The sequence below is a fragment of the Canis lupus genome, chromosome 34, assembly GCF_011100685.1.
Source record: "Canis lupus familiaris isolate Mischka breed German Shepherd chromosome 34, alternate assembly UU_Cfam_GSD_1.0, whole genome shotgun sequence".
NCBI classification, from domain to species: Eukaryota; Metazoa; Chordata; class Mammalia; order Carnivora; family Canidae; genus Canis; species Canis lupus.
Window position 1 is genome coordinate 31034779 of NC_049255.1, and position 288358 is coordinate 31323136.

The following is a 288358-nucleotide window of genomic DNA, read 5'->3' on the forward strand; positions in this document are numbered from 1 at the left end:
GATAAAGTCTTTGAATCAAGAATACCTGGAAAGCTCCAGTAACTAAATAAGAAAAAAAAACAACAACCAACCAACTAAAAAAGACACAAACTATAAAAATAAGCCTCAGATAATGGAATTTGTATGGCAAAATATACATATAAAAATGACTTAAGTATGTACAACCTCACGACTAATCAGGGAGATGCAGACTATCACCATAACAAAATGTGATTTTTTTTTTTTGCCATTAAAATGGGAAAATGTAGTTAAAATCCAATAAATTCAAGTGCTCTTGAAAAAAGAACTCACATACCTTGCTAACAAGACCACAAATTAATATCTCTTTTTGGAAGGCAGCTTTGCAGTATCTAACAAATTTGAAGTTGCATATTCTCTATATCCCAGTAATCCCAGATCTAAAGAGATTCTCCCACATATGCACAGAGACCATTTAGAAAAATGTCTTTGCAGCACTGTTTGTAATAAAATAAATGTGAAAAAATCCTCTAAATATTAGTAACTGCATAAATCCACTAGTGCTTATTCATATAATGAAATATTAGATAGCAAGTAAATTTTTTGAACTAGATTTCCCAGTGTCAAAATCAACATGGCTATGACATATATATATGTAACACACATATATATACATGTAATGTAATATTGAGGGGGAAAATCAAGTGGATACATATTAAAACAACAATAAAACAACAATACATATTTAAAAACAATACATATTATTTGTGAATCATTAATTTGAAGTAAAAGTATAAATATTTGTCTATAAATAATTATAAACTTCAGGCTAGTGCTTACCTCTGAGGCTGGGGATGGAGCTCATCAAGAAGTTTGTTTGGTAGCCTCTAAGATGATCCCTGATTATTTTCACCTAATATTCATGTTCTTATATAATTGGTCTTCTTTAGTACGGGCTGGCCCTGGTGACTCACTTTAAATTAAAGACCCAAATATGACAAAAGTAATGGACTATCACTTCAGATTAGTAATAAAAAAACATGGTGACTTCCATTTTTTTTTTCTCTCCCTTGCTTGAGGAAACCAGCTGGCATGCTATGAGCTGACCTTTGGATGGGCCCATATGACAAGGAACTGAGGGAGGCCTTTGGCCAACAGCCAGTGAAGAACTGAAGCTCTCGTTCAAAAACCTATGAGAAATTGAATCCTGACAACAATATATGAGAGATCTGAGAAGCAGATCCTTCTCTAGTCAAGCCATCTGATGAGACCAAAGTCCTGATTGATTTTTGATTATAGGCTTGTGTGATACCTTTCAACAGAGGCACCTAGCTAAGACACAACTAGATTCTGGACCCATGGAAACTATAAATAATAATTGCCTATTTTTTAAAAACCATTAATGGTTTCAGGGCAGTTAAATATCAATAGATAACTAATACAGAAGGGATGGAGAAACAACTAAAAATGTCTTGCAGCCTTGCAAAAACAGCAGGTTTTCACCAGGTTCTCATTCCATTTTTCTGTCCTCAGCCTGACTTTTCCATATTCTGTGATATGCTGGTAGCTAGAGGGCTATGGCAACAGCATGCCTTAATTTCACTCATATCAGCCAGTACTGTTCAGAAAATATAATAGAAGCCACATAAAGAATTAAGATTTTTCTAAATATTATGCTTAAAAAGTAAATAGAATCAGGTAAAATTTATTTTAATAATATATTTTATTTAACCCAATATATTTAAAATATTCTCATTCCAGCATATAATCCACATAAACAAATTAGTGAGATTTTTTTTTAATTTTATTTTATTCTGTTTTATAAAAGATTTTCTTTTTTTGACAGAGAGACAGTGCACACAAGCAGGGAGAGCAGGAGAGGAAGAAGCAGGCTCCCTGCTGAGCAGGGAGCCCAATGAGGGGCTTGATCTCAGGACCCTAGGATCATGACCTGAGCTGAAAGTAGACACTTAACTGACTGAGCCACCTAGGCACCCCTCTGAGAAATTTTACACAGTCTTTTTCATGCTAAATCTTGTAAATCTGATTTGTATTGAATATATCAACTTGGACATTAAATTTCCATCACAAATATTTGATGTATACTGTATGAAATGTATAATTGAGAAAGTTGATTCATATTTCAAAATTTTTCTTAAAATATATTTTTCCAATAATGAAATTGAGAAACAGTTTTTAAATTTAAATTTAATTAAAATTAAGTAAAATTAAAAGTTCCATTTCTTGGTTGTCCTGGTCACATTTCAATAACCACATGTGGCCAATGGCTACCGTACTGGACAGCCTGGCTCTAGAGGATATTTATTATGAGACAGAACTTTTCTTTCCTCCACCTACCAGCCATTTCCTCTTGTGATATTTTGGCTTAAGTTATATGTCCTTTTCTAAACCAATCCCTGTGAAGGGGGATAATATTCCATTTTAGAAATGCAGTTCTCAAATTCTCTGTAGATTACATTTATCTAGAAAGTTTTATTTATTATTGTTATTATTATTAGTAGTAGTAGTATTAATTATTTTGGAAAGTTGTTTTTTAAAAAAATGCTTGCATCTGATTCTCACATTCAGTTTTGATAGATTTATTTGGTACTTAGTCCCAAATTGGTATTTTTTAAGAGCTCTCAAGGGAAGATAAATTAAAAATATAGGAAGCCCTACAGGGTGTCTCAGTGGCTTAGTTGGTTGAGTGTCTGACTCTCAGTTTTGACTCAGGTCATGATCTCAGTGTCATGGGATCAAGCCCTACATCAGTCTCTATGCTTAGCAGAGAGTCTGCTTGAGATTATCTCTTTCCCTCTTCCCCCCCCTGCCTAAAATTAATAAATATATATTTTAAAAAATAGAGAGAGGAGGTTCTGTGTTCCTATTTACCAAGTAAAATATAATCTCTGGGACAGACCCTGGGCTTTGCTATTTTATTTATTTTATTTTTATTTATTTATTTATTTGCTATTTCTAATTAATTAACTAATTAATTAATTCCATATGATTCTAATGCAAAATCAAGGAAGGGAATAAATGACTGGTTAGAATCAAAGCCCATTCTCAAGATTGTACCTGGGACAGATTTCTCTGACAACACAATGACTTCATGGGGAGGAAAGATGATTATCCCTTGAAGGCATGTTTCTGCCAAGAAGGAGAAATGTATTCTGTGTAAATAACCATGTCCACTCCACTTTCTGGGTTTTCTGTCTAATGCTGAGATCTGTCTTTGGTCTTCATCATTGCTGTTATTCTGCTGGTACTCCTTGAATGATGATGTCTTTCTGGGTTCTGTTTGCTACCAGTTTCTTTTATAACTGTACATTTTGCTTTGTTTCTCTCTGTCTCATCTTGGGTTTTGACTACCATCTATAACCCGACAATGTCTGGCTCCAACCAGAATAATCCATAGCACTTCTTTGCCTCTTACACTTCAGATGATGACTTGAAAATGCTCCTGATTCATGTATCTTGAATGCCAGACTTGTTTTTTTCACATGAACTTATACTCTATATTAATACATCAATTTTTATTGTTTGTGCTGTAGCAGTTACTATATGTTGAGAAGTTTAATTTATATCCAAAATATTGTTATAATTCTCAGCTATGCAAAGAATTCTTTTGTTTGCTTTTTTTAGAATTCATAGCTACAAAATTTACTTCTGACCACACATTTAGTCCTTTAGCAAGCTACTTGGGTATTCCCCGAGTGAAATCTGAAATGATCCTTGTGTGTGGAGGAGGAGGGAGACCAAAGGAAAAGGCAAATAATTCTAGGTTGGTAGATTGTATGTTCAATAAGCAAGGCAACTGACATATAAGGCTTGTCTTTGACACTCACAAGATGAGTAGATCTTTGCACCCACTTGCCAAATCTTAGTTTATATACAGGACTTATCTAAGTTCAGTCACATATACCATATAGATAGCCTCAGCACCATATCACTATCTCATGACTATGGTCTTGGGGCAGCTTCTGGGAGTGGGGAAGGCAAGAATAATGCACACTTCAAGGATAGGGGAGGGGATGAAAAACCTCCTGGGAATCAGGTCTTCTCAGTGACCTCTCCCAACACTCGACCGCTCATGACTAGCTCTTACATGCCCCCTCTTCCACAATGTGCCCTGAGCAGTCAGCAAGGGGTTTCACTAGCATGGAGGTGGCTCCTTTGGCAGCTATCTGGATGCTCTGGAGGCAGATATCATAGCAACAAAACAGGTAACGTCAAGAGAAAACACAGATGAAAACAAAGATTCCCAAAATCAGTCACAACTTTTTCCATAAAGAGCCTCATAATCCAAAGTTCCCTAAGTGATATTAAGTCCCCTAAGTTAGAGGTTGGATCACTCAGGGTATTCACTTGAGAACTCAAGCAGTTTAATAAGATGATACATTTGCAGACTCATCAGGGTACGAACATAAAACATTCTATTTTGGCTAATGGCACAGGTGACTCCTTGTAAGGCAGTAATAATGTCCAAGGCCATCCTATTTTTGAGGACAGTTTTTTGTATTAGATTCATTTCAGTGTTCAGAAAGGAAATATTTTTGTCATTAGCATTCAAGGCTTGCTGGGTGAATTTAGCAATGGATTCTACAAGTGCTATAATATCTTCGAGGCCAGTGGAGGCAACAATGACAGCGGCCAAATTGATCGTACAGATGGAAAACAGAACATGTCCACCTGGCCTTCAAAAGACAGAGGTTGGCAGTTTTAGAAACTTTACCTGGTTGTAGATACCATACATGTTGGTTGCAGGAAGCAGCACTGTCAGGTGTGTGGAGAGAGCTTGGGGCCAGATATGCCAGACCAGATTCTTCACCTTCTCCCCTCTTCCGACAGTATGTGCTCCTGTCAGATATAGTGCATGTCAACATGTCCAGCTTACAGCAAGATAGCAGGATCCCAGTGGACACTGAGTGTCCCTCCCCAACACTCAGGAGTATGAAGTAACTCATCACCAATCCCAGAGAGACATCCCATCACAAATTCCAGTAGATCATTCCATCCCCAGACATTACAGAACTTGGCATTCTCAGCAGCATGGCACATTAATCTGCCATAAGTCAAGGAGATGGCTGCTTACCACAACTTCTATACCTTTATAGTATTGCGTGCCTTGGCAGGCATCCCTGCTCTGGCATATAGGACAATATATTGGCCTGATTGGTTCAAATGTATTAAAGCCTGAGACAATACTTTAGCCCACCCGACCAACGTTATTTTAGCTGTTAGTAACTTAATCTGCTGCTTTAATATTCCATTTTTCTTTTCTACCATCCCTGCTACATGTGGGTTATAGGAAAGAAGGAACCTTCATTTAATACCATGTTCTTTTGCCTAGCCCTGCAGGTGAACCCATATGTCCTCCCACCACCCCACATCTTGACTTCACAAGAACCAAGTCATGATAATTGACTCTTTGATTTCCCACTGTCCAGGCTTCCCAAGGTCTTTAGAATGGCCCAACTGTCAGCAAAGGGTTAACAGCCAGGGGTCATGAGTGATCACTAGGTGAATGGCTCTGAGTTTAGCCCATTGGCTGCTGTGGTTTATCCCTTACTGAGAGGCTCTCTTACCTGGAGGAGCTTTGTGTAAACATTTAGGAGCTGCTGTTCTATTGGTATATTTTGAGTTTTTGTCCACTTTTTAGAACTGGGGCCAGAATCCCAAGGGCATTCTTCCCTTCTGTTGTCTCTACCACAAAGCCCAATCCATACTTTGTGGAATTACAGACATACATAACTCAAATGGTAGCCCTGCTAAGGAGATGCCCAGAGCTTTAAATTTGTTTCAGTAGTATTTTTGCCTTCTCAAAGGTGGCTTGCTGTTCTGATCCCTAATCCCATTAGTGCCCTTTCTTTACCAGGCAGTAATAGGGAGGCAGGAACTGGGCCAGGTGAGGAATAAAAGTCCTCCAAACCCTAAAATCTCTATAAAAGATTGCACCTCTTTCACATTCCTAGGGCATTGGATAAGTTTGCACCTTATCAATCACAGCTTCTGGGACATCAGGGATCTTACCTGACCAAACAACTTACAGAAACTTACGGTGGTGCCTTGAATTTTCTGTGGGCCCATCCTCTTCCTTGTGTATGTTCCAGCAAAGCCTTCAAAGTGTGCTGTAGCAGGGATAAATCTTCACATGTTATCCTTGTATCATCAATGTAATAGCCTATTTTACTGGTGTTGGGAAGGGGAGCAGGGACGTCTTGGGCCACCACCCTATAACATATGGAGGGGTTGTGCAGTTAGCCTTGGAGAAGCACTTGAAAGGCCAATTGTTGCCCCTCCCATGTGATGGGCAGATGGGACAGGTGTGAACTGTTGTTCAGATTTTGAGGCTTTCCACAGACTGGCCAACACAGTGTTGTGTCATTAGTCTGTCTGTTCAGATGGGGTTCCTGCAGCAGTGAGATCAACCACATTTGTTTCTGGGTAATTTTTATTACCATTGTCCATTTATAGCCAGTTGGGATAGACTTTTAGCTTTCCAAGAAACTTCTCTGTTCCAGGTCTTTTCAATAGCCTCTACCCATTCTCAGGATTTGTCAGTTTCCCTGAGATCAGCATCGGATCATAAATATCTTCTCCTACATCATAAATATCTTGTCCCACAACTCAATTTAGAATGGATATCAGTGTCCTGCACTAGATTATGGGGGTGGATTGGAGAATCTTAGCTTTTATTCCTGCAGTGAATGTGATCTGACAAGACCTTCAAAGATAAGGCCTTGTCTCAGTCTCAGTTCCCTAAGAATTTGCTGCATCTCCTCTGTAGGTTTCCATGGTCTCTCATGACAGGGAGGCTGCTGTCATTGGGCCAAGCCTCTTCTAAGCTAGAATAGAATAACCAACCTATAAGGGAGTGAGTATTTGGAACCACTCCTAACCCCTTTCCACCATTCAGGCAATGCCGGAGAACAGAGTGTTTGGTGATGTGGCCCATTTTCTCTGCCTTCTGCCTGGTCAGAGAAATGTGTGTCCTCCCATATCCCATAGCTAGGCTGACCATGCTGGGCCTCCGGCTGGAACTTGACAGCTGTATCAATAAGCTCAATGGAGGTATCTTCTCTTATCATGAACATTTCCTGAGGACTGCCCCACTGCCTGGGATTGCTGTTGCTGTGCTTTTGCTCTCCTTTTTATTAGTAATTGCACGACACCAAGCTTTTCATCTGTTGCATTATCAATCACAACATCCTTCTCATCACTTTATCAGGATTTTCTTTGCTGCAGTGTGCCCTGTACAGTTTCTCAAGCAGGGCTATTAAAGCAGTCAGTGTTTCAGTACATGCCTGTACTCTCAAGGTGCTCCACAATCATCTGACATATGGGCCACCCACCCCCATAGAGAGGTCACCAGCCAACCCAGGATTTCTCTTTCCCAAGTCCCATTTTTTGGCCTCCTGGCTGACTAGCCAACTGTTGGTTCACAACCTCTTTGGGAGCTTTCTGGGTGGAGAAGGACAAGAAAAGACCAAAGAGTCAGACCACCCCAGGTTGGTAGATGGAAGCTTTAGTTATAATCTAAATATAACTGTATTAGTTATATATTTAGTAACTATATTTAGTTACTAAATATATATTTAGTTATATATTTATATATATTTAGAGGCTTGTCTTCAGTAGTTGCAGGACCACTAGATTTCCACACCTGCCTGCTAAGTTTTAAAAATTAAAAAAGAGGCCTTAGCTAGCTGGGTTCAGTCCTAACATTCAGAAGGTCTCAACACATCACTCTCACTCGCACATCACTATCTCAAGACTATGTCCTTTCAGCATCTTCTGGGAACAGGAAAGGCAGGTACAATACAGATTCCAAGGTCAGGGGAGGGATGAGGAGCCTCTGATTGTGGGGTTCAGCTCAGAGGTCAACCAAGGATCATGTCCTCCTGATGTTTTTCCTCAACACTAGTGTAATTTTAATGTGCTTAAATGATAAATATAATAGGATGATGCCTGAAAACTTTTAAGAGTTTCAGGAAAAGTGGGAGTTTTGTTTATGATGTGCTGGAATCTAGTTTTTCTTATTCAAGAGTCACTGGTGAAACTGTTAATGCCAAGAACTCCAGTTTTGCCACATTTGTTTGTCTCTCCTTCAGCCTCTCTTTAATTATTTCTAGCAGGCTGGAAAGACTTTCAAGGAATTTGTTAGAGAAAGATATTTATCTGCTATTTCAGAGGAACAGACGGAAAATTTACACACGATTATATTAGAATGATTTGGAATCATGTAAATTTTGCAGAAGGGAAACAGTAATTTCTCAAGTCAGTAGGTTATTTGGAGCAACATTCCATTCTGCAAGATAGTGTCAAAAGTTCAAAAATAACAGAAGTGAAACCAATAAATCACTGAAGTAGTAATTAGTAAAAGTTTACTGTGCATACACCAAAATGGTAGTTTGTAAATCAGGAGCACTCAAAAACCAAAACATGGAATGAAGCTCAGGGGTATATTGTTATAAAGCTGCTTATATAGTGAAAAAGCAGTGACTGTGTATTCTTCACAGTGACTGATTATAATATTAGAATTTTCTTAAATAATAAGGAATTGGTCAATTGGTATCTCATATCAGCCTTGGGAAACAGTCAAACTTGGCTTATGATTTCCAGATACATAAACAAGAAATGACCCAAGTCAAGTCAGTCTTACAAAATAAGCTAAATTAAGCTTTGTTTGTATGACTAAACTGGTTTTGTCTGCTCAGGAAAATTTTACGGCTGCTCTCCATTTGTTTGTCTGATTTTTTTATTTTTAAGATTTTATTTATTTATTTGAGAGAAAGAGAGGGAAAGAGAGTGAAAGCACACACAAGCAGGGGAGGGGCAGAGGCAGAGGGAGAAGCAGGCTTCCTGTGAGCAGGGAGCCAGATGCAGGAATCAATCCCAGGACCCTGGGATCATGACCTGATCCAAAGGCAGGCCCTTAACCGACTGACCCCCCAGGAAGCCCAGTCTCCATTTGTTTTTGATTGTAACAAGAACCTTGTCTTATAACTGTTTACATTCCCTTCCTTACTCATTAGTTTTACTTCTAGGATCCTATCCTAATGAAATAAAAATACAGTGAAACTGTATCCAAAAGATATTACTCAGAATAGTCATTATATTGAGGCGTTAGAAAACATTCTGCATATTCATCCATAAAGATTATTTAGGTAAAATGGATCATCAGAAAAAAAAAATGAACTTATGTTTACAAAACAAAGCTGGAAGGAGAGGTTGGTAAAAGGGTACAAACTTTCAGCTCTAAGATGAATAAAGTTCAATCAAGGATAACACGTAAAACGTGCTAACACTGCTGTGTTGTATACTATCTTAAGTGATCAATATGAAACTTAACTAGATGGGGGGAAATCCTTTCTCAATGTTATACATGTATCAAACCACCATCATAGTAAATATCCTGTAATTTTGTCAATTAAATCTCCATAAAGCTGAAATTAAAAAAAAAAAAAAGTATGGTAGTTAACCAAGCATGTAGATGAGAATTTAGTCACCAGAATTCAACCTCAGATGTACTATTGAAAACAGTGTTGTCCTGTCCTTCTCCCTACATGCTCAGTGATACCCCGTAGGGACAGATACGCTGATGTCATTATCACCATTTTTGATGTGCTTTTCAGACATTTTCTTTCTCTCTATAACTGATACCTTAATAATTAACAGACATTTATTGATATTTATTAGGCAAAAGTCACTGCATATGCGTGCTGGAGTTACAGAGTGAGTAACTGAAAAACCAGAGTGATAATTATAATAATTAATATTTATTGAAGTCAAATACACTATTCATGTTAAAAACATTACCTCAGTCCTCACAACAATCTCAATTTTCAAAAGACAAAAAACTCTTAGAGAAACTAGAAAATAAAATTAAACATAAATACCGTTAAAGTTGTAGACTGTTACTTTTATACACTGCTAGCAGAGATGCAAAATGGTACAATCCATTTAGAAAACAGGTTGGCAGTTATTAAAAGTGAGATCATAAATCTATCAAATGTCCCATTCATTCAAAACGTAGGTATTTATAATGGGGAAAAGAAACACAAAGACTTGTACAAATGTTTATAGTAGCTTTATTTATAATAGCTCCCAACTGGAAATAATCCAAATATTCATATAAGAAAATTACAAAACATGCAGAAGATGAATTAGCACAAAAATATTAAACTTAAAAAAAAAAATAAGGGCATCCTGGTGGCTCAGTTGATTAAGCATCTGACTCTTGATTTCGATTCAGGTCATGATCTCAGGGTCATGAGATTGAACCCCCCCATTAGGCTCTGTGCTTGGTATGGAGACTGCTTAAGCTCCTCGTCCTCTCTTTCTCTCTGCCCTTCCCCCCTCTGCTCAGGGCAGGGCATGCCTACTCTCTCTCTCTTTAAATTTTTTTTTTTTTTTTAATAAAGGAAAACTTTTGTTTTATTCTTAAATGTGAAAGATTTGAAAAAAAATTGTGAGAAAGTATATCCTGCTTGATTGGCTCTAAGACTTCAGTCAGCTTTAGGATTTAGAGAAGTTGAGACTCTTCAGCATCTCCACCAGAATTTGTGATTATTTTTTTTGCAGCATAAGGAGAAAAGAACACAGATGGGGCTGACTGAAGCAAGTAGACTTGCTTTTCCTACCAATCTCTGTTAAAGAGTTCCTACTTCTTTTGAATTACCTTTTACCTCCCATGCAATGCATGATATGGAACAACCAGTTTTAATGTGATAGACAAAACCAAACCAAAAATGTGATACAAAGATGGATAATTGATTAATGGCCAATATTTCCAGCTATACATACATAATAGATATTTTTTTAAGAAATGTTAACAGAAGAGAGAAGGAAGTCTGTAGATCAGGGTTGATGGAGATACATATGGAGTTATACACATAGATCCACCTCTGTCTCTATCTCTATCAACTATAGATAGGTATATCTATATCTGTTTATCTATTTATCTATCATCATCATCATCATTCTATTATCTATCTATCATCTATCTATCATCTATCTTCTATCATCTATCCTATATATATATTTGGCTTACCACGTGGTTCTTCTTGGGGTAACTGAGTGCATCAAGACTGCAAAGATAGCCCAGTGCCACACTCTGGTAAGTCCTGAATTTATATACATGAATGTAGAAGTATCATTGAAAGATTTGCACTGGGGCTCCCGGGTGGCTCAGTAGTTGAGTGTCTGCCCTTTGTTCAGGTCATGATCCTGGGGTCCTGGGATCGAGTCCCACATTGGACTCCCCCGCAGGAAGCCTGCTTCTCCCTCTGCCTATGTCTCTGCCTCTGTCTTCTGTGTCTCTCATGAATAAATAAATAATTTTAAAAAAGATTTGCACAATTGAAACAGAGTTTCAGGAATAGAGACCTGTAATCTTATGTTTGATAGAGTGGAATCTTATGTTAGCAGTGATAATGTAATAAAAAATAACAAAATCAGAAGGACTAGTCAATTAATTGTTAAAGAAAGCTTGAAAGCAGAGCCTTTGTAGAGAATAAAGTCTACAAGATTTCCTGCTTGTGTGATTACTCATTTCAGAAGTAGTGAATTCAGTAATAAGTAGTTTTAGAGCAAAAAGCTAATTACAATTACTGAGTTAATCAAGAGTTTTTATTGGACTTTTGGGGGGTTCTGTTGTATTAGTAAGTTCTTGGACAACAGATCTAGGGAAAATGTGCATCATCTTAATAATGGTAATTTTTAAGAGGTCAAGTAAGCAGGCTGCAATTACTCAAAGTTTAGCATTTTTTAGAACAAATACGTAGTCTCTTTTGAGTACATTTATATTTGCTATGCAACCTCTGATCTATATTAATCTTTATTTTTATAATTTCAAAATTATACACAATATATTATATTTTTTGAGAAGTAAAAATGCCACAAAAGAAGTAACTATTTGAAGTAAAACAGTAAAGTTGTTCTTGACACCTATATAGACATTTATAAATACGTTTATCTAATAATTTACTAGTAAGAATAAATATTTTCAAACAAATATTTCACATAAATAATAAGTATTGTTTAAGCTATATCTTAAATATTTAAGATATAGGGGAGCCTGGGTGGGTCAGTCTGTTAAGCATCTGCCTTCAGCTAGGGTCATGGTCGTGGAATCCTGGGATCAAGCCCCACATCAGCCCCCTGCTCAGTGGGGAGTCTGCTTCTCCTCCTACATTTCCTCCTTGCTTGTGCTCTATCAAATAAATAAATAAAATCTTAAAAAAATTTATGTGAAAAAAGTATTTAAGATATATATTAAATGTTTAGGATATACAGGGCTCAATAGCAGTTCTGAAGACTTCTCATACTTCTGAGTGTTTGAGGTATCTGTAGATTTAATACTATTAATTATAATAGATGGCAATATTTATCTAATTATGTCAGTCTTTCTCAATTCATTGCCTAATATGAAGCCTACTAAAAACTCTCTAGGATCCAGTTCAATTAAGGAAGAGGGAAGAATGATTAAGGGCAGAGAAATTCTGTATCCCCTAATATATGGAGTTTCATGTGATTCTATTCTCCTTATGAAGCAGAATTCAGGGAATTCTCAATAGTTTAATGTATTAGACTCTGGAAAATATTTGTTCTTTTATTTCTGAATAATTCAGAGGTAAGAAATAATTTTATATTAAAATACATGATTCACATTTATTCTATTTATTTCTATTTTATTAATATTTCAATTTAAATAGAATCACAGTTTTCATTATCTTGAATTATATACTAAGTATTTAATAAATATATACATTGTTTTCTATGTCTTCATTACTACAGATTTTGTAATTGTATTATTCAAAAATCTGTTTCCAATGAGCCAAAATGTTAAATGCACGTTTATATTTTTTATGGGAAAAAGAAATGATACAAAACAAACTTCGAAAAAGATAGAAAGCAAATCTTGGTCTTCATGTATCTATCTCTGTTAAGCACATACATGTCTCATTTCCCTATTCATTTCCAAAGCTTTTTTGAATACTCTCTCTTCTTTCTCTCAGGATCTGGGTAGTCTGTAGAGCCATAAACTTTTTAGGACCATATTAATTTGTTTCATTCTTGAGATCTTGATGTATCTCACTGTGGATTGTCCTATCAACATGAAGTGCCAATCTTTTTTTTTTAAATTTTTTTTAAAATTTTTATTTATTTATGATAGTTACAGAGAGAGAGAGAGGCAGAGACACAGGCAGAGGGAGAAGCAGGCTCCATGCACCGGGAGCCCGACGTGGGATTCGATCGCGGGTCTCCAGGATCGCGCCCTGGGCCAAAGGCAGGTGCCAAACTGCTGCGCCACCCAGGGATCCCTGAAGTGCCAATCTGATGTGTATTTTTGGTGGTTAAATGTTGTAATTCATTTCTCTTTTATTATATTTTAAGAAATATATTCCTTAAGGATATGTGAACAAAACAATGCAAACATGATTTGAATAACATATAAAAATAATATGGTAATGATAATTCCAGGAATAAAATGTGGCAATTTTTAATAGACTTATTTAACAAACAGGTAATGTTCTCTTTGAACATTAGGCTTGTTCTTAATGCTTTGTAGGTACTAAATACTTACAATAATACTATCCATATTTTACAGATAAAATTGAGACACAGAGATGTTAAATAATTTTCTCAAAATTACCCATCTAGTGTTTGGCTATGCCAAAATTTAAGCCCATCCAAGTTGAGTGCAGAGTTCCTACACTATTACTGCCTTTCCCAATAAGTACCTTTCATTCTTCTTCATTTAGTACTTTCATAAAAAGTAACAGGTGCCTGCTAAGGAAAAACACTCTGGTGCTTCTATATGGCTCACACAGAACACTTTTGTGATCAGAAGTGTAGATTTTACACATATCAGGCAATTCTGAGACACTGGCTAGGTGTCCTACAATTTAACTCAATTCTAAAATAGTCCGTGTTAGAAATTTCTCTCTACTTTTTGCTTTATCTGAATCCTACAAATATTGATACTTTGCCTTGTGTTTCTTATCTCAGTTAAATACTTTCTGGTGATCTTTTTTATTAATTCTTTGATGTAAGTGTAATTTAAGTGTATGTTATTTATTTATTAAATTCTTATGGATTTTCTATATATATTACTGTTATTTTTCACATTCTTTTGTAGTTAGAGACTTCATTTGCATACATCTATTCTTTTTTAATTAATTGAAACAGAATGACCCAGAATATACGCTATTTTGTTAAATCCTCTGTGCATTCTTTTTTTTTTTTTTTTTTTTTTTATGATAGTCACAGAGAGAGAGAGAGAGAGAGGCAGAGACACAGGCAGAGGGAGAAGCAGGCTCCATGCACTGGGAGCCTGATGTGGGATTCGATCCCAGGTCTCCAGGATCGCGCCCTGGGCCAAAGGCAGGCGCCAAACCCCTGCGCCACCCAGGGATCCCCCTCTGTGCATTCGAACAGAATATGTACACTGCTGTTTTTATGTGGAATGTTCTATGAAGCTCAATTAGATAATATTGATTGAAATATTATTCAGGTCTTCTATATCCCTATTGATATTCAGTATATTTTTATCGCCCATTATTGAGAAAGGTTTTGTAATATCTGATGATAACTAGAAATTCATCTATTTTCTTTCCCTTTTTTAGTTTTGTTTCATGTATTTTGAAACTGTTTTATTACATGCATAAATATTTAAGATTGTCATGTAATATCGACAAATGACCAAATGACCTTTTACCAAATGTGACTTTTTTATGCCTCTTAGAAGCCTCTCCACTGAACTATATTTTGTTAATATTAATAGAGCTACTCCAACTTCTGATATGGTTTATCTTTTAAAAATTTTTCTACTTTTCATCTATTCATGTCTTTATATTTAATTTATTTTTTTTATAATAATGATTTTATTTATTAATCCATGAGAGACATAGAGAGAGAGGCAGAGACACAGGCAGAGGGAGAAGCAGGTTCCGTGCAGGGACCCCGATGCGGAACTCGATCTCAGGACCGTAGGATCACACCTTGGGCCGAAGGCAGGCAAGGGCTAAACTGCTGAGCCACTCAGGGATCCCATAATTTAGTTTTTAAAATTTTTTTTTTAATAGGCTCTATGCCAAGCATGGAGCCCAATGTGGGGCTTGAGCTCATGACCTTGAGATCAAGACCAGAGTTGATATCAAGAGTCAGACACATAACCAACTGAGCCACCCTGGCACCACCCCAAGTTGAATTTCTTATGCATAGAATATAATTGCACTATGCTTTTTAATTCAATCTGACAACATATGCCTTTAATTACATGTTTGGAGAATAAATCTTTGCTATGATTATTTGTACTTTTGTGTAAACCTAGAGTAGGCCAGCTTTATCCATGAGAATACATTCCAAGACTCTCAGGGGGTGCTGAAAACTGCTTAGTTTAGTACTGAATCCTATATCCATGTCTCCACTAAGCATATGCAGTCTCATCACTAGCTTCTTGAGCATATGGAATACAGTTATAGTAATGACCAAAGTCTTTATGTTCTAAGTTTATCATCTTTGTAATCTATGTGTTGGTGTGGATTGATCTATTTTTATTCTAATTATGGAATTTATTTTCCCCCTTCTTTTTATTTTTGGTAATTTTTTATTGGATCCCAGATTTTTTGAATATTAAATTGCTAAAAGTTATATATTTTTGCATATCAGTAAATGTTCTTTAGCTTTGTTTTTGGACAAGGTTAAATCACTTGGGAAGTGCTTGATTCTATTGTGTCTTGCTTTAAAATTTTGTTAGATAGGATTATAGCAGCATTTAGGCTAGAGCAAATTTCCCCTACTTGTGTTGCAAGCCATGAATTTTCTACCTGATGCTCATGAATTATTAGGTTTCCATTCTGGTTAGTAGGAACAGGCACTGTGATTGGACCTGTGTAAGCACTAAGATTATTCCCACTAAGCCTTTCAGGGTTTTTCTTCACTGACCTTAAGTGGTGTCCTCAATTTATGCACTAGTCAGTGCTCAGCTAAGTATCAGAGAAGGTCCCCTATAGATCTCTGGAAACTTTACTCTGGCAGCTCTCTTTTTTCTGGTACTCTTTTCCATGAACTAGCCACTTTGGTCTTCTTGGGTTACCAGCTCCATCTTTTTAACTGAGAGGCACCCCCAAGCTCTGCCTTGGTTGTCCTTACCTGCTCACAGTTTGGAAACTCACCCAATGAAATAAGAATTGGGGCATTTGTCGTGCTCATCATTTTGTTTCCCATTTCTCGAGAGTCCTTTGATGCCCAATGTCCTGTGTCTCAAAACCATTATTTCATATATTTTGTCTTTGTGCATTTTTTAAGGTTTGTTTCAGGCAGGAACACAAAATCAGTCCTTATGATTCCATCCTGGCTGGAAGCAGAAGTCTCACAGTGTGGTTTTCATCAATTAAAATATAGAGGAAAAACAAAACAAAACAAAAGGCAATTTATATTGTTAAGAGGCTTAAAAATAGTACTTGAACTGTTTAAATAAATTCTATCAATCTACCTTATACCCTTACATTTATCTATGAATTTAGTTCAGAAAAGCACTTATCTTTAAAGGAGTTATGTTGATATTTATCATAAAACTTAGATTATAGCCCTATGATGTTTTACAGTTTAACCTTCAACCATTCTTTTTTTCCACTCTTACATTAATTCCCGGCCTTCAACTTTTGTGTGAATTGGGTTCCAATACATCTTTCCAAAACAAACCATGATGTTCTATGTACACTTATTTTTTTCCATCTCCCAGTAGATGATCTCTTATTTACCTTCATATGTCTCTGGGTCTTTCATCTCCATTTCCCCATGCTGCTTGTTCGTTAAGACTTATTTTTGTTCAGTCCTTCCACTAACTCAACAGAGGTACTAAAAAAAAAAAAAATCAATATTTCTTATCTGGAAATGTTGACCAATCACCAATTTTCAGAATAAAAGCTAAACAGTTGTGAGAAAGAGAACACCTGCCTAGTTAGCTGAATCAGTCTGACAAACCCCAGCAAGCTACAAGGCAGGAGAGATCAATGTTAGTTTGCCTTCACTTTCTGGTTGATGATAATTCACATGAGTAAGGGAAGATTATTTCTAAAACAACTAATTTATAAATGGGACCAATTAAACAATGTAGGAACTTGGAGAGTATTTTGTTTGGCCTGATGTTGGGTTAGATTTTTCAAATTTCCCTTTAAGGCAAAACAGGACTTCTCATAATAAAAACAAAATAAAACAAAAAAGAGAGAGACCAGAAATTAATTAGGAGGTATTACCCAACCTGGCATAAAATGAATTAAATAAAAATACAAATTGAATAATGTTAACAACCAGAAAAGTCAGAATTACCTATTACTTCAAAGGAACAAGAGTACAACTAGAGATGTGATTGAAAATTAAGTTTAAAATCAAACAAAAAAAAATAAGATGATTATATATATTAGAGACAAAAAGATGTGAATGAGGCTGGAGACTCCTGATATTTGTTGTGTATGTGTATCATACAACTATAACTCATTTGATCAGGTGTTGATTTTATGGTACTTGAGTGAAAAGCAAAAATCTTTGTAGGATATCTGAAATCTACAAAAGCCCTAGAACTACTAAGTGAGCTTAGCAATATTATGAGATATAAGATTAAGTAAAAAAATAATTATATGTCTATATACTTGTAATGAATAATCAGAAATTGATATTTAAAAATCAATGACATTTTCATGGCATCCAAAAAATGATAACTTAAGGATAAATCTGACAAAAAAGATGTGTAAAATCTGTACAATGAAAACTATAATACACATTATAGATAAATTGGGAAAAGCCTAAATTAATGGAGAGAAAAACTGGATGACTATTGTTAAGATGCCAGTTATTTCCAAATTAATCCATATATTCAGTGTAATTTCAATCAAAATATCAGCAACCCTTTCTTATAGAAATTAGGAAACTGATTCAAAAGTTCATCTGAAAACCCAAAGATCCTAGAATAGCCAAAGCAACACTGATTTTTAAAAGACAAATTGGAGAATTAGCATGACTTTATTTTGAGAATTCTCATAAAGCTACCATAATCAAAACAGTGTGGTTTTGGCATCAAGGCAGACAAATAGATCAAAGGATCATAGTAGGGTCCAGAAATGGTCTTTCTACCAAACAATAAACTCGAAGAACCAAACAACACCCCCCCAAAAAAAAAACACAAAAAACACAAAAAATGGTGAGTAGGAAAATCTGTGAAGAAATGTCAGTCTTTCCAAAATATGGTAGTGGAACAATTGAATCTTAATATGCAAAAGATAAACTTTAATCCATATCACACCATCTGCAAATGTATCAAAATGGATCATAGTCTGAAATGTAAAAAAAAAAAAAAAAAATAGAAAAGAAAGCTTCTAGAAGTAAACATAAGAGAAAATCTGTGGGATATTGGGTTAGGCAAAGGTTTCTCAGATATGATACCAAAAGGGTAAAAAAATAAATTAGACTTCAACAAAAGTAAAAAATGTCTGCTCTTTGGAAAACATTGTTAAAAAGGGAAAAGATAACCCATAAACTGGGAGAAACTATTTGCAAAGCATATATCTGCTAAAGAACTAGGATTCAGAATGCATACATGTTTCACAAAGGTCTAAAACTCTATAGTAAGATAACAAACAACCAAATTAAGAAATATGCAATAGATTTGAGCAGACTTTTAATCACAGATTCATGGTGGCCTATAAGTACTTGGAAAGATGCTGAGCATCATTAATCATTAAAAAAAAAAACTAAACTAAAACTTAATAATTTACCACTACTCACTTTATACATGGTTAAAATTAAAAAGTGACTATATTCAGGGCTGGCAAAGATTTAAGTAACCAAAACTCTCATACATGGTAGTTGAAATGCAAGATGGTATATATTATTACTTTGGAAGATAGTTTGACACTTTCTTAAATAGTCCAACATAGACCTACCATATGTCCCAGTTGTTCTACTCCAAAGTCACAACCCAGTAGGAAAAAATAAAAGTAAAAAAGCTATACCTATATAGAGATCTGTGCATGGGTATTCACAGGAGTTTTATTTGTAATAGTCCTAAGCCTGAAAAAATTTGAATGATGACTAACAGGTAAATGAATAAGAAATTCTGATATATCTATATACTGGAATACTTTTTGGAATAAAAGAAAGCATCTATTGCATATGAATCTCAAAATTTACTATGAGTCTCAAAGTAATCATGTTGCAGGAAATATGCAATATCAAAAGTATACTGAGGGATCCCATTTATATAAAATTCAAGGAAATGCATAATGACAGAAAGCAGGTGAATAGTTGACTAGGGATGTTGAGGGGTAGGAGGGAGAATTACAAATGCACATAAAGAGATTCTTGGGAATAATGGACATGTTGACTATCTCAACTGTAATCCTAGTTTTGCAGTCCTATGCATAAGTTAAAATCTATTAAATTGTACACATTAAATGTGAGAAGTTAATTTTGTATCAATTATACCTCAATAAAGCTGTTAATTTTTTTTTTAAATCTTGTGATTTGGAAGAGTTTACAGAGTGACTGTATACAATTCTACAATGAGGTTAAGAAAAGCTAACATGATGTCGAGATATGATGAGGCCAAATGGTAAGGTTAATATAGAAATCTTTACCATACAGGTCTTTATTCTTTCTTTCTTTCTTTTTTTTCTTTATTCTTTCTTGAGATGAGTGCAGCTAGTACAGAAAAAATGAACATAATCAATTAAAAGATTCTTATTGCATATATGATTACCATAATTCAGGTAGGATAAATCAATTTTCTTGCTAGCATGTTTCTCAAGAATTATTTTCTATAGTGTGAAAAAGATTTTATGTAATGTGTTATACTGCCAACAATAGCTTAATTACTATAAAATATACAATATATACTATAAAAAATATATATAGTATGTTCATATACTATCATTTAGTGTAGATTAGAGACATCTTCAATTCCACAAATGCCATTTTACAATGAACTAAAGGATGCAGTGTGCATGTTTTATGTCCATACTGAGATGTGGCTGGAGTGAGAAACTTTAAGGAATGCATAACTTGACTCGGGGAATAATTTTAGTACATTATTACTTGATATAAATCTTGCAATAATAATTAGACATCATATAAATTGAGGTTGCAAGTGATCATATAAATTAACTCAGTAAAGTTCCCTCCAACAAAAATTTAAAGCCGCGTAACTTTGCCAAGTTGCCAAGATAAAGGTTTTGCAGAAATATAGATAATGAAATAATGTGATTTACTAGAATTTTCCTAGTCTCAAGTCAATTAAATGACTACCTGTAATTTGAATGTACAAAATAAAATTTTTGTTTTTATTTTTCTGTTGTCCTTATTAAATTATTTCTTGCTACAATTAGGTAATTATAAAATTGTGCCAATTTTTATTATTTTTATTTTAAAACCACATTATTTGTATTTAGAGGACTATCTCTTTTCTTTTTTCTTTTTTTTTAAGATTTTATTCATTTGTTCATGAGAGACACACACAGAGAGAGGCAGAGACATAGACAGAGGGAGAAGCAGGCTCCATGCAGGAAGCTGGAGGTGGGACTCGATTCAGGACCCTGGGATCTCACCCTGAGCCAATGGCAGATGCTCAACTACTGAGCCACCCAGATGTTCCTTATTTTTTCTTTTTAAAAAATATTTATTTTCCCATTTTTTTAGAAAGGAGAGAGGGCATGAGCAGGAGAGCCAGAGGGAGAGGAAGAGAGAGAATCTTAAGCAGATTCTCAGCTGAGCAGGGAGCCCAACATGGGGCTCAGTTTCACGACCCTGAGATCATGACCTTAGTGAAAATCAGGAATTGGATGCTTAACTGACTGTGCCAGTCAGGTGCCCCAAGACCATTTTTGTCTATGTTTGTGGACCTCCATTCTACTAAATCCATTCTACTAAATTTGTGGTTTAAAGACAAAAAAAGGCATATTTTTACAGGAGAATTAAATAAACAATTTCTACTGCTTTCAATTCAGCATTAATATACAAATGTCTCTGGATCAATATCAGGTCATCTATAAGGAACTACTCTAATTTAGATAAAAAATTCTATATGGTCAAATAATGAGAAAAAATAATGAAAATTGTAAACTATATGTTTGTTCTTTACACATGTATTTAGCAGTGATCAGTAGTATAATCAGGGTGAATTGATGATCTTACCTGAAGCCTGCCAGATTCTCATATAAAATACTGACTGTCCTGCATACTTTCCTTTAACTAAGCTAATTAGTTTTGTACTTTAAGAAGAAGTGGTAAATATGTATATATAAATTTTAATATTGATGCAACTTTTACTCAGGGTTTAATTTCAACAAAGATATTGGTATAAGAGGATCTGAAATGCAAAGTCATCTGATCCTACTTGGGGGGTGGGTATTCTTATGACATTAACTAAAAGTTTTCCTGTTTTTTAGAGTTGTGATAGTTTGTGTGTTATGAAGGTGAATACAACCAGAGAGACAACGAACAGGTCAAGAGACCCATTGTGACAGTCATCTGAGGGTTTCTGTAGAAAAAGAGCATGTTCATACAATTTGCCAAAAACCTCTCGGGGACACTATCTGTGTTCTGGCCTCTGAGAAGAATTCACAATGCTTACCCTGACAACAGGGAGATTCAGCTTAAATCTTTTTCAGTCTGGTTCTTGGCTTTTAACCAAACAGATATTAACTTGGTGCTTATAATTTACGTAACACCCCAGGATCCCAGATTTTATATAATGGATTTTTAAAACTTCACCAGCAGAAATGAAACATTGAATGGCTATTAAAAGTCTGTTAAATCATCTTTGTCTGAAGTCATCTTTGCTTTGAATCAAATGCCTTAGATTCATTCACTTGTTTCCCTCTGGGGACACATGCATATATTTAGTTAGCTGTTTATGAAGTTGTTTACCATAAAACGTTATTTTTATACCAAATTTCCTGTTTAGCTTCAGTGCTGTTTTATTTAAAATGGAGGAATTTTAATTTATTCATTTAAAATAGATCAAATTACAAAGTTTTTCTATTCACTGCCTAATCTCATTTCAAACTTCTTAAATATTTTTTAATTACACTATTAGATAGTTTGTGAACAAATTCACCATCCGTACTGCCTGCAGATAACGAGTTAATATACAAATGGAAAGTCCCACTGTGCTGGGATACTGTGACATTTTAATGCCAACCAAAATATATTGGCCGCTCTGACCTTCAGGGTTCTTGCAGCATATGGAAAACTTGCAAATTTCCAGCACCATGCCTAACCTAATAAAGACAGATTCAAAGAACAAAAGAAATAAAGAAGCCAGTCTATTTTCCAATTCATATGAATTGTTTTATTCATATCGATTTGACCAGAACTAGCAATAGCATGGACTCTTAATTAACTTCGAAAAACAATTTCTATGAAGAAAATTTAAAAAACAGAAGCAAACAAAAAGGCAGTTTACAAAGAAATCATATGCTGTTCCTACAAAGGAAAAAAATTCACACTATAAACTTATTAATTTAGTCATGCTATCTAGCTGGAGAAGTTGCTTTGTTCCTGATTTCCAGAGAAAAAAGAGAATTAGAACATTTTAGATCACGTTTTAGACCATGTAGCTCATTCTAAACTATTTCTTTTGCTAACAAAATTAACATTTTGCTGTTGAATGATTATCAAATATGTTAGCTGTTACAGTTTAAGACTTTTTTTCATTAATTGGTTTATATATACATTTTATGTTCTCATGTTGATTACAAATTCCTCACAGAAAAGTTTTCACATCTCTTAAAATTTTATAATTCCAGAACCCATCTTCCTGACTGAAGCACAAATAACTCCTAACTGCCCTGATCTGATGTCATTTTTCCTCCAGGTTACATCAAAGCAGTTTTCTTAAAGTTGAGCTCTGATCCCATTATTTCTCTATTCTGGATGAAATAGGAAGACCTGAGGGCCATCACCTAACTCAGAGTACTGTGTAGGCTCCATGCCATTTCCCCACAGATAAACTCTAGGCAAGGAATCAATACAGGTGAAATCAGCCTGAATTCATAGATTCCTTGACAAATCTGTCACCTGTCTGAAGTGACCAAGCAGAGAATGAATCATACACAGGGAATTAGTACATTAGGTGTTTCAGGGAGCTTGTAGAGGTAATGTTGGATTCTCAGAACTTTAGAGCAGATTTCCCTCAATTGTGTCCAGTTGAATTAGCTTGTACAATATCATATCAAGGGAAACATGAGATTTTTCTACAGTTAGAGGATTCTTGTAATTGATTTCTCTGTAGCTATCTAGCAGAGTTTGTGAGGATGCATAGAATCCACAGTGAATTGGGACAGTATGCTTTAAAGGAGCCCCCTGACATTCTTCTCAAAAAATTTGAAATACTCCTAAATAGCTAATGAGTGATGGTTGATTATTTTTCACCCATTTTAAAGGTTTTATATGTCTTGCAAGTAACTCTAAATATGTATTAAGATTTAGTCAATACATTGACTAAATTTCTGATGTAGTCTCTGATATTTACTATTGCCACATACTCAAATGCATGCTATGTATATGAACTTTGGTACAACTCTTGAGGTGGACAGCATATTTATTTATAGCTCTAGAACAGCTTTTCCTAAACAGGATACTGAAAAATGAAGCACCACTGCTTTTTTTTTTTTTTTCAGTTTTCTGAAAGAAGGCACATAGTTGGTGTCATTCTAGATGCATAAAAGATGAGTTAATTTATTATACACAGTGGATGCCTCAGGCATTAAGGAAGTTCGGTAACTCGGTTGAGAAGGTCTGCTTTGAAACCAAATTAAATCCAACTTGAGCACCAATTTTCAAAAATAGAAGACAAATTCAAGGTTAGTTATTTTGACCCCCCTTTTGGTCTACACAAGAGGGACTCATTGACGACACTATCATTTACCAGACATTGTCACTGCTGCAACATCTTTCCCTGCAGTCATACATACTGCTATCCAAACGTGTCGTCCTAATGCTCCATCTGAAGTGAGTTTTAATTTTTTAAGTTGTAGTAAGAATACTAAACATGAGATCTACTCTTAACAAATTTTTAAGTGCATTATACAGTACTGTTAACTATAGGCACAATTTTTATTTAAAGATTTTATTTATTTATTCATGAGAGACCCAGAGAGACAGGCAGAGAGACATAGGCAGAGGGAGAAGCAGGCTCCCTACTGGGAGCGTGATGTGGGACTCGATCCCAGGACCCCAGGGTCATGACCTGAGCCAAAGGCAGATGCTCAACCACTGAGCCACCCAGGTGCCCCTCACTGCAGCATTATTGACAATAGCCAAGATATGGAAACAAATTAAATGTCCATCAGAGGATAAATAGATAAATAGATAAGGAAAATGTAGTATATACATACAATGGGATATTATTCAACTTAAAAAAGAAGGGAATCCTGCCATATGTGAAACATGGATGAGCCCGGAGGACAACATGTTAAGTAAAATAAGCCGGTCACTGAAGTGAGTTTTAATTCCTGACATTTCAACCCTAGCCAGTGCATTATGCAGGCTTCTCTGTGGCTCCTTGCAGAGTTCAGCTACAAGTGGCTCCCCTCCCCCCCCAAGGCAATGGCCCCCACTGACCATTCACTGCAAGAACATCACATCCATCTCCTTAGAAGTGCTCCATTCCGTGATCCTGTGATACACAACTCGAAACCCTTGTCCTTGTGAAGGAGTAAAACTTTTCCTTTCTTCCCTTCTAGGGTCTTTGGATGGCCTAATAATTAAATTGACACAGGACAGATTCAATAAGAGAAAAACAAATTTAATTACATATGCATAGGAGCTCGTAGAAATGAGATTCAAAGAAATGAGCAAAGCAGGCAGCTTTTATATCTCTTAGACAAAGAAACAATAAATCTGTGAAGAATTGGCAAAACACAGAGGTTTGGGCTTGGGATAGTAAATTAGTGTAGAAGTAACAAGGCTAGCTCCTACAGCCTTTTCAGCCTAAATTCCCTATCTTAGGGGGTAAGGATTCTCTTTACCTCCTGGTACAGGGAAAGTACCTTTTACCTGGGAGGTTTATTTCCTGCTTTTAGGGGACAAACGATGATCAGAGCATCCTTCCCATACTGGCTGTTTCCTAAGTAATTAAAAATAATCAATATGCCACTTGGGCATATTTTGGGTTGGTCTGCCTTGAACCCCATCATCCCATAGGATTCAATACCAAAGGACAATCACGTTTCTTTCTCATTCCTTAAAAAGCCTTATTCTCCTCCTCATCTCCAACTGCTTGATGGTTTCTTCCTCAAAAATCAGTAAGGCCTATTTAGGAACCGCCTTCGGGATGACGCACGAGGTCTTCACAATTTATCCTTTTACGCTCTGAATCAAAAAAGCTGTTTACTCCCATGGTGGGGTACGAAATCTTTTCAACTTGAGTAAATGCATGCTAACGGGTAAGTGCTTTCTTTTATTCTTTCTGTGGGTTTGCATATGGCAAGAATGCTCAAACACTCTGCTCTGAACAAATACTTGAGAGATGATAAAATACTTGATGATATCTGAAATAGGGTTCAGAGCTGAACTATTCCTTTAATCCACATGCTGGCCCCAGGTGCACGCTGAGGATTATCGCATTGAAAGCAGCTTATTTTTCACTTAAATTCCGAAATTCAGCTTGATCCCACTTTGATTTTAACTTCATCAGCTAACACGAAACATGTTGCTCATTAGTTAGCCTTTGTTTTCACTTCACTCTGTATTTATGAAGTTTGGCTCCATTTCCCGTGCTATTATTTATGATTGTTTAGAAAACACTTCTGGTAACCTAGGTTTCTTTGGTAAGCAGTCTTCCTGGTGTGATTAATTTGGGGCACGATTTCTTCCTGGCATTCACTCTTAAGCAGTTCTATCCCCAGATTTATTCTCAACCTTGAAGTGTTGGAAATCATTGGCTGATATTTGTTTGATATAGTTCACTGTTCATTTGACTTCAATTCTTTCAATGTCGTTTGGTTCCTGAAACAACAGATATATGCAGTTTTCAAAAATTCAGTCTGATAGTCTTTGGATAGTTTATTAAATTTATTATGACTTTTTAGATATATTTGGACTTGTTTCTGCCATATATTCCGTTTTTTTCTTCTCTTGTTGAGAAGAGTTTCTTCTCTTTCTTCTTTCAATCTTGCCACTCTTTTTGTTTTGACTTTCAAAGCAGTTTTTGTTCATTACATTTTTCTTTTATTCTTTTAGAGAAGTATGTTCTTGATGCCTATAATTTTCATAATGACTTTATTTATTTATTTTCATAATAATTTTATAGGTTTTTTTTAATTTTTATTTATTTATGATAGTCTCACAGAGAGAGAGAGAGAGAGGCAGAGACACAGGCAGAGGGAGAAGCAGGCTCCATGCACCGGGAGCCTGACGCGGGATTCGATCCCGGGTCTCCAGGATCGCGCCCTGGGCCAAAGGCAGGCGCCAAACCGCTGTGCCACCCAGGGATCCCTCATAATAATTTTAATAGTAGTACTAACTTAATAGAGTCTGAAGATAATCAGCATTTTTAATTTCTGTTTGACAGTAAAAATATAAATTTAATAACATATCATATACAATGAGTAAAAATAATTACAACTGCCATATAATTTTTATTGTAGCTGTTCGGTATTATAGTCCCAGTCTGTTTTCAACCCAACAATCAACATTATTAACATTGACTTATACTATAAATATCAGCTCAGTTTCACTCTTATCATTTACAATATTTATAGCTATCTTTCATTCTTAAATTTTCACTTTTTCGGGATCCCTGGGTGGCACAGCGGTTTGGCCCCTGCCTTTGGCCCAGGGCATGATCCTGAAGACCTGGGATCGAATCCCACGTCGGGCTCCCGGTGCATGGAGCCTGCTTCTCCCTCTGCCTGTGTCTCTGCCTCTCTCTCTCTCTCTCTCTCTCTGTGTGACTATTATAAATAAATAAAAAAAATTAAAAAAAAATTTCACTTTTTCATCTAAGAACAATTTTTTTCTTCCTAAAATTATTCCTTAGAATTGTTATCGTGTGTATTTGGTGGTATTATGGGCTTTTAGTTCATCCTATTCCTTGAAATATAATTTTACTATTGTCTTAGATTGAGTTGACCAAGAAACAAATTTTGATACACAGATAAGTATATAATGGTATTAGTACAAATGTTGAGATTAACACCTGTGAAAGGGAAAAGAAGAAAATGGAATTGGGGAATGGGAGAGGTAAAGCCTACATGGAATCTTCCAGGAAGTTGAGATGATGGAATGTCCCTTCAGAGCTATTTGTATTTGGGCCAGGGTATCAAGCCTTTGAACCTGGGCATTGGTTAGTTATTAGCTGTGTTCTGCATGAGGAAGAAGCTGTGATCTCAGTAATGCAATGTCTGCCAGCTGAGACAAAGCCCAAAGTGGGTGAAGAGTTCAGAGGTATCTTCCAGACACATTCTCAAGAGCTGTAATAAATCCTTTATTCCCGAAGAGGGATTTTAGCAATTTATTTCAGTTACCCCTCACACCTCACAACTATGCATAGAATTTCATATTGATGGTTATTTTCTATCATCACATAAAACCATTTGATAGTGTTTTTTTGTTTGTTTGTTTGCTTGTTTGGAACCTTAGAATAATGAATCCATTGTATTCCGCCTTCTGTCGTTACTGTTGAGAAAAGAGTTTTCAGTCTAATTGCTTTATTCTGGTTGATTTACTGTCCATTTCTGTTTACATTTAAAATACCTCTCTCTTACTCTTTCTCTCAGGGCAGCTTTCTTTTTTATGTCTGTGTTCTGCAGAGGAAGTGACTAATTCAGCAGCAAATCAAAGACTGAGCTCAGCCCAGTTCTTCCAAATACAGCACAGTTTTCTGGGTGCTTCTGCACACTGCCCTCACAGAGGCAGGCAGAGAGACAGCTACCTCCTGCCGTTCTGTATCAGAATGCTTTCTCTTGTGCATACAGAAGCTCCTCTCAAACCGGCCCAAATCACAAGCACTATTGGGTCCCATAATCATGGCCGTGGTTCCATTGCTTTGGGATTCTCTTGATTTCACTCTCCTCCTTGCATTGGCTTTATCACTGGATAATTTCTTTTATGGTTGCAGGACAGTGACTGCAGCAACTCAGAAAACATGCTCCCACATCCATATCTGGGAGAAGGAGAAGCTGTGACTTTTACAGATTAGCATGGCTTCACTAGCAAAAGTCTCCACACATTTTATTGACTGCAGTTGACTTAAGTCAGTATACATATAAACAAGAGAAACAAGAAAAGCAAGAAGAATGAATAGGCTAATCAAGTCACACTACTGGGGATAACAGTCAATTTTCAAAATTTCATTGCTGCTACATGATGCAGGATGTGTGAAATGGAGCTTGAAATGCCCATTTCGATAAGCTCAATGGGCTTCTACAGCATGCAGCAGGCACTCCTTGGCTGCTATGCATAGTGTCTGGTTCTGCCGTAAATATGGTGACTTCTAGGTAAAAGTGATATTTTTTGCATCTCAGATGTCTTTAGCCTTGAAGTCATTTCCAAATGCAGAGATTACCTTCTATTGATTAGTGTCATATTTGACCTAGGATTCAGTAAGTATTTCTTAGTCAGACTCACTGAGAAGCCATCAGCTCTTCTGGACCCGTATTAACCACATCAAGAATTGCTTTCCTGTCCTCTTTGTGGAGAAATAAATCTCACTTTGCTCATATCAGGATCAGAGCAATTTAGGAAGTATCCATGCAATTAAATTCCACAAATATTTACTGAGTAACTTCTGAGTCTTGGTAATGACTTGGATGGTCCTTTTGCATAGTGTTAATATATTTACATGCATCTGTTGTACTTGTTGATTGCTTGCTCAGTAAATAGTCTTTTTTTTTTTGTACCTGTATTTATAGAATTCTGTATTTCAATCTATATTTAATCGGGCTTAGAAAACACTCTTCCTCCTCAACAATATCCTTCATATAGTACTCTTCCTCTGACAAAAATGCAGAAATCTCATTGAGGGTACAGAAATGTAGTATTAGAGTGACTGATGTACACTTAAGAAATGGGTTTCAGGGTCAGAAACACCCACCAAAACTTGTCCTTTATTCATCTCTTGTCAATGCTTTAACTATTCTGCATGTCCTCTCCAAGGTTGATCCAAAGTCTTTGTGTGTCAATATCAATAGCATTTCCTTTAAAAAATAACCTAGAGCCTGGGTGGCTCAGTCGGTTGGGTGATGGACTCTTGATTTTGGCTCAGGTCATGATCTCATGGTGGTGAGATTGAGCCTTGTGTTGAGCCCCCTGCCTTGGGCTCAGAGTCTGCTTGTCCCTCTCCTTCTGCTCCTCCCCACTCCCTGCTGAATGAATGAATGAATGAATGAATGAATAAATAAATAAATAATCTTTTAAAATAACCTAAACCTTTTCATTTTCCTTCCTGAGGCAGATGAGATAGTATACTTTTGTATGTTAGTTATGTGAGAATCCTTGCTGCTCTTTTCTCTTCCATTTGGCCTAAGCCTGACTTAGTATTTTGGGAAAGAAAGGGACTATGGGGTTTTATCCAGTTTCAACATTACTAAAACTAGAGATCTATAAGCCTTCATTGAGGGAATGTGCAAAATTAACATATCTTTGTTTTGTTGGGGAAAGGTGTTATGTATGTATCTATGTGTGTGTGTGTGTATATATATACACATATATATACACACGTACATACATATATTTATTTTTGCACAAATATCCTTAAATATTCTTCAGCTTTTTAGAACAGTAAAGACTCAATGATATTCTCAAAACATTTAAAGGCTAACACATTAAATGTGTGCTTTTTTTTTCGATTTTAACTTAGAGGCTCTGTAAAGCATTAAAACAATATGCAATGGACAAAGAAATAAATGAAACATTTTATAATCTTATAAAGCAGAGAATTTTCAGTCTTTTCCAAATTAATTTATATTTCAAAGATCTAAAGAGAAAAAGAAAACTTGAAACACTAATGAACATTTTAAAAGTCCAGAAAAATAATATATTTAATCAGTCCAGAGTTGCCCTGCTATGATTTTAAAGAAATTACTTTCTTATTTTGCCTTCAATTGCGTAAAATTGATTTGGCATTTGAATTTTAATAAATAAACTAGCTCACAAATAAAAAAATAATTTTAACAAATACGATTTAAAATGTCACATCTATTATAAGTTTAAATATTATCTTGGGGAATATGGAATAGATTCTTATAGCACAAATGGGAGTAACTTACATGAATTACTAATATAAACTCTTCATTTATTATGAACAAGGTATTGTGGGGGTTCTAGCAGAGATTACCTAGTTAAATCCTCTCCAAAAGCTCATGAGGCAAGTGTGATAATTCCTTTGTAGCATTATTTAGATATATTCATCTTCTTAGGAAACATATCCTTTTATTTAGACACATGCTTTGTAGAGTTAATAATATGGTAAGTCAATGACGTGGTAGCAAATAAGACCTTCTTCCATGATCATGCTAGAGCATAATAAATTTTCAATGCATTGGTGACTTCTGGCCTTGACTCATTAGCATATTGGAGTGGATGATGGTTAGAACTAATTTTTAATAATCCATTGATGGAATGAGTTTCGTGTCTGTTGGAGACAAATGACTTACAGAGAAAAGATCTTAAAGGAGAAGAAGCAAGCCATGAAAGAGGCAATTTGAGTAAGATTTTTTGGGTGGTATATAACATGAAACCTGGTCACCTATCCCATAGTATCTTCAGTAAACTCTGTAGTCCATGCTTTTTTAAAAATATTTTTATTTATTTATTTATGAGAGACATAGAGAGAGGCAGAGACATAGGCAGAGGGAGAAGCAGGCTGACTGCAGGGAGCCTGAGGTGGGACTCCACCCCAGGACCCCAGGACCATGATCTGAAGCGAAGGCAGCCGCTCAACCACTAAGCCACCCAGGTGCCCCTCTGTAGTCCTTGTTAATACATGGTGTTATTGGATCTATTTGGTGGGTAGAATAATAATAATAACAGCTGATATTTAGTGAATTCTTGTTCTAAGCCAAATATATGGTCACATTTATCCACCCAAACAGTATTTTTGACAGTGCTATTGTTATCTCCAGTTTAGATGAGGAAAATGATTCATTGAGAGGATTATCATGTGCCCAAGATCATTGAGTTGGTAAATGATAGAGTGGAGTTTTTAACCAATGCCCTGTGACTCCTGAGATGATATTCTTAATTAGTGGGCAATATTGCTATTGTGAAACCTGGTTAAAAATAAGATCTGTTCAGACAATGCTGTCAAGACTAGTAGATAACCTTTTCTTACAGATGATGAAACTGAAGTTTACAGAGACACAATAACTAGCGCAAGATTACTTAGCTAACACAGGGAAGGATAAGAATTTAATTCATATCTAATTCAAATGCCCTGAAGTGTTCCACTCACCAACACTTTAAATAAACGTGTTCAATCTTTCTTAATGAGGCAACAGTTTTACTCCCTTTAAAAAATGTTAGTCGTATTTTTGGTTTGGTTGATTTGGTCTGGGTCAATTTGTAACACTGCCTTTAGTAATGAGTCTAACTCCATTTTTTTTATATTTGACTGTTAACAGTTTTAAAGCCTCTCCATTCTCCTTTCTCTCCTGCCCCACGTCTAGGTAAGCTGATAGAAAGTCAGCTGCTACCTCCTTTGGCACCTACGAGAAAGTCAAACCATACAACTGAGGGCAGCACATGCACAAACTTTCATCAGGCTAACCACTCCTACCAACCATAAAAGCCAGGCCACTCTTTCTCCCCAGCTCTCTAAAGCCAATTTCTGAGCAGCTCGAGAAATAGCGTGATTCTCTGCAGCCAGCCCTTGACGTGAGTAAATAAAACTTTTCAGATCTTTTGGTGTGTATCTGTGGTGTCATAAGAATCAAAATTTAAGTGAGGGTCCATCTTGTCTCAATAGAATGACTACAAAGCATTATAATTTTTTTAAGAAACCTCAGGAAGTAGAGGAATTTGCTGGAAGGATCTGTGGTAGTTCCTATTGTTAATGGAAGGCTGGAAAACCAGGCTTAGAAACTGGGCAACTATCAAGAGCGTGCCGGTAGCAGGAAAGAGAGCCAGTGTCAGACCTCAGGGACAGTCTGCTTAGAATATTACTGCTCACACTAAGGCCAGCAGTACTTATCACTGTCTACCTTGCTGAACTCTGAGGGCACTGACTGCCAATATTGTGTGCGTGAAATTGTTTCCATATACCAATATCATTTGTTCACCTTTTCGAGACTCCAACCTGGAGATGTGAGCATTCAATTATTAGAGCCAGGATCCCTGGGTGGCTCTGCAGTTTAATGCCTGCCTTGGGCCCAGGGTGTGATCCTGGAGTCCCGGGATCGAGTCCCACATCGGGCTCCCTGCATGGAGCCTGCTTCTCCCTCTGCCTAAGTCTCTGCCTCTCTCTCTCTCTCTCTCTCTCTCTCTGTCTCTCATGAATAAATAAAATCTTAAAAAAAATTATTAGAGCCTGTGTGTCCATGCTGTGGTCTGCCACCAGGCATGGAGGAGGTTTAATGGGCTTTAACTGGCTTCTTCTGACTTAATATCTTCCATTAATACATGCACAATTGAGGAAAAGAGGATAACCTCAAAGTAGAAATGTCCCGATTCTGCGTAATGGATATATATCTATCACCGCATTATATCTTTTACATAGTGTTATAGTTACACTATTCTTAAGTGATTACTGTTTCTTCCCTGAAAGCCTTTCCTCACTTGGCTCATGAAGTTAATTAACCACCTTTTTACTTTTGTTTCTTTTTAAAAATTTCTGTATTGATTTTGCTCTCTTCTCTGTCCCCAAATGAGACACTTCTCAAGGTCTCTTTCCTTTTCTTCCTATGATCCAGTAGAGATAGCACTCATCTTCTGAACTTCAACTCTTCTCTATATGGATGGTACTGAGTCTCCATCTACAACCTAGATACTTTCCTGTCGAATCATTAGTCTTTCATTTCTGTTTCCTTTCTGGATATTTACATCCAGATTTCCCCCATATGTTAAAAGTGAAAATGACCTAGACTTCATCGCTGTCTCCCATACCCAGCTCTTCCTTAAGATGGACCCGCCTCTGTAGGCTGCCTTGTTTTCTCATCATCCCACCGCCACATGGAACATGCTTACTTTCTCATGTCCCATGTCACCAACGATTGTCAAATACTCCGCAAACTCTTTGCCAAACTATTATAAACAGATTGATGCATATGAGAATATGTAAAACAAATTGGACTTTTTGGATCTGGCTGAAGATAATTTTGACCAAGATCTTTATTGAATATCCATATGCTTGTATCTTCATGGTCTTTTATGAAATGAATTCTTTGAGAAGAAATATACAATCTCAGTTTGAAAAAAAAATTAGTAAAAAGAGAATTTCAGAGGTTATCCCTAGAAATATAATCCAGGAGAAATAAACTTCACACCTTTGTATGTGCTGGAAATAGTTATAAAGTTTGATTTCTTTTTACAATATTAATTTGCTTAGATACTGTATCAGATGCCTGTTCTATGCTACTTTCTTTTCTTTTTTTTTCTTTCTTTCTTTTTTTTTTTTTTTCTGCTTTACCTGTTTCTGACATTTTGGGCTACTGTTCCTAGCCTTGCTGCTATTGCTCATTGATTCTGGGTGGTCTTCAAAAAGTGTCACACTAGTGAAACAGGTTTCACCCTATGCCCACATCACAGAGCTTCTGTTCTTTTCCCTGGGGTTTACCTGTTGATGTGTAAGTGTGAGATGTCAGGGGACATCTGATGCTCAGTGCCTATGGCTTGGAAGTGAGGGGAAATTAGAGTACCATAAAAATAACTTCTGATAATAGACTACTCGACTAGAGAATAAATAATTCTTCCTTCCCAACTATCATTATATTTTCTTAGATGAGTCTAAGATCAAGCAAGCAGTGCATATAAGTGGTAGCCAACTCTGTAATGTACTCTGATGCTGGCTCTCCTTCCTTTCCTGACTCATTTTTTTCCCCCTAACTCTGGCTATATAGATTTATACTCCCTAATAATGTGGAAACCTATGCTTCAGACGTTTCTTTGGGAAAACTAATACAGGTGTGCTGCCTCTTGCACAAATACCCTGAAAAGATTATTTAGAAGAAGCTGGGCTTAGAGAACAAAATCCTCTGATGACACCAAGGCCCAGATGGGGGTAGGAGGTAGAGAAAAGTTGTTTCAGGGAGAAAAAGTTTCTAAGCATGCTATTTATGATAGAAGTTACGTACTAATATTGGTTAACTATAGTTAAAAGGGGATTAATCTACCGGTGATTTTAAAGTAGTAAATGTATAGGAAGGCTTTGCTTTCTAGGTACCAAATTGCCTATATTTGCATGACCTTAAAAAGAGGCATCATATTTGATAATTTCAATGACTAAAAGTAATGACCAAGTCCAGAGTTGAAGTCAGATCTCCTTTTTAGAGTACATTTTATATTTTATGTCTTCAAAGTATCAATCACATGAGTGAACATAAACCACCAAAATAAGTAAGAGAATTAATGCCAGTAAGTTTGCAGAAATCATTATCCAACAAATTTGCATATTGCGACTTATCCTTGATTTATTTGCTTGATAATTTATGATATTACTCAGATTTTAATCAACTATTTATTACCAACTATCTTTTTGAAATGTCCCAGGACTGCTTACTTATACCAGTTAGTGAGAAAACATACCTAAATGGACTTAATGAAAAATTCAGGCTTTGAAATCTGAGCTTTTCTTATTTTATAGTCAAAACACATTTGTCATAGTAAAATCTTAATACTTGTAAATTCGTACTTAGATGAAAAAGTATTTCAGTATCCTAGTTGCCAAAATTGTACATGGCAAACTCTATAAAAACCTTTATATAAGTAAGATGGGAATGAATTGCTTTAAAAGACCAAATTTTCTTCTATCTAGTAAAAAAAGAACACACACCAGAAAAAAAACCTCCCCCCAAACAATCCTTATATAGAAATCCATCCATTATTTCACTCATTTTGAGCTTAATTCTCAAAATTAATTTTCACATTACAAGTATAGGACTAAATTTACTCTGAAAGTATCAAGAAAATTGGATATAGATTAGTTTCTTAAGAAAAAAAATCCTATGCTTCTAAATTTCTGGTACATCTTAAGTTTTCTAGAGACACTATTTAGCTTGGCAGAGACCCTGTGTCATTTATCTTCCAGTCATACAAAAAGTAGCATATAATACTGGAGCCTGTATGGTAAATTTGATACACTTAATAGGTAAAAATTTGGCGGCAGAACACAAAAAGCACTAAAACTAAAAGAAAGAAATGATAAGTTATATTTCATCAACATTAGTAAGATTTTCTTACCAAATGACAACTAAAACAATAATCCATACACTGTGGAACATATTCAGAACACATAGATTGCAAAAAGTATTTATATCCAGAATATATATGTATTTCTACTAATAAATAATAAAAAGATGCCAGTTAAAAAAATTGGCAAAAGACTTGAAGAGACACTTTGCAAATGGTAAGCGAATGGCCAGTAAATATATGAAAGATAGTCAACACCTTAGTCCTTGTAGATATGCAAATAAAGCAACAATGAGATATTATTCACATCTCTAGAAAGGCTAACCAAAGGGGGGAAAATGATTCTAAATGCTATCAGGCATGTGAGCCAATTAAAACTCTCAAGTATTGTTGATGGGTGTTGGATTAGTTTGCTAGGCCTGTTTTAACAAAGTACTACAAAGTGAATTTCTTAAAAGAGACCTATTGTTTCACAACTCTAGAGACTAAAAGTGTGAAGTCAAGGTGTTTGCAGGGCTGGTTCCTCCTGAGGGCTGTGGGGAAGGATCTCTTCCAGGCCTCTGTCTGACATGCAGATAGCTGTCTTTGTGCTCATATAGTTATTCTCCCTCAAAATATATGCTTCCAAATTCTTCCTTTTTACAAGGATATGAGTCACATGAGATTATAAGCCACTTTAATGACCTCATTTTAACTTAACTAAATGCATCTACAGCAACTCTATTTCTAAAGAGGTCCCCCTTCTGAGGTAAGGGGATTAGAACTCAATATATGAATTTTGGAGGTACACAACTCCATCCACAACAGGCATGGACAAAAGAACTCAATTTATATGAAATTTAAGAACAGACAAAATTATTCTATCATGTTAGAAATTAGAAAGTTGTTTTCCCACAAGTGAGGGAGGAAGAATGACTAGAAAGGGCAAGAGGGAAAATTGTGAGGGGATGAAAATGCTCTTGTTTTAGACAGTGATCACACACTTATATAATAGTCAGAACTCAACAAACTGAACACCTAAAGTCGGGTGTATATTATTATGTTAACTAGACCTAAATTGTATACAGAGACATATGTAGACTCATACGAATACGTATTAATATATAGTTCTTTAAAACTAGAATTGCCACTTATAACTCTATGTTGCTAAAATTCAAACATATAAGAAAAATACTAAGATTAAAAATACAAATCATGGTTGCACTTTCTGTCTTAAGCTTGTTTTATATTAAAATTTTGTACTGAGAAAATAATCAGTGAATTTTAATAAAAATTATTTTGAATTTTAAAAATTTAAAAAAATTTAAAAATTTAATAATTTTTTTTAAAAGTTCAAACTTGTGTAACAACAGAAATTCATAAATCTATTTAAAATTGTAAAAAAAAAAAAAAAAATAAAATAAAATAAAATTGTAGCATTCATGATTCTTCCTTTGGGGGAAAAGAAAACAACCGATTTAGCAATTGCTATAGGTAACTTAAAATTTAATATGCAGGAAAGTAGATATAGTTCCCTCAGACTTTATAGACTTTAACTTCAATTTAGTTTTTGATTTCTATATAAAGACTCATCTCAGGAGAGTGTGGGTTATGCTGTGGGCACAAATAGCCCCATATTCTCATTGGCTAAATACAACAAAGATTTATTTCTCCCTTCTTCCTCCCTGTGTCCAGTAGAGCTTTAGGGATTTTGCTTATCAGAGGCACTTGGTGAAGAATCTTTCCCTTTCACTCTCACGGGGGAAGTGAGACTGTAGAGTCTTTGGCAATTGAACTTTCCAGTCAGAAAGTGCATGGCTTCTACCTATTTGCTATATGACCCTGCCCACCTCAAGGTGAGATGGTGTATAGCCTCCCATGTCCTGGAAGGTGATAAGGATCAGATATTGGTGAATAAAGTTAACATATATCATATCTAGGTAATAAGAAAGGCAGATTCAGGAGCTCTTAAAATCATACGAGTTTTTTTACAAACCAATAAAGAAGAAGAAATATATTTGGTTAATGTAATCATAAAGTTCTCCATTTACTGATGCTGCTAAATAATTTATCAATAAACTTTTAGGAGCTAAAATGTTTTAGATAATGCATCCTTTTTTATTTACTTATTTTAAAAAGTAATCCTAACATGAGGCTTGAATTCAGAATCCTGATATTAAGAGTCACATACTCTACCAACTGAGCCAGCCAGGTCCCCTTAGATAATCCCTCCTAGACTCCCACTAATACATCAACTTTTACAACTAGGGGACAAAATTTAAAAGTACAAAATAAAATAGAATATACAATGTGCAACAATCTTTCCTTGGTTTATTTGAAGACCCTCAATTGTCCAAGTGTTCTAATAATCACTGCCTCTGAAAAATGTATTTGATAAATTGCAAAGGCCAAAATATGAAATTTCAAGTTCTCATCTTTCTTGCATCAACTCTTCTGATCAAATGTTTAAAAATGTTTATTGTAGAAAACTAACTTTAATTGAAAGAAAAGAAAGGGGAAAAATTCACAACCTCACTACTTTAGCCATTATAATGGGTTTTCTGGCTTTACACTTGAGCCTGTGTCCATTTGCAGACCATTTCTACATATTAAATAAAGGAGAGATACAGTTAATGTTTTTCCCCCCACTGACAAATATAAACATTTTCTATGCATTTTACTCTATATTTAAGCAGAGTACTATGAAAAAGTCTGTAAATCCATAAAAAAAATAAATTATCTGTGGCAAAGATGGCTAGTTTTCTACCCCAATACCATCTCTTCTCCTTAGGAAGTTAAAAAAAAATACATATTACATAAGTAAAATATCCAGGTAAGGATTTTATTCCAGGTTCCATTGAAACTAAGGGCTATTAAATGTTGACCAGTAAGAGGTAAGAAGATCTTTTTTTTAATGGTATTTCTGGGAATGATCTGTAGCATAATGATAGTGTCTTTACTTACTTCTTTGCTCAGATGGAATTTAGAAGTGATGGCTCAGTTTGAGAAACATCATCCTGGAGTATCAAGATAGAATGAACTGTGGTTCTGGAAGAGAAGCCCTGGATTCAAATGTCTCAAGAGATAAACAGCTAACTTGTCCATCCATTATTTCTTTTGTTTTAATTTTATTTTTTTACATATCATTGGAACTAAAACTACCAAACACAGGTCCTGAATTCCCTAGCAAATGTCATCTTGACACTTTTTAAATTTCTAGAAATGCTTGTGTTAAAAAAAAAAACTCTAATAGTACAAAAGACATAAAACAAACATTAAAAATATTCACTTTCATTTCCCCTCCCCAAAATAACATCTCTTATAAGTTTTGTTTAATTTCTCCAAATAAATATTTATTTACCAGTGTAGATAAGATATAGTTAGACATAGATGGATAGCTATATAAATACATTTTGACTGTGTTAGTTATTATACTAGTAATTTTCATCTATGTAGATATTGGTGTAGATATAGTTAGGTATATATGCATATTTTTCCAAATTAGCGACATTAGGCAGTATTTACATGTTATGAAGAATAAGATGAGCAGTTGATTTTTACTTCTATCACCCTCTTTTCTTAACCTTCTTGCTTTCATTATTATTTTTCTAATGTTCCTTCTGAAACAGTATGGCTACTTACATAATTGTTTCTTGATTTTTCAAGTTTACTCAATATTTGTTAATTTTCCATCAAATAAGTTGAGAAAATTCGTACATTTGCATTATCTATTTTCCACTATGTCTCCTAATTTTAGTTTATTGTTATTATGGTATATACATTATATGCTGTTACAACATATACATGATATATAATATATAGTAGGACATTTAATTTCTGTAATCATTTTAGATAGTTTTAGAATGATTTAATACTAATCATTATTCTTTTACCAGGTCTTATCATTTTTATTTTGACTTGCCTGGATTTTCCCTGGTGGTTACATCTAAAAAGGTTATTCTGTTTGGAAATGCTTTCCTGCTTCTTCTATAGTTAAATACATTTGGATAGGTACAACACTCTTGGGCTTTCATAATTTTACAGTCATTGCTGCATTGTCTTCTGGGACTTACTGTGGGTCATCACACTCTGGAAAACATTTCTCTTGTTTACACGAAGTTTGTGAAAAACTCAAGAGAAAACGCTCTGAATTGATCACAATCTGTTTGGACTTTTGCTCTCTCTCTCCCTTCCGCATGTCGTCTCCCTCTTTTGAACTCTGTATTTTTTACTTTCTCAGATATATATTTTGGCATCTTAATGTGAGCGCACCTAGAAGGTAAGAAAGAAAGAAGGAACTGAATGTTATGGATTTGAAACTTCTTGATAAAACACAGCTGCTCATGTTGGAGGACATTTTATTGAAAACGTAAATTCTCACAAGCAGCACCTGGAGTCCCATAGTTTTCAAGCTGACAAGACTGTACTGTGAACATTCTAACTAAATATTTAACAACTGTGGTAAATGTCAATTATATAAATGGTGAAATGATATACTCTAGATTTATATAGTACAAACTGAGCTCATAGTCCAGAAAAAAAAATCCACATAAATAATTACTTAAGGAATTTGTGATTTTTTTTTTACGTGGACTCTTCTAGATCACTCTTACTGCACATGAGTGCAAACCACTATTTTCCCTCAGAAAATAGTCATAAATACAGATGAAATAGAAACTGACAATATGACACTGAAGAAGTTAAGAATGGAATTATAATTTTCTGACCACAAAACGTTATAGGTAGGATACCAGTTTCTTCCTATAAACCACCTGTTCCACTCCCCTGTTTTCTATCCCTCCCCAAATTAAAAGGACCAGAGTATCTGTGTTTTATGATGCTAACTATCTGGATGAAAATTAAAATTTTCAGTTGAAATTCTGAATGTTTATACATATTTGGATCCTTTTTGCAGAGTACACCAAATCTATAACTTTTAAATTTCTTTTAAAGTTTTAAATTTTCATCTGAGTGCTGTCTACAACATCTCATTAATTTATTCAAAAGTTAAACATTCACCTGTTTGGTTTTTTCTAACAAATATGTGCAACATAGTCCCAGGCTTCAATTTATACTCAATATTAATCGTATTTCCTTAGGGCCCAGGATCTTAATGCATATGACTAGGGGCATGTTCTCGGAGGATATATTGGTTTAGAATGAGGTCTTTTGCAAACTACAAATTCATCCACCTTTCAAGACATGATATATTCCTGAAAATATGTGGTCCCTTTTCCCTAGTCTCCTATTCCATCTTTAGCAGCACTGCACTAAAAACCAATTGTGCACTAGAAAAGTATCATATATGAGGAAGAAAAAGAAAAAAAAGGGTTATCTGTTATTTGAAATTCAATATATATATATTGAAGAGGCTAACTTCAATCCCATATGTATTTTAGGCATACAACATGATGGCTATGTTCACAACATCATTAGACTGTTCAGAGATTTTATTGATTGCCAGATATATGGGGTCATTGCATGAGAACATCACACATTTTCAACTTTCAAAAGTACAAAAACTATTTTTGAATAATTGTATTTTTAAGTCATTGAAGAATTTTAGGCTTTGCACAGTTATGTAATTGTACCTTAAAAATATGTAAAGGTTGGGACTCCTGGGTGGCTCAGTGGTTGAGCGTCTGCCTTTGGCCAAGGGTGTGATCCCTGGTTTCCAGGATCGAGTCCCACATCAGGCTCCCCTCAGGGAGCCTGCTTATCCCTCTGCCTATGTTTTTGCCTTTCTCACTCTGTGTCTCTCATGAATAAATAAATAAAATCTTTAAAAAAAATATGTAAAGGTTAAAGACGGTGGAATATAATTAAATAAATCTCAGAGCTGCAAACAAAATGAAATATTTAAAGGTGAGATAAAATTAATCATTAGTCAGCACAATGATATTAGCTCAAATTGATTGAGTGCTAATTATATACCAGGCACTATTCTAGGTGTTTTAAGTGAATTAACCACTTTAATTCACATAGCAACCCTTTAATAATTTACTTCTCAAAACAACATTTTGAGATTATAATTATTTTTCTCATATTGCTAATGAAATACATGATTATGTTAAAGCAATGGACTAAGAGTTAGGAAAGTTTGCATTCATTGTGGTCTTGCTTTTGGTCGGGCACAACACTCAATTGCTTCATTGATAAAATGAGATTCTGTGCCAAGGAGGTTAAAATTTATCTTTCTGTTTGAAAAAGCTGTGGATGAAGTAAAAAATAAATTATCTGCCCTTGGCATTTTCTTTTTTTAGATTCAGTCTTCATGGATGTACCTCAGTTTTTTAAACTCACTAACAATATTAGTAATAATACCTTTACTAGAGGGTTGACTAGAAAAGGTGTAGTGAGTTATTATGATGAGCTAATGCAAGTAAAAAGTTAGAATAGTACCTGGTTCCTAACAAGCACTCAGTAAATTGGAGCTAATACTCTTTTTTGACTAAATATCAGGATTTAAAGATTTGTTTATTCTATAAAATTTTAAAGATATTGTATTACATATTATCTAGCAAGTCTGCTTTAAGGTCTCAAATTAGACTGAAAGAATGTAGCTATTAACAATAAAAGTAAGTTTAATTCTTACTTGTAAATTGTTAATATAATCTTACATCTTAGTATTAAGATGTTATCCATTACCTTTATTCAATAATATCAGATTCTTTACTCTTTATTTCATCCAGCATTTAGAATTTGTTTACTCCAAATATAATAGCTTTACGCAAATGAGTTTTGCTTTTTTTTCCTTTCCTTCTCAACATACTTTTGAGATTCTAATTCAGAATATCCATAGATATTTTATTCATAATTAATCCAAAATTCTCTTACTGATGGGGTGCCTAGGTGGTTCAGTTGGTTGAGCATCTGATTCTTGTTTTTTTTTTTTTTAAACATTTATTTATTTTTTTTAAAGCTTTTATTTATTCATGAGAGACATAGAGAGAGGCAGAGACACAGGCAGAGGGAGAAGCAGGCTCCCTGTGGGGAGCCTGATGTGGGACCCAATCCCAGAATCCCGGGATCATGACCTGAGCCAAAGGTAGATGCGCAACCACTGAGCCACCCAGGTGCCTCTGACTCTTGATTTCATCTCAGGTTATGATCACAGGGTCAGAAGACCCGGCCACACATCCAGCTCTGGGCTCAGCAGGGGTGGGGAGATGGGGGGATAGTCTGCTGAATAGTCTTTCCCTCTTCTTCTCCCTCTGCTCCTCCCCCCACTCTCTCTTTCTCTCTCTCTAAAATAAATACATCTTTAAAAAGATTAAAAAAATAAAATTCTCTTTTTGATTTTCAAACTTTCCCACATTATGATCTCAGAATATTTTCATGTTACTTTTATCCACTTATATTAACATCTGCTTTCCCTAGTTTTTCACAGCTGTACCTCTCACAAAAATTCAGTCCTATGGATTTTCTTGTTTTTTTTTAAATTATTTTTTTCCTACCTAATTTTCTAATACAACTTTTGAGAGATTATGAAGTACTGTATATTAATATCTCAGACTCCCATGTGAAAAGGCCAGAAAACTAAAAACCTGTAACTACCTTATCAAGAATGAGATTTTATAACCAAGAAACTCTTAAATCTCAATTTATTTGAAAAATAATTACATACATCTTCATATATCTGTAGATTGGGATCTAAAAAGTTTTTATCACGTTTAAGTAATATAAGAGAGTAATTTCCTACATTATGTAAATATTGTAATTAAAACTATGAAGTCACTCTCGTAAATGTATCCATTGGAATTGAAATACTTTATTAATATGATACCCAATATCATCCATTTAAAATAGGAATAAGCAAGCAAGAGTATGAATTTATTATTGTTTCCTTTTCATCTTAAACTCCCATTTCCATTCCATTCCTTCATTCAGAATTTACCCATTATATATCTATGCTTGAAAGTGTTTTATTGATTACCTATCCTATTTCTTTGCATCTAAAGTATGTGTATATATTTAAATTCAATTCATTAAAAATTTTCATTTTATTATATTTTTGGTGTTAAATTTTGGATTGCATTTTTGTTATTATTGGTACTAATGCATAGTTATTAAAATAATGTGTTTACACTTATAATAAAAATAGTGTAAAGGTAGGTGATAATGTATCTTGAAGTATAAAGGATTGTTTTATTTTCAATAATATTATGTATTTATAGATGAATATTATACTAATATGGGACATAATGTGCCACCACTTCCATTCTTTTTTTGTTTTAAAGATATAAGTTTGGGAAAAATATAGCAAAGCCACAGATGCTTTGAACAACTAGAGAGGTCAGTCTGAAGTAAAGAGGCAATATAGATACATAAAAATGTTCATATTCCTTAAGTTCCACTCTACAAAATATTTAAAATCAGAAAATTCCATCACCTGTCAAAATACACCATTTCTCTAAGCCATGTTCAAGTTATTAAGATCAACCAAGATATGAAGTTCTATATATGGCTTGTCCTACTTTGTCTATAGCAGACATTCTAATATCAATTCTTTGGATGCTCCCTGTAGTTTGTTGACCTAGAGACTTTGACACCCTGGCACAATGCTGCACAGTAAGATTAGAGATTAATGAGGTAAGGATGGACAATTGTGAAAGGAAAGGTTGCTAAGAAAAACCGACTGGTTACCTCCACCAAATGTCTTCTCAGGCAAGTAACTTTTAGGAGTTATATATGTGTTCAAGACTTGAAATCTGATTATCTTAATACTATCCGTGCCCACGTACATACTGGAAAATCTTTGCAAAGCCTATAGGTTGCCTGTCTCAGTTTGGAGACTATTTTAAATTGGTGATCACTAATGTTAGTGTATATAGGAGCCAGACAAGTAACACAAGTGGACTAATTCTTCATGGATTGTGAAATACTTTAGCAAATGAAATAGGTACTCTAGTGAATTCAAGAGGAAGTGCCCTAAAAGAGTAACTCATTATATTTGCTATTCAGAAATATGAACCCAGTTTGAAGTTGGGCTTTCCAGAGTTAGAACTCCAGTGTTGTTTTTTCTGTTATTAAATATTCTAATTTCTAAATGTTGGAAATTCATTCAATATTTGCTTAAAACACCAAATAGGCTAAACGAAGCATATCTGCAGGCAAAACTTATCTCAGTTATCTACTTGTCTGCCATTATTCTTTCTCTTCATGTTCTCTGCATTTATACTTTGATTTTTCTTATTAACATTCCAGTACATTGCTGAGATTTTAGGCTGGTCTTGCTAGGGCAATATACCTGATTTGTCCTTGGCATTGCTCTCTGAAGTTGAGGTAGTGTCTACTTTCTCTTCACCTGACTTGAGGTCCACACACAAGTGGACAAATCATTTAGGATAATGCATTTTTTGGCATTTGTCTTAAGGGCAACTTGCTGGGTAAGATGTCCTTTTACTTTCTGTCACATATGAAGTTGGAACATTTGTTTCTCTTTAATGCCACACAGAGCTTTCAAAATAATGTCTGAACTTGCTTTGCCTTTCCAAATACTGTGCATTCAACCATCCAGTGGCTTGCGAGTGGTCCAGCCTCTGTAAGCACATTAACTTTCTTAGTACAGTCCATCAGAACCCCCCTCTTCCTTTTTTTTTCTATTTTCAGCCAGTCCTGTTGCTGGGGACACCAAAATCTGTCTCCTAAGTCAGTACCACTTAAGGACTTCTTCAGGTTTCTCTTCCCTGTGTGCTACACATATAGTCTTGTTGTCTACGGTGAGTTTTTTTTTTTTTTCTTACCATTTTGCAGTGCAGTGCATTGAAATTCTTCTTGTATTTACTATTGTCAATATCATATTCATTCCAGCTTTATATACCTACCCTATGAGTTTCTTTTACTTTTCCCTTCTTTCTTCTTTTTTTAATATGCTAGAGGATAACGTTTTTTTTTTCTTTTTACTTTTTATTTATTTATTTTTTAATTTAAATTCAATCTGCCACATATAGTATAACACCTCGTGCTCATCATATAACGTGCCATCCTTAATGCCCGTCACCCAGGTAACCTATCCCCCTTCTCCTTGACAACCTTTTGTTTCCCAGAGTCAGGAGTCTCTCATGGTTTGTCTTCCTCTCTAATTTTTTCCCCACTCAGTTTCCCTTCCTTCCTTTATGGTTCCTTTCACTATTTCTTATATTCCACATATGAGTGAAACCATAAGATAATTGTCTTTCTCCGATTGACTTATTTTACTCATCAATACCCTCCAGTTCTATCCACATTGGCATAAATGGTAGGTATTCATCCTTTCTGATGACTGAGTAATATTCCATCATGTATATACACCACATCTTCTTTATCCATTCATTTGTTGAAGGACATCTTGGCTCCTTCCACAGTTTGGCTATTGTGGACATTGCTGCTAGGAACATTGGGGTATAGGTGTCCATAATTTCACTACATTTGTATCTTTGGGCTCAATACCTAGTAGTACAACTGCTGGGTCATAGAGGAGCTCTATGTTTAACATCATGAGGAAACTCCATACCATTTTCCAGAATGACTGCATCAGCTTGCATTCCCACCAATAGTGTAAGAGGGTTCCCCTTCCTCCACATCCTCACCAACATCTGTTGTTTCCCGTCTTAATTTTAGCCATTCTCACCAGTGTAAAGTGGTATGTCATTGTGATTTTGATTTGCATTTCCCTGATGGCAAGTGATATGGAATATTTTTTCATGAGCTTGTTGACCATCCATAGGTCTTCTTTGGAGAAATGTCTATTCATATCTTCTGGCCATTTCTTGACTGGATTGTTTGTTTTTTAGGTGTTGAGTTTGATAAGTTCTTCATATATCTTGGATACTGACATTTTATATGAATGTAATTTGCAAACATCATCTCCCATTCTGTACGTTGCCTTTTAGTTTTGTTGACTGTTTCCTGTGCTGTGCAGAAGCTTTTTATCTTGGCTTAATAGTCCATTATTACTTTTGTTTCCCACGCTTTTATAGATGTGTCTTGCAAAAAGTTGCTCCCTCTGTTCTCCTCTAGGGTTTTGATGGATTCTTGTCTCACATTTAGCTATTTCTCCCATTTTGAGTTTATCTTTGTGTATGGTGTGAGAGAATGGTCCAATTTCATTCTTCTGAATGTGGCTGTCCAATTTTCCCAGCACCATCTATTGAAGAGACTGTATTTTTTTCCATCAGATATTCTTTCCTGTTTTGTCGAAAATGAATTGACCACAGGGTTGAGGGCCCATTTCTGGATTTTCTATTCTGTTCCATTGATCTATGTGTCTGTTTTTGTGCCAGTACTATGCTATCTTGATGATCACAGCTTTATAATATAGCTTGAAGCCAGGCATTGTGATGCCTTCAGCTTTGGTTTTCCTTTTCAACATTCCTCTGGCTATTTCTTTTTCAATTTTATACAAATCTTAGGTTTATTTGTTACACCTCTATGAACAAAGTCCATGGTATTTTGACAGGGATTTCATTGATATGTAAATTGCCCTGGGTAGCATAGACATTTTCACAATATTTATTCTTCCAGTCCATGAGAAAAGAATATTTTCCTATCTCTTTGTGTCTTCCTCAATTTCTTTCACGTGTTCTGTAGTTTTTAGAGTAGAGGTCCTTTACTTCTTTGGTTCGGTTTATTCCTAGATATCTTATGGTGTTTGGTCCAATTGTAAATGGGATTGATTCCTCGATTTCTCTTTCTTCAGTCTCACTGTTTGTGTATAGAAATGTAACTAATTTCTGTGCACTGATTTTGTAGCCTGTACATTGCTGAATTTGCTGTATGGGTTCTAGCAATTTTGGCATGGAGTCTTTTGATTTCTCCATTTACAGTATCATGTTATCTGCAAAGAGTGAGAGTTTGACTCCTTTACAGATTTGAATGCCTTTTTTTGGGTCTAATTTCTGAGGCTAGGACTTCTAGTACTATGTTGAACAAGAGTGGTAAGAATGGGCATCCATGTTGTGTTCCTGATCTTAGGGGAAAAGCTCTGTTTTTACCCATTGAGAATGATATTTGCTGCGGGCTTTTTGTAAATGGCTTTTTAAAGATTTTATTTATTTATTCATGAAAAACTGAGAGAGAGAGAGAGAGAGAGAGAGAAGCAGAGACATAGGCAGAGGGAGAAGCAGGCTCCATGTGGGGCACCCGATGTGGGACTTGATCCCAGGACTCCAGGATCATGCCCTGGACAGAAGGCAGGTGCTAAACTGCTGAGCCACCCAGGAGTCCCATGTAGATGGCTTTTATGATATTGAGGTATGTTCTCTCTATCTCTACGCATTGGAGAATTTTAATCAAGAAAGAATACTGTATTTTGTCAAATGCTTTTTCTATATCAATTGAGAGGATGGTTCTTGCCCATTCTTTTATTAATGAGGTGAATTATGGTGATTGATTTATGAATGTTGTACCACCTTTCCATCCCAGGAATAAATCCTACTTGGTCATGGTGAATAATCCTTTTAATGTACTGTTGGATCCTATTGGCTAGTATCTTGGTGAGTATTTTAATATCCATGTTTATCAGGAATATTGGTCTGTAATACTCCTTTTTGATGAGGTCTTTGTCTGGTTTTTGGATCAAGGTAATGCTGGCCTCATAAAATGAGTTTGGAAGTTTTCTTTCCAATTCTATTTTTTGAAGCAGCTTCAGTAGAATAGGTATTATTTCTTCTTTAAATGTTTGGTAAAATCCCCCTGGGAAACCATCTGGCCCTGGACTCTTGTTTCTTGGGAGGTTTTTGATGACTGCTTCAATGTCCTACCTGGTCATTGGTCTGTTCAGGTTTTCTTTTCTTTTCTTTTCTTTTCTTTTCTTTTCTTTTCTTTTCTTTTCTTTTCTTTTCTTTTCTTTCTTTTCTCTTTTCTTTCTTTCTTTCTTTCTTTCTTTCTTTCTTTCTTTCTTTCTTTCTTTCTTTCTTCTTTCTTGAGTACTTCATTCTAATTCAATTTCTGTACTCTGAAAATGTATTATATCATTAAGTTCATACTACAAAGTCAGTTACACTGTCTTGGATTATTACTACTTATTAATTGTTTGTATCTTTTCACCAATTATGTTTTAAACTCTTCAATAGCCAGTTAGGTAATTTGACTCTAACAAATCGCTTTATAAATTATTAGTTACTGGCCTACAATAAATAGTCCATGAAAGTCTATGGTTTAGTTCAACCTGGCATAACAAATAGATGCTAAAGGATTAAGCATTATATTTTTTGTTAGAACTCAATGCATTATAAAACTAGTATGATGCATACATCTTGTGAAAATAATTAGAATAAAATTTATAATTAATTGATTTTAAATTATTTTTCTGTCTTTTGTAGTATACATTTTTTTCTTACTTTTCTTTGAATTATGTTGGGTTATGTATTTTTTTTCAGTCATATTGGGATATGTTAAATCACAGTAGGTATGCCTGGGTGGCTCATTGTTTGAGTGTCTGCCTTCACTCAGGGTGTGATCCTGGGGTACTAGGCTGAGTCCTGCATTGGGCTCCCAGCGGGGAGCCTGATTCTTCCCCTGCCTATGTGTCTACCTCTCTCTGTGTGTCTCTCATGAATAAAATAAATAAAATCTTTAAAAAATATATCACATTGTAAATGTCAGTTAGCAACTTAGAAGAAATGAAAAAGCAAACTCCTTACTCAAGGGAGAGAACTATGAAATGGTCAAAAAAGAAAAAAAAAGTAATCTTTAAATCTCCAGTATTTATGAATTCCATAGGGCTCTTTTTTTTCAGGAAGAAAGCTTTCACACACACACACACACACACACACACACGCACACACACACAAATGTATCAGAAAAGTAAACTTTGGTTCCTTCAATGTTATCTAGAGATATGTTTCAGTGTGTTTTTGAATAAATGCAATCTAATCTGTTTCCTTGTATATCATTTCACTCTTAACCATCAAGTATCTTTCCGGGCTCTCACTAGTCTCTTATTCTCACTTTTATGATTCAGATTTTTCTGGTTTTGTATTCTCATTGAAAAGTGACAGGAAAAAGTCAAGGCATATCAAAGAACAGTGATGACTGATATCATCTTTAAATTTGTTTTACATTTAATTTACATTTACAAACAAATCCTTTGCTTATTACATTAGCATCCATTTAACTTCACAGCAAGGAGAGCTCTCTGAGCTAGCACATAGAAATTAATCTACCTGTGTATTTGTGCCTTATTTAAATTCATAATTATGTAGTGAAATTATGAAATTTTGGGGGGAAGACCATTTTGATGCATACAATCTGATGGAGGTAATTAAAATTGGAACTTCTTTGAGCTGCAAGGACAATGGCTTGGAGATGTTCTTTACCTTAACAGATTATATACAGGATTTTTTTTCAGATTATATACAGGATTACAGTTAACTCATCAATTATGAGAAGTACATTAGCACTCCTATCCAGTATAGACTCCTCTATGAGTGATAGACTCAATATTTAGGTTCTATTGGTTGGCTTTACTGTTCCCAATAGAATTCATTTCTCAATGTACAGTTTAAGGTTTGATTTAGTGTCTGTTAGGTAAATACAGTAGTAAGTATAAAATAGATCTCACTATTAGTATCAGAATATTTTGGACTAACATTGTCTTCCACTCAAATTGTTCTCTCCTGTATACTTACATTTGATATGGTAATCTGTTAACAACTAAGATTTTGATCAGTTTATTTCTGGGTGCCAATGCTTCACGTTTCCTTTAATGAAACAAGTTTTATGTTGCAGAAAAATATTTCCCATGTGAAAGCTTACTCAGGCATGTTCTGCATCTGCACATCAATGGCTCCTCTGGTTTAAATTGAAAGCACAGATTTTTTGAAAATGAAATACAAGCTTATGCCATAAAGAAGTTGAATAGCAGGACCATAATGGATCAGTAATGAGTCATTAGTGACTAAGGTGAGAGAAATATTGCTGTAAAGTAATAAATGACTTTGCAGTACATGCAACATTCAGCAAGAACCAAATGCCAATGGAAATCCAGTTGCCAGGGCTTCCTGTGAGTTTACAAACTATTCAGAAGAACACAAACAATTTGTATCCTAGAGTAGAGGGAAAAAAAAAAACCGGAGTGCTTAAATCCCCAATTCTTATTAAGCTTAAGCCACTTAGGTGGTAGAGAAAACAGTTAAGAAAATTGTGTAGCATGCTGATTACATGTTGCTCTTTCCAAAGTCAGGCATATAATCATATTCTAAAACGGTTGCCAGCAGTGCTCCTTATTTCTTTCAAGCTGGTTCTCTTTTCCAAAAGGTTAAACAGAAACCTTACATTCTCTGACAGGGTATGTATGTCTAATTCTTAGAGGTGCTTAGTATGCTCAAGAAATATTTGTTAAAAGCAAGAGTAGCTTTAAAACTAATTTACAACCAGTTTAACGAGAGTTCTGCTTGGTTAGAAAGGATGTAAACTGTGGAAATAGAGCAGGAATCTGCAAGGTCCTACTGTGACAGACATTAGCTTTCATTTTGGATAGTAGAAGAGTCTGAGAGGTCCAAGAGAAGGTGGTAAGAGACAGCGGGGAAAGCAGAGAGACACTAGTGCCCAGAGAAGCAACTATTTATAATTCAGGAAGTATTTCATTGTTTTCATAACCAGTATTGGCTATCATGGCATAATAACTACACAACATCAGAGAAAGACAAATGCCATAGGATTTCACTTAGATGTAGAACATAAAGGCAAAACAAGTGAACAAACAAAAAACAAACTCTTAACAAACAGTCAGAAGGGAGGTGGGTGAGGGATGGGTGAGCTAGGTCAAATAAGAGATTAAGAGGTACAAACTTCCAGTTATTAAATAAGTCAAGGAGACAAATGTACAGCATAGAGAATATAGTCATTAGTATTGTAATCCACGGTGAGAGATGATGACTATGCTTATTGAGTAATACATAGAAATTGTTGAATCACTATATTGTACACCTAAAACTAATATAACATTGTGAGCCAACTAAATTAGAAACAAACAAAACAAAGGAACTAAATTTCAACACTGAATGAATGAATGAATGAATGATATCTTCAGCAACACTGCCCATCAGATAATTTTCTAGTGCTGATGTTACCACATGACATTGTCACCAGATGTCCTCAATGAGGCTAATGCTTTTTGATTGATTGATTGATGATTGATTGATTGATTGTAGGCTCCTTGCCCAACGTGGGGCTTTAACTCAAGAGTTCAAGAGTCTCATGCTTTACTGACTACACCAGCCAGGTGCTCCTGCTGTTTTTTGTTTTACACATTTCCTGTTTCATTTGCAGAGTAGAATGGAACATAGAGTCTGAGTCAAGTTGGGTGACATATTACCAAGCTAGCAAGTAGCAGGGCAGGACTTCAGCACATAATATATTTTGCCATACCCCGTGCTTATTGGACTACCTCTGCTGGAGAATAATAGGCCCCCTAAGAGAACCTGGTATAAGGGCTCCCAGTCCAAGTGAAACTATAGAAGTAGAGGACTGCTCAGGTACAAGGGGAGAAAAGGGAGAAAGCAGACCCCTGGAAACCTTTGTAACACTTTGTCTTTTATGAGTCTAAAAATAAACTTCAGGTATATTATCCAATAATATACACCGTATAAAATAAATTTAAACAAAGCTAGTTACGGCAGGTTGTTCAGGGGACATAGGTGCTCTAGACAGAGAGGTTCCCTAGTAAATGAAGGTGAGCCACAAGTGAACTTACTGGAGATTCTGTGAAGTCAGCTTCAGAGCTAGCCTGCCTCAGTGTGAATCCTAACGTCACCCTTCAGTAGGTGTGAGACATAAAGCACCTAACCTCTCTGAGCCTCTGTTCCTTCATTGTAATACAGGGTTAATTGTCTTCATTCAACTGCTGTGAAAATTTTGTGAGATGACTTATATTTGGTTTTTGTTTTGTTTTGTTTTTTTTAGATGACTTATATTTGAAGCTTGGCACAATGACTGGCAAAAAATAAGTACTAATTAAACATTAGTCCTTACTGTTGCTATTTTTACATAAGGAAAATGTAAAGAGAAAGTCTTCATAGCCTTAGCTTTTTGTAGCATGGATATTTGATTAATATTGGTTGAATGATTAACCAATGAGTGATAAATGAAAGTAATATTTTCTTGACTTTGTTCTGTTTCTAGTATGATTTTCCACTGGTAATGAAATATCCATCAGAATCAGGATTACGTGATCTATTTTTTCCCCCGTCGGTTTGTATTTCTAGAATTATTTATATATAATCCGGAAGATAGTAAGTTTGAAAACTATGGTAGACTATAAATTATAATCATCTTATAAATGATTAATTCTAAATATGCTTCATTTTATATAGGTGTACCTATAAAGTGTGTAAATTAAAATATAATGTAGTATAACATGATTCTGTAGTGAGGCAGAGTGTATACAGAGACTTAATTGAATTATAGCATACAGTAATATTTAGTATTTATGTGCTATGCAAATCATCAAGAAGCCATGGGTTACCATGAAATATAAGACATGATCTCAGGTCTGAAGAGCATCACTCTAAATTACCAGATAAAACATTCTTATTTATTCATTTATGTAAGCATTCATTCAATTAATTTACGAACATTTACTGGGTGCTTGCAATGTGCCATGCTTGCTCAGCATGGAGGTACCATAATAACAAAATGATATTCTTGCTTTCAAGGTGCTCCCAGTCTTGGAGGAGATACAAATATAAATAGCTAATTAAAATGAAATGTGATAAGTATTATAAGAATGAGATGGAAACACAAAATAGAATGTCATAGATTATGAAGACAAAATTTGAATGTAACTGGCAATGAATTTGGTAAGGTTCATAGACTAGAAAGTTAAGACCCCAAAAGATGTTTCTGAGGCTTAACGAATACATTATAGTAAATGATATTAAAAGGATTTTAGGTCAGCTGGAAACAGAAAATATTCCTGGAGGAAATGGATCTAAAACAGATCTTAAAAGAGTAGAAGGGAAGGAACGGATCACTTGATAACAATAAATCAGTAGTTTTACGTTCAATAGTCCATTTTGACTATCCACCTGCCAAGTGAGCTATGCATGTTCTTTACTTTGTGCCATGAATCATCAAATCTTCAGTGTTATTTGAATGAATTCTATGTTGCTCATTGTCTAGAAGGCATCCCTGGGATTTGGTCCTTAATACTGGCTTTCTCTTCTCTGTTTGAACACTGTCAGGGACTGGGTCACTCACTTTCTGCCTCTTTTATATTTATATTTAGAAAGTGTCTCTCTTGTAGGCCTACTTTTTTCTCCTAGTTTTCTCTCTAATTTCATAGACTATCTGATACCCTTTTCATTAGATAGTCCTTAAAAAAATGAAATACCACTACTGTTTCGGCCAAAGTCCTCTCTTTTGTATACCAAGCATCCATGACCTCTTTGGCTTTATCCACATGGCACAGTTTCTAGATCTTTGACCATTTGGAGGAGATAAATAAAGGTACGAGTAATATTTTTTCTTTAGTAGCTGGGATGGATTTAAGACTCTTAATGAGACCTTGGAATATCTGTCCACCCTTGCTGATGATTCTCTTTAGACTTAGGTGCCTATAGCACTACTTTGTCCCCAGTTTCTTTCTTTATTCTCACCATTTTTAATATCCCCTGTCATAGTTCTCCATTCTCTGTTATTATTACTCAGCCTTTTTAGATAAATTGCCATATTGTGGTCATGATATTTTACTTTTGACCATAGTAGTTGGTTTATCAGGAAGAAAGGAGCTAAAACTCAGTTGCATCTATTTCTTCTTTTGTAAAATTAAGAATCTTGGTTAGATAAATTTTGCCTTGGCTCTAAAATCCTGATTCCATGTGTCTATTATCTTATTGGAATAACTATGGACATCAGAAGTAACTATTCTCCTTGCTGACTGTCCAATAGTAAATAAATGCAAAATCAATCTTATACAACAACAATATAGATAAAACAACAGTAAAGATAATTCTTAGCTGAAGCAGTTATTTTGATCCTCATTCTTGGTTAGGAGTTAGTAAAGTATATGTAATTTATAGCAGCAGGAAAAATCAGTAGGGGGAGGAGGAAAGCCAATATGACCTCATGATGAGGAGCACAAAAATCGTTCTCTCATGAAAGAGAAAAATAAAGACCAATAAACACCAATCCATAGAGTAATTGACATCAAGAGAAAGAAAAGAGGACCATTGGTAAATAATGGGCAGTGCTACTACCTCTTGCCATTCTTTATTTTGTTCAGGACATGAATATAGTCCTCATAAATTACTTTCTAAACCTGAAAGTGTTTTTTTTTTTTTAAAAAAGATTCATCATTCTGATTCAATCTATAGAAATGAATGGAATCAACTGCATATCTTGTAATAATGCTATATAAAAATTACCTTTTTGAGACCATAACCTTTTCCAAATAGCATAATAATTGAAATGCTATCCTGCTACATGACAATTGAATCATGAGGAATTGAATTGAGAATTCAATTGAATTGAGAATTTAATTGAGAAATTGAATGAGAATCTCATTTTCCTTCTATTCCATATGAGACCTCAAAATCTTGCAGGGATACAATGAATAAATAAACTTAATACCCACAGCTTCATCCTCCTTTCCTTGAGCAAATCAAGGTATCTCAATTGTGCACAACCTTGGGAGTTAAATGCAGTGATGTTATCTGGTCATTTTAAAAATTTCTGGACACCTGGGTGACTCAGTCGGTTAAATATCTGAGTCCTGATTTCAGCTCAGGTCATGATCTCAGGGTTATGAGATTGAGCCCCTTGTGGGGCCCTGCACTGGGCTTGGAGTCTGCTTGGGATTAACCTTTCCCTCTATCACTCACACAATCAATAATTGATCATTATTTATTTATTTGTTTTTATTTATTTCTGCTAAGAACTATTACATAAAAGATTATCAATATATAAAAGATTATAAATGCAAGCATATACTGCCTAGACATGTAATACATATACATATATATAATATATATATATTATATACATATACACGTAATAAAAGCAACTGTATGTAATATCCAGTGGTTCTCTAAGTACTTCACACAGCAATTCATTTAATCTTTATAATTAACCAAAAGGGGTGCCTGGCTGGCTCAGTCAGTAGAGCATATGATTCTTAATCTCAGGGTTGTGAGTTCAAGCCTGACATTGAACATAGAGCCTACTTAGAATAAAATAAGTTTTTAATTAGAAAAATAAATAAAATGTATAATAATCATATGGGCCTTATAATCATTATTTTATTGATGAAGAATATGGGGCGCCAAGAAGTGAAGTGATTTGACCAAAGTCACACAGTAAAATGATGGAGGAAGCAGTTTGACTCTAGAGACATTACTATCATGCTGATGCTTATTTCTATGTGGATATGGACACATGGATTCATGGAATAAATCTACATATCGAATATTCTCCTCCTGGTGACAGTATCTACTACAAAATTGGTAAAGTAACTAAATCTAAGATGACTTCAGTGTTACTTGAATCATTGGGAGTTAGGTTTTGAAGGGTGTAGAAAATGGTGAAGGCTGGGCCATCTGGACTTGACAGATACACTCAGAACATTTCATTATAAAGCATCAGAATGCACATTCTTTTCAAGTGCACATGGACATTCACCCCAGTAGATCACAGAGTAGATCACAAAGCCAGCTTCAACAAATAGAAGAGATTTCTATCATATCATGCTTATTTTCAGACCATGATGCTATGAAACTTGAAGTCAAACACAAGGAAAAAATTGGAAAAACCACAAATATCTGGAGGCTAAAGGGCATCCTACTAAAGAATGAATGGGTCAACCAAGAAATTAAAGAAGAGATTAAAAAATACATGGAAGCAAATGAAAATGAAAACATAATGGTCCAAAACTTTGGGATGCAGCAAAAGGAGTCATAAAAGGAAAGTATATAACAATACAGGCCTATCTCAAGAAGCAAGAACAATCTCAAATAAACAACTTAACCTTATGTCTAAAGGAGCTAGAAGAACAACAACAAGCGAAGCCTAAAGCCAGCAGATGAAGGGAAATAATAAAGATTAGAGCAGAAATAAATGGTATAGAAACAAACAAACAAACAAACCCCCCACAATAGAACAGATCTATGAAACCAGAACTGGTTCTTTGAAAGATATAAAATTGATAAACCCCTAGCCAGACTTACCAAAAAGAAAAGAGAAAGGACCCAAATAAATAAAAGTATGAATAAGAGAGGAGAGATCATGACCAACACTACAGAAATATAATTATAAGAGAATATTATGAAAAATTATATGCCAACAAATTGGGCAATCTGGAAGAAATGGATACATTCCTAGAAGCATATAAACTACCCAAACTGAAACAAGAAAAATAGAAAATTTGAGCAGACCAATAACCAGCAAAGACATTGAATCAGTAATCAAAAATCTTTCAACAAACAAAAGTCCAGGGCTAGATGTCTTTCCAGGAGAATTCTACCAAACATTTAAGAAGAGTTAATACTTATTCTTCTCAAAAAGAAATGGAAGGAAACTTCCAAACTCATTTTATGAGGCCAACATTACCTTGATTCCAAAATGAAAGACTTGAATAAAAAGAATCACAGGCCCATATCCCTGACGAACGTGGATGCTAAAGTTCTCAATGAAATACTAACAAAATGAATCCAATAGTACATAAAGGAATCATTCATCATAATAAGTGGGATTTATTCCTGGGTTGAAAAGGTGGTTTAATATTTGCAATCAATGTGATACACTACATTAGTAAAAGAAAGGATAAGAACCATATGGTCCTCTCAATAAATACAGGAAAAACATTTGCAAAGTACAGCATCCATTCTTGATAAAAAAAAAGCCTCAACAGAGTAGGGAGAGGGAACATACATCAACATCCTAAAGGCCATATATGAAAGACCCACAGCTACTATCATCTGCAATGGGGGAAAACTGCGAGCTTTTCCTCTAAGGTCAGGAACAAGACGGGATGCCCACCCTCACTATTGTTATTTAACATAATACTGGGAGTCCTGGCCGCAGCAGTCAGATAACAAAAAGGTATAAAAGACACTCAAATTGGCAAGGAAGAAACAAACTTTCACTATTCATAGACAACATATATCCTGTAGAAAACCTGAAAGATTCCATCAAAAAACTGTGAGAAATAATATATGAATTGAGCAAAGTCACAGGATAAAAGTCAATGTACAGAAATCTGTCACATTTTTATACACCAATAATGAAGCAGCAGAAAGAGAAATCAGTGAATGCATCCCATTTATGATTGCACCAAAACCCATAAGATACCTAGGAAAAACCTAACCAAGGAGGTAACAGATATACAGAATAACTATAGGACACTTAGGAAAGAAATTGAAGAAGACACAAAGAAATGAAAAAACATTGCATACCATGTATTGAAAGAACAAATATTGTTAAAATGTCTATACTACCCAAAATAATCTACACATTTAATGCAATCCCTATCAAAATGCTATCAGCATTTTTCGCAGAGCTAGAACAATCCTAAAATTTGTATGCAACCACAAAAGATCCCAAATAGCCAAAGCCATCTTGAGAGTAAAGCAAAGCTGGAGGCATTGCAATTCTGGGCTTCAAAACTATATTACAAAGCTATTCATTAAGACAGTATGGTTGTGGCATAAAAACAGACACCTAGATCATTGGGACAGATTAGAAAACCCAGAAATGGACCTACAACTATATAGTACACTGATCTCTGACAGAGTAGGAAAGAGTAGCCAATGGAAAAAAGTCTCTTCAACAATGGTGATGGGAAAACTGGACAGCAACAAGCAGAAGAATGAAACTGAACCACTTCTTATACCAAACTCAAAAATAAATTCAAAATGGATGAAAGACCTAAATGTGAGGCAGGAAACCATCAAAATCCTAGAAGAGAACAGAGGCAGTAACCTCTTTGACATTGACTATAGCAAATTCTTTTTAGATACATCTCTGAGACAAGAAAAACAAAAGCAAAAACGAACCTCTGGTGCTTCATCAAAATAAAAAGCTTCTGCACGTGAAGGAAACAATAAACAGAACTGAAAGGCAACCTACAGAATGGGAGAAGATATTTGCAAATGACATACTTGATAAAGGGTTAGTATCCAAAATCTATAAAGAACTTATCAAACTCAACATCCCAGAGAAACATAATCCAGTTAAGAAATAGACAGAATAGACATTTTTCCAAAGAAGACATCCGGATGGCCAACAGACGCTTGAAAAGATGCTCAACATCACGGATCATCAGGGAAATACAAATCAAAACTATGAGATATCACCTTATACCTGTCAGAATGACTAGAGTTAACAACACAGAAAACAACAGGTGTTGGCAAGGATGTAGAGAAAGGGGATCCCTCTTACACTGTTGATGGGAATACAGACTTTTTCCCCAGAGAGCTAAAAATAGAACTATCCTACAACCCAACAATTGCACCACTAGGTATTTATCCAAAGGATACAAAACTACTGATTTGAATACATGCTCCCCAATGGTTAGAACAGCCTTGTCAACAATAGCTAAATTATGGAAAGAGCTCAAATGTCCATCAACTGATGAATGCATAAAAAAGTGGTATACATATGCACATATTATATAATGGAATATTATTCAGCAATAAAAAAGAATGAAATCTTACCCTTTGCCATGACGTGCATGGAGCTAGAATGTATTATGCTAAGCAAAATTAGTCAGACAAATACCATATGATTTCACTCATGTGAAATTTAAGAGATGTAACAGATGAATATAAGGTTAAAAAAAAAAAAACGAGGGAGGCAAGCCATAAAACAGACTCTTAACTATAGAGAACAACCTGAGGGTTGCTGAAGTGGAAGGGCGTGGGTGAAGTAGGTGATGGGGATTAAGTAGGGCACTTGTGATGAGCATCAGGTGCTGTATGGAAGGGTTCAATCACTAAATTCTACATCTGAAACTAACATTACACTGTATGTTAACTGATTGGAATTCAAATAAAATCATGAAGCTAAATTAAATAAAAATAAAAAAAAATTAAAATTAAAATTAAATCATTTTGCATTAACTAAACCATAAATACATGCATTTCTTTATTGGAAGAGAAAAGGAAAATAGGAAAATGGAGGCAACTAGTCCTCACCAAAACATAAAACTTGGAGTGGAAAACTAAAAATTAATCCTATCCTTTTTTCTTCTTCTATTCATTATCCCTTTGTTGTGTCTTAATGTGCGGGAAAGAGGAAGGGAGGTTTTGTTACGTTACCAAGGAATTTTTCTATTTCAATACTAGTTACATCTAGGAGTCTAGTAGAGGATGAACTAAATTTCATGATTCTCATAAATCAAATTCAGCCTTATTTCAATTTCTTAGGAGAGTGTGGAAGCTAAGAGTATAAGGCAGGAGGCAGAGTCACATCATTCAAACCTAGGGGTAAGGAGAGGGAGATAAAAAAAATGACCTGAGCTCTGTTAGTCATTGCAAATGGAAAGAGTCATCTAGTGCCCTTCTCTGTTAGGAATACAAGCAGCTACTGGCCAAATTCCAGTTGGTTATCATGCAAAAAGCTCTATTGTCTACCTCTAATTAATTGTTTTATTATCTTAACTTTTCATCTCTCATGGCCCCAGGTAAGGAATGGGTAACTGCTAAATGAAAATTAAAATACTCATAAATACACTGGTGTGAGCCATTTCTATGCAATTCTAATTCAGCAGTTACTAGGAATCCAGCTCAGACCAATTAAAAATATAATCTCAGGCAGTGAAGCCCAAGAATAGGATTTTTATGATCACTCTAGGCAATTCCCACTTCAGCTAGATGTGGTAACCCCAGTTTAGCAGCTGGGATGCAAAGTTAAGAAACTTGGGTTTATTGTGAAAGACAACAGAAGACTCTGAAGGAAATGGTGACCATTTTCTAACTACACAGCCTAAGTGACATTGCAAAATCTCAACCCTGCCTATTTCTTTAATCCCCAGATCTTCTCCTGCTTTTTTACTATTGTCCCACCACTTTGTTCTGCAGTTCATCAATTGTACCAAACACGATTGCTTCAGAGATTTTACACATATTATTCCCAATGCCTTTAAGAAATCCCTTATTTTTCACTCACAATGATTCTGTTTCTTCAGTCAAATCCTGATAGGTCTGTTTTTTTCTCAGGCTTCAGCCTAAAGAGCCCTCCTTGATGGGCCTCCCCAGCCAGCATTATCCAGAATGTGCCTCTCCTCAGTCCTCTCCTTCTGCTCTAGCTCATCACCTTTCTTTCTCTCCAAGCACTTATCACTTATACTGATTTCATTAAGCTTATTTCCTGTTTGCCTCTCTCCCTCATGACTCTGTAGACCCTATGAGAGAAGTTATGGTTGTCCTTTTTGTTACTTCATCTGCAATATACGTGATGGGACCTGGTATACAGTGAATGCTTCTTAATTTTTTGTACATGTGAATGAATGACAAGTGAATGGACAGTCACTTTTTAGAAAGATAGTACTGAGGACCTTGTCAACAAGGAATTTGAGCCTGGTGACTGGATGACCAGACAGAGGATTGATAAAGGCAGGATGAAAAAATGAAGGTGAAAGATATGAGACATGGACAAAAGATGAGAGAGGACAATTTGACTCCTCAATAGAGAAGAGGTTGATGAACGAGAACTTAGAATCAGGATGAGAGAGTCCTAATTCCATTAAAGAAACAGAATCACTCAGAATGATATATTAAGACTTCTTGCAGAGATTTGAGTGAACCGAGGTGGAAGCTGATGAAGCCAATGTGAAGCTTCCATCTCCAGAAGCTGGAGTCTGCAGTCAGCAGTGCAGTGAGTTGGGGAGGGCAGACAGGTGTGGAGGGGGGAGCCAGCACACACTGGAACAGGTGAGGATGGACTGGAACTCGCCTCAGCTTCTCATTCCTATTCTGCAGGACCAGGACGATGGTGATGCCTAGACAGATTGAAGATTCCCTAAACAGACTTTAGGGAATAAGATACTAAGTTTGAAGTTTTCAATTCAGATGGAAATTTCTGTTAAAAGGATAAAAGTCAGGATTGGTGACACACCAGCTTAGATGTATCAGACTCTAGTGTTACTTGAAGCCATGCCAGTAGTTAAGATTATCCAGGTAGACTGTACAAGTGAGTTAAGAAGAGGTCCAGGGAATCCTTAAATATTTACCTGGTAGGAGGGTGAGCAAAACTATAAAGCTTAAAAGACAAATTGATTTTCTGTGCTTTGGGTATGAAGTGCAATCGTTTTAGATAGGCACACTCACGAACATGAAGAACAGACAAAGAATCACACACCTCATTCCTCAGAACTCAGCAAGCCATTACCATGAGGATTTACCATCTTCTTATCATCTTGCCTTTTATTCTCAGCTCATCTACTCAAATTCTCATTGCAATGTTCCCAACTCCCTTCAGTGAGATCTAACCTGAGTGGAAAAAAATTGTATTGATAGTTCTCAAATGGGGGCAATTTTGCCCCTGTGGGTACATTTGACAATATTTGGAGATTTTTTTAAAACGATTTATTTATTTATTTCGAGTTGGTGGGGAGGGGGAGAAGGAAAGAAGTAGAGCTTCCTCTAGAGAATCATTAAGCAGACTTCTGCACTGAGCTGGAGCCCGCCTCAAGGCTCCATCTCAAGACTCAGATTACAACCTAAACGAAACCAAGAATCTGATGCTTAATCTACTGCGTCACCCAGGCGCCCCTGGAGATATTTTTTATTGCTACTGGCATCTGGTGGGTAGAATTCTGGATGCTGGTAAACGTCCTGAAAGGCACAGACAGCAGTCCTTGCCCCCAACAAAGGACTTGGCCATCCCCAAAATGTCTGTAGACCGCTGTTGAGAATCACTGGTCAAGAGACAGACTTTGCAAGCTGCTGCTTTTAGAACATTGATTTGCACACATTCCACAGAATATTAATAGAATTGTGTACACACATGTTCTTACATATAAACAGCTATGTGGTCAAATTGGTTGCTAAAAAATTAGATAGCTTTGTTTGCTTCAGGCTTCCTCAGAGTCTTGAATATATTCCTGAACATTTTAAATCTCTTAAGTGGTGTTCTGCAGGCCCTGTTTCTCAAACTTAATTGACCTTGGAGGCTATTTCTGAAAAAAACATGTTGAGGAACTAATGTTCTACAAGGAAACTTTGGGAAACACTATTTTGGAGCCTGAGAACAGAATCATGTGAATATCTCCCCCTAAAATGTTTACTAAAAGCTTAATTTGTAGACCTGTGATCTAGTTCTTGATCTATATGACCTATTAATCCAAGTCTAAGAAGCAATTAGTTGTGCAGGGCTTTAAGTTGGGATCTGGTTGTTAAAAAGATTTTGATTTTGTGAAATAAACACATATAACTTTGTGAATGGGTTAAAATTCAAAACACAATTATCTGTGCTAGACACTTTCACAGAAAATTAAAATAAGAAATAAGAGAAAAATAAAAGCCAGATAAAAAATTCCGACAGAGTAAGTCAGTTATTTTAAAAAAAAAATTAAATTAAGTAATCTATTTAAAATAAAAAAGCTTAGGAATTTTACTCTAAAATATTAGTCAAACTACATAGAACAAAAAGGTACTTAAAATGAATATCTTGGGCAGCCCTGGTGGCCCAGCGGTTTGGCGCTGCTTTCGGCCCAGGGCGTGATCCTGGAGACCCGGGATCGAGTCCGACGTCGGGCTCTCTGCATGGAGCCTGCTTCTCTCCCCCTCCCTCTGCTTGTGTCTCTGCCTCTCTCTCTCTCTCTCTGTCTGTCTGTCATGAATAAATAAGTAAAATCTTTAAAATAAAATAAAATAAAATAAAACAACATGTCTTGCATTTACTTGGCATGTCCGTAAACACATGTCGAATTTAATCAGTTGACAAAATCACTAACCACGTTTCAGTGTATTTTAGATACTCTGAAATTAGTGAAAAAATGGAATATAGCATTACTGTGGTACCATGTTATTGGTACTACTTTTTTTAAAGCAATCATCATTATATGTGAGTGATGCAATATTTTATGCCTTAATTTTATTTGCAAAAATAGTGTTGGGCCATTGACTGGCAGGTATATCAATAAACATGGAGATTTTTAAATTTGTATCGAGTTTTGATTATTCTAAGATTTTATGGTATAAATTTTAAGGAAGAAAAAAAACCTGGAAAGAATCCAGGGAGTGCAGCCATGAGTGACGATAATATTAAATGGCCTGGAAAATAAGATATATAAAGAAGGCTTTAAAAGAAAAAAAAAAAAGGTGGTTGGCTTATAAAGGAGAATCCTGAGGAATGAGTTACTAAAAATTCTATTTGAACCAAAAACAGAACATATGAAAGTGTTCTTAAATTGTACCAAGAAAAAAGGTTAAACATAAAGATGAACTGTGTTGTTACACTCTTGAATCATTTCTGAGGTTGGTGCTTTTATAGCATTTTGAGGGCAAGAGTCTAAACTCTTAAGCATGTGGAATTATATTTAGTGCTACTGGGATAAAAGAAAGTGGTATTTCTTTTTATGTCGCTATAAAAATGTTATTTATTTTATCTCTATGCACACCCTTCTCTGATTTTTATGTATGTTTTTCTAAATGTATACTGCAAAAAGTGGTTAAATGAAGAATACAAGCACAGTGGCAGAATGAAAGTATATCAAAAGATTTTACCAGGATGGAGGGGAGTGTATGTACAAGTGCAGGGCACTATTCACGGAGAAAGTACTGTATTTCAGTCCCAGGAACTCAGTATTTTAGGCTTAGAGCCTAAACTTTATTTATCCCAAACTTTATTTTTAATCTAGAAGAAATAGTTATCTTTTTTGACAGACTAAAATTAACCAAAATAAGAAGACGGATACACAAAATCCTACTACCAATCTATTTGACAATGGGACATGTACCTGTCACATTTATAAGAATATTCATGTTGGCCTCATCACACATCCTTTCTTGATCATTAGGATATGGGCAGAACAAAACTATATTGTTTGTTCAGTGAATAGAAGATTATTATAAGGTGAATTAGTGCACTAAGCAGATAGGCTAGTTTATGCTATAGTCACATGTTATACCCTAAAATCTCAGGAATTTAATTTAAGAAGAGTTCATTTCTCCTGGCAATGTGGAAGTATGAACAGTGATTATAAAATAGTCACTTGAAAGTGACACTCACAATTCCGACTTTCAACCAATTGGCCAGAATTAGTCATATTGCCTATTAGGAAAAGGGCTGTGAATGTGGAAATTCCTGCAGGTATTTGGGGAGTTGTAGAGGACTTTGTCCCGGTTAGACCAATTAAATACTTAGCGGCATAGGATAAAATAGGCTGCTGCAATAATCTCTATCTCTTGTAACTCATCAATGATTCAAACAGCTCAAAGAGGGAAGCTAATTCTTCCTTTTCTAAAAAATCAGGTAGACATTGTTTACACTTTACTCCAAAATTCTATTTTTTCTATGGGTTGATTAACCATCCCATTTTCAACTGGCATAATATATTTAATAGTTTTACATTTTAAAACAATTTATATTAAATTCAGCTAATGCTATAGCCATCTTTTTTTTTAAGGTAACTTAGCCTACCTGTGATTTTTACCCATTAGATACAGATTTTATTTTTGTTTGCTTGTTTGTTTGTTTGTTTAAGATTTTATTTATTTATTCATGAGAGACAGAGAGAGAGAGAGAGAGAGACAGAGACACAGGCAGAGGGAGAAGCAGGCTCCATGCAGGGAGCCTGATGTGGGACTCAATCTCAGGACTCCAGGGCCATGCCCTGGGCCGAAGGCAGGTGCTAAACCGCTGAGCCACCCAGGGATCCCCTAGATTTTATTTTTGAACTGGATGGGAAAGTGAGGTTGCAGACAAATAAAAAATGAACTATAAGTTTATTAAATATTTTAATCAAAATGTTAATTAATCAACTACTATTCTGCTAAGGAAAAGTACATAATTTAGATTAAAATATTTATACATTTTACTGTCTTTAATAATTTGGTCATTTCAATTAAATTGATTAATTCAATATTTAAAAACACTTTTTTTAAAAAACTTAAATCTCCAAACTGGCTAACTGAATTCACTCTTTCATTTTTCAAGGTACAACTTATAAATCCACTGTTTTCTAAATAATATGATTTATATTTTGTTCAAGAAACACTTGCAAAATTTCACAAAATATTGTATTGTTATATAAAATAAAGTCAGTCCAAGTTTTTATCAGGACAGAAGATTTTAAATCCTATCATGGTTTACCCATAGAATTGATCATAGTAGAGTATTTGGAAAAAAAATGAGTTATATCTATATGAATTGTTCAGGATACTTGTAAAATGGGAAATTTAATAATAGAATATATAACATGATCCACTTTTATTTGGGGTCAAATAAATGAACATGTATCATGTGTTAGAAGATGAATAAACAAAAATTCTGGTGAAATAATCAACAAACTCATCTTGTGGATGCAGTTATTAACATAATCTGTAATGTTTAAACTTTATCTGAGAAATATACATTACCTTTATAATCAGAAAAATTAAACTCTAATTAAGTAGACAATTGCATAATTATCTATTACTAATTAGACTAATTAATTAACCCTAGCCCTAATTATCTATGACTAATTAATTAGTCTATTCCTGCATTACAAACTACCCCCAAATTTAGTAACTTAAACAACATTCATTACCTCACAGGGTCTATGGGTCAGGAATCTGGGAGCCACTTAGCTAGTTGGTTTAGGTTCAAGGTCTCTTGTGAAGTTACAAACTGCAAGGACTGCAGCCTCGTCTAAAGGTCTGATTTGGAGGAGATCTACTTTCAAGGTCACTCATGTGGTTGCTGGTGAGCTTAATTTCACTGGCTGTTGGCCAAAGATTTTAGTTTCTTGCCTCATGGTCCTCTACAAGCTTTGAAAGCATATATACGTTATAGCAGCTGACTTTCCAGAGCCAAGTCATCCTAGAGAGAGGGTATAGCATACCCAAGCAGGAGCTGTGGAGTCTTTTAAACTTAATCTTGGAAGTGACATACCGTCATTTCTGCTTTATGCTAATGATAATAATGTACTGCATGCTATATTCAATTATTGTAATGATTTACGGAATGTATCAAACTACACAGCCAGGGAGGGGATACACAGGCGCGTGAGTAACAAGACACAGGGATCATTGGGTGCCATCCTAGAGACTGTCTACCACCTCTTTGTCAACTTCTTATAATCTGAATGTGCATTGATGTATTTGTACTGTGTCCTCTTAATAGAATATTACTAGAATATGAATGCCACGAGAGTTGGAACTTTATCTTTTGTCTAGAACAATACTTGGCTCATAAGTGCTCAATAAACACAATTTGAATGATTGAATGAGTGAAGGATTAGTAAATCTAAATAGACCATTGCGTGGGGTTGGTTAGTAGCATGAATTTTAAAATTTTTATTTAGTAGAATTCATGTTTTCATCTTTTCATTCAATTACTTACTATTTTACTCAAAAGCATATATTTTAATAAGAGCTTGCATTTAGCCTAAGTCAGTTTGAAAGATTTTGTCTATTCTTTTGAAGGAATTGAAAAAAAAGAAATAAGGGAAATCTATTCAATCCATGTTTACAAATAGAAAAATAAGACAATGTATGTCACATTGGAAAGATACCCCTAGATTATATTGTTGATAAAGAGAGAATACACACACATACACATCACTGCATTATATAAAAATTTTTGAAAAAATATATACTTGTAGTTATAGTTCAAAAGCTGTTTTTGACAGCGCAGTATAAAACTGTCTTCATATTTATTGGACCATGCATTTTCAGCCAAAGAGCAATTATATTTCTTAATATCACTAAGCACATTATAATGCTGAAAAGAAATATTGGTGAAAATTGTAATTTAAATTACAGTGAAAAACTCTGAAAAGTCAGCATTATTAAAAAACTGCTGAAAATACAAAATCTAAGTAGGTGACTAAACACCTGGCTTAGGAGAAGAATAGAATAATTGGCTAAATAAAGAAGACACTGAATGCTAAGAATTTAATTCTTCAAAGAATAGACTCTGAAATTATTCCAAACATTTTTGAAGAAGTGAAAATAAATTAGTGTCTATCAGGAAGAATGTGTTGTATCCAGGTCTATTAAAGAGTGGATATGCTCCAGTTGGATAAACTGGCCTGGGTCTTTTCTATTTGGTCAGTGTCCATCCATGCTATGCTGCTTCTAAAGCATTTTAAGTATTATATCTGATATTATCTATTAGTTTATGTTTATTTGGGGGGATTAATTTGGGCATTTTTTTGGTTTATATATTTGATTGACTCATAAATTTGAACTTTTTCTTGAATATTTGACCAGTCTCTATGATTAAAGACTCAAGCAATATAAGTATTTCTTTTCATTAAATTTTAATTCCTTAAATATTATATACATTGGAATCAAGGTTTCTTTACTTCTATATAACCCACAGCCTCATCAAGACCTGTAAGAGCCAACTGTCAAAAGATGCTTGTTAGTTACAGGAATAAGAATAGTGCCTCCTTCTGTTTTCCTCCTATTTCCCGTGTCTCTGGACAATTTTATGATGACTTTCCTAAGTACCGATCCTATATACCACCCAACAATGTAAGCGTAAATGAAAGCTTAGCTTTCAATCCTTCTTTCCTTCAAACTTTTGGTTTCTTTTACATTTTCTCTTAGCATACCACATTCACTCAAATATCCATTATTCACTGAAACATTCAATTGCCTTTCCTTCATGTTTACTTCATTTTAACATTTGATTTCTTGAGATATGACCCAGCCTTTATCTAACATACATTAATATGTGAAACATTCACTAACTACGAAACAATCATTAATTATCTCTTAGTGTAAAAACCGTCTTGGGCAGCCCCGGTGGCTCAGCGGTTTAGCGCCGCCTTCAGCCCCGGGCGTGATCCTGGAGACCCGGGATCGAGTCCCACGTCGGGCTTCCTGCATTGAGCCTGCTTCTCCCTCTGCCTGTGTCTCTGCCCCTCTCTCTCTCTCTCTCTCTCTCTCTCTCTCTCTCCCCTCTCTGTGTATTCTCATGAATAAATAAATAAAATCTTAAAAAAATAAAAAATAAAAAAATAAAAAAAAATAAAAAAATAAAAACAGTCTTGTGCCAGTCAGTGGGATACAATGATGAACAGAATACAATCCCTGTACTTTGGAGATCACGGAAACTTTGGCAATGGCGGAGCAAATAATGCATTGATTATTCCGAGGCTTAAAAACTACAAGTAATGCAAGAGAACATTGCATGTCTGGTAATGTCAGAAGCTCTCCTGGATGAGGTAATATGTAAATTAAATTTTAAAAAAGGAATGAGAAATTCCCAGGTAGAAAAGAGAGTAGAATTAAGAAAAGCTATACAGAAGTAGCTCTATTAAGCAACCTTCATTTAACTAATTGGATTAACTGTCCCTCTGTGATCATTATGACACAGCCCCAAACAGTGGAGCCTGTGCTCCTCTCCTCCCATCAGTTGGGTTCTATGCTTACCACATACTACATTTATTCTTAGACCTGATAGGGTCAAGAAGCAAAATAGAAATAATTATATTGTCACTTCAAACCTAGCAGACAAACATTATATTTTCCTCCAAAAATACACAGTTTCTTTGGACACCTCCATTTCTTTATACCATTATTCTCTCTCTTATATCTATCTGGAACCTGCAATTTATTTTTTTAAATCTTTCCTCTCCTTTGAAACACATATGTATCTGATAATAACATCCTTTCATGTTTTCCTTTGAAAAGCCTGTAAGACATTTCAATTTCATTTTACCACCATAATATTAGTCCTAGAGCCTTAAGACAAAAATTATTTCTCCATTTAGATGCTACCCACTCAACTCATTCTGATGAAAAACAAATTGTATTCCCCCCTCCCAACATAGTTAAATAGTTACCTTATAATTTGAAAGAAATACAGAGGTCATAATTTTGAGGTCAAATATACTCATGGATACCCCTTGTCTACCTTTCATTTATTTCCATGGTTGGAAAAATCTTCAATCTCAGAAAAATTAAAATCATCCCTGTAAACCAAATTAACCATATTCCTACTTCCATGGTTTCCTTACCATTAAACTTTCTTTCATGTATTAATTCATTTATCCAGGCAACAAAATATTCATCTCTAATAGATAGCACTTTACTCTTTGCTACAGATACAGATATTATATATTCTATGATAAAAATGTTATATATGATATATATTTTATATATTAAATATATATTTAGTTAAATATATATTTAATTAATATATTTACATTTTATACATCTATACATATTTATGATATAAAATTAATATATATTTAAGAAAACATATATTTAATTAAATATATATTAATTATTATACATGATATAGACACATGTGTTTATATATATCATATATCACCATATATATATAAATTATATGTATATATTCCCTGCTGAAAAACTCCTCAGTGAAAGAGGTAGAGAGATATCTACAAGTCATTTAGGATTGAAGAAAGTATTTTGTTCTCTTATTATTATTATTATTTTTCATGGGAGAGTATTTAAGCATATTAAATGTTAAATGAAAGTGACTTATAGAGAGAAAATTTGAAAGAAAAAGCTTCAACCAAAGGAGCAAGTTGACAAGGAAATAATACCTTATAGATCCCAGAGGATAGATAAAGAGAGAAGAAATTTAATTTGGGGTAGAATAAAGAATATCAACAAATCCTTCTACCACTTATATCAATCAATCCATTAATATGCAAATATTTATTAAGGACTTTCTATTCTCAAGGTTCAATATGCAACACTATTTCTGTTCTCATGGAACTTAGAGTTCTTTATTGGGCAGATGTTAAGAAAATCACAAATATGCAATATTGTAATTACAACAAAGTAAAATCTAGGAAGATAAAGCACACAGTGCCTTGAGAGGGGGAAAGACCTATTTTTGGAGAACAAGGACAGGTTCCCTGGAGAAATTAAACTGTGATATGAAGGAATAATAACAAATAAACACATGGAGGGAGGGAAAATGCATCTCAGACAGAGAAAGGAACATGTGAAAGGTTCAATGGTGAAGTATTGAGGTTCCATTAAGCAAAGGAAGGATCAGTGCGGTAGAACATAGAAACTTAAAATAATGTAATACTATGAGTTATTAAATCTTTTATTAAAAAATTGAAGCTTTTTGAGTAAGGATTTTGATCTGATTAGACTTGCTTTGTGAGCCAGTTGCCTTAGTAGAAATGGGCAAGAGTGTAAAAGTTAATAGGAGTGGCTAAGAGTGATAAGTTAATAGAATTGCATTGTAAAAACCCAAATAGGAGACCACGGTAGCTTTTTTGGGGGAGGAAAATGTGGAGATCAAGCAAAGAGGATGGGCTCTGGTGATCTCTAAGACATAGGATCACCAGAATCACTGATGGATTAGAGAATAAGAGAATGTGAAGTGTAAACAATGATTTCTAGTATTTTGGCTTCCCAGGGGAATTCTATCAAACGTTTAAAGAAACCATACCTATTCTACTAATGCTGTTTGGAAAGATAAAAAGAGATGGAGTACTTCCAAATTCGTTCTATGAGGCCAGCATCAACTTAATTCCAAAACCAGACAAAGACCCCACCAAAAAGGAGAATTACAGACCAATATCTCTGATGAACATGGATGCAAAAATTCTCAGCAAGATACTAGCCAATCGGATCCAACAGCACATTAAGAAAATGATTCACCTTGACCAAGTAGGATTTATCCCCGGGACACAAGGCTGGTTCAACACTTGTAAAACAATGTGATTCATCATATCAGCAAGAGAAAAACCAAGAACCATATGATCCTCTCATTAGATGCAGAGAAAGCATTTGACAAAATACAGCATCCATTCCTGATCAAAACTCTTCAGAGTGTAGGAATAGAGGGAACATTCCTCAACATCTTAAAAGCCATCTATGAAAAGCCCACAGCAAATATCATTCTCAATGGGGAAGCACTGGGAGCCTTTCCCCTAAGATCAGGAACAAGACAGGGATGTCCACTCTCACCACTGCTATTCAACATAGTACTGGAAGTCCTAGCCGCAGCAATCAGACAACAAAAAGACATTAAAGGCATTCAAATTGGCAAAGAAGAAGTCAAACTCTCCCTCTTCGCCGATGACATGATATTTTGTCTTGAGAAAATGAATATATACTAAAACTATTCTGAATTGGGTATCACTTAAAGAGAACTGAGTTTTCAGGGGGACAATAAGGAGTTGCTATTCACTGAAAGATGAAAATTGATTTCTTCTGAATTTTGAAGCATTTCTGATTCCTGGGATGACATGATGGCGGCACTCAAGTCTGAGGCAACAGGAGATTGGTAATGGCTTGGCAGAGGGGATATGAGGTGCCTACTTTTCCACTTCGAAGTGGAATTTTACATTGAAATTATGGCAGAAAGATTTCACTCATAATGGTAATCAGGAATCCTGGATTTATGTAGCGATAAATATAGAGAGGGGTGGGCTTTCTCTACTTTTTGGTTCAACATTATGGATTTGGAAGTGTAAGGAGAACGTGAATTGTTGAAACAGACAAAAAAAATAGGAAATTTTGGTCTAAAAGTGTAATGCTAGATTCAACTTCCACATAGTGATTAGGGTAATGTCAAAGTTTAAGTGTTGGCTGTAGATGTAAGAGAGCTGCACCTATTTTATTCACACCTTCTCTGTCTCTTCCCAGTCATATGATATTAGGCAAATGCCGTAAATTCTTGGCATTTATGTTTTCTATTTGTCAAATGGGGATAAACCCTTTCACAGGCTAGCTTGTGTTTTGAATTAATAGTAAAATGGTTAGCAAATATTGAAAATATAATGAATTTCTCACAAATGTTATTTTTATTATATATAATACATGGATTTCTTTTTTCCCTCCACATTTACCCTAAGATATATCCTGAATTCAGAAAATTTCTGATTCCTACCACCTACCAGAAGAAAATAATACAACCAATTTTAATACCTATTTATATTGCAAATCTTACTCCGAGGGATAAGAAAATAGTAATACTGTACTTGTCCACAAATTAGTAGCAATTTCTCAGTTGGACTAGAATTCTAATGACGACAAATAACAAAATTATTGTTTACCTGTAAGAAGCACTTCTTTTGTATATTTCCATATATACACATTATGGTCTCATGACTCGTCTACTTTCTCCTTATTATTTTTACTATAGCTATTATTACAAGTTAGATGCCACTTGACATTTTCAGTATTAAAAATTTCTTTTTAAGTGAGACCACAATTAAACTGGCATTAAGTAGCCTCTCATATAAACACAATCCTCTGTAAAGAAAAAAAATACCACTGCTGAGCATCTTGACACTTCTAAATTATCTGCTGCATGTGTAATCTTATATAATGATTGTAAGGTACTTGTAAGCTAAACATTAAGCTGAGGAAACACACGGCCGGAGACAGAAGCCAATTATTTGACATTCTATGCCTACCAAGTACCTACTAAATTGTTGGCACAGCATTCAAGTCCAACTGTCTATCAGGTTTAATATTTGATTTCATTGTTACTAGATGTGTCTTTATTTCAAGAAGAATTTGAGCTATCTGTAGGGAAGGTCAGGAGTAATTTAGACAAGAGAAAATTTATTTCATTTTACAAAACATCTTCTAGTAGCATTCAGGTATCATCAGATGTTCTTTAGGAAAATAAAATGCTCTGTGTTGGAAAAACATGGCATACACATCCATAGACTTCATAGTAAATGCAGTAGAAATTAGGGAAGTTGCAAATGATATTTTTAGAAGTGTGCTTGTGACAGATCAGATTCCTGAAGACTAGAAAGTAGTTGTCATAACACACTTATCGGAAAGGCATTACATGATGACAAGTACAGGAACAGAAAATTGGTTAGTTTAACATAAATTATAGGGGGAATATATTAGAAAACCAAGCACAGAGAATAAATGCTCACAAAGACATGCCACATTCAAAATAAAAAATAAAATTGCTTTGGTATCGCTTCAATAACTCATTTTGGTTATTCATTTTAAGACACAGCTTTCAATCTCCTGTGGGATATACACTGACATTTATATTTATACTAATTTCCTCCTAAAACCATGCATTTGTTTCCAATACAGCAAATGTGAAAATGATTCAGAATAAAGTGTATATAAATATCAGTAGTGATCTTCAAATTAAATATATTAGTATGACTTTGTGCTTGTTCTTCTCATAAATACGTTTGGCCATCCAATTATCTAACAGGGAAATGCTAGTTGTGTGGGTTATTATTGCTGTCCATCCAACCATCCCAAACTCAATAGATTAACATAAAAATTACTTATTCTCATGCCTTTGTGGATTCTGAGGGTTTGTTGATAAAGGCTATGCTTTGCTTAAAACTGTGGGCTTGGTAACCTTAGCTAGGAAGCTCTCCTTTAAGTGAATTCATCTTGGGGACTAGGTTGTAGAGGCAATGGCTACCAGATGTGCTGGGTAATTTTAGGTAAGCTTGAGTGGGTCACAGGGTACCCAGATATTTGGTCAATATTTTCTGGGTGTGTCTGTGGGGCTGTTTTCAGGTAAGACTAATGTTTGAATTGACTGGGTAAAGCAGATTGTCTTCTCTAATAGGAATGGTCTTCATCCAATCAGATGGAGGTCTGAACAAAAAGCTCCCTGGTAGGTCAGAAGAAATTCCTCTTCCTGACTACCTTGAGCTGGGACTTGGGTCTTTTCCTGTCTTTGGATTCTAAGTGAAACAGTGCCTCTTCTTGAGTCTTGAGGCTGCAGGTTTGATGATTGCAGATCTCAGAATTTCTCAGCCTTCAGAATCATATGGAGATATATATATATATATATATATCCCTTCTTTTGGTTCTATTTCTCAGAGAGCCCTTTCTAATATACTTGGGTCTCTTCTCAAGGAAACATACATTTTCTTAACATTTCAACTCAGAACTGACTTGCTGCTACTTTCATCTGCAGCCTATTAGCCAGACCAGACCAATTACATATCTGAGCCTGAAGTCAGCAGGGGAGAAAAGGACACCATGCTCATTATGTGGTCATGGCAAGGTGTGTAGTGCACCTCAGCAGACTCTAAGCCAAGGGTGGCTGTTGGCCCGGAGAGACAGAAGAAATGACCTGGAGACAGCAATCAAGACTTAGATTTATTGGGAGAACTGCTATACAGTTGGTCTGGGACGGGCAGATAGGACAAAGAAAGCATCCACTGCTGGGATCCACATGCAATAAACTTTTATAGTGTAGCAACTAGTCAAGCAACTATCTGTAGCCTTTCCCCTCCTTGCCTGACAGGTGTTCCAAGGAAATCATGCCTGCTGCCTAGATATTCTTCATTACAAAGGAGATGCTCATGGTTGGTAACCCCTCAGAATCCCCAATCTTGAATGCTGGATAGCATGTTTCTCCACATATCCTGCATGATGAGACTACAAAGGAAGATGAGATCTGTATATTCTCAATATAGTGATTAATAGAGGCTTTCAGGGTGTGCTTGTACAAACCAGCCATCCAGCACATATTGGAGGCAAGGGTGAAGACTTGGGGCCATTTATTTATTACACTTCAGTAGAGGTAACATGAGGTTCCTCATGAGCTTTGATTTACTATCTCTGTTAGTTACTTTACTAATCAAGGTAATAAAACTGATCACCTGTGGAGTACATTTTCTTTACATAAAATTTAAGGATCAGACATACAATTTAGGAAATTACATTATAAATGTCATTTCTCTCCAGGATTAGAAGACACTATAAAAATTGCCCTGATAAAAACATAGCTGTAAAATTAAAGATATTAGCTGTTTAGAGGATTAGAATCCCTTCCATTTGGTTTTGGTTTTAGCAGATGTGATCATTAGACCTAGAAAATTAAAATTTGCACTAACTTTTCCTCCCTCCAAAAAAAGCCTCGGAATATAGATAAAGGGAATGCTCCAATATGAAAGAAAAGACAATGAGAGAGGGAAAGAGAGATTGAGAGGGCAGAAATTTTTTTTCAAAAATTATAATTTATATTCTAAAAAAGAACAAATATATTGCACATGAAAACAAAGATCACAGTATTACAATGCATCACAATAAAAAAGAACATTTAGAGAATAAGAAAGAGACCTTAGTATTTAAAATATAATGGAGGAATATAAAATTCAGTGTAACACAAGGAAAATAATTTGATCAAATTTTCTGGATAGTAAAACAACAAGAAAAGAGATGAAAAGTAGAAGGTTAGAAAAATTAAAGCATTGATCTAGGATGTCCACTAGCCAACTACTAAGATTTCCAGAAGGCAGAGCATAGAAGACAGAAAGGAAGTCACTGTTTAATCAATTATACAAGAATATTGTCTTTTCCTCTCCCCCAAGTCCCAAGAACCAAAGAATGGGAATCTTACCAAATTTTTAAAATAATAACATCTGATACTATTTAAAATGTTTCACAAGGTAAAAAATGAAAGAAAACTATTTTGGATATTTTTATTTAAAAAAAACCCACCTACATCTAACCATGAAGAAGCAAAAACAAAAACAACATTGATTTGCAATTGGCATAATTCTTATGAGGTAAATGGGCTGAAGTTTGTGCAGAAGAATAGAATGTTAAAAGGCTCTAAAGAGAACAGAGAATATACTATAGTGTGCTTTAAACAAGGACAGTGTTCATATAGCGAAGACAGTAAAGGTAGATAACCTGTATGAAAAAAAAAGATTGGAAAAGTAGGCAGAGGTTAGAAAAGGCAAAGTCTTCTGGGCTTGTTGAGGAGGTTGACATTAACTTAAGTGCAGTAGGATGGCATTGGGGACTTTTTGAACAATGGAAAGAAGTGGTCAGATGTGTCTAATTATGAAATATGTTGGATTATTATGATTTCCTCAATTTGGGATCTTAGAGAATACTCTTGGTGTCTAATTATGGGTCACACAGAAAATATGTACTTGCTCATGAACCTGATAATGAATCATAAGACTTACATGTAGATAGAACAGGGGATAATCTACATTATATAGTTTCACAAATAAATAGAAACCTCTTACCTGAAGTACATTACTTCATTTATTTATCAATATCTATAATGTATGTAGCAGGACATCCATAGGAATAATACCTTCTTATTCCTCCAATCCCCCATCCCAATATTCCAAGAAGAGACAATACCTTGTTTTTAATTTACACAAAAGAGCAAAAGACTATAAAAAAGACTGTTTTATCACCAGTCCCTTTTTAAAAAAATTTCTTATTTATTTATGATAGTCACAGAGAGAGAGAGGCAGAGACACAGGCAGAGGGAGAAGCAGTCTCCATGCACCGGGAGCCCGATGTGGGACTCAATCCTGGGTCTCAGGGATCACACCCTGGTCCAAAGGCAGGCGCCAAACCGCTGCACCACCCAGGGATCCCACACCAGTCCCTTTCTAAAGTTAGCATTTCAAGCCCTTCTTCTAAAGATCCGATTCTTGTTTTCCAGGCTTATCTTTTGCCTTTTCATCCTTTATATACTAAGGCCTCTAGCTATTGAGATACTGGTTTTTCTCTTTCACTAGAATTTGCACACCAGTTGTTCTTTATACACTGTCAGTTGTCTGGGGTCAGAGATGATTATATTTTTATCCTATGATTATTTATGAAATGTATGTCCCACATATTTTTTTGTCAGGTACTATTCAATACACCAGGGACAAAGACACTAAGATATAGTTTTGTCTTGATTCCAGTAGACCTGGTCTATAGCACATGCTAAGTATATGTTTTTTGACTTTTACTATGTACCAAATAAATACGACTTTTACTATGTACCAAATAAATACTTTTTTTAAAAAAAGATTTTATTTATTTACTCATGAAAGACACACACAGAGAGAAGCAGAGATAGAGGCAGAGGGAGAAGCAGGCTCCATGCAGGGAGCCCGATGTGGGACATGATCCTGGGACCGTGGGATCATGCCTTGAGCCCAAGGCAGAAGCTCAAGTGCTGAGCCACTCAGGCATCCCTAAATAAGTATTTTTCGAATGAATTTTAATCTCAGTTAACATTTTTTTAAAAAGATTTTATTTATTTATTCATGAGAGACATACACAGAGAGAGAGGCAGAGACCCAGGCAGAGGGAGAAGCAGGCTCCATGCAGGGAGCCTGATGTGGGACTTGATCCCGGGGCTCCAGGATCACGCCCTGGGCCAAAGGCAGGCGCTAAGCCACTGAACCACCCAGGCAGGGATCCAGCCTTTGAACATTTAAAGTTTAATTTTAAGTAGATAAAACTTTATTCCCAGACAAAAAAATATTACTTATCTATTTCTTATCAAAAAATCTCTCTATAATAGAGAGAATTTAGTGCTTATCTCCTTTGCCCCTAGCATTATACCAACCCCATGTTACATTACATGGCAAAAAAGGCTTTGCAGGTGTAATAAAGGCTACTAATCGGTTTGCTTTAAGATAAAAAGTTTGTCTTGGATTATCTAGGTAGGCACAGTACAATCACAGGAGCCCTTAAAAGCAGAAGAGGAAGTCAGAGTGATGCAGATAAAGGATAAATCAGAGAGATTTGAAGCATAGAAGGACTCCGTCTGCTGTTGCTGGCTTGGATATGGAGGACACCATGTGGAAAGCATAAGGAAATGAATTCTTCCAATAACTAGTCATTTTGGTAAAGGACTCGAAGTCCTACATTGAATTGCAGACCTGCTGACACTCTAATTTCAGCCTTGTAGTACACTGAGCGGAGAATCCACCTGGGCCAAACTCGACTTTTGACCTCCTAACACTGTCAGATAACCACTGAAGGTGGTCATAAGCTGCTATATTTGTAACTTGTTAGATAGCAATAGAAATCGAACACTGTCTAAATCAACGTTCATTGCTATTGTGTTATTAGTTACTGACACTACACTTCAATGTTAAGAGATTTAATCTCATAGAACAATGATAAATTTAATCAATTAAATGTAATTGTTTAAGGAATTATAAAAATTACACTATATATGCTATTAGCGAGAAACAATCAATGCAAGAGCAGTATGCCATTTGCATCAGTTTCTAAAGAGATTCTGTGTTACGGTGGACGAAACACTGGAACAGCAACCAAAACAGCTGACTCTAAGTCCAATACTCGCCACGTGATAGTGAGCAAATCTGTTGTTTCCTCTGCCTGCTGGATTTCTCCTACTTCAAGTGGGCGTCAGACTAGCTCTCTTCTCCTCTCACAGGATGGTGAAATTCTAATAAGATAATATGTACAAATGAACTCTATAAAGTATAAAATGTAATGTAAATGTGACACAATTATTTTTTTACATGATGCAATTATTGCTAGACTGCTACTAAGTGAGATATTAATGTTTATATTTTCTCAGTTAATTTTGAATAGTTTCCATAATTCCATAGTAATTAGGTTTCATAAGTGATGTAGCTTCCTCAAAAAGGTAAATAGATTGATGGATGGGTAGGTGGATAGGTAGTTAAAGGCATATGTATTCAGATTTTTTAAAAAATGATTGTTCTAGGGACGCCTGGGTGGCTCAGTGGTTAAGTGTCTGTTTTTGTTTTTGGCTCAGGGCGTGATCCCCGGTGCCAGGATCGAGTCCCACATCGGGCTCACCGCAGGGAGCCTGCTCTCCCTCTGCCTGTGTCTCTGCCTCTCTCTGTGTGTCTCTCATGAATAAATAAATAAAATATTTAAATAAAAATTTTTTAAAAAATGATTGTTCTAAGGAAGATTTAAAATGTACTTAGAAAACTCCTTTTTCCAAATAAATGATTTTGGAGGGTTAATATCATTGCAAATGTCTCAACTCATTAAGTACCACTGTGTAATTTTTATACTTTTTAAAAGCAAAGTTGCTCGAGCAGCAAATTCAAAGTGACAGGACTCTTTATATCATATATGTGGCATTATTAATTTTGCTGCATCTCCAGGAGATGCTAAATATAGTATGTCATTAAATTGTAGATGTACACAGAGTTCTCTAAGGTCTAGGTACTCACAAGTAAAAGATGAAGGCATTAAGAAGCTCATTAATATAAATAATAGTGTGAGCAAAACAGATACTGCCTTAGGCAGTACAATTACTGGTCAATAACTCCTTATCAGTTGTCTGTTATCATCTCTTTATTTTACTACTTCACTTATTATCCTTTGATCTGGTAATTCTTGTTTTATACCTTGGGCCCTTTTGTTATTTCCTGGCAAACAAACTGACCTAGTAAAGATTCAACATAATCAATCTACACTTAAAAGTTTTCACTAAATCTTTATTAATTTTGAGTATAGAAGGTTCCAGATTTTTTTTTTCTTTTTTCAGTGGTTATCAAGATCTAACTGTGATGTGCATTGGTATATGTTTCTATATTCTGGTTGGATTTGTTGAACTTTTTATCTGTGGGTTCACGGTTCTCATCAATTAGGATATTCCTTGGCCATTGTGTCTTCAAATACTTTTTCTTCCCCCTTTAAGGCCATATGCTCTTTGTGCTTCATTCTCTTATCATATCCTCAAGCACACTGATCTTTTCTTTTGTAGCATCTAACCTGCTGTTAATACCATCCAATGTATGATTTGTTTGAAATGATGCTTTACGCCTTGAAAAGTTCTGTGGCCTTACGTTTTTTTTTTTTTTTTTTTTTAAACAAGTTTTCATCCCATTGCTGTCTTCTAGTTCATTCCTCATCATATTTGTAGTATTATTTATGTTCTTGCACATTTGGGGCTTATATTATAGCTATTTTAAGACACTTGTCAGCAATTCCCTTAACTCTGTCATTTATATATCCCTTTCCTTTGCTTCATTTTTCTGCTGCTTATAGGCCATATGATTTTCCTGCTTCTTTGCATACCTAGTAATTTTGTATTGGATCCTGGACCTTATGGATTTTACATGTTGCATGATGGATCTTGTATCATTGCGTTCAAGAGGTTTGAAAGACTTGTGTGGCATTCAGTTACTGTAGTCAATTTGATCTTTTGGGGGTGGGTTAAGGGTGTGAAGCATGAAGCATGATGAGGATGGGTTTGGAGAAGTCCAGAGTCTGCAGCTGATTCAGCTCAACTTCTAAAGTAAAACCCATACGTGAACTATCCCTGATGCCCCGTAAATGTAAATGTATCTCTGCTTTTGACATCTTTTTCAACTCAAGGATTTGTTTAGATTGGTTATACCACCCTGATGGAATTTCATCCCTTTCACTGACAGACGGATACTAAGATAAATATTCCAAAAGACCTCTCTGTACCTTCCTGTGCTGTTGACTCCTCTCCAGTATTCTTCCCAGCACAGTTGAGCCTTCTTCACCTCCTTTAACTCTGACTTCTGGCTCTTCATCTTATTGAGATTGCTTGGCTTTCTTTGGTTTCTTTTTCCCTGGATAACAGCCCGGAAACTGCCTTCAGAAAATAGCCTACTTTAATCATCATGTTGGTCTATTTGTTTCCTTTTTCTCATGGATGACAATCCTGTGTTGGCTGTTGTCTAATGTCTGAAACCTGTTGTTATATATACGTATGTAGAGATAGAAGTAGGGTTGTTCTCATAGCAGCACATTATTGGCAAAACTGGAAATGCCCTTGAAGCTATAGAAAAAAAAATCCTATCTCTTTTCACGGAAAGGGCCCAGAAATAATGATGTATCATAGACATGAGGATTCCTGGCAATTAGATCTTTGTTTTAAAAATATTATTAATCACCAAATGAACCAGAGCAATGGCTGATATTAAATATGTGATGAGGAAGGTAAAAAGATGAGCCTGGAAATTCTTATTACATGAGAAAGTAAAAAAAAAAAAATGCTGCAGGATTGGTGAAGGTAGGTCACATTTTTATAGGTGTCTTGATGGCTCATATGGGTATCTGGCAAATACTTCAGGAGTTCCAATGAAACACAGATGGGCCAATGTTTTAGGAGTCAAAGTCTTTCTAAAAATAAAGAGCTCCATTTTAGGAATAATAGAATAAATATACGTTCATCCCAAAGAAACCAAAACAAAGCCTTCACAGGATAAAGACGATCCAACAACAATTTAACTGTCATATAGAAAAAGTCAACATTCTTTCAATGAATATAACAAAATCAAGATTCCCTATAACTTTTCATCTATAATGTTTTGTATATAGTTAAAGCTTAATAGACATGTGAAGAAAGAAAAAGTGATCCATAATCAAAAGAGAAAAAAAATGAAGAGAAGAAATACACAGGTGGTGGATTTGTTGGAATTAGCAGACAAGGACTTCAAGATAACTACTAGAAATATGTTAAATAATTCATGGTGAAAAAAAGGTGAAGAGATTGAGAATTTCAGGAGAGACAGGAAATCTCTTTAAAACCTACCAAAAAATCTCAGAATTAAAAAAGGTGCAATACCTAAATAAAATTATTGAATGAGAATGATGGCAGATACAACATTGCAGAGAGAAGTATCATTATATGTTTGTCTCTCTATGTCTGCCTACTTTTATTTTTTTAAGAGAAGAGACAGAGGTAGAGGGGCAGGGGAAATGGAGAGAATCTCAACCAGCCTCAATAAATAGAAACTAATCTGAAGCACAAATTATCTAATATAATCTGAAGCACAGACAGAAAAAAAAAAAAAAGATTGAAAGAAATAAACAGAGCCGCAATGACCTAGAAGACAATAACAAGCAGTCAAAAATAGATGTAACTGGTGTCCTAGGAGGAGGAGGGAAAGTGGGGAAAAAATATTAGCACTGCCCTCAAAAAACTGTTTAAAACATCAACTCACACAGCCAAGAAGAAAGAAAACTGCAAGGTGGATAAACACAGTGAAAACCACCCCAGGTCACAACATGGCTTGACTACTTAATCTGTGAGACAAAGAAAACATCTTGAAAGCAACCAGTTAAAAAAAAAGACAAGAAAAAGGGAGAGAGCAACATGTACAATGGAGACACAATAGACAGGACAATTAATTTATCAGCAGGAGTAATGGAGGGCAGAAGGCAATACAATGACATCTTAAAAGTGTTTTTAAAAACACACATTTACCTAGAATTTCATAGATAGTGAATGTATCCTTCAAAAAGAAAGGCAAAATAAAGGCACTGTCAGATGAACAAAAATCAAGAGAATAGGTTGCTAACAGCGTCACAGCAAGAGCCAGTCCAGGAAGAGAATCAGACTGAAGAAAGTTGAATGGAAAGAATTCTTGCCTTATATGTAGAGAAGTATGATATTAATTCAAGGTAGATGAAAGGTTAAGGGAGCATATTGTACTCCCTAAAATAAGCACCATGAAACAAATCGAAAGAGTTAATAATACAATTCCACATAGGAGATAAAATGGAATACTCAAAAGCATGATTTTTAAAGAAAAGCAGTGGGGGAGTGGTGGGGAATGGAAACTGGGGACTTGGGGGCTCCCAGCTCAGTGCTTTGCTTCTTAAAGTAGACTAGACCTTGCCGACCCCTCAGTGGGAAATTACTCATGAAATAGATGGCTTTTTACACAAATTGAGGGAGAAGATTAAAATTGGAATGCTAGGTGGGTAGGACTTTGAGAAAGTACAGGAGCAACTGGGAAATGATGTGGGTGAAGAATATGATAATGTCTTTCCCAGAAAAAAAAAAAAAAGAGCATACAAAGCATACAAAGATGGCAACCCCTGTGTACACAGAATATTCAAGGTCAGCTGGGTGAGGTGATCAACCACTATCTGAGCTACATTGCAGAAACTAAACTCCCAATGAGGGGGTACTTTCATTGCAATTCTGAATGGGATGTTAAATGTGTCCTCCCCTGCAGACACTAACTTGGGATGCCAAATTTCACTGAAAGATCCTTTTTTTTTTTGTATTAGAGCTGATAGGGTTTCCCAAAGGCATTACTCACGCCTAGTTTCTCAGAGATCAGGTAAGAGTAATTAATAAAAAACAGAGCAGTACTTTATTTCTGTGAAAAATTTTTAAATAAAGGTGTCCATTCAGGCCCTAACCCAGACTTTGACCATGATGGAGACCCTCACTTCCACATTTGGCAAGTTCTCTATGAAACTAGAAGGAACCTGAAGGCCCTAGTCCAGAACACAGTTGAAGAGAACTTTCCAACAAAAGGGTTCACTGGTCACCTTCCAGTAGATGGAAATATTGAGACCCACAGCCTTCCACAAGCTGGGGCTGGTTTCAATCCACAGGTGGCCTCTGCTGGGGGCTCACCTACCTGAATCCCCAGTCCAGGGGAACCCTGTGCTCTGCATCCAGGGCCATCTAGCCCCTAACCAAGTGCTTTCATCATGGATAAATCTTGTTCCTTACAAATCTTCAGGCGACGCAGGCTTTTCTCTCTCAGGATTGGGTTGGGGGAAAGCAAGAAGAAATGGCAGCTTGTGGAGTCGGCCCCCTTCCACATTCCCATTTACCACCCACAGGAAGGACGTAGCTCAGTGATTCCCAGGACACGGCATTTAGTGCCCTTTTCCTTGTTAAATTTTGCAAACGACACTGAACTGACCTTTCAAAATGAAAAGTAACAAAGTGATTTCATTATTTCCTAAAAAAAAATTTAAAAATTTAAAAAAGAAGTCACTAGGAGCAGTGGGATAAAGAAAGGACGATGAAAAATAGAAGGTAGTGAGAAACAAGTATAGTTAAATATATGTGGACTTAATGCTCCAATTGAGTCAGAGATTGTCAAACTAGATAAATAAGCAAGATGCATTTATATGCAGTTTACAAGAGATGAATTTTAAATGTAGGAAAGCTGAAACCAAAAACAACAGAGGAGAAACACTATGTGAACACAGCATAATACAGCTAATATGACTATACTAAATATCAGATAAAGCAGACTTCTGGACATGGGGAATTACTAGAGATAAGAAATATTTCTAAAGACAAAAGAGTCATTTTAACAAGAAGATATAAAATATTAAACTTGTATGTACCTACTAACAAATCTCAACAAAACATGAAGTAATAACTGTCAGAACAAATGGGAAAGCTAGAGAAATCCACCATTATTGTTAGGCATACTGTATAATCTTATTTACATTTATTTCTAGAACATAAAAATACTAATATAATTTGAGGAAAATCTCAATAGTGGTTGCTCTAGATGGGGTTTTGACTATGAAGGGTCAAGTGGTATTTTCTCAGGATGATAAAAATACTCATTTTCTTGATGGGGATGGTAGTTTTACAGAGGTACACATTTGTTAAATTCCTCCAGGTATATACTTAAATCTGTGCATTTTATTGCTTTTAAATTCTATCTCAATGAAACCTCAAAATACTGCCTAGTATTCTACATAAAGCCCTTTGTCACTTACCGTACTTAATATCGGATATTCTATATATTTATGCGTATTATTTTCCCTGTTAAGAGACCTGCCTGAGTTGTTTACCTTTGCAATTTTGTGATACTTTGCACAATTTAGATAATTAGTCAATATCAATTGAACAAATAAAAATGAACTATAGATATTGAGCCCAACATTTTAAATAGGATCAACTTATCAACTTTATTGTGTGTTGTGGAGCTCGGGTTGGCAAATGATGCCACATAGGCTAAAATCGGCCCACCGCTTGCTTTGTATGGTCCACAAGCTGAGAATGGTTTTTATTTATTGTAAATGGTAGGGAAAAAATGAAAAGAAGAAAATTCTGTGTGACAAGGGAAAAGTCACATAAAATTCCAACTTCAGAAATCATCAAGTTTTATGAAAACACAGCAAACGTAAAAGGATGAGAAAAGATATACCATGTAAACACTGAGCGCGGTAAAGCTGACAGGGTTTTCCTAGTATCAGATAAAGTAGGCTTCAGGAGAGGGGTTTTTGCCAGATACAAACCAGAATTCAAAAAAGGTAAAAGCTGAAAGTGTTGCAGGCGCTGCTGAGCTAGAGCCCAGGAATCTGGACTGCAGTAAGCCTTCAGACCCTCTGTAACGAAACCTACTGTAGAGTAATTGCAATAACAAAATATTTCCTAATCATGAGCCCTGGAATCATCAGCTGCTTCACAAGATACAAAATGACAGATGGGGTCAGGCAACAGATTTAGTAAGAGGAGTATAAGCGATTATGTAGGCTACAGGAGTGGATACAATTTGGAGGCTGGGAGATAAGGAGATAACTGGTTTCTGCCTACACAGTTTCAGCAGCTTTGCAAAGATGAGATTTATAAATACTTTATAAATTAAAGAAATTAACTCCAGCATCACTAAACTGAAAGTACCACCTACACCACTTGCACAGTTTTCTATTAATAGTGAGTGAAGCATTAGCTGCCAAGGCCTTGGAATAAATTATTATGGAATTAGACCTTGCAGAGATGAGTTATTGCTCTCATATGCACATTACTTGTAGCAAGAAAATACCATATTTGGAGTCAATCTCTTGTAGAGTCCAAAAGCTACACATAGTTACAATGACATAAGAGCTTAGACTTACAGCCTTATTAATGTTTTATAGAAATGAGGTGGAGAAGATAAAATGGATAATAATTTAAATGAAGATGAGATGGTTCTTCAATGTTTTTCAGTCCTTTTCTGGTCTCTCAGCTACTTCTAAGAGTACAACCAAGCATTCCTTGTTTAAAGGAAAAATTCATTATTCTATGGCACTACTTATTAAGGAGAGAATAAATTCAGTATTAGTTACATGAAGATTAGAGTTAGAAAATGCTGAGGCCCATGTTTAATTAATTGTGACATATCTCTGCAATGGGGGGTGAAAGGTTTTCAGATCAGGATCATTTGCCTATAATTAATATATGATTATAACTTATTGCAAATAACAAACCTGTTGAGAAATTGCTTAATCTAAAAGGAAAATGTATCACTGGGATGGAATATAAGGGGTATTCACGGTTCATGAGGGCCTCATGTGGTCAGGCCTTTGGAAAGAAACTGGAACCACCGCATATTTGCCTTTAGGGCTTTCTTTTAATTTTCATTTTGGGCTGTTTCCTTAGTTTAGTCTTGCTATTGACCAACCTTCTCTTGTAGCTAAAAATGGCTGTCATTAGCTCTCAAGTTTAGAATCTTCTTTTGAAGAGGAGTGCCATAGTAGAGTTTCATGTCTACATTCCTTGGTAAGGAGCTCTTTGGCCCAGTTGGTGTCAACTGGGCCAACGCAGTAAGGTACCTCTCCTAGTTTGACCACAGCGGGTCCTGTGGCCCTACTACTGTGTTCAGAGAAAGAGGTCTTATTGCTCTGGTCTGACCAGTATTCACTAATCAAACCAGAAAATATAGTAATAAGAGAGAAATAAACAATGCTTCTGGTTGTCTAAAAAACAGTCTCATTCATAAAACAAAAATGTTTTTCTTGGCAGGGTTCTACTTTATCGAATTGCTGAACAGAAAAATGAAATGAAGTATGTTAGTAATATTTGCATTTTTTGGTACCAAGCATATGAGCTTCTTCACTACATTTAAAAAGTTTTTTCTTTGTGGTTCTTTTTTTTTTTCTTTTTTCTTTTTCTTTGTGGTTCTTGTTGAAAAGCTAAGCTCCCTGCACACACTATAGTAGTTAAAAATGATAGATTTTCACATCCCAAGTCCCCTAACATCTCAGGCATAAACATGTGACCCACGTAGGCTACACAGGGGCATTAACCCAGGGACCACACACGGTCCCTTTTAAAATTGACATCTAGATGCATTTTTCAGATTTCATTGAAAGGGCACTCAGGATTTATGCATTTAATCGTAAATAAATTTCACCTCAAAAATAACAACAAAAAAGCACTAACGCCACATATTAAACACTAGTTAATAATATGCATGTTGAAGTTTTTGTGGGAAAATACTGATTTTGTAACTTTGTTTGAAATGCATCAAGAAATGAGATAGTTGAATCAATGATCATAGGGATGTGTAAATGAATATGTATGAATAGATAGATCCATGATAAAGCAAATATAGTAACATGTTAATTGCAGCACCAACATAGTGTTTATATGAATTTTTATTGTGAAATTCTTTCAAATTTCTTTATGTTTAAAATTATCCTAATGAAATGCCAGAAAAAAATAAACATCTAGTGAATCAGTACCTCATAATATAAAAAATTCATTCTCAAGTAATATTTCTATGCATTTGAGAATCTAAAAGAATCTCTATCCCTACCACTTCCATGATAGTATTTTTCATTGCTTTAAACTCATTAACCTTTGAGGTTTTCTAGGTTCAATATGTCCCAGGCTTGCTGTTTACAATGGGTCATCTTAATTATTCCTTTCAAGTTTTTAACTCAGCAATGAATAATTATGTCTTTCAGAAACATGTAAGAGCAAAATCCTGAAATATAAATTATCTGTGTACTCACCACTCAGAGATATTTGGTGTATATTTTTCTAGAATTTGCTTTAATAAATGCCCTTTAAAAAGTTGGAGAGACTAAAGCAAATAGATGGGAAACATGTATTATCTTTGTCATTTAATAGATCTGGCCAGAAACCTGGCTTCTTAAAATCCAAATTTATCATTTCCCACCTGCACCGTATCATGACAAATATTTGTTTTTATCCTTCAGATTTCTCATTGACCTATTCCATGGGTATTTTATGTTCTATTGATTTTCTCAGCTAGTACAATATTGTACATGTATTTCATAATACAATATTATTGGATTGTACTGTCTCAATAGCTTAGGGACTGAGATGTTTATCAAGTACTGACTAATAGGCACCACCATGAATAGTGCCACAAAAATAATATAAAGGAAATAAAAGTCACTTTAAGAAATATTAAACAGGTCATTTTGTTGAATGGTTAAGATAGGTAACTTCTCTGAGTCTTACTTCTTGAACTTTAATGGCTTTAAAAGAAGTAATATAACATGCTTGCAGCTTCTCATCCAATACCTGCTGTATGCTTAGTAAATGTAAGAGATAATTTCAATTTGTTTATTACTTTTGAATTCTACGGTCAGCATATTGACAGAATAAAATGTGCAAAAATCATTTGTACCCAAAAGAAGTTTTAAAATTTTTTCCCACAATATTTTTTTTACATTATAGATATTTTTATTATGTCCTTTTTTCATGAATAATGCAGTCCTATCTGTAGCTTAGACATTTTCTGACACCACAAAGTCTGGATATATTTTTGAGCCTCGTAAATGAGATTTGGTTATTTAAGAATCTAAGATAATAAACCTCATCTGGTGTTTTGTAGTCTTTGGTAAGACATCATTCTTTTACCCCTATTCTGGACTAGTGACTCTGGTACTCCATTTGTGTGTAATGAGTCATTAAAAAAAAATAAAGACTTTGATCCTAAAATTATATAAGATTTTTTTCTTTTTGGAATAAAAGTTTCCCATTTGTTATGTAATAGCCACTACTAATCTGTTCAAACCATCTATAAAATTCTCACTTTCTATCAATGCTTGCTATATTTTTTCATTCACAAAGAACAAATGATATATTAATTGTACGAGCTTCCTTATCTAGTGGAATTTCTCTTCCAACCCACCTTATGTGAATCAACTGACATGTGGCAAGTACCAGTCTCACAGATGGATCAGTAATGACAATCACACGATTGCTGCATTTTGCAACACAGGTGCTTTGCCTACTGGCCAGTAATTTACAGGTTTTTGGCAGATCCCCATGGTTGTAAAAAGGAGCAAAGAGAGAGCACATACTCATTCGACTGGCACTCATCCTTCTCTGCAATGGGCCCTATGGTTGAACCAGACTCACTGCTACCATTACTTCTTAGTCTCCGAATCACTGTCATATTCTTGACCCCCTATCTGCAACTTGCAAGGAAACCATTTTGGTGTAATTACAAATGTGCAAACTTAGTATGGAAATAATGTGTTCCTTCATGCAATATATGCTACAAAAAAAAAAAAAAAAAAAGAGTAGAAACTGAGACACTTGAAGACAGTATTTTTTCTTCCCAATCCAAAATGAAACGTTTTTACAGCAAACATAAAAATACACTTAAAAAGAGATTTTCTTTAATCAAAGGTCATGTACTTGCTATTAATTTTCAAGTTTAACCTTTGATTTTCCAATCATACCTTTGACCTTCAAACTTGAAGCTGTATCTAGAGAGAGTGACTGCTATTTATATGTATGTGGGTGAGTATGAAAATAGTACTTGTGAGCCATTTTTCAGCATGAGTGCATAGGAAAATTTGTCTTTAGTGAGAATTTATGCACTGGGCTGGTTTCCAGGAATCTTAATATGAATTGGAGTTAGACTCACCCTTGAGGAACTCATGGTAGAGTTGATGAGAATGTCAGTGTGACACCTTTCACTGAAGGGTATGAATAAAGTGAAGCAATACTGCTGGGGGAGAGGCAATTGTGCCTGAAGTGGGTCAAGGAAATAATAGAAAGAAGCTGACGTATACTTAGGGCTTACAGGATGTGTAGCTCTTCATTAGGAAAGTATGCAGATGTAGGTAGTTCGAACAAAAGGAAATGGAGAGCAGGTTTGTTCTGGAAAATGAAATTTCTGTATGTTTGTTGGGAATAGCTAGAGATGTGGTTGGACAATCTTGGATGAAGCGTGAAGATCTAGGAATTTATCCTAAGGAGTATATGGGTTCATTTAAATACAGGCCGTGCAAATGATAAGCATGTCCAGAACAGAACATTTGAATTACACCCTCCACTAATAAACTTGTTCCACTTCCTGAGCTCAACCCTCTCAGTTGTCCCATCTCAGTGCGCCACAGTACACTGAGTGAATCTAATAAAAATCTAGAGTCAGGGGATTCCTGGGTGGCTCAGTGGTTTGGCGCCTGCCTTTGGCCCAGGGCGCGACCCTGGAGTCCCTGGATCGAGTCCCATGTTGGGCTCCCGGCATGGAGCCTGCTTCTCCCTCCTCCTGTGTCTCTGCCTCTCTCTCTCTATGTCTATCATAAATAAATAAATCTTTTAAAAAAATCTAGAGTCATTCTGAAGTCTCTCTATTCTTTCATACCCCATATAAAAACGTTAAAACGTTTTGATTTCCTTTTCAAACCATGTTCCATATTCTTATCTGAACCTTCACTGACATTATTCACTTTCAAGCAACAGTCATTTCCTCTCTGGACTATTATAAGAGCCTCCTTTTCTCAGTCTTCCTGCTTCTGTTTGGATTACCTTTCCTGGAAATCCATTTGTCGCACAACACAATGATCTTCCCAAACTGAAATCAAATCATGTCACTCTGCTTATTACCTTCCTAATAGCTCTCCATCTAGGAATTTAGAATAAAATGCATAGTCCTAATGTTCTTAGGAGACCCTGCATGGTTCAACTTCGTCTCCTGTAGCTTGTGCTATCTTTTCTTAACTCATAGTCTTTTCCTCAAACACAATAAACTTATTTTTGCTGTCAGGTCTTTGCACTAGCCTGGAATGTTCTTTCTCAGATATTTTCATGACAGTGCCATTCTTGTTATTTTCATCTCAGATTTAGACATCACTGACTTGTGGGACGATTTTTGACCACACAAGCTAAGTCATACTCCAAATCTACCAATCAGTGCTCTTCTAAGTAAAATCTTCTGAAGGTTGGAAATGGGAATAAAGAAACTGCAATAGGATTTCAAATAATGTACTGCTTTAAAAAAAGATTTTATTTATTTATTCATGAAAGACACAGAGAGAAAGGCAGAGACATAGGCAGAGGGAGAAGCAGGCTTCAGGCAGGGCGCCATTCTTCAGGATGTGGGACTCGATCCCTAGACCACGGATCACGCTCGAGCCAGGGGCAGGTGCTCAACCGCTGAGCCACCCAGGCATCCCACTTTTTTTTTTTTAATCAGGAAACTTGTGTAGGAGTCATACTTACTTTATTCAGCAACTACAGCCATTATGGTGGAAATTCTAGGAAGAAGCAGCTTTATTTTGAACAGAGAACAGATCTGATGGGGAGCGACTGGGTGGCTCAGTTGGTTAAGTGACTGACTCTTGATTTCAGTTCAGGTCATGATCTCAGGGTTGTGAGATTGAACTCAGCACTGGGCATGAAGCCTGCTTAAGATTCTCTCTCTCCCTCTGTCTGTCTCTTAAAAAAAAAAAAAAAAAAAAAAAAAAAAAGACCTGATGATGTGACAAAGAACCTGTCTGGCCAGGTATTCTGATTTTTTTCCTTTGCTACCCTCTTCTAGATGAGGTTATGATACCAAAATGTTGGTGCTACTTTCCTTTATCTTGTGAGAGAAATGGGAAATGGCGGGGGGCAGGCAGGTCTTCCTATTTTTATCCATTCCAACAGCATAGGATGTAGATACATTCTGATATTGATTGAAGGAAACTGTAAATGCCCATTTAAACATTCCATTATGGAAATTAAAAACTATAAATTGTATTTTTATTTAAAGAGTTTATTGGCTTCTTTTTCCCCCTGTAGAAGAATCAATACTTTGGTTGAGTCCAGAACTCTGTACCACAGAGCATGGAAGAGCCATTTTGTCATGGCTCAATTGTGTCATGTCACAATTTAAGTTGTATGTTAAAGGTGGTTGTTACTACTTACTCATAGGTATTAAGGACCATTAGTAAATCTCTTGCCTAAAGTAGAATTTTGAATAGCATTGTCATCATGGGTCCTCCAGGGTTAGCTTGCAGCAAAATGACGCTCTAAGTAGGGGAAGATATTAACAAGTCAGATGGGATTATTTAATATCTTTCATATATTGCTGAACAATGCCTGCCAAAAGCAACACTATGGGCATTTAATTGTGGTTGCATTCTCTTCCCTGACAGTAATTAAATGACAGGGTTGGCTATGTTTTTAAAAGTACATGTTATTATTTGTTTTGAGTAGCTAATATATGCACATGCTGCAAGGTGCATATATTAGCACTCAAAGATAGAAGGCACTCAAAGATAGAAGATACAAACTAATTCTCAGTCCCACATATTTATCACAGCCAGCCAGTTCCTTCCTCAGAGGCATTCACTGATACACTGTTTAGATGTGCTTTCAGAGATAACCTACACACATTCAAGCAGACATCCCATGCGTATTGTCTTTAGATATAAAGCACACTTCATCTATAATATCGTGCATCTTGATTTCTTTCAATTAAAAAAAAATCTTGGAGGGGTGCCTTGGTAGCTCAGTCAGTTGGGTATGCCTTCTGCTCAAGTCATTATCCCAAGGTCTTGGAATCGAAGTCTGCATCGGGCTCTCTGCTCAGAGTCTGTTTCTCCCTCTGCCTCTGCCCCTCCTTCTCATACTCTTTCACGCACTCACTCTCTCTCAAATAAATAAATAGAATCTTAAAAAAGTCTTGGAGATTTCTCCATATTCTCACATAAAAAGTTACTGTTCTGAGTGCTAAATGGTATTCCATCTTATGGTTAAACCAAATTAGCTTTAATACGTTCCTTTTATTGGGAATTTAAGTTGTATTCTTATCTGTCTTCTAAGAAATATATTTTTAAAGTCTTTTAGAATTCCTAGGATATGTGAGCTACTCTTTTTTTGCCCCTGAGAAATAGTGTCCTTTCTCAATTTACACACAAAATGTTGTATTTAACAAACTTCTTGAATTACATTAAATCTCTTTTTCCATCTATTTTCAAGCTTAGCAAGGTGATTGTGTTAGATTTTCTTTTTAGATTTTTCCTATTAACCTTTGTCTTTTTTACTTATTTTTATTTGATTTCACTTACTTTTCAATTCCAAATTTTCTTGTGTTTTCGGCTGAGATAGTTTTTTGTTTGTTTGTTTGTTTTTGTTTTTTTCTGTGTTGCTTCTACTATGAGCTTTATATCTGAGATTTTATTTTTTCCTCCTACTTCTTTCCTGTGCATTGCTAACTTATATGTTATCTTTCTCTGTTATCCACACATCTGCCCTGGATTCTTGTATCTTTGCTTTGAACTATAGCAATAGTTCAATTAGTTTTAATTTAATGGCAATATATTTGATCAAAATTTTTATCTGCTCTATGAGGTCTTTTTTTTCCCTAGTGTTTTTTTTTTTTTTTTTTTTGTCCATTTTCCCACTTTTTTCCCTCTTATTCTAGCATTTTCTTATAAGTGCTGTGTTGGTTTCTTAACTTCAATGAGTTCAGATCTGAGACCAACAATTTGCAGACGTTTTATGTGAGGCAGGAGTTTTTCTTAGGCTATTATTAAATTGGAGTAATATTTCCTTAGTTTATCATCAAAATAAATTATTTTCAAAATAAATTTTGATATTTAATGATGGTATCTCAAACCTCTTGGCTTAACGATCCCCACATGTTCATCTTGCCTTTTATAAACAAAGGTCATCCTAAAATATAGGAAAGAAGAAGCATTGGGTGAATTTAAGACGTCTGGGCAACAAGAGTTGATTTATTCCAACTCGAGGTTAGCAACACCAGGCCCCTTGACTCTTTTTTTTTTTTTTTTAAATTTTTATTTATTTATGATAGTCACAGAGAGAGAGAGAGAGGCAGAGACACAGGCAGAGGAAGAAGCAGGATCCATACACCAGGAGCCCGATGTGGGATTCGATCCCGGGTCTCCAGGATCGCGCCCTAGGCCAAAGGCAGGCACCAAACCGCTGCGCCACCCAGGGATCCCAGGCCCCTTGACTCTTAATTGAAAAAAGACACCTCAGTGAAAAATAATTGGGGGTCTTTAAATACTACTGAATATATAAGCATATTATATAATGTGTTCTGAGAACTATGGAAGCCTATTGCGAAGAAAAAAATCATTAGTAGAAGTGCTACTCAAACTGAAAATTACAGTGCTGTGATTCGGTAAAAAAAAAATTTATATTCTTACCTGATGGTGTTGATATTCATTTTTTAATAGAACAATTCATATCAATGCTGTGATCACCAGCTGATGTCATTAAACCTGAGTTGCTTTTCTCGGGCTGTCTGCCTCCTTGAGACCCCAATGAAAGGTCTTGATACATTGATCTCCCTATAATTTTTGAGGATGTATCTTTTTTCCTCTTTTTCTAGCATAGGAAATTCTGCTCTGGTGTCACACAGAATTCTAATCTATACCTTTACATTTTCAGGATTTTAAAAATCTTTACCTCTGTAAGTCAGCAGCATTTGGACTCTATCATTTACACTAATCATATTTCAAGTACAGAAAACTGAGCCAGGCAAAGAGTAAACAGACCTCTGAAGGAAAATCCTGGGACATCCCAAGCCACAGAAAGCTAAAATAATGGAAAATAAAACAAACAAGTAAAATGAAAAACAAATTGGAGTGGGGCATTATTAGTAAGGCAATTTTCTATCACACCTATCTTGGAGAAGAAACTCTCTGGAACCCAGATAAATATCCCTTCTGTGGCAGGTCGCTGCACTAGAATTTCTTCTAGGTGCTACTAGATGTCAGATTTCCACACTGATAAGTTAAAGTTATATTAAATATAATTTGTCTCCTCTTTCTTATCTGTATCTAAAGGGTTAGGCCAGGAATACCTACCTATTTCTGCCAAAATTTATCTCAACATTTATATCACATAATACTGTGTTGGCATAGACTTATGGAAACATAGTTCATCTAAAAATGTTTATAACCAAAAATAACCTGCTTTTGAAATTCTGTGAGTAAAAAAATAAGAATTTTTAGGATATTTATGAATATAAAAATCTGTTTTTAAAACACCAAAGGGATTTCTTGCATTTATGAAATTATAACAATGAATCATGAAAAAAGAAAATAGACAAAATAAGAAAAACTATATGGGATGCAAAACAAAAGTTATAAAATTTAATGAAAATAATGGTGGTAATAAAAATAACCAATTAGCTGTAGAAGACAAATCTGGGAGAAGGAACAAACTGTGGAGGGAAAATGTCCCAAATCAGAGTATTTATGAGGAGAGGAATCAAGAAAAACAAAAGTGAGTCTGCAGTAGGGCAGGTCAGGTCATCAGACCCTTGGACGACATACTGTGGTTGTGAGGACAGAGTGCACAGAGTACAAAAGACAAGGACACTTGTCTGAAAACTTCCACCAGGTAAGATGTATGTCAACTGGAAGGTTGAAAATACCTTTGAAAACCTAGGGCAAATTATATTAGATAATATTTAGATATATCATGGTGAAGTTTTATTTAATTTAATTTTATGGAAATGTGTTTGTTTGTTTCCTATGGCTGTTGGAATTGATTAACACTGATTTACTGGCTTAAATGGTGGAAATGTATAGTCTCACAGTTCAAGAAATAGGAAATTTGAGATCAGTTTCACCTTGTCAAAATCAAAATCCATAGGCTCCAGGGAAGAATTCATTCTTTGTCTCTTCTAGCTTCTGGTGGCTGTTGGCATTCTTGGGCTTGTGGCTGACTCCAGTCTCTGCATGTGTGGCCGCACTGCATTTCTTCTCTGTGTCAACTTTCCCTCTGCCTCTCTCTTACAAGGATTCATATGAATGCATTTAGTGCCCTCCTGGATTATCAATTATCTCTCCCTCTCAAGATTTTCAAGTTTGTCACTTTTGCAAAGTTTCTTCATGCAATATAAGGCAACATTTATAAATTCCAGGGATTAGGAAATGGTTGTCTTTTGGGAGGTCGTTACTGAGCCTGTGAATTATATGTTTGTATGTATACATAAATCTTGCAAGCATCCAAACGCAAGACACAGATTACATGCATGGAAACAAAATTCTCGTTGTCCTTAGACTTATTCTGTAGAGAATGGGATGGAGTTGAGAAAGATGTATTTAAATGGTGGTACTACGGATTCACCAAATATTTGTTCATTTGCAAAGGCAACCAAAAGATTTTCTCTGCTAAAAAAAAAAAAAAAAAAAAAATCTTGGTTTAGTTTTCCTGGAGAAAAATTTTGTTGAATTACAGATGGATGGGAGAGGATTCAAGGTTAGAAAGTTAAAAAGAGGGAAGTTTTTTTTTTCTTTTCTTTTATAAAAGTCTGGCAATAAGCACTGTAGCTTAACAGAGACATAAACACCAAATGAAGTCTCCATGCTGGAGTGCTGCTCTGCTCAGGCCAGATTCACACTCAGTTTCAAGGTAGCCTCGTCAGCCCTGTGACTTTGCATCCCATCAGTATGCTGGACACCACCTGATTTCTATTTCAATCTTGGCGTCTCCCTGCAAGTCTCCTCTTGCTTAACAATGTCTCCTCTCAAAAACAAAACAAAACAAAACAAAACAAAACAAAAAAAAACCAATGTCTCCTCTCTTTCTTAGGTACCTGATGGGCATCTGAAAGCTAACACACCCTGAACCAGACTCTTGTTTCTCTATTTAGAACTGCTGTCTTATAGCTCTCCCTGTCTCAGAATATGATGCATCCACGTGATCAATAATATAAGCAAGAAATCTTATATTCATGGCTTATTCCTCCCTGTATTTTGGCAAATCCTATTGGCTGCTGTCTAGAGATATGAAAACTGAGACACCTCTCACTCCTCTCCAGATCCTACCTAGCTGTGTAAAAGTGTCGGATTTCAGTTTAGAGCATTAAAGTAAAAATTGCATGGACAAAATACAACAGGCAAGCAAGCTCCTATCTCTTGTGCCTTGAATAATTAAACAGCCTGCTTCGCACCCACTCTTGCCTTTGTGTAGTCTAGTCTCCAAGGAACCAGAGTGACCTTCTAAACTAAAGTGTGATCATGACTATGTTATTTATCTGCTCAGAGCTCTACAAAGGCTTCCAACCTGCCCCTCTCACTTCCTGACTCGTTTCCTGCCATCCTCTCATTTCCTCAGCAGCTTCGGCTTCCTGGTTGTTGCCTACATACATAACTTAGGAGATGGCCTTCCCTGGGCCTTGGCATTGTTCCTTCTGTTCTTCCCCCAGATACTCGCAGGGCTGCCTGCCTCACCTGCTTCAGGATGGCCTCACATGCCCATTGTTGTCCTGGCCCCACCATCAATCTCTTTCCTTACACAGCCGTATTTTATTCCTGACGCAGGCATTATGCAATTGTATATTTATTTATTGTTTCATTGTGTATCTCACACCACTCGAATGTGAGCTTCATGAGATCAGAGGCTTTTTCTGTTTTGACCACTGCTGTATCCCCTGGGCCTGAGAGTATATATGACAAGTAATAATAATAGCTCTTAATATTTTTGAATAAACACATTAAATGAATAAATAGTGATTAAAAATTTATCTCAATATATTCTGAGACTCATTTTGAGATATTTATATTTGTCATGCAAGTATATATATGCTTTTTATATATGTACTATGTAAAAATTCATGAATATATGAATATGGAAGTACACCAAAAATATTATCTTTGGTCAGTATGATCACAGGTTTTTTTACTCTTCCATATTTTTTAAGATTTGTTTTCAATGAACATATATTTTTAAAATTAAGACTTATACTGTTAACATTTTTTACAAGTGAATAAGACAAAAAAAAAGAGAGGATAATTAATTAAGATGTGGATATGCAATCATCAAAATGTTTTGAAGACGAAGATAACGTGCCTTTTTATATGGCGAGGAATCCACCCCTAAAGCTACCTTTAAAACTTGTCTAGTATGAGTACTTTAAATGGGAAAATGTCCCAAAACATTCCACCATGGAATTTCTTTACTTGAATCCAAGCCAGACTCACTTAAATTGACACTGATGATAGTAATGGGATTAGTCAAATACTTTGCATTAGGACTTTACCATGTAGTAAATTTTTGCTCTTTTGTCATGGTATGAAATGGTTAAAAGATAATTAAAAGACATCATAGAAAAATAATATTTTTCAGATAATGAAAAATGTATACGGAATAGTGGAATTCCAAATAACCATACCAACCAATGGGCGAGAAACTTAGGTGCTCGAATTTGATGAATTTTTTGGTAGCCTTCAATTTATTTTAACATTATTGCCTCTGTAACTGACTGTAATACCAGGTAAACAGAGAGAGGACATGGTAACCATTCTCTTCCTTTAAAAGCTTCACAAATCTTCAAGAAGGAATGGTGTTCTATTAGAATTCTAACTTAATATTTTGCGCATGACTTCAAAGGGACAACTCCAAGGGAGATTATTAAAATTTTATCTTTCATGGTTATGTGAAGATGTTAATTCACTTACCAAAGAGAATATTATACACACATTTGGTTTAAAATTGAAATGCCACAGCAGATGTTAGCATTTGAGTTTTTCACTCACATATTACCTTGCACAAAGATAGTAACTTCAAAATTAGCATATTACAATGTTGTAAAACAAAGATAACACATTTCAGCTAAAGAAAACCAAGGAAATATCTCTAAGAACAGTGGGCGAAGAAGAGTCCTTTTGGACTAAAAAATGTTGTTTGGTGCCTGTGACTATAGACTAAAGGCTCATTTCTGTTGATGGTGAAAAACAAAAGCTAAACTAAGTTTTATTCCTCTCAAAACTCTTATCTTTCTGGCAATCCCTTTAAAAAATGATACAAAATTACAAATACAAAATCACATATAGTGCCTTCAAAGGAGTCCTTGCAAGTGAAGATTCCTGAGGTTTAACTCTCTGTGAAAATGCTATTTGTTATTTGTTCCCCAAAGTCTAAGAATATAATGGAAATTTGCATTACAGATGTAAATGTAGTCCTTTCTATCACTAGTGACTTCTAGACCGCAGCACAAAGATCTGTAGTTATTCCTCTGCATTAATGAAGAGGAAAAGGAAAGAGGAAAAAAAAGGAAAAGAAAGTAAATTCTATATACAAAATGAGACAATCCATTTGTTCATGGTCATTCTAACAGGAAAGCAGTATGACCATGAAAACTTAAATTTGATATAGAAGGAAAGAAAAATAGCAGAACATTAAGAAGTGCTAAAAATGAAAAAAACTCCAAAAACTTGAGATTAACACAGGAATGCAAATTATTATCTGCCTAAGCTTTCAAAGATTTAGGAAAAAAAATCACCAAAACATAGGTACCCAACACGTCATGAAACCAAGTTCTGCTATTATATTCATTAGGTTTTTGGGAGATCACCCTTTCTGAAGGATATCTGCTATAAGAAAATATTTGTGTTTTCCTGATGTGGTCATAGAAAATTGGTGGAAATGTGTGTGTGCTCCAGGCACTTTAAAAAAAGTGTTGGGTTTTGCTTTAGACTATTAGAGTAAAATTTTCACCGATCTAAATATAATAGGCGAACAAATTTCATTCAAGACTATTGCAATAGTGGAGAGAGCTTGACCTCAACTCTGCTGAAACAAAAGAAGTTAAGGGTTTTGACATGCTGATGTGAACTCACAGAAAAGTACTGGGGAAACATTTAGGAAGGGTGGGCCAGTGGGAGGCATTCAGCACACTGAATTATTCTGGAATTTGCAAATGTTGTTATTTGTGGTGAAGGCGTCTGTGTTTGGTACTTTGTTCTCAGTGAAGTTGAAGAGACTGGGAGATGGAGGCAGTCTGTCCTTTACTGTTGATTTTTAAAGTACTAACTTCCTGGTCCCTCAAAAAGGCACTTCCTGAGAAGCAAAACTGGCAAGAGTAGCAAGATTTGCATATGCTTCAAAAGGGCAGAGAATGAATTTACAGTTGCAAGATTTTTCATGTACATGCTCTAAGAAACAGGAGGTAGGAGGCCTATAGTCAGGAAAAAAAATCTGTCTAAAGTTTAGTCAAGCTGAGGGGAACATTAGGCCATCTTGCTCTAAACAGTGACTTTGAATTTATATTTCAAGTTAGATGAGATATAGATATAGTTGTCACATTCCTCTGGTTACCACTGCCCACATTTACTAAAATTGGGAGTGGTAATTTTAGATGGAGGATACACAAACACATAATAGATAGATGATAGATGATAGATAGATAGAAGATATCATTTTCATTTTCAAAGATTTTAGAATGCTTACCATTATGAGATACAGTTGATAGTTTATTCTCCAGAGAATTTTTAAATAATTTTTCCCCTTTTCTCTCTAAACTGATAAAGGGAATCAACATGATTAGAATGGGAGGTTTCACTTCAAGAAACAAGGTAATGCAATAATAGCATCCAGCAAAATCTTCTGCAGATTCTTCTGAGAGGAAAAACAACTCTTAGTACTCACCTACCTAGTTTAATAATCATTAAGTCATTAATCCTAACAACATCTTTTTATGAGTCTGGCAGGAATGAAAACCTACTTGCAGTTTTGAGAGTTCACAAGATCACCGAAATACTTTTTACATAAACAGAGCACTAGAAAATGAGAATCAAAATTTTGATTCCTTATCTTGAATCTAAATTACTGTTATCAGTTATTGTCGAGTGAGCCAAAATGGGTTACCTCAATACAAACAATGATTTTCTGCAATAACTACTATTATATATACCACCATAAAATATTATATATATTTCATTTATGCATCTTATTTTTCAAACATATCTCTCCCCACATTCTATATTTTTTGGTAAAAATGATGTCTAGTGTAGAGGAAGAAAATATGCCCCCCCCAAATTTATTCCATATATTCATTAATCTCTGGTAGAGCTCCTTCTTCAGAGAAAAATCTTAGTTTTCAGATGTCACTAGCAGGTACATTCATTTGTTGCATAAAATTGCAAGTTCTACAGTCACTTGCTTCTCAGTATTAAAACAATATGAATATCCTTCTTGTTCTTTAAATTAACCATCTGGAATGGGCCATTGGGTCCTAGCCTTTGCTGTATATTGGTACCAGTCAGGAATCATTATCAGGGGCGTCTGGGTGGCACAGACAGTTGGGCTCTGATTCTTGGTTTCAGCTCAGGTCGTGATCTAAAGTCATGAGATTGAGCCTCACATGGGGTTCTGCTTTCAGTTCATAGTCTGCTTGGGTTTATCTCTCCCTCTACCCCTCCCACTTGTGCTCTCTCTCTCTCTCTCTTTAAAATAAATGAATAGATAAAATAAATAATAAATGGATAAATCATGGAAGAAGGAAGGAAGGAAGGAAGGAAGGAAGGAAGGAAGGAAGGAAGGAAGGAAGGAAGGAAGGGAGGGAGGGAGGGAGGGAGGGAGGGAGGGAGGATGAAGGAAAGGAAGGAAGAAAGAAACTGTTAAAAAAAAAAAAAAAGAAGAAATACTAGTTCCTAGCTACCAACCTCACATTGTGATTTAATTGTTATCGGGTGGGACGTAGATACTGGGATTTTTTTAAATAACTTCTGAGGTGAATCTAATATGTAACAGAATTTGGGGATTACTGACCTAGGACCCATGGTCCCCCCCTGCCCCCGGAGAAAGCATTGCCCTTAAAGCTGTCAAGACAAATAGTGTTATCATAGAAAAATAAATCAGTGTATTTGAACTTGATAAAATCAGAATCACCTGAGAAAATTTTTAAAATATTGATGTCTAGACTCTCAGAAATTCTAGTTCACTTGATGTGGTGTGTGCAGACTACAGTTAATGCCAGAGATTCTAATGTGTAGCTGAGGATGAAGGTTGAAAATCATTGAATTAAATACCCTATATATCAGTGTAAAAATATCTAATAAATTATATCTATCTTCAGCAATTTCTTTTATAGTCTTTTCTGCCTTGAAACTCTCCAGTGTTTAGACAAATCATTTGCATAAATTCAATTTCAAGTGCAGGTTTTCTCATTTTGCTCCTCCTTCTTGTCTTCCATTTTTCTTTTTTCATGCTTCCTCTTGGCTCCCTAAAGATCCTCACTACAATTTTTCTCCTATGAAGTGGAACTCAGCTGTACTGTAACTTATCCTCTCATCCATCCACTCAGCCAACAAGCACCATATACAGTGTGGCAGCATTGTGCAAGCAGTTCCTAGCTGGAAATCCACACACAGATGAATCTCATAATATTGAGGCATTGGCAGTTAATTGCCTTGGAAATTCAGATTTTTCTGCCTTTCAGGGTAGTCATAAAGGGTTAAACTAGGCAATGAAAATGGGCTATGCCTAGAAAAGAAACCAGACTTTTCTTGTGAGATAAATGAATTCTGTGTTTTGTGTGTATGGCTATTTGTGTTAAAATTCACCTCTAAAATCACTCAGCCACTTCTCTTGCCTTATTATCTCATCAACTGGTAACTCTAATGGTGAGATTTTGGACCACGGATAAGACAGAGCAAATTAGCTGAACTCATGGAAGCTAGGGCCTACCTGAGGAAGGGATTTGCTTGCCTTCCTTCCTTCCTTCCTTCCTTCCTTCCTTCCTTCCTTCCTTCCTTCCTTCTTTCCTTCCTTCCCTCCTTTTCTTTCTTTCTTTCTCTTTAAGGAAAATTGGAATTTTAGATGTTCACATTTTGGATATAGTATTAGACTTGTGCCTTGGCTACATAAAGGTTTTACCTTTCCTGTCCCCTACAACCTGTAATGCCTTCTCTACATTTTGATTGACAACATTCCTTACTTAGTAACTGGTTTATTATGTGTCTTTTCAATCAATTTATAAGTAAAATACTTTCCAGTTACGGCAGCTCTTGTCAATGACACATCAAAGTGACTGTTGCATTTTTTTAGAATTGGCCTTAATACAATCTATATTATCTTATATAATTTAATAATGTTCTTATAATTATACACTAATACATAATAAATATATTAATAATATATAGATTCTATTTCACATTAGTGTCTAATGTGTGATTAGATGACCATCATATGACTATCATGCACTCTCCTTTTCTAATACTGATCTTCCATGACTTATCATGCATGTGATTGCATCCCAGAAAGCCCATTGTAAGGTGAAAATATCATAAGTCAAAAAATGCATTTAATGCACTTAATTACTGGACTTTATAGCTTAGCCTATCCTATTTTAAATGTGCTCAGAACACTTACATTAGCTTACAGTTGGGTATGATAGTTGAATAGAAAGTTTACTTTATAATAAAGTGCTAAATATCTCATGTAGCTTACTGAATACTGTTCTGAAAGTGAAAAAGGGAATGACTGGCTGTACGAGTACAGAATGGTTGCAATGGACAGGTCGTTTACCCTCTAGATTGGAGGACTTACTGGGAGCTGGGGGTTCGAGGCCATGCCTAACATCACAGGGAGGATCATACCTATTTTTACATTGACATTAAGTACATTTGTGGTATGTAACTAGCCTGGGAGATCAAAATTCAAAACTTGAGGGATCCCTGGGTGGCTTGGCAGTTTAGCTCCTGCCTTTGGCCCAGGGCGTGATCCTGGAGTCCCGGGATGGAGTCCCACGTCAGGCTCCTTGCATGGAGCCTGCTTCTCCCTCTGCCTGTGTCTCTGCCTCTCTCCTTCTCTCTGTGTCTCTCATGAATAAATAAATAAATAAATCTTTTTAAAAAATTCAAAACTTGAGCTATGGTTTCTACTGAATTCCCACTGTTTCCACACCATTGTAAAGTCAAAAAATCCTAAGTGGCACTATTGTAAACCAGGGACTGTCTATACTCCAAAGCCCCTGTTTTTCCCCTCTCTTGGAACTCTTCAGTGAATTCTTCAATGTGATCACCTGCTGGACATTAACAGAGTAGTTCTGTGTGTATAAATGCATGTATGTATGCCTGTACTTCTGTGTGTGTGTGTTGTGTGTGTATTTTAAAAACTGGCTTATTCTTTAACAAAGTTCCCACCAAGATTGTATTGATAAATAGCACTGTGCATTTATATTGACATGGAATACATTTAAAGTATATATATGTCTTATTTTTCTTACCATCCTAATTTTAAAACGAACTCTTTGTAAAGAGAACAACTTTTGTTGAATTCAATAAGGCTGCAGACACAACAGGAAATTTTACTAGCTGCTGAGTTTGTCATCCTTCAGCAATGTCAGAGGTTCCATTTATTTGAATATTCTGTTAAAAATGTCACAGTTGCAATTATGTTAAGGTAAATTCATTTACCCATGAATTTTAATTTCTGATTGGCCAGAAATTACTTACCTTGCCTTCATGCTAATAGTATTCAGCAGCCAATTTATAACTGGTCTTGAAAAACAAGACCAGTTATTAATGGCCTTTTTTTAAAGGCTTGTGACTTGTTACCTTAATCCTTATACATATCAAATGGATATCAAACCATAAATGAGAATCAATTTCCAATAAACTCAATAATGCAAAGTCTTATGGAGAGTGCCACTCCACAAGAAATAATGTTTTCACTTCAATAATTGATCAAGCTAAGTGTTGTGATACTGGCTGAACTAATTCCACTTGTTCTATTGTAAATGTAGACCTAATTTTCCTTCCTACTTTTGAGAAATGTACCTTAAAAATTTACTAGAATTAAGTATGTATGCTAATATCTCCCTATACCCTGCTATCTTGGATAGGTTTCACACCATTTTGACGTTTTAATACTTCCCTACTGCTAGTATCTCAGACAACTGTAAGTTCCTTCATCTATGAGGCTGCTGAAAGGCAAATCTCTGAGAAGTATCCAGAGATACTAAATTTCCATCACTTTATGCACAAGTTTCTCTCTTGGCATGAGGTTCCTGAATTAAAGTCTGGCACTAAAACTGCCTCTTAAATGGCAATCATAGTAAGAGAAACTGTATAGACTGTTATATAGTATTTTCTTGAAAAGCCTTAAGCTATCTTCCTGCAATGGTGCTGGACACGGTGGATTCATAATAATTTATTTACAAAACAAATGCAGAGGGGTTTATGTGCTGGCTGACACTGCTTGTTGAATTTGGCTAAAAGCTTCAGGGTAAGTCAAGGGTTGTCGCAGTAGAAGTCCAGAACAAACCAACTGGTTGTCCAAGGGGAGACAAAGTGATCCATGGGATCTTTTCAGATGACTGGTGCCTGTCATTTAAGATAGGTTACAGGTATTCTATAAACATAATCATGTTTTCCTAATTATTGGTCTCATCAAGAGTATCTCTAAGGGGTCTGGAATACTGTTGAAGAGGTATCATCCCGTTTCATATTTCAGAGGATTCTACATCAAAAGGAGGCTTGAATGATTCAGAAAAACACAGTGGATCCCAGAAGAATGGCTCTTGAAACAAAGATGGTGGTGTAGAATGGAATGTCTGCTCATTCGCCTATCATTTGTGGTGGTTTTTAATTTATTTTTCATCATAGGATGAGGGAAGAACTCTAAAGCAAAAATGTCCATTTACAGCAACATTGAAGTGATATCAAAACTGACTTGATTTGTATAATAAATTCTCTAACTGGCTGAAGCTGGTAAAGTAGACTGAACCCTGAATGATGTTTGAGTGAGCACAGCAGACACATACTAGATCTAACTATGAACATCCTTATGACCAATGATCAGTGAGACATGTTTTAACCAACAGTCCACAGACCTATATACTAAATACTTTGTCCTATTCTGGGTGCTGGTTTTCAATACGTAATTAACATATTCAGAATGCACCGCCCTTTTCTGGAACTTGACATCTCTGACTTTGTCTCTTTAATGAACTACACATTTAATTTATTCAATGAATGTGTTTAGTTGCCATGCCAGTTAGTAAATTCAGTTTTGTAAATTTTTTAAATTATAAAAATCACATCACTTGTCTGCAGAAAGTATAACAGTTTCTTTCCTGGAGTCAAATGATTTCTTTATCAAAATCCTATATTTCTGGGTCCAGGCAAGAGTTCCCCTATCCCAGATGGTATATGACTTCTGACTTTAGACTTCTGCTCATCTGCACTCTTTATTTTTGAGTTACAGGAAGAGTAATTTACACATGTACACTTTGGGGGTGGGGAGTCAGGAAGTGGGGATGTGAGGAAGGGCAAGGGTTTTAAGAATGCGGAATAGATATTGAGGACCTGAAGCATGCATATTCTAAGAAATAATTATATTCTTTTACATTTTTGTCTCTTGGGAGCAATGTTTTGTTTTAGTCATTAGGTGTTGCAAAGTGACCAAGCCTTTTACTTTACAATTCCCTTTTGCCTTCATATAAAAAACAAAAGGAACCAATTATTTTCCATTTTTGTTTTGACAAAGTATGTTGACATTAAATTCATAAATTATTTAAAGGAAATAGTACTGTGAATCAGTGTCCAATGTTTCAAGACCTGGCTCATTTTAAAAAGATACCTTTTTATGAGTGGTAATGAGAATACACAAATAAAAATAGTATACAGGTATTTTTTAGCAGAAAAAAAATCATAAATTTACTCAGGAAAGAAAGTTTGAAGCTGCAAAATCATTTTAATATGCATATAATTAATTGTCAAACTTTATATTGTGAAATTTAATTAAACATATTCTAGCCATTTGGATTTTGAAATGCTAGGTACAATACTAAGTGGAAGATGTGAGGAATCGATATTATCCTTCTGGCATTTTTGTTTCAGCTGTATAATAGCTTTCTTATGAGGTGTGTAAGAGAGCTACTGATATTTTTACCTTGATCTACAGGAAAACGAACATTCTATAAAGGGTAAATCTATTAATTAGAGACCCGCACAGCTTTCTTTCTTGCTAGTATAATCGTTAAATTGATTTTTCCAGTCCATCATGTAATTGTTCCAGCGATAGAATCCTGCTCTCCATTCTCGTTCTGCTTCATCAATATTTCCTGTAAAACATGCAATAAGTTGTATTAATCTAAATTTTAATCTGTTTACATTAATTGAAAAATAATTTTGGTTACAGATGCTATTTTCTCCAAGAACATGGCACAGTAATTTTTAATTTTTTATTATTTATTATCAGCTTCTTTCACTACTTGGAAAGCTTGTAATAAAATTTTATACATTATATGAAATTGCAAATAATATACATGTATAAATTGCATATATCATAAAAATATGGATAAATTGATATATCTAACTAGGTTACATCACATGTATTTAGTTTCTAAGAAGATGCATAGATATCATTGCCTTTTCTTGAGCTCTTTTACGTAACAGAAATCTCACTTAATGTCTTATTTACATATGTAATTCTATAGCAAACTATTATTCCCGATGAAAATATTTATATATATGTATTAATGCATAAGGGCAACTATGTATACCCTCCATATATATTTTTCTCTCACTCTGTATCAGTATACTTTAGTTCCGAAAAATGCCTAGTCATTGAAAGCAGTTTATTGAAACTACTACATGAAAGCAATTTATTAATTGCTTTGCAAATTAGAAAGATGACTAAGACAATCTCCGCTTTCCAGTAGTTTGTAAAGTGTATACATGTGTCAGGGGAGGGGAGTGTTGATGCCAGGAATAATGTGAGGCAATGAACCAAAAATGGTCTATGTACTACAAGCACCTTGAAATCTTGATTAATTTGAAAATGTGTTACACTAAAGAATAAAGTTTATGAACAACAGAAACTCTTACATTACAACCTCTAAAATCATATATTCATGTTCCTAAAAATACACATGATAAAGCTGGAAGATAGTTTAAATTATTCAAATCTATTAGTATTTTATACACTTGTAGTTCTCACACTTTTAGGATTCTGTGCAATAGTCATTGAATTAAAAAACATTTTGCGGTATTTTGGCTATTCTGAAAATAAGGAATTGACAATTTTTTGAATACATACTTTTCTGTTAGGAATTTTTTAAATTAATTACAACTGTGAGGTATTGATTTGGGGAAGACAGTTCATGTGATCTCACTACATTATACATGAAAATGTGTCTTTTCACTAATGCTGTTAACAATGGAGCACACTCAGTGACTGATTTTTAGTTTATGAAAATCAAAATACATAAAATATTTATATAGCTATTATAATATCCCCTGTAATTTAGGATATATCTAAGTTTAAAATGTTCATACTGCTTGGACTTTGGACAAGTATTTGCAAATATATACAAAAATGTCTTGTTTTAAAAATGTCTTTTAAAAGGTCAATGACTAGTTATTTTGTGAATAATAGAACTTTTCTAAAAAACATTAGATGTGAAAGACATTAAATATCATACAAATAATCTAGTCTTATGGTGTTTTTTATAATTAAATGCTTTTTAAAATGTTATGCAAAATAAGGGCTCTAAAGTTCAGAAAGAAAAAACTTATGTTATAACAAATAAATGATTGGTAATTTACAACTTACATCATGAATTTTAATACTCAGAGAAAAGCTTTTAGATTTGATTTTTTTCTTGTTCATAGAATGATAACAAATTCATTGATTCATATAAATAAAAATTTATTTCCTTTTGTACCATAATCAAACACTATACAATTTAGTGTACTGAAATACTTTGCTTTCTATTGTACAAATGTTTTGTAATCCTGAGTAATTTTTTCTTCAATAATACTGAACATTGGTTGAGATAATAAAATATAAAACTTGATTATTTTTAATACAATGTCGACTGAATACACCATAATAAAAAGATAACAAAAATTTTTAGTCCCATGACATAAATAAAAACCAAAATTAGAAGTTTTTATTTCTTCCCACACTTCTCTTCTTCCTCCATACTGGAATACTACTTAGATGGCTATAGATTTATATTCTGTGAGATGTAGATCTATTATCTATTTGTTTTGCAGTTAGCGAGGTACTACAATGTGAAATAAAGGACATTATATAGGTTTTGGGGTGAAATGGGTTAGATTCCAGTTTGACTACTTACTCTGTTAGTGACATAGAAAAAATTCTTACTTTTGAAACTAGTTTTCCAGCTGTAAATGGGGTCAGTGATCACTACTTTGCCATGTTACTTACCGTGAAGGATAAATCAGTTGGTTTGTACATTATGAAATCAAGCTCTATAGACCTATTGGGAGCTCCACTAACAAATTTACTGCCCTGTTACAAAAATTTATTCTTAACTTTGCTCTTTATTGAATCCATGTATAGCTAGATCAATACCAGTAGTTTATAAACATATTGACACAACTTTTTCAGGACTTTTGTGATGTTTGATTTGTTCACATCGTTGTCTCATTTGGAAAAGAAAAAGTCAGGCTTTCTTCCCTACAGAAAGAGTAATACTAATAAGGCTACTCTTTGACTTGTCAATTAAAAAAGAGTGAGCAATATTTCACCAGTGGAATCTATCAAGTCTGAGGTGTTAAGAAAGAATACAGGAGAGGTGAGTCAACTCAAAATTAGTCATGAAGGTAAGCTAGAAGAAAAGATTAAATTGGATATGAATTGTGGTAATCATTATAATAAAAAAAATCACGTACTTTGAGATTTCATTGAAAATCTCTTTTGTTCCCATTACTTGCTTATTTTCCTGTTATCCAATTATTAAAGCTACCAAGGAATGCATAATTCTTTACGTTCTCTTGCGTTCTTACGTTGCAGATCAGAAACGTATTAGTTGTCCTGTTATATTTCTGAGTGTGGGATGACAGTGAACTATGACTAATACTGTCGAGTGAACTACTATAAATTCAGGCAAAACTTTGTGAAAGCTTGCATATAGAGATAATTATTGTATTGCACTTCACTATATTGTGCCTTGCAGATACTGCATGTTTTATAAATTGAAGGTTTGTGGCACCCTGCATCAAGTAAGTCTATCCACACAACATTTTCCAAGTGAGCATCTGCTCACTTCTTGTCTCTGTGTTCCATTTTGTTTGGTAATTCTTGCAATGTTTCAAATTTTTCATTATTATTTCTGAATTGCTGCAATCTCGTGATAAAATTTTAAAGTATAAGGAATTGCTTCTTTTGGATGAGCAAAGAAAGTAGTTTCTTGAGCTAGAAGCTACTTCCAGTAAATGCTGTGAAGACTGTTGCAATGACAATAAAGAATTTAAAATATTACATAAACTCTGTTGATAAAGCAGCAGCAGAGTTTGAGAAGATTGACCCCAGTTTTGAAAGAAGTTCTACTGTAGGTCAAATTCTACCAAACAGTAACACATGCTACAGCAAAATCATTCGTGAAAGGAAAAGTCACTCAATTGTGCAACTTCATTGATGTCTTATTTGAAGAAATTGCCACAGCCACCTACCTCAGCCTTCAGCAACCATCAACCCTGAACATTGAAGCAAGACTCTCCACCAGCGGCAAAAAGATGATGTCTCATTGAAAATTCAGATGGTGGTTAGCATTTTTAGCCATAAAGTGCTTTTTTAAAAGACTTTTTTATTTATTCATGAAAGACAGAGACAAAGGCAGAGGGAGAACCAAGCTCCCTATTGAAAGCCGATGCAGGACTCAATCCCAGGACCCTGGGATCACGATATGAGCCAAAGGCAGATGCTCAGCCACTGAGCCACCCAGGCACCCAGCTATCAAGTGTTTTTATTTTATTTATTTTATTTTTTTAAAAAGATTTTACTTATTCATGAGATACACAGAACAGAGGCAAAGACATAGGCAAAGGGAGAAGCAGGCTCCCTGTAGAGAGCCCTATGTAGGACTGACTCCATCCTGGGGCCCAGGGATCAAGATCTTGAGCCCAAAAAACCCAAAAAAACCTGAGCCAAAGGCAGAAGCTCAACCTTACTGAGCCATCTAGGTGCCCCCATAAAGTGTTTTTAAATTAAGATGTGTTCATTGTTTTTTAGAGATAATGCTCTTAAACACTTAATAGACTACAGCACAGTATAAATATAACTTTTATATGCATTGGGAAACCAAAACATTCATTGACTCGCTATATTGCCATAATTGCTTTACTTCTGTGGTCTGGAACCAAACTGGCAATATCTTCCAAGTATGCTTATAGTTTTAAAATAAAACAAAGGAAAAACCACTGGAGCTAATATTATTCTTTATTGGGAGGATTTAAAGGTCAAAGTGGTTTTTCCTTTAAATAAATTTACTCTTCCACTTTTAGCGAAAAATGCTGATATCTTATTGGCATCAAATGGGTCATTTCTTTTCTTTTTCAAACAATTGTTAAATATTATGCAGTTACATTTTTAGAGAAAATTTTGAATTTGGTAATATTTAAAACAAATATTGCACATTTTATTTCTTGCAGGTGCACGCACTAATAGTGCAGGCATATGCTGAAGTGTAGTCTGAAAGTTAAGTGCTAGAATTCCTGTGTTTAAACAAGTCTTAAGGATCATTTTATTTGAGAACATTTATTGCTCAAATGTAAACTACTGCTCAAGTGGTACTTATAAAGCTCATTGGGTTTCCATCTTGAGTGAGGTAAACATCTCTCCCTTTCAGAAACCCCGTCAGTAGTTTTTCTTTGAAATGTTCCTTTACATATAGAGTTGCTTTTTTAAAACATAATATTTCCATAGGAACTTAAGTCCAGGTCATGGGAATAACTCCAATTTTCAAAATACCAAATACTGAAATGTGTGAGGTTTCGCAACTTGAAATACACAAAATATGGTAAGAATGTGTGTTCTTAATCTTTTTTAATCCCCCTACATTATTCATTTATAAAGCCCAAAAAACATATAATTTCAAAGTGGTTTTGTTTAAATGTAAAAAAAAAGGAGGATGTTGATGTTACCACACTCAGATCATGCATTTACTTTACATCTTATAAAGTATATTTTATATAACTTTTACAGGGGAATTATCTGAAAAAAAAAAATGCTAAAGCATAAAATGATGTTTTTAAGGGGCTTTGGAACTATCCCAGAGCACAATACTACCCCAGAGCAAGACCTGCTATGTCCATACAGCTCAATGTTGCTCAAACTAGAAAATCGTTCGTCACTGCACAGGCAGGAGTGGCAGCTAGCCAAAAACCTAGGAGTTTGTTTATTCAACCTGCTTTATGGCAGTTGAGTATTTAGAGATAGAGATTTTGAAGTAACATCTTCAAAAATTGCTGATACTTAAATCGACAAATAAATTGCAGGAGGCCACAGAAGCTCGAAACAGAACAAATCAGTTTGGCTTGTAATAATAAGTTAATCATTTAAAATCCTCCCCATTTCCTCTCATTGTCCCTCGATTACGACCTTCTCATTTAAAAATATTTTAAGTAAAGATTAAGAATGTGTAGTCTGTGTTATGTTAAATGGTACCTCTTTTGGTCTCTTGGCAGATTAAACATGTTACCTCATTGTTATTCACACCCGGAGGACACAAGGGCAGCACTGTAGCTTTGCCAAGGGATGCAGAAACCCATCTCTGGATATATATTATGTCACAGAACATTTGGTAATACACAGAGCACTGGTATATCAGAAACATCTCCCAAACAGATGGAGTACATAATTATAATTTTGGTGAGTAATGTCTGATCATTAAAAAGCATATTAAACAATCAAATATAGCTCTGAGATGCCCATGTTTGCCTGAAACTAACCCCCACCACTCTAAACAGGAAACTAGAGCATCTACTATATATATTTCAGGGCCTGAAAAATCACAGAGAGTATTATGATGAACGGAGTGGTAAAGTCTAAGGAAACTGGGCAGCAATCTGTCTGATGGTTGAGATTCGATTACTTTTCCTTTGAAAAATAAAGGCCCGAGGAGTCACATGAGTTAGAAACAGCTGGGTTTTTAAAAACTGGCAAGTGAGTGAGATATGTATGTCATTTTCCTCACAGAAGAGGCGATCATTCAAGCTGATGGTTCAAGTTGATTTAAATATTTTCTTTCTAATGAAGTTTGAAATAATACAACGATCTGAACCAACTTTCCTAGTGTTTCCTTATATAAGCTTAAGGATTCCCTTCCCAAAGTTAGGTAAGTAAATCACTGTCTGGTTATTGTACTGTGTATTATATGTATGTGTTCATGATAAATGTCTCTAAGCTCAGAATATTTAGAAATATCTGGATTGCATCTTTAAATATTCAAATTCTGGAGTTTTTTTTTTTTCCTCTTAGAAATCAAGAGTTCTATTTATCAATAGATTTGTGTTTACCTCTCTTTGAGTATAAATTATATTCATTCTATATTTTAGCAATTATATTTTTAGTTCTATTCACTGTTTATTTCGTATGTGTATTTATTCATTTATCCATTAGTTAATTCCAGAAAGATGAGCTGAAGAGCAAGTAGTGCCCTATTTTAGTTCCCCTACTAGGTTTTATGTTCCTCTGGGGGAAAATTTCTACTTTAGTTTTCTTTATTTAACTACAAAAGTGCTGCTCCTATAGCAAGCCCTCAAATATACCTAAACTTGCTGGAAGAAAGTTGTGAAAGTGATGCACTCACTGCAATCAAGTAATTGTAAACTCATAGATTAACACCACCACTGTGCCTTGGACAATCTAGCTTTTCTTCCTTTTACATAATTCACAACCAATTATTTGACCAAATACTAAAAATACACACACCTGTCATTTCCAAGACTTTGGGAAAAAATAGTGTCCAGAATCGGCATTGTTGAGCACGCAGTTTAGTGTATACTCGTGGTGAATCTGTATTCAAGGTTAAATATTTTTGGTCAGTGTTTTCAAAGGCAGGCCATCTTGTGCTATTGTTCTGGGTTCCATCTGGATGTCTAAAAAAATTAAAAAGAGATGTTATAGTTCTACTGAAATCATTTTTATTTTTAATTTTTAAAAAAGATTTTATTTATTTATTTATTCATGAGAGACACAGAGAGAGGCAGACACATAGGCAGAGGGAGAAGCAGGGAGCCTGATGTGGGTACTTGATCCCAGGACACTGGGATCATATACTGAGCCAAAGGCAGAAGCTTAACCACAGAGCCAACTCAGGTGTCCCTGAAATCATTTTTAGATAGAAAGAATATTGTTCTAAAAAACCAACAACAACTTTTAAAAAGTTAGAAAAAATGTGGATTTGTTTTGAAGATGTCAAGTTAAAATGAACTGGGTGGAATGTTTTCAGTAACTCGAAACACTAAATTAAAAGCATAGGAATGAAAATTTAAAGAATAACTTTCACATGCATTTCTGTTTACCATACAGGGAGAAAAAAATATTTCCTATTTCAAGAGTGCTGATGTTTTCTTCACACTTAAACATGCTCGAAGGGCAATGTTTCTTTTGTTTCCTTTTCCCCCTTTACCTCAGACCCAATCTTCTCACAGCAAACATTAATGCCATCTACTCCATATCTTGCTTCCATGTCATTCCATATGTTCTTGCCATTACTGCCTGAGCTTGTGACCGATTACACAATTTATTATGTAATAACCATTACTGTAGGAAACTGCCTTCCATCTCCCTTTCAAGTTGATCCTACAGTCTTATAGATCTGCTCACCAATGAAAATTGTTTCAATAATTCCCCAATGAGTTCAGGTAAATTTACTGAATGTGGTGCCTCCCATATTTCCAAGCTTACTTTCAGAGAGTCTTTGTATGAGTCGACCAACAGGAATTAGAGACAGTTCCCTAGTAATTCCCTCCTCTGTTTCACCTCTTTGCCTTTGTGCAGCTATTCTGCTTAGAATCCCTTCTTTTCCCAAAGGTAATTCAGATTCTCTTTTTCATATTCTCTTTTTGTGCTGATATTTCCCATATCTTTATTGTGATTTTTGTATCAATAATACTTGGTTCTAATTTTTAGAAATGTATAGTTTGGGGTTTGTTTACATCTTTGTAGCACTCAAGAATGTCTTACCTAGATCGCACAAACATAAACTCAAAGAGTAAACATTTTGCAAGTGGCTCCAAATAGTTTAGTCCCTGGCAATTCTATAGATTTCCCTCTAATCTATTTTTATGCTATGATTATGAGTTAAACACTGCCCTAGGATTTGGAAATACAAATAAATATGGGAAACATATTTTCCCTCCGGGAATTTACAAGGAAGAACATTCATGAAAACAAAGAACCTGGTAGCCTAAACCAAACATAAACAAAGGGATACAAATTATCAGAAGAGGAAACAATCACTACCTGTTTAAAAGGTAATTACCTGAAGGAAGGAGATTCTAGCTTGAAGGAAGGAGAGTAAATAAGGAACCGAACCAGAAAGAGAAGTTGGGAAAGCTAGAGAAAGGGAACAGAATGAACATCGTTATAAATAATGAGTGTTTATCTCAGGTCAAAACACAATGAAAAAACTAGTTTCCTGGAATATAAGATAGAGGAGATTCTATTAAAGTCATAGATTTAGGACATTAGTGTTATCACATTAAGATCTAACAGCCCAGGAAAATGTTTTAGACTTTAACTGTAGGCATTTACCATTCTTGAGGGACTTTTTACTAAACGGCTTATTTTGAACATAACATTTTAGAAATGTTGACCTGGAGATTATCCAGAATAACCAAGAAGCCTATAAAATAGTCACAGCTTCTTCTATCATAAACGGAAGACTAAAGTGATAAGGATATGTAATTCATTCCTTTCTCTTAGATTCATCCTACCTTAAAGTAAAATCATGTAAGAAAAACTCTTGGTTGACCTCTTCTAAAAGTTCAGCACGTGAATTTCTTCATCATTCAGATAGCTCTGTGGATTGGTAACAGAAAGTTGGGAGCAGTGACAAGAGGTACAAGATTTCCTTTTTGCCACAGGCCTGTGAATCCAGTAGATTTTGGAAAGAGAGGCAAGCATTCACTAGGCATGGTTATCTAGAGCAGATTTTGCCATCAAGAACTTGTATCAAATAAGCACCACAAATTCATATTTTATCGTAGAAGCGACATATCCAACCATGAATTCAGGAGCTTTGGAGATAAATAGCTTCTTGATGGACTAGTTGATTTTATGTAGGAATTGGATGATTAAAAAAGAGTTATTAATAACCAGAGCTATTCAAGCTAAACCAGTATCATAACAGGATTGAAACCTCCTGCTTTAGGGTATTATTTGAGAGAGGTCATGAAGAAAATTTCTCCAGATCACAGATGGCACACTTGTCTAGGTGAATTATGTAGTCTTTTCCCTTTCTTTTAAAGCTTTAGAAACTAACAAGTACAGCTGCTGGAGGCTGGATATGAAACCAGGAAAACCATTGGTCTGATTCGGTACAGCAATTCTTATGTTCCTAAATTGCCCACTTTCCTTCTAATTCCACTCTAATTAACTTATGGCACCATTTTAACTGCTCATTCATGTCTGGCTTCTGCAAATGGTGACTTGAACAAAGCTGACTCGTACTTGAGTTCAAGAGCAAAGCACTATTGGCACTGCCCGTGTTCATTTGACAAACTTTGTTCTGTGAAGTATCTGATGACATTCCAAAACGCAATTCAGAGATAATAAAATCCCTTTGCCTATGGATGCAGATACAGTTTTCAAAAAGTTATTGAAATAGCTATTGAAGTGATGGAGCATTTTACTGTATAATTTGAAGAAATCTTCAAAGACTTTAAAACTTAACAAGAGATATAATTCTCTTTCTATCTGCATCAATTAAAGCCTGTGAAATACAACATATTTCCCAGATACACAATTCTGAAACACTATATGAATTTAATCCCAAAATTATAAGGTATATTTAAACATCTTGGCTCTGTTATTTTTCAAAAATATTTCCTGCTCTTGTCACAAAATAAAGACTTTGAAGGGATAATACCTAAAATTTTCCATGAAACAGAGAAATCTTGCTCTATTTTTACTATGAGATTTTTGTTCTACTTTGTGGTATGCAAAAGTCGTCTAAAGATCATCTACTACACTTTTTCTCTTCGGTAGATTTGAAAAGTTTTCAAATGTGGCTTATTTAACAAAAAAGGCAGAGTATTTTCCTAACATCCATATTTCAGGAAATTACTTGCTTGTCATCGATATTTGAGCACAGATTTGATCTTATTTTATGAGTAGATTTATAAAAAAAAGACATTAATTGACCCAGGATGTCTGATATGAAAAACTCGCATGTATTTAACTCCATATGTTTTCTTGGATTATAAATCTCAGGGTTGCCCATCAATTCTAACATAGGAATTAAGATTCTTTTTGAGTAAGAATTCAGAGACAATGATGTCTAGGCAAGCTATACAATGATTTTAAAGTAAATATATTTCAGTGTGCCTTACAATCTAATAAAATAAAGCCAGGATTAGTACTTGTAAATTAAATGGATATCCAAAATTTTCTACCGTCATGAGAGGGCAAAGGGAATACAGATTATATTGGATAATTTCTCAAATATACAAGTATTCATAGATTTATATTTTATGTCAAGTCACACTTTAATAATATTGCATTTTAATAATATTGCATTTAAAGAATAGAGGGGCTATAAGAGAATCTGAATTTAGAAAAACAAAATTCATCTATTCATTCAACCAATATTAATTGAGTGCATATTATGTCAGGCTTATTTAAGTCACAGAAAATCAACAAAAACAAAAATGGAAATTCTTGCCCATTGCAGTTTTCTCTCTTTGAGGAAGATAGACAATAAAAAGATAAATAAGGAAAATATATAATATATTAGATTGTAAGAGTTGCTAGAGAGGGGACAGTGATGAAGGAATAGGTAGTAATGAATTTCCTTGCCCTTTGCCCATAGTTCCTGCGAGATAACCTCTAAATCTTTGGAATTTTGCCCTATATCTAATGGTTTACACTAACAAAGCAACTCATGGTGAGCACCTTACAGCTTTTAATAAAGGCATGACTCAGGATGGGCCTGCTCACACTGATGATCTTGTGGAAGGAACAGCCATGCCAGGAGACCAACCATGTGATTAGAAGGGTGGGACTTTGAGTCTGGTGATATCAACCTGACCTCCAGGAAGGGAGGGGGCTGAAGATTGAGTTCAACCACAATGGCTAATGATTTAATTAATTATACCTATATAATGAAACTACAATGACACTCTGGACCTCAAGCTCAGGTGAGCTTCCTTGGGCTAGCTGTAGTCCATGCGCACATTGACACAATTAATGCCCTGAAGGTAATGCATCTCTGAGGTGATAGAAGCTTTACCTTTGGAATTCAGTGAGTAGTACCAGATGCTACTTAAGTGTCTCTTCTTTTGACTGGTTCTGATATATATCCTTTTATTATATAAAAATCAGAATTATAAATATAGCACCCTCCTGAGTTCTGTGAGTCATTCTAGGGCATGATTAAATCTGAAGAAGTCCTTAGGGATCTCAAATGTATAGCCAGCTAGTCTGAAGTGAGGGTGGCCCTGGTGACCTTGAACTTGCAACTGGTGTCAGAAATCTTGGGCCAACTTGGAAGTCTGAAGGCCTAAGCCCTTAACCTTGGTTTTGGCTACCTCTGGGTAGAGAAACTCTGCAATATTTGATAAGAAAGGAACTTTTAAGTGGAGATTTGAAGGAGAGGAGTGAGGGCATTTTTGGAGGAAGAGCATTTCAACAGAAGGAATAGAAAGCAAAGGGTATAAGACAGATGAGCGTCTGAAGTTTAACATGAAAAGTGAGTGAGGGAGTGTGGCTAGAGTGGAGCCAGCTAGGGAGGGAGTAGTCTGAGGCAAGACTGGAGAGGTGACAGGAGGCCACATTATTTAGTGACCTGTAGGTCCTTGTAAGCTTTTTATGTCTACTCTCAAGGAAGAAGTAATCGGAGGGTTTGCACAAAGAAAGGACAAGGTCTCACTTAATATTTTTCAAAAGATCATCTGGCTGGAGTTCTGGGAATAGTCTGCAGAGAATCCAAGGCCAGAGGCAGGAACACCAGCTAGGAAACTACTGGAATAATTTAGGTGAGAGATGATGGTTGCATGAACAGGGAGGTAGGAGTAGAAATTGAGACAAGTGTTTAGATCTTGAATGTATTTTGAAGGTATCTAACACCCTTGCAATTAGGCAATGGTGTAGAAATAGAGAGAAGGCAAGGATGGCACTAAGGATTCTGGCCAGAGAAATTGGAAGGATGAATGGAGTTGCCATTACTGAGATAGAAACTGCTGCAAGAACATGTTTGAAGGAAAATATTGAGAATTCAGCTCTTCACATATTAAATTTGAGATCCAAATACAGATTGGAATTTAGTAGTAACTTTTATTTTACTGAGGGAATCCCTGCCTTCCAAATGGATTCACAAGCTTTTTAATGTAGTATTTCTCAGGAACACCAAAATTATGATGCAATTTCCAAATTTCAATATAGAAATGACATCTAGAAATATACACATGGTGATTTATTAATTCATAGGATACATAGCACATGTCACTTCCTGGATCGTAGCTCTTTGTTCTATGCTTATCCTACCATCTCTTTAGATCTTCCCTTGATGACTCCATTAGAATAGCCAATCTTAATTTCCTCATATTTCTTTTTTTTCCAATTTTCATTTAAATTCCAATTAGTTAACATACAGGGTAATATTAGTTTCAAGTGTACAATATAGTGTTTCAACACTTGCATCCAACACCCAGTACTTACTACAGCAAGTGCCCTCCTTAGTCCCTATCACCTATTTTACCCAACCCCCAACCACCTTCTCTCTGGGTTTGTCTCAGTTTGTTCTCTAGAGTTAAGAGTCTATTTCCTGGTTTGCCTCCCTCTCTTTTTTCTTTTCCTTTTGTTTATTTGTTTGTCTCTTGAATTCCACATATGAATGAAATCATATGGTATTTGTCTTTCTCTGTCTGACTTATTTCACTTAGTAATTTCTAACTCCAACCATGTTGTTACCAATGGCAAGATTTCATTATTTTTTATGGCTGAGAAATATTCAAAACTGATTTTAACTGTAATTTTTTTTCTTCCCTTATTACAGAGTGCTATGGTCTGAATGGTTGTGTGCTCCTGAAATAAGGTGATGGTACTAGGAGCTAGAGACTTTGGGAGATGTTTTAGCTGTAAGGGCAGGCCCTCACGAATGGGATTGGGGCCTTTATCTAAGAGGCTTCAGAGGGATTCTTTGTCCCTTCCACTATATGAGGACACAGTGAGAAGGAGCTGGCTATCCATTGGGTCCTCACCAGAAGGAGACCATGCTAGTGACTTAATCTTGGACTTCTAGTCTCCAGAACTGTCAACAATAAATTTCTGTCATTTATAAACTAACACATCTATGATATTTTGTTATAGCAGCCAGAATGGATCAAGACAGAGGGTAAGTTCCATGCAAAACATCATTTGGCTGTTTTGTTTACAACCTGGAATTATGCCTGTCTTATAGTATCTAGGCAAGAAATATGAATAGAAAAATAAGAAACATCACAACGGATAGTTCAAGTTAGCTCATTTTTGTTTAACTATTGTGAATCTTCACATTTAAAAACTACCACCACGTGAGAAATTATACTCAAAGATGATCTTTTCTTCAATTTTAGTAAAATCAGTATCTGGATCCAAATAATATGAAATTATTCTTCAAATAAGTTTTTTAATATGGCTATAAGAGACCATGGGATAGTTTTAACACATGCCTTACACGTAAACTATTTTTATTATGATAGTTTAACATGTAAATAAGATAATTGATAACATAAACTTGTGCCTAGAAGATTGACATTTAACAAGGGAGATGTGCAGATTTAGTATTATTAGAAAAAGAATTAGGAACCAATTGAGCAAAAAGAAAATAAAAAGGAGACATTTATTTAGTATGATTAGTAGTTGTATAACAACAATGAAATTTTCACAAGATGCTTCTGTTATTTTGACATATTTATATAAAGAACAGGCAAAGAAATTTTCAAATAGTAAACAAACTTTAATATTTAACTATATGATGATAAATATGAATCCACAATATAATCTTTCAGAAAAATATGAAGACACTGGTAAAACAGTGGTGCTGCTAAATAGCAAAGGATAAAATCCTGTTTCTCTCAAGATCATATTTTTTGCTTCATTTTGTATAGGAAACTCCTTAGGATAAATACAGACATTAAAGACATTTTGAAGTAGTTTTTGATTCCTTCTAGAGGAATTTTATGTGACTATATTATATCTATAAATTTGACCAAGTGCCATTGCTGATTTCATTTAAGTGTTTTAGAATCTCTTCAATCTTTAAAACTGACCCAACAATAGTTTTCTTAAATGAAAAAAAGTAATTGTACACTTATTCTTAATCATATAACTGACTAAATATCACTGAATTCTATTCAATGCAACTTAGTATTAATTCATGAATGCATTCTCAATAATTTATTCATATTGGCTCCATTTGATTGGTTTCATAAAACTTATACTGAATTTTCTGGTTTCCAATCAGCTTCTAAGATGAATCTTTAAAGACAAATATAATCATTTAAATATTTTTTTGCGGCGAGGAGCCGGGCTGAGGCCGGCGCGAGTGTCCCCAGGACAGGAGAGCCCCGTCCCGGAGGAGCAGGAGCTGCACCGACCTTCCCGGGCGGAAAGGGGCTCGCAGGGAGGTGGAGCAGGACCCAGGAGGGCGGGGATGCCCTCGGGCTCCCCGGGACAGTAACAGCAACTGCGCGCCCAGGAGAGTGCGCCGAGCTCCCTAAGGGCTGCAGCGCGCACGGCGGGACCCGGCGGGACCCGGAGCAGCTGAAGGGGCTCGGGCGGCGGCTCCGCGGAGGGGGCTGCGCGGCCCCGGGAGCAGCTCGGAGGGGCTCGGGCAGAGGAAGAGGCTCCGTGCGGAGGGGCCTGCGCGGCCCCGGGAGCAGCTCGGAGGGGCTCGGGCAGAGGAAGAGGCTCCGTGCGGAGGGGCCTGCGCGGCTTCAGGAGCAGCTCGGAGGGGCTCGGGCGGCGGCTCCGCGGAGGGGGTTGCGCGGCCCGGGAGCGTGAATCCAACAGCGCAGGCCCCGGAGCACAGGGCGCCGGGACACAGCCCAGGATCCCGCCTCCCCCGGGACAGGCAGAGGCCGGGAGGGCCCAGGACAGCGAGGACGCTCCTGCCCCAGCTGAGCACATCAGCGGCCCCGCCCCGGAGCCTCCAGGCCCTGCAGACGGAGAGCTCTGTAGTTCCTGCCGGAGCTGAATCCAGGTTTCCAGAGCTGCCCCGCCACTGGGGCTGTTCCTCCTGCGGCCTCACGGGGTGAACAACCCCCACCGAGCCCTGCACCAGGCAGGGGCACAGCAGCTCCCCCAACTGCTAACACCTGAAAATCAGCACAACAGGCCCCTCCCCCAGAACACCAGCTAGACGGACAACTTCCAGGAGAAGCCAAGGGACTTAAAGAACACAGAATCAGAAGATACTCCCCGGTGGTTCTTTTTTTGTTTGTTTGTTTTTGTTTTTGTTTTTGTTTTGTTTTGCTTTTTGATTTGTTTCCTTCCCCCACCCCCTTTTTTTCTCCTTTCTTTTTCTTTCTCTTTTTCTTTTTTTTTTTTTTTTCTTCCCTTTTTTTTTCTCTTTCTCTTTTCTTTCCTTCTTTCTCTCCTCTCTTTTTCTCTTTTTCCCAATACAACTTGCTTTGGCCACTCTGCACTGAGCAAAATGACTAGAAGGAAAACCTCACCTCAAAAGAAAGAATCAGAAACAGTCCTCTCTCCCACAGAGTTACAAAATCTGGATTACAATTCAATGTCAGAAAGCCAATTCAGAAGCACTATTATACAGCTACTGGTGGCTCTAGAAAAAAGTATAAAGGACTCAAGAGACTTCATGACTGCAGAATTTAGAGCTAATCAGGCAGAAATTAAAAATCAATTGAATGAGATGCAATCCAAACTAGAAGTCCTAACGACGAGGGTTAACGAGGTGGAAGAACGAGTGAGTGACCTAGAAGACAAGTTGATAGCAAAGAGGGAAGCTGAGGAAAAAAGAGACAAACAATTAAAAGACCATGAAGATAGATTAAGGGAAATAAACGACAGCCTGAGGAAGAAAAACCTACGTTTAATTGGGGTTCCCGAGGGCGCCGAAAGGGACAGAGGGCCAGAATATGTATTTGAACAAATTCTAGCTGAAAACTTTCCTAATCTGGGAAGGGAAACAGGCATTCAGATCCAGGAAATAGAGAGATCCCCCCCTAAAATCAATAAAAACCGTTCAACACCTCGACATTTAATTGTGAAGCTTGCAAATTCCAAAGATAAGGAGAAGATCCTTAAAGCAGCAAGAGACAAGAAATCCCTGACTTTTATGGGGAGGAGTATTAGGGTAACAGCAGACCTCTCCACAGAGACCTGGCAGGCCAGAAAGGGCTGGCAGGATATATTCAGGGTCCTAAATGAGAAGAACATGCAACCAAGAATACTTTATCCAGCAAGGCTCTCATTCAAAATGGAAGGAGAGATAAAGAGCTTCCAAGACAGGCAGCAACTAAAAGAATTATGTGACCTCCAAACCAGCTCTGCAAGAAATTTTAAGGGGGCCTCTTAAAATTCCCCTTTAAGAAGAAGTTCAGTGGAACAGTCCACAAAAACAAAGACTGAATAGATATCATGATGACACTAAACTCATATCTCTCAATAGTAACTCTGAATGTGAACGGGCTTAATGACCCCATCAAAAGGCGCAGGGTTTCAGACTGGATAAAAAAGCAGGACCCATCTATTTGCTGTCTACAAGAGACTCATTTTAGACAGAAGGACACCTACAGCCTGAAAATAAAAGGTTGGAGAACCATTTACCATTCGAATGGTCCTCAAAAGAAAGCAGGGGTAGCCATCCTTATATCAGATAAACTAAAATTTACCCCAAAGACTGTAGTGAGAGATGAAGAGGGACACTATATCATACTTAAAGGATCTATTCAACAAGAGGACTTAACAATCCTCAATATATATGCTCCGAATGTGGGAGCTGCCAAATATATAAATCAATTATTAACCAAAGTGAAGAAATACTTAGATAATAATACACTTATACTTGGTGACTTCAATCTAGCTCTTTCTATACTCGATAGGTCTTCTAAGCAAAACATCTCCAAAGAAACGAGAGCTTTAAATGATACACTGGACCAGATGGATTTCACAGATATCTACAGAACTTTACATCCAAACTCAACTGAATACACATTCTTCTCAAGCGCACATGGAACTTTCTCCAGAATAGACCACATATTGGGTCATAAATCGGGTCTGAACCGATACCAAAAGATTGGGATTGTCCCCTGCATATTCTCGGACCATAATGCCTTGAAATTAGAACTAAATCACAACAAGAAGTTTGGAAGGACCTCAAACACATGGAGGTTAAGGACCATCCTGCTAAAAGATAAAAGGGTCAACCAGGAAATTAAGGAAGAATTAAAAAGATTCATGGAAACTAATGAGAATGAAGATACAACCGTTCAAAATCTTTGGGATGCAGCAAAAGCAGTCCTAAGGGGGAAATACATCGCAATACAAGCATCCATTCAAAAACTGGAAAGAACTCAAATACAAAAGCTAACCTTACACATAAAGGAGCTAGAGAAAAAACAGCAAATAGATCCTACACCCAAGAGAAGAAGGGAGTTAATAAAGATTCGAGCAGAACTCAACGAAATCGAGACCAGAAGAACTGTGGAACAGATCAACAGAACCAGGAGTTGGTTCTTTGAAAGAATTAATAAGATAGATAAACCATTAGCCAGCCTTATTAAAAAGAAGAGAGAGAAGACTCAAATTAATAAAATCATGAATGAGAAAGGAGAGATCACTACCAACACCAAGGAAATACAAACGATTTTAAAAACATATTATGAACAGCTATACGCCAATAAATTAGGCAATCTAGAAGAAATGGACGCATTCCTGGAAAGCCACAAACTACCAAAACTGGAACAGGAAGAAATAGAAAACCTGAACAGGCCAATAACCAGGGAGGAAATTGAAGCAGTCATCAAAAACCTCCCAAGACACAAGAGTCCAGGGCCAGATGGCTTCCCAGGAGAATTTTATCAAACGTTTAAAGAAGAAATCATACCTATTCTCCTAAAGCTGTTTGGAAAGATAGAAAGAGATGGAGTACTTCCAAATTCGTTCTATGAAGCCAGCATCACCTTAATTCCAAAGCCAGACAAAGACCCTGCCAAAAAGGAGAATTACAGACCAATATCCCTGATGAACACGGATGCAAAAATTCTCAACAAGATACTGGCCAATAGGATCCAACAGTACATTAAGAAAATTATTCACCATGACCAAGTAGGATTTATCCCCGTGACACAAGGCTGGTTCAACACCCGTAAAACAATCAATGTGATTCATCATATCAGCAAGAGAAAAACCAAGAACCATATGATCCTCTCATTGGATGCAGAGAAAGCATTTGACAAAATACAGCATCCATTCCTGATCAAAACTCTTCAGAGTGTAGGGATAGAGGGAACATTCCTCGACATCTTAAAAGCCATCTATGAAAAGCCCACAGCAAATATCATTCTCAATGGGGAAGCACTGGGAGCCTTTCCCCTAAGATCAGGAACAAGACAGGGATGTCCACTCTCACCACTGCTATTCAACATAGTACTGGAAGTCCTAGCCTCAGCAATCAGACAACAAAAAGACATTAAAGGCATTCAAATTGGCAAAGAAGAAGTCAAACTCTCCCTCTTCGCCGATGACATGATACTCTACATAGAAAACCCAAAAGTCTCCACCCCAAGATTGCTAGAACTCATACAGCAATTCGGTAGCGTGGCAGGATACAAAATCAATGCCCAGAAGTCAGTGGCATTTCTATACACTAACAATGAGACTGAAGAAAGAGAAATTAAGGAGTCAATCCCATTTACAATTGCACCCAAAAGCATAAGATACCTAGGAATAAACCTCACCAAAGATGTAAAGGATCTATACCCTCAAAACTATAGAACACTTCTGAAAGAAATTGAGGAAGACACAAAGAGATGGAAAAATATACCATGCTCATGGATTGGCAGAATTAATATTGTGAAAATGTCAATGTTACCCAGGGCAATATACACGTTTAATGCAATCCCTATCAAAATACCATGGACTTTCTTCAGAGAGTTAGAACAAATTATTTTAAGATTTGTGTGGAATCAGAAAAGACCCCGAATAGCCAGGGGAATTTTAAAAAAGAAAACCATATCTGGGGGCATCACAATGCCAGATTTCAGGTTGTACTACAAAGCTGTGGTCATCAAGACAGTGTGGTACTGGCACAAAAACAGACACATAGATCAATGGAACAGAATAGAGAATCCAGAAGTGGACCCTGAACTTTATGGGCAACTAATATTCGATAAAGGAGGAAAGACTATCCATTGGAAGAAAGACAGTCTCTTCAATAAATGGTGCTGGGAAAATTGGACATCCACATGCAGAACAATGAAACTAGACCACTCTCTTTCACCATACACAAAGATAAACTCAAAATGGATGAAAGATCTAAATGTGAGACAAGATTCCATCAAAATCCTAGAGGAGAACACAGGCAACACCCTTTTTGAACTCGGCCATAGTAACTTCTTGCAAGATACATCCACGAAGGCAAAAGAAACAAAAGCAAAAATGAACTATTGGGACTTCATCAAGATAAGAAGCTTTTGCACAGCAAAGGATACAGTCAACAAAACTCAAAGACAACCTACAGAATGGGAGAAGATATTTGCAAATGACATATCAGATAAAGGGCTAGTTTCCAAGATCTATAAAGAACTTATTAAACTCAACACCAAAGAAACAAACAATCCAATCATGAAATGGGCAAAAGACATGAACAGAAATCTCACAGAGGAAGACATAGACATGGCCAACATGCATATGAGAAAATGCTCTGCATCACTGGCCATCAGGGAAATACAAATCAAAACTACAATGAGATACCACCTCACACCAGTGAGAATGGGGCAAATTAACAAGGCAGGAAACAACAAATGTTGGAGAGGATGCGGAGAAAAGGGAACCCTCTTACACTGTTGGTGGGAATGTGAACTGGTGCAGCCACTCTGGAAAGCTGTGTGGAGGTTCCTCAAACAGTTAAAAATATACCTGTCCTACGACCCAGCAGTTGCACTGTTGGGGATTTACCCCAAAGATACAAATGCAATGAAACGCCGGGACACCTGCACCCCGATGTTTCTAGCAGCAATGGCCACGATAGCCAAACTGTGGAAGGAGCCTCGGTGTCCAACGAAAGATGAATGGATAAAGAAGATGTGGTTTATGTATACCATGGAATATTATCAGCTATTAGAAATGACAAATACCCACCATTTGCTTCAACGTGGATGGAACTGGAGGGTATTATGCTGAGTGAAGTAAGCCAGTCGGAGAAGGACAAACATTATATGTTCTCATTCATTTGGGGAATATAAATAATAGTGAAAGGGAATATAAGGGAAGGGAGAAGAAATGTGTGGGAAATATCAGAAAGGGAGACAGAACGTAAAGACTGCTAACTCTGGGAAACGAACTAGGGGTGGTAGAAGGGGAGGAGGGCGGGGGGTGGGAGTGAATGGGTGACGGGCACTGGGTGTTATTCTGTATGTTAGTAAATTGAACACTAATAAAAAAAAAAAAAGAAAAAAAAATAAATATTTTTTTGCATATATAGACACATAAACACACAGGCATGCATATTTCCATGAATCTGAATCCCAGCATCGTGTGTATATGTGTATGTGTGTCTGTATGGATTCTGCAGCTTGAATATTAGAGGCAAAACAATTGAACAAATATCACTCACATACAAATTTAATTTATATCATCCTATTGAAACTCACAATAGATATACCATGTTATATAAGAGATTCTTTTTCTTTTTTTAAAGATTTTATTTATTTATTCATGAGAGACACACAGAGAGAGAGGCAGAGACAGAGGCAGAGGGAGAAGCAGGCTCCATGCAGGGAGCCCGACGTGGGACTCGATCCCAGGTCTCCAAGGTCATGCCTTGGGCTGAAGGCAGCGCTAAGCCGCTGAGCCACTGGGGCTGCCCTATACCATGTTATATAGATTTTGGGTTTTAGAGCAAATCACATCTTATTTACTTTTGCATATTCAGCATCTGTCATAAGGCTGCACAGAAAGTATATACTCTATAAATGCTTGCTGAAATACCTAACTGAATAGCCTTCAGAATTTTGGATATATTTTAGATTAATTCAGTATCAGTTATAAAATACTAAATTTTCACTGTATTAGGAGAGAGGAATTAAATTTAATCTCATGAGTTAAGATGACAAAGAAGGCTTGTAAATACTATTTTCAGATTGAAAACTTGAAAACTCATTGATTCTTCAGTGTCGGAAGTAATAATCCATTTGATGTCAAAGTCCTACATCAACTGGAGTCACAATATGCTTGAGTTTCTTGTAAGCCTTATTTACAAACTGAAACTCGATTCTTTTCCAAGGCTCATTTATGCCCCTCATCTGCCCTCACTGCAGTTCGTTAGAAAGATTTTTATGATTGTACTGTTTTCCCTCTGTAGGCAATCAGGGTAAAAATATTAGTTACTAAAGCAATATGTAGTGTATAATAATATAGTTGTGCATAGAAAGATTTTTATAAGTAGATTATTTGCAATTTATATTTAATGCAAATATTTAAATCTATTTCACTTTTGTTATTTGCTTCCTTCTGCCTCCTGACATTTCCATTGCAAACTGTGGACATGAGAGAAGTAATGATTGAAGAACAATTCCCTAGATTCATTGGTTTGTTAAGTTTCCTCCTTACTTCAACAGGTTTGTTTTTCTAGGTAGGAACCTGGGTACCCAGAGGGGCAGGATTGTATTAGTACCTGAGAAGTTGTCCATGATTCAGAAATGCTCTAACAAGGACTTCTTGCATCTGCACCTTTTGCGTGGGTAGAGTCCATGGTCAAGTTGGTTATTAAATTTTTATTATTTCATCATCCCTAAGTAGAGAATTGGGATACATTCTCAACCTCACCGAAAAATAGGGATACGGATCTTTATGAGAGAAAGAGACAACGGAAGAAGGGGAAGAGAGAGGAAGAGAATGGAAGAAAAGAAAAGAATCCTAAAGGAAATATGTAAACTGTATGATCCTGCAACCGAATCTGCTCAAAAGGCAAAACATATCAATGGGCTAAACCTTCTAGGGAAGAAAAAAAAAGGGATTTATTTTCACTCAACATTAATAAAAAGAAACAGGTGACATTTCCTTAAATAAATCCCATTAGGGAAGTGAGATATGTTTAATTGCAGATCATCTTCTAACTTTAAGAATAATTAGCAACTGCTGTAACTGAAGGTATGCAGATTCTAGGCTGAGGTGTCAGTCCCGGCAATAAGCATAGGCCAATTATGATATAAGGTAGCTAGAAATGTGCCATAAAAGTAGATGCCTGGGAAGTAAGAAAGAAACATCCTATTTAAAGGATAATCCTAAAAAGCCAAGCTGGTGAATATTGCGTATAAAGTGAGAGCTCTTGAGTACGTCCTGGTGTCAGGAGCCTTCTCTAAACCTTTGTTTTTTTATTTATTTTTTATTTTTTTAACTAATACCTAACAAAGAACCTGGCACTGATTATCAATCAGTATTGTTGGACTTAATTATATTTAAGAAAATAATAGAGAAGAGAGTAAATAAATATCCCAAATACACACAACTTGTTTCTCATTTAAATCCAAATCTAGATCTCCCTACACATCTTCACCTTTGCTGAGGTGTAGTATTTTTTTTTCCTATATTTGTAAGTAGGAAGAAGATGCTCACTTTAAGGCACATTTTCTGTTTCATAAGAACTTCTACACCTTAATTAGTATTTAAAAGTTCCATTGTACTTAACCTACTTTCCTAAATACTTCACTGGAATAGTTGGATAGAGTCATGCAAATAAATTGTTTCCCAATGCTCAGTTCCCATTTAGCAATTGGGTTGCCCTGCACATCTTCAGTTGTTCATCAGCTGAAAGGGCAAAAGGTTGCCAAACAAAAGATCTCTAAGATCTTTACTATTCTGGCAAAGTATGGTATGATGGATGAACAAAGCTTTCATGGTCTGGAAGATTATTCTTTCTTCTTTCCTCTGCATTGTTTGGACAGAAGGATTTGCTTATCTGGCCAGTTAAAGAGGAATACCAGACAATGTGTAGTCTCTTCCAAGGCTCCAGAAAATGAAAGAGGTTCCAGAAAATGAACTGGGCTGAGCACTAGACTGATTTATTGATTTATTTAGCATTTTAAAAAGTTTTTATTTAAATTCCAGTTAGTTAACATACAGGGTAATATAAGCTTCAGGTGCACAGTACAGCGATTCAGCACTTCCATGGGATCCCCAGTGCTAATCACAGGAAATGCCCTCCTTAATCCCCATCATCTATTGTACCCAACCTCCCACCCATCTGTCTTCTGGTAGCCATCAGTTTATTCTCTATGGTTAGGAGTCTATTTCTTGGTTGGCCTCCACTTCTCTTTCTTTCCCCCCTTTGTCTATTTCCTGAATTCCATATATGAATGAAATAATATGTATTTGTCTTTCTCTATCTGACTTATTCCTTAGCAGGATAATTTCTAGCTCCATCCACACTGTTGCAAATGACAAGATTTCATTATTTTTTTATGGAGGAGTAATATTCCATTATATGAATACACCACCACTTCTCTACCCATTTATCAGACAATGGATATTTGGGCTCTTTCTACAGTTTGGCTATTGTTGTTGCTGCTATAAATATCAGGGTGCATGTGCCCCTTTGAATCAATATTTTTATATCCTCTCGGTAAATACCTACTAGTGCAATTGCTGGATTCTTTACTGAGGAAACTTCATATTGTTTTCCAGAGTGGCTGTACCAGTTTGCATTCCCATCAACGTGTAAGAGGGTTCCCCTTTCTCCACATCCTCACCAACCCCTGTTGTATAGTGTGTTGTTGATTTTAGCCATTCTCACAGGTGTAAAGTGAAATCTCATGGTAGTTTTGATTTGTATTTTGTTGATGATCAGTGATGTTGAACATCTTCTCATGTGTTTCATGTTTTCATGTTTCCATATGTTTTCTTCGGAGAAATGTCTGTTCATGTCTTCTGCCCATTTTTAAATTGGCTATTCATGATTGGGTGTTGAGTTTTATAAGTTCTTTGTATGTTTTAGGTAGCAATTCTTTATCAAATATCTTCTTCCAACCTGTAGGTTGCCTTTTAGTTTCATTGACTATTTCCTCCACTGTGCAGAGGCTTAGAGAGAAGCAGAAACCTATTCTTCCTCTCTTTCTCTCCTCTTTCCTTCTTTTCTTTCTTCTTTTTTATTAGCTTGGCAAGTGCATCCAGATATCTTGCCTAATTTCCAAGTGTCAAAATGCACCATATTGTACCTATTTTGTTTTCTAGTGACAGTAGAGCAACCGCTATCATTTGGATATGCTTACATGATTAGAGGCTACAGTCCAAGGGTCTGTAGAAAGTTCAAAGGCACTTTCACATAATGGCATCAATTACGGATAAGAACATAATCCCAAACTTGAAACAAATTGGCTTCTCTTTTGAGTCTTCAAATTCTACCAGTTTTGCTGTTCTTCGTGTTCATTTGCTCTAGTCTCTGCCATAAAATTAATGGCAGTGAGCCCACAGTTTCAGGAATAAGCCTAGGAAGTGCCAAGAAAAAGTCCTGGAAACTTAGTTTTGTAGTAGCATATATAAGTCTTAAAATAGCTGGATTTTAAGGGAACACTTAAACATTAGAAGGGACTTGGGAAATCAAATGCTCTAAGAAAATTATACAAAATTGTAATTATTGCAATTTTTTTTCCTTAATGGGTAGTTTGAGCTTATCAAATAATTCTCCTTGAATTCCAAGTTATTTTCCTTATATCACTATTCACTGGAGGTCCCTATATTTGAGTAATCACTTCCATTAGACTGAAAAGCTCCATGAGAGCAGGGAACGTGACTGTTTGTTCATTCCAGTGCCTAATAAAGTCAGTGCTCAGTAAAGCTACTTGGTAAAGGTTTTACCTACTAGAACTTGCTTAAGTAAGCAAACCATTAAACTGATTGTACTGGAACTTGGTGTAATTTTATGTATAGATATGCAAATATAAATTTTTAATGCGCAAAGATTTAGCTAAATGATGGATATATTGCAAAAGAAAATTTAAAAAATATGTGTATGTGATTTTATTTATATACATATACAAGGCATTGTTTCTAGGGAAAATAAAGTAAAAGAAACAAATGTGCCAAATTAAGGTACATGGAGAGCAATTAATATCATTTTTGGAGAAAACTGTCAGCATGAGAAATAATTTAAGTATATTTTATTGTAATATGCATACATACGGAGCTTCAAAATATGCTTAAATGAATTTTCCAAAGTGAGTACTCAAGCATATTGAATTTCAAAAACATTAAAATAGTTATACATACAAAATAGTCTTATTTTATTTCAATGAAAGGTGAAAACATTTGATCTAAGTGATATTAAATCTCTGTGAACATTGGAGAGATAACAGTACTTATGTGTTTGCTACCTACCATATAAAATATGATATTGTTTTTCAAGAATTTTTGTATTACATTAATCATTTGCCCAATAATTAGTAAATTAAATTTTTTCCTATCCACATTTTCCATTATTTAAGACTTTTTTCCTATCCACAGTTTCCATTATTTAAAACTTTTAAAACTTTTATTTATTTTTTATTTTTTTATTTTTATATTTTTTTAAGATTTTATTTATTTATTCATGAGAGAGACACTGAGAGAGAGAGAGAGGCAGAGACACAGGCAGAGGAAGAAGCAGAGGGAGAAGCAGGCTCTGTGCAGGGAGCCCGATGTGGGACTCGATCCCGGGACTCCAGGATCATGCCCTGAGCCGAAGGCAGGCGCTAAACCACTGAGCCACCCAGGGATCCCCACTTTTAACACTTTTATTTTTTTATTTTTTTATTTTTTTTTTTTTAAATTTTCATTTATTTATGATAGTCCCAGAGAGAGAGAGAGAGAGAGGCAGAGACATAGGCAGAGGGAGAAGCAGGCTCCATGCACCGGGAGCCTGATGTGGGATTCGATCCCGGGTCTCCAGGATCGCGCCCTGGGCCAAAGGCAGGCGCCAAACCGCTGCGCCACCCAGGGATCCCACTTTTAAAACCCATTTCAGCCTCCAATGATTTCTTATTAAAGTATTACATTTTACTATTTATTAGCATGGAGTTGGAAATATTTCATAATCAATGATTTTGCCATTCTTAACTCTTTTCTGGATATTTTTTCTAACTTTTCTGTTACTTAAATATCTTTTTTTTTTTTTTACTCAAAGATGAATAAGTTTCTTGAAATAATGCTGTCTAATCTCCTGTGCAGTGTTTTATTTTTTTCTAAATCTGCATAAAGCACTTTCCATAATAGGATGTGCCTCACATTCTGGTGAAGGTCATTCCAATCCCTGAGAATTTTATTCACTACTAACTCTACCTGATAGAACAGAACTGTATTCAGGTCCTACTAGAATTCCAGGCATGGGGGCTATTTTTTAGTCTTTCTCAGAGAGAAATAAGTGTTTTTTTTTAATACTAAGCTAAAAAATATCTCTATATGAATTTTGCCCAAAGGTTCTCTGCTTTGTGTCTACATAGAATATACCTAAACTGTCTTTTATAATGCAATTTTTATTTTACTTAAAGCCAGATACACTCACCCCCTCAGCAAACACCTTTTTGTTGACCTTCAGAAGAAACATAAGCTTTTCATTTGTGAGACAATGAGGTTATTCTTAATCAAAGATGTATCACATTGATAGTGTTCTGTTGAATTTTTTAATCCACAAAAAATATCAAACTAGTTTTTCTTCAGGAAGCTGTTATTTATTCATTGAATTATATTGCATAGCTTGTGCCAGGAACTCCTCTCTAGACAATGGATATGGTAGTGAGTAGGACTGAGAAGGTCCATGATCACAGAGATCCATTATTTTAATTTGTGGAGATAGAGAATATATAAACAAAGTGATAGATATTAAAATAGATATTAAACATTCAGATAGTAATAATGTCTATGAAAGAAACAAGTAGTATAACCAACATTTTTGGGAAGTATGTACTAATTCAGAACTGGTTATTTACTGAGTCATAGAAAAGAGTCTGAGGTGAACTGAAGGATATTGAAAGCAAACCTTACTTTATGTGCTGCATCTTGACTCTAGCTTCCCGGCCTTTCCTTACAAAAGGAAATGTGGGAAGGATGAACAGAGTGGACTGTGCAGTTCTCATAGATGCTAAATACAGCTCAGACAATTCCTTCCAGACTCTTCCTTAGTGACGATGATGAATGTAACTTCTGAATGACTTGCAAATTGCAGTCAAGTCAGTCACAGGATTTTATTTCTTATATCCAAAGCAGATGTACCATAATAAGAGCTAAAAAGATAATTATTTTATGCTTGCAAGTAGGGTTTAATAACTTATGAATATAAAGGAAGTGTTCCTTGGACACTATTTCATGAATTTTATGCAAAAATATCTGAGGTAATGCTGAAGAATTAAAAATATTTTCTCTATTAAATTGTGTACTATTTTATGATTAAAGCTAAAGAAATAATTATCTTGCTATGATCAGATATATTTTTAATATTTTATATGAATATATAATTATGAAGTAAATGTAAATTGTGAAATATAGCATCTAAAATGAATAAATATATGTATTTGAAATTACAAATCCTAAAATGTCCTTAATCTGAGAGGTGAGATTAGAAATTTATTTTTTACATAGATATAGTAGCTATATAAAGAAGATAAGGAGTATCCCTGCCAACAATATATTTATCTCACCATTTATAGTTTTCTAAACTGTTATTTCAGGTACCATAATTTAGAAACAATTTTAGTATCAAGAAATGAGGCAGAAGGAGTATTTATTGAAAATGTTATAGGCTGCGTGACCTTAGGCACTTTGCCTAAACCCTCCAATCATCAACTTATTTGTAAAATAGGAATATGAATGCATTTTGCATAGGTTAGTTGTAAAGAATGCATGAAATTCCTATGCAAGACACTTAAAGTCATATCAGTGTCTTGATAAAATATTTAATAAATGACAAGTGTGATGATGAAGTGGATGACAACAGCAACAGTAAAGATAACAGTGTTCTACAACCACCAAAACCATTCTGGCTATTTCTTGCAGGCTTTCCACAGTAGGTTACATATGACTCACTGGACAAGTTTTCCTAATAAAGATGTGAGGTAGGTTTATTGGGGAAAGAGAGACCCAGAAGAACTAATCACCTTGGAAACTGTATGGCAAACATGGACTTCAGTATCAAATGTAACTTTCACTAATGACCATATCCTTTCTGGTCCATCATAGTTGAAAACTGAACGACAAAGCCAAAGGTACTTTTTGTTGGAGGTGAGAGAAAAACCAATAAATCCGCAGTTCAGCTTGTGCTTGAAATTTCAATTTCTTAAAAAAAGATTTTATTTATTTATTCATGAGAGACACAGAGAGAGGAGGCAGAGACACAGGCAGAGGGCGAAGCTGGCTCCCTGTAGTGTGCTTGATGTGGGACTCGATTCCATAACCCCAGAATCACACCCTGAGCCAAAGACAGATGCTCAACCGCTGAGCCACCCAGGTGCCCCTAGATTTTTACCTTTTAATGTGATTTATTTCAATATTTTTAAAATTAAAAATAAAATAGTGTTTCCTCTTTTAAACGTACTTGTAATTTTAAAAAATCTTCATTCCAGCTTTTTTAGAAAAAACATTCCTTCAGACGTGCATTTCCAGTAATTTATCTCATCTGCTCATCGAAGAGAATATTATTCATGATAGAATTTTTTACAGATTTATATATTTATTTATTTGAGAGACAGAGAGGGAGAGCAAGCATGAGTGGGGAGGGTATGCAAAAGGGAGAGGGAAAGGGAGAAAGTCTCCAGCAGACCCCCTGCTGAGGGTGGATTCCCACAGGGTCAATCTCAGGACCCTGAGATCATGACCTCAGCTGAAATCAGGTGTTAGATCTTACCTACTAGCCCTTTCCCGGCCAGCACCCATGTGACAGCTTTTAATTTAAATACATAACTTTATGCTATGTCTCTTTTGCTACTACCATAATTTTTTTTCTTATATTAACCAACTTTTTGTTGGTGTGGCTTGAGAAAATATTTTACATGTGTTTCTGTTTCCTATGCTGTAAAGCAGTGATTCTTAATGGGCAGAGAAACCAGAGAGGAGAAATCAGTGGTGATAACTCTATTTAAGGGTTGTTCAGATTTATTTGCAGGACTTTTTAAAATTGCCCATGCTCACCTAGAGATTTTTATCAAGGTGTATGTTCTCTTCCCTATCTTTACAGTCCCTGTCATTATGCCCTAATATTCCAGAGGCAAGTTGTTATTCAAATGTTTGCAATGAACTAAAAATCAAACTGCCCTTTGGTTCTGGATTCGCAAGGGATAACTTTGACTCAAAATTTTTTTTTAAGATTTTGTTTATTTATTCATGAGAAACACAGAGAGAGAGGCAGAGACAGAGACAGAGGGAGAAACAGACTCCCTGTGGGGTGCCCCATTCAGGACTCGATCCCAGGACCCCGGGATCACCCACTGAGCTGAAGGGAGATGCTCCACCACTGAGCCACCCAGGTGCCCCAACTTTGACTCAAATTTTCTTTCTGCCTCTGTCTGTTCCCTTGACAAACGTATCCATTCTCAATTGTAACTATTCTTGTCCATGATGTCTCTCTCCAGATTCAGTTCCTACAAACACTTTGCAGGGCTCTAGTCATGAAATCCCAGCCACCGCATATACACCTACATGCATCATTCTGCTTTTCCTCCAATTCTATGGGACCACACCATATTTAACCTCCACAAAGGCACTTTCTGTGTTCTCAGATTCAATTAATGTCCCCAACTTGCTCCCAGTATCACATTATACCCCGAGGGGCTGCATAGTACGTGGTTGGAAATCACAAGCTTTGAAAACCAGACATTACTACTAAAAACTGCTTGAACTTGCATGATGTTATACAATGTCTCAGAGCCTGTTTATCCATACATTTTTAATAAGTGATCTCAAGAGGACCACAAGGTTGGCTGGAGCATAGTGAGCAGGGAGAGGATCTTAATAGAGATAGCCAAAGAACATGTCTTATAGGCCCTTTTAGATAATGATAAGAAATTTAGATTTTATTCTAGATAAAATAAGAAATCACTAGAGAGCTATTATCTAGGCAGATCTGGCTAACATTTTAAAAAGATAACAGCAACTATAAAGAAGGAGAATAAACTATAAAGAGACAACAGAGGGACCAGGGAGATTGGCTATTGTACTAAACCACAAGAGCTACAACGGTGGCATAGAACAGGCTTATTTCTGAAAACAGTGAGACCTAGATTATATTTAGATCATTTTTGAAGATTGAGCTGATAGAATTTGCTGATATAGAATGGAGGAACTAAGGATTTAAAAAGAGGGAAGGTTTAAGTTTTAAACAACTTATAAATGTATGAAACATTTCCAGACCCATAAGTGGAATTAATGAACATATACAGTGTTTAGCATCATAGAAATAGGTAAGATTACTTAGGGAAGAGTATAGAGAAAGAAAAGGAAAGAGATCTAAGAACTGAGCTCTGGAGAGCTTTAGACCTAGGGAAGTTGAGAAGAATCCATTCGATTACTTATTTACTCCTTGACTACCTATTATGTGCCCAACAATGTTACATGTCCTGGATATACAGTTCTGAGCCAAATAAACAAAATCTCTATTTTTCTGGGTCTCATATTTTGATGGAGACTGAGATGATGAATAAGATTAACCTGCTAAATAATACATGTTAAGAGGACAAACATACGTAGAGAAGGAAAATGTTAAACCCATAGAAAATTGAGAGTGTGTTAAGGCAGCTGGGAAAGGCTCCAATGAAAAAGTGACTTTTGAGTGACTTGAAGAAAATGGAGGGTATATTCATGCAAATATCCGGAGAAGGAGGCAAAGAGATCAGTGAGGAACACTCTGTAGAAGTTCTGAGCATAAATGTGTGAGGGTGCCTTCAAGAAACAGCAAGGAAACATCAAGGTGTGGAATAGAGATGCTCTGTTGAGAACAGATGAAAGTTGGAGTGAACCCAAGAAAACAAATACCAGCAGAAAGCTGGTGAAAAAAATACATATGGGACATGATGGTGGTTTGAACCCATGTAGTAGCAGTGAAGGAGTCAAGAGCCTTCCATCAACTCCTTCCACTCATTTATTTATTTTGTGCTGTAGTACAGACACTACATTCTTCACCTAAGTGATTTATTTATTTATTTATTTTAAAAGATTTTATTTATTTATTAATGAGAGGCAGAGAGAGAGAGAGAGACAGAGACACAAGCAGAGGGAGAAGCGCTCCATGCAGGGAGCCCGATGTGGGACTCGATCCCGGGTCTCCAGGATCAGGCCCTAGGCCAAAGGCTGCACTAAACCGCTGAGCCACTCGGGCTGCCCCACCTAAGTGATTTAGCATGCATTTCCCTCTCCCTAAAATGGATATATTCCTACTTAGCTAAAACAACACCGTCACACCTAATAAATTTAACAACAATTTCTTAATATCCCTGAATGCCCAGCCTCTCCTGATGACTATTTTAGATTCAAAGATATGTAATGGGCATTAATGATTATAAGCAACATGTACTCTTTAAGAGAATTCTGGCTTGGTTATTTTCTGAAAGGTCAAGTTGACAGAATTTACTGACAAACTTGATGTGAAGAAGGTTAAAAAGGGAGACAGCAACATTGTCCTGAGGTTTTGGGCTTAGGCAAGTGGAAGAATGGAGCTGTTCTTAACTGAGATGAGAAAGCCTGTGAGGAGAATATGACAAGAAAAGTATGGCTCGTTAGTTTGTGACACTAACTATCTAAACAGACACAGATGTAAGGTCTGGAGTTCAGGGAGAGATCTGGTCTGCAGATACAACTTTGGGAGTCATTAGTATATTGATGGTAGTTCAAGAGATGAAGCTGGATGGGATCACCTATGGGATGAAAATGAACAGAAAAGAGAACACATCCAAGGACTAAGGTTGGGAATGCTCCAACATGCAGAGGTGAGAAGAGGAGAAACACCCAAGGGGACAAAAGTAATTTTGGAAAGGTTAGACAAAGCCTGGTGATGGCTGGGTTTGCAGGACCCAACGGGAGAGGATGCTTCCAGGAGGAGAGGATACATGAAGATCAAACACTGGTGACAGGTTAAGCAAGAAGATTGAGAAATGGTTATATAATTTACTGACCATTATGAGCCTGGTCAATTTGGGGCGACTGGGGTAATGGAATAGTTTAAATATACAATGAGTGAGGAAAAGTAGGCAATTGTTAGAGATAACTCAGAGAGTTTTGCTGTCAAAGAAAATAAGAAAATGAGAAAGTACCCATTGAACAATGTGAAGGCTTTTTTTAAAGATAAGAGATATTATATATTAATAAATAATAGGAATGATATGTAGAGAAAAATGATGATGAAAGGGAGAAGGAAAACAATTTAAAACAGAGTTCTTGCATAGTTAGGAGTGGAGGAGCTCTATGGAATCCTACTCGCTGTGGGGATGGGAGACAGAATGTTAACTACAGAAGGAGGAAGGGAGGGTGCACAGGCATGAGTTCTGATAGGCTGATTGATTCGGTGAGCTGACTGAGTCTGGGTTTATTTGTTTGTGTGTTCATTTGGTGTTACATGCAAGTTTTTAACTGAAAGTGTGACTGGAGGAGATATTTTTAAGCTTTGAAGAGTGAGAAAAATGTACATATTTGCTAGAGAAGCTGGAGAAATAAATTGGCTAGCGACACTAAACACCAGGTAACATTAAAGATCTTGATTTTTAAGGTCTTGAATTTATTAGCTCAGTGTGTGTGTGTGTGTGTGTGTGTGTGTGTGTGTGTGTGTGTTTACAGCCACATTAAACTGTTTGGTTGCAATTATATATTTAGACATAAATAAAGCTGTGTTTCCTGCAGGTGAAAAAGATTGAAAAGTGTCAAAGCATTGGATGGATTATTGTTATGAACACTGAGATAATTAAAAACGCTTACAGGATTTATGGTAGAGAGAGGGAAGTAGGCTAGATGCTAGAAATCTCCAGTGAATGAGTAGGATTCACCAGGGTTTATGCCGATGACTACAGCAAAAATGGGGAATGGGTAGCATAGTCTGAGAGTATTTCATAGACTTTGTTTCAGAATTGACTTACTCTGAGGGAAATGGGAGGAAAGATGTTTTGGAAACGGTGATGAGCACTCAGGAAGATATTTGTACAATTCTGTGTTACATGAATACTGGCATAAAAACACCCTCACTTGAATGGGCTGAAGGCTAAATGAAGTCTTCAGGATCAGCCAGGTATCAGTGAACACCAAAGAAAAGTTTAAAAACTGAAACTGCCATGAGTTTTGTTGCCAGACAGGGGATCCCAGAAGAGAGAGTTGGAGAGGTTTGGAAGCTTAGAAAAAGTGGACATTTGATTAGTGCATATTTCAGTATAGGTTCCAAAAGACGTACAAATATATTTTCAAAGGGATTTTTAGTAAACACAAGATTGTTGCATAGTGGTATAAGATGTTTTATTACATATTTTGAATATTTAACTCGGTGTTTACACACTCATATGTATATAGGCAGAAGAAGAGACATTTATATTTTTTCATATGATTCTAAGAAACAGCACAGATGAATGACACCAATGGCCTAGATCATTAAATATAAAGGGCATTTTTTGGTGCTTATTTTGCTCATTTTTTTACCTTTCTTTAAAAAAAATGTACCCCCATTGTCTTTAGAAATGCCATAAATTTATTTTCTTTTCTCTTTCTAATTTTCTAGCCACTTCATTCTACTCTGAATTTTAGCTTCCTTTTCCTTTGCTTCCTAACATTGATTATTGTCAAGTATCATAGGCCCATTAGGCTTCTCACTGTACATAAAATATCTTACTGATTACCCTCATTTTAGTTGATTAAATCACTATTTATATCCAAGTACCTATCAACCTATTTCCTTGGGTGTTTCATAGGCACTAACTCAATGTATGAAGGACTGAACTCATTAATTTTTTTCTAATTTATTTATTTATTTATTTATTTATTTACTTTATTTAAATTCAATTTGCCAACATATAGTGTAACACTCAGTGCTCATATCATCATGTGAACTCATTAATTTAGTCCTTTTATCCACATGTACCTAACTCTGGAAGAGGTCCTGACTACTTAAGTCTGAAAACTAGGTAACATTCATTGATTTCCCCTTCTTTTCAAATGCCCGATATATCTAAGTAATAATTACCAAACCCTATGGCTTATCTCCACTGAACTTCACAAATCTGGCAATTTGTGAGATCTGATTGGTCTTTTCATTCTCACCAGAATCCTTCTAATATAGGTTTATTATTGCTGTCCTGAATGATTGAAACACATCTCTAAATCATATTTCCTGTCACCTTTCTTGCTCATCTCTAGGCCATCCTTTACCCAGCAGACAGGATGATTTTAGTAAAATGCTAATTTATAGTAATTCTACCCAGACTTAAACAAGCAGAGAAACAACAAGACAAAATGTTTCCACATAGTACCCTTCTTTTTTTTTTTTAAATCTTTTTAATTTTTCATTTATTTATGATAGTCACAGAGAGAGAGAGAGAGAGAGAGAGAGAGAGAGAGAGGCAAAGACACAGGCAGAGGGAGAAGCAGGCTCCATGCAGGGAGCCCGATGTGGGATTCGATCCTGGGTCTCCAGGATCACGCCCTGGGCCAAAGACAGGCACTAAACCGCTACGCCACCCAGGGATCCCCACATAGTACCCTTCTGATATAATCCCAAGCTAGTAGGGTGGACACAATTATGATATCTCTGGTTTCTGTATATCTCTCCAGACTCATGTCCCTCCACATCAGCCTGCCTTCTTTTTTTCACTTCTTTTGCTCTATCATCTTTGGGTCTTTGCAAATACTATTTCATCTTCCCAAAGGACTCTCTCCTTGAGAAAGGTTTCCTTAAGACTCTAGGACAGACTTGAGGTTCTTCTAAGTTTTATTCCCCAGAAGTCTATTTTTCATACATAGTATATAACCCTTATCACTGGGCATGGTAAATTGCTATTTGCTGCTCTCTTTCAGCAGTAAGTGGCACCTCCTGGATGGTAGGTCTGCATTCTTTTCTGCAGTGTATTTCTACTGACTCTACAGCCTTTAGCAGTGCCTGGCCTATAATTAGTGCTCAATAGTTTCTTCAATGAATAAAATTATAAAATATTATAGAGATGTGGGGTAAAATTTAATATAAAATATCTGATTTTTTATAATCATAATTTTTGTTCATAATATTGCATGAAGCAAAAAGAGACTAGAAACAGATGCCCAAATAATTGTATAATCGTATCTTGACAATCATGATTATGTAGTTTATTTTAATCTGCCTGAATAATAGTCAAAATGGATGAAATATTGTTCTGATTGTTTTAATGACCAAACTAGGTTCTTCCCATGGCTGTGTTGCTTGAATATGCAAAACTCATTCGTTAAATCAGAGAAGAATAGTGTGACTAGAACACTGTAGTCTTATAGAAACAACTGTTATTTTATGTGGGCTATTGGGGGAGTTAGATGGATAACATTAAGCCAATATAACTGAAAAGAGGTACAAAAAATAACTAAACCCAATTTCTACCTGGTTTTATTTTTTTATTATTTTTTTTAATAATTTTTTATTTATTTATGATAGTCACAGAGAGAGAGAGAGAGAGAGAGAGAGAGAGTCAGAGACACAGGCAGAGGGAGAAGCAGGCTCCATGCCGGGAGCCCGACGTGGGATTCGATCCCAGGTCTCCAGGATCACGCCCTGGGCCAAAGGCAGGAGCCAAACCGCTGCGCCACCCAGGGATCCCTCTTCCTGGTTTTATTTTTAAAAATTTGAATTTTTTTCAACTTTTAGGTTGAGACCAAATTTGAATATTCATAGACCTCTTGTGTGGCATACTAAATACAACTCAAATACAGGATGCTTTTAACATATTTTTTAATTGTTATATAATAAGAACATATGATGAATGAGTAGATTTTAGAGAATTTTTTTGACATTAAAGAAGCTTTAAATGACATTCAAGAGGTAGGTTACTTCCCTACCTCTGAAACTAATAAGACACTCTATGTTAATTAATTGAATTTAAATTAAATTAAATTAAATTAAAAATAAATACTAATAAAAGAAATATCTTACTTCCCATTATATATGTATCTATATAATCACACATGCATAACTGTTTAGATCCAATGCTTATATTTAGCATAAGTTTAGCAGGATTAGGGAAGGCCAATATTTGTTAGGTATATTTTCCTCTATCTCATTCATATTATGATGCATTTTTATAATTCAGGTACACCATACTTTCATATTACAGTATCTTCTAAAGTAAAGTACATAATATGATGATGTTAATACAAGTTCTCTAAGAAAAGTGATATGGTTTTTCTGATAATTAAATGAATAACAGTAAAGGTTGCCTTTAAGCACGTCTAGTGAGCATGGCCCTTAGTTAAATTTCCTGAACTGTTAAGCTTTAAAAACAAAAAGTGTTACCAAGCTAATTCTTTTATTATAATTTATTGGAAAATGCTCCCTATTTCTTTGGTATTTTAAAGAAGTCACTAGAGTTTTACATCCCTAGGATGCACCTGTATTTATGATTATCAATAGTATTAAAAATTATTGTTCTTACTCATGCTTACTATATGACAGACATAGTATTAGGTGACTTTGAAAAAAATTTCTCTATTTTCACATCAATTACAGAAATTGATATTTATTTCAGAGACAAATACAGTAAGTTTCAGGCAGGCTATATTCTCGCATGCTGAGTTTTTAAAAATAAATCTCTGACAATAACAGTTTTATTATCTATAGTTATACTGAGTATGAGTTGAGGATAATATTTTTCTGTTCAAGTTGTGATTTTCTAGCAGCTGATTCCAATTCACAGAGCAAATATGTATGACGTTTTGCATACTGACGCTACTAGGAAGATTATGTCCCCCTCAAAATATCCGAATATATTTAGTGTCTTGGGAGCCTGCTGTTTTCTAGTACTTACACCTCCTTTTCTTTATTCCTGTGCTAATGTTGTATTTGGAAGGATTCTCTGATTACTTTGCAAAGCTTTCTCACTTTATAACATTTGTTTCCATTTTTTTCCTTGGGTGTGTTATTTTGTTGCCGGTTTTTCAGTTTTGAGAGGAGCCTGTGATATTGTGACAAATACCACTAACCTGTGGGATTAAAGATGCATGGTGCCATCAGCTCTGTCTGGGTAGACATTTGGAGAATCACGTCCCTCCACTTGAAATTGATAGTAAGTTGCTGGATATTGGTTTCCTTAGCAGCATTTGAAGCAAGCTGTTATTCCTTTTATCTCTTTTAAAAAGTTTTCTTCTTTAGTATACCATTAAAAGAAGAATTGATGTGGAGCTCTTATCTCAAAGGACAGACTGTGGCAAGATTAGAAGATAAAACTAAGGGGAAATTTTTGGAAGTCTAACATCTAACTCAGTGTTAATGCATTAAAACATGCAGTTAGCAAGCACCCCTTTCTTGAAAAAAATTGCTTAAGAGCTAGAAGTTAAATTGACTAAAATTTATTTCACAGTGGTGATAAAAATAAAGGTACACAATAACTAAGATACAATAAATCATTAATTTAAAAAATCAGTCATAACAGCCGTGATGTTAAATGTTAATTAGTACAATACAGCAACTCAAGAAATGAAACAATCTCGCTCTAAAGTGGAAGAAGACCCAAATTGCAAATGAATCTAAAGTTGAGAGATTTAGACTTCCATTTAATATTTAATATGCCATGAAGAGGTGAAAATTAGAAATGACTCTGCATATATAAGTGGAGGTCTAATTCTTCTTTTAACCAAACTTTCTTTTAATACCAAAGGACAACAGTCTGAAATAAAAGTGAAGACATATCTACCTATATATTCATGAATAGATGCCCACCTTGTGCAAACATGCTTAACAGAGGAGTATACGTGTGTGAGGGTGTAGAGAGCAAAATGGAGTCCCTCATGTCAAGCAGGCACCTGGGTCAAGCAGTGATGCAAGCAATGAAAAGGGACTACGGTTGAGACATCGCCAGGACCAGCCTTAGCTGACACCCAGAACTGATAACAACCAGAACCAGAAGAGGTCTGCAGTGACCTAAGACTGATTAAATCCCTTTCAAAAGGGGAGAATTTTGGCAGCAACCTGTCAGACTCTTCAGACTTGACCTCTCTGAATCTGATCACTTAAAAAAAAAAAAAAAAAAAAAAAAAAAGGCAACTACTGCCAAAGGCTCTGCCCTATTGATCCCCAAACAATTGAGATCCTTCATTGCTTGAACACAAGAAGTAGTAAGTGTGGACAGCTGACCCAGACAGACGGGACCTTATCTCAGCTGAGCCCCCTCAGATGGACTTCGTATTTGGTTTGTTAACTTCCTACATCCTTCTGATACCTTATTTGTTGTGTGGTTTGTCTTCTGTCCTGCTCTGTGTGCTGAGTAAGAAGCCAAGTTTTTTTTTTTTTTTTTTTTTTTTAAGATTTTATGTATTTATTTATGAGAGACACAGAGAAGGAGAGAGACAGAGACACAGGCAGAGGGAGAAGCAGGCTCCATGCAGGGAGACATGGGACTCTATCCCAGGTCTCCAGGATCAGGCCCTGGGCTGAAGGCGGCTCTAAACAGTGAGCCACCTGGGATGCCCAAGAAGCCAAGTTTTATCACATGGTAAATTGTCATTGAGTTTGGAATCCTGAACCTGCTTTGTAATTGTGATCGACTTTATAATTGAATAAAGCTGACATTGTGGAAAGACCCATCTCGTGTGTACGTCTTCAGAGCATGTTCATGACGGGGAGATTCAAGAATGTGGCATAAGGGAAAAAATTACAAAATAATTTTACTGATGTGAGAGAAGTCTTGCATGAACAGATGATGATAATGTTTCAGGAATAACTGCATTTTCTGCACCTACCAAAATCAAAACAAAACAAAACTCTTCAACTGACCAAACACATTAATTTGATTTGCTCTTCAAAAATTCCCTTTTTGTATTTCTACTTTTAACATTAAAATTTTAATTTGCAAATTTGAAATTAAGATAATTTAATACAATAATTCAGACATATTTCCTTAGTAAGATGGGAGGGCATATAGATAGCCATTGTTTTACCTTCCTATTGCATGGAGTGCCAATCTCAGCCCAGAATTATAAGTACTGAGCAGAATAGGGGTTAGAAAATAATAGTTAAAATAGTAGAATCTAGAGTGATGAGATGGTTAGATGATCTAATGGCAAGAAATGGGCTTCGATGTCAAAACAGCTTCCATAAGCTTTTTATTTCAAATCATGACTTTGCTCAACTTAATTCACTCTACATCTTCAATTTAATCAGTAGAGACAATAATTTCTTAGCAAATTTGTTATGGAAATTAAGTGGGTTAATATGTGAGTCCAAAGCTAGAAAACCGATATAGTTTCCTCTTTTCTTTTCATTTATCTCCTTTCTTCTTTTTCTCATCATTCTCTTTTTAATGCAGATTGAACAAAAGTTCAGAGTATCTTCAGGTTGGATCCTGAAGACTGTGAATATTGACTTTCAATAACAGATAAGTGACCACTTCAATTTATCAGGAACAAACAGAAATTTATATAAATAAATAGTTTTGATTTTATCCATTCTCAACACTTTGGTACCACATCTGAAATATGCAACTTTACAATAGTTAAACAGTTGGAAAAGAAAAAAAAAAAAAAAACACTAAAATATCCTCATCCCAAGATTTCTTTCTTTTTTTTTTTTTTTTTCCAAGATTTCTTAGATATGAATCCGTAACTGGAGAAAAGTTGGATCTCATAAGTCTTTTACTTTTTTGTTCTGCTACAAATCTGAAAATGCAAGCATATTTATCACCATTTATATTTTATGTTCAAGTTTTAGTTATTAATTTGCTCTTATTAGAATGATAATATGGCCACAATTATTTCACATGCTAGACATGAGAAAACTATAAAGCTATTATAGTTTCAAATAAACAGCATGTTCAAATTTTAAATTGTTTATATACACCTTTCTAATTTTGTGGATTATAATATTTTTATTTCTTTTTAATTTATCTCTTGCATTATGTTTATAATTCAGCTAATCTAGAGCACCAGGGAAATAAAAAGAAAATTAAATATTTTCCATATGTATTTGTTTACTAGTTACTAGTAATATAAGTGTTATTTATTTGTGCTCTCTTTAATGTGGTATTTTCCCATGATGAAAAATGTTTAACTAATATTCCCTAAAAGAAACATGACACTATGAAGGCATACAGTCTAATAGTGTGGCACGGCATGCCCTCTTAAATAGGGATGAATATAATCTAATCATTACAGACTATATGCTCCAAAGCATTAAAAATTAACATTAGTTCCCCCAGATTTCGTCTAGACCTCTTTCTGTATTGTCTGGCATTTCAAGCTATTAAAAACTTTCCAGTGTCTTTCATAATGTCATATGATTTCCACAATTCTCTAATTGCCAGACCATCTTTACTTCTCATTCTCAACTATTCAATAGGGATCATCTGCATACATTTTCTGTAGGGTTTTGGTTCATTTTTTTTTTTTTTTTTTTTTAACCAGGAAAAAAAAATGACAGGAAGAGAAGCTACTGTGAATTAAACAATATAAACTGCAAAATTATAATAAATCAGTGCTCTTTGGCATGTTGATAAACAAGAAATTAAAGTTCACTTTGATGATTTAGCAATAGAATTTTAAAGATATTTTGTAGGTAGAATCTTTTTGATGTTGAAATAAGTTTAATATTTTTTTAGGTATTGAATTATCAAATATTTTTGTTGATCATTTTACTACAATTATCTTTTATGGCCTTTGGTTTTCTTCCTTATTAAGTAAATAATTTTCAGTTCCTAATCACTAAAAATTGAAGATCAATTCTGATTTTTCCATCTTATTTTCCATTTGTAGATATCTAATTATATCAAGAGTAGATTCACAATGAAAGAACTTAAATATGTATACCAATATTTGGTAAAGTCAATACTGCTTTACAAAATAAAAATAATTGATCTTTAATCAGGTGGAAAGTTGGTGGAGAGCATATTCTGTTTATAACGTAATTGATTCACCATTTAGATTCACTATTTACACAAAATATCTCCCTAGTCCAAAAGATGAAGAAGAAAAGCATGTTAAAACACAATGTTGAAATAAATTTCTAAGCCCAAAATGGGAGTTGTTTCTGCTTGGGGTGCTAGGTCAGCAAAACAAACTCAGATAACTTTTGTGTTCCTGTAAATGCTCCACTTGATCAGAAACATCCAGTCGGCTAATCACCAAATGCCAAGCTAACTCTTGGCTCTATACTTATTTCTTTTGTTCCTTGATCTTTTAAATAAAGTCAGATATGCAAACCCAGCCAGTAAAGTCCAATCTCCACGTTGCTGTATCTAAAGCTCTAGAAAACTTGCTCTTGTCCAAACATACCTGGGGAAAAATGATCCACTGCTTGGTAGGCACTATATACTCCACCAATCTAAGGATTGTTTTCCCCCTAAATAAAGGACATCAAACTTGCTACTACATTGTTTTATTTTTGTCATTTGACAATAAATCTAAATTCATAAGTTTTAAGCGAATTCTGTAATTGTTTTAACATTAAAAAGGCCAATTGTAAAGACGATGTTCAATTTAATGTTTAAAAGTTAATAATTTTTCTCACTGTAACATTATTTATTCATTACATATAAATGCTCTCCATTGTACTAATAGTAGGAAAAGAATGTAATTAAAGAGAGAAGGTATAAAACAATCAATGTAGCTCAGTGTAACAATTCAGGTAGAGGTCAAAAAGCCAGTCTTAATTTACACACAGTCTGTCATAAGCCTAAGTAATAGAATATCTGAACCCAAATTTGATGGAGAAGACAAGATTAGGACTTGTACTCCCTTGAGTTTTAATCATTTTTAAACTGTTAGGTTTCTTTGACTTTCACAATGTTTACTTTGCAATAAAACCCTTTATATAATTACAAGGTCTGAATAATTTATTTTCTAATAACTCAAATTTATAAGTAAGCAGAGCATTGTAAATAGTTATCTTTAGTAATAAATAACATGAAAATGAAATTTGAGGTTGCGAAGTCCAGTGTTACAAGTAGAATTAGTTTGAAAATCCTGCAAATAATGTGCTTTCTGGTTTATGCTATTTTTCCCTCATTCTTTATTTCAGGGTTCATTGATATGATTCAAAAGTCTTCAAAAAAAAAGAAAAAGTCTTCACAAATACATGTTATGAAACACTCATTTCGCAGAGGTTACCTTTTCTGAGGTGGAAAAGGGGAGTAAAAGATTCAAAAATAATAAAATAAATTCAAATGCATACTCAGAGCTTTGGAGATTTTAGGTTGCAGGCTACAGGAGAAGAAAACCTTACCTCTTTTTAATTTAATTTTATTTATTTATTGTGTAAATGTTATTTAAACTCAATTGGCCAACATATAGTGTGACGCCCAGGGCTCCTCTCATCAGGTGCCCTCCTTAACGTCCATCACCCAATCACCCTCTGCCCCCATCCACCTCGGCTTCTGTAACTTTTGCTTCTGTAACTTTTGTTTCCCAGAGTTAGGAGTCTCTCATGATTTGTCTTCCTTTCTAATTTTTTGCCACTGAGTTTCCCCCCTTCCCTCATGGTCCCTTTCACTAATCCTTATTTCTGCTATGATGTTAATATTTAGATGACTTTTGCCTTTACGATGTTAATCTTTACTTATGTCAGCTCTAGACACTTTAAGTAAATCCTAAACTTGCAAACCAAGCCCCGCCTCGCCCTAGAGCTAATCTTGAGAAATGCAGCCAGACTCCAGAAAAGCAGGGTGTCCCTTGAGAGCCCCATTCTGCAATTCCTGCGAGCCTGATACAGTCCTGAGGGCCAGCTCTCAACTCAATGTTCTGTATTCCCTTCTATTTTCCCTACCGACTTAAGGAGTCCTTTACCAAACTTCTCTCCGACACCTTTCTCAGCTTTTCCCAAACCCTGCTCCAACTGGGAACACTTTCTGTAGGCCATCTGACTCCCAGTTACCAGATTTCGCAAAAATGAGGCAAAAAAGCAACAGCAAACAGAACTCTCAGTTAAATATGAATATGTTGTTAAGCTAAACAACACATAATTTAATTCTTTTAGTATAGTATGCCCCATGCAAATTTATGGGATGTATTTAAACTAGGAAAAAATTATTTGCTGTTTAGTTAAAAGTCACATTTACCTAGGTATCCTCTAATCTGGCAATGCTACCTGTAGTATGTGTTTGGAAATATGTTTGCCATTGTGCATAAATTTTTTTTTTTAATTTCCATGCCAACTCAGGAGATGGGTATTAGTATTTCCATATTAGAGGAAATATGGGCAAAAGGGATTCAATTATCTGTTCTTTCTCTTTCCCAATGGCACACACAAATTCTAATAGAGAGGGAACAAAGTATAGGGAAGAGAGAGGTACCTGCATTCTCCCATCAGACCCCAGGATTCAAATTGGAGCTCTGGTTTTTATTAATACCTGCAGGATTTGGGGCAGCTGAAGCTCTGTAAGCTTCAGTGCTCCATCATATCCCCTGTTGATGATGCCCATACTTCCTTAGGGAGTTGCACAATGGAAGTGAAGTCCTGAGCAGACAGCTAGTCACATGTTAGCAGGCAATATATTTTAATTGATGCTATTAATACAAACAATACTATGGACTTCAAATTATTAATCTGGAAGTGAGTCAGTACTTTCTTAAATGGATTCTGACCACACAATACGGATGACTTGTTATTCCTTACAGGTTATGTGCAAAGCACAGTCCTTAAGGCCTCAGTTATTTTAATTATAACCACATTCATCTTATTTTGACAAATTAATTTTCCTAAGAAGCATCATGCAATATTTCCTTGAATGTTAAAGGACACCTAGAAGGTACGACATAGCATGTGACTCGGTGTCAGCGTCAATTTTGTGTTACTGCTGGCACTAGTTGAATAGGGAAAGGATGGGACTTTAGGTAGGGAAAGGTTAGGGGCCCCATCTAGGCTCTGGGGCTATTTCAGGTATACAGACATCGGGACAGAACAAAAATTAAGAGAAGGAAGAAAAATCAGGCGCCCTATCCCAAATGCTAGGGTCAACATGGTTTTCGAATAATCACATTGTAACCACAGAAAATAGGAAATAAGCACACACACACACACAAAAAAAAGACCAGGCTTCAAAGGAGAAGTTAACTCTAAAGATTAACCAGACCTAGCAAAACCTATCTCTAGATCATAGATGTCACAGAAACAAAGACTCTCACGCAATGTATAAGCGTCATGTCTGGTTCCAGATCACTGACCTAAGCACTGGGAAATTCCTGGTAAGGTTCTAATAAGAGGCCAGACATAAAAACCCTTTGGTGATCCCTCTCATTCTTGAGAGCTTTTTTTGTATCTTTGCTTAATAAAACTCCATGCTCTACTCACTCTCCTCTATCCTGGAAATTCGTTTTTGGACTTCTAGGGACAAGAACCTTGCTCCCCTGCTTCCTAGCTAGCACATTAGAGGTTATCTCCCACCCCCCCTCCAGTTGCTTCTCTTCCTGTTCCCATGATCTCTCAGACTGTTGCAAAGTTGCTTGCTTTCTGCCTCAGCTCTCAGAAAACAACTGCCTCTGATTTGTCTCTCATTTTAAAAAAATAAAGGAAGGACTCTTTTAGAATTTAGGGCACATTACAAACCAAAAGATTCCAAATGATGAAATAACCACCTTTCTGGTGGAATAAATCTCAAAGGAATATTTCATGATAGCTTTTTTTTTTTTTTTTTTTGATGTTTAGAATATTTGGGTGGGGGTTTTGTTTATTTTCTCTTTGATTCTCATCTCTTGGTTCCCTTCCTTTGTGCTCTGCAAAATCCAAGTTAGCGACAGCCTGACTTGGAACTAAGTGGTTTGCCTTATATGGAGATGCATTATTTTCTAAAACAGAAAATAAATACATGAATACCATTAGGTAGATGATGCTGCTGCTGACGCAAAACCAAATTAGTCACATTAATCACTCACTGTACGAGACCCATCAGCACACAGACATGTTGCATATCGCCCATATAAAAGCAAAAACGATTGTGGAAAAAATGGACATGACCGGATCCACTTTAAAATAGAGCCTGAGCAGCCACTGCAGAGAAACTGCCTTCAGTGCCTTTCTTTGCACTGGGCCCTAACTTTTGTACTGAGTCAAAAAGCAAGTGTTTAAGGCAATTGTTTCAAAATAGGAGGGACAACAGATACCTGGTCACAGGCCTGAGACTTGTGGACTTTCAGAAGATAAAATCTGCATCTGTTAATGGATAACCCGGAGTAGTTTGTGACTTAACACCCACAGAAAGTTTGTTAACACCCATAGAAAAAAGTTTGCCTTTACTTCAACTCCTGTGATTGCCTCCCTCTCTTTCCTCATATAACTGTCCTGGTTTCATCTGTATTTGAAACACTATTTGGGTCTCCACCTGAGTGTGTGCTTCCCAAATTGCCATTCTTTGATCTCAAATAAATGCTCCTTTGCTTCTCATCCTGGCTCTTTTTTTCTTTTTTTTTTTTTTTAAGCTTTATTTATTCATGAGAGACACAGAGAGGCAGAGACACAGCAGAGGGAGAAGCAGACCCCCTGTGCGTAGCCCCATGCGGGACTCGATCCCAAAACCCTGGGATCACAACCTGAGCCAAAGGCAGATGCTCAACCACTGAGCCACCCAAGTGCCCCTCTCACCCTGGCTCTTAATTTTAAGCTGACACGGTCCAAAAGGCTCCTGCCCTCTGTTTTTCCCTACATCACTGAATTCGATTTCCCTGCTTCGACTTCAGAGCAAGCCTCTCACATGTCTTTGCCACCAATAACGTCCACGTTTCCAAACCCACAGGGCTTTGTACATGGATTCATGTCATTTTCACTATACTTCTTCTATATGTGATACTTAGATGACCCCTGCCTTGGGATGTTTACCTCACTTGCTCTTGGGGAGGTAATTTGTTCTCCCAGTTGCCTTTCGAACTCAGTGTTCAGAAATCTGCTCTGTCCACAACCTCTGTCGCCCTATCTTGTGCCTTTAAGTACCATCCTCATGCTGTTAGATACCAGGTTTACATCTCTAACCCCTACCCTTCCCTTGAGTTCTAGACTGCAGTGTCAGAATTACTATTTTATTGCTCCAAGAGTCTATAAAATAGGCACCCTGCACTTAAAATGTTTAAAATACCACTACTGGTTACCAAATCCACACCACCTCCTCCCAGAGGCATCTCTCTCTCAGAAAATGGTACCTCTGGTGGCTTGGGTCAGACACTTTGCGGCATCCTTGCCATCCCTTATTCCCTCATATCCCACATCCAATCTATTAGCAAGTCCTACCAAATCTTCCTTCCCAGCACAGGCATATCTTGTTTTATTACACTTCTCTATATTGGCCTTCACAGATGCTGCAATTTTTACAGTTGAAGGTTTGTGGCAACCCTGCCTCGAGCAAGGCTACTGGCATATTTTTTCCAATAGCATTTGGTCACTTTGTGTCTCTCTTGTCACATTTTGGTAATTCTCACTATATGGCAACTTTTTTTCACTATTATTATATTTTTTTATGGTGATCTATGATCAGTGACCTTTGACGTTACTATTGGAATCGTTTTGGGCCACCACAAACCATGCTCGCATAAGACAGAGAACTTAATCAACAAATGTATTTATTTTGACTGCTCTATTATTCTTCCAACTTTATAAGAAATGTAGATTTTTATATCAAGGAGTTTTATGAAATGTCTAATTTTCATACCTCCAGAAACATTATGAAACCAGTCAAAGCATGATTTGAATTATGGCTTTTAAACAAAACATGGAATCCAAACACTTGTGACATCATTGGGCTGTTATGTTGGTTTGTACTGGTTTATCAGATAAAATATATCTTTGTAGTTAATATTTTAACTCTAGTCATAAAAACAATTACTTGGGTATCGATCCTTAGGGACGGATACACCAAAAATAATGTTATTTGTGTAAGAAAAAGACTCAATTGTTATTATATAACAGAGGCTACGGACAAGTAAACACTGACATGTCACTCACAATAAATCTACAGATTATCCTACCAGGTTAATAGGAACTGTCATCCAATATGAAGGAGTGTAGGCAAAATATTAACATATAAAAAATAAAGATAGGGTAAAGTTATGCTTTTTAGCATTCATATCTTGAGTGTTATTGACAAGGAGGGAAAATTGGAGCAAGAATGGTTCCTTGGAACTCATAAGTTTGACTAAACACATTTTAGTTATATCTGATGGTGAAACAGTCAGAAAAATAGTATTATATACAGTAAAATATTTAAAATCACATTTCGGCTACAGCATTTTGTTACCTAGTGAAATATGACATATTATTGTATCTGAAGCCCTTTTGAAGTATTGCATTTGTATGTTACTGAAATAATGACTTTAATTTTTTTTAAAAAAATAAGTGATTCATTCTAATTTCAGAATCAACTTCAGATTTACAAGTTCACTGAATATTATTTTTTCCAAATACAGAAAACATTTGGAAAAACATACAGAACAAATCACATCGTTATTTCCAAGTAAATGGATCCTATTAATGTGATTTTTCCATTTTTTAATGAGCCCCTTTATACTATAAAAGCAAGAGTTTTCCCCTATTTTACTGTACTGAAGTATTTCAAAAACAGTCAGATGTATTTTACTTTTATAGCTGCTTCATAGATGCAGCCCCTTGGGGGCATCTGGTTTCTCCTTCTCGTTCCACTGTCATGAAGGGTAAAATATTGCTGCATCCTGAAGTGGTTTTGCAAGTGATCTCATGTACACTTCAAACTGTCCCATAATGTAATTCCTCCTTTTCAAATAGGTTGCACTAATGCATGCACATTTTTTTTTAACCTACATTTATATTCTTTCTGTTAAACTCAGGGTACTTTACAGGAACACTGCACCTCCTATTCATTGTTTTATTCCTTACTGGGTAATTTCTCACCTAAATTCCTGAAGGGGGGCAGAATTTGAAGTGAAAGAACACTGATGCTGTCATGATAGCAATAAAACAAATCCAAGGGGATTGGAACCCTGACCCTTTTGCAAAGTCATCAAAATGTTTCAGTTAGGTTAATTATGATAATGTACCACAAATAATTACAGAATCAGAGGGTACGGATTTTTTTCTTCACTCCGGAAACCACATGAACTATTATCTGTCAGAAAATCTAATTATAAGCCTGATAATAATTGCACTAGATGGCCAGATGACAGTCTTTGACAAACTTAAACGTGTCTCTACATCTCATGATGTCTAATTTTAGTCTGTTCTCTGCCCTTACCCCTGTAGCATTAACCAGGCAGGTATCAGCATGCTAACATGTTAAAATTATTAGTTTGCAACCAAATGCATTTCCCAAGGCTGTTTAATGACTGCTTTCAATAATTCATGGTGAAGGCAGCCTGGTGAATGGATAATACAAGGAAATGAAAGTTAATAGTCTTGAGTCATAGTTAATCTTTGTTCTGTAACCTATTAGCTCCAATTCACTTTTCTTCTATGGACCACACTCTTCTCATCTGAAATGTTAGACAGCGTCATCATCTCAGCATTTTTTCATTCTAATAATAGAACCTATATACTTCATACCTTACCAGTGTAATGGTATCATTCACATTAACACAACTGCTATCCTTTTGCTATACTCAAGGCAACGCTTGTTAAGAAACGTGTTGTAATGAAGTCCTAGACTATATATTTGGTTCAGCTGGAACAGAAAATAAAAATAATTCCAAGTGCAATTTGAAAATTATTTTTTTGGTGAAGGGATTCACACAAACTTTACATAACCAGTAGGGACACATATTAATTCCTACACTGAGATTTAGAAAGAAGCAGCACTGGTTCTCTACTTATGCTTTCTCTGATTTTCCTCAGTTTTTCTATTATCTTTTGAAAACAAAATGATGGCAGGAGGTAAAAAAAAAAAAAAAAAACACACACACTAAGAAAATACAGTCACCTGAAAAATAAGGGGGGTTGAAATATTGTTTTTTCAATCACTTTATTTCCTGTGTCAAATATAAGTAAATAAGATAGAATCCTACCTATTAAACCCTACTATTATTAAATCCACTTCACATTACGAATAGTAGAAAATACATTATTATCATGTGCATTCTACTAGTATAGTGAAGTTATAGCCATGTATATGAAGTACCCATCCCTAATGTGTGTGTGTGTGTGTGTGTGTGTGTGTATATATATATTCGAAATCAGAAACAAAGGTCATTACATTAGAAATCTGGCAAATCTGAAATTTGTAATCATTATAATTACAATTTAGTACATGGAAGCATGCCTATTTTTAAATTGTCTCAATTATTGAAAAAAGTCTTGTGCACTAAGAAATTATGGCTTAGCTTTTAATTTAATCACACCTACTCCCCAGTACAGAAATCAGGAACTGTTCTTATTTTTTTAATAGATTGGTGAATCATGCAACCAAGTGTTTAGTAGTGAATTTTTATTTCCACTTAATAATTGTTCCATCTGTGATAAGGTTTCTTCCAGTGCAAAGGAATAAATAAATAAATAAAATACATGAGAGTAGCAACAGATAAGATGCAGTCAAGTTACAAATACTTTGTCAAGTAGTCTTTTTTGGTTTCATGATGTCAAAATAGGACAAAAGAAAAGTGTGCCATAACATTTATTTCTGGCCAAAAAAAAAAAAAAAAAAAAAAAAAAAAAAATATATATATATATATATATATATATATATATGGAAATGTTAAGCACTTTAGAGGGATTCTGAATACATGGATTATTTCCAAACAAACAGAAGCGAGTTAACTGCCTAAATTTTATTTATTTGAAAACGTGGATCTGGAAAGTCAAACAATTGTACATTTTTTGGGGAAAGGCAAGTTTGATCTTAGATAAGAATAGATTGAAGTGGTTTGTGCCTGGAAGGGGAAAAATAATTTATTTTTAATGGCAGGGAGGAATGCAATTAACTGTAAATAATTAGGTAATATTTAAATATGTCAGTAAGAGGGATATATTTATAGCACCATTTTGCAGAAAGGGAAAAAAGGTAGGGAGTTTTAAGTAACTAAGGTGATATAAACATAAGATCTGTAGGAAGATTAACACTGGACCCATCAGAGCTGTCCCATACAATTGGGACACCTGTGTAACTAGGCCGTGAATGGCTCCCCTTGAAGCTGTACACGGGAGGAGCTCTGAATATAGCACCTGGAGAGGACAGAGTAAACAAAAGATGATCTGAAATAGTAGGAAGCAACTGGAAAGGTCCTGGAACAATGATCCTCCACTATCTTACATTCTGCTACTAATTATATTTTGGCTATTTACTTTCTTTAGCTGCTCTGGTTTCTCTGATAAATCAAGTTTGATTTCACCAATTTCCTGTATAATTGGAATAGTGCTGAATGGATGTCATTAAGTTTTGCTTAATCTAGTTTCTTGGCCATCAAGTTATTGCTTGGATGAATGATTGATGGATATATATGTGAATTTATATTTCAACATATATTAGTATAGAGTATTGGATGTAATGCATATACGGACCTGTGTGCTATTTGGGTAAGGTTTTAAATTCATTTTCAAAGATGGGATTGAGGGAAAAGCAGGAGTAAGCAAAGTATATACAGGTGGTAATTACAACTAGCAAAAGCTTACATGATATTTTGGCTTCTGTTTTATAAGGAATTTAAAACACTACAACTAAAAATACTAAATTTGATTACAATTTAGTGCTACCACAGAATAACATTCTCTTACTTTTGCCAAGAAGTCAAACTAAAAAGGCTTTTATATGTCCTGGAAACTAATATGATATTCTAAAGTAACTGCAGAAAAGGATTTTCATATAACTGAATGAGAAATATAAAGGTTAAGATTCCCTTAAAATGCAAACGTGGGGAGTTCGGGCCTTTATGTTCATCTATGATGAAGTGGTTTGAACTGGAATAGCTTTCCCACCATAAACGATTATAAAAGTAGACAAAAACAAAACAAAAACACAAGGCAGTGGGTTTCAGGAACTGGATAACAGGCAGCACAAGTCTGTGTTATTTGAGAGCAGGGAAATCCAAAGTGAGCCCATGTTTACCCTCGTTACTCACATAAGGAGAATTTCTTGTCCAAGATGCAGGGAGCTTGAACCTAAGCAGTAGAGTAGCTCCAGCGAGGTCAAGACACAGAAATAAGAGCTCCTAGATACAGAAGCTGGAGTCTGTGGGGCAGGACTTCAGAAAAAGAAGGAGTGAGGCTCAAAGTCTCTGCAGGGATTCCCTACAGATCTTTGGCTGAGTCCTGGGCTGAATATATACAGGGAGAGAGTCTAAAGAGGCTGATCAGAGAAGATGCTGCAGGGTTGAGAGCAGAAGAGAGATGGGGAAAGTTGGAGAGCGAATAACTATCATAATGTTGTCAGCATTCATTTATATCTCACTAATACCTCTTCAATACTCAGTGTCCACCTGGATGGAGGGCCAAGCCTTAGAAGTAAGGAACACAGTAAGACCTAGGCTACCCCATCCTAGCAGACCCTTAAACCAAGTACTTGCCATACCCTCAGTGAAGACGACTTTTGAGTTTAAGTTCTGCCAAGTTAGAGGATCTATATATATCTTGGACCTCCTCTGGATCCACTCTAACAAAATATAAAAACATGCCTGTTACACATTTGAGACAAACTCAAACCTACACACATCCTTTAATTGAATGGCCTGGTAAAATAGAAAAACATTCTCAAATGCAAGCATACATTCTTCAGAAAATGATACAATAATATAGGGATTTTTGCTGCGTATAATCCAAAAGTCCAGTATAAATCCAAAAATTACTAACCATGCAAAGAAATAGGAAAATGGAAACTGAATCTATGAACAAGATATTCGATGAGCAAACAAAAATTTAAAGCTATTTTAAATATATTCAAGAACTTAAAAAAATAATATCTTTTTAAACGGGAGACAGGAAAGGACTCTTGGCAAATAAATGAAATTATTTTTAAAAAAGAGAAATTTTTACCTGATAACTAAAATTAAATAAAGAATTCATTGGATAGTTTCAGCCACAAATTGGAGAAGATTAGAAGGGTAGTGAGCTTGCAGAGAAATCAATTAAGAGTATTAATTTGAAAAACAGAAGCAAAACTGAAGAAATGGGAACAGAAATTTAGTGACCTATGAAATTTTAAACAACGTAGTATACATATAATTGGAATTTTAGAAGGAGATGAGAATGGGAAAGAGGCAGAAAGAATATTCAATGAAATGTTGACCCAAAATATCTCAAATATGACATTAAAAATCAACAAGAAGAATCTAAGTGAACCCCAGACCGAAAAAAAATTACACTTGGAAATGTCATGGACAAAATTTTGAAAATTCAAGATAAAGAGAAAAATTTAAAATCAACCCAAAGGGGTGAGAAAAAAAAAGATATTGCATACAGGGGGAAAGTCATATGAATAAAAGCTCACTTTGCATCAGTACTAGAGAGACAAGAAGATAATGGAAAAGAAAAAAATCAACTCAGAATTCTATATTCTTAAAAAATATCCTTCAATGGAGGTAAAAAAAAAAAAAAAAAAAAGCATTTCCAGATAAGGGAAAGTGATGAATCTGTAACTAGCCAACCTACACAATGAGCAATCCTAAAGAATGTTTGTTCCTCAACATGAAGGGAAGGATAACACATGATAACTGGAATCCATAGGTAAGAATAAAGGTTAGAAATGGCAATCCTATGGGTACATAGACCATTTTTTCTTTTATTAATTTACACAAATATAACTGATGGTTCATTTTTAAAAATTTTTCAAAAAGATTTTATTTATTCATGATATACAAAGAAAGAGAGGAGAGAGAGAGGAGAGAGAGAGAGAGACAGAGACACAGGCAGAGGGAGAAGCAGGCTCCATGCAGGGAGCCCAATGTGGGACTCGATCCTGGGACTCTAGGATCACACCCTAAGCTGAAGGCAGACTCTTTACCTGCTGAGCCACCTAGGCATCCCATAACTGATGGTTTAAAGCAAGTAATATATTAAGAGAGATTTTATATTACACATTGCCTAAACATACGACAGCAATACAAAAAACATTGAGAATACATGGAACAGTATTTTTAGTTTCTTGCATTTGTGAAGTAGTAAGGGGGACAGGGAAAATGGGAAACGAGAATTGTGAAGAAAGTGGGAAATGCCAGTAGCAAAATGCAAAATGTTTCAGTATTAACTCTAGGTTGACTTCACAAGTTAAACAATTGCTAGCCCTAAGCAGCCACTGGAAAAAAATATTAAGGGCAAATTAAAATGTCTTTATACAAATAAAATGGAATAATAAAAAACATTTTAATTAATGCAAAAAAAAGAAAGCTGCAAAGGAGCAACAGGAAAAATGAATTAAAAAAAACAAGATGATATACTTAAAATCATATTGAAAAATACATTAAATATGAAGTGAATTAATCATACCAACTCAACTGTAAGGAAGATTTCTTTAAAAATACAAGTGGGATAAAATATGTAAACACAAGTATGGGAAACTTGGCATGTCTATCTTGATATTACACAAAGCCAACTTTGGGATGAAAAGAGACATTTCATAATGATAAAAATAATCAGGACTGAATAATCCTAAATATGCATGGAAATTAATAGCATGGATTTAAAATTAATACCATAGATTGAAAATATTAAAAGAAATTAGCAGAGCCAAATGGATAAATGATTAATACCACAATTACAGTTGAAGATGTCAATACCTCTCTCTCAGTATTTGAAACAAAAATATTAGGGAGAATATCAGAAGACCTGAGTGACCATCAACTAATAAATTTACAGAACACACCATACCAGGTAATGGAAGAACACATAAAATAATCACCAATATAGCTCATATTCTGGGTTATTAAATAGTTTTTAATACATTTCAATGATGAAAATCTTAGAGTATTGCCTATTACTAAAATGGAATTAATTTAGAAATCAACAACAAAATATCTAGAAATTATCCAAATAATTGGGAGTTGAATAACAGTTTACTAAAGGAGCCATTGGCAAAATAATAAAAATCACCAAGAAAAATTCAAAATTATTTTGAATTAAAAATTTTTTTAAAGTAGGCTCCACTCCCAGTGTGGAGCCCAACAGGAGGGGTTTGAACTAATGACCTTAAGGCCAAGACCCGAGCTGAGGCCAAGATTCAGACACTCAACCAACTGAGCCACCCAGGCACCCCTTATTTTGAATTTAATTACAACAAATACCACAATGCATACTAGACAGTATTTAAGAAGGAGAATTTGCTAAAACATTTTATGAACCATGAACTTGAAAACTCGTTTTCCTGAGTAATTTATTACAGATCCTAGTTCTGCTTTTTCACTTTCTTAATGTGTCATTTTGGGCTTATGAAGAAGCCGAAACCTGCAGTTTCTCAAGCTTGGTATTACTAACATTTGGAATGAATAATTTTTTGTTGGTGTGGGGGCTATTTTGTGTTTTGAGGAGGTGTAGGAGCATCCCTGGACTCTACCTTGCTAGGATCAGCCTCACTCTCCGTTGTGACACTCAAATCCAGCTCCAGACATCATTGCATGTTCCCAGGGTGGGAAGGTGGGGGGCTAGGGGATTAATCTCCCTGCATTGAAAACCACAGAGTCAGAATATATCACTTTTGTGGTCAGATAGATGTGGATGGATTTACAAACTGTACATTTACCACCTTTGCTTCCACTGGAGTTTACTTGACCATTCTAAGCTTCTATTTTTATTCACAGTTGTGCTTTGAAGACAGATAATGTATACCAGGAGATTAACATCATGTTTGCCATCAACTCTCAACACATAAGAAGTATTATTATTTCTGTTGACTATGAGAATATGGACTGTAAAGAAACTTCCCAACTAAAATGACCTCTTGTGATAACTAAACTGCTTTAAAAAATTTCCCCTAATCTTTATGGTTTATAATCTTATTTATATGAATTTATCATTATAATTGAAATATGTCAACCTCCATGTATTTCCCACGAAAATATGTTAATCACAGAAGTAGATTAGGGTTAGACAATCTATTCTACTAAGTGTCAAAGACTGTCTTCAAAGACATGTAAAATTTAAAGTCTTTTAAAAATTACAAGCATCAATAATTTTAAGAAACATATCTCCTTAAATTCTTTATAATATCTAGAATCGTAAGAAAGAATTTAAAACATATTAAAATGATTTAATATAGATCTAGCCTTTAGGGTGAGAACAAAATGAGATAGAAATAACTCTACCGCTGCTCTAGAAATGATGATCCTTCTTTAGCAGAAATTGAAGCTGATGTGGAGAAGTCATAAGATATTGCACAACTACAGATAAATTAATAGTCTGCATATCTTGAACATAGGTACATTTTTGCTCATTCTAGCCTTTACTTGTTTTTGTTCAATCATTTGATAACCAGATGTCTGATAAATTTGTCATATGCCTATGCCAGTACTTCCATGAGTTTCCAGTAAAACCAGTTTCTCTTTTCAGAAGCTACTTCATTATAGTCTGGGAGGCTCAGCATACAATGAGAAAACACACAGAGACAAGTTACAGTCAATAACTTCTGTTGAGAAGGAAAAAGAGGTCCAAAGCAATTACCACTCTAGGAATTAAAGATACACTTGGCGACACACGTGGGTGCTCAGGACCTCAAAAAAAGCAGGACTTGTGTCATTAAAAGGGAGAGGGGAACATGTTCTAAGCAGGGTGCAGAGCAAGAGCAGGCTCCAAGGTATATTAAGCTTACAGTCTGGCATTCATGAGATCATTGGAAGCCAGGTACTGTTGGGGAATCTGAGCCGCAGTAAGATTATAGAGGTCTCTTAATGACAGACAAAAGAATTTTCGGTTTAGACGCAGTGGATAAGCACTAAAAAACGTTTGAGAAGAATTATATCATACAAGTACTTTGTAGAAGATTTATATAGTGACACGAAGAGATAATGAATTTCAAATGGAGGTTGGAAGAGAAAACCAGAAAGCAATAATATCACTATCAACATTCTTTTCAATTATAAAAGATAATATGACAGATTGGATTAAAGCATCTATCAAGTTGTGAGTTTCTGTCAGGACTCCTTTTGAAAACAGATGTCTGAACTTCTCTTTCTTTTGTTTTTCTCACTGATACAAATTATCCCAATGCATAAAATTATTTTGGGGGTTACAAAAAAAAATCCTTATTTTCTATACCATGCATTTGTATATTTAAGAGATACAATTTAGAAAATATATTTGAACAGATTATTTTCTTCTGACTCCTGGGGACATAATATCACAATATTTGTGACATATGAAGAAAAATAGTTTCTTCTAACATACTTCTGATTATCTAATGTCGGCCATATAGCTGTTCAGGTGGGAGGCAGCTTAGCTAATGCGAGAACACTCGTAGCTTCTCCTGTCCAATACACATCACCTGAAAGCTCTGAACAAACCTATTAGGGGAAAAATCAATAAAATGCTGAATTCTGCATTTGTATTTGAAGTAATCTGAGGGCCAACTCCACCACCATCCTGTGCTTTGATTTTCCTGAATGACAATATGTTTTTCTACCTATCGGTTACCACTATATCTGCTTATGAGCATGAAAGAAGACATATTCCTACTCCTCCCTAAACTGGAAACTCTATAAACTTTCAAGTTAAAAAGTGTGGTCATAATAACTTTAGTTTTCAAGGTAAACATCTATTAGCATATAAACTTTGGCTAATATTGCAAAAGTACTTTGCAGTCCTTTGGAAATGATATCAGAAAATATTTTTCATAGTAGTTCTTCGCTGATTTCTTTTAGCACCTTGATGCGAGAAATTGAAATTCATTATATTAATAAAACCCCAAAGTAGCCTATGGTACAAAAAAGAATAAATAATAAAATAATAAAATAAAATAATAAAACATTTCTGTGCCTTTAATGAAGTCTATACCAGAGAGCAAGCCGAGCTAAGCAAAACCAAATAAAAATCAAACAAGAACAATTACAAAAAATCAGCACTTACCCATATTTTGCAAAAGTTGCCCAGTATTTCATTATGGATCTACTCAAAATTTCCTCAGCTTTTGTGTAATTAGCTCTTCTTTCCAGAGGTAAACCAAAGACAAATTCAATTTCATAACCATGCATCACTCCCATCCATTTTGGCCAAGGAAGTTGGGAGGATCGGTGTTCAAAATAGTAGAAAAAGGCATTATTTCCCAATTCTGAGAACTTTTTGGTGAACTCCAAGGCAGGGCATATGATATTGTAATCGCCAAGAACATCATCCAATGCGTCACGGTACTTTTCATCCCTCTGATCATCTAACAAGTCTACATAATAAAAAAGGATCGATTCCCTTCCAAATTCACTCACTCCTGGAAAATACATTTTTAAGCCTTCTTGAAATTCTTTTCTAGTTATGATACTGTCGTTATCTTTGCTGAAACCAGGAGCACGATATACTAAAAATGCTGTCCCTTCATCTTTGTTAACACCCACCAAGATCTGGGCTTTTTTGAACTGTCCAAGTTGGAGTAGTGTGTCGGGCATGTCAGTGAGAAAATCCCCATCCACAATTGGACCAAAGTTTACAGACAAAAGAGTATCAGAGGGGACAACCAATACTTCATTCAGTAGAATTTCCTGGGGATCTTTGTTTCGAAGGCATTTGATTATCTCCGTCTCATTTTCTCTAGAGCAACCAATAAATTTAGCCAAGGTCAACGTTCTGTTCCTGGCTTCTTCAAGAGACATTACTGCCCAAGGGGCATTAGAGGATCCACTTTGCAGAATGGCTCTGGTAAACAATGGTTGGCTTCGAGGAGAAAGTAGATGAAGGCCAACTGAACCTGCCCCTGCACTTTCTCCAAAGAGAGTTACACTTTTAGGATTTCCACCAAAGGCTGCTATGTTCTTTTGCACCCACTGAAGTGCCAGTTGTTGGTCAAATAAGCCCAGGTTCCCTGGGGCCTCGGGATTTCCTGGTAAAGCTAAGAATCCTAGGGCCCCCACCCTATAGTTCATTGAGACGACAATAACTCTTTCAACCCGAGCCAGAAATTTGCCATCATAAACAGGTAAAGATGATGTTCCTGTTTGAAAACCACCACCATAGATCCATATCATTACAGTGGCGTTTTTTGGTTTAGGTGTTGGAATCCACACATTCAGATATAAACAGTCTTCGCTGAGATCAGTGTTTGGGTTCCACATCTCTGATCCAGGGAAACCTGGGAAACTTTGATCTGTGTTCTGATAGCAAGAATTTGCATATTTTGTGGCATTCCAAATATCGGACCATTTGGTCAAGAATTGCGGCTTTTTGAATCGAAGTCTACCAAGAGGTGGCTGTGCGTAGGGAATTCCAAGAAAGGCTGTGACTGTGCCACCAAGAACCGGCAAGTTCATCCCTCGGACTTTTCCATTCTTGGTTGTAATTACGATGTCTTCTTCGGTGTGTGACTTCCCGATAAGCACCCAGAGCAGAAGAAACCACAAGAGAAGTCGGATGCTTAGGATTGTACCCTTGCTCCGCATATTGATTTCTGAAAGAGAGGTAATCAGGAAGTTTTAAAAGCCTCATGCATCAAATGTTATATTTTATTTATGATAATTAGCCCAAATACAGTAGTTCTTATTAATCCTACCAATTATGAAAACTAATAAATCTGCTAGTATGAAACAGGTTTTGTAAACACACACACACACACACACACACAGAAAATGCTTGGAAATATTTCACTTTTCAATTTAGAATAGAAATAAGTGGAATGGAAAAGTAGAAATTATTTCATTTTAGAAAGATTCATTATCAAGTCTCTGTAAGGAAGATTAAGTATTTTATTTTATTTTAGTTTAGTTTAGTTTAGTTTAGTTTTTGGAAGATTAAGTATTTTAAAGCAGAAGTTTGTCCCAGGCATGTAGATTTATACTTTTTTTACTGTACACAGACATGCCAAAAGGGGCATTAAGTGGAAGACAACTTATGACAGTTATAATTTCTACCTCAGTTAGAGGAGGAAACATAAGGTCATGTATTGTCAGAAATGTGTGCGGTGCTATTCACGGTCACCCAGCTCTTGACAGAATTGTGAAGTAAATGGAGAACCTTTAAGGATCCCCAGACTTCTGTTACTGGCTTTTTCTGTTTCCATGGTCCCTTCTGTGGTCCTTTTTGCTTCGTGGTTTCTTCCTCTACACAACCCAGAAGAGAATTTGGATGATCTATTCATAGGATATTAAGCAACAAAAATACAGCAGTTGTCATTTCTCCTAAAAACTGTGAAAATTAACATATCTGCTACCACAAATCTGCTACCACTTTAAAGAACTATGGGGGGAAACTGGAAGAGAGGGCTGCGGGTATATACCAGACAATTTCTTTGAAAGTGAGTAACAAAGAAAGCCTTCTCCACCTGAATTACAATGTCAGTGGAGAGAAGCAGCAGCTGATAATATGATGTGTGAGAGGAGATACTTTGAAGGAATTTTACACTCAGGGATTACTCAATGTTATTTGTTAATTGATTAAAGTATATGTGACTGGTGAGGTTAAATGTGTCAACATGGTTAGATCACTTGCATTTTGATAGTGGACAAAATAAGTGAGATTAAGAGGACTAAGGCTAAGGAACTACTGGGAAGAGTAGAAGAAGAAAAAGGAATCTTGGAGACCTACCAAATCATAACTCTTTGACATTTTATTAAATAATATTTATTGATGATATGAAAAGATTGCTGGTGGAAATCAGTTTTATTAAAAATTCATAATGTGGGGCACCTGGGTGGCTCAGTGGGGTGGGCATTCTACTCTTGGTTTCAGCTCAGGCCATGATTTCATGGGTCCTGTGATCTAGCAGCATGGGGCTCCACGCTCCCTCTCCCTTATCGGCCCCTGTCCCCACTTGCACTAGTGCTTGCTCTCTCCCAAATAAATAAATCCATCTTCTAAAAAATTCATAATGCACACCGAGTTTCCTTAAAGTTAGTAACACTTAAAAATCAGATTCTGAAAATTCACACGACACAGAGGGGCACAGAAATGTAATGCTCATATTATTTTAAAGAACTAACATCTTTATATAACTGGAATAAAACCTGATTGAAACAGTCAAATACAAACACCGATTCTCCTCCACACAATAATAGCAAAGGTCCGCAAATGTACACAACCTTTTCTGTATTATTATTATTATTATTTTTAAAATTTATTTATGATAGTCACAGAGAGAGAGAGAGAGAGAGAGGCATAGACATAGGCAGAGGGAGAAGCAGGCTCCATGCACCGGGAGCCCCACGTGGGATTCGATCCCGGGTCTCCAGGATCGTGCCCTGGGCCAAAGGCAGGCGCTAAACCGCTGCGCCACCCAGGGATCCCTGTATTATTTTTTCATACTGTAATTGTAAATACATCTATGTGCCTAAGAAGCTAATCCTGTGAGTTTTGAGAATTTGTTTTAGTGGGTTTTTTTTTTTTTTTTAATTTAGGTTGTCTCAGAAGGTAGAAAAAATAAAGTATTATCCTGAAAACTGTCACAGGATTAGGATTCTCACATGTTAAATCAACCTCATTTGCCACTGCTAATGGTATAGCTAGTGATCAGCAAGTATGTTTTGAGCTCCCAAAAGATCTGGATAAATTGATCAACTGTGTACAGTATTTTGTTAGTGTACTTACAGATATCTCTACCTCTGTTTCTGTTTATATATCTATATATCTAGATTTAATTCTATCAATGTTTATATATTTATGCATATATATACACATATAGGTCTATCTATAATGATTATTAAGCTAATAAGTTTTTTAAAAAACAGTGATTATTTTATGCTCTCAATTTTGATACAACTGAACCTGTAAAGACCATTAAAATGTTATTGAAGTATATAATACTTTAATACTATTTCTGCACTCTTATATTTATGATTTCTATACTATTATGATATGCTATAATATTTATGATAAATTATGATAACTATAATATATGGTATCATAACATTGTGATAATGTAGTAATAATGTGAAGCTTCTGGTAGACTTAGCACTTACTACTGAAGTTTTATATTTCTGACAGTTCAGGAGTTTTAGAGGCATACCAACCGCAGTCTTACTTTTTAATTCCTTCTGATAATTTCTAAACCCTTTCTCTTAAATAGATGAAGGGGACATTTGAAGAAAAAAGTGCAGCAATGGATTTTTTTTTCTTTTTTAAAAATCTGCTTTGCAAAGAAAATAGGAATTAAGACACAGATCGGGTTAACTCTAACCTACATTTCAACAGATTCATTGCAGCATGTCTGGTTGTATTCATTCCTCCCTGTGGTCCCGCTCAAGCAATGTTCTTCTGAGTGTAAAGATTGTCTGTTTTTTTTTCTTGGTTTTATATAAACATTATTTTACCTTTATAAACCAAACACTTAATGCTATGTGATTTTGGTCTCTGATAATTTTCTTTTTTTTTTTTTTTTTTTAAATATTTTTTAAATTTTATTTATTTATGATAGTCACAGAGAGAGACAGAGAGAGAGAGGCAGAGACATAGGCAGAGGGAGAAGCAGGCTCCATGCAGGGAGCCTGACATGGGATTCGATCCCGGGTCTCCAGGATCGTGCCCTGGGCCAAAGGCAGGCGCTAAACCGCTGCGCCACCCAGGGATCCCTCTGATAATTTTCAAATGTTTGTTGTATACTTTAATAATTATATTGCACAGCAAGTATGATATACTACCAAAACATTTTGGTTTTGTATGTAATTAATAAATGCAATACTTTTCCTTGAATATTAAAAAAATATCTACTATAACACTTAAAAGGTTATAGTATCATTCCATGTCACTTAGCTTGATTTACATAGCTGCATCTTGTATGTTTTTATTTATGTTTGTGCTGAATAGATGTTAACGTTATACTGTATGATTTAGGCAAGTAATTAGCTTGCTTTCTCAAGGATGATCTGTGAGTCATCAGCTCACAAATAATGTAATTAGTAACATTCAAAAAAATCATTGTAAGCATGTATACACTGTAAGAATGGCAATATAATTCCAACTCGCCACCATGCTACCTGTTGGAGCGCTTATATATCATATTATTCAGTTTAGACTTTAACATGAAAATATGCATGTCCACATTGCTAGGTTAGTGTAGGCTAATATTTTCATAGTTAGCTGCAGCCCTTATTTAAATAAGCATTATGTTGTCCTTTTCGTAATCCAGTATTCTCTATTTTAACAGGTTGCTTCATGTTTTTAGTATGTGTTATCACATGATTAAATAATCAAAGGAGGAATAAAGGAGACTGAGAAAATATAATTAACCTATATATCCAAATCTTTATTAATAATTAAAACATTAACTAAAACTTCATTTGTCTTCAATAAATTCTGGTGCAAGTTGAATAATGTCACATTAAATAAACAATTTAAACTTCAGTAATATATAATCCATTTATCGTAAAGAATGGGGAAATTTTCCATACCAACTACAAGCGAGTATTGGAATTTAATTCACTTACTGCCATAGTTTTTGAAAGACAGGCAGGAGTTCTCCTTTGGAATTGCAAAAGAAAATGAATGAAGGGAGTGGGAAGAGGGAAAAACCTGGAAGATAATGAAGACTACGGTATCCCAAGCTTGTCAAGTGCTTCAGGATATCAAAATCTACTGGCAATTTTTGGAAAATATTCCAAACTTTTAACAATGTAACTTTGAAAATTAAAAAAATGCAAAAAAAAACCCATTATTTTTTCATTTTTGAATTAATTTTGAAAGTAGTATCAATTTGAAGAAATACATGTTATGCCCTAAGATATGGATGTAATAAAATGATTGATAGAGCTACTTATTTGCCATAGCTAATTATCAACTACCTTTTCAAAATTATTGGCCACCCAAGGACTTCTTAAAAGATAGTCAAGCAAATATTGATAATAGTTTTCTCCGAGTGTAATTTTCCTGTTTTTTTTTTAAAGTTATAAGATTCATTTCTATATAAAAATAAGCCTTCTTAAAATAGTGGGGCAAGAGCCATCTAGATAATATGATCTAGAACAAGCGCCTATAAATGTATTTGGTCAAAATAAAACAACTAAGCCTTTATACCAAATCTAAAAAGCTTATTTTGTTGTAGGCTATCTGAAGTGGGGAACTAAGGAAGTCTGTTTATAAATAGACTATAGCACTGTCTTTCAGGGATCCTTCGGATACCCTAGGCACTGAGAGAATGTGTACAGATATAAGACAATATATTAGGTATGAGAAGCGTTAAGATCCGAATCTGCCCTCAATCAGGAAGAAGATCGTTGAAGTAATTCAAACATTTACTATTAGAGAGATATCTTGGGTCTTTGAAAGTTGAATCTGGTGTTTGATTGATGTCTATTCAATTACGATCCTCTAACAACCGGCAGTGTCTCTAAGAATGAGCAGATTTTGGCATGAAAGCATTAATTTAAATATGTTATTATTAATTATTATCAAAAAACAACTCAAAGCAGAAACTAAATTTATAAACAAGATGTGACTTGCCAAGACATTATTAGTTTATATTTTTAAAAAGTGAAAAAATAAAGTGAAATGTGGGTCTCAGACATTTTCTTACAGTTAAAGAAGCAGGTCATTAAAAATAAACAAGAATAAAAATAGATCTAGGATACTGAAACAACTTTGCTAATCCAATTAGCAATTTTGTCATTCAAAGGTGATGTTATTTCAAATTCACAGAGAATTCTAAAGATTTTCATTTAAAGTCACTCTTCAAAAACTCATGCTCATCCCCTAATAAGTAACTATTTACATAAGTGAAATACAATTATGCTTATCATAAGTACGAGATAGTTTTTATTATGGAAGGCATAGACAGACTAGTGATGGTAACTCCTCGCTGAGTTTATTATTGTGTAATATATTTATAAAAATTTGGAAGGCCTACTTTTGAAATAAAAAATAAATTATAAATAGAGATCCTAAACCATGGAATAATTTGGGTCACATTTCAGTTTAATTTAATCATTCACACATTTTATATTCAATGCTTAATCCTCTGATTAAACAAGAACTGATGTCACTAAAACAAAGGCAGATTTACAAGACTGTAGGATGAGCAGAAAAATCTAAATTTGCTAGTTGTTTCTATAATAACAGAAATAGTAGCAAATTCACAATATATTGCTATACTTTAAATGCAAATTTTCTTTTTCTTAAAGGACACACAGGACACAGGGAGAAAAGTTTGCAAACCAAATTAAGAAACGGAATTTTCTTTTAGATATAAGAAACCTAGACCTCATTCTTTGCCAATGATACTGTTAAAGTTTCAGATGACAAAATGATGATTAAGTACAGTGTCAAGCCAGACAGTAAGAGAACTATTCTTTCATGCCACTTAAAGAAAAAAAAAAAGAAAAAAGGAAAAAAAAAATAGAGTAAGACTGGCCAGGGACCACTTTTGTCACTCTTTTCAGGAGAGATTCCCTGCATCATGCATTTAAGGCTAAAGCACAGCACAGAAGTGTCCTCGCGCAGGGAGGGCGCTCAGAACACACATCCCAGGGATTCCACAAGTGCTACTACGGTCCTTTGCACAAAGTTGAATACATTTCGCTATTTCCTCCGCAGGCAAATGGACTCCGTTTAGGTTCCTTGAATAATGGGCAGATGGGATGCAGGTGTCCGCTCGCTTGCTGCATCTGTCCCACTTGCAATAACCGTGCTCCGCGGAGCACCCAGGGGGCACAGCAAACAAGTGCAGGGCTGACGCTCCTGCTGCGGGGTGAGCCTCGCCGCAAGGTGCCCCTGGACACCGGCAGCTTACCTGACGCGCTGCAACACGGCGCTGAAGTTTGCAAGGAGCGGCGAGCGCGCAATACTTCGGGAGACGCGGTTTGCAGCTGCGGCTCCAGCCTGCAAAGTGGGCTGCCCTGACATTGCGATCCACTCCCCCTGACAAAGCTCGCGAGAGTTGGCAGCCGCCCTGCTCTGGAAGCAGCCAATCTTTACTTTCTGACATCTGTTCCGAGGCTGACGGTTCCAGGGCGATAGGGATTCATTTACCAAAGTATGACCGGATTCCTGCTTTACGAGCGCAGGCGCCGGCTGCAGGGCCGGAGGGGGGCGGGGGGGGATGCAGAACCTCTTTAGCTACCAGCAGCTGAAAATGAATAGGAAATGCATGTGTTTTCCCTTTTAAATACTAACAGAACTTTTAAGGTGTTTTCCCCCCTTAAAAAAAAAAAAAAAAGAAAAGAAATATATATTTGAAACTGTTTGAACTATATATATATAATATTGAAAAAATATATATATATATTTGAAACTGTTTGAAAAATATATAATATTGAAAAATATATATAATATTGAAAAATATATACATATATTTGAAACTGTTTGAAAAAATATATAATATTGAAAAATATATCTATTTGAAACTGTTTGAAAAAATATATATAATATTGGAAAAATATATCTATTTGAAACTGTTTGAAAAATATATATAATATTGAAAAATATATATATTTGAAACTGAAAAATATATATAATATTGAAAAATATATCTATTTGAAACTGAAAAATATATATAATATTGAAAAATATATACATATATTTGAAACTGTTTGAAAAAATATATAATATTGAAAAATATATCTATTTGAAACTGTTTGAAAAATATATATAATATTGGAAAAATATATCTATTTGAAACTGTTTGAAAAATATATATAATATTGAAAAATATATATATTTGAAACTGAAAAATATATATAATATTGAAAAATATATATATTTGAAACTGAAAAATATATATAATATTGAAAAATATATACATATATTTGAAACTGTTTGAAAAAATATATAATATTGAAAAAAATATATATATTTGAAACTGTTTGAAAAAATATATATAATATTGAAAAAATATATATTTGAAACTGTTTGAAAAAATATATATATTATTGAAAAAATATATATTTGAAACTGTTTGGAAAATATATATATAACATTGAAAAAATATAAATATTTGAAACTGTTTGAAAAATATATATATAATATTGAAAAATATATATATTTGAAACTGGAAAATATATATATAACATTGAAAAAATATATATATTTGAAACTGTTTGAAAAATATATATACAATATTGAAAAATATATATATTTGAAACTGTTTGAAAATATATATAATATTGAAATATATATATATATAGAAACTGTTTGAAATTCTCTCTCCCCTCTCTTTCTAAAATAAGTAAATCTTTAAAAAAAAGAAAATGTCATTCTGATGACAGTTCGTTGGTTTAATAAGTGTGATTTTGTATGCAAATGTCAAATGTGCTCATTTTAAGATTTAAAGACCTAACGCATAGTTCTAAGGAAATTTGGTATTGAAATTCTTTGCACCTTCAATCTGTGCCTTTCATGTAGTTACAAAGGAGTGTGAAAGAGAAACTTGGAAACAAAGTAACTACTCTGGATAAAGGCCTGTGGATCGCTGCTCAGTTAGGTTAGCGGACTGCAGGGCTCAGATCCCGGGCCCTGGCAAGCGCGGCGCCCCAGGGGCATTCCAGGTCTAGGAGGGTCAGCACTGCTGATTTCCTACCAGGAGCCCCGCAGGCAGGCGGTCAAGTGTGATGAGAAGCCACAATTTTCTGGTCAGGACAAAAAAGTACAATGAACGATCTCCACCAAACTTTTAAAAAGATACACTTGTCAGCTGGAAGAGTGTGAATTCTCAGGGATGTATTTATCCCTTTCAGGCTTACGGTCTTTGAAATCTATGTTTGGGAAATGAAAAAAAAAAAAAGACTTAACGCTTGATCTCTCAACGCAATTGCATTCTTTATCTCTTGCAAATGATAGCTTTCACTTTTAAATCTGTCTCTTTTTGTCTCACTATGGACCAATCATTAGGCATGTAAGTGTAGGTGAACCCACTTTTGTTTTTAATATTGTGCTAAAATTTCAAATAGGCACATATAAGAACTGTCATTTATTATTGATACTACCTTGTGCCAGTCATTATAATTGACAGTTACGTCTATTATTTTACTTTATTCCAAAAATACATTAATTAAATAGTACTAACCATGTTTTTCAAGTGGAGAAGCTAAGACTTATAAAGATAAGAAGCTAATATATCCCACCACTAGTAGTGGTTGAAATCAAAATTTTAACTTACATCTGTCTGATGTCTTTTCATGCTAATTGTTTCCAAGATAATCAATAGCCACTTGGGTCTTAAAAAATATCTTTTCCGCAAAGATTGCTACTGAGGAGGTATTTAGGAAATAAAATACCTCCCAACTACAATGATTTGTAATGTATTTAGAATATAGTTTAGATGATGACAATCTAGTCATATAAAAGTTACAAAATACATGGTCCACCTAAAGGCTTTGTAAAAGGTAGTACAGTGACAATTAAGCGATGCTTTATAAAATGATAGTATTTCTGTTGAAAACGTAGTCATTCTGGGGTGCCTGAGTGGCTCAGTGGGTTGGTTAATCATCTGACTTAGTTTTCGGCTTACATCGTGGTCTCAGGGTGGTGAACTGGGAACTCTGCCTCAGTTTCCACACTGGGCGTGGAACCTGTTTGAGATTCTCTCTCCCTCTCTTTCTAAAATAAATAAATCTTAAAAAAAAAAAAAAAGAAAGAAAATGTCATTCTAATGACAGTTCATTGGTTTAATAAGTGTGATTTTGTATGCAAATGTCATAATTCTCTCCAACACAGCTCTGCTGCAGTGTTTTCTGTGCTGGTGTGGCTTATTCTCAAATCCAGCAATTTGTCAAGGGATGTGTTTGATGTTAGTGAATTTTGGCAGAGCATTTTGCATACTCCTAATATCAACTCCCCACCAGGTAAAATACATCACATATATACACAGGTTTCCTTTTCATCGGTAAATAAGAAGCTAAAGAGTCAAAATAATCTGTGACAAGTAGATTTTATTTTAAACTCAACATCGTGTTAAATGTGATGTGGCTGGCTGGCAATATCAACTGACTACAACACCTGGCAGTTTTTCCTCAGCTCAGCATTTGTGCCTCAGCGGACCACCTTTCGCTACTACAGCCCCTTTAGTTTGTTTTCTCTGATTTCTCAGCTATGCTACATTATCTGATGCGTTATGTCAGTGCATTTCTTTCCTCTCATTTTTTTTTTGAGGGTCTCTTTCTTTGTGGCTTGATATACAACAGCTGTTTTGCTCCTGTGACATCACCATTTTTTTTTTAAACATATATCCAGCAGACCTTGTAGGTCAAAGGTTGTTTGAGAGTCATGTTTCAGGGTTAGGGAAATGTAATTTTGCTACTAGTCACTCTGGATGATTAAGATCATGCTGTTAACTGTCAAGGATGCCTTCCTTGTAAGCGACACTGCTAAAATACCATAAGACTCTTGACACAGCATTAACACTGCTCAGATTTTGCAGCCATATATGCTGGAGCTCAGGCAAGACATGGTCTTATGGTCTCATTATGGTCTCATTATCGTCTGGAGTCTATGCTCATTGTCAGCCTATCACAGTGACTTTTTGCTTTTAAGCTTTTATTGTGACTTAGTTACCATTGGGCTGGTTGTTTTCTAGATAGCAACATTCAAGGACATTTGAAAAGAAGGAGAAATACTAATCCCATATTATAATTAGTCTTCCTTAGGCATACTGATGTCACGAGATGCCCTAATCTTTTATTAATCCATTGGGTTTTCTTGAAAAGAACAAGACCTCCTCCTAAGAAAATATGGATTGACATATTTGGATTGACATTTTACATATCACAAAGATGAAAAAGATCATTTGATGTATTTCATCTAGCCTTCTACAAAATATATGTACATAATTACAGTTATGTATAGTAATAGTCAGGAGGTATCATAATTTTGTTTCCTGTTTTAAAATGTATTTCATGATATTAATTTTTCCTAAATATTTAATGACTGAGTGATGTATTACAATGAGTATACCATTATTTATTGCACCATTTGTTATTTTTATGATAATTTTAGCTAATAACTACTATTTGCATACATTGTGCCAGGCACTTTAAATATGTTGGCTCATTTAAAACTCAAAACCACCTTTTGAATGAGGACAATTGTTATTCTTATTTTATAGTTGAAGAAATTTAACCACAAATGGTTTAAGTAACTTGCCAAAAATCATACAGGCAATAAAAATACTTTCTATTTTTTTTATATATAAACACTATGGCAACTGGCATTTTTGTGTATGGATATTTAGGTGTAACTTTTGCTTATTTTCTTAATTTATTTTCCCAGAAGTGGAATAATTGAATATGTCTAGTACAAAGTAGATTTTTTTATTTTGCAATCTTCTGAGTCCCTCCATAGACCGTTTCCAATACTTCTGGCCAAAAGGGGAAATGTTCTTAATCAGAATAAATCTGATGAAGTCTCTGATGCTGAGACTGTACGTTCACACATGGATGTGACAGGTGTTTAAAAGTGGATTTCTGAACAGATTTTCAAGTGGACCCAGCACCGAATACAATAAAATTAAAGTGTGATGCCAGCTATATGGAAGTGCCTGCGGGTGATTAGAGATGCAACAAAGATCTTTTGAAGTTAAGGAAGACTGAATGATGAGGAGTCTGAAGTAGCCCTGTGCTATTTATTTGGATATACAGGTAGTTTGTATAAAGGAGTTCTGGAGAGAAATTTATAGGCACCAACAATTTGGTTAAAGTCTCAAACACCAGACGCCAAGAAGATAATTAAAATCAAGAAAAAAACGTGGCTTCTGATGATATGTGGTACCAAACTGATTTTCATGGAAATCCAAGGAAATACACTCTGAAACTAAATCACACAGTGCTTGAGCAAAGAAAGGAAGAGAAACTCATTGTTTTAAACAGACACAAAAAAAAGAGAGCGAAAGAGGCAGCACCCTTCTTTGTTTATAATTTCATTTATTGATATGGCTTAAATTTACTCTTGCCAAACATTTGATTAATCTTAGAGTCCTACTTTCAGGAAAGCTGTACATGAACATGTCACAGAATCAATCCAAGTGCTCTTTCAAAATCCTGATTCCCGGACCACATCATGGGCTTTGGCTTGAATAGATCTGCAGTGGGATCTTCTAAACAAGCCTCCTACAATCCATAAGAGACGCTGAACTCTAGGAAACAAAATGAGGATTGCTGGAGGAGATGGGTTGGGGGGATGGGGTAACTGGGTGATGGTCCTTAAGGAGGGCATGGGATGTAATGAGCCCTGGGTGTTATATATAACTGATGAACCACTAAACTCTACCCCTGAAAGTAATAATACACCATATGTTAACTATGTTGAATTTAAATAAATAATTTAAAAATAATTAAATAAACTAGCCTCCTATATGAGGCTTATTAGGGAAGTTCACAGGCCACACTCTAAGAGGCAGAGTCCCAGGGCTGGGCTCCTCAGGAAATTGTTATTCTATCATATGTATGGTTTATCTTTTTTTTTTCTATCTACTCATATGCAATTATACCTTTAAATTTAGGCTAATTTGGAAATGTCAAATATAATATTTTGTAGTATGCTTTCATGTAGCTGATGCTATCAAATATTTCTCTTCAACTTAATTTTATTGCCTGTATTTTAATCATTTCTATGGACGGACTATTATTTTATTAACTCATCTTTGTTGTACAGGTAGCTTGCTTTAAATTTATCACGGGAATAGTCATATAAAAATGGGCATTACAATTGTAACTATTTTTATACATTTCTTATATTTCATAGGATGATTACTTAAATCAGAATTGTTCAAAAGCAATGTAGATGAGAATCCCCAAGTAGCTCAGCGGTTTAGCACCTGCCTCGGCCCAGGGCATGATCCTAGAGTCCCAGGACTGAGTCCCACATCGGGCTCCCTTCATGGAGCCTGCTTCTCCCTCTGCCTGTGTCTCTGTCTCTCTCTGTCTCTCTGTCTCTCTCTCTCTCTCTGTGTCTTTCATGAATAAATAAATAAAATCTTAAAACAAACAAACAAACCACAAAAGCAATGTAGACTTATGACTAAGGCATATATGACCATTTACCTCCACAAAAATATTACCAATTTATATCACAAAATATATCAATTTATAGTTCCACTGCGATTTAAGAAAATGTTTCTTTTCTAATGCTCAAAAGAAAATCAATTATTTTCCCTTTTCACTTGATAAAATATTACTATGTTTAATTCATTTGCTTATTGCTATGATCAACTGTATATTTTCTTTTTTATTTATTTTTATTTTATTTTTTATTTATTTTCTTTTTTTAAAAGATTGATTTGAGATAGAGAGACTACAGAGGGACAGAGAGAGAGGGAGAGAGAGAATTTTGAGCATAGAGTCTGACACTGAGCTCGATTCTGCAACTCTGATCATGACCTAAGCTGAAATCAAGAGTTGGATGCTGAACTGACTGGGTCACCCAGGTGCCCCTCAACTGTATATTTTCATGAATTTATTAGTTTTCTGAAATGTAACTTTAGATTACTTTCAAATGTAGGAAAAGTTTCTTTTTTTTTTTTTTAAAGATTTTATTTATTCATGAGAGAGAGAGAGAGAGGCAGAGACAGAAGCAGGCTCCATGCAGGGAGCCTATTGTGGGACTCGATCCCGGGTCTCCAGGATCACGCCCTGGGTGGAAGGCGGTGTCAAACCACTGAGCCACCCAGTTGGCTCCAAATGTAGGAAAAGTTTCAAAACTGTGTAACAAACTCTTAGATACCTTTACCCAGATTCACATGTTAGTATTTTGACCTGTTTTGACTATCATTTTCCCTTTCTTCATATATATATATACACACATACACATATATATGGTAATATGTATATATATGTATAGACACATAGGGGCCTATCATTTTTTTCTGAATTATTTCATTATTATTTGCAATCTCATAATTACTTATCCCTAAACATTCCTGTAAGATCTTTGGAAATATAACTGCTCTCTGGCTGTGTATATAACTGAGTTCAATCAGCAATCTGACAAATAGAACACAGGCTAAACAGCCCTCTTACTGAGAGACAACTCTAACTTTAAAAAGGACAACCAATAAATGTAGAAGGAATCATATTCTAGAAACAACAAGAGTTTGGCAAACCCTGATGAATATATTGAGTCAGGCATGGATGAACAATTGATATCAAAATCATTAGGTGTATGCTTGATGAAGAACTGGGTATTTGATATTCCTGAGAAACCACACGGGTTACATTCAGAATTTCATAATTTAAGCAGGGGGGTCAAATTTAGCATCATGGATGGTGGGATCAATGGAATATGAGGCATAGAACAGTATCTAGTCTACCTAAAAAATAATTAAATTGAGTGTTTATCATCAAGTTTTAAGATATGGCTTATAGTTTATATGAAATAAAGAAAATAAATGAAAAAATAAACTATATCACAATGAAGTAACCAGATAATCCCCAAAAGTGGGATATTCAGGTCTGGTCATTTCAATAAAACAGTGAAGAAAGCTTGAGTTATGTAAGACTGGGTAACACTTAACGGACTTAATCAGATGCAGTGCATGGTGCATGCTAGGAATGGGTTCGAATATCAGAAACAGTATCTGGGGGGTTGGTTTTGAAAATCTGAATAATTACTGGTGTTACATTAGATGAGAAAACTGTGGTGGAAATTCTTGATTGAAAGAAGTGAGTCGGAGCAGCTCGGGTGGCTCAGTGGTTTAGCGCCGCCTTCAGCCCAGGGCCTGATCCTGGAGACCCGGGATCGAGTCTCACGTTGGGCTCCCTGCATGGGGCCTGCTTCTCCCTCTGCCTGTGTCTCTGCCTGTGTGTGTGTGTGTGTCTCATGAATAAATAAATAAAATCTTAAAAAAAAGAAGTGAGTAGCAGAACACTATGAAAATATGATGCCATTGTGGTTTGTGCACACACACATACACACAGATTTGAAAGCCTAAGCATGTGGTGGTTGTTGCTGTTTAGTGAGCACATATAATATTTACTTCTAACTGTTTGCTTCTCTCTCTTTTCAAGTTTTCTGTAATGCAAAACTATCATTCCTATAATCCTATAATCATTATTTATATATAATCAGAGAGAGAGAGAGAGAGAGAGAGAGAGAGTCAAATTCAAATAAATAACAGTCAAAAAAATTCTGCCCTGGACCTCATGTTCAGGTGATCTAACGAAATTTTAGCTTGCGTTAACTGGTTCAGCATATTGGAAAGGGGAAAGATTCCCATTTGATATTATTAAAATAATATAAACTTTGTGGCAAAATAAGTTAAAGGCAAAAAAAGAGAAAAAAAGAAGTTGCAGTTTGAAGCAAGGAGATTTTAGGGTAGATACAGGGAAAGAGCTAACAAGAGGGGAGTAATTTGGGGACTGTCCTAGAGAGTACAAGTGCTGGGGAGTTGTGTGCATAAGAAAGACATTAAGGAAGGGATGATGTTTGTAGTGAGGTGTAAATCCCTCCCGAAAATCCTTGAGCTTGTTAGGACAAATTAACATTGTTTTTCAATGATTCTGGAACAAATGTGTATGTGAGCGTGTGTGTGTAAGCAGTAGAGAGACACGGGCTGCAAAATATGCAGAGCAAGACCTAAGATGGACAAGATAGAGATTTAAATCTCTAGGGTCAAATTGTTACACTTACTGGGGCACCTGGGTGACTCAGTGGCTGAGCATCTGCCTTCAGCTCAGGTCATGATCCCAGAGGCCTGGGATCAAGTCCCACATCGGGCTCCCCACAGGGAGCCTGCTTCTCCCTCTGCCTGTCTCTGCCTCTTTCTGTGTGTCTTTCATGAATAAATAAATAAAATCTTTAAAAAAAAGGAAATTGAGGTGGGAAATTGTAACTTTTGCTTTCTTCATTTCCATAATTTGACAAATTCCTTAATTTGCATATAACGTTTAAATAAAAAATAAACTTATAAAATACTTTTGATCATCATAAAAGCACATTTCGTACACTGACCTCTGAGACAATAGTTAGAAGAAAGCAACTGGTGGCACCTTCCCTGGCAGGATCTTCCTTTATTCCCAGGGTAATCTCTCCTCAGTTTTTTTCCCCCCTAACTTCTGTCTCCTATGTCTTCTTTCCCTTCATTCTTTTTGCAATATGTCTAGATTCCTCTTTCTGCTTTTTAGGAAAAAAAAAAAAAAACTTTATTTTTAATTTTTATCATCTCAGGATGACTTTTCAAGTACCAGTATTTAAATCTTATTTTTTGGAGTGAGGAGGGAGAAATAGAGGCGAAAGCCACAATGCAGGAACTGTAAATTGCTGAGATTTACCTTTGTTGTGCAACTGGAGTACGAATGTAATGCCAAAATAGCCTGACATTTAGCAAAGTGCTGGATTGCTGGGCCATTACTGCAGTTACTAAATATACTCAAGCAAACAATAATTAATCTTCCCATGTCTTAGTACCGTCTGCATCTTAATATTGTTTTTCAGTCTGTTCATTTTGGTGATCACATTCACAGAATAATTTGACCATATACAGGAAATGTATTCAGAGTATATTCTTAAATATGAGGGAGCTTATTTTGGCCACGAAGAGGCTTAAGATAATTTGCTGTCTTCAAACAATGGTTCTACCTTTGATTTTTTCCCCCTAAACCCATCAGATGGCACTTTAATTCGTTTCTGTGTAATCATTCCTCTGATGTGAAATTTCTGGCTCTGTTTAAAATAATCAACATGTCATAAAACATAAGTTAGTGCTGCAAATCCCAAAAAACATAATATGAAAGGGTGACCTATTTATAACCTTACAAAATATTCTTCTACAAATAGATTATACGTATCTAAATTATCTGTATGCAGTAATTATTAAATTTAAAGACGTAAATTTATGTCCATCTGTATCACTAGGCATAGAAGAGACATGAAGAGGCCCCAGCAGAGACTGTGCACTTCTGTTTAACTATTTTATTCAATCGGGGAGGAAAAAATCACATGAAATGATGCAAAGAAAGAATGTAATAAATTATCATGTTGTTACATAGCTTCATTTTATAGCTTATACAGGTAAATAACCAGAAAATATTTTTATTTCTATTGCTAATCATACTCTGCTTCCTAAAGCACAATAAAATTGTAGCATCAGGCATGATCCAGGCCATTTTTCACACTTGATCTTACAAAAGTGAGAAATGTCCCTGCTTCTATTATAGTACCTGCCAATGGAGGATTTCCAGGAGTTGCAACGTCAAAGCACAAGAAAGAACACAAGCACATTGGAGGGCAGTCACCATGACCTTGGAGAAGGATGGCCATATCACAAGAACATATCACTTTTGGAGCGAGGATGTGAAAATCGAAGGATGGGGCTGGGTCTATTTTTATTTCTCCTCCCTTTGGCATTCTTCAAACAGTCATTTTCGAAGCAAATGTTGTACTCATTGATGACTTCAGTTAAAACATCTGAGTAGGCCAGGGTAAGTGGTCAGAGAAGAAAAGAGAGGGCCTGTTTTTAGAGCAAATACCTTCCTGTAGTTTCTGAAAGTTAATTTCCTTGGGTCACCTTCTTGCATTTGAGTTTATAAAATGGACACAATGTTACCTTTGTATCCTCAGCACCTTGCAGATTCCTTGGCACATGGTAAATACCATATAAAAATGTGGCGGTTGTTTAAATGTATAGATGAATGTATGAAATGTATAGAACAATTTGCTCAAAACCATTTAAATGTACAGGGTGCCTATCTCAGAGTTTCATTGCTAGAAAGAGAAACTACACTTTTTTTTTTTTTTTTTAAGCAAGAAATGTTTCCCATCGCTGGGGATATCTTTGAAAACTTCAACTGTTGCAGGTGGTACCTACTACAGGAATTTGTCAGTCCCTTCCCGATGATAATTTCTGAACACCCTCTATTGCACCTGGATACACTCAATGAAGCAATTTATTTGAAGGTCAGTCTTTTGTCTAGGGAATCCAATAGGAGATTTGGAATATCAAATTCAGGATGCTCTTGAACTAGCCGTGCATATTCCTAGGGAGGCAGGAATGGTGACTGTGGTATCATGAAACATATTGCAAAGAGAAACTTCCTGGAATGTTATAGGTACAACATGACTATTGATCTTATGATCTTATGATCTATTGATCTTATGTATGAGTAATTATCACTGAAATCAACACCTTACTTATCATTGCTTCGAGGCAGATGTGTGTAAAATTTCACCAGTCCAAGCTGAAACAACAGCTGATTATTTATGATTTTCTGAAAGCAAACCATTAGTAATATTTTGAAGACATTTTGATAAGAACTGAAACCTTTACTTGAATGTTACAATATTTAATGGGACTCCATTTCCTCGAATTAAAGACTTTTATTACATTTGTCTGGGACACTCCTGGTGTATGCCCGTTTTCTCTGCATGCTGTCTTCTACTCTCCGAAGCTTAAAAGAAGTTATATAGGCCCCTACTGATAGGTAAAAAATGGATCAGATATATTAAACATAACTAAGTGGTAAAGAAGCAGGTATGAACTCAGGTTTTCCAGTAACATCTTTTTTATGGAGTGATATAAACATTAATAAGTTTTATATATTCAATCCCAAGTAAAGAACAGTATCCTTTCTTAGAGGTCACTCAATAAACAAAGCAAGATCTTCAAAATCTCATTGGAATGATTACTTTTCGTCATATTTTCTGCAATGTATTGCCAAGGCATTTCTTCACTTGGTGGGATAAGCCTGGCGTACCAAGGACTTATTGACTGTGTAATCTGGACTGTGATATCGTGATAGACACAAACCCTGCTTCTTGCCACTCACACTTCACCTTACAGTGTTGCAGCTGTGCTTAGCAGCAAAATGCCAGATGGCACGGAGACATCAATTGATTAGTACTCAAGAACAATGTCACCTCCCAGAATGGACTACAGACAAATTGACAAAGACAATACTATGTTTGCAGGCCTGAATGAAAAAGCCATTAAGTAGATTTATGGCTGCATGCTTTCAATGTGTGCTGTTTGGAAATATTTGTTTGTAGGCTAAGGCTACAATCTTAATTATATAACCATGCAATGCATGTTTTGCTGGAACTTTTTTTTTTTTAGTGCCTAATCCCCTTGTCTACACTTTTAGAAGGATAATATAACCTAGTAAAGCTCCTAGTCACCACTGAAAATCCCAAATTATCCAAACTCCTTTTAAAATGCATTCCTAGTCACCTTTGTGTGATAATCAGTTAACATTGTAAACTTGGGCCAGAGAGAAGAGCCAATAGAAGTGTTGCTTGAAGAATTCTGGAATTCACAAGCTGTCAGCATGAGTTATCTGTCCACAAAGAATGTCTTTTAGGAATAGTCTTGTTTTTATAGAGGCATTTATTATCATTTTTGGCATCACTTTATATAGCATGTCTTGAATTGTTTGCACTCAAACTTTGGCTATAAGCTATATCTGATGGCCTTAGAATGGATGCCAATATTTGAAAAACACACGTGTCAGATTTCTCACCTTAGCTTTGGTAAATAAGCCATATTGATTTTTCAAAAATGTTCCTGGGAAACTTTTCAGTTGCTATAGCTTTTTAAATTTATTTTAAGAGATGTTAACATGACAGTGAAAATTCTGCTTCAATAAACACAATTAGTTGCTATTATTTAAGATGCATGGGTTGCCTATAATTTTTTTTTTTTTCAGTTAAAGAAAGTGCATTTACTTAACTGCAACTATAATACCACTTTGGACATGGAATTGATCTATTTATCTGAGATGTTACCAAAATATCTCACTGGCTGCAAGGGAAGGCTTTACTTGGAAGATCTAAGAAGACTGTTGGAAAAGACAAACCATGAATCCTGAGTCCTGTGTTCAGTTACACATTTTACCTCCGAAGTTAGGACTTTATTATCTCTACCTGACCTCTGGTCTCTTGGAGCATATATTTCTGCTGATGGTGACAGAGGAGTGGCCCCTTCTTTGCTTATTAAATGTAATCTAATCTCTTCTGCTTTGAAATACTGGCTTTCCTTTAGATATTCAGTCAGTAAAAAGTTTAAGAACCTATCAGAGGTATTTCCTCTAGAAAGTCCCTTCTCACTATGACTACCTGTTTTGATAATGTGGTTCAAAGTGAAGCTTTCTAATCTCCACAGAAGGCATTGTCTGTACCTTCCTTCTTGTCCTCCCTGACCTCTGCCCTGATGGTCACCCAAAACGGATGACTGCTCAGGTGCATCTGGTTTGGCCTGGCTTTTGACCATCAGGCTGATACTCACTGATGATGACTGGGTAGCTGTCCATTGCCTCACTTCACGTGGTTACCAGATTCCTCTGCTCCCCTATTCCAACTTGAAGCACCTGGCAGCTCACAAATTCTCAGAATTACCTCATGTTTGCATGCTCAGAGAATGATTGAAGAGCTCTGTAACTCTTCATGCTTCAAGAAAGCTCCGGGATGCATCCCTGTGGCACCATCTCTAGCTCTCCTTCTGCCTACGAGTGTCAAGCTGCTACTTCTATTTTCTGTTATAACATGTCCCAGGTTCCAGGTCTTTGCTTTCAGCTTGCTCTGTGCCTTATCTTGTGTGTACTTTATCTTTTCCTCACCCCCAACTGGGGGCTTTGGTCCCTTATCAGAGACCTACTCCATATCTTAACAAGCCTTCCCCTTTATATGTTTATACTCTTGTTACTTCTGCACACATTTATTTCCTTTCAAAGTCACAGTAAAGCTGTCCTGATATCATTTATATACTCTGTTTTCTCTACACTTTGGTTTTGGCGAAATCTATGCTCAGACCTCTAAACTTTATATTGATATTTGGAAAGGAGCTCTTAAGATGTAGGAAAAAAATTAACAGTAAAGTCTATTATCTTCTGGTAGATTAAAAAAAATGTCTAAATTGAAACTCAAAATTAACCTATAAATATTTAGGCTAAATGTAAACTTCCTCTGATACAATGCATAATCAATGCATGTGGAAGCCAGGGGTTATTGGGAATAAGATTCTATTGCTTTTTCTGCCAAAATGTAACCTCAGTTTCATCCTACCCCAGTAAAACACTGTTTCCTTGGAAAAGACACTTAATCTTATGCCATTTTGTACTAGCAGTTGAAGGCGAAGTATTGCTCAACTTGTTTTTCTATCACTTGTCATTTCTCTCTCTGAACACTAGAGGCCATTAGTCTTACCCTAAGAATGGTGATTTTCAGTGATTTTCAACTTGCATCAGAATCACCTGCAGAGCTTAGTGAAAGCAAATTCCCGGGACTTGGTTTCAAAGTTTCTGATTCAGTAGGTCCTCAGTAGGCTCGAGAACATTTATTTCCTTCACTAGTATCTATGCCACCAGCACAAGCAAAGCTTTCTTTGAGTACTTATGCATCATTTTTCAGTTATGAGTCACAATTGCATCTTATTCAAGAGGAATGAAGGTGTCTTCATTCTTCTCTGACTTCCCAAGACATCTCCAGAGTGACTTAGTGTCCACCTTACCAGCAGCACATTTCTTTGTATTCCGGTTATAGAGACCAATCATTGCCTACAAAATCCAACCTCTTTAAATATTCTCTTGGCCAAAACATTTAGGGATTGAGCTGTGGAAATTTGTATTCTGTACCTGACTTTTGGGTTCAAATAACTAGGCTGTGTTTTTTATTCCCCTCAGGAACTAGTAATGCCTCTGAGGTGCCAACATAAATCCCCACAAGTAACAGGTCTGGGATGTTTACACCTCTATAGTCCAGAAGTAGCTAAGGTCTTTCCCTTCATATCATTCTAACTTCATAAATTCTTTTATGTTATTCAAAAGGCTTACACGAAGTCTGGAAGTAAATACTGGAACACCATGTTGGTTATTTTGGATGGAACTCTGAACAATTTTGCAACATAGTTGAGGATCACTTCCCTGAGATGATTCATGAGCAACCTGCAGGAAATTATTGATGAAGGCCCTTAACAGGCAATGATAAGAAAGGTAACTACATGACTCCTCAGCCCAACACATTTCAAGCACATGCTCAAGGGAACTGATGTGCTTCAAACATTGATGTGAATCCCATGTAGTTCTATGATGGTGGTGTGACCCATGCTGGCCAGGCTTACGATGCTGTATTCGCTTCTCCGTACATGGCCTCCATTAAGTCTCATCTCTGATAGCAGTGTCTCCTAAACCTCATTCCATGACAGATAAGTTACATCTTCCTGGGGCCAAGTCGTGTCTTCCATCATCTCTTCAATTCTTGTTGTGACAAAAGCTAACATTCTATTAAGGTAAGTGCCTTCATTTTTGTTTTTCAAGAATATTTTTTTCTCTTAACAAAGCCAAGCCTTTATAAATCAAAAGCTTGGACTTTAAAATAAACTCTCAAAAGTCTATATTGTGAGGAGATTTTTCTTTCTTTCTTTCTCTATTCCTGCCATAATAAAGTCTCTCAAGGCAGTGTGTTTAGCCCAGGTGTGGTCTGGATTTTCTGTAACTAAGGCAACATTGCCTTAGGTATAGGAAGGCATGATTCATTGCATAATAATTAATGTAAAAATACAAAAAGCATTAGTCTAAACAATGCTTTATATCAGATGCATGCTACAATTTCACAAGAGGACACCTCTTAGTTGTAAGAACATGATAATCCACAACATAGTTTCCTTCTGTGATAGACATAGGATCTTACTGATCATTCTAGACCTAGTGCTTAGCATCGTGATTTTAATATTAAAAAAATCTTAATTTGTTAAAAATTAAGTATATTACCAGAAAATTAAGTAAATTAAATTACCAGAAGAGATAGATACTAGGGCCACTTTAGTTGTTTACATGTGTGGAAAATGGCAATAATCTCAGGCATTTGAGATTCATTTATGGTAGAGGTTCTTACAGTTTTGGAATTCAGCATTCCTTTATATATTTAAAGATAATTGAAGATTTTAAATAGCTTTTTAAGGTGAGTTATATCTATTAATAGTCACAGTGTTAAAATGTAAAATAGAGAAATGCTTATAATATGTATTCATTTAAAATAGTAATAAATCCATCATATGCTCATTTAAATACATTCTTAAACAAAATAACTTGACTTTGTAGACTGCGAAACAATTCAGTCAAAAGAGTAGCACTGACATTTTTGAAAATATTTTTAATGTCTGTGTTAATAGAAGACAGTAGGATTCTCACATCTGCTTCAACATTCAATCTGTTGTGACATCATGTGCCATCTAGCTTCTGGAAAACTCCATAGTACACTTAAGAGACAAAGGGTATGAAAAAAATAAATGAAGCCTCAGTGTTAAGAAAATAGTTTTGATATTATAAGACCCCTGAAAAAGTCTCCTAGAACCCCAGGAATCCCCAGACCTTATTTTGAAAATGTTGGCCTGGGTATTTCATGATAGATTTCTTATTTTGTTATAGCCACTAAACACAATATCTGGACATAAGAAGAATAAATAAAAGTAAAGAGTGCAGAGAGGAAAGTTGAGAAAATACAATGAGCTTAAAGAATTAAAAAATAGCTTCTACATTTTTCTACTGACTCAGTAAGGGACTATTATATTCTTAATAAAAAAATGTCAATTTATCTTCCACATAAGAGATATCAAAATATTGTGAATTTGTAGGTTCCAGTTTTAATACTTTCTCAATGAAAGTCCCTGATACTATTTAAATTTTTTTGTAATAGAGACATAGAGTTATTGCACATCAATCAAATGTATATCCTGTTCAAAAAACTCTCAAGCGTGCCTAGGTAAAAAGTGGTCATAATTTAGTCAAGACATACACAACTGAAAGACAGGTGGCACTTAATTTAGCTTGTTTTCATCACAATTGGTTTCTAGATGTAAAGCTCAATAATGACTGCCAATATGATAAAGATGTGGACATATGAGAATTTCTCATGTATAATTTAGAAGTATCAAGTTTAAAATGAAGTTAAAATAATTAGTAATATTTGTGCAAGTTCCTTTTGGTCTGGTATCTGATCCGTGGAATTCTTAGAAAACATGTTTGTATGTACATGTGGTATGTAAAGGAGAGACACACACAAAGAAAGAAAGACACAGAGACGGAGAGTAAATATAGATAAATTAGGGCCTAGAATATGCTAGGTCCCATATGTTTTTCTCCATATATAAATCAGAGAAAGTCAGAATTTGTGTTTGGAGTTGAGACTCGGCTACTAGAATATTAGCGACTTAAATATTTCAGTAGTAGAGAACCAATAAATAGATTGCTATGATCCCTGTTTCTGCCAGTTATTTGTATTCATATTATGTCAAGTGATTTATCTGTCTTCCTTGGGAATCATCACTCAACATTCCAAGTCACCAGCTCCCTATTAATATCATCTTAAAGTCCTTTACAACTCAAGTTGAGTGGCTCTGTGCCTTTGCAATAAAAGATTTTTTCCAGAGTAGTTCAGCTAACCTGCTATTCTATGACCTGTATTTCAAGGAGAATTAACATAACATCATAATTCATATATCTTGATAGCAACATTTTATTCTTCACTTGAAACAATATTTTCTCCATATAACAAATTGAAGTTTTTCTCTTGACAGCCTGGAGAGCACTATGGTTGAAAATTAAAATTGTATTGAGATCTGGAAAGCTGGCTTTGTAAACTCCTTTAAGCCAGAGTATTTTCAACCCCTTTTATTAAAATAAATAATGTCTAAATTGATCTTTTCCATCAAAAATTTCTCTTTAAATTATTTGCCTGAGAGTGAGACCACTAAACATACTTACTTCCTAGGGAACACAACACCCTTAAAGCAAAGCAGCATCACTAAGCATTACTAAAAGAAACCTCACCATATAAATGTCTTTCACAACAGAAGGCTCTGTCATTCTCTGAATGTGCAAGTGTATGCGATCATGAACATCTCATTATAAGCATCTGTGCAAAGCTTCCAGATTCATGCCATGATTTCTACATATTGGAAAATTTATCATAGTGCCATCTGTTTAAAAAACATAGTTGCCAACGTGGATGGATTATCAAGAAAATAAATTATTTTGTGTCTTTATGTAAATGCTCTTGATGATATATGCATGCAAAGTCTGCATAGATCATTAGTTTTTAAAGGCCAAATAACACTGCAAAGATGGAGTAACCACTGAAAATAAACATCATTTCAATCAAAGCAATAACTCTTAACTAAAATGATAACCAAGTGTTAGTTGGTCTGGTCAGTTCATGAAAAAATAAAACAGTATAAAAAGTAACAAAGTGGTAATATTTTGGGAAAAATCTCTATCTAGCTCTCTCTCTCTTGCATTTGTGCTGGTATCCTATGGGCATGACTGATTTCCTTAGGAACAGGGTATATCCACATGATTGTTTAGTTTGTATATAATTATAACTTTTGCTTCTAAGCATATTGTGAAAATAGAATGCAGCTCATCCAAAATCTCATCTGTCACAATTCTTTTAGAATATGACCTCAAATTGTAGCTCATAGAAAGTCTGGCTATACAGAATTTTGAAGTCATGTGGTCTGTTTTTTTTTTTTTTTTTTTCTTTTATGGATGGGGAACTTATTATTCTGGGTGATTAAGTATTCATTGGGACAGAGACAGTTGTATTAATCTAGGTGAGATCAGGGAGAAATGGAGAATCAGAAAATTTATTTTAAGATTTTAAGAAATCAGGGCGGCCCAGGTGGCTCAGCAGTTTAGCGCCACCTTCAGCCCAGGGTGTGATCCTGGAGACCGGGGATCGAGTCCCACATCAGGCTCCCTGTGTGGATCCTGCTTCTCCCTTTGCCTGTATCTCTGCCTCTGTGTGTGTGTGTGTGTGTGTGTGTCTCATTAATAAATAAATAAATAAAAAGGATTTTAAGAAATCAGCTCACGTAATTGTGGAGGTGCAAGTTTAGGGTCTGCAGGGTAGGCCAGCATGCCGAGACCTAGGGAAGAACTGCAGCCTCAATCCAAAGGCAATGTACAGAGTGAATTCTTTCTTGCTCAGGAATGGTCAGTCTTTGTTCCTTTAAGTGCTTCATCTTATTGGACCATATCATAAAGTAATCTGCTGTACTCAAAATTTAATGAGTTAAATATTAATCTCATCAAAAAAACCACACCTTCCTGAAACCTCCAGAATAATGTTTGACCAAACATCTAGGCATCATCACTGAAGCAACTTGACACATAAAAATTAACCATCATGCTAATGTATGTGCTGCATCTTCAATGCTTTATTAACAATGATTTGGGAATGGTTTGGGTTTTCATATATTTTCTCCCACAAGTATTTGTGGCAAAACACCCTCCCTTTTGGGAATTCCGTATGAACCTGCCATTGCAAAGTATGTTTTTTAAAAAAGTCCTAATTACATGACTTCCCTATCAACTGGACTAAGATGGCTACTTGAGTTAAATAACCGGTTTTTGGACATTATATAAATACTAGGTAATGCTTTTGTCTAGAAATTTTTACAGTGGTTATAAAATCTGTATGTGATGTTTACTCTAGATCTGTTGTGAAAGAAAGGAGACATTAGTTAATATTAAGTAGAATATTCCTAAAACATTTGCACCATAAATCACAGATGTTGAAAGAAACCTTCTCAAATAGACTCGGTGAGAACATAGTTTATTTATTTATTATTTATTTATTTATTTATTTTTTTGAGAACATAGTTTAATTAAAGGTACATGTCAGCCCTTAATAGACCCTCCTTTTCTATTTCTGTGCCTACTTCTGCTATCCCTTCTCTGCTTTTCAACTGAAGCTTATCCTCCAAAACAAAATTTCACCATCTCCTGCTCTTCTATTTTCTTTGGGCCCCTTTTCTCCCTGTTCCCAGGTAGTGATCCTGCCAATCTCCTGTGACATCATTTACAAGTTTAAATGGATCCGTATTCTCTCAACAAATAGTTTAACACACTTAGTTCCCTATGAAAAGTATTTATATTATCAAAGTACTAAGGCAACAATGTCTGGAACTATGAAAGGAAACTTCTCCATCATTTAGGACTGGTCTTGGGGAATTTATTAACTGAAACAGACAATTCAACCTTCTGATGAGAGTTAAGTGTAGATTTCACTATGCCACCTATATTTGTGCTGTCTCCCTTCCTTCTTTATTAAAAAAGTAATGTTTATCCAATGTTATATTTTGAGATACAATATTAAAGTTTCCCTCGCGTTTCTCTCAGTAATAGTTGAAACATGTGGTGTTTGATTTCAACAATTTTATTAAGGGTTGAGCAAAATGTGTTTGAAATATATAATGTTTATTATTCTAGGTGTAAAATATTTGATGAAGTGTATTGTGTCTCATTCATCTCCTTCTCAGTGGCACCTGTCATCTGCTATCATTGGCACTACGGAACAGCTGATATTTTAAAAACGCTAAAAAAATCAGATATACTATGTGACTGCTATTAGGAAGACTTGATTTTGAATTTCTACCAAGACTAACTATAATAAAATTACAAATTTACTTTTCTATACCCTCAGCACTTTTTAAACACTCATTTTTCCACTAGCAGATTTTTATACATCACTAAATTTGGGGGCCCCATGCTATTTTTGTTTCTCCGCATAAAAAAAGATTCTGATTTAAATATCTCTCACTAGCAAGTGTTTAATTATATAAGTGGATTCATTACCAAAGACTTTTTAAGAATTTGTCTAATATAGAAATAGCAACACAAGTTGGTAGAGACAAATGTAAATTTGTATCGATTATGAAAGCTATATTTGACATTTAATTGCCTCTTACTTTGAAAATTACGAGAATAAAATACCAATATCTTATATGTGGAAAGAATTGCATATTGTAGCACATACATTCACTTATATTCTCGAATGTATTCCTCCTCCCCAAAATCTATGAGACACTTAGGGTGCTTCTTAGTGTTAGCTGTGTGAAGAAAATCTAATAGGCATTGTTCTGTTTTCAAGAAGGATTACCAAAGTTACATCTTTTAGTTTAGGAACTAGCAGTTGGCCAATCCTAGTATGGTAAAATGTGGCTTGGAAAGTAGGGAAAATGGCCAACTTTGGTAAAAATCACAGAAGACTTTGGCATGATGGCAGCCTTTTGTTTTTTACCATGGGTAAATGACCAGGGATTGCAAATTCAGTGTACTAGCTACCTGCTGTGTATCAAATTACCATAAACTTAGAGGCTTATAGCAACACGTATTTATCATCTTAACGTTTCTGTGGGTCAGAAGTCTGGGTCCATCTTAGCTGTCTTATTTGCTTATAAGTTACAAACTATTTGCTTGCAATGATATAATAAGTATCACAGTCTCATAAGGCTGCAAAAAAGGTAAGCTTGAGGTGCAGTCTCATCTGGAGGCTTGATTGGGGAAAATTGTGTTTTCAGACACACTCAGGTTTTTGGCAGAATTCATTTCTTTGCAGCTGTAGCATTGAGGGTCCTTCTCATTCTAGCTGGCTAAAGGTTGGAGGTCATTTTGCTAGAGGCTTCTGTAGTTCCTAGAGGTTGCCACAGTTCCTAGTCACGTTGGCTTTCCCAACATGTTGTTTAACTTTGTCAAGCCAAGAGGAAGAGCCTAGAACAAGTGTGCTAACAAAATGGAGTTTTATTTAATGTAACATAACACAGGAGTGACATCCATCAACTACCTTTGCCAGTTTTTATTGATGAGAAGCAAGTCACTGGTCCTATCCACTTTCAGAAGGAGAGATTTCCACAAAAGCATGAACTGTACTTGCCTGGGATCACAGTGCAGGAGCACAGGGCCCTTAGAGTAGGTCAGCTGGAGTCCATCGAGATAGGTTTTATCAGCCCCAGATGAAAAGATCTAAAGAGCTGAATATTCTCTCAAGTGTTACATGACCAGCAAATGAAGATGCTAAGATTTAAAAAATAAATTTATTTAAAAAATAAATCTTCCTTGTTGCTGGAATGAAAACCTGAGTATGGTAAAAAGTTTATATCTGGATCTTTTCCTCAGCCCTGTGACTTCTAGTCCACATTTTAGCATTATAAGCCAGTTTCACCCTGGCTCTAACCCCCACCCCAGCTTCATCCCTGGCCCCACTCAGTATTCACCCCGGCACCTTGTTGGTGGATGATGTGTTTCAGATGCCTGTACTCCACACCTGCTTCTGAGATTCAACATACAGAGAGGCAAGCTATGGAAAATAGGCCCCTAGGATACTGTCTGGGATGAGAGACCTCAAGGCAAGCAGAAAATAAAATAGCTCAATAGAGAGCAGAGGAAAATTGAAGAACAGAGAAAATAATATGATTAAAAGGAAAAAGAAGCCTCTTTTCCTTATGTTCTGCATGTTATATCTGGGATTTTAAAAATTACAGACATGGCTATAAGTACAAAATTGTAGGTGGCAAATTACTACCTTGAGGGCTGAATATTTTAAAAATTCAACAATTAAGGAGGCTGCTTTCTATTTCTACCCCTTTGTGCAGAATGAGAGATGCCACTGGGTGCAGGTGAGCATGGAAATAATATAAAGATCTGGATGAGAGAGCAAGAAGTCCAACTGAAGCCCAAACCAACTGTCAACATGAAGGGAGCAGAAGCTGAGGTGCAGGCCTGAAGTGTGAAGCCAGGGACCAAAAAGACAGGTTCAGAGACGTAGCTAAGCACTAGGTCCTTTGTAGTGTCATCCTGGGAAAATACCTAACCACTGGGTTGTGCTTATGGATGATTCCACTGCTCGAGGGGCCAGCTGCATGCAGCAGGGGTAAAGCAGCATGGCAGACAGAAGATATGTATCCTGTTGCACCAGGGAATCCTGAATGCCCTTTGCTTTTGTCATCCTACATGTGACTACACATTCATTCATCAGATAGAGCGGTGACTAACAGAGACAAAAATATCTTCTCTACTGGAGTTTCTACTCCAGTCAGGGGACTCAAACTCTCACATAATAAACATGTATGTTATATAGTGTTGGTGATGCACTCCATGGGAATCTAACAAGTAAGAGGCCAAAGGGTCCAGGAGTATTGAGCTAATTATTAGGCTTCACTGAGAAGGTGACATTTAAAAAAACTCTTGATGGAAATGAAGGTATGAGCTAAACAGATATACTCTGAAATGAGGTCCCAGCTGCTGTATCTAAGGAATAGCGAGGAGGCACGTGTGTCTGGAGTGGAATGAACAACAGGGTAAGTAGTATTAGATTAGGATAAAAAGGTGACAGGAGGCCTTATCACACAAGATCTTGTAGGTCACTAGCAGGATTTGGGCTTTTACACTGAGTGAAATGAGAAGCTGTTGGAAAGTTTCAACATGCAACAAGAAGCCCGAAGATTCCATTAGCCATGTTATAGCCAAAGCAGACTTCAGTGAACTCCCCTGTCACTGATTTCTGTCTCTACCCCTTTTGACCTCCAAGTAACAATAATCCTATCAGATATACAGAAGTCTTCTGACCTTGTATTGGCCCTTAATTCCAGCAGCAGATAGCCACAGGTGTCCTTTAAAATAGTTTGAAAAATAATATACAGCGATTGACAAGAGACCTTTTTAACCAATCATTACTGGACAAATTGCTTTATGATTTTATTTATTTCTCATGCTGATATTTGGCATTGTAATAACATTTTAAAAGTCTGCCTAAGTCTGCAAAGAACTCTTTTGATGAATCTGTACATCACTGAAATCCAATGAGAGTGATCCAGGGTACGTAAGACTGAAGTCAGCCCTGCCTATAATTCATTTCCTGATCTCACATATTTTCTGCTTATGTATTTTATCTCTTTTGAGGGACCCTCTTTGGCACTCCTGATTTCATGGTTCCCTGAACATTTCTATCTTCTTCTTCTCCCACTTTTACTCACACAAGTAGAGCCAGTTGTCTGGTTGCTGGGTGAAAGGTAGTAGTATGATTTTTTTGTTTTGACCTATCAAAAGATAGGGGCCCTGGGAATTTTATCATCTCTCCCATCTCCATCTTCAAACCAGTGTAAGACAGACACAGAATGAGGATGTTTCCCTCTACAGACTTTACCCTTTCCCAGCCCGATTTGAGATTGGTCCTTTCAACTCCAAAGTAGCCTTGAAAAGCTGACATATTGACCTTTTTTGGTCTTTTTCTCAATGTTAGCAATGTTGGGGGTTGGTCAGAGATGTTTACTATATTTCTTTGAATCCAAGATACCCTTCTTAGATTAAAATCTTACGTTGGTCTCAAGATACAAAATATTTGGAGCCATGGTAACTAAAAGAGGATATTCTTGAGAAGCCATGATTTTCCATTATTTGTAGCTATGTGCTGCAATTTTCCTTGTAAATCTCATTTTTGCAATGGTAATATGCTGCTACTGGGTGACAATATTGCCACAGTATCTAGACTTCAATGCTTCATCTCTTTTAATTGAGCTAGAAGAAGTAGGCATGTAATTCATGACACGAAAAAAATAATCAGTGTAGAACTCTATCTTAAAAGGCAAACAAAAGACATCAACACAGATCCTTCTATTTTTAATTGATGAAAATTTATACATGGGGAATTTATGCAAATATCTTATTTGTGTAACCTGTGAGTTTTTTACCAATGCATACACCCATAAAGCCGACACCCCAAATGAGATGCATAACATTTCCATCACCTCAGGAATTTTGAGGTAACTTTTACATTATACATTTTTTTATATTATCTGATTTTTAAAGGGGCTACAGTATACATGAAAATGTATTTCTTATTTATATAACCTGAGAATATCCAGTGTTAAGTGTAGTTCAAAAAGCATCCCTCCTCACAAATCACATGCAGTTAGGATTATATTTCCTAGCTCTGCTAGTAATAGTGTCAATTATGAGACTATGGTTGTTCAAATGAATGCTCTGAATGGAAAAAATGGATGAAAAAAGTAGAACATTTAATGAAATAATAAGCCTCCAGAAACAATGTGACACTTTAGTGTTTCCCAATGACTATCTCTTGTTGAAACATTAATCTTAAGCACAAATAGACTCTATTTATGGTTTAAAGGGAGAAATCCCCCCCCTGGGATCTTTAGCCTTGTTGGTAGACCCAACTGCAGGACAGATGCAGTTTGGCTAAGTAACAGGGTGTCTCTCCATCTTTTCAGTTGTCTCCCACATGTGGCACAAGTGAGTAAAGAGCTAGCTGTGTGGAAGTATCCTCTCCATAGAAGAGCTTCTACTAGTCTTGAGATATTTGCTCCCCTCTCCCAGCTTTTTTGAGATATAAATGACATATAATGTTGTGTAAGTAAAAAGCATAGAAGGTGATGATTTGATACAAGTATATATTGTAAAATGACTACCACAGAATTAGTTAACACCTTTTATCATCTCACATAACTACCATTTGGCGTGTGTGTGTGTGTGTGTGATCAGAATATTTAAGATGTATTCTCTTAGCAACTTTCTTGTATATGATATAATATTGTTAACTATAATCAGCATACTATACCTGAGATCCCTAGAACTTACTCATCTTATAATTGGAAGTATGTACCCTCTGACTAACATTCCCTCATTTCTTGCAACTTCCAGTGCCTGGCAACTATTCTGTTCTCTGTTTCTGTGAATTTGTCTTTTTAGATTCCACATATAAGTGATAACATACAGTATTTGTCTTACTCTGTCTGAGTTATTTCACTTAGCATAATGTGTGCTTTCATCAAAAGAAAAGAGATATAAATTCACTCTTGAAGATTAACAAATTACTCTTTCTAGACATTTCAGCTGAATTTTTCCAGCTAGATATATTTTGATATTTATTTTTTGCTCCCTTGAAATGGCTTAGCAATCTGCAATATTTACAAAAATGTAAATTGCTTTCATAAAATAGCTCTAAAGATTTTATATGTTAAGAAAATGATCAACCAAGAAACAAAACAAAACTCAAACAACTCAAGCAAACAAAGTTTAAATAATATACTATCAAAAGAAATAGTAAGCATTAAGAGAAGCTGCTTCCGAGTATCTTTAATATAAAGTACTATTCTACACCTGGTAGGTGATGATGATGATGACTGCAGAACTTAATTGACACCCTCCTAGTGCCAGACTTTGAGTTAAATACTTTGCATGAATCACCTCATTGCATCCTCACTTAGAAATAGGCACTATTATTATTCCAATTTTGTGGTTAAATAAGCTGAGGGTAGCTGTATTAAATAAGTAATGCCTGAGGTGGCTTAACTGAAAAGTGGCAGACCCAGTAAACAAAACTAACCAGTATGTCTCCAAAGACCTTGATCTCAACTCTCATGGCAATCTTTCTCCATATATGAGCCAAGAACCATTTGCACCAGTGTTAGTGAAAACTGGAGGGGGGGTGGGTCTTTGGCCTCAAACAAACTCTTCCATGTATATGTTCAAAGCTAACAGTTGAAATTGGCCAAGTTCACAGTAATTCTTAAAACACAATTTCAGTGCATATGCTCTCATAGTATCTGCAAAGACAAAGAATGAATAACAGCAACCATTTTATCTATTACATCAGTTTTTGGAAGGGGGTAGAAACGATTTGTGTCTACTTTCCTTATCTCTGAAAATTACCTAACTAGGAATGCCATTAGAAGAACTGACTTGTTTTTACTCAATATAGACTTCTTTTTAATGTATTTTAATGGTTCTCAAATATTTGCCTTTTCCTCCACACACCTAAGTAACAAAATGTATTGTTAATAAGAGTGGCTGGCTGAAGCAGGGGGATGGAATACGGTATGTAGAAAAAAAAGAACACTTTTGGTGTGGGGGAGTCTAATTAATTAAAATGACCTCCCTAGATCATTCTGATAAAACCCTTAGTTTGGCTGAGAACCCTTGATGTCATTTTTGTCAATGTCTACTACTGCTAATTTCAATACTGTGATGTTTTGAATCTTGGTAAAAAAAAAAAAAATCACAGACTGTATCATTGGCAATATTCATAAAAGTATTTATTTGTAAAACAAACATCCTATATGTAGTAACTGAACTGCAAGACTTTCAGAAACTAGCCAAGAGGAAAATTCATTTTATCTTGTTTCATTAAAGGAGGATCAAAAATTATTTGTGATTCAATGACAGGGAAATCTCATGTGTTGCTTCAACACAAAATTGTAGTTAATAAATTTTGCGATGTAAATTATATTTATAAGAAAAAGAGATGTATAAAATATTGTCCATGCAGACAGCATATTCTGTGTGATATGAATATATAATTTGTCAAAAAATGTTCAATTATTTCACAGATCATATTGTACTCCGACAGTATAACTTCTGAATATTTTGATGCTGAAAAATTAATGATCAGATCTAGTTCAGAACTGACACATATCCCCAAATGACATCGTCAGATATTTGAGTTATTTATTCTGAATAAAACCACGATGACAGAGTGTAGAGGAAAGTGTCATATCAACTAAGATGAAATCAGTAATGATCCATATGTTAAAAAGCCATAATTGTCAAAGCTGAGTCATTACTTAGGAACTTGAGTTTTATATGTACATGAATATATCAGTGACATAGTAATTCTTTTTGGATGTATAGAGAAGAGTGATACGAAAGAAAAAAAATTACTTTTTTGTCACCAAATTTCAAGCATTTTTTTTCAAGCATTTTTTGAATTAAAAACAAAACAAAACAAAACTTCTTGCAAATGGATGCCCATCACGTATGTCTCTATAATCATAGCTCTACATTTCCACAGGGATATAGGTATTGTCACACGAGAGTGTCAGAAATCATTTTCTTTGTACCTTTTACATGGCACATTGCCTCTTGAAATCTTGTCTGTGTCGCAGCTCTCTGTGAGCATCTTTTATCAATCCTACGGAAATATAAGCTCTTTGAAGGTAGAGTCATAGTGTTATCTTTGTTTCCATGTTTGTAGCATAGAGACTTGACAGTGGCAGATTCTGAGTAAAAAATTGTGTTTTCCTGTATTTGTTCTTCCCATGAATGACCTGAGCAGAGAGGTTATGAAAACAACTATTCCGTTTCCATGATGTAAACCATGGGAGAGCCAGGACCTGTGGTTTCTACAAGCCGTTATCACAGAATGAGGCTATTTATAGTTGTCATAAACACTCATCTCAACAACACAGAAATTTAAAAAGCACTTTCTCATGTGGATATGACTGCATTAAGATTTTTGAAGTTTATTCTTCTCTCTGATACATTGTAAGAATTATTTAATATACTTATTCACCATCTGCTCCATGCCAGGAAGTGAAGAAGCAGGAGAGGAAAATGTAAGCATGTTCCTGCAGCACCTACAGAGCTTCCTGAGCATCTCAGAGCTATCTCAATCAGGATTCAGCCTGAGATTTCCCAGTGAGGAGCATTGTAATGTAGGACAGAGGGAGTGAGAAGTGGAGCCCAGACACCCGAGTGAGCCCAATAGAGCTGCAGAAACACAGTGCATTGTTTCAAAATATGTTTCCAACAGAGGATTCTGGGTCATGCATCTAATATGAAGTCAGCTCCTCCTTCTTGAACTTTTTCAGAGTCTGAATGGGGTTTCAGTTTTATTAAGGATCTAATAGGGATTTTATGATCGAGCGTTAGGGTTGATGTGCAAGGTTAGGTGTGATGGGAGGAGAGAAGAAGCTGAAGTAGTGAATCTTCTAATACCTCACCTAACCATGTTTCTATGTCTCTGGAATCAGGTTGCCACACCAAAGTCAGAAAATATGGATAAGACTCACATCTCTAAACTCAGGTCAGAGACAAAGGATATGGAAGTACAAAGATGGATTCAGTAAAGTCCTAAGTTAAATAGATATTCTCAAGTATTATTAATTTAGCTCTATAATTATGTTTATCAAGCCCAAATTAGACAAACATTTTATATATTAGTGATCTTATATTATAACTTCCATTCTATGTAAATAATTGATAGCACATAAATAATATCTTCTTATATTAATTGAAAATTGTGAATCAAAGTATATCTTCTGTTAGCATTTGTATTTTGATTATTAAAACTCAACAGCTGGAACTTTTGGCTAAATAATTTTTTTCTCCTACTAAAAGAGAGCTGTGAACAAACATATAATAAAAAAGATTTTTAATTCTGAACTACAGACTATTTTTGCATTTAACCAATCCTTCAATACAGAGTGTAATCTTAACAACTGTTCAAGAACGTGAATCTGAGATACTTCTATAATATAAATTACAAACAAATTTTATTAACTTTTACCTGCAGGGATGGAAATGCAGTTTGATATAATTTAAAAATATATTCAATAAGAGCTAGGACAATAAAGAAAAAAAAACAACATTTTAATATATTATGTTTCCAGGAAAAAAAAAGGAGCAGGAATTATTTTCTTTCATTAGTAGAAAAATGAGAGAATTTTCTAGTGCTGGTTCTTAGGCAGGAGCTTACCTCCTTTGTACCAGTAATTTCCTGTATTACTTATCACACATGTTCTATCTGAATACAAGAAAAGATGAACATATTATGGAAGTTTGAAACAAAATTACTACTGTTAAAAAAATTTCCCATATACTTAGATTATAATTCATTCCTCTTTTTGTTCCCATGACCTATTTAATTTATTCAACACTTAATACTTTCTGCTTTTTTGCTGAAATAAATCATCCTTTATACTAGTATCTAAATATAATAACATGGGTCTAAAAGTTAGACTAAGAGAATGTCTAATCTTCCCTTATTTTTCCTACATAACCTATTTGGGGCTCACAAAGGACCTCATAATTGTTAACACTAATTCAGTGATTTCCCAATAGTTGGCTAGTGTAGGAAAAAGTGTAGGAAGTAAAGAAAATAATGTTCTTGTGCATTGAATATTGTCATTATCTGAAATGATCCACAATTTTCAAAGAATTAACAATAAAACAGTTACTAATAAAAAGAAATTGAATGTAATCTTCTCCTTATTCAGAGGCAGAATCTGAGAATCAACTAAACACAACCTCCTGATTCTGTTAATCTTGCATTAATCAGCAGGATGACCTTAGAGAGAAGTTACTGTGATTCTAGTGGTGAGTCAGACAATTTTACCAATAAAGATTTAGTCATTCTTTGGACTATTTTAAGGTATTTGCATTGTGGATATACTTATGCATTCCAGTGTTTCACCAATAGCAGCCCAATCTGCTAGAGTGAAGAAAATGTGTTCAAGCTTTTAGTCACAGCACAAAAGGTTGATTTAAAATTTAGGTGATAGGGATGCCTTGGTGGCTCAGTAGTTGAGCATCTGCCATCAGCTTAGGGTGTGATCCTAGGTCCAGGGACTGAGTCCCACATTGGGTTCCCTGTGAGAAGCCTGCTTCTCCCTCTGCCTATGTCTCTGCCCCTCTCTCTGTGACTTTCATGAATAAATAAATAAATAAATAAATAAATAAATAAATCTTTAAAAATAAAATAAAATTTAGGTGATAGAATCAGCTAATAACTGGCATAGGTATTTTTCTAAATTAATATATTGAAAGAAAAAGATCTCTTGTAGTAAAATGGTAGACTATGAGCACACAGAATCAAAGCAGAGTTCTGCTGAGTCTTCTTAAAAGGGATGGTGGCACTAATGTCTGGTTGACCAGATTCAGCTTCAATAAAGACTCTTTAGTAGAGAATAAAGTAGAAGGATGTTATTGAAGGAAGGACAAGATATCACCAAATCACATTCATTAATTCATCTACATTTTCTATGGTCAAAAGGCTGTGCTAATTTTTGAGAGTACAGAAGTAAACCCTATCGTATGGTCACGAAATTTAATGGGGACACAAAAAGTAAATAAATAAACATATGATAAACAAATATGCTTATAAAATAATCGTATACATATAAATATAACAGATTTATGTGCTATATGTTCATATATTCAATATGTTCCTGTATGTATGTTGTGTGTATGTGCACATGTCTGTACATATAGGCATATCTTGGAGATACTGCAGTTCAGTTCCAGATCACTGTTGTATAGCGAATCTTGTAATAAAACAAGTCAAATAAATTTTTGTGGCTTCCCAGGGCGTATGTAAAAGTGATGTTTAGAGTAGACTGTAGTCCATTAAGTGAACAATAGCATTACGGTTAAAGAAACAAAGTACATGCCTTCATTTAAAAATGCTTTATTGCTTAAAAGTGCTAGCCCTCATCTGAAATTTTAGGGAGTTATAATCTTTTTGCAGGTAGAAAGTCTTGCCTTGATGTTGATGGCTGCTGACTGATTAAGTGGTTGCTAAAGGTTGGGGTGGCTGTGGCAATTTTTTTAAATAATAATGAAGTTTGCCACAGCCATTAACTCTGCCTTTCATGAATGATTTCTCTGGAGCACATGATGCTCTTTGGTAGCATTTTACCCACGATAGAACCGCATTCAAAATCGGAGTCAATCCTGTCAGACCCTGCCACTGCTTTCACAACTACATGTACTTAATATTCTTAATACTTTGTTGTCATTTTACCAATCTTCACAGCATCTTTACCAAGAGTAAATCCATCTCAAGAAACTACATTCTGTGTTCATCCATAAGAAGTAACTCTTCCTCCATTAAAACTTTCCATGAGAATGTGGCAATTCAGGCACATCTTCAGGCTTCACTGCTAATTGTAGTTCTGCTGCCGTCACCATAGCTGCAATTACTTCCTCCACTGAGGTCCTGAACCTCTCAAGTCTCCCATGAAGGTTGGAATCAACTTCTTCCAAACTCCTGTTCATGTTGATATTTTGACCTCTTCCCATGAATCGTGAATGTTCTTAATGGCATCTGGAATGGGGAATCTGTTCCAGAAGGTTTTCAATTTACTTTGCACAGATCCATCACGGGAATCACTATCTGTGACAGCCATAGCTCTACAAAATGTATTTCTTAATAAGACTTGAAAATCAAAGTTATTCCTTGGTCCGTGGGCTATAGGATGGATATTGTGTTAGCAGGCATGAAAACTCCATTAATCTTATTGTACGCCTCCAACAGAACACTTGGGTGACCAGGTGCATTGTCAATAAGCAGTCATATTTTGAGAGAAAGTTTTATTTTGAACAGTAGTTCTCAAAGGTAAGCTTAAAATATTTAGGAAACCATGTTGTAAACAAATGTCAACCTGTCAGCCTGTCAACCAGGCTTTGTTTTTCCATTTCTAGAGCAGAGGCAGAGCAGATTTAGCCTAATTCTTAAAGACCCTAGAATTTTCGAAATGGTCAATGAGCATTAGCTTCACCTTAAAGTCACCAGCTACATTAGCGTCTAACAAGAGTGCCAGCCTGTCCTTTGAAGTTTTGAAGCCAGGCATTGACTTCCTAGATGAAAGTCCTAGATGGCATTGTCTTCCACTATAAGGCCGTTTTGTCTACATTGAAAATCTGTTGTTTAGTGTGGCCACTTCCATGAATTACCTGAGTCAGATCTTCTTATAAGTTGCTGCAGCTTCTACATCAGCACTTGCTGCTTCCCCTTGCATTTTTTTGTTATGGAGATGGCTTCTTTCCTTCAACTTCATGAACCAACCTCTGTCAGCTTCCACCTTTTCTTCTGCATCTTCCTCAGCTCTCTCAGCCTTCACAGATTGAAAAGAGTTAGGGCCTTGCTCTGAATCAGGCTTTGGCCTAAGAGAATGTTGTGGCTGGTTGGATCTTCTATCCACACCACTCAAACTTTCTCCATCCCAGCAATAAGGCTGTTTCACTTTCTTATTATTTGTGTGTTCACTGAAATAGCAGTTTTTATTTCCTTCAAGGACTTTTCCTTTGCGTTCACAGCTTGACTAACTGTTTGGTGCAAGGGCCTAGCCTTCAGCCTATCTCAGCTTTCGACATGCCTTCCTCACTAAGCTTAGATATTTCTAGCTTTTGATTTGAAGTGGGAGACCATGTGATTCTTTCTCTCACTTGAATACTTACAGGGTTCTTTTTTTAAAATAATAAATTTATTTTTTATTGGTGTTCAATTTGCCAACATACAGAATAACACCCAGTGCTCATCCCGTCAAGTGCCCCCCTCAGTGCCCATCACCCATTCACCCCCACCCCCCGCCCTCCTCCCCTTCCACCACCCTTAGTTCGTTTCCCAGAGTTAGGAGTCTTCATGTTCTGTCTCCCTTTCTGATATTTCCTACCCATTTCTTCTCCCTTCCCTTCTATTCCCTTTCACTATTATTTATATTCCCCAAATGAATGAGACCATGTAATGTTTGTCCTTCTCCAATTGACTTATTTCACTCAGCGTAATACCCTCCAGTTCCATCCACGTTGAAGCAAATGGTGGGTATTTGTCGTTTCTAATGGCTGAGTAATATTCCACTGTATACATAGACCACATCTTCTTTATCCATTCATCTTTTGTTGGACACCGAGGCTCCTTCCACAGTTTGGCTATTGTGGACATTGCTGCTAGAAACATCCGGATGCAGGTGTCCCGGCGTTTCATTGCATCTGTATCTTTGGGGTAAATCCCCAGCAGTGCAATTGCTGGGTCGTAGGGCAGATCTATTTTTAACTCTTTGAGGAACCTCCACACAGTTTTCCAGAGTGGCTGCACCAGTTCACATTCCCACCAACAGTGTAAGAGGGTTCCCCTTTCTCCACATCCTCTCCAACATTTGTGGTTTCCTGCCTTGTTAATATTCCCCATTCTCACTGGTGTGAGGTGGGATCTCATTGGGGTTTTGATTTGTATTTCCCTGATGGCAAGTGATGCGGAGCATTTTCTCATGTGCTTGTTGGCCAAGTCTATGTCTTCCTCTGTGAGATTTCTGTTCATGTCTTTTGCCCATTTCATCATTGGATTGTTTGTTTCTTTCTTGTTGAGTTTAACAAGTTCTTTATAGATCTTGGAACTTATAGGGTTCTTAATTGACCTAATTTCACTAGTGTTATGGCTCAGGGAATACGGAGGTCTGAGCAGAGGGAGAGAGATGGGTAAATAGTCAGAACACATGTAACATTCCTTGATTAAGTTCTCCATCTTACCTCAGCCTGTTTTGTGGTGCCCCCAAACAATTCCAATAGTAACATCAGAGATCACTGATCACAGATCACCACAACAAATTTAATAAGAAGAAGACATTTTGAAATATTGTGAGAATTACCAAAATGTGACATAGAGACACGAAGCAGGCAAATTCTTTTGGAAAAATGGCGGCAATAGACTTTCTGAACACAGGGTTGCCAACAAACCATCAATTTGTAAAAAACACAGTATCTGTGAGCTTCAATCAAGCAAAACACAATGGAATGATGTATGCTTGTACTATAAGGCAAAGTAGGTGAGTTAACAGATATCAGAATGTTCTACTTTAGATTGGGCCATCAGGGAACATAGCTCTTGGGAGTTAATATTCATGCTAACACCTCAGGGGCGAGCAAAAGCTAGCTAATGGAAAAGGAGGAGCGTTTCAGACAACTGAACAGTAAGTTCAAAAGCCCTGAGGTAAGATAGAGCTGCATCTGTTGGATAAAAATAAAGCAGGTCAGTGTGACTGGAACCTAACAAGGGAGAGACCACTGAAAGATAATTCTGAGCTTTTTGTGAAAGCAATTTTATCTTTCCAATTACTTGGGTGCAAAAACAGTGTTATCGTTGGCTCTTCTCTCACACTTCATATAAGCTCTAAGTAATTCTTGCAGGAGACATCTTTTAAATATTTCCAGTTTCTGCCCACTTTTCCCACCTGTCCCAGCTATCATCATCTTTCACGTGGATTATTGCAAGAGCTTCTCGGTGATCTCTCCACTTCATGCATGTTCTGCTTCAGTCTCTTCTCAGTGCAGCAGCCACTTCTCTGACCTTATCTCTACCTCTGCTGTCCCTTCTCTTGCTCACACAGCTGGCTCCAGTCTTATCACAAAGCCAGTCAAACACAAAGTTGTCTAAACCTTAGTTTCTCAGATCGATTTTATAAAGTTATTTAAAGAACTTTTTGATAATATACACGTAAATGTTTATTATAATGATTCCTAAGTTCTAATTAAATATTAGCAACTATTAACACTATGATAGCTGATTATAAAGTTGACCAGTCAAGAGAAACAAAACGTGCCATTTACAGGGACTTTTATCGTGCCATTTCTAGTTGTTGCCACGAGTTTATACAATACCATCAGAATTTAAACAGTGCATTTTCTTTTATAAAGCACCTAGTCAAAGGAGTTCTTATTCTTGTCCTCTGTTTTCAGTAAATCTGGAATGAGTAGACAAATACCACTTTTTAAAAATTGAAGTGTAGTTGACACACCATGTTACATTAGTTTCAGGCATGCAACATAGTGAGCCAACAACTCCATAGGCTATGCTGTGCTCACCACAAGTGTAGGTACCACTTGTCACCAAACACCATTCCAATACCATTGACTGTGCTCCCTAGGCTGTTCCTTTTATTCCATGACTTAATCATTCCATAACTGGAGGCCTGTATCACTCACTTCCCTTTTGCCCATTTTGCCCATCCCCTCGGCCCCTTCTGTCTGGCAACCACCAGGCAGACAAATATCACTGAGACTCACTTTTTAAATGTTAAGTGACTGAAAAGCTACAAAATCAGCACCCCCTAAGGAAAACTGCACTATAAGCCAGGGGCATGGGGACTTTAGGTGGCATGTGGCTCCTATATACTTAGAGAATGAGTGAAAGTGACACGAGTTAACTCGTGTTAACCCCCACAGATACCGAAGCTGAAGACTGTAATCAAGAGGATATCGCAACAAGTGTATAGGCTTCTGTTTTACTCGTTTGCCACTTTTCACTTTCAGTTTCTTATTCTTGTACCAGGTAGCTGAGAGGAAGTTAAAAAAGGGTCTTGAAGAAAACAACTAACTCCAGAGTGACTCTCCATATGTTATTTTCATACAGTTTGTTGCTTTTTAGATTTTTTTTTGTAGTATTTTTATTCTTACTACTTAAAGAATGAATAGAAGGCACTTCAGGATAGGGACCAATCATGCTTCAAAAAATAATATTTTGTGTGCAATAGTAAGAACACTACCAATTTAACTCTCTGCACTACTTACTTGAAAGAAGGGGCTGATTGCCTCCTCTGGTTCATTCTAAGGCCAGTGAGCTATCTCTAGTCTCTATGCATTTAAAAAAAAATGAGACATCTCTTATGTTCTATATTCTAATTAATCAATTATTTATGAAGTGATAGCACAAGAGGGAAATATGAATAACAAGGTTCCTAAACTCCTTTCAGGAAGAATTTCCTGCCAAGAAAGAATTTAACTGTGTGTATAACTATAAAATATGCTCTTCTGAAGTGGTATTTGAGCTCTACAAGAGGAAAAGTGCATTCCTGATAAATAATAATAGAAATACATTGTCATTTAAAACTCTCCATAATAGGGCATTCCTAATGGTTACTTCATGTGAATTCATGCTCCTTTTCAAGCAAAAAAAATGTAATTTGCTAGACAAAATCTAAGCTTCATTATATATGAACGTAAAATATGTCTATTGTAAAGCAGGTTATTTTTCTCCAGTGTGTTTCACAAAATTTACCATGGCAAAAGTACAATTCTTAGTTTGTCCTGGAGTTTGTTTCTCATTTTTAAATAAGGCTTATATTTAAGCATATAAATTGAACTAGCTATATTCACTGTTTGGGAAACTATGATCATCATCTTCTAGAGACATGGAAAATATGTAATGGGACTTTATAGAACATGAGTAAAGTATAAAAATATAGAGCAAAAATAATCTCCATATTTATATCAACATTATCATGTTACATGACTTTCTATAGTGTTACACATGTCATCAATTGAAAAGAAATATGAGCATAGGACAATGTGTAAACTTAATTAGGGATAGATTTCTTGTACACTATAAGAAAAGCACATAAAATTCTTATCCTCTAATAACATGGATACTTTTAAGGTAAAATTCTCTTTAAATTTTTTTTTAAAAAAGATTTCATTTATTCGAGAGAGATAGGAAAAGAACATGAGTGGAGGAGAGGGGCAGAGGGAAAGGAAGAAACAGACTTCCCACTGAGCAGTGAGCCTGATGTGGGGTTGGATTCCAGGACCCCAGGGTCATGACCTGAGCGAAGGCTGATGCTCAATTGACTGAGCCACCTAAGGTTCCCTTAAGTTAAAATTCTTAATGCATCACTGATTGATTAGATATTTTAATTGGAAAGTCAGTGAGAATAAACATATCTGTTCAGTTTGAAACATTATAATTGAACCAGAGAACATATTTTCATTTATATGTACATATAAATGTATATTTCCAATTATTTACCTATAAACTTGTATATATTTAATATTTACACATGTGCATGTTTATTGTAAATATTGTAATATTTACACATGTGCATTGTTTATTTATTGTATTGTATATACATATATATCTGAAAAATGATGACAATATTTAAGGACGAAGCTTGTGGTACACATCATCTACCTCACATTGAAGAAGTGGTAGCCTTGGCAAATATGCATTTTGTCATTTTCTCATTCATTAATAGGGTTGATGGCAATAATTTCAATCTTAGTCAATTGACAAAACAGCTAGTTAGAACCTGGGTTGCCTGGGCCCTAAATAAGGTGGGTTGAACACAGTATATTTGGTCCTAGATATCAAAGTTCTTGTAATCAGGCTTTACAAACAAAGATAAACCTCCATATAGTGAACTGAAAGTCACATATGTGCCAGAGCAAGGCCAACCAGGCAGTAATTGTTGGCCAGCTACAGCTCATAAAGAGACTTGATACGAAAGCTGAATCCAAATAGAAGTGCCAAGTACTACCTGGACCACTTATATTCTCTTCCTCCAGGTATTGACCTGGAGATGTGGAGACAGGAACAGGCATCTGGAAGCAGGCGTGCCAGGTAAGCAGAATGCCAGTAGATAGACTTGTGCGTCAAAACCACAGGGAAGTAAGGCAAGTGATGCATAAATAGAAGCTAAAATCAACCAAAAGCCATGAAGTGCAGGATAGGGTGCAGACTAAAAGGTGAAGAGTTACTAGTAGTCATCGGAAGGGTGTAGTCCAGACAAAAAGAACTGACTCAATTTTAATGATAAAACATAACATATTTCTGCTATTGTGGAGAGGCTTGAAATACATTCAGGAGTCCAGGAGACAGCTTAAATTCAAGCTGTGGAGGCTGGCCACGTTCCCGATCCCATGACATGAAATAGAGCTGTGTGGCTGCCACACCTGCCCCTTTTATTCCATGTGCATCTTTACAGGGAAGCACCCATCTCATTATTAGACGTGGTTAGCTCAGGTATTATTTTCCGATTGCTGTTGCAACAAATTACCACAAACATAGTGGTTTATTATTCTTTTTTTAAATTTTTTTATTTATTTATGATAGTCACACAGAGAGAGAGAAAGAGGCAGAGACATAGGCAGAGGGAGAAGCAGGCTCCATGCACCGGGAGCCAGATGTGGGATTCGATTCCGGGTCTCCAGGATCGCGCTCTGGGCCAAAGGCAGGCGCCAAACCGCTGCGCCGCCCAGGGATCCCAACATAGTGGTTTAAAACAACACAAGTGCATGACTAAGAGTCAGGAGGGCAAAAGTCCTAAGTGGGCCTTGCCGTGGGAAAATCTAGGTGTTGGAAGGGCAGCATTTCTTCACAGAGGAACGCTCTAGGGGAGACTACATTCCCTTGTCTTCTCCAGCTTCTTGCCTCCTCATTTCTTCTTCTTTTTTAATTGAATGATAAGAGACACATAATATCCTGTTAGTTTCAGGTATACATCACAGTGATTTAATATTTTTATATGTTACAAAACGATCGCTGTGATGTCCAGTTACCATCTACCGCCATACAAAGTTATTACAACATTACTGCCTATATTTGCTGGGTTCTACATATCCATGGCTTACGTATTTTATAACTGAAAATTTGACTTTTTAACACCCTTGTTCAACTTTTTCCACCCCCCTACCCTCTCCCTCTTCTGGTAACCAACAGATTTTTTTTTCCTGTGTCTATGAGCCTGTTTCTGTTTTGTTTTGTTTGTTCATTTGTTGTTTCTTTAGATTCCACGTATATGTGAACTCAAACAGTATTTGTCTTACTCTGTAAGGCTCAACATAATACTTTCTGGATCTATCCATGTTGTCACAAAAGACAAGATTTCATTCCTTTTTATGGCAAAATGATATTCCAGTATATATGTATGTGTGTATATATCACATCTATTTTAGCCATTCATCTACCAGAGGATACTTAGGTTGTTCCCATATCTTGGTTATTGTAAATAATGCTGCAATAAACATGGAGGTGCACATATCTTTCCAAATTATTGTTCTTATTTTCTTTATAAAAATATCTGAAGTGGAACTGCTAGATCTAATGCAATCACAAGAGCTTTGTGATTGCATTAAACCCACCTGAGCCACCTGGGCTCAGAATTTGGGAGAATTTCCTAAAATTCTCCCAATCTCAAGAAAAAAAATTTTTTTTTTCAATCTCAAGAAAAGTTAAACACATCTGTAAAGTCCCTTTTGACATGTAAGGTGATATATTTAAAGATCTCACAAGTTAGGAGGTGAATATTTTGAGAGGGCCTTTGTTCTTCCAACCATACCTCACATGATGCACATTCCAGGGGCTGGTTGACAAACAGTGTTTCGGAAGGCTGTGCTATGAGACTTTATTAGTAAGAGAAAACCTTTGGGTTTGGCTCACCAGAGAAGTCATTACAGAAGAGAAGCAAGCAGGGTAGATTATGAAGGTTAGATGAGTTTTTACTGTGAAAGAAGAGGATGAAATCAAGTCCAGGGTGTAGAGAAAAAAGATGAAAGAAGAAACAAATTCAACAGAGGCATTATCAGCAGGCTGATGGGGATAGAATATTTGTGGAGGAGAATGGATGGAAGGTAGCTGGGAAAGTTAGATTTGGAAAACAATGTGGAATCTTATGAAAAGCTAATAAAAATGTTTTTGTCTTAGCACATAACCATTGACTAAAGACAGTGTCAAATAGAGAATTCCAGGTAGCTGTTGCAGTATCAAGTCCTGAAGTGTACCTACCTGAGCTCAGGAGTAACAAATACAATGGAAATTGAAGGGAAAATATAAAGAAAAAAATTTGTTTGATAAATACATATATAAAATATCTACTTGCAGAATGTAGACAGATGCCATTAAAACACATTTTATTTTTATTTTTATGTATCAACATTTATTGTCAATTGGTATGAAGTAATGGTATGAAGAAATCATAGCGACAAATATAAAGTAATATTTATATCAAATTATAATTTATACTGAGGCATAAATATACATTTATATCTGTCATTCTTACATGTGAACACGAGTAATATTACTGATAGTCTAGGTAAAAACTTAAGTCTCAAGAAAAGAAGAGGACTGTTTTGCTTTTACATTTTGATTCTACTTAGAGGGCTTTCTGTTTCTTCTTGGCTTCACACTTTTAGCTTCATCTTCACATATAGACTAAATCAGAGTTGGCTCTATTGCTACTAGATTGGTGTACCATATTCTCACAGGAAAGAAAGGGGGGGGGGAGGAAGGAAGGAAGGAAAGAAGGAAGGAAGGAAGGAAGGAAGGAAGGAAGGAAGGAAAGAAGGAGGAAGGCGGGGAGGAAAGAAGGAAGAGAAAAATCTGTTTGGTTTATGAAGCCTTGTTTTGGAAACATTCTTGTTCTAGTAATGCAGAAGTGACATTTGTTCATGCCAACCAAAGCTACCTAACCTCTAATATAAGAAAATAACAATAACTATCTGAAAACAAGACCTATCTCGAATACTATTGTGTTTGAAACTAAACAGTAGATGACAAGGTACTCACAGTAAAAAAAATGATGGGGACCAGTTCAAAGAATGATGCCATGTGTCAGATCCTTAACATGGTTTAATCTCATGACAATACCACATTCTCCTGTGAGGATAGTGAGATTCAGAGAGATTAAATGTTTGTGGTCACGTAGCTAGAAATTGGTGGTTGGTGTGTGGAGGATCAGCCGTGGTATTTTCACCCCTGCTATCCCATCTCTGAAACTCTTTATTATTTATTTATTTTTTTAAAAAATATTTAATTTATTTATTTAAGAGAGAGTGAGAGAGAGAGAGAGAGAGAGAGAGAGCACTAATGGGGTGAAGGGCAGAGGGAGAAGCAGAGTCTCTGCTGCGAAGGGAGCTGGATGCAGGGCTCAATCCGAGGACTCTGGGATCATGACCTGACCCGAAGACCGATGCTTAACTGAGCCACCCCAGCACCCTTGAAACTCTTTATATTAAATAGCATTGCCTCTCTGAAACTTAAAAGTTTGAGTAGTACTTAATGGCAAGAGCCTTTGGGTGTTATGTGTATGTTTGAAAATTGAATTTTAATTTAAAAAATGGAAAAAAAAATAAACTAATCTCAATCCTCCTTTCCTTAAAAAGAAAGAAGAAAGCAAGAAAGAAAGAAGAAAGAAAAAGAAAGAAAGAAAGAAAGAAAGAAGAAAGAAAGAAAGAGAAAGAAAGAAAGAAAGAAAGAAAGAAAGAAAGAAAGAAAGAAAGAAAGTTTGAGTAACATGTTCTCCAGTGTCCACCCCAGAGCCAGTATTTTATAACTACTAGTGTCACTGGGTTAGGAAATGGACTCTTATTTTTCTTGCAATAGTATAAAGGATCTTTTATAACAGTTGTTTTTTATTTGACTTAACTTGATTTAGTCTGCTTGATTCAAGAACAGGCGAGTACAAGCCATGAGGTAAAGCACAATTCGTAGTAGCTAAATTATTCAAGTAGTTGCATTGATGCATGCCATTTAGTGTTTTTGACTGAGTTGTTAATGATTTGTATTTAAAATTGAAACACCCAATAAGTCTCATGGTATCCAGAAAAGCTTAAGATTCTAAAAGGAAATAATGGTTTTCTGTACCCCAATCAGCACTTAATAAAAGCAAACAACAACAGAAATGAAGCTGTCCATCAGTCAGACTGTTGGTCTGTGTAAGTGGTTCTCAAACCTGTCTGCACATATGAATGATCTAGGGTATTTTTTTAAAAGACCAATATCTGGGCTCCTTTACCCTGAAATTCAGATTTAATTGGCCTATTGCAAGTATGGATGGTCTACATTTTTAAAACCTCATTATAAACAGTAAGGAAAGAATGTTCTCCCTGCTTGGCAGCACCCCAATACTTATTTCTGTTACAGTAAGCTATTAAGTTAAGAAGGGATTTTTCAATGGACTGTAGACATGTTTCAGAACATGAGAGGTTCTTACTGTTTGCCAAAATAAAGCTCTGGGGCCATATGATAAAAACACAAGCATGGGTTATTTTCTCTAAGGGCCAGAGAAACCAATGCCACTTAAATAATGTGTTTTTTCATTCCTCGAATGTCTGTTTGTCAGTTTTGCTTTGTTTTTCCATAGTGGATGAAAATGTTTTCAGATTTCACATTTCCAAATGGGCAGCGCTGAAAACATTGAATCTACTTGGCCATTTGATACAAGGTGAGAGGCCTGAGGGAATGAACGGGTACAAGGAACTTTTTTGCCTCTGTTATGAGGATTTACAATTATAGAAGGGTCACGTCCGGGTTGTGTTTTCTAAGATGGCTTTATATTTTTATGTGCTCCTTCCAGGCTTTGCAGAAGGCTGTTACTCATCCTGTTAAACAGACAAAGGGAAAGCCAGAAAGGATGTAATTGTTCTTGGACTGCTTTCTTCTAAACGGTGTTCGGTTGGGGTTTTGGTTTATAATTTAAATGTTAGCATTACTATTGTACCAACCATTGTAAAGGCCTGTAGAGAAATACTTAAAATATTGCAGCATGCGTAGGCTTCCCCTACAAGCCAGCATTTCCAAATCTGTGGTTTTATTTGGGAATTTACTAGCTCATGTGGTTAACACACTTAGATGAGCGATGTACGTTTGAACAAATAATTGTTCTGAGTTCAAAACTACCACCCACTGCCTCAGAAAACAAAGTGGGAAAATGGTTTCTTGAAAACAAAAATTGAAGCTGGAAAGCAAATGTTTTTACTGGTAATGCTGGGTAAATAAGGGTGGAGAGTTTCGAGCCTTCTCCAGACCAACTAAATCAGGAAGAAAAAAAAGAAAAAGGAGTATATCTTATGAGTCATATGTGAAGTTAATAGGGATCCATCTGTACTTGTTTGCTTTTGACCTTTTTCACATAAAATGGGAACTAGAAAGCTACTATTTTATAAAAGAATTTGCTCTTCTACAGAATGGAAACAGTATTTTAAAGCATGCTAGAGATGAGACATCTCAAGACTGTCCTCTGCTGAGGGCCAGACTCTTAGGAATAAGAATTGTCAAATTAGTGGGTGAGCTCTCTGGCCCCCTTGTCCTTTCACCCCACCATTATGGGAAAACATCAGTCTTCAGATGGAATCCCCCAACCACAACTATGTCCTGGCTATTGAACCAATGTTGCAGGAGGGCTGATTGGCACTCACTGTTCTCGATGCTTTTTGGCAATTTTACATTGATATCTCATTGTAAGCTCACATGCCCATCTTTCATAATCATTTCAGTTTCCCCCATTATTCTTAAACTGGCATTAGCTTCCTCTCACTCATCCATTTCCGAAACTGACTTTGCTATGTACCCATCTTCATTTCCCCTCCCCACCTCTTATAATAGAAAGGTGTGGTTCCCCCTCAGAGTTGTCCTTACACCTGTGTTCTGACTTCCACCTTCAGTGCTATCACATAGAAAACCTGGTATCATCAATGCTGATGTATAAGTTGGCTAATCCACGGGCCTCTTTGACAGAAATACTGGTTCTGTACAATTAACGGTAGTGCTTCACAGTTAATACAAAGAAGCAAATTATATTAGGGTATTGGGAAGAAGTGATGATTTCACCAACAATTTTGATGGGAATTGAAGTATAGCTTTATGTCAGATGCTGAGTAGAACTTCACTTGAAAACCCAATTTAAAATGTTTGTTATCTATGCCTCAGCCTCTTTAGATTTTTGTCAGCATTAGTTCCCTTTTCTTTCCTTTGCACAAAGAGCCCAGCCGTTCTGGTCCTACTTTTTTCCACTCCCAGGTGCTCCCCACTGGGTCTCAATCTTTCTTTTTTATTTCATTCAAGTAAAGTGAGCTAAGTCAGATTTCTTTTAAATGCATACTTGCTTCATTTCTTAAAACTCGTTTCAGCGGGAAAGCAACTATATTGACAATAACAACTCGTACTCCATAGATTAAGAATTCTCTACTAAGAATTTTCTGCTTACCAGAAACCAGTCTTCTTAGGATGAGTGGATAATTACAAATACTCCCAAGATTGTTCAGCGACAAAATTATTTCTTTTTAGTTCTACACTAAAGTCTTGCCTTCGTTTGTTCTCTTCCAACCACTGTTAAACATGCTTTAACTGCTTCTACTTTAAGGGATAAAACAAATAGTCACACATTTGAACTCATACCCATATGCACGGATCCAGTCCACAGGCTCAATTACCACCTATCAACAGATAGTTCCCTAATTCCATTCTCTATATGCTCAATGGACAGCTCATTATACCTCGAACTCAGACCATCCAGCATCAGATTTATCAATTTTTCTCAACTTTTTCTTCTCTGCATTTGTCTATCTCATTAAATAACCTGGAATTGCTCAATCTTGGAAATACCTGTGATTCTTTTTTTCTGTTCCCCATTGTATTTAACAATCACCAAATCCAGCTGATCAACTGTACCTCTGCAAGGTCTCTTAAGTCACATACTGTTTCCGTGTACTGCCCCTGGCATGTTACCGCATCTTTGTCCTGACCGTTGCACTAATCTCCTGTTGGTCTCCCTGCATCCACTTGCCCTGATCTAAAACATTATTTTCAAATTAAAATTCAGCTGTGTTAGTTGGGCTCTAAGATTTCCGATGAATTCCTATTGCTCTTCTGATAGAATCTGTAACATTTAATGAAATGTAATGTCAGCTTAAAAGGGTCTCCACATGAAGTCTTAACTTCCTTCCCAGACCCATTTCACCAGACTCTACACCCAGATAATATTCTAGACTCTTTTACAATGCTTCAAAGATGACACATTCTATGCTAGTCCAGGGCTTTGCCTGTGCCATATCTGCTGTTTAGGTTGAGCCAATCCATCCAAATATGTAGTCTCATTTTAATACAGTCTACTTTTCCTTACTATCTGAGCAAAATGTCATTTTTTTTTCAGAAAATCTTCCCTAATCCCATAGACTAGGCTAAGGTGCCCTGATTTATGCTCTCATATCACAATGCTTCTCTCTGTACATTATACATGCGATTATCCTATCTCGATAATCTACTCCATGAGGACAGCTAATCTCCTGTCTTTTTCTTGACTGCATTCCAGTGATTAGGACAATGTATGAGTTACAGAATTACTTTTATAGCTGGTCATAAGGTCTAAACACATAGATAACAATTACACAGCTTTTTACAGGTCAGATCCCTTCAGGGGTATATTAAAGGTCTGCATCAATTTAGTAAAAATCAGAGACACAAAGCATCTGAGGCAACCCAGGGATTGAAGGGAATGCAGTGTTAATGAACTGAGTTTGCTGCAACTTTGCACAGTGCGTTGTATTATGCGTTGAAAATAAGAAACAACACATCAAACATATTGTGTAATGTCATTGGCCACGTTATGTATTGCAACGCTATGGTGATCAATATTTTGCTATCCATATTCACTCATGTTTTCAGACTCTGGCCATGCTGTAGAATGAACATTTTTGTCCTGAAAATTGTATACTTGCTTATAGTCTTCACTTGAGCAAACACTGGTTCACAGCTTTTTTTTTTTTTTTTCACCCTAATAAACTTTCAATACTAAGTGCTGGGAAGACTGGTCTCCTTGGACGAATAGATCAGTGAGGCATAAAGACAGAAAGGTAAGCATTTGACAAGTTGTTTTTGGGATAAAAGAGGTGTACAAGAGGGGGTTTTGGCTTCCAGATACCTTAAAACGAAGTATTAAAAAGTATATGGAGAGAAATGTCTTTCCAGAGATCACATTTATGGTTCCTTTTTTTTTTTTTCTGAAACATACTGAGAAGAGATTTTGTTTTAGCCAAGGATTCATTTACAGCGTTTATTAAATGTGATTTTTTTGGTAACTTGCACCTTGTCCTGAAGTTTGTAACAAAGGAAGGAGAGGAAAGAGCAATCAGTTATTTCAGAGACTGAAGAAGCTACAATAAATGTTCTTCCCGAGATACTGATAGTCACTGTAGGAAAAAAAAAAAAAAAAAAAAATATATATATATATATATATATAAAATTGCAATTAAAAGCTTAGTTTAAGTAGAGGGGAGAGAAATATTTTTTTAAAGGCTTTATTTATTTGTTAATGAGAGACACAGAGACAGAGACATAGAGAGAGAAGCAGGCTCCCTGCAAGGAGCCAGATACAGGACTCAATGCTGAGCCACCCAGGTGTCCCAAGGGGAGGGAAATATTAACACCTTTTATAAGCCCTTGAGTTAAGTTCCAGTATAAATAATGTTTGTATCCTTAAATGGCAATGCTGGCCATTGTCATTTGGCAGAGATGCAAATATCTATGATAAGAGAGATATTTGGGTGTGGGAGGGCTTCCCCTGGGCAAGTCACAAATGTCAGAAAGGTCCCAGGCATTTATTGTTCCTGGGTCCCACCTGAGTACACATGCCTGCCAAATTTGCTTCAGAGGTCCTAATCCTTTGGAGTTGAGGAGGCCAAAGCAGTGAAGTGGTGCACGTAGAAGCGCTAGGCAATGTAGCGATAGTGAGGAGTGGGTTGCAGGTGCCATATGTTCAAATTACTTTTCTGAAAAGCACTTCCTATGGCAATTATTGATCGGCTCATCTCCTCGAAGCTCAAATACTGAAGCTTATCCTCACTTTAGAGACACGGTGGCTCTAAGATGAGTAAGCTTCTGCTATGTCCAGACAAAGGGCTCATGCAGGGGATACTAGACATGATTAGGACATGCTCCAACTTTTAAGAAGTATAGTCCAAGGACTATACAGTCCAAGGCAGCTGGAAGTCATTCCCATCTACGTTCTATGGATAGAAGATGTCAGAAAATGAAAGTGTAACAAAGAAAAACAACACTATCGCTGCCCTTCTCCTAGGTTTCCACCAAACAATCATCCCCAAAGTCCCCAATCTAGAGAAATTTATTTTTCAGAATACTCTGAAAAGGAGAGGTCACAGAAGGCTTTTTCATATCTTGAATGTGCTCAGAGAAAGTGACATAAAATAAGGCTGCAAGATGTTTGACTCTGTAGGGAAACATTATGCTTTTTGAGATCAATAATTTGTGAGCACACAGAAAACATACTGATCTAGTGTGTATTCCCTGAGTTCCATGGCCTCGTACCTTCTCATCATGGAAGTGCATTAAAAAAAAAAAAAAAAAAAAAAAGTTGTGTGGCTGTGAGTAGATTATGGTAGTCTGAATAGGCTCATTATTAATAAATTGTCACAATATATCCTGAATTCAGAGTGCCCTAGGGTGTTTAGGAGGAAGCAGATGATTTTCAGTACAGGATTTGAAGAGATAGTATTAAATACTTATGGCTAATGAGACTGAAGAAAAATGCCTTTGTTGTCTCACAGGGTTTTATTATTTTGACAGGATTCTCAAAGGCAGTGCTTCCCAATCTTCCTGGCATGCGTAGAGAATAACACTGGTTGGGGACACAAGAATAATTGAGAAGAATGCTTTGGGCAAGAAGGTTGCCAGACCAGGTGACCCCAGAATCCACAGGCCCCACCCTCAAGAGTGCTGAGAAGAAATGCATCAGGGCCCCCTGGGTGGCTCAGCAGTCGAGGGTCTGCCTTTGGCTCAGGTCATGATCCTGGGGTCCTGGGATCGAGTCCCACATCGGGCTCGCCACAGGGAGCCTGCTTCTCCCTCTGCCTGTGTCTCTGCCTCTCTGTCTCTCATGAATAAATAAGTAAAAAATCTTAAAAAAAAAAAAAGAAAAGAAATGCATCAGTACTTGAAAAGAAAACAAAACAAAACCCTCTTTTTTGAGATAAGGTTGACATACAAAAAGCTGAATGAACACATTTAACGCATATGATTCGATGAGTTTGACAATAAATATACACTATGAAACCATCACTACAATCAAGGCCATAAGCTTATTCATCACCTTCAAACGTTTCCTCCTGGCACCTTTAGTATTATTTTTTAATTAATTTTCTTTTCTTTTGTGGAAAGGGCACTTAACGGATCTATTCTCTTAGCAAAATTTTAAGGATGGGATATGGCATTGTTAGTTATAGGCTCTGTGTTATAGAGTAGTCTCCAGAAGTCATTCATCTGGCACACTGAAACTTTGTACCCTTTGTACCCTTTGATCGACACCTCCTCGCTGTCCACTTCTCACAGCCCCTGGTAACCACTATTCTACTTCCTAGTTCTATGTGTTTGACTATTTTAGGTTTCTCATAAAAGTGGGATCATACAGTATTTGTCCTCATGAGTCTGGCTTATTTCACTGAGCTTAGCGTCCTCCAACACATAACCTTCACTGCACGCAGCCCACACTGGCGCAGACTGGGGAGGTCCATCCCCAGATGTTTCAGGGCAGTTGTTACTTTATCTCGACAGACCAGCTCCTTGGGATCACGATTTCACTGGAAGGCTAGTTCAAGTATGTTTTCAAATTTATTATAGCATATTAGTTTATATTGCTTGTGATATTTTTCTTGAAATATTAATTTTTCCTGCTCTCCCCAAGAGATTATTTATAACTTCTCTCTGTCTTGGTTCAACTTGCCAGATTGTGTATCTAACTTAACTAATCTTTTTTTTTTTTTTTAAAGATCCAGCTTTTGGTTTATTTAATTTTCTCTAGTTTGTTTTTTGTTCTCACTGTCTCATTGATTTCTGCCATTACCTTTATTCCATTTCTTTTGGTAGACTCTGGCCTCTTTATTTGATTGATTTATTGATCTTGGCACTTTTTTGAAAGTCTTGCTCATTTAAGAATATTTATTATGATTATGGAATAGTCTATATGTAATAAATTGCCCTTATTTGTGTAGAATTCTGTAAGTTTTGATAAACACATATAATTGTCTAACAACCACAATCATTACAATATGGAATGTTCCATCACTCAATTTCTCATGTGTCTCTTTGTAGTTGACAATATCCCTATTCCCAGTCTCTAGCAACCACTGATGTGCTTTCCGTCTCTATTGTTTTATCTTTTCTGGAATGTAACATAAATGGAATCATATAGTACATAAGCTTTGGATATGGCTTCTTTCACTTGGCATGATGAAAATAAGGCATATATGTGTTACTTCATGTATCAGTGTTTATTTCTCTCTACTGCTGAATATTCTATTGTACAGATATGCCACAATCTGTTTATCCAAGTAAGAGACTTTGTATGTCTCCCCAAGTGAGAGATACTTTGTGTTGTTTTCAGGTTTTGCTGATCATTTAACAATTTGTCAAGATCACCCTTGTACAGGCTTTTGTACTTTTATAAGTTTTCATTTCACTTAAATAAGCTCTAATTGTGAGATTGCTGAGTTGTATGTTAAGCATATGTTTATTTTTATTTTATTTTTAAAGATTTATTTATTTATTTATTTATTTATTTATTTATTTATTTAATAGAAACAGAGAGAGAGACAGAGACAGTGAGAAGTGGGGAGGGGCAGAGGAAGAGGGAGAGAGAGTTGCAAGCAGATTCCAAATGGAGTGTGGAGCAGAGGGGAGTCTGGATCCCACAGCCCTGAGATCACAACCTGAATCAAAATCATCATATTGCACCACCAAGGTACCCTGAGTATGTTTGCTTTTAAGAGAAACTGTCAAATTGCTATCCAAAATGTCTAGAATATTTTTCTATTTGCAATGTGTGAGAATTCCAGGTGCTCTGCATCCTTCTCAGCACTGGATATTGTCAGATATTTTTTGTTTCTATTTTTAGAACTATTCTCATCAGTAAGTAGAGGAATCTTATAATAGTGGTGTGTGAGGTTTTCTTATTTTTTAAGAATGCAAGATGTATCACATCATTTGTTGGACCACAGGAAAGTCAGAAGTTGGTTCTACAGGCAAAAATGGGGGAAATGCAGTTGTAGTGTCTTTAAATAGAATAAAATTTAGCTCACAAATAAAAAGATTGGCTTTTAGTTAGTTCATTTGTGGTGAAAACATGAACAGACATATGTGTGGTTTGAGATGTACACATGCAAGTAAATTTATTGAGACCTTGTGGAAATTCTCTTCTGATTGTTAACTTTTCTTAATAAACCTGGATGTGATACCGTGAGCTGAAAGTAAATGAATGTAAGAGGTTGGTTAGTCTGAGAGAAGAGGTGATGGTGATTAATTGTGATAGAGTAGAATCAAAATGAGTAGATATTGGAAAACCTTTTGTAAAGGAACAGGTAGTGAAAACTTTATATCTTGCAGGTCATGTGGTCTTCTGCTGCAACTATTGAACTCTGCCTTGTAATGTGACATCTACCATAGATAACAGAAAAAGGATAAATGTGGCTATGTTCCAATATATATTTATAGATACTGACATTGAATTTCATGTCATTTCACATGTGACAAAATACTATTACTATTTTGATTTTAATAATCAATAACGGTTAATGTAAATTTTTAGCTTACAGACAATACATATTATGATAGTTACCAATTATTTACCATTGTCAAAGTTCTGAACCTTACACTTTAAAGGCATACATATCCTTGAATGTAAATTATGCTTCTAACAACTGATTTTTAAATAATGTCACAAAATGTCTAGTAACTACTTTTCCAAATCACGTAAGACCCTGTTGGAGAAAAGTTTGTAAGTGTGATAAAGTATATAAAAGATTACCTACAGAAACATAATCTATGTTCTTGGAAGTAATGACATGTTAACATAAATAAGCTCAATTCTTTTCAAATTAATCTATAAATTCAACTCAATTAGCATTAGAATTCAACTTTTTTCCCCCAGAAACCTGATATGTTTTTTTCTAAAATTTATGGAGGAAAAAGTGAGCAAGAATTGTTAGCTCAACGTTAAAAAGTAGAATAAAGAGAAGTTATTTGACTCAGCATAAGACATGTTACAAAGACATAATAATAGAAAAGCAGCAGAAAGAGAAAAAAGAGCTTGAAAACATTTTATTCTTAAGGTAGCTAGTAAATAATGAAGGCAACACAAGTCAATGGAGGAAGAGGTAAATTCTAGGTAGATAGTGTAGAAAACTAAGTTAATGCATCCAGATGGCCAACAGACACATGAAAAGATGCTCGACATCACTCATTATCATGCAAGTGCAAATCAAACCACAATGAGATACCACCTCACTCCTATCAGAATGGCTAAAATCAGTAACACAAGAAACAACCAGCAATGGTGAGGATGTAGAGGCAAAGGAACATTTCATGTACTGCTGATAGGAATGGAAACTTGTACAGCCATTGTAGAAAATAGTATGATGTTTCCTCCAAAAGTTAAAAATAGAACTATCCTACCATTCAGTAATTGCATTACTAGATATTTATCCCCAAAATAAAAAACACTAATTCAAAGGGATACAGTTGTAATAGTCAAGATATGGAAGCAGCTCAAGTGTCTATCTATATAGATGAATGGATAAAGAAGATGTGAAATATATGATATATACATATATGTATATAAAATAGAATATTATTCAGACATAAAAAAGAATGAAATCTTGTCATTTGCAAGATGGAGTTAGAGAGCACAATGTTAAATGAAGTAAGTTACGGAAAGAGAAATACCATAGGATCTCACTCCTATGTAGAATTTAAGAAACAAAACAAATAAGCAAAGTTAAAAAGAGAGAGAGAGAGAGAAGAAGAAGAAGAAAAAGAAGAAGAAGAAGAAGGAGAAGGAGAAGGAGGAGAAGGAGAAGGAGAAGAAAAAGAAGATGAAGAAGAAGAAGAAGAAGAAGAAGAAGAAGAAGAAGAAGAAGAAGAAGAAGAAGAAGAAGAAGAAGAAGAAGAAGAAGAAGAAGAAGAAGAAGGTGGTAAACCAAGAAACTCTCTTTACTGTAGAGAACTGATGATTACCAGAGGGGAGGTGGGCTGGGGGATGGGTGAAATAGGTGATGAGGATTAAGCAGGGTACTTGTCATGATGAGTACCAGGTGGTGTACAGAATTGTTGAATGACTATATTTTACAGATGAAACTAATATTACAGTGTAAACTATACTGGAATTAAAAAATAATTCTCAAAGAAAACTCCAAATACATCCTAAAATCATGTACAAAGGTGAACTCTACCTGGTTTATAATCCTAAATTTGAAAGATTAAACAGACACTTAATAAAGGAAACTATAGGAAAATTACTTGAAAAATCTAAATGGAAGAAAAAACTATAATCTTTCAAAAGCACAGAACATTCCTGTATTGTGAAATCTGTGAATTCACAAAATATTGTGAATCTGATTATATTATTTCTTGTCCGTGGAAGGCCATATAGAAAAGTTAATGTATAGCTGAAAGAATGTGAGAATTTATGTATAATGCCCCAAACAAAAAGGGAATATTTAACACATAAAAGGAGCTTCTGTGAGTTAACAAAGAAATGCATGATCCCAAGCCAAAAAATGGATTATGAGCAGGTCATTCCCAAACAGGGAAACCTCAAATCTAGAAAGCCTATAAAGGGAGATTTAAAATAGTTAATATCTGGAAAAATGCATATTAATGCCATAATAATAAAGCCGTGAACCTATTTTACTGGAAAAAATGTAGTTAGATAATGCCAAAAATTGGCAATGTGAGGATATATGGAAATTGCTGGAAAGGCTAATGACTGGTGAAGCCATATTATAGAAAGCAAACTGGTGCCATTTGGTCAAATTAAATATTTTCATATAACTCAGCAAATCTCCTGGAAATGTAGTCTATTAGCAAATATAAACTAAAAGATTTTTCCCGTGTTTGCTGTGATGTCAGGCAATTAGAGTCAACCTGGAACTCTAACCCTGGGAAAGTGAATGGTATTTTGTAGGTCTGAAATGAGATACAGAAAGATTGTATTTTTTTTAAAGAGATTGTGTGATTATGATTAATAGGAGGAAAATAAATCCAGAGAAATGTGACATGCCCAAGATCAAAGAGCTGATAGCAGTAGGAAGCAGAAGCCAAGCTTTTCAGTGTCCTTTTCTTGATCTTTTCCCAATGCTGTGGCTTCCCATGATAGGCAACTTCAAACCAATTAAACCGATTCGCGTGGGCCTTTATGTCTCATGTATATTGGGCCGTGACCCAGGAATAGCCGTGTAAGTGGGGTTTCCTTCTCATGTGCCCTAGGCCAGCAATCCATCTCCCCCTATCTCTCCCCCTTCCTTTCAAAATCCCCACTTCTCTCTTTGCTCTGGGACAAGAGAACAGTGGGGTTGATGTTGCAGATTTGGAAGATCATGCTGAGGAAAGAGATTAAAATAAATCCACAATTTTGTCTTAACATGATGAATTCAGGTATGTTATCATTATTGTACTGTTCTTAGCTATTTCCATTTTGTCTGCCTGCCTTTTCAGTTCTTTCTTGGTGTCCCCTCTCTCCCTATCTTTTGCCCTCTCTCTCTCTTTTCTCCTCTCTGAGATCATGCTCTTAGCTCTTGAGAGGCTCTTCAGAGGAAGGTCAAATAAAGCAGAGTTAATATTACTATATTCTACAATATCTGTTATTAATGCCTGTGCAAATATTTTGTAACTAAGATAACTATGTGGCTACGTGTCACAAAGAGAGGAAGAAATAAAGGAGTAACTTGGGAGAAAATTTTAATGTGTTTTACTGTGACCTTTTTGATTACAGGATCTTCATCCTAGTTGGCTTAGAGAACACATCTGGAGGGGAACAGAATCACTATCTCTTTGCAGAATGAATAAAGTGCATACGAGTTCATGATTTAATATGGTGATTAATTACATGAATTAATAGTTGTAAAGAGCTTAGAACTACGTCTGACACATAGTGACACATAGCATAGTGCATTATAAGTATTATTATTATTATCAAGTGTTATTATTATTATCATTAATATTACTGGGGGAGTCACAATGTAATTTGCCCTCATATTACAATAGCAAAGACACTTCTGCCTCAGTTCTAGAGATCATAAGGTCTACTTCACTGTGGTTGAAGTGTAGATGATATTAGGGGATGACAAAAAAAAAAAAATTAGGATGGAAAACAAGAGATGGAGGCAGGGACATAAGCTGATAGTGACCAGAACATTCAACACACAAAGTACCATGGACTCCCATTGCTTTCCTACCAGCAATGTGTTGGCCACAACTTCCTTCAGAAATAATCTTGGGAGGAAAGCTGGGAAGAGCAAGGCTATTTGAGAAACATAGTATTTTTTCTAGAAGCTAAATATTAACTGAAAGGACTGTTTAAATGCATAGGCAGCAGAGACACTTCCTGCAGCTATTCCTTTTCCAACATGTTGTATTTGTAGTTTTCTTCTGAGCATCCATCATGCATTCTTCCTACAACTGATCACCTCACTTGGCGATTCATCTCACATTCTCAATCCATGTGGATGGACTGACTGGGGGGAGTCTATATTGTATCCTAACAAATCAACCCAACTCTTTCCCCTAAGGGCATAAAGATTAGTTGTAGGCCTATGATATAAACCAGCCTAATATGCGAGTGATAGTAATTCAAGAATAGGATGATAGTATTGTTACTAGAAAAGTGATTGCACTTGTAATTTGCTTTGTATTTATTGAATGTGAGTGGATCTTGGATTTAGGGAATTCACTAAACTGCACATATGGTTTCATTTCTGTGGTTCCACTTAACTATACGTAAGTGTTTTATCTAGAACTATAATCCTATTTTGTAGCACTGATAGCAGATGATTTTTTTTTCTGATAGAATCCAATGCAAAAGACTTAGTTTACTTGACACCTATTTCTAATTAACCCAACAGTGCCAAGTATAATTCTGAGGCAGTGCATTTGAACTCACAAAATCTTTTCATATGGAACAACTTTTTTAAGTAGTTATATACTTAAGAGTAATATACCCTTCTAGATCATAAGCACTTTGTGGATAGACATACACTGTGTGCTGCATTTTGTATCCCATGCTATGGGTTAAAATCAATTTTCCCTCTCGGATATTTAATAGATTGTATGATCCCCCACTTCTTGCACTGAAAATATCAGTTGCCTTTGATATAAATGTCAAATGAACAATGTTAAGGAAATTCAAATGACTGTTGAAATAAATTTCTAGGCTCAAGATAGAGCCTTTCCTGCTTAGAGGAATCACATCAGCAAATCAAAACTTGGATAATTTTCATGTTCTTGTTAATGTTTCACTTGACCAGAAATAGAAACAGATTATCTAGCCAGCCAATCTCCAACTGACAAGAATCTGTAATAATTTCCCTATTCCAATATAAGTTCAAATATACATCCCCATCCAATCAACTTAACCTAAATACTCTTTTATTCCCTGATGGTCTTCCTAAAGCCTTTCCTTACGTTGCAGTTCTCTGAATTCTTGAGAGTGGAGATGGTCCACTTCATGAGGTGTGAAATAAAATTTGCTTAGCTAAATTGTTCTCTTTGATTATTTTAACACGGTACGTTATATAATCTTGCCTTGGCATAGCTTTTACTAACAATATATGTCCAAAAGTTTCATATCACTTATGATTTTGTGTTGTAAAATGTACGAGGGAGATTTTCTTATGAAAGAGCAAGTAGAAAGAGAATCAGTAGGTAGAGAATCTCAGGAAGTGATGTATTAGGGACTATAGGCTCCATCTCCTCCCCACCATTACATATATATATAAAATAGAGCAACATGAAATAGCTGTCATCAGGATCCTTTGACATTTCTAGAGACACTCCACTGAGTCCTGGAACTGAGGTCTGCCCTAACCAGACACACAGTAATGGGTAGGGTGATGTAAAACAGTGCTGAGAAAGTTCATTTAATCTCATCCACTACTTTGTTTCTGGATTTAGAATTTCCACAACCTACCAGAGAAAATATTCAGAGAATTAGGTGGTAGAAAGATAATTTGGTAATAGTAAAGAGTTGTAGTTATTGTTTACTATTGCTCATTCATCTCGAAATGAATGAATGAATGAATGACTGAATGGCTATAATTTACAAAAGCATGAACATCAAGATTGCTTAATTTGGCTGACTTCATAGTGAAGAATGGAATTAGAAATCATAGAAAATACCAGAGGCTATAAGCTTCATCAGTGAGTGGACTTCAGGGATCATCTATTTATAATATCTAAAATAGGGATGCTTATAAAGGAGGTACTCAAGTATTAATGATGCCAATTAGTGAATGAATATTTGAGATTGTGCCAAAGAAATTATAGCAGTGTATATCTAAAGGAGTACTTGCCAGTGGTCATTTGTAGAAGCAAAGTTATTAAACTTTAATTATGAGGAAGGGAGTAGGGGACTTAAAGATTTGCAGGGTCAATTATTATCCCCTTTTGTATGAATTCAATTCATTTTGTATTTGAGAAGAACTTGGATATGGAAAACAGGATTCTACTCAAAGGGCATCTGCAGTAGACACATTCAGAAGGAGACTCCAGTGGAAATTCAGCTCAATGGAAAGTCTACTTAGTTCCGTGGTCCCCACGTTTGGAATATTGTACATATTCTAATTTCTAACTGTTATAGGAACAAGTCTTTTAATAGTAGAAGGTTTTAATACCATGGAGGCGAATGTAGAGTGGCCAAAACTATTTTTTTTAAATTTTTGTTTGTTTTAGACAGTGTGAGAGAGAGCTTGAGTGGAGAAAGGGGCAGAGGGAGAGAGAGAGAGAGAGACTCCTCAATCTAACTCCCCAATGAGTATGGAATCTGAGGTACGGCTCCATCCAGACCCTGATACCACAACCTGAGCTGAAGTTGAAAGCCAGACATTTAACCAACTGAGCCACCCAGATCTCCCCAAAACTATTTTTTTAAACTCAGAGGTTTACATGTTATCCCACAATAAAATACTGAAAAAGAGATTTAAAATGATTATTCAGTCATATTGATTTCAATAAAAATGTAATAGTATCTCTGGAGAAGGACTGTTTTTGTGCTGTTAAAGAAAATCTCTTAAATTATTTATTTCATCTTTTTTTGCTTCCTTGTAAATTTTTCACTTTTTGTGTTAATACAGTAGTACATAGATATAATTCTCAAATAAATGCATGTGCATTTATTAGAATTCACATTCAAGTTTTTAGGTGATGAAAATACATGTCAGAAATGTTTGGAGACCATACATCGATTGTCCTACCCAGTGTTCGCCTCAGGTACACGGATCTCTAAAGCAACAAGAGGCAGTTCACACGATAAACATTTCTGGGACCAAGAAAGATTGAGGGAAACTGCAGCAGGCCTTTACCAGATAAATTGAAACAGCAGCTTGACATTTTTCTGTTGTCATCTCCATCCCCTTCCCTCTGAGTATGCAAATATTTATGTCTTTCAAAACATAAATGTCACATGTTTTTAACCAGCATTTGGTGAGAGCAGAAGTTAGGATTCTAATAAGAAAATATGACTCCAGAGCCAGTATTTTAATGACTAGTTTTCTTCTTTGTTTCTAGCACTCATAACTTATATTTCACACTCTTGTCAAAATTTGTTGTTGAAATGTCAAGAACCATGTTAAATAATATGGAGTTAGAGCATTATACTCCTATTCTTGTTTTTATGTTCCTATTCTTGTTTTTGCTGTAAATGTTTTCAGTGTTTCTTATTGAGCATGGTGTTGGCTTTTAATTTGAATTTATATTGATACGCAGTTATAAACATATATATAGTATATATACTATATGTATTTATATATTATATATGTATTTATGTGTGCTCTATATATGTGTATTCCATATTTAAATAGGAAGGTAGAGAAAGAAAGAATCATAGTAATAAACAATTCTTGGTTTCTTAGATTTGGAGAAGGTTCACAAAAACTTAGGTGTTGATATTTATGTCATTTAGTCTTTTGTTAATGGATTATAAACTTACACCCTAGGGATTCACTGGATTTATGAATTTGCTAAATATACCATGAAGCTATCCATACATCTTCAGTGTAAAACTTATTTGGTCATTTTATATTCTTAATATATATGTAGACCAAATTTAATAATACCTTATAATTTGTCATATTGGTCATAAATGAGTATGTATGGGCTTATTCTATATTCGTCATCTTTTGTTTTGTTTTGCTTGTTCATTTTACTTACTTTCTCCATGTAGTAGAACATTTTTTTTTTAACTTTTTTTTTAAAATTTTTTATTTGTTTTATGATAGTCACAGAGAGAGAGAGAGAGAGAGGCAGAGACACAGGAGGAGGGAGAAGCAGGCTCCATGCACCGGGAGCCCGACGTGGGATTCGATCCTGGGTCTCCAGGATCGCGCCCTGGGCCAAAGGCAGGCGCCAAACCGCTGCGCCACCCAGGGATCCCTAGTAGAACATTTTGAATAGTGTATATATTTATTACTCTTTCAAATTAAGAGAACCAGCCTATGAAATAATTTTGCACAGTGCTTTGAAGTGGAGTGAAATTTCTGACATATGTTCATTTTATTTTATTTATTTATTTATTTATTTATTTATTTATTTATTTATTTATTCATGAGAGACACACAGAAAGAAAGAGAGAGAGAAAGAGGCAGAGATACAGGCAGAGGGAGAAGCAGGCTCCATGCAGGGAGCCCGACGTGGGACTCGATCCCAGGTCTCCAGGATCACGCCCTGGGCTGAAGGCAGGCGCTAAACCGCTGAGCCACTGGGGCTGCCCTATGTTCATTTTATTTAGATGCTGTTGGTCTTCAAGTTTCCTAAACTTTCTAAAATTAGATTTGGAGGTTCACATATTTTAGACAATTAACATTTCATCGAAATATACAAATTTATTTTACAATAGTATATGAAATATCTGTCTGAGTTCTTTAATCTCCTTTTGTGTATTTGAATTTTATTCTTTAATTGCTTGACTGAGATATACTTAACATACCATACAATTCTCTTATTCAAAGTACATCATTTGGTGGTTTTAGTATATTCACAGAGTTGTACAACCGCCACCATAATCTAATCTTGGAACACTTCCATCACTTGAGAAGAAAATCCAATACAAATTAGCAGTCACTCTTTATTCCTCTTCTGCTCCCGGGTCTAGTGAACCGCTAATCTACTTTTTATAGATTTGCCTTTTTCTGGATATTTCATGTAAGTGGAATAATATAATTTGTGACCTTTTCCATCATTTATTTTACATTTAATATCATATTTTCAGGGTTTATCTTTGTGGCAGTATGTATCAATACGTCATTCTTTTGTATGGCTGAATAGTATTCAATTGTATGTGTATGTTGTTTCTAAATCTATTCATCCATTAACGTACATTGGAGTTGTTTCCATTTTTTAATTATTATGAATATTCACGTACAAGTTTTCATGTGGACCTGCTTTGATTTGTCTTGGATAGATACCGAGGAGTGGAATTGTTGAATCAAATATATTTTTCTAAGATCATAACAATGATATTAGTTTAGAAAAATAGCAGAAATAAATCTTAGAATGTTTAATGCATTCTTTATTCCTTCATATTTTAAAAATAAACAAATACTTTCCTCCTGCTTTTCATGGACAGTGCTGAAATTAGAAGAATAAATAGACATTAATGTGTATTTCAGGCAGACTTTAAAATTTACTCATCTATGAGAGACCAATAGGGAAATAAGCTATTGATTTTTTCTTTTTCTTTTTTTTCCAAAGAGATGCCATGCAAGATATGGATTGGAGCAATACAAGAAATTAAGAGTTGAAGCATGGGAAATTGATCAGATCTTTATATGGAATGTATATAGCATTAAACATAAAATATTCAATTATCTGTGTGCAAGTTACGATTGATTTTTATCCAGACAACTGATATATACTAGAATGTTATGATTTTACTATTATATTATTTTTCAAATGAATATTATTAGATTCTATTTATGAGTCACTAGGATATACATATGTATATATGCATATGTTTACATCCATCTGTCTATATATGCACATTCACTTGTACAAGAGATATTATATATATGTATCAACATGTTAATCTCTAAAATTTAACAGGTTCAAAAAAGCAAATTATCTTTGCCTTTCTGCACAATGTCTTTCTTAATCTTTCTTGGCAAAGTTATTTAAAGCAACCAAAATATTTAAAATTGTATGACAGAGCACTCTGAACCATCTCAATTCTTTCCTTTCCTACAGGACCCTACATGGTCTGGGTTCTGCTACTCATCCACAATCACTCCACTTTACTTCCCAAACACCATCTCTCCATGATCAATCCATACTGGCCTTTTCTGCATATTCTTCTGTTGCCTAGAATGATTGATTGTCTTTTTGTTTTCCAAGAATCTGGTAGATTTCCTCCTTGATCACTCAGATTTCTAGAGGAGGAACCTCATTCTCAACCCTGTTTATTTTCTTCAAAGCACTCATCAGCATGAGGAATTACTTATCTTTTTTGTCTTTCTCCTGCAGTAAAATGTAAGCTCCAATAAGGGAAAAGATCATGTCTATTATATTTACCTTGCACAATTATTGATATCACAAGTCATAGAATAAATAATTATGGATTGAAAACAAACTAAAATCAAAACAAGCGAGGATTAAAACCCTGGGAATCTATAAGAATATTAATAAACAAATAAGTATAGAAACAAATAGCAATCTATTACCTCAGACTCAACATGAATGAAATTTACTACTATTTTTAAAATAATATATTCTTGTTTCTATATGTGCAAATTGCCAAAAAAGAATAAAGTACATCTTTGTTAGTTTTATGGAATTTACAAAGGTTAAAAAATTCCTTTAAAAAGTAAAATTAAATGTAAATTCATTCTAAGAAAACTTGTCTTTTCTAATTAGTAATTGTGAAGGATATATTAGATTTATCCTCAAGATAATCATAGCATAGTAGAAAAACTAGTGAGCAGTCACAAGACTGTACATTTTTCGTAAATATGCTGACATTCTTTGAAATATTTCTGGATCTTCTCCTGGAATAGTTTTCAGGTGCTATAGTGCTACACTCTTTTTTTTTTTTTTTTTTTAAGGTTTATTTATTTATTTTAGAAAAAGAGAGTGATGAGGAGAGGGGCCGAAGAAGAACCTCAATCAGACTCCTTGGTGAACATGGAGCCCAGTCTGGGCTTAATCCCATGACCCTGAGATCATAACCTGAGCCTAAATCAAGAGTAAGTCACCTAACCAACTGAGCCACCCAGGTGCCCCTACAGTACATCCTTTTGAGTATTCTCAGTCCTGGAAAATGTTTATCATTTAAAGGTAGTTTCAATTTTGGGAAACCACATAACCAATTTTGACTCAAGTTTGCTAAATAAGAATGATTTAAATTGAAAGTTATTATTTAAATCAAAGAAAAACAATATAAGTAAAGTAGTAAGACTAAATATAATGGCAGCTCACAAAATAGACCTTGAACTAAATCTCAAGAATGAAATTCCAAAGATTTTCAGAAATATAGCAATAATATTGGAGAACTTTTATTGCCTCATTAATGTGACATATAGTTCTAGTAGGTCTTTCTAAAAATTAACCTCTCCCTAATAACAATATTCTATTTAAATTTTGAACTACCTTGCTAATTTATTTAAAATCGCTAAGGTCATCACTTATATGTATGCTTCATTATAATTTGAGTGTATTTACTCGGAAATTATAATGCGTATAATTTTCATAAATTACTCACGGAGAGAGAGAAAAGTTAAAAATTGTTGAGAGAGGGTTTGATGGCAATTGTAAATGTGAGTATGGCCACTATAAATTTGTGAGTTAAGTGCTATTTCATATTTCTTCAAATTTTTAAAATAATAAATAACAGAAAAGGGGTGCTTGGGTGGCTCAGTCCAGTAAGCATCTGCCTTCACCTCAGGTTGTGATCCCAGGGTCCTGGAATGGAGTCTCCCTTCGGGCTCCCTGCTCAGCATGGAGCCTGCTTATCCCTGTTCCTCAATGCCTTCCCACTGCTCCTGCTCACTCTCACCACCTCTCTCTGAAATAAATCTTTTTTTTCGTCAAATGATTTTTTTTTTAAGGTTTTGTTTATTTATTCATGAGAGACACAGAGAGAGAGAGAGAGAGGCAGAGACACAGGCAGGGGGAGGAGAAGCAGGCTCCATGCAGGAGCCTAATGTGGGACTCGATCCTGGAAGTCCGGGATCATACCCTGAGCCAAAGGCAGACACTCAACCGCTGAGCCACCTAGGCGTCCCAATAAATAAAATCTTTAAAAATAAGTAAATGAATAAATAACAATAAATACACAATAAAATACAATACTTAGTAATTGTCTCTAATTTAATTCCTTATTGCACTAAAATGTAGTGTAAATACAAATTATTAAAATGTTAAAATGATCTATAATTTTCTTTTACTGAAAATGAATAATTATCGGAATCATCCAAGTTATATAGCTGCATTATACTTAATGTAGGGATTCAAATATAGAGGTTGTATAATAAAATTCATTCCTATTCACAGATGAAATAACCATGATTTTAAGAATAAAATAAGAATAATATTCTACTCAGGAACTTAATTGTGAATATAAGAATCCAATTCTCTTTAATGTAGTAGAAATGGGATTTATTAAAAAATCAATAACCAAAAACTCAGTTCATCTCATCAGAAGTCTGGTGTGAATGTTTTCCTGGTGCTGAATCCAGTGAATATTGAATTAATTCGTGAGACCCCTAGAAGGCCATCTCAAATGCCTCTTTCTCTGTATCACATTTTTTTCCAGAATCAAATTCATGAGCAGAACTTCTTGATTGACAGAACTTGGGCTGTTAACTTCCAGGGCTCTGGGAAAATGAATATCTACTACCACTTCTGTAGTCTGAGCCAGATCTCAACCTTCTATCAGTATCCACATTGGCTAAATTTAGCAATGTAAATAAGTGGTGGGGAAAAAAAATAGAGGAAAAGCGAATTTGCACCATTGCTCTTTTTTATGAATGTGTTTAAAAACTACTTTAGGATGAACAAGTTGTTAGTGAGCATTGGCAGTGATATTCTAGATACTAAAAGCATATACACTAATAATTCACTGCTAGTAGGAAAATCCTAGTTAGAGTGACCCAAAGATCTTAACATTGTGTGCATAAAAAAGGAAATGTAACCCTAACACACTGCTTGGTATTCTTATCGTTGTTCTTTTCTGGTGTATGTTTTTCTTTTTATTCTTATTTTTATATGTTCTTTTTTTTTAACTTTGTAAATTTAGCATGACATGGAATAAAACATAGTAAACCTGGGAATGATTAAAAGCTCAAAGAAATGGGTCCTTAAATGTAGAGAGAAAGCGGAAAGTAGCAATACTATTATTTTCATCTTGCAGAATAGAAAGCCAGTATTACTGAAATGATGAAGTAAACCTAAAAGTTATAGCATTTAAAAAATTGCAGATGCAAACTACACATAATATATTATCTATATATTATGACTAGTATTTATATTATATTATGCTATATTACATCATATTATATGGATTAAATATTAATATATTACATTAGATCAATTATCGTATATAACAATACATTATTATATTACATATTATATATTATTATATTATAATTGATAAACATTTGACAAAATATTCTATATTAACATGTAGATAGCACATTAATATATGTGATAATATATCATCATATAATGTATTTATAACTGATCAACTAGTATATTTATAATTATATTAATATTAATTAAGATATAATGTAATAATTTAATGTGATATATTAATAAGTTGGTATTATAATAAGCAATATCAATGTCATGATTTATATATGGAGCCATGAAGAAGGAGATTAAACCATCTCAAAATTCAGTGACTTAGAACAATCATATAGTTCTCACTCATGTGTCAGCAGGTCACCCGGGGATTAGCTGATCTACTCTGGGATCCTCTGGACAGCTGTTTCAACCTCTACATATCCTTGGGCTTGGCTTCTGCTGTGGGTTTAGTTTATCTAATGCTGCTTGGTGCAAATTCCTTTTGTGGCAAAAATAGAGAGAACGTGAATGAAACACCTCAAAACTCTAAGGTCTAGGTTTGAAAATAACAACAGCTCTGATTAATACACAACTCATTGACTAGAGCAAGTCTAATGGCCTTGCCAAAATGGTTAAGAAATGGAAAGGCATATGCTAAAGATGAGAACACAGATGTAATCTACTGCAGTGTCACATTAGAGAAACTAAAACCCAAATCAATAAAAGTATAACCTTTTTGGGAAGTGGTATTAGAAGATAGTAATAATCAGGTGCATGATTAATCCTTTTTGTCCTACACCATCAGGTACCATTTTGATTCATAGAACATTTGCATGCATTATTTTGTTAACAGGATAAAAAAGCATACAAGACCAAAACATATGTGTGACTAGTTGAAAAATGAAAGAAAATAAATGACTTCTTATTTTAAATTGGCACTTGCATATATTTATTAGAAAATGAAAAGAATTCCTGAAACTAAATTTTAACTCTACTATATTTTGTCCATGTCATATTAAATCACTGAAACCATAATTAGTCTGTTTAATTTTTCTTGCCAAAGATTTTTCCTAGAAAGTCACCTTATAAAAACAATATGGAAAGGATTTTGATAAGAACATAGGCTGAAAATAATATAAAACTATATTATATTATGTTCATGTTAAACATGAATTATACAAATTTAGAATGATTTTGATGAGGGTATATTTCACTTTACTTTTGCTGATTTCATACTACTAAATTACTTTCATACTTCAATTATGCCAGTTGAATATTAAATCATGTGTAATAAGCAACATAGGAGCAAAAGTTGACCATTGGTAGATGAGGAATTTATTTGAGGTGTCTTTTAATAACCCTATATGTTTACCAAATCTTCTGATTTCTAAAAGGAACATTCATTTTAGAAGAGCCAAAAATACAGTAGGTAGTTTGACAAAATTACACAGTTTAATGAGAAGATATAAAAATATCTAAATAATAAATAATAATAAATAATTTGAAATTTACCTGCTCTATTTGTAATATACGTATACTTCATTTTATTGCATTCCACTTTATTGTGCTACATAGATATTGTGTTTTTTTTACAAATTGAAGGTTTGTGGCTATCCCAGCACCATTTTTTTCCAACAGCTTGCCACAGCCGCTCAATCTTCTGGAACCAGCACCTGGGTTAGTCGATAGTCATCAACATCGAGGCACGACCCTCTGCCAGCAAAAAGATGATGGTTATGACTTGCTGAAAAATCAGATGATGGTTAGCAAGTATGCAATGAAGTATTTTTTAATTAATGTATGTATGTTTTTTAGAGAGAATGATATTACACACTGAACAGACTACAGGATAGTGTAAACACAACTTTTATGTGCATTGGGAAACCAAAAACTTTATGAGACTTGTTTTATTGTGATATTCACTTTATGTGGAGGCCTGGAACTGAACCACTTTATCCCCTAGGTTTTCTTGTACTCTGAGTCCTTTCAGTTATAATAGCGAAACTTTTTAGCATTTTTTTGAGTTCAGACACTGTATCAGATATTCACAGGCATTCTTCCCTATAATCTTCACAATCGCTCTGTAAGGCCATAGGTGCATAATGTTTTTATCGTTTTATAGATGAGGAAATTGAGTTTCTCAGGGAGATCAATGAATTTACAAAAGAGGAGCAATGAATAAACATTCAAATAGCAATTATACTGAGTTTTTCCTCTTCAATTTCTTGTTTTTAATCAATGATCCAAGAACTCCTCTCTCAATGTACTTGGTGTATTCACATTACAAAAAAAAAATTGTATAGATTGCAAAGTTAGAACATTATATAAGGTGAGTGTACACGTTTGCTCAAAAGAGGAGGGGGAAACTCAAGGGAAAAGTTATTTATAAATTTTCTTTAAAAAAATCATCCGATTTAAGATGATATCAGAGGTAAATCAAACTATTTCAAATAGAGAATGGAAGATTCCAGAGCATATTACAAAACGAGTAGGTGGATGGAAGTGAAAATTTAGTAGTTTTACATTTTAAAAGTTATTCTGAGCAATTAAAGACCTATGCGTTGAAAGAAGCCTGGAGCCCTATGTGTGGGTAATTCTTTTTTTTTTTTTTTTTTACAAAGTTCAGATTATTAAATATAGCTATTTTAAATAATTTTTGTTTTTGCATTTATTGTCACTTATCTTCTGCTCATTTTTTGTTTTTGATTTTTACCTAAATCTTTGTCTCTTAGCACTTTTATCAACAAGAAGATAGGACAGGGAACTCAATTAATTTAAGTAATTTTGTTTACAGATCTAGGAAAAGGTTAAGCGGGGATTTAAACCACTGGCTTGTCCCTTGATTTCCCATGGTTCAATAGATACTAGACCTAATGAGCCATTAAGAGGAAATGCCTTATTCGAAATTATAAGTGCACAGAATGGAGCCGAAGAGGCTCTGCACAACCCATGGCGTTAAGAATCCCCCTTTTTACATAAAAAAAAAAATCTAAAAGGAAAACTATAGTCCTTATGAGCTGGCATTAAATGTTCTTTCAACTATATAAAAAGGCTTTAAAATTTCTGCATTTCTGTATTCTGGTCTATCAGCTCACTGACCAACAAATATGAGGCTTAACTGCTCTTAAAGGATTCAAAACTTTCAGAGTATCTGTATCATTGTTACAGCAGTTAAGTTTCCAATGGGTTCGCATTCCAAATACAGATGATCCTTAATTAAAATCAAGACACTAGGTTGCGGCTGCAAACTTTTTCCTCACTAAAATCCCCTCCTTATAGTTTCCTCATTTCACACATACAGGGCACAAGCACACACACAGATGTTTTATTATGTAAAATAGAATAATGGACACTTTGGCTTTTCTATTAGAAAGATTATAAATCAACATTTTACTGATCATGAGGTCTTTAATGTTCCCCTCAGATTGACTAAACTTTAGATGAGTTTATTCTTGACTACAGTATGGTGGTCTCCCTTCCTTAGAGCTTTTACTTTAGAAAACTTGTAGTTGCAAATTCTTTCCCTGACCCCTTTGGAATGTACATAAATCCCCTGGAAAGTCTCTTGACAGTTTTATGACCCAGGCAATGTCTTCTTCAAGGACCTGGGGAACCATCTCTTTGGAATATAATCATCAAGGAGGATAGTGCTCCTATCTCCTAGTCTCTGTGATGGTAGAAGCCTGATTTTGGTAGGTACTACACTCCAAGGTATAAAAGTGCCTTTGGTCCTGAGGATGGGAGAAAGTTGAAAATCCTTTGGATCCAGTCAGCAAACTTAGGTGGCCTAAGAGGTCCCCCGACTCAGCTCTTAAAACTCTTAAAATCCTTTGTTTCTCTCAACCCTTTGTTGAGTGGTCTCTCTTCGGTCTTGCGATGGTCTTGGGTAAAGTCTTCCTGGCCTGTTTAACTTTGCCTCGTGCAATTTTCCTTTGCCATTACTCAAAATCCTTTACTGTGGAGACCTATAGTTTCCCATACATTTTAGAGGGTTTTTGCACTCATATATGGAACACATAAAAATTTATGACAGTTATCAAAATTAAATCCTGTGCCTTTGGCTTCAATTAAGTCAGTGGGCATAGGATTCTGTGGACTTCTAAGCCTCCTCAACCTTGCTCGTAGAGTATATAGTATCATTTTACTTTTTTTCCCCAAAGAAATAACAATAACAATTAGAGGCATTTGAACTGCTGGGGATTTACCCCAAAGATACAGATGCAGTGAAATGGCAGGACACCTGGACCCCAATGTTTCTAGCAGCCATGTCCACAATAGCCAAACTGTGGAAGGAGCCTCAGTGTCCATCGAAAGATGAATGGATAAAGAAGCTGTGGTCTATGTATACAGTGGAATATTCCTCAGCCATCAGAAATGATGAATACCCACCATTTGCTTCAACGTGGATAGAACTGGAGGGTATTATGCTGAGTGAAATAAGTCAATTGGAGAAGAACAAACATTATATGGTCTCATTCATTTGGGGAATATATAAAAGTAGTGAAAGGGATTAAAGGGGAAAGGAGAGAAAATGAGTGAAAATATCATAGATATCATAGAGGGAGACAGAACATGAGAGACTCCTAACTGGGAAATGAACAAGGGGTGGTAGAAAGGGAGGTGGGTGGGGATGGGGTACTGGTGATGGTCACTGAGGGGGGTACTTGATGGGATGAGCACTGGGTGTTATGCTACATTTTGGCAAATCAAACTATAATAAAAATATATATACAAAAAAAATAGAGGCATTTGAAAAATGGTAAGCTCATGAAAATTTAAATTCTGTAGTTCAAGAATTGAATGATTGGTCTATAAACTATTTTATTAAATGCCTCGTAACTAGTTCCATTTAAATATGCTTTTGCCTTTTAATGCTAACATGTAAATTGCCCTAAACTACAGCTATAAATTCCTTTGCTCCACCTTACTCTTACTCCATACTTTCTTTGCTTGCTTGGAGATCTATGGAGGTCCCTTGGCTGCATGTATGTTGTCAACATTTATTAAGACGGGGATAAATGGCTGATATATCATTAAAGCACATCTGGAATCATTATTAGATATTTTCTTGCCCATCTTTTGTTAGCTGCTGTTTCATAAACGTAGGGTTAAGAGCATGATATGGACTGAGATTCCCCAAATTCAAACCATGATTTTTCTGTTCTTAGATAAAAAGGGGGAATTGTAGAACCTACCCTTTAGGAAGGTAGAAAAAAACACATGGTGTAATCCTGTAAAGCACTTAGCATAGTGCCTGCTGCTATGAAATGTTAGTTACTGCTGTATTTATCAGTTTTTGTGTAACAAATTCTTATAAAAACTGCAGCTCAGAACAGACATTTATATTGTTCATAATTTTGTGAATTAAAAATTTAGGAAGATCTCAGGTAGGTGAGATGACCTCATTTTGCATGGCATCAGCTGGGGCCAGAGGATCCCCTGTTGTCTTCTTCACTTACAGGTCTGGACCTTGGTGCTCTTTGACATCCTTTTATTTTTGTCTTTCCATGTGGCATCTCATCCTCTGGCTTTCACCATGGAGTTTTTTCTCATAGACAGGTAGTCTTAAGGTAGCTTCCCATATGACATGGTTGTTAGGGGTGTCTGGGTGGCTCAGTCCATTAAGCATCTACCTTCAGGTCAGGTCATGATCCCGGGGTCCTGGGGCAGAGCCCAGTGTCTGGCTCCTTGCTCAATGGGAAATCTGCTTCTCCCTCTCCCTTTGTCCCTGACCTCCCTGCTCATTCTCTCTCTCTCTCTCTCTCTCTCTCATAAATAAATGAAATAACTTCCCCCCCAAAACCTCCCCAAAACATAATTGCTAGCTTCCAAGAAGCAGAGAGCAAACATTTCAGGCCAGCTTAAGGACAAAGCCTGAACCAAACAAAGCAATCACAAAATTCAACCAGATTGATTTCAGTATGATTGAGAAATAGACTCATCTTTTTGATTAGAGAATAGCAAGAGGAGCATGGGGGAAGAGAATTTTTGCTGCCATCATCTTCAGAAAATACAATCTTTCATGCTTATTCTATATACTACTATTCTACTTCAGTGGACTTTTGCACATTTACATAAGAGATCCTTTCATTTTGCCTAAGTTGTGTTGTTCTTAGTACATTCTTTCATCATTTAAATAAATATTTACTAAATATCTGTCATACGTGAGACACAGCTCAAGAAACCATGACTTACTAGTCAATATTACAGATAAGCTCCCTGTCCATGTTATCATTTAAAAGAAAATCCCCGCGATATGATAGAAAGTGACAGACATCACAGATGCAAGAAATGAAGAGCTAATATTTATTGGAGATCATGGCACCCTTGAAGAGGTAACAGTTGAACCAAGATCAAATTGGCAAGAAGCCTCAAGAAAATCTTAGGGAAGAATATTATAAGGTGGAAGGAATGGTAAGTATCAAAGCCCTAAGGCTTTGACTCTATTAGTCACAGAAACTTACAGTGCGAAGGGAGCATTAGGGCTGTGACTAATGTCAGGAAGAGATTTACCTGTCGCAATAATTCTTCCTTATATGCAATTGTTCTCAATTGGAAGAATCCTCTCTGGCTCTTATGGGCAAGGGAAGTAAATAAATATAACACACACATTTCTACCATTAATCCAGATACATAAGAATCAAGTAAATATACTTGATCCAAAGGGCCCCACCTATAACACCATATTAATTGCCCGAATTCCATAAGCTAAACCCAGCGACTTTTCCTTCCACAGATCTGTGCAGGGCAATGACTTGGACATCTTTACCAAGAGAACAATCAGTTTCAAAGTCCTCTTTCTCAAAAGTTCCCTGACATCTCCAGATGGGTATGGGCTTGAATGTCCTTCAGAGAAACTGTGATGGGAAAGACTTATGGAGATTGGGGGCATGGGGCATGGATGGAGAGAGTGGTTCCATGCCAGTAAGCAAGGTTTCACCTTTATGGTCTGTTACAAGTGCCATGCGATATCTTATGACTCAATCAAATGAGCCTCTAATATTTTCAACCTATTCAGTTGAAAACTATTCAGTGTTCTGTGTCCTGTCTAATATTCTCTAGCTGTCTATCCTCAGCTTTGGGAGCCCCTTGGCTCAGCAGCCATGGTCACGTTGCTTTCTGGGTGGGACTGTGGGGTTGGAGCCCTCCATCTGACTCACGCGTGGCTTGTGTAACAGCAAGATCCTTTGCAGACTCTGCTTTATTTGAGATCATCTGCTGCTTTTTGGCTTAGTTCCAATGGAAGTGCCAAGGGAATCTTCCAGGGGGCAGGCCTGACTTAAATATTTATATAACTCCTTTTGAGTCACTTTCTCTAGTCAGTTGCCTATATTAGAACTCGACAACCACCCTGGAAAATAAGAACCCAAATTCAAGTCAATGCTTTATGTTTGGTTTGCCACAGGAGTTTATCTTTCTTGGGGAAATTTCCCGTGGAGAGCGAAAATCCCCTTGAGGGCAGTCAGGAACCACTGAAAAAACTTAAAAAAAAAATAAAATACACGGAGACATTTTGCTATCACGTGCAAGTGTATTTAATGTTGGCATAACATGTCTTAGGAATGGCTGAGCTGTTAAACCGTCCAGTGATTGACACTCTTTCTTAAGAAGCCTCGAGCATCTTGTCACCTCTCTCAAGTGAACTAGTCAATAATCTAACGATTATCCTAGTTTCTGCCTTTAACACTTGTGAATTTTCCTCTTTCCACACGCAGTGTAGGTACACTTTTCTGTTATCTGGGAAAGGTCAGACTCTTATGCCCACTAAGGACAAATTGCGGGACTAGTTATTTTATTTATTTATTTATTTATTTATTTATTTATTTATTTATTTATTTATTTGCAGGACTAGTTATAACAGTAGAGCAGACCAAGATTGGCTGCGGGATGGGTGAGGAAAGTCCCCTGCCCCAGAGGAGAGTGAGCAACAACCAGGACAGCAACTTTTAAACCTATCCTGGGACTCAACTTATATCCACCTCCTCATTAACAGGCAAGAAAGTGAAGAGAATATTGCTCCGACAACCATATGGTTGGGTCATCATTTTCAATGCTGATTAGATAGACTTCTCTCAAATCTTGCCAATTGGCTTTTGAAGCCTTCATCCATTCTCTTTCAGAAAGTCATGTGTGTCACTTGTATGTTGCTCCCATCCTTATACTAATACGGTCAAGAAATGCACAGAGATTGACATTTTTCCCTACTTGCATGTTAATAAGTTAGCCTGTCGCAGTATATCTATCTGTATAAGTGCATATCATTTATTTTTTAAAGAGTTTATTTATTTATTTATTTATTTATTTATTTATTTATTTATTTATGAGAGACAGACAGAGAGAGAGAGGCAGAGACAGAGGCAGAGGGAGAAGCAGGCTCCATGCAGGGACTCGATCCCGGGACCCCAGGATCACGCCCTGGGTCGAAGGCAGTCGTGTTAAACCGCTGAGCCACCCAGGGATCCCTAATGCATATCATTTATATAAATATATAATATTATATATAAATGTGTGTATATCTAAGTCTTTGTAGAATAGTTCAGAATTATAAAAATTATTGCACAATCTGAAACTGTACTAAGCATATTTAATATTTATTGGGAAAATTGCATTGTTGTTTAATCTTTAAAAATTATTGTCAAAACACTAAGAACTCTTTATTATTGGTTATAAATATATAGGGAAAGGAAAAGTAGCAGAACTAGAATTATATCATATACTGTAATTTCGAGATTAGAAACATTGAGAATTAAAGTGTTTTATTTCTTTGTAAAAAACTTACCAAGTAGATGAAAAAGTACTTGCCTTCTTCTGATCTTTTAACAATGATATGTCTTTATGATACACAATGAAATATGGAGTAAGCACTTTTATTGTCTCAGGAAATTTCATCTTCTTTTTAAGTTTCGATTGGCTTCCAACATCTGTCCTTTGTCCTTTGACATTGTGAAGTATTTCCAAGAATTACTTTAATGTGAAATTATTTGCTGGTGTGACTTTCTCTAGGACATTGACATCCTTTTAGACACAATCACTCTTCATTTATGTTGATAAGTCTGCCTTCACTAAGTTTCTCTGGCTACATAGTAGGTCAGACAGTAGGCTTGTTATCTCATTCCCATAGGCATTTGTCTTCTAATCACAGCCAATTTCTTTTTTTTTATAATAAATTTATTTTTTATTGGTGTTCAATATGCCAACATACAGAATAACACCCAGTCCCCCCCACCCCCGCCCTCCTCCCCTTCCCCCACCCCCTAGTTCATTTCCCAGAGTTAGGAGTCTTTATGTTCTGTCTCCCTTTCTGATATTTCCCACACAGCCAATTTCATATACAGCCTTTTCACTGTTTGTTTCTTTGTTGGACTTTCATCTTTGTTGGCCAATTCCCTCTTTTGATTATTCATTTTTGAAAATGTCATGTGGGTTTATTACTGGTAGGCCAGGAGGCAACACAACTGCATGCTTCAGTGTCTGTGCAAGGACTGTATACAAGCTGCACAGTGACTGATCATCAGCAGACTTTGAGAGGAATGAGATAATTGGTCACTGATTATAATATGCATTTGGTATTCACATAGCATTATGGAATGAAGACCTAGTAGTGAAATTAGTACTTTATGCAATTGCAGTTAATATTCCATGGTAACGGGAATCCCTGGTGGCTCAGCGGTTTAGTGCCTGCCTTTGGCACAGGGTGTGATCCTGGAGTCCTGGGATCAAGTTCCACATCAGGCTCCCTGCATGGAGCCTGCTTCTCCCTCTGCCTGTGTCTCTGCCTCTCTCTCTCTGTCTGTGTCTCTCGTGAATAAATAAATAAAATCTTAAAAAAAAATATTCCATGGTAACCGAAATCTTAATCAACCTTAGTCAGTTAGAGCTGCTTTAACAAATACCATAAACTGAATGGTTTAAACAAAATTTACTTTTCATTGTTGTGGAGACTTGGTAGAGCAAGATAAAGGTGCCAGCAAACTTGGTATCTGGTATATATATATATATCACTGATATCTCACTTTATCCATTCATCTAACAACAGATTCTTGGGCTCTTTTCACAATTTGGTTATTGTAAATAATGCAGCAATAAACATAGAGGTGCATATATCTTTTTGAATTAGTATTTTCATATTCTTTAAAAATCCAATAGAATTACTGGATCATATAGTAGTTGTATTTTTAATTTTTAATTTTTTCAGGGACCTTCATACTGTTTTTCATAACCATTCTCTCTTGACTTTTGTTAAATTAAGAGAAATCTTACTTCTAAACGTTTGTGTTCTGTCTTGACTGTTTTTTGATAACTTGAGAATTTCTGGGGAAGCTAGAGGTTCCTCAAAGCCTACCAACCTCTCCTGTCTCCTTATAATGGGGTTCCATTTTATCTCATTGCACTGGATCATTTTTCACACCTGTTAACAGAGTTGTACAAAAAATGATATGTGTTCTCCTTGGTCCCAGTTGACAGATTTGAGAACCTCTATGAAATTATTTAATTCTCCAGGGAAATTCAGAAGTAATTTCTGATGAATTCTGATGAATCAAATTTGCAAAATAGAGTCATTTATTGAGAATGTCATTTATTTTCTTCATATATCGATTGGTAAAATTATAAAAATTTATTTATTTACTAATTAGAAAATGGTACGTAGAATATTAATGTGTCATTAATTTAAAGGAATGACATTTTAACAATTGAAAATAACTTTAAGTGTATAAGATTGTCGCCCTATTTATAGTTTTACTCTTTGTGTCATTTCTACTAAAATGCTTCTCGTAACTTGGATCAATTAGAAAAAACTGTGTTTATCTAAATACAATTTATCACAATATTAATATCTAAAATAGAAAATTGATAGTATGGTAGACAGAATTAAGATTAAGATTTGATTTTTGGCATTCTGACAATTGAATATTTTCAATGGAGGAAAGTGTAACAGTATACATTTCATTACTTAACACAAGATTACTCCATATAATTGATATTGATCTAATGAGGACAAATAACAATAACTATTGTTTGAAAAAGAATATCAAGAATATTGTCACAGTATTCCCACTGGGATTTATGTTTTTAAAATAAAATTATTTTCAAACAGTATTTTTGGGGTGAAACAAGTAGAGGAACTTTCGTATATTTTGTTTTATAAAAGATAATTTTGTTTGTAAGTGTGCATTTTGAAAAAATCTATTATTCCAACTTTGATATATTTTTTCAAAAAAATTACTTTCAAATATATGAAAGACTTTAAAAAGGTCTCTGAATAATGATGGTAAGAATAGAAATTAAATAAACTTGATAGCTTTTATTTGTTTTATTGCAACATTTTTTATGACTCAACAGCATTGCAGTGTTTTCCTAATTTTTGCTACAAAAGGGAAGTAAAAGAACAGTTTATTGTGGCAATACTTCATACTGGCCTACTTCTGTAAATTGTCTTTAAGCTCTAGGGTAAAGAGAAGAACATTCATGTTTTTAAATTGGATACAAAAGCAGTTTCTATCCAGTAGTTGTTGTAGCATAAATTGTCAAATAGAAACTATTAGATATGTCTAAACATATTGCTGCTCAGCAAATTATAAACAACTTTTTTGGTGTTCTCTACCTGGGGTGAGCTTATTTAGATTTTTATTGAATATTTTAAAGATGTGATATAAGTTATTAAACATTTTCAGTTTCTAGTAATGTGGTTCTTGAGCTGTGTAGGCAAACTTAATGCTATTTCTTCAACATATGAAATTTTTTTAGGATGCATTATGATGTCCAGTGTTTCTGGAGAAAGAAGAAGGACATAGAGGATAGAGAAGAAAGGAAGAAAGAAAGAAAGAAAGAAAGAAAGAAGAAAGAAGAAAGAAAGAAAGAAAGAAAGAAAGAAAGAAAGAAAGAAAGAAAGAAAGAAAGAAAGAAAGAAAGAAAGAAAAAGAAAGAAAAAGAAAGGAAAAGAGAAGCAAAAAATGAAACCTGGAACAAGGAAGAAAGAGATTATAAGAATTAAGCAATCATGAGCAGTAATATTGAGGATAAGCAGAAGTATAGGCAGACATTGCAAACATTAACATAATGCTACTCAATCCATAATTAAATACCTAAAGATATATAGTGTGTATGAAGGCAGCCAAAAGGTTAGTTTTGATACTTGTTCTTTCCACTGCTTCTACTCTGCATATAGAAATTCCTGTTGCCTTGGTTATAATCCAGTTTTTGAATAAATACTCAGTGAAATGGAACAAATACCCATAGTATCTCTCTATATATTACTAATTAAAGATTTGCTTACTTTATATTTTGTATTTAAGAAAGATATTTTTATTTTTGTAGATGCTTATTTTAATCTTCATAATTTGTGAACTAAGGGGAAAGGAAGTTGTGGCTTTTTAAAGAAGCTTTGTCTCTATATTTTCATTTTTGTACCAAAATTACAATAAGAAAAAAAGTAATGGTCTTATTATATTGGCCAATTCAGGTTAAAAAAGAATAGTCCAGAGGTTCTTGACACTATTTTCAGTATAATGATTAGCATTACACTTTCCCTGCTTAGGTTCAGATGTGCATTTCTGTGCATATGTACACAAAATGATAGAATTCCATTCTATGTAAATTAATTTTCCTGTTTTTTTTAGATTCTATTTATTTATTCATGAGAGACATAGAGAGAGAGGGAGGCAAAGACACAGGCAGAGGGAAAAGCAGGCTCCATGAAGGAAGCTGGATGTGGGACTAGATCCTGGGTCTTCCAGGATCATACCCTGGGCTGAAGGCGGCGCTAAACCACTGAGCCACTGGGGTTGCCCAATTTTCCAATTTTTAATTGCAATTTTAAGATTAGCCAGACTAACTTCAACAGTGTGTATATTGCTTCACCTATTCTAAACTGTCAATATCACTTCGAATTTCAATTTTTCTGGGGGCTGTGGTCCACCTCATGATTGGCAAACAGTGAAAACACTGTTGGTTTCATCGTCTAATTTGACATAACTAATCTTTCAACTCTGAGAAGAATGTTTGCTCTCTCTACCAGTAAACACTATACGTCTGAGGGAAGACTTTCACCTTCTTGGCTTTTGTTTTGAACTATACTCTGACTTTCCATACTCTGTAACTTTTCCTTATATTTTCTCTCTCTCTTGGGATCTTAAGATCCTAAGCAGCCCTTGAGAGTCAATGGAATGGTCTCCCTCATAGGATATCCGCAAGCAGCAATGGGGTACCTGCTGTGAGACTGCATTTACTATAGCATTAGCACACAGACTCCCACATTGATCTTGGCTAGCTTCACATTCCAACGTAGATTTATTTGTACTGTTGGTGGTTCAATAAGAAGGATGAATGAAAAGAGTATGCATCTTTTCATCATGAAACACATATACATGAGTTCTAAATTAAATTCCTTAAATATATCAAGACTCTTTCTAGAGGAAATCACAAGCACTACAGAACGCATCCACTTATTTCTCATTAATAATAGTTTTGTACAAATAAAGAGAAGCAGGTCTGTTTGCAGTGGTAGCAGTTCAAGTACCTGAGAAAGTTCAGCCTGTCAAAGTTCCAGTAGAAGTTAAAAAGGCAACTAAAAACTCTAATGCCTAGATCATTCTTTTAATCATACTGTACTGTGTCTGTGGTTTTGATAGTTGTGGATTGCCTCTATTAAAGGATGTCTATGTTAGCGGTCTAAGTTTTATTCTTAGGTCGTTGTAATCCAAAAGAAGTTCAAAAGTATAATTTGTAAGGCTTATAAGTACATGTAAAATATTTTTTATTCTAAATGTATCAATTTTATTTTTGTTTATGTTGAAATTTCTAATAAGTAAAGGGAGTTCTCTTAGGTAAGAATTGTGCCTTATGGATGACTGTGAATCATCCTAATTTCTCCTTTTTAATAGTTTGATACAGCTCGCTGAAGAGCTACCATTTCTATGAAGGTTTTTCTGAAAAGTAAATCTACATTACTTTCTCTCATTTTACAATAATTTCTTTCAGATACCAAGACAAATTAAATAGAAGTTCTGTAAATTCATTTTTCTCCCCTTGAAAGCAGATGTAGCATTTTGCATTTAGCGATTGTAAATTCAAATGTTCTTACACTGGCAGCTAGGAAGAAGCTGAAGTGTCTTGTTTTATTTTTTAAGATATTTTATTTATTTATTTGAAAGAGAAAGAGAGAGAGAGCATGAGGTGGGGAGTGGCAGGCAGGGGCAGAGGGAGAAACAGACTGCTGAGTAGGGAGTCTGACGCAGGGCTTGATCCCAGCACCTGGAGGTCATGACCCAAGCAGAAGGAGGCACACTCTCAATGGACTCAGCCACCCCTGCATCCCAAAGCTGAAGTGTTTTAAAATATAGAGTTTGTTATTGAGCCTTAGGCCTAAAGGTATTTAAAGACAATGCAGCAGCAGCAGCAATAGTAGTAGCAGTAGCTGTAGTATTAGCAGTAGCAATAGTAGTAGTAGTAGTAGTAGTAGTAGTAGTAGTAGTATAGATGCTAGTAAAACAAACAACAGTTTTCTGTAAGCTTAAATCTGCCCTCAGTCACTGTATTATTCAGCTAGGGTGACCATAACAAAATACTACTGACTGGGTGGCTTAAGCAACTGAAATTTATTTTCTCAGTTCTGGAGCAAGAAGTCCAAGGTCAAGATGCCAGGGTTGGTTTCTGGTGAGGTTTCTCTTCTTGGTTTATAGACAAATGCCTTCTTATTGTGTCCATACATGTGGAGAAAGACACAGAGAGGCGGGGAGAGGGGGAGAGAGAGGAGGGGAGAGAGAGAGAGAGAGAGAGAGAGAGAGAGATCTGCTGTCTCTTTCTCTTCTTATAAGGGCATAAATCCTATTGCTTTAGGTTCCCAACCCTGTAACCTCATTTGATTTTATTTATCCCTTTAAGTCCCTATATCTGAATACACTCACATTGGGTGTTAGGGCTTCAACATATGAATTTTGAGGAGACACAAGTCAGTTCATAATAACCATCAAATTGCCAATCATGAATTATTGAATAGGTTGTTGTCAAAAAGCTGTTCTAAACCAAGTTAATGTTGGACTGCTAAAGAAGACACCAATACAAAAAAAAAAGGTCTCATTTATTAAATTAAACCTAGTGGAGTCAACAAGAGCCCCTGTAATTTCTGATATAATTGCATTAGGGGAATGGAATTCAGTTTATTTTTATGACAACAAGCAATTGAAGGGAGCCCCACCAATAGTCTCAGCCCTGGTAATAGACGGCCTCTGCCGCCCTGTTACATCCATCCTTAGAACCACTTCTGATCTTCTGGCTTTTGGCAGGATGTTAAATGAAGACTTCAGCAGCCGGGCAAAGGCCTCTTAATATTGCCTTTGCAATAAGATACACACTTCCTGGGAACGAAGGGGTTAGGCATGAATGCTTTTTTTTCCTTCTCCATAGAAATAAGTCGCTTCTCCCTTCTTCTAATCACCTACTGTTAAAGGGTGCTTACTTTGACATAGCAATATCACTCTAAGAGGCAGAGAAATAAGGACTCTAAGTTCCTTTTAAGTAACCCAGTATGTTATCTGCAACTGTGAACCAGAGACATGGACAGAGGTAATAGGAGTGGATTTGGGAGTTGGAGCTCTGAGACTTGGCTCTGCTGCTCAAAGTATCTTAGTTACACAACTGCAAAAGGAGAATATCATATATCAACCTCATGACCTTGTTTTGAGGCTCAGACATAATGTCCATAATACAGTAGCTGGCACATGATAAAGGCAATAAAGATCAATGTTATTTTTCCCTACTACTATTATTCTGTATCAGAGTGTCATTTTGGATTGCATTCTAGAATGGGAATTTCTCCACAGGCATAGTTTAATATTTTGCATTATAGAGTTGCCCCTTAAACTACATGGGAGTTAGAGGCACTGACAGCTCCCCTTCCATGCAGTCAAAAATCTGCATATAACTTTTGACTCCCTCATAACCTACCTATTAATAGTCTATTGTTGATTAGAACCCTTCCCAGTAGCATAAGCTGTTGATTAACCATACTTTGTATATTACACGTATTGTATACTGTGCTAATTCTGTACTCTTATAATAAAGTAACCTAGAAAAAAGAAAACATTATTAAGAAAGTCATAGCAAGAAAAATACATTTATAGTACTGTACTATATCTAAAAAAATTCGCATGTTGTTCAAGAGTCAACTTTACTAAATTTATTAATCATGCAAAAGTAAACAGACAAACTAGCACATTTATTATTATATTTTAGGCAAAATTACTGCTCATATTTTTTATATATGATATAAGGTCCGGAAAGTAGTTACTGTAAGTATTCTAAAGTGATGAGAAGACAGCCTATTATAATATTTGGTTTAAAAGGAATTCAAAAGTGATAGCGTGACATAAAATATGAGTCACTGCTGAATCTATCTTATCAATGGAAAATACTCTCTATTCTAGGATCTAGTTTCAGACACCAACTCTGTCATTAGGGTTGGTGTGGTCAGTGGGTGAGAACCATGTCTCAAAACGTTTATGTGCTAATTTACTCTGGAGCTGATACTGAAGAATATATATCTGAATCTGTTAATTAATCCTTATTAAATGCTTATGGGTTCCTCAATTTTTTCCCTCTAAATTCTTGTCTATCATTTGACGAAATATGAAGAAATAATAGTAATTGGCTGATGGGTTTAAGTGCTGCATTACTAGTGAAAAGTTTTGGCTGTATTAAGAGCTCTCCCTGTACAGATTATAATATATACATAGTCATTTTCAGACAGGTAGGCAATTTGAAGTGCTTTGCTGAATCTGAAAATTGTTATATAATCAGTTACATGCCTTTGCATATTTTTTATTCCACTTCAGTAAGCCCAAAGCAATTGCTAGAACCAGGTAACCCTGACAAAAATGTAAAAATGAGTTGAGTTTTCTTGGTTACTTACCAACAATCACTTTCTTCTCACTCTACCTAGTTGTACCATTACCCTGTGTCCAATATTTTATCTCCTAAAGCCATAGTCATGAAATCAATGTTTAGAAGTGAGCAGATTCTAATTTTCTAGACATTGTGCTGTGCTCTTTATATTAACATAGTGTCTAAAGGTATGAACTTTGGACTGAGACAAATTGTATTTAAATTCCAACACTAATGCTTACTAGTTTTGGGCAAGTCTCAGTTTTTCTATCTGTAAAATAAGTGTATTAACGTTATGTCAGAAGAGTTTAATGTACTTACTTACAAACAGAGCTTAATATAGTGCCTAGGAAGAGAAAATACTTCAAAAAATGGTGACCCCCGCAGAAGTTTGTGAGGAATAGTGGCATCAGGGGATCTGCAAACCCTCTTCCCATAGAAATAACTGTCACTGGTGAATATTATAAAATATAGCAACTATTTCGAGTCCCTAGAAATTGTCCTGAGGCCATAAAGAAAATGGGGATACATTTATTTGAGAAACTGTGCTAAATTTGAACAGTGACATTCTACAGCAGCCTCCTGACTCTCACTGTGAGCTTAGCATGAGGGGAGCTCTACCTCCGGCAGGTGCAGCCAGAAGCACAGAGCTCCATTTTCCCTCAGTTCTCACTTGAGGACTACAATATCTTCTCAGTTCCATGTGGTAGAAGTTTTACTAAAAGCACAAAAAGCTCAGAGATCTGGGGTTCTCTTCTCTTCATCTACTCATCTCCACTCACTGGGAAGAAATTTCATTTTTGTAAGGCAGGCTAAGGATGTGAGGGCCCCCAATTATACTCAGTCCAGCTCATGCATTGAGAAGAGATTTTTAAGTCAAAAGAAGTTGGGAAGATCAGAGTCTAACCACTCCCACAGCTCTGCTTTGAAAGCAGGGATCACTTTGAGAAAAAACAACCACAATCCACAGTCATCACTAGAGTAGTGGCTCAGAGATTCTACCCAGAATCATGAAAACATATGTCTGTATGAAAATTTGTACATAATGTTTATAGCATCATTACTCATAATAGTCCATAAGTGGAAAACCCAAATGTCTATCAATTAATAAAAGGATAAACAATGGATGTGGTATATCCATACAATGGAATATTTCAGGCATCAAAAATAATGAAGTACTGATACATGCTACAACCAGAATGAACATTGAAAACCTTATGCTAATTATAATAAGATACTCATGAAAGAATGTTAATGTATGGTAATATTCCAGTTTTATGAAATGTTCAGAATAAGAAAATCCATAGAGATAGTAGATTAGTGATTGTCAAGGGTTGGTGGAGGGGAGATAGGAAATGACATTTTTTCTTTTAGGGGTGATGAAATATTCTTAACTTCTATTGTAGTGATGGGTGCACAACATTGTAAATATACTATAAGAAAACATTACTATTTTATTTTTAATTTTATTTTTAAAGATTTTATTTCTTTATTCATGAGAGACACAGAGAGAGAGGCAGAGACACAGGCAGAGGGAGAAGCAGGCTCCTGGCGGGGAGCCCGAGGCAGGACTCAATCCTAGGACCCAGGATCACACCCTGAGCCTAAGGCAGATGTTCAACCATTGACCCCCCCAGGTGTCCCAAAAACACTGCTTTAAAGGGATGGATTTTATGGTATATAAATTACATGTCAGTAAAAGTTTTAAAAAGCAGTGTCCTTCTTGCCCAATAATAAACTTGATTTTGATTTTTGTTTTAACCTTTGATAAGACTTTGTCAATAAATCAGATCAATCAAGTCTTAATTAAGTGGTGGTTCTTCTTTTCACAATAAAAGATATAAAATAATGCAGGAGACTACATAATTTTACTCAAAAATTCTAATGAAAATGGGGGGGAGGCTATCTCTAGAAGAAGAAAAGGATGCATGGAAGGAAATACATAAAATTATGCTCCTAATAAGTTTACTGATGGGCTAAAAACCTTATCACCAAAGTTTGTGTGAAACTAGATATGAAAATCCATAGATCTAAATAAATAGAGACATTAAAAAAAAGAGAAGATACATCAAAATATTAACTATTTTCAGTTTTTGGTGGTGGAACTATATGCAATCATTTTATTATTATTGTCTATAGTTGTGTTTCTACAATTATATATTTTTAAAATCAGAAGCAAGATTACCCTTCCTAAGAAGTCAAAGAAAGATGTAAGTTTTCAAAGAATAAAAGAAATAATTATTAAAGGGTCTCATATCTTGCCCATATGCAAAATGTGATGCTAGATTATATAAAGAATTTAAAGCTATATGAAACTCGGGATGGCCATCCTGGGGTTTGCCATTTAGTAAAGGAGATGAGTTCTGTACATAAATCTCCCACAATCTTTAAACTCAGTAGATGTTTGATTTTATGTGTGTATTAGAAGTCATAAGTGCTAGAACAACTTCTGGGGGAGGGGTGGAAAACTCTTTCTGATAAGGAGTCTTTATGGAAAAAAATGATTTACATTGTGCCTTAAAAATTGGAGATGCTGCTGAGAAGTTGTGTTATGACAAAGGTCATTCTTAGCTAAGATAATAGTGTGAGCGAATATGCTGAAATTAAAATTAATAATAATAAATGAACAAAGGGGAAAGAAAAGAGAGAGGCAAACCAACAAACAGACTCTTAACTATAGAGAACAAACTGATGGTTGCCAGAGGGGAGGTGGGCAGGCAGATGGGTGAAATAGGTGATGGGGATTAAGGAGGGCACTTGCTGTGATGAGCACCAGGTAGTGTATGGAAGTGTTGAACCAGTATACTGTAACCTCAAACTAATATTACCTTGTATGTTAACTAACTGGAATTTAAATAAAAACTTGAAAAAGAAAATAATAATAACTGAGGCCATAGAATAAGAAGTGCAAGAAGTGATGGAGATAAGTCTAGAAAATAATGTAGAACATAGAACGTGGAGATCAAAATGATTTTTTTAAATTTATCATGGTTCTATTTTAATAGGTAGGAAGTAAGTAAGCAGGGAGCATGCAGGAGATCATTTTTGGTAGGAAGATGAGAAAAGGATTTGCAGAATGTATACACTGAAGTTGGAGTTTACATAAGATAATAGAAAGAGGATTTATTTAGGCTTGGCTTGTCAGGATTTCAGAGTATAATTTGTAGGTAGTGAGACATAATCAAAGTTTTAGAAGAAATCGACTAACATGCTATAAGCATGTTTTCTTATTCCAATAGCACAAAGCACACTTTATTTTTATGACCTACTCATTTGTGTATCTCATCATTTCTATTGTAAACTTTGGGAGGGGCAGGGACCATGACTGTATGTGTAGCACTACATAAACATTTGTTGAATAAATGGATAAATTAAAGAAAGTAGGGATTGTGTAACACATAATATAGTTTTAAAAGTTAAACTCCAAAATTAGTGTTAAAGAACAAATAGTGGAGGACAACCAGAACTTAACACACCAAAATGAACTTGAATTGTTTTAGAAGTGATTTCTGTTGGTGTTCAAATAATTAGGCAAGTGGTTCACAAGCTTTAGTGAACATGAGATTTATATTATCAAACCATGGATTTCTGTGCTCACTACCAGATTTTATAATTCAGTAAGCCTTGGTGCCAAGACTTCATTTCTAAGAAATTCCTAGATAATACCAATCATGCTAAGCTAGGGACACACTTTGAGAGATACTAAATTAGGATTATTTTCTCTACTATCGTCTTAATGTAGTTGTTTTCATTAGCTGATTTTGACAACTAGCGGTATACAATTTTCATGAAAAAAAAATAAGCCAGAGTTAAGTGAATATTTTCATGTAGTGCAGAGTGTTACAATGTAGTGCAAAGAGCATAGCTCTAGTAGAACTAACTTTGGATTCTAGTTTCATATCTTATTTGCTGTTGGCCTTGAGCACAACATAGACCTAAGGGGATGGTACACAGTACACTTAGTTAATGGTAACACTATAAGAGAGTAATTAAAGGCAAGAGTTGGGGGGAGGGGTCAAACAATTCTTTATTCACGTCTCACTTCTAGCATATTCTAGCATGTGACCCTTGGAAAAAATCATTTTTTTCTGAACCTCAGTTTTCACACGTATAAAAATGTTTGACTTACTGTGTTTCCATAAGGATTATAAGAAATAATACAAAAAAAGGAGCTCGGAACATTGCCAAACACATAAGTATCCAATAAATACTGCTTAGAATTATTTTTGTTATTCACCCTTTCAAGCTCTATCTTTCAAAAGAAAAAAGAACTTACGTACAAAAATTTATCATGCTTACTAAGCTTTAATTAAGGATTATGCACTATTTTTTCCCCTTTTTTTCAAGTTCCATGTTAATTGAGCATTGGCTTTAACTACTTTTTCAGAATCCAATGTTTACCCTTTATATAGTCCAATATATTTTTGGGCCAACAAAAATGGCTCATATGTTTCAACATATATATACAAACAGGAGTATTTGGGGTTCTGCAGAATGGTTTGAAATTATATGAATTTTGATATAAAATGTGCAAAGAAATTAAGATCAACCAAATAAGAACAAGCAAAAGATATTTATTCAAAGCTTGCTATGGTAGGGGAGTCAGCCACTTGTCACTTGCATTTTGGTCGACTCAGAGTTAGGCAGAGAAGTGAGAAAGCTTTATGGTAGAAAATGGGAAGGCTCATTCCCATAAGCCTTGATTGGAAGTTATTGGTGTGGGGAGGCCAAAGGTGGGCTAAATAGAAGTGGGTCATCAATATGTGATGGGTTAGGAGTATGTATTTGGCTTTCCCTAGTTGGCCTTAAATTTAAAGTGGGTTCAGAGATTAGGGAAGCTGTCAGGTATTTCGACTTACATTTAGGATCAATTATCACAAGGGCTATTGTTCAGGTCTCTAGATCCATTGCTAGAGATAGTAGTAGCCTTTCTACAAGTCAGACTTACAGAAAGTAGGCTGGCTTCCTGAGCTGGATACTCAAGCTGACTTGGGTTTCTGGGCTGGTTGCTGTAGATTGGGATGGAGGGGATGTTCAGAATTTTACTTTTGTATACGATCTGGCCATTATCCATTTATATATTCTGCATCTCAACAAAAATATGTTATTTAATAATAAAGTCTTCATGTTTTAAGAAATGCCTAGATTGACTTTTCTACCTTTGTAAATATGGTGATAGATAAGTGAACAGTCAAAAATGAAACAAAATAAAAGAAAACATGGGTTGATTAAAACTTGTAGTAGAGGCAACTGAGTGTACCTTTGAAAAAGTAAGTTGGTGTTTGTTGTAATTTATTTTTCTTTTTTTCCCTTATGATGGATGTACAGATAAATTTTGCCCAGGAATAGTATAACACGTTGTCCAATTATAAAACATGAATAAAACTGGCTATTAAAGCAAACCTTGCACTTACATATGAGTTTTTGCTTAAAATCCTCACATTTAGGATATTATTTTTTAAATTTATAGCTATTTAGATCACCTCCACCCTTGACATTGTGAGCCTTTATGATTAAGCTGGATTATTTCAGTGGACATTATTAGCAGTGACAAGTTTCATTCATTTTTTTCCCCCTGCAATCCTCAGGAAAACCTGTGGTTGACTTTGCCTTTAGAATTAATTTAATCTGTTAAAAGTATATTTATGCCTAAATTTAACTTGCAGAATTATTTTGAGGTATTAATGCCAAATTTCTAAATGACTCTGCTTTTTTACTTAAGTTTCATAAGTTCAAATATGATCTTTTATTTATTTTATGACCTATTTAGAAAATTGAGAAATAAAATGAATTGCTAATATTATCATTTTAGAGTCAGACTGCCTAGATTGGGATTTCGATTCGAACTCTTACCAAGTGCTGACCTTAGACAAGTTGTTTAACATCCCCATGCTATAATGCTCTTGTCTGTAAAACAGGCATCACAATGGTATGTATTTTATGCTATTTTTCTGAAGATTTAATTACTTAATGTATGCAAAGCACTTAGAACAATACTTGGTGCAAAGTAAATGCTGAAAACTTTTAGCTATTTTTCTTAGTATGATCTATGATCCTGAGAAGGAGGAACTTAATGAGTAATTATAATAAATGCCCTGAATTTCATTTTAGGCCCAAACTGTTTCCAAGTACTTCTACTAGAAGTAGTGCTTAGACTGAAAACCAATCCCATGCAATATTTTCAACAGAAGAATACTTTCAGCAATTTAGTGAGTTCTTTTGTGTTGTTTCTATTGTTTTGTTAACTTCTACTTTTATCTTATTCATCAGTTTGAGCAAAAATAAGACTTGGAGATAACTAGTGTTGCATGATGAATGCAAGACTCAGATACTCATGAATTATCACTGAGGGTTCAGTGAAAAATCTGGATCAACTCAGGTTTAAGAATATTTAACATGAAATGGGTAGGAAATATCAGAAAGGGAGACAGAACATGAAGACTCCTAATTCTGGGAAACGAACTAGGGGTGGTGGAAGGGGAGGAGGGCGGGGGGTGGGGGTGAATGGGTGACAGGCACTGAGTGGGGCACTTGATGGGATGAGCACTGGGTGTTATTCTGTATGTTGGCAAATTGAACACCAATAAAAATAAATTTATTATTAAAATTAAAAAAAAAAGAAAATGTTATTGTCAAGCAAACTGAGAATTTTGATGTCATCCTGGTTACTAAATAGTACTATTGTCACTTAATAAACTTTCAGTAGATATGAAAAAAAAAAGAATATTTAACATGGAATAAGTGAGAAATTCAGCATGGCAGCATAGAAAAAAGCCACTGGGTTGGAATTTAAATACCCTGCTTCAAATCTTGCTTATCACAGCTATGTTACATTTACTTAATTTTATCATCTTCAATTGTCTGGTAATGGAGGTGTTAACACATAATTCATAAGTATTTTGAATAAGCAATGAGTTCATTCCCTACGCAATAATGTCTACGAGTCTTGTTTATTTTGTTTTCATAGGAAAGTAAACACTAGGTATTTTGGTACTTAGTGACAAGAACTATATATACCCTGGTGAGAATTTTTTTTTTTCATTTACAGCCTTGTAAAAGAAGAATTTTAATCCTCTAAAACTGACTGAAAACAAGGTAAAGACTAGCTCACTTTTCTAATGACACTAGGATAATCACACAGGTAAAAGCTACAATTATGATACATCTCAGCAAAGTCTGGATGACGCTGCAAGATTATAAGGACATGCATGTGTATATGTGTCACATTTGTGGATTTCCCAAGGAAGTAAAGGAAATGGAAGAACCATTCTGCAACTATTTACTTTGTATTTCAAGGTGCAAGATTATGGTGGAGAAATATAGGACACCAAAAAGGGGCTAACCATAACCAGCAAGGAGATGAGAGATTTTCAGTTTCTATTATCCAATAGTCTCATTTTGAGAAATGGTTATGAGATGAGACAGGGTAGAGGAAAACGGAAATAGGACTTTTGACTTGGCAATTGCTGACCAAAGCCAGGGGATCAGAGATTTAAAATAGTAAATAGGAAAGCATCAAGTGGAACATCACTAAAAGTACCTTGTAGAGAACTGAATGGGGAGGAATTGCTAAAAACCAAGCGATGAGCAAGGCAAAATTGGTGAGCAAGTATTTTAAACAATATTCCTGAATTGTCAGTTGTTGTGGAGAATTCCCTTTCTGAATTCAATTTATTTATTCATGAGAGACAAAGAGAGAAAGAGACATAGGCAGAGGGAGAAGCAGGCTCCCTGTGGGGAGCCCGATGTGGGACTTGATCCTTGGACCCTGGGATCACAACCTGAGCCAAAGGCAGATGGTCAACCACTGAGCCACCCAGGTGCCCCCTAAATCATTCCCTTTGCCCCTCTCCACAATATGCTTCAAAAATTGCTGAACCACCTAGAATTGATCTCATTCAAAAGTTAATACAGCAAGCAGGGTATTAGTGAGGATTCTCCAGAGAAACGGGACCAATAGGATGTGGATATAAGGAGATTTATTTTAAGGAATTGGCTCACACAGCTATGGAGATTTGGTGAATCCAAAATCTGATGGAGTTGGCCAACAGGCTGCAGACTCATGAATAAGTTGCAGTTCAAAGTCCCAAGGTGGTCAGGTGGCCAAATTTCTTCTTGTTTAGGGGAGATCAATTTTTGTTACATCAAGACCATCATCTGGTTGGATAGGGCCCACCCACATTATGGAGGACTTTGACTTTACTCAAAGTTCATCAATTTAAATACTAATCCCCAAAAAACACCCAATATAATGTTTAACCAAATACCTGGGCACCCTGGCCCACCCACATTGACACATAATAGTAACCATCACAGACAATAAAGAAGTAATCTTTATTAAGTAATTAATGAATTAATTAAGTAATCTTTATTAAAAGAAATTTCTTTCTTTCTTTCTTTCTTTCTTTCTTTCTTTCTTTCTTTCTTTCTTTCTTTCTTTCTTTCTTTCTTTCTTCTTTCTTTCTTTCAAAATTAATTTATTCCAGAGATAGAGAGGGACAATGCAGTGGAGACCGGCAGAGGCAGAAGGAGAGAGAAACTCAGGCAGACTCTGCTCTGAGCATGGAGCTGGATGAGGGGCTGGATCCCACCACTCTGATCTGAGCTGGAGAGTTAGATGCTTAACCAACTGTTCCACCCAGGCACCCTAGAATAGTCTGATTCCTAAACCAAATTACTGACATTTAAAAAGTAGTAACAAATATCAAAAGCAAAAGGAAAATTGAAATATTTCTCAGCAGAAAAGTTTTTCAATGGAAAAGAACAAATATTTAATTTTCTCTTTTTCTATAAGATTGATGTGAATACGGACTCCCTAAAAATATATATATATTTTTTTGAAACTGACAGATTACACCACACTTCTATTCAAACTTCTCATTGGCTCTCCAATTTGCTCAGAGGAGAAAAGACAACCTTTGGAGAGATTTATAAAGCCTCACATCAATTATCCTCTTATTAAATCTCTGACCTCATCCCCTTCTACTTTTCCTCTTAATCAATAACACAGTTGCAGCCACACTGGCTTCTGATATTCCTTGATATTTCGGTATGCCTTCCCTTTGAGACCTTACACTGGAGGTTCCATCTGCCTTTTCTGATGTGGTTGCATGGCAACTTCCTTCAATTCCTCCCAGTTTTTGCTCAGTCCACCTTCTCAAGGGGACTAACATTGCCATCCTGTTTCATGCTACAAACTTCCCTTGCACCACCTTCACACATTCACCTTCTTTTCCCTGCTGTATTTCTCCTTTTTCCCCATAGCAATCAACATATTCAAACATTCTGTATGTTTTGCTTATTATGTGTTTGCCCCCAATCTACCCAACTCCCTAAAATGGAATTTATACTGTGTGGGGACCTTAGTGTGTTTTGCTTATTGGTGTATCTCAAGCACATATCATAGCAGGTGTAAAAAAGATTTGTTAACTGAATATATGGATGAATGAATGAAGCAATAATTTGTTGCAGAAAGAACACATAAACTATAGTGTCTCTATATTAGAAAAAAGAAGGACCTAAGAATACTGGAAATAAGTCATAAAAATTAATAGAAATACATATAGATAGAATTAAAATAAATGTAAAGTGTCATCTCAATGTTATACAAAGAAACTTGAATGATCTGATGATGATTGTTTTTTAGGATACATATATTTCCAAACTCTATCTTGAAAGACAAAGGATATTTATAATCCAAATATCTGAAACTACTGAGAAATTTCAAGGAATGATATTCCTCAAGTACCACCAGGATGAGAAGTTTTCATCAGTGAATTATTTCCATGAATTATCATTCATGGAATGAGATAATTCTGGTATAATTTAAATTGCTACAATGCACAGTAGAAAAAAAGTTTTCCCAAACTCATTTTTGATGCTAACCTAAGACTGCTTCACATGAGAAAAGTAGTAGTAAAAAAATCTAACTTCAGAGACACCTGTGTTGGCTCAGTGGTTGAGCATCTGCCTTTGGCTCAGGTCATGATCCTGGAGACCCGGGATCGAGTCCCCCGTTGGGCTCCCTGCAGGGAGCTTGCTTCTCCCTCTGCCTATGTCTCTGTCTCTCTCTCTCTGTCTTTCATGAATAAATAAGTAAAATCTTTGAAAAAAAATCTAATTTCACTGAAGAATTTAAATGCCAAAAATTAAATATTGGAAAATAAACATCAAGAAATATATTAATACATATTATAAAACAAAAAAGTGACATTGATTGCAAGAATGTAAGAAAAATCAAGCTAGAAAATTAACTATTATAATTTACCATCTTATAAAATAAAAATATTCCTTATAAATTTTGACATGATTGAAGTAGAATTAGATAGATACTGGGTATATAGTAAAAATATATGTAATTTCAGCCATATGACCAGCACCATCTTTAATGTGAATTATTGTTTAGCAAATTAACTTTGCGTCAGAGTACTTGTACAAAAGAGAGGAGTTAGATTTATAAATATTAGATTGGAGGGAGACAAAAAATAATTTCTTGAATTTCAAGATTACTTAGAAAACAAGATAATAAACTATAAAAGCAGTAGAAACACACCATTTATCAAATTTACTAATATTAAAATAAAAAGGCAGAAAATGCTGTTTTCTAAGTCAAAAATAAGTAAAGTGGCTAATATTTTCTATTAACAGTAACCATGGCAATATTTTCTATTAACAGTAACCATAGGTGTGTGTTTAACAAAAATTTTCTGCATCCTTACAGCGTAAACTAAAATATAAAAAGATTTGAGTAATAGGAAACTCATGCTACCTTTTCTTTCATATGAAGATTCCCTGTGGTATATTTTAATATTTAGTAAACATATATTTATACACAAACATTTTAATGGCAATTTTAACCCTTTCCTCTAGGAGCTACTTTTAAAAATTAAGACAAGATTCCTGTAGAAAAATAATCATGCAAAGAATTATTTTGAAATATGGGTGAATAGTTTTCAGAAACTTTTGAAAAGTAGATCAAAGAGAGAAAATTAATCTTTCCATTTATTTAAACACAATGGTACAACAATTAACCTAGTTTGAAACTAACATGTGAAGACATAAATGTATTAGATGTTGGATATAATGGAAAGATCAAAAATAGAACCAAATACAAATGATAATTCCATAGGTGCACAAAAAAAAATCAAATTATTTGGTAGAAAATTAAGTATTCATTATGACAATTGGCTAACAATTTGTAGAAAAATAACTTGGAACCTCATTACTTGTATCAGAAGTAACACCAGATGGATCAAATATTTAAATGTCAAAATGAGACCAGATTATTTGAAGAAAAAACATGGATTTTGAAATGACAAATTTGGAATGGAAACAGCATTTTTCAGACATGGCAACATATTCAAGAAGACGAATAATCTTGTAAAACATTCAGAGATTTGACTATATTTTGTTACATTTTATTAGAAAATTAAAGTACAGGAAATAACATTTAAAATTAAAAAAAATAATGACAAGTTGGGAAATTATTTTAGATCACATACAAAAGGCAAAGAACTAATTCTCTTAATATGCAAAGAACTCTTAAAAACCAAAAGACAAAGAAAAACTCTTTTGCCCAAAGAGAATTCACAGCAGAAAACAAAACAAAAACGAAACTTGCAAACACCTAAAATGATGCTTTTATTCACAATAAAAAGAAATGCTAATTAAATAAGGAAATGCGTCACATCTGATGGCATAAGATTTAATAATATTATTAATAGTGTTTGTTTGAGAGGAACACATGGATAAATTGTTGCTGGGACTATAAGTGGGTGAAAGAGTGGAGCATTGTTTGGAGCATATTGTCAAATATGAAATGCATGTGTCCTTTGGCCTAGCAATCATTATTTGCGTAAAGATAATATAGATTTCATAGATGTTATTGATAAATTTAATTAAAATTTATGTCAATTATAAATTATATATAAAACAAAAAATTGATAATTTCCTTGCTGAATTCTGGATGAAGGAAAGGCAGACAGTACATAAAAGGGACACTTTTTATGTTTGACAGTGAAACCTTTAAAAGTTTGTTTTTGTCATTTGCCCTTAATCCGTGTGGATTAATCTGTGTATGTATGAGGAACAGATCTATTTTTTATCTTTTTCCATATAACCCAGTTTAACTATCAATTTTGTTGAATAGTTTCTCTCTTTCCCATTTGATTGTTTTTCTAATTAAAAATAGAAGCAAAGAGAAATAACACAATCTAGGGCCTAGGATTAAACCTCATTTTCACTTTGATCATTTAAAACAATTCTTTGCTCTTCAGAAACCTTCTTCAAGGGGCGCCTGCGTGGCTCAGTTGGTTAGGTGCCTGCCTTCCCCTTGGGTCTTGATCCCAGGGTCCTGGGATGGAGCCCCCACATGGGGCTCCCCGCTGAGCAGGGGAGCCCAATACTTTCCCTCGCCATCTCTTGCTCCCCCTGCTTGTGTTCTCTCCTCCTCCCTCTCTCTCTCTGTCAAATAAACAAATAAATAAATAATATTAAAAAAAAAAAGAAACCATCTTCAAAATGACTAGTAGAATGGGAATAATTTACATGTCCTTCTGTGCCCAGTGCTATTTTCTGGCTTTTTTTTTTTTTTTTTTCTCTCAAATTCTGCTATGGATGAACAGGACCATTCAAGACAGAGCATTTAAGTGTCAAATTGTAAAGCAAGCCCAGGATGCTCAGTTCTCATGTAGAAATACTGATATGCAATAACATTATAATTTTTATAGTGTTCTTATTATTTTTAGGCACTCTTCAAACAGTTATGCATGTATTATATTAGCATCACAGCAAGCCATAGAAGGTTTTATTATGCTCCCAATTTTACAATGAAGAGGAATGGAGGGTTTATGTAATTTGCCTATATGCTACATGTTTCAAGTGCCTTGAACCTAATTCTTTGTTATCAGGAGCACACACTCTTTACGGTTATGTGAATTTTTTTTTCTGCCACCCTAAATTATTTTTGTTAGTTCTTTTTCTTACACTATCTATCAGTACTTCTAGGTTTTACTTCTTTAGCTGTTGAACAAATTTATGTACAATCTTGTCCCCTTCTACATCACGTATGGGTCCTTTGTTAGGTCCCAGAACTTTTTCTCTTCTGACATACTGTGAAGCATGAGCCAAGAAAACAGAAGGTGGAATACTTGAGTGTGAAGTTTCCAAAGAAGATCAAATATCCAGATACTGATTTTACTATTCAATCCAGATCCCATATGTGATTTCTTTCTTTTTTTTTTTTTCAATGCTTACTTTACTTGAGAAGTTGAAGAATGCATAGATCAAGATAGGAGTATCAATATAGCAAATGTGTTATGCTAGGTAAAATTCACCTGACCTTCCTGATATGGAAGTTATTATACTTTCTGGAAAAAAAAAAAAGATTTGAAAGAGCTAGTGATTTTTATTTTTTAAATATTTTTTAAAAAGTTTTGAGCTAGTGATTTTTAAATAAAATATTCCTTTAAGATTTTGTACAGTAGTGATTGAATAATAACCAGAACATCATTTCAACATTAAAATGTGACGACTAAACTATAAAATAATTTTCTCCAGATGCCACGATATACAACTAGCCCATCAAACTCAGTGTGACATTGATCCTTTCCCACTGTCAGAGCATCGATGCTCAGCTATGCCCTTGCTTGCAGATTCCATCTTGGATGGCTCCATATGTTGTTACGGACTCCAAATTCCCTGGCAATAGCATCCCTGCTCTCTGACAGAGGGTTGGCTGAGGCAATCAGCATCTCCGAGGGAGGAGCCAGCTACTTACTGAGCTTTAGGGAAAGCTGCCAGACACCTTGTCAGTCATCAGGGCTGCTACAGAAGAAGACTTATCAAGAATCCACCCTATATCAGTGTCCAGACTGTGCTCCTGTACACAAAACCAGTGCTATCCCACTTAGACTTCTTCAGATACCTAATTGGGAGGACTTTCACTGTTTCACACACATACTAATGTTTTTGTGAAAGGGAAAACTATTTACATATGAGCATAATAGCTTTTTCTCCCACAGCTTTGCATCCCTACCCAGTGCCTTAAGATTATTTTTTGCCGCGCAGTGGGTTGCTATATATATTTTGTGTATGTGTGAAGAATGGGGTAGGAGATGGACTTATGCAGTCCAATGGAGATTTTTTTTTTAACTTGGAGTATGTGATAAATTATATCTGTAAGGTAATGAGACATACTTTTGTCATATTTGCTGTTAACATTGAGCAGAAAAGTATCAGGAGATACACCGGCGGGTCATCTGTGTTTCCCTCATATTTCTTCCTGTTCTCATTGAATAACAGCTACCCAACTTCACCCTGGGGATCAGAGTAAATTATCTCACTCTCCAGTGCCTTCTAGTTTGTTGACAAGAGAAACCTAGAAATTATTAGGTGGTTTGCCATAGGGTAAGGCTGAATGGGACACCGACTGCATTCCCAATGGAAATGATCCCTCCTTTGGGATCCGGGATCTCCACATACATAGTACCTAAAACTGTGTGTAAGAGAATCCAAATTCTCCAAGTGAGTCACTGTTGGGCCCGCTCGCACATTCACTCCTTGTGTTTCAACTCACATTTTCTAAGAGGCCAGAAGCATTTAGATATTACAACATGTGATACAAGCAATGGGTCCCATGTACAGGTGTGCACTGCCTCCCTCCTTTGTGGTATAGTGGATTATATGGAATAATGTCCTGATGAGTCAAGCATTCCACATCTTCAGATAGTAGTGCAGGGCAAGTTGCCATAAGCCAGAAAGGCATAATCATACCCAAAATATGTATCATTGCCATTCCAGGATGGGAGAGGTCCAAGATAATCAACATCCTACCATATGGATAGTTGTTCTCTGCAACAGATGATGCTATAGCAGGGCCTCAGCCTAGCAACCGGTAGCTGGTAGATTAGAGTGTTGTTACAATAGCTGGTTCGACTTTGGTGAGCGGGAGCCCGTGTTGTTGGGCCTGTGGGCAGACAGTGTCCCTCCCACCATGACTACTCCATTCGCATGCCCCCTTGATAGCATCTGTGATGACTGGTAACAATGGCTAGATGATGTCAGTTGGCTCAGCCATTTTGTATTCTTGGATGTTCAGGTCAGATAATACTGGATGGCCTCTGCTTGGCATTGCCATACCAAAGAAGCTCTTCTCACTTTGTACCCAGTCCCATAGGCCTATCTACATGCTTGTTCCAACCACTTCTTTGTTTCCCAGCTTCCTATCCCCTGCCTCCCAGCTGCTGATCAATTAGCCAATTCACTTGATATTACTTCCTTTTGCACAATAAAAGTGGGTAATCTGGGTTTCCACTTGAAGACCTGCCTTTGGAACGATGTCCCCTCATTGCCACAGCCATGCTAAGTGGGGCTGTGCTGCAGCAGTAGTCCACTTTTAGCGTGCGCTTACATCCCGAATTAACACATCTTTGAAACAAACTCCGCCCTTTTCCTTTCTGTCAGCTGATCATAAGTGGTACCACGCAGTCCTAGCTGCGAACTGCAGGTGAGGCGTCTGTGTAGCCAAGGGCAGCATCCGCCACAGTGTTGAGTCTGTGACCCATGGATCCGAAGTGGAGCCCTGCAGCAGCACCCAGGCACTGCTAGCCATGAACCCCACTGCAGGCTCCCCACCATCAGCGATGCCCCATTTGTCAGCAGCAGGTAAAAGTGAACCTAACTCCTCCTAGAGAGTCTCCCCACCCCCCACCAGGAAGCTGGAGCAACGAACCCTTACTTTTCCTTTATGCCATGGTGGGGTGTCATCGAAGGGACTCTGCTCACTGCATTAAATCTGTCTCCCTAGGTAGTTGGGCAGTGTCACAGACTAGCATATAACATGAGTTCAGCCAAGGTCAAAGGCAGAGAAGTACCACCCAAGGGAAGAGATGAGTGCATGATTTGAGGTCACTGAGGATAGAAAAATATGTATCGGAGACTCAAGTGGTGCAAGCATCTACCTAGGAGGGAGACCGAGTGCACAAGATCTAGTCCCTTGCAATGTGTCAGTCTCCTGGCTATCAAATCCATCCTGCAGCTCAAGTACAGGCAGGGTGGCTGCACGTACCCTACGTCATGCTGCAGTAGAGGCGCACATCCTTGCTCCTTGGGGTGTGAAATACAGAAAACTGGAGGCGTGCCTGGAGCTCACTGACGCAGACAGAGCTAGGCAGTTCCAAGAAAAGTTTACATGTGCCCTATGCAGAGGGAAGAGCGACATGCTGGCTGTGCTCTGAGCTCCTTGCACGCCTTGTCATTTGCAAGCTTGACAGCATGTCCTGTGCTGAGCACAAAGTGGTTCTTGCGAACACAGGGGAGGCATCAGGCTCTTGGATCTTTCCCACACAAACGCTAGATGTAAGGGAATAAAGAATGCAGGTTCAGGCAGAGAAAGGCATTAAAATATGTTGTAATTGCAAGCAAACATCTCATCTGATCGGCAGGAGACTCTGGAGCTGGAGGAGGTAGTCCTTCTGAACATATTCTGGATAGAATTTAGACGGTCTTAAGAATTGCATGCTTGTGTCCCCCCCACCAAAGTTCATGTTGTAATCCCAACCGCCAATGATATTAGGAGACAGAACCTTTGGGAGATAATTAGGTTTAGATGGAGTAAAGCCCTAATGATGAGATTAGTAGTCTTATAAGAGGAGAAATGGATTAGAGCTTGTGGTCTCAGTCATGTGAGGGTATAAGGAACGAGAGGCTGTCTGCAAGCCAGGAAGCACGTCCTCACCAGATACCGGATGTACTTGGGCCTCGATCTTGGCCTTCCCAGCATCCCAAACTATGAGAAATAAATGTTTGTTGCTTAAGTCCCTCCGTTTACTTTTGTTACAGCAGCCTGAGCCTCCTGAGAGGAGGCAGGTGCTTACATTCTTGCCACAACCAGTCAGAAGAGGTTGGCTTCACCCAAGGTTGAGACATCACCCTGGGCAAGGCGGTGCCTTTGACGCATGGCAAATCCCAGAGGAACTTATCTGAGTGCTGTCATCCGCCAACGCTCCGGCCTCTAGAGAAATGAATACTTCAGTCATGAAGAGGCAATCTGATGGGTACATCATAGCAACTACTACTCTGAGATGAGGACTTTGTGTACCTTTAGATACCTATGGATGTGATTTGGATAATTTTTTGAGTAAAAGGGAGACCGATATGGATTCTGAGAGCAGCCTCTTTCTATACAGATTAGATTTTCGTTGTCAATCAAGACAAAAGAAGATCATTTGTATCCACTCGGTAAAGAACCTTTCGAAAAAAATAAAATACTCTTTTCCAAAGTAACACATATTCTTTAAAATGATCTTGACACTCAACCTACAGTCTAAATCTAGATTTCATTATTTTAAAAAGATAAGTGGGCAGAGTCCAGAGGAAATTTTTCAGATTCAAATCTGATTAGATCACCCCCATGGTTAATAGATTTCAATGGGTTTTCACTGGCAATACAACAAAATACACTCTTCGGTGTGACAATCAAGACATATCATACTAGGTCTCCAGATGTTACTTCTCCAGCTTCCCCTACCTATGGTGTCGTCTGTTTTCTTACCTTGATTTGCACATACATCCAGTTTTAGACAAATTGAGACCATCAATTAGCATAATTTCTTTATGCTTTGCCTTCATTCTGCCCACCTCCTGTGATGGTTCTGCATTCCCTTTTCGGATCCCATTGTCTGAATCGTTGGTTTTAAAAATTCTTCAGGAACCAGATCATATTAAATTCAACCTTTCAGTGGAGTATTTCCTGGAACTCTTTTCTAGAAATTTTATGAAATATGAAATATTTTTGTATTAATGAATTCAGTCAGAAAAGTAAAGTGATATTATGTAGGAAAATGCAGGAAATATGAATTCAGTTATAACAAATCAAGCAGCATGTACGCCCCCATTATGCTCACACTTACCTGAAAGTCATTCATTGAAACAAATAAAAAGAAAAGCTACTATCTTCACTGTTTCAATGCAATTTCCATTTCATTATAAAATATTGTTTAAAAATTCTTGATTCTCAATTTTTAAAAATATCTGTCATTAGTTGTTTGAGGTCAACTCTTTGGATCTTATCTGCTGTCAGTAAACTTCCATTCATTTATTTACATGTGTTTTTTTTACACGGGCAGTTAGTGAGTGTCTATCCTGTGTTTTCCTCAGTGGTTTGTAAGATGAAGACAATTAATCACAGTATTTTAGCTAACAGCACTTTTCTCACATACCTCTGACCGAAGTTTCTAATGTAGTTAGTATCATAGTAGAAGTCACTGCGCTCACGGATACACGATTATTCCAAGATATTTACACTAACATTTGAGCTTGTTTATATTTCCATATAAAGAAGTGGCTTCATGGTTTCATTTTTCCTCTTTAGATCTCAAGTACACAGAACAAGCTCATGCCTAATTATTGGTTCTAATCTTTGATCCATACATGCCATCTGCTATTGAGTTAGGTAACAATTACCTTATTTCATGATGTGATTTCTCCACCAATTAACATCTGCCTCCTTTTGCCTGAGTTAACTAACCATCATCCTTGAATATTATTTGTCATTTTCTTGCTCTCCTTTGCAACATGATTTAATTCCACTAATGCATATAATTTTAAAGAATGATTTTATATCGTTAAACTGTTGCAACCTGACTCGAGGTTGCATAATATTATATTGTAGTATGATAGTAAAATTTGTTTACTTTGATTGTTATTCAATAATTATTTTGTAAATATGACATGTTTTTGCATCTAAGGTTTGGTAGGTATTTGTATTCTTTCCTATTCTTTTGCTAATTGGTAAATGTTGGCCGCAATGATTGTTATTTCTGGGAAAAACACAAGAAGTTTTTCTTGGATATATATTTAGGGCAGAAGTTATGTGTCATAAAAGACATAAATGTTCAACTCTAAGGAAAATGCCCGTGTTTGCCAGTTAAAGCTGCCATAACAAAGTACCATAGCCTATGTGGCTTATAAACAACAGAGATTTATTTCTCATGGCTTTGGAGGTTGGAAGTCCAAGATCAGGGGTGCCAGCACAGTCAAGTTCTGGTGAGGGCTCTTTTCCAGGTTGCTGACTGCTGACTTCTGATTGTATCCCTCAGAAAGGGTGCAAGGTAGCTCTCTGATTTCTTCTTATAAGGACACTAGTCCCATTCATGAGGGCTCTGCACTCATGACCTAATTATCTCCCACAGCTCCTATCTCCCAATATCATCACATGGACATTAGATTTCAATATATGGATTCAGGGTGACTCAAATATTCAGTCCATAATAGTGCTGAACAATATTTCAAAGGGACCGTAAACTGTCTGTACTCCTTCTAGCAATATATTAAAGATAATGAGACTCTAATATCTCCAACATTGATATTGTCAGAATATTAGTTTTTTTCCAATCGTGTTTAAAATGGCATTCAATTTTGGTCTAGATTTGCACTTCCATGGTGACTATTAAGGCCAAACATTTTTTCAAATATATATTGTCCATATATGCTCTTTTTAAATTAAATTCATGTTTGTGTCTCTTGCCCATTTTTCTATTGGGCTGCTTTGTGATATTAATTTCCCAGAATTCTTTATATATTCTTGCTATAAATTATATGTCAGTGTTATATGGTACAAATATCTTCTTCTAGTGTCTAATGTCTTTTCCCCTGTTTTATTGTGACTCTTGATGATTGAAGTTTCTTAATTTTAATAGTTAAATTTATAATTATTTTCTTTTAACTCAATATTTTTTGTATCTGACATAGCAGATTGTTCCCTTCAATAAATTGAAGACATTTAGTTCTGTTTTAGAGAATTCAGTGATAATCTACTTGATGTCTATTTTCACATGTATTCTAGAGAATGATTTCACTTCATCTTCTACTTCATGGAGAACCATTTCTGCATCTTCATCTATTTAAGTTTTCTTTTTAGACACTGATCAAACCCATCACCCCTGTCATCCAGCAGAGTTACAGACATATATGGTTCTAGTTTTGGTCATCATTATTCTGTTAATAGGTCACTTGGTTGAGTCCTTTATGGTCATGCGTATTTTAGGTTTAATAATTTCTGGTAGCTGGCAGAGAATGTCTTCCCTTATTGTTCCCATTCTTTGAGGCTTTTTGTGACTATTCTTGACAACTTACTCTCCTTCCCCCACCACACAAAAAATAGAATCATTTATCAGCTCCCATAACTTTCTATTGACATTTTGATTGTAATTCTTGGAATCTATCATTTAATTTTGGACAAATGACATGTTATGATATAGTATTCCTATATTTCATCATGCAATTAATCTCCTTTTATACATTTTCTTTATACCTCATTAAAAAACTATTTTTTCTATGGAGATTTTTGAGTTATCTTGTTATATAATTATTTTTGGTTATTCTTTTATATTAATGTGAAGTAGCTTCTCTTTGCATTATCTTTTAAAAACATATTGAAACCTAAAAATGAAATAAGTGTTTTATAAAGTACGAGGAGAGAAAAAACATTTTGGGGACAGTATAGAGAATATATATATCTGCCTCTCAAATATTAAGAATTTAATAGGGAAACATAGCAGCAGAATCATATTTTAATAGAGAAACATAGCACTCACACTGCTTTCAATTCAAAATAGTGACTTTATTAAATTATTTCTTGATTCTAATGAGGCATTTATTACTTAAAAATACCTTGAAGCTAATTTAGGCTCTCTATTATTTAAAAAAATATAGTTTTAGTCAATGCTTTTCTCCTGAGTTCTTGCACACACATATACACACATACACAAATTTCAAAAATCTCTACGTGGATTCCTTCTAAGTATCTGAAATACACCAGATGCAAATCTGATCTCATCATTTCATCATCTCCTTACAATACACACACACACACACACACACACACACACAAATCTCCTCTCTTACAACATTCCTTTTAAATTTTTGGCTAATGGAACAATTTTCCTTTTTCACCGAAACATCAAACTCTCAAATGTAATATTTATTTTTAACTTGTTCCCTTTTTCAGCCCAATGTATCACTTATTTCTGTTGTTTCTGCCCTAAGGTATCTTTTCCTCTTTATGTTCACTATCTTCGTTTTAGTTCAAGCTTCTATTATCTCGTCTAAACTCCTACAATAGTTTCCACTGGTTTCTTAAATCCAATTCTTGTTTATTTCTAATTCTACTTTCTCATTGTTTCCATTGTCTCTAACAGCATGGGTTTTATATGCATATTCCATGAATATCAATTTGTAAAGTCATTTGCAAAACGGAGATACTTAGGTGTCGATTTACATTTTGGAAACAGTTCAATAGCATTGACTAGTGAATAGGAGTTAATTTTATTTGAGGTAAAAAGGAAAACATAACTAATGACAGTGTGATTCTGATTTCTCTGTGTTATTTACAAATGTCACTGGTACAAATCCAGCTTGTTCTCTGTGCCATGATTAACTGAACTATGTAATGATTGTAAAAACTAGTTTTTGCTAATAGTATGGAACCAATGACCACAGGCCTGCCTGCTGTTTTGGTGACAAGGTATCTGGGAGAGCTGTATTGACCATTACAATGGTTTTATTGCAAACGCATTGAAATTTCAAACTTACAAATTTCAAACTTATTTAATATCCAAAAGCCTAGATTCAAATTCCAGTTCAACCACTTGCTAACTGACCAATGTTCAGCAAATGGTGAAGTATCTAAGAGCCTTCTCTTCCCAAATATCCAAATAAAGATAACAATGAACTGGTTACAGTGTTACAGGAAGACTAATTTAAGGTAACTTAGGAGAATCAGTTGGTACAGAGCTTTTTTTCCAATTACTTAAATATATGCATCTTAGAGGACTAGTGTCTAAGATTTGAAATACAACTTGAGAATCTAATAAGAAAATTTTGTTTTCATAATCTTTTTTTTTTAATTTTTTAAAATTTTTATTTATTTATGATAGTCACAGAGAGAGAGAGAGAGAGAGAGAGAGGCAGAGACATAAGCAGGCTCCATGCACCAGGAGCCCGACGTGGGATTCGATCCCAGGTCTCCAGGATCGCGCCCTGGGCCAAAGGCAGGCGCCAAACCGCTGCGCCACCCAGGGATCCCTCATAATCTTTTTTTAACATTATATTTATTTATTTGGGGGGGAGAGAGAGAGAGAGAGAGAGCACGTTAAGTGGGAAGAAGGGCAGAGGGAGGAGCAGACTCCTCACTGAGCGGGAACCCAGCACAGGGCTCCATCCCAGGCCTTCAAAATAATGACCTGAGCCAAGATCAGGTGGTTTACCCACTGAGCCACTCAGGTGCCCCATCTTAGTCTTTTTAATGAATCCTTATCGTATGTCAGTCTCTTTGACATAAGAAGCATGTATTTACCAATACTCATTTACTGAGGACATTATGTCCAAGAGTTGTTAAGTCACTTCCTAAGAATTGTATGACGCACAAAAGCTTCATCCAAACTTCAGACTTCATATCTTTCTTTGCATCACCAATGCCAACATGTGCTAGTCAGTGCAGGGCTTCCTCCTGCAGCAGCTATTGCAAACAACCTATTTCACAGTTGTTGACTAATCTAATTGCCAGTAAGTTCTGTTAATTTAGAATTGAATCTGCTTCACAGTAATTTCTAAACCGTAATCCCTAGTTTGATTCTCCAGAGCCATACTATTTGCTCACACTGAATGATATTTCAAGAACTATCATTTCCTCATATCTTCTATTTTCCAGCTATTACCCACTTTTGGAAAAATCCCTATTTGAATTAACATCTGTGGAGGATTTCAAGGCAACATATTCTAGATCCTGCTATCAGATGTGCTGCCAAAGACTGCGGAAAGGTCAGTCAGTGCTCTCCCTGGACAGGTCATCATTCTGAACATTCATATCATGTGTGATCATCTATTTCATACCATTATAAAAGAATAGGTTGGAAGCTCACTATCATAAAAATAGCCACAAAGTAAGTTTAAACTAGAAGGTAATTTTGAAAATACTATGCCTTTTAGCAGATGGAATCATCACGCCCAAAAATGTGTTAAAGGAAAGTTGGATAAAAGCAGATATTTCTGTTATCAGTTTCCCTGCAAAGAAGCTAAGGATGACTTTAAATGGGTTCTTCTACTTTTAGTTCCTAACATATGAGCTTTTGCCTTATATCTTGCATCATGACAGCTTAAAGTCTGTTACAGAGCATGCTGGTGATGAAACACAGATTATACCGATTACAAAAATTTACCTCCTGGATTAGGACTTCAATATGGGAGAGTTCATTTTAAGTGGTGCTTGCAAAACTTCATAAATTGTGCATTCATGTGATGCTTTATCGAAAATAAGATGAACCTGAGAATAATAATGGCATATACTCCGTACGTTAATTCAACAAACCTAGTCAGTATTAGTATCATTATTTTTATCATATAAGCCATTTGGTGTATGTATTGCAATAACTTTTTTTCCATATAACTGGTTATATAATTTAAACAGGTCTGTGATCTTTATATAATTTATATATCTTTATATAATCTATATAATCTTTATATAATCTTTATATAATTTATATAATTTAAACAGGTCTGCAATCTTTGTGATTTTTAGCTATTAAGAAACTTTATGTATTTGTAAATGTGTGTGTATGCTCATATAATCCATACAACAGTAAGAATCAGTAGATCCTTATCTATATTGCTCTGGTCTTCATAATTAGGAAATTAATTGTTCTTAATAGAACACCTTAAACATAGATAATAAGGCTGAAAATTTTATTAAAGTGTGAAATTCTACTGAGAACAGAACTTAGCATCACTATCACATATATGCTTCATGTTATGAAATAGCCTACCAAAGCCTTTCAAATAAACGTTCTTACTAGGAATAGATGGAGCTTGTAGAAGACTAAAATGCTACCTCCCCTAAAAGGGAGTAAACACCGTTGCTAAGACTTTGCTCCAGATATACAAAACCTGACTGGAAGAAGCAGTTTCCTAATAAGGAAATTGTCCTCAGGGGTTAGCAAGTTAAACAGAAGAGATAAATGTAATCAAGATTCCTTTTTCATGTCCCCAAATTAAAGGTGTCCAGTAGCCCATCAAAAGTCAATACTCTTCTTTACCAGTTTAATATCTGGAAATTTTATTTTAGAATTCTTTCAGTTGCTAATATACTGATTTTCTCTTGGTCACTTTGAATCAACTTCACCATTTTGCTGGTTCCTTCATTAATGAGTCAAAAAAAAATGTTAGGCATGGAGTACCTGGGAGGCTCAGTAGGTTAAGCGGCTGACTCTTGATTCTGGCTCAGGTCACAATGTCCAGTTCTTGAGATCAAGTCCCACAGTAGGCTCCATGCTCAACAAAGATTCTCTCTCTCTCCACCTCTGCCCCTTCCCCCCCCTCTAAAATAAATAAATAAATCTTAAAAAGAACGTTAGGCACCTTCTCATTTAAAAATGGTCCTTTTTGGTGAACTCTGAGCACTCTAAGTCATAGTAAAAATAACAAGAGTGCTTAAGAGTTTCATTTCTCTTAAAGCAAAAGATGTTTGCCACTTATCAAAAATTTTATCATAGTTGTCATATTTCAAGAGAAATATCAGTGCCAAGAGGGTTTCTCCAAAACCTTGAACCAATACACATGCTTAAGTAATCAACCTTTTATTTTCCACATTTTTTTTCTGTCCCTCAACACAAGTAAAATACAACATCCAAGCTCTATAAAGTCATCAAAGCTCCATTTTTAATCTCTTCTAAAATTAAACTTCAAAATATATGTCCCAAACTTCCATTTTTCTAATTTTATATAAATATGGTTATCATTATACTGTATATAACCCACAGGCATTTTACATGGGATGAGTTATATCTGTAGGATTCTGGAATTTCTTCCACTGGTGGAGATTGTGATCACTATTAATCCAGTGTGTTTGTATTTGCCAACCTATTTCCCTGTGTCTCTTTGCTTTCCTTTCCCTTAAACCTGTAATACTCAAGCCTTACTTTAGAAATAAATGTGAGATATGTCAATACTAAACAGAGAAAAAAAGTCAACTATCAAGTTTGAATACATCTCTCAGCAATTGATAAAACTAGAGAAAAAAAGCCATTTGTCTTAGATGATCTGAATGATGCTATCAACCATTTTAAATTAATAGACACTTTAGACCACTTTACCCCACAACTACAGAATACACATTTTTTTTCCAAATCCACATGGTATATTCACCATGATAGCCCATATCCTGGGTCATAAAACAAAGCAAGTCTCAGAATATTCAAAATAGCTTAAATCATACAAAATAAGACCTCAGACATGCAGGACATTGAATTAGAACCATACCAGCTTCTATCCATTAGAAACCAGTTAGGTAGGTAGGTAGATAGATAGATAGATAGATACCAATAATAATAATTTATCAGGGAAAATCTCAACCATTTAGAAATAACAATAACAAGGTTCTAAATAAGCCATAAATAAAAAAAAGTCTTGAAAATAATTAGAAAATAGTTTGAACTAAATGCTAACGAAAATACAACACGAAATTTGTGGGGAGTCGCTAAAACTTTTGGTGCTTTATAATAACCCAAGGGCAAAAGTGAGGCACAAACTATTGACACACTTTCAGTGAGGCTCCCTTCTCTCTCAGATCTTGGTGCCTCAAGTTGTGACTTGCTTGGAAGCTTGCTCATGCCCTCACACTGATTTTTTTTAAATATAATATCCAGTTTTTCTAGCACTCAGAACTCATTTGTTTGCTAATAGACACTCCATTATATCCAGAAGCAGAAGTCTGGTACATTCATCTTTAGTATCTAAAATAAGTAGAAGCAAGGAAAGCATTAACATTTGTAGGAAAAAGCCTAGTTGAACTAAATAGGATCTTATTTACTTATTTCAAATTTTAGCACAAATCAGAAATACTGCAAGCATCAAAAAATTCTAGATCTCTTGATCTTAACAAGTCTGCCTTTAGATTGGTACTTTATTTTCCTGGAAGATAAGCAATCTTATATAAAGCTGCCCCAGGATAGTGTAATCATTGAATTTTACCTCAGCTTTTCAGATGTAAGTTTTGGTTTCTATAGCATACATTATTTACAAAGACAAACTTGAACCATAAAAGATTACTGAATTTAAATTTAATACAGTATTTTGTAATTATATCAGAGTTAGTAGAGTTTCTTACAAGTTATTAAGTTTACTATAGAAATGTTTCTATTTGATTTAATAACAAAAGAATGGTTTCCCAATGTTGTTGCTGTAATTAACTATAAAAACCAATTAGGAAGATGAATTGAAAAGTAAGTGAAATTCAACTTCCAGATGAACCAATATGGGCAAGAAACTTATAAAAATATCCAATAAAATACCAGTTCCTTAATGATAAGTCTCTCTTCAAATAAAATGAATGCTTGCTAAAATATTAGCCTGAATTACTATAATAATTTCTTTATTTTAAATAGCTTTAATTATAATTTTAAACATTTTCTTGGCTCAAATATGTACCAATTGTGTGTATAATTAAAATATTGTGAAAATGCTTTGAGTTTTGTTGTTAATTTAGTTAAAATTCTAGTAAACAAAAGCTTCAGGGACTACATAGAAAAAGTTATTACAGGGAACTCAATATTTGTTCTAACTCACCAGGTATTACTCCACAAATAGTACATTTAGTTCCTTTTTTTTAAAGATTTTATTTATTTATTTGAATGATCCAGTGAGAGAAAGAGAGAGAGAGAGAGAGCTCAAGTGCACAAGCAAGGGTGAGGGGGTAGAGTGAGAAGGAAAAGCAAACTTGTCACTGAGCAAGGGGCTCTACTGTGGTGAGCCGCCCAGGTGCCCCATACATTTGGTTCTTAAAATGTGATTTTATTGTATCACTTCATCAACCTTTGATTAATTCTTTGGGGAAACTTTAAACTCACATTCATTGCTTAACAGAGTAGGGACAAATTTTCTTAACTTTTATTCTAGATTATTTTTTCAGTTTCTTCCAGATAATGCCACCGTTTGAAAACTCATTCTTCAACCAACAGAGATCACAATTTCCTTTAAACTGCTTGTCTGTAGCCACGTAATTCAGTTTACATTTTTCTTACTGTCTTAATTTTCTTATGGAAATCCTAGAACAGCTCATACTTTATAGGTACTTGGAAAATTGTAACACTCTATATAAATGCCAAGAATTCTTATTTTAAAAAATCTGGAGAGAAAATTATTGGCCATAAAAAGTTAGAACCAAGATTTTTCTTTCCCTTTCAAGGAAACTATGAAACTAATGGTTGCTGAGTATATTCTAGGGAAAAGATAAGGTAATCTTATTGGAAAAGAAATACAACTTTGCATTTACTCCACAAGTTTGGTAGATGTGATTCTGCCTTTATTCTTTACTCTACCTCAGAAGATCATATTTAATTTATTTTGGGGGGTTACCATTATCATGTGTTATCAATTTAGTCGGCATAGAGTCTCTTGAAGGGAAGCTTCCACTCAACAATGACTAAAATCGTATTTCATATCCTCACTTTTATTTTGTCACTTGTAATTTTTAATGCTAGAACAATATCATTGCCTGTTGAACTACACAGATAACACAGATAATGCAATTTACTGCTTTAAAGTGACAGCAGAAACTTAGGAGGAAATCATGGTTTTGAGCTCCTTATAACTTCCTCCTGATGACAGTTCACTGTACACTTGTATTATGTATCCTTCAGTAAATAAACATTAGAAACACCAAGGGTCAAGATTATGAATTTGGAAAATTTTAGTGATGTTTTCTGTGAAAGATCTTTTCATATAGGGTGCTTTTTAAGCATCCGCAGACATCATTGTGAATAGAAATATATAATTTGCCAAATGCTTTCAGAGTAAAGAAGAGGTTGTTCTAGGAATCTAACTGACAACTTGAGATACAAGATGAACTACAATAGAATAAATGATATTGTCTAGAAATGAAGAAAATATAGTGACAAAAATGTGTAAGACTATTTTAAGTTTCCTTGGTGTTATTGTTAAGAAGTTAAACAAAGAGAGGAACTAGAAAGAGATGTGACAAAATTGATCTTTATTTGTTAAGCTTAAAGTTAATGTTAATGTAAAATTTTAAATTCTCTCAACAGAATTTTATGAACTCTGGTGTATAGAGTAAGAAGACTCATGCTTTAGGTGCTAACTTAATAGAGTATTCTTCTAAATAGTAAACATACTTTTTGGTAATATGAACATATCTAGTGTTCTCTCAAATGTAGTCTTTGGCTATGTTTATATCTCATGAGTTTGAGGATTGCAAATGTGAAACAATTTGTATCACCACAGAGGCGAAGCTCCTAGTTAATTCTCCTCAGTTCATTCATTCATTCAACAATATTTGTTCAACATCTGCTTTATGCCCAAGTTATTTTTTTAAGTGCTACAGATACAGCAGTGAACTCCTTGCCTTCGGGGAGATTACGTTAGACACTGATGACTGGCAACTGAATGAGATAATTTCAGATATTAACAAATGTTGTGCAGTGAATAAAACCAGATAACAGAATACAGAGGGGCTGCAGGAGGGGTAGCACCAGTCTAGGGAATTGCTCAAGGGAAGGTATCTCTCAGGCAGTGACATTGGAACTGAGAACAGAATGAAGAGAAGTGAACCAGTGAAAATCTACAGGAAGATCATTCTTGATAGGGCTGAGCAAGTGAGCTGGAAATGAGCTGAACATGTTTGAGGCATTAAAATATGCTCGAGTGTTAAATAGGTTTAGTCACTACAATTTGAAAAATGACCTCAATCTACCATCAGAAAAATAATTGTGGTGATAACCCATGTTTATATTCCCTGTGAACACTAAAGTAGGCTTTGCTGTAGATACAATCTTTCTTCAATATATCCCTTTAAGTATAACAAAATAATTCGGAAACAGCTGTTACACTTCATTTTAATAATCCTTTTTCAATATAACAGGTAACAAAGTGACAATACATCTTTTGAGAATCCATAATGTGTGCCTCTGTTCCAATGACTGTCTCCAAAAGTAATTATACATAACAGCTTTCGCCCAAGTCAGTGAGTTATTAATTTAAGTACCCATGGGAGGGTAGTAGTAGCATTTGATAGGAGCTGTGAAGAATGCCAAATACAAATACATTTTAGTTATTAAGAGGGACAAAAATGAAGGATGTCTTATGCCACCATGGTGCTGAAGTCACTTTTCTCCAGTTTCCTTATTTTTTAAGGCAGAGCATGTGAAGGATAAGTTGGGTGGCAGTTGGAAGTTTGCTTCCGCCTGGAGGAGTCTTTTCACTGATATCATTTATAATAGCCAGCGTGTGGTGATAATAAAATGCAAACCATCTTTTGCTGGTTTTAGTATTGCTTTTATATTCTCAAATGATAATACACTCCTTTATTGCCTGCATAAGGGGACTTTTGCCGAAAGGGTCCCACTGTTTGTACGCCGTTATGTACCTTTTGAGTTGTAACACCATTAGTTAATATGTCGGTGGTTGGCTTCAAATAAGTACTAGCTGCTAAGAATATGTTCATATTTATTGCAATTTACTTCAATTCAATTGCTTTGGACTACTGTGTGTGTATGTGTCCGTGTGTCTATGTGTATAAAACTAGGGCCTGTAATGGCTACTAGAAAGAAGTAGAAGTGATAAAAAAATTATTAAACTGCTATTCCGAAGCAGTTCTTTTTTTATTTTTAATGTAACTTCTCCTCGAATTTAATTGTCCATAGAGAAGATCTGATAACTGAGTTATGATCTCCTAGTTGGAAGGAGTCATGTGCCATTTCTTCTCCCTTTCCCTCTCTCTACTTAAAATCCTAAATGGGAATCTGGGGCATCAGGATGGCTCAGCTAGGTAAGCCTCCCACTCTTTTCCCCTCGGGTCATGATATTGGGGTAGTAAGATCGATCCCCCGTGGGGCTCTGCACTGAGCACGAAGCCTGCTTAGGATTCCCTCTCTTGCCCTCCCTCTGCCCCTCCTTTCTTCCACTTGCATGTTCTCTCTTTCTCTCTAAAAAAACCAGAACTCTCTTCTCCCCAAAAGAAAACCCTAGGTGGGAACCATGATGGAGCTTAGAAAAAGAAAAAAAAAGAGAGAGAGAGAGAGCCAGTCTTACATTTCATATGAAGTGCTGCGTAGTTCATCAAGATAGTGTCTACATGGAGATTTGGAACCAGTCTTAATGAGGGAAAATACATGTTCAAGATGATGGGTAGTATGATACAAGAATTTTGTCTCTGCAGTCAGATGGGTACAGTTTTATATTATGGCCCAAGATCTGATTCAAATATAACTTGTCCTCAGAAAATTTGCATAAGCTTTCTGAGCTTATATCCTCAACCGGAAAAAAAAAAATCCAGATTATATGAAAATGACAGACTAAACATCAAATAGCCAATATTCAAAGACGTAATTTTCATTACTATGGTTTTTCCACATTTCATAGAATTTCTCCCATGCAAATATTCTTCCCAAACCAGATTTGGATAACTCTCACCACACTCACTAGATATCAAAAATTTGATGTTTTGAAATCTGGGTTATCTCCATGAAATCAGGATTAATATCTACTTCTCACAGCACCTTGTGCTAAAAAATGGGATCACTGATACAAAACACAATTAATCAACAACATTTTTTAAGCAGCTCAAACTTCAAGTATATAACCTTTTGACTGTACAATTTGATCCAAGGTTAGATAAATAAATAAATAACGTTTTTAGACTTAGAACATTCTTTTCTGATAAATATCACTTCTGCAGAATGTGTAGAGAGGAAAATTTGAATTCTATTTACTGATTCATATCTAATATGCTGCTTTTCTGAATTACTTATACAGTATCAATTGAAATATTTCCAAAAATGCCCATGTATGTGTCCTGCAGTTTATTTCTAATGGTGAATGAAGTATAAAATTGCAGTTATCTTCAATTACTTTCACAAAAGAGAAATGCCACTGGATGTGCTTTGGAAAGACTGAAGAGTTGAGGGTCCATAGCACAATCTGTCTGCATCCAGATATGGTCAGTTCAATTTCTAAGATATCACTGCTCCACTCAGTATATCAATATTTCTTACAGAATGAAAGAAAAAGTAAGAAAAATTCAGTCATTTCAGTTTAGTAAGGTATAGTAATTTCTTGGTTTATTACTCTGCTTTTCTCTGATTCTCTAGGGTCAAGATCATGCAATAAAGTTTAGTGGTCAGAGTCTACCTCCTGTGGAAGGAACATTAGGAATTCAAGCAAAATAGTATAAAGCACAGATTGCTACATGAGAGTGGACCTTTCCATCCATACATAAAGACTTTTCCATACATAAAGAAACATTAATTATATTTCAGAAATAGTGCAATATTATGAATTTTGGCCTGATAATTTAGATGATTGCTTGATCTCCTGAGAACCTCTAGGGTGCTTTTTATTGATGAGACATAAGTGAAAGTGGTCATTAATTTGTGCAACACTGAAAATGGTCCATGGATGGGAGGAAGTGAGGACCATGTATCACCCGGTATAATAATGAAAGTTAATATATGGCGTGGAGACGCTGACCTACCAAGGATATCAAGTATTATTTCATAATAGATTCCAACTCTCCCTGCATCTCTCTACAGCCTATAGTTAATGCCAAATGATAAATCAGGGATATTACAATAAGATTTCGGATGCTAGATTGCATTAAAATCTAAAAACATTCATGCTGTATAGCTGAACATTGGGAGGTTACTTGTACATAAAGTATGCATCATAGGAAAGCCACATTTCTAAGCACTTACATTTTGAATATTTGAATTTTTGTGGCAAGAAAGAGAAGAGCAAGAGGAACACTAGATACAACTTTTAAGTAGCTTCAAGTGACTTGCTAATAAATGTGAAATATTGAGACTGGTATATCATATAAAAATTAATACCAGTCACTTTGTAACTGAAACCTACTGTGAGAAACACCTTAGATTTTTAGACAACCCTGACTTTGAGGACAAAGTCCAAGAGAAATCTAAGGTTGATAAAATTCAGCTTTAGCGCAGATTGAATGGACTTACAGAGATGTAGTTGTAAGAAAAGAGGAAAAGGGATCTTTATAGGTTTGATATGAAGCTAGAGAACCAGTGATCCAATAATATGAAGGAGGAACATATTATTTAGATGTATAATCTAACATAAAGAGATTCATCTTCCCTTTAGCATTACTGAGGATATGTTAATAACCTGCATGAAAAAATATCTAATTGACAAGGTTTATGCATATCAACATGTATCCCATATAGGTACATCCATTTGCCATATTTCATTACATATTTTTATTATTAAAAAATTACTGGGCTCCTGGGTGGCTCAGTGCTTGACATCTGCCTTTGGCTCAGATTGTGATCCTGGGGTCCTGGGATCAAGTCCTGCATCAGGCTCCCCATGGGGAGCCTGCTTCTCCCTCTGCCTGTGCTTCTCCCTCTCTCTTTATCTCTGTGTTTCTCATGAATAAATAAATAAAATCTTTAGAGAAGAAAAAAAGGTACTATTAGGTGCAACTGGGTGGCTCAGTCTGTTAGGCATCTGCCTTGGGCTCAGGTCATGATCCTGGGGTCCTGGGAAGGAGCCCCACATCAGGAGCACACTTCTCCCTCTCTCTCTCCCTCTGCCTCTACCCCCACTGGTGCTCTCTCTCATGTTCTCTCTTGAATAAGTATATAAATAATTAAATATATATATTTAAAATAGTAAGATAAGCAATTGCATTTACTTTCTCTCTGTGTGTGTGCCTGCGGTTAAGTACACAGATTTCAAGTCCTACTTGTTATTTTGGATTATTTTTTTGGAAAAATCCCTGAATCTCAGAGATAGCAGTTGGAAATAGAGATAAATTGACTTAGTGATGAGTTTCTTAATTGAATTGGTTGAAGATAAAATATTATAATTGCAGTAAATTATATGTTATATGGATTCAGAGAAGAGACACTATTGGCATTCTCCTTTTAATACGTCAACTTAATTGCTAAGCATTATATGTGAATTAATGATAATTTTTCCACTTTCATTTTATAATATTTCATTTTAAAAATGGAGTATTTACAAATACATAATTCAAGCCACTTATAGTATACATTTTTAGCATTTATGTATAAAAATGTTGATTACAAATATATGTGTGTACATATACATATATATTGAATTAGTTTGTGCAATTAAATTTAGATAAGCATGAGAAAATCTTAAACCATATGTGTTTACTTATTTGACTTCTGTGTTCATGTGTTTCCTCATCGTAAGCATATATGTGTACACATTTACATTTGCTGCTCAAACAGTGACATAGATTAAATTGATATAAATTGTTACTGCCTTCAGTTCATGGAAATATAACAAGAATTCTGTGCTGACAGTTTTCTCCATTGCCAAATTGGGCATCATGTCAAATGTTTGTCTTCCCATTTCAAATTGAGAACCAGTTTTCTATCATTTCCTAAGACAGAATATATGCTAAAATCCATCTCAGCCTAGTTGCATCAATGGACATTTTCTCTTTGCATGACACTTAATCTTATTATGTGGAGAGATGTCCCTGAGGAGATGAAAGATGGGAGATGATGCCCCAAGAAGATTTGATTCAGAAATATAGAGTGAATATATAAGGATGTAGGCAGTGGTTTAGAGCTGGAAAGTAGAGAATGCCTTCAATTATCCTCGAAAATAAGAAGAAAATGTATCTATGGGAAATGAGGAATGAACTGAATTAAATATAAGTAGGTAAATTTCACTTTAAAATTTCATTGGGAGTATATATTGAAAGCAGTCACAAACAAATTGATACCATAATGCTAATTTGATGGAGGTAAGTAGAAATTAGATCTGGCCTCACAGACAAAGCTAGAATGTGTGAATTATTCACTTATAGCCTCATCCTAGTTTTCTAACTCCTAGACATGAATTTGAACAATTCATTTTGGTCGTGGTGGTAGTAGTACTCATATTTGAGAGAACAGAATCTGTAAGTGTATATGTAAGTAAGGATGGTAACATTTAATGATGAAATACTTACAGGTTTTTCCCTATAGAGGCAGGTCAAGTGCAAAAACAAAATTGTATTTTATTTAAACTGGTGTGTGTATTTAGTTTAAGCTGGTGAATTAAACTCATTCTAGCTAAAATTTATCTAACATTCTGAACCCTGAATCCTAAATTGTCTAGACTGGAAATTCACTACCTATAATGATTAATTAATTGCCCATTTTTCCTTTTTACTTATCTGTACTTCTTAAACTCATGCAAAGAGTAGAATAAGTATCATGCATTTCCTGGGTATTTGAATTTTTAAAAAAGGCATAGGTTTGTACTGAATCAGATACCAATCCATTATAAAGTAGGACTCAAAAACATAATACATTTTAAGACAAATCTTGCAATATCAAAAAATTATTATCGTATGCTCCCAAGCTCCCTAAAGTATGAGAAGAGGATGTTTTATTATGTGTTTGGAGTTTGTCTGTTTAGGGAGGAAGTTTTTATGGCATTACTATGTTCTCTTACTGTTCCCTATTCTCATCACATTCAATATTCAACACATATTTGTGGTGTGTGCTGGTGTTTACAATATCCTTCTATTCTTTCTTTACTGGGCTTGCGGGAAAATACATTTTGCAGCTTCTTTGAAATCAATCAGGATCATGGTCAGTTCTGGTCAATCAAATATGAAATAAAATGAAAAATGCCATTTCTATTCTGAGACTATGAAAATGTGCTTTACAATTACAGGATCACCTGTTCTTTACTTCAGGGATGGAGGAGACTGTAGACTTCAGTTGGTACAGCTAAAGGTCACTGAGTTTATCACATAAACTTGTACTTTACAACCTTTGTGCACCTATTGCATGAGCAAAAGATAACCTTTGTTGTATTAAACCACTAAGACTGGTGTTTCACTTAAAGCATTATATCCTAACAAAAAAAGAATTGCTATGTTTCAGGCATGGTTCCATGTCCTTGGCCAATTAAGAACCAAAATGAGACAAAGATCCTCCCCTCCTGGAGTTTGATGTAGAAAGGATCACATTTGTAGTAATATATTGGAAATAAATAAAGGAATTGATGAAGGGGAGAAAAGAAGAGGATAATTAACATAGTGGTTATGGTAGGTGGAGCAAAGGTGGAGTGGTTATGGTAGGTGGAGGTATGACATGCCCAAAGGTGGCATGTCATAATAACTGAGAACTGTACATTACCTTACATGTCAAAAGGGATATTACATATCTGATTGAGTTAAGGATCTTGAAATGAGGAGCTTATTTTAGATTATCTAAGTGGGTTAAATAAAATCATAAAAGAGTTAATAAGAATTTCAAGGGAGTCAGTCAACTAAGGTTATTATGATGGTGGCAAAGTTTAGAGCGATACAGGGAAAGGGCCAAAGGATGCAGCGGCCTCGAGAAGCCAGAAAGGTCAGGGAAATAGTTTTATCCCTAAAAGATCGAATGCAGCCTTACCAACCCATTGTAGACTTCTGACCTCCATAACTGATAATATACATCTGTGTTATTTTAAGCTAATAGTTTTTGGTAGTTTATAGCAACAATAGGAAAGAAATACAGCTACCTAAAAAAGAAGTGGTACAAACCCAGGTAATCTCCCCTTGCTGCCAAACTGAGGCCTTGTGTTCAAGGCAGACCATGGCTATTGACTGACCTTGTAATATGTGTGATATGTGATAATGGGTTTGGATGTTTTGGGAGAAATACTAGTAGTTCTTTCCATTGTTCAGCCCCGTTACCCTTTTTCATACTCAGAAACATTCGTTTGTTTGTTTTTGTTTATTTGTTAATAGCAAGACCATAAAGTTCAGCCTACTTTGTTTTTTCAGTATTTGTGATTACTCATTTTATGCCTTGAGATTCTTCTCTTCTCTAACACCAATCTGAATTTGTATGAGATGGCATTTTCCCAACTCTCCAGTCCCATGGCAGTTTCCAGAAACGATTAAAAGAAACACCTATTTAGAGTGGTTTACTTTTGGAAATACAGCAAGAGAGCACTAGAAAAGTTATAAAGTGTTCACATTTCTTAGAGTCTTGAGTGCTGGTCTATTTTTAAGGGTTCTCATTAACATGATAGTTGAAAGACAATATTAGACTTTGTCTTTGGCTTTTGAGCTCTTTATTTAAAATTGACCCTCTTCTTATTTTTTTAAAGATTTTATTTATTTATTCATGAAAGACACAGAAAGAGAGAGTCCAAGACACATGCAGAGGGAGAAGCAGGCTCCATGCAGGGAGCCCGATGTGGGACTTGATCCTGTAACTCTAGGATCACGCCTTGAGCCAAAGGCAGATGCCC

General features: G+C 35.5%; 1 protein-coding gene and 1 long non-coding RNA gene across 2 annotated transcripts; one reads left to right on the plus strand and one right to left on the minus strand.

Moving 5' to 3' along the window:
* Nucleotides 1-31642: 31642 nt before the first annotated feature.
* Nucleotides 31643-112678, plus strand: LOC119867519. The gene is made up of 3 exons (XR_005383944.1): nt 31643-31839; nt 112035-112218; nt 112546-112678. It is a non-coding gene; the product is annotated as an uncharacterized LOC119867519 (long non-coding RNA).
* Nucleotides 106271-171744, minus strand: BCHE (butyrylcholinesterase). Its single transcript, NM_001313861.1, has 4 exons — nt 171609-171744; nt 163820-165344; nt 113281-113447; nt 106271-106660 (listed from the first exon to the last, which is right to left on the minus strand). Exons 2-4 carry the CDS (start codon nt 165334-165336, stop codon nt 106536-106538), a joined length of 1809 nt encoding a protein of 602 aa, NP_001300790.1. The 5' UTR covers nt 165337-165344; nt 171609-171744; the 3' UTR covers nt 106271-106535.
* Nucleotides 171745-288358: the final 116614 nt, after the last annotated feature.

Coding starts and splice junctions, on each gene's coding strand:
- BCHE (NM_001313861.1), bottom strand. CDS start 165,336: ATGCGGAGCAAGGGTACAATCCTAAGCATCCGACTTCTCTTGTGGTTT. Junction 113,448..163,819: donor GCAACTTTTGCAAAATATGG/GTAAGTGCTGAT, acceptor TAATTTTTTTAG/ACATCCAGATGGAACCCAGA. Junction 106,661..113,280: donor CAAAGTCTTGGAAATGACAG/GTGTGTGTATTT, acceptor CATGTTTTACAG/GAAATATTGATGAAGCAGAA.